General features: G+C 45.5%; 2 protein-coding genes across 10 annotated transcripts; both read right to left on the bottom strand.

The window, feature by feature from the left end:
• Window positions 1-86,843: 86,843 nt before the first annotated feature.
• LOC101910447 (5-hydroxytryptamine receptor 7-like) lies at window positions 86,844-95,948 on the bottom strand. Its single transcript, XM_005230641.3, has 2 exons — window positions 95,402-95,948; window positions 86,844-87,905 (listed from the first exon to the last, which is right to left on the bottom strand). The coding sequence occupies exons 1-2, from the start codon at window positions 95,908-95,910 to the stop codon at window positions 87,134-87,136; spliced, it is 1,281 nt and encodes a 426-aa protein (XP_005230698.1). The 5' UTR covers window positions 95,911-95,948; the 3' UTR covers window positions 86,844-87,133.
• A 12,776-nt stretch (window positions 95,949-108,724) lies between these two features.
• On the bottom strand, window positions 108,725-232,577 carry SLC4A11 (solute carrier family 4 member 11). 9 transcript variants are annotated; one of them, XM_055796250.1, is made up of 22 exons: window positions 188,203-188,358; window positions 188,082-188,105; window positions 187,852-187,902; window positions 175,745-175,897; window positions 165,669-165,715; window positions 160,887-161,118; window positions 160,179-160,241; window positions 159,565-159,646; window positions 151,116-151,239; window positions 147,730-147,936; window positions 142,575-142,659; window positions 134,960-135,085; window positions 134,091-134,204; window positions 133,073-133,205; window positions 132,689-132,762; window positions 127,818-128,067; window positions 126,954-127,060; window positions 125,635-125,803; window positions 122,613-122,786; window positions 117,721-117,916; window positions 115,416-115,585; window positions 108,725-112,411 (listed from the first exon to the last, which is right to left on the bottom strand). In XM_055796250.1, the coding sequence occupies exons 3-22, from the start codon at window positions 187,883-187,885 to the stop codon at window positions 112,348-112,350; spliced, it is 2,604 nt and encodes an 867-aa protein (XP_055652225.1). In that variant the 5' UTR covers window positions 187,886-187,902; window positions 188,082-188,105; window positions 188,203-188,358; the 3' UTR covers window positions 108,725-112,347. The 9 variants fall into 9 exon arrangements, with proteins under 9 accessions (XP_055652225.1, XP_055652221.1, XP_027632976.1 ...); XM_055796246.1 differs by lacking the exons at window positions 188,082-188,105; window positions 188,203-188,358 and adding an exon at window positions 232,259-232,577; XM_027777175.2 differs by lacking the exons at window positions 188,082-188,105; window positions 188,203-188,358 and adding an exon at window positions 205,527-205,760.
• Window positions 232,578-266,335: the final 33,758 nt, after the last annotated feature.

The raw sequence follows: 266,335 nt of genomic DNA, 5'->3' as shown, positions 1-266,335 counted from the left end.
ATAACATGGTTTATTGTTGCTTGAGATAGCTTTTAGATTTGCCTTTAACAGAGGAATTTAAATAAAAGTAATAGTCATAATCAAAATAGTCTTAGTTCTTGAAAACAAAACTGCCGAATTAGGACATGCCTGAACACAGGGTGAAGCCAAGGCAGAGGAGAATCAGGTTCTGCTTGCATTGGTCTCTTGTTCTAGAGTTACTGAAACATTTATGCAAAGGGGACAATTTGTCAGGGCTCTACCTCAAGAGCAGAACTGCAGCCCTGGCTTTCTGTCTCCTGTATGCTCCCAGGTTACTGGTGAATGCACACAAAGCTTTGTGGTCCTGCCTTGGTTAGGCTGTGAGAACACTGACAGAGCTTAGTTGGAAGTTATATGAGAAAGACCCAGCTAGGTGGGATCTCATGGTTATCTCCCCTTATTTTCCTTTTCTTTGCTGAGTTTAGGTGATCACAGCCATCAGCTGTACTGTTATTTGCCAACTGGGTACCGTAAACTTGCTTCTGACTATGTGGCAGCTTCCATTCATTTTTATATTTCTGCTTTAGAGTCCATGACACATCAGAAGGTGCTCTAGATTTCAAGGCTTGAAACCACTGTGAGGTTTGTCCCTCTGTGTTGGGTTTCCTGGGAAGTTAATTTCTGCTCTGAAGATTTCAGTGTCTGGTCTAGTTCAGCTTCTGGGGCAGGTGTTACTGGCCGAGTGATGCAGGGAGTGAGACATGGTGGTCAGACAAAGGTCTTAAAAGCTGGGGGAAGATTTGAAACAAATAATGCCAATAAAAATACAAATCTAAAAGAAATCCAGCAAGACTAAGGATTTCCTTGAGCAGGTCTTCAAAAATATTTGGAGATCAAGACTGCTGTGCTCTTGGGGGATTAAAGAAAAAAACAGTGATGGAGTGAATTCCCTAAGACTGAAATTCAGATGCTTTCCTCCAGCATGGCCACAGAGTCAGTGACTTACCTTTTCAGTATGACTCAGCCCCTCACAGTGTAGCCCAGCAGACGGGGCACTGGCTTAAGCTGCAAGAGCAGTGTGGCTGAGAAGTGATTCTCAAAAATTTCCTAGTGTGCACTGAAGCAAAACCAAAACCTTTCAAAGGCTCTTTGGTGAACAGTGAATCTGTGCAGTGTGGATTTGGATGTCCCTGATTTCAAGAGAGGCTGTCCCCAGTTAATGCCCTGACCACCTGGTTTAGACCACGCGGCTGTGACTACATCTGTGTGTGTGTGTGTGTGTATGTCTTTCCAAAAATTAATCTGCATTGTTTTCTTCATCTCTTTGGGCTATAAATTATACTAGATGGCTCCTAACCAGTGTTTTTTGGCAATGGACATATTCCTGGAAAAGACTTGTTCTTCCAGACCTGTGTTTTCTGCTGGAAATCATCCTTGACTAACTCCGCACAGCTCATCTGAGCTTAGTCCCAGCACTAGGCAGATTACTTTTCTGTGCCTGGCATCCTGTAGCTGAAAATCAGAGATAAAAATATTGGCCTTCTACACAAAGTCAGTGCTGTGGAGGACAACCATTATATTCATAGCGGTGGTATTAATATTCAGTAGTTGCTATCGTTCTGGATATCTTTTTCATACAGTGCTGCTCTGACTGCAGAGCTCTCTCCTCTCTGCTCTGTCCTGCCAAGCTGTTTGTCTAGAGCCTTAATGAGCTTCCTGTATCTTTTCAAAATGTATATTGTAACCAATTTAGAAGTCATTAGTTAAGAAGTCTGTTGCTGCAGCCCCAGTTTAATTTCACCTGTCTCTTCCCATATTTCCATTAAAACCCATTTAATTAAAAATGCTATCTCGTTCTCAGGGCAGTCAGCTCCATTTGAAGTAAATGTCCCCCAAATTCTGTGACTCAGCTGACAACACGCAAGTAATGACCAAGACCCGGATGATCAGGCTTTCCAGCACAAATTAATGAAGAACTGTTCTTGTCTCTCCAAATACCCACCAGCATGAAGGGAAAAGAAAACCAGAGATGTCATAATGCAGTTTGGTCTCTTTGCTGCCTGTGGGCACGCAGAGAAAGCCGGGGCGCAGTTGCTGTAACCCAACAATACCTCTCTCAGGTTGTCCCCCAGGGACTGATGGGGATTTGCAACTGTAATGTGATTGCTGCTTGAGGTAACGCTTTTGCTGCAAAAATCCATGTTTCCAGCCAAGTTACTTAAATCGAGTGTGCTTAGCTGGATCGCAAACTCCACTTAATGGGAGTGTTGCTCACCATTTAACGTCTTGGTTTTGGCATGAGCAGGTTGAGTCATAGATGCAGTTCTCTTTCTGGATGCAACACAGAAGCAAGCATTTTTACTTTTGCTTGGCTAGAGGCTAAATTGTGGTTCTCCCAGACAGTGCTGCTGGGGCAAAGCCTCACTTCCTCTAAAGGCTTCTTCCTGCCATTCCCGGCATCCCTTTGCCTGTGCCTTCCCTCTGTGCTCATGAACACGTGGTGGAAGGGGCCAGGGAACTGATCCTGGCTTCTGATAGTCTTTTTATCATCAAAAGACATGTCTGTGGAACAACAGCATTAGAAAATACTGGTGCAACCCAAGTGGACTGTTCATCTGCCTGAGTTTATCTCTCCTTCAGACTTCTTCAGTGAGGCTGTACAAGCTCAGGTCCTCTTGCTCCCTACCCTAGTGATGCCAGACTTCTCCACACTTCATTTGTCAGTCTGTCTGGAATATGAAAGACTTGGCCAGCTGAGGTCTTGCCTTGCACATAGCACCATATGAATGTCCTGATGAACGTGGTTGGGAGGCTGGAGTACATGACATAAGAGGAGGTGCTGAGGGAGCTGGCTTGGCGTAGCCTGGGGAAGGGAAGGCTGAGTAAGATCTAATTGCTCCTTTCGGCTACGCAAGTAAGATTATAGAGAAGAGAGAACCTGACTCCTCTCAGAGGTGTGCGACAGAAGGATGGGAGGCAATGGGTATAAGCTGCAGCAAGGGAAATTCCAATAAGATGCAAGGAACAATGTTTTTATTGTGAGGATGGTGAAACACTGGACCAGAAGCCCAGAGAGGTGAGGGCATTGCTTTACTTGAAGGTATTCAACACTCAGCTGGACAAGGTACCTTCCAGCCTAAATTTTTATGCAATTCTGCAAATGACTATGAAATAAAACAGAAGGAATTGCATGTACAAGAAGAGATCAGTTTAAATGCAGCATATGCAGTTTCTTCATCTGGCTTTGAAATAACACTACTGTATTTCAGCAGCTCCTTGCTGATGGCTGGCCAAGAGCTAAGGAAGCTGCATCAGCGACATGGAATATTTGCTTTTCTACTCAAACTGCGTGGAGTTCACAGATAACTCTGAGAACTGCAAGCCTACTTTCGTCTCTCTGGAGCTAATCCAAATAGAATACGTTGCTGGAGGAAGTTGGGGGAGAGCAGGAGAAGACAGAGGATCTTTATTTAAAACTAAATTTTAAAAATCCTTAAAATCAAAGCACTTAGTAGGGGTCCAGCAGGATTGGGAGTTACCAGCCCTTGCTGGTATTGCATTTATCACCTGTCTTGACTGAATTGCCTTCTCTCTCCAACAAGTGGTGCTCCTAGCTAGTGTTAGATGGGCAGTGTTGGGAAAGGAACAGAGCAGATGTCTCTGTTGTATCTAATCTGTGGATAAATGGGGGCACATAGGATTGTGAGGACTGGCAGGCTGGATTAGAGTCAAGGCACATGTCATCTAGTACCTTGCTTTCTTTGATGGCCAACACGGCAGATTTCCAGGGGTCATTTTTAAAGCTGTACAAAAGTCTTTGGATGCAAAATCAATTATTTTCTCCCTCTTTCCCCAAAATATTACCTTGTCTTCCTTCCTTGCAGGGTCAACTTTCAAAAATCAGGAAGATTTCTAAGAGTCTCTGGAGGGCTGTGAGTCACTGCTGGTGGTGTAGACCCACAGTGGGTTGTAGGGGCGAGTGGTTGGGACCAGCATGACACCCTGAGCTGCAGGGACAGCCAGAGGAAAGCAGCTTGTATCCCCTGCGTAAGTGAGAACAGGTCAGAACTGATGCATGGCCTTTGCCAGGGAGTGTTTTGCCACCTCTGTCTATTTTACATGTGCAGTGTGCATTGAATCATGACAGCCTGTAGCAACTAAAAAAAATGACAGGGAAATCCAGGCAACATTTGTCTCTCAAAAGCAGTCAGGAACACACTTTTACAGGGATCTCTTTCTGCAGGGAGCTATCTTCAACAGAGGTCAAGATGCTTAGAAATTATCTTTGCTCTGGAAAAGAAGCTAAATCGGATCCCCTGGAAAGACATGCAAAACTAGTAACCCTGTAAGCAAGATTCACTGGATTTCATCTGCCAGTTGCAATAAAATTATAAGGGAAAAAGCAGTGTAGAGGCTAGGTAGATTTCTGCATAGTCCATCCCTTGCTAAGCATCTGTTAAAATGCCCCAGGCACTTAGCATCTTCTCTGGATTGCAGGCAGGTTGTTACCCCCGAGGTATACACCCCAAAATGACAAAAGATGCCTATATGCAAATATTTGGCAGGCTTGCGTGGACAAGAAAGACAAGAAAAGACCCCCAAAGCCCCAGTAGCTGCATTGCAGCTATGGCCATTTTAGAGGGAGAGCACAAAAGAAGAAGGGTTTTAGGCAGCACTAGAAAGGAAGGTGTGCTGGTTTTGGCTGGGGTAGAGTTAATTTTCTGCACAGTAGCTAATATGGGCTGTGTTTTGAATTTGTGCTGGAAACGGTGCTGATAACACAGGGATGTTTAGTTACTGCTGAGCAGCACTTGCACAGAGCCGAGGGCTTTTCGGCTCCTCACCCCACCCTGCCAGCAAGCAGGCTGGGGGGCACAAGGAATGGGAGGGGGCACAGCTGGGACAGCTGACCCCAGCTGACCCAAGGGACATCCCATACCATATAGCATCGTGCTCAGCTACAAAAAGCTGGGGGAAAGAAGGAGGAAGGGGGGGGGACATTGGGAGTGATGTCATTTGCCTTCCTAAGTCCCCGTTACACCTGCTGGAGCCCGGCTGTCCTGGGTGTGGCTGAGCCTGCCTGCCCGTGGGGAGTGGGGAATGAATTCCTTGTTCTGTTTTGCTCCTGCATTTTGCTTTACCTATCAAACTGTTTTTATCCAACTCACAAGTTTTCTCACCTTTACCCTTCTGATCCTCTCCCCCATCCCATTGAGCGGGGGAGCAGGCGAGTGGCTGTGTGGGGCTCAGTTGCTGGCTGGGGTTAAGCCACAACAGAAGGGAAGCACCTTTCAGTAAGCCAGCTAACACTTAATTATGCATAATCACATCACTCAAATCAAAATAATAATGGATTTTTTTTATTTTTTTTTATTTTTAAGACAGAATGGCACACTGGAATTTTTCCTTCTTTTCTTTCCAGAGTCCTGTTCTCGGGACTAGGAAGGAAAGATACATATGTGTTTGTAGTTACATTTTCCTTTATTTTCTCAGCTGTATTATAGACAAAATGATCTGACACAAGAAAATGTATCCTGGCATTTTGACTCCATGATTTCTGTTTTGTTGAGAAATAAACATTGGTCCTGGGAGCCCTAAGCCCCTAAAGCATAGCACTGTTTGCCCGGTCATATTTTCATCTTTCATGAATTCTGAGAACAACCTTGCAATAATTTTTCCTTGAATCTAATGGTTCTGCTGGCTGCCTGCATTTGTGCCATGTCTGGGCTTGCAGAGGGCTTTTTGTTGCTTGTTTTCTCTTTCAATGAGCTATTGTGGAAATGGAAATGCTTGCCTGCCAGTGACAATGCTGAAAAATGCCTACATTCCCTCTTATAGTTTTCGAAAGTAACAAGTCTGTAGGGGCTATATATACTTGATCCCTTGTTTATTATGGGCTGTCACTGACTGGTGATGATGAGAATGTCTCTATTTGCTTTCATCCGGCTGAAAGTAAATGTTTACCTGCTGCCGTGCCTTTTGAAATAAGCTTTTTCTGAGATATTTTCTGTGACACAACTCTGGGGCAAATTCATTGTTTGATGCCTACTGGATCTTTTTTCTGGTTAGTTCCCTCATCTGGTTGATGATGCCCCACAATGAAGAAGAAGATCGATGAGAATCCTCTGAGTTTTAAGCATGGTTGAAGAGATCTTTCCAGAAAGTTGGCAGGGGTAGGATTTTGGGAAGTTACATCTCCATGCTCTAGACAATTGTAGGCTTCTCACATCTCAGGCACCAGTAGGCTTCAGTGAGCTGTTGTCTGACTTTCTTGTAGCCAAGCAGGATAACATAGGAACGGGATGAGTAATAGATGCAGACAAAGCTCTGCAGAAAGTTGTGCTTCAGGAATCCTGAAACAAGAGCAGTCCAGGTGATGCCAGCAGACAATGTAAATAGAGACCAGCACGAGCAAGGTCTTAGTCACCTGAGCCATGTGCTATTTTCATGTGCTCCCTGTGGTGGAGGCAGCCCTTGTCTTTCTCCTTTGCCCCCAGAGGAGGTCAATGACGAATCCATTCAGGACTATCACAAGCATGGTGAAGGTGAGAGCAAGCTTGATGAATGTGTAGGTGGTGAACTTCATGGTGAAACTCCCTGGAGAACTTAAGCAAGGGCTGGTAGCCAAGCACACAACAGTTTCATTCCTTATCCTCTCTGCTGCGTGTTGTGTTGGAGGTAGGCAATTGGAAGATGGTATTGAAAATCCAGCAAGGATGCTGTTTGTGTGCTGCCTCTGGTGCCTGTAGATGAACTTGGACCAGCGATGGTTAGGTCCGTAGATCTTTTTTCAGGTGGAGAAAACAGATTCTCCACTGACCAGGTACTGATCAGCCTCAGCATGCAAAACACGTAGAAGATGATGTAGCACCCCCTCTCACCAGAAACACTGGTGCTGGCAAAGGACAGGACTGCTGGGAACCTCTTTGCAGCAACAGAGCAAGAGGGTCACCTGGGCCATGTTGGCAGTGATCCTGTCTAAGGGCTGAAGGACTTTTTGCCAGATGGCATTCCTGATAAAGGCAAAGAGCCCAGTGAGGTTGCCTAGTGTAATGGTAAATTCCAAAAGGTAAATTAAAATGGAAATAGTGTTGCATGCTGTAACTGATGCCTGAAGAGGGGCTCCCATAGCCTTCTCCAGCTGCTTTCCAAGCTTCTTCCTCCTTGCCTTGGCTGCTTGAGCATGCCACATCTGCCTCTGTACATATCCTGGTAACAGTAGTGTTGCTATTGCCTCTCTCCACAGGGCTGTTCCCTGCTCCCCACCAAGACTTGCAAGCTGCAGCTCCACTGGCTTTTATTGCTTTGCTGCCCATTCAGCCACTCTTACCTCACTGGGAAGGGCAGGGAGGGTGGAAATCAGGCAGGGAGCTGTGCTGCAGCTGAAAGCTGTAATGTAATTAGGAGGCTTGCAGGTGAAAAGCCTTGCAAGGAGTGGTGGGGTTGGAGGGAATGTTTGGGAGCTGGGGTTGGCTTGGAGCTTGTGTTAAATGGTGGGATTGCTGTGGCTGGTCACTTGGTGCTGGAGATGGTTAATGAAAAGCTTGGCTTGATGGGACAGGGGGGTGCCTGTGTGATGGTGAAAAAGAGTTGTTCTGAGCAGGTTCTGGGGAAAGATGGTATGAAGAAGAGCTTATGGCTGAAATGCAGAGATCTGTGATGTAACTGTTGTCCAGCCTTCTCCTTCCTCTATTCCCATCCATCCCACCCCCCAGACACTGAACATCATCAGACCCCTCATCTGGAGTGGGATGCAGGCAGGAACAGCCTGGTCAGGGTGGGAGAGGGGCTGTGGGCTCCTGCAGAAGCTCAGGTCACAACTTCTGAGCTTCCTTGCTCCTATCTAAAGTAAAAGTAGAAGGGGCTCAAGCCATCCTGTTCATACCAGCTTTCCATTCCATGGTCCTGGGAAGGGATGTATCATGGCTGGTGTGTTGAGACTTATTGAGGGTGTTCTGCTACAACAGTGGTTTCTGGATGTCCTTTGATGTGGTGAGAGCTGCATGGGTATAGTGGTGGTTAAAATTAACTTTGTGAGAAGAAGGAAGAGATTCCAGGGCTCGTTTTGCTTTCAGACTTGTGCAATGCTCATTTATTTTAAGGTAATACTTCAGTGTCAGAGGCCATATATTTTTTTTTCTATGTAGAATTTTAATCCTGGGAGTTTGTTTCCATTTTATCAGACTTTTCAAAATCAAGTGTCCATTTATTTTACTGATAGGAAGTGGAACCATGCTAAACTTTTTTTTTTTCCCAATGGAAACAGAAAAAACCCACATTAGATTTTATCCTCTCCCAGCTTTGTTCCCAAATGCTGTTGATTCACAGCAGCTGGAGCAGACAGGGAGAGAGCAACATCCCCCATGATGGAGGTCAGTACCATATCATTTTTGAGGCTTTGTTGTGGACCCCACTGGGGCTAACTACTTTTGCTGAGTGTGGTCTGCTTTTGACCATGCAGGTGTCATGGGGATAAGCAAACAACCCTGCTACTCAAACGAGGACTCCTGCTGCAACCCCTCTTAGGGTCAGACCCATGTGAGAGCGCATATTTGGCCTTTCTTTCTTGTTGTCTTTCTTGCTAACAGCTCCTTGCTGTAACGGTGGCCAAAACCAGATGCCTTGAGAAAAAGAAACAGCTGATTATTCCTCTGCATTTAGGAATCAGCAGTGTAGGACTCCCCTGACTGAAGTTGTTTTTGCTTTAGTGCCTTCAATGGACCTGGTTTACATCTTTGTTTTTGAACCCATTTAAAGGAATGCTTCCTGTAAGTTAAGAGGAGGCTGTGAATACCTATGGGAGGCAGGAATGTGGCCATCCCAGCCAGAATCCCAGGGGCTCCCATAGCTTTCTCCATGCTGGAGAGCACAGCCTGCTCCTCATGCACTTCCCATCCCACTGCTGGGCATTATTCCAGCTGTAACCTGGGTGCAAAGTGAGGAGCTGAGCTCAGTGTAGCTGCTGGAGGATTGCATGGAGATTAATGTGTGCATCAGGGTGATGGTGGTGGGGACAGGTACTGTCTTTCACGCCATTAACGCAGGGATGGAAGAATGAATCGATGTGATGACTGCCCAGGTTACATTGCCTTCTTTTTGATTTAATCACTGAATGATTAGTCCAGAGCTTGGAAATTATGCTATTAAACATTGTGCTGTTCCTTTTATTGGATGGTAAGTTACTGGAAGATTTCCAATACTACTACTTCCATAGAAAGTGTGCAAAAGTACAAGGGCTGTCTAGGATCCCATCTGTTTGCCCCAAATCACCATCAGTGCTACCTGCTGCACCCCTGATATTTGGCTGTGTGCGTGAAGGCCACCAGTGATGGGACACGTGTGCTGTCCCACCCCCAAACCCTTCCAGTTCATCATTGTCCCTGTCCCAAGAAGGGTTTCCTTTATGTCTGACCTAAATCTTCCTGGGGACAATGTAAGCCCAATACCATCGCTATTCTGTAATGAATATTCATTATAATTCTGTAATGAATAAAGAAGGTCACTGTTCTTTAATAAGATAGAAGAAAGGCACACAGGAGGTCCATTTAATAACAGAGATGACTGGTATATAAAGCAGGGAGATACTATAATTAATATCACAAGAGTGGTAATGTGCTAAGGAAAATCCCGGCAACCAGATGAAGGGATGCCATGAAGTTTTAGCTTCAAGAAGTTACAAAAAGCATCGACTGAAGTTAATGGAAATTCTGCCTGCATAAGAAACACAGGTGGAAAGGAAAATCTGCTTATTTTAATCAAAGCAAGAGGAAAAAACCCTAATTTAAATCAGTCCAAGTGATTGCAGGCTTAATTCTTTCCCCTTATTAGACTCTTCAATCCTAACCCTACAGTCCTAAGAGATCTCTTTACAGTGGAGATGCAGGAATTTGATTTGTATGCACGCTGACCCCTCAAAGTGATACAGCAAAGCCATCCTCTCTCGGCAGGGTGGTTTTCAAGCTGCATCTTCTGGTAAAGATGATTATATTGAAACCACCCCTTTCTGAAAACAGTGATGGGTGTGGAGAAAGTGTCCCCTCTGTCAGTGCTCTCAAATACTTGGTTCTGAGGTGCTAAATAATTGCTATGGATGGAAGGAGGGTGCTTTGCTTCTGTTCTGAGCTGGAGGCAACTGATGGAAGAAACACAGAAATGCAGATCTGTTGATCTTTGGGCTGAGAACAGCCTTTAAATTCCCACTGCCAGTTACCAAACTACTAACCTGTCCTGCAGCCTGTAACAACAGCTTCCTTGTTGCCCCATGGTGATGATATAGGAAAAAACCCAAAAATATCCTGAAAGCCCAATGTCAGAAAAATGGCACGTAGAAGAGACAATATCATTAGAAGCAACCAAACTACTCCTCTGGGGAAAGGCCATTTTGCTGGAGCCAAGGACGTATTGATGCAAGGGAAATTTCAAACAGCTTTCACCTTCCCGTGTTTCGTTTCGATAACATAGCACAGTTTTGCTGCTGTTCCATTTCAGTTGCCATCACATTGGTGTAAAACTTGTTCTTGGCTGTGCAGCACCTTGGAGGAGAACATATCAGTGTTCCCAGAGTGAAGTGCTGGAGTTGCCTTTAAGTGCATCAGAGTTTGGAAAACCATGTGGTCCTTGAAAAGCAGTATGCGTTAATTAGGGAAGGAAGTTTAAACCCAAACCAATGCTGAACACAGTGGCTGGGCACAGGTCATCTTGTGGAGCAACTGTGTGGATGCTGGGTGGAGAACATCTAGTTTGGAGCTTGGGGCTTACTATGCTGTTGCTCCAAGTTGCTGGGCTGCTGGATGGGCTTTGCTGAGAGGTCCATGTAAAGGCCTTTTGTCACTATAGGATTTATTCATTGCAGATGGCAAGCATGCATCTGCCTCTTTTTCATGCCCATTGCCTTTCTGGACACCATGTCTCCATTGCATTTGAAAGCAGATCAGGAGCCGTTCGAGGAGGGCGCTCTGCCTTGCCTTATTTCTGGGATTTGCCCTGAATCAAATGAAGCACTCAGCAATTACAGCTGTGTAGAGTCAGTAGGTTTATGTGGGTTAAAAAGGGGGGGGGGGGGGGGGAGTCAATCAGGAAGTGTTTATTTAAAAAAAAGAAATTCAATGTCCCACTTCAGAAAGGCCCCCCAAACCTCACACATTTAGTTTTCTTTTTCTCCCTCCTGCAATCTTTATCTGCAGTAGAAATCAGAGAAGCAAGGGAAGGGATACCTGGTAGATGTTGGTTGAAAAAGCCCTGAGAAAACAACCCTGATTTACCTTCGTGTTAATGGGGTTCAGCCAAAATTCCTACTGAGAGATAAATGGAAGTGCATTCCTTTTCTTCCTGTTTCGCTTTTTTTCATCACAGAAATGACGCAGACGGAAAGGTTTTAACCAGCCAATTCAAATGAATAAGTGGAGGAGAGACCCCATTTCATCCTGGCAGTCCTTCTGGAAATGAGGCCAACTCATTAGCCAGAGATCTCCGCATCGCTCAGCAGAACAGCCTGTTCTCCCTGCCCTGTACGTGGCATCGTCATCTTCTGCTGTCCTACCATTGGCAGAGGTTAGCGCTTGGAGAGAGACACCCTTGGAAAGCCATAGCCTCAGTGCACCTCAATCTTAAACCTTCATCTCATGCCTTGCGATACTTAACATATAGTTGTGTTGGGGGGATAAACCACCAAAAAACCACCTGCTTTTGCAAACTTTTTTATTTTTCAGCAATCCCATCCATCTTCTTCCCTGTTTGCAGGAAACATCCAACCCTGGGGGATTCAGCCAAAAAGAAATGGAAATATCCTGATGTGTTTTTGCAGTTATATTGGGGGGGTTTTTTAGGATTTACATTTCAACAGAAAAGCAAAGAATTCCCCTGAGAATTGGAGCTAAAAGCAGATTCATATTCCCAGTTGGGTGAATAGCAAAAGGCCATTTCATCTCCCCTCAGCCCTGTCCCTTTGCAGCCTTGGGTTGGGTTCTGTGCTCACCTTGCAGTAGCACTGCCAGCTGCTGCACCTTTGTCTCCTGGTGCCATCAGCCCTACCCAGCCAGGAAGGACTGGGATAACTGTTTTTGGAGACTTCCCCAGGAATGGATTTGGCTGTCATCTTGTGGTCCTTGCCTTTTGAAGACACTGAACTGGCCTCAAGGCAGTGCTTTGGTGATCTCCAGCAGGTCTTGCAGCGTCTTCTTCCTGGTCCTAGGAGCTGTACCAAACTCCCACTGACCAAGCACAGAGCAGTGAAAGGGAAAAGAAAGGGAAAGGAAAGGTGGCTGCTCCTCCTAGCTCAGTCTAAAACATAAGGATAGGATGTATAGGGGCAGATGCTGAAAAGGTGCTTGATCATCCTTAGGCATGAGAATGCCCATGGGACCCTATTTTCATCTGTAGGTATGTAAAAATCTCCAGATTTTTAAAGGACAGAAGCAGGAAGGCTGGGTGGCATGAGAAGGGGCTCATCTCACTCTGACAGCTGCTGCTTGCCTGAAGTCAGTCTCAGCTCTCTGTGCCTCAGTTTCCTTGTGTGCAAAATGGGGTGGATAAAGGGTGGAAGGATGCTGCAAGAGCCCGTATGCTCCTGGCTGGTTAGCATCCACACAGTCTGTGGTTAAGGCTTGGTCTGTGCTGGCCAAACTGGCCATTTTCCAGCCTAAGTCCTTTATGGAGCCTGCCTGTGGCTGGCCAAAGCCCTGGGCTCTGTGGTTGTGGCCTCCACCTTCCTCCTGCTCCCTTGGGTGGTCCTACACTTGTCACTGTCACCCCTGTTTTCTGCCTTCTCAGAGGGGTTTCACCCCCAGCCTAAGCCTGGTGTCAAAACCAGTCCTGTCCTATGCAGCATCCCTGCAGCAGCTTGTCCTTCGTCTGGACCCTGGGTAAACCCAAGGTCCCCCTTGCTCCACAGGCTCACTGGAAGGTCTCAGACTGTCCCTTCTCCCTGGATGTGTTTTCCTCCCACCAGGTATTCCTTGGGGATGGAGCATCCTTCTGCATGGGATCAGCCTGTCACCGCACGGTGCTTGGACTGTATTTTGCATGTCCCAGTGTTCACCATGGCATCACATTCAACAGTCAAGCCTCAGGGGAATGCACGGGGGAGTGCTGGCGCATTGTTAGAAGGTATCAGGGCTATTTCTGCCCCTTTGCTGATGGATGAAGCTAGCATCTTTCAGGGTCCTGTCACTGATGCTGTTGGGAGATCTCTGTTCATCCCTGTTTCTCCCATGGCTTATCTGTGTGGCACTGGGCAGGTCACTTCTCAAAACTTTTCCTTTGCCTGTAGAGAGAGGACAAACATCCATCTTCCTACCCTGGTGTGACCTGTTGCTTTAATGCAAACAGGTCTTTTGTATGAACCAAGCTGGGTCTTCATCTGCCCAACACAGTCTGGATCAGAGGGAAGCAAAATACTTGGAGAAGTTTTGGACCTGGAGAAGAACAGCCACTGCCACCTCCTGGCTCATGGGGTAACACAAACAGCTCCTTGATTTTGGTCCAGGTCCCTGAAATGAACTCCTGGCTAGACGCCAGCATGAGCTGGAAGCTCTCACACCAAACAGCCTTGTGCAAACCACATTAAGTGAGGTGTTTCCGTGTTTCCTGGGTCTGTGTGCACACTGTGGTTGTATCCATCAGCAAACTAACCAGACTTGTTCTTTGGCCTCAAGTCCAACTGGCCTCCTTCATGCATTTCAATCCTCCCAGCCCCTAAACCAAAGGAAGCTCAAACATCCCTGGGGAGCTTGTTCACTGGCTCCAGCATTGTCACTTTAAGAGCCTGGGCAATCACTTTCCAGTTGGTGCTTGAGTGACTGGTGTGGATATAGTGTGTCAGATCAGAGACTCCACAAAAAGCAACACCTTCTGGATGCAGCACCGTATTTCAGCACTGAGGATAATTCTGTATTCCCATCTGCTTTATTTTAAGCAGCTCCAGGGATGGAAGGAGCCACCTTAAGAGAATATAGCCAGCACCATCCTGCTCCATCCGCCCACAGGCTGACAGATTAAATCTCGTTTGCTTGTGCCAGAAGTCTTGCTCACTTGTTTGTCATTATCTGGAGTTTTGTTAGGCCATGTTAAAAAAAAATCAGCAAAACAAAACTTTTTGTTGTTGTTGTTGTTTTGTTAATAGAAGCAAAACCAGGGAAGGAGAAAGTGCAGATGCTTTTAGAGAACAGCAGAGCAGCAGTGGTCTGGTCCTGCTGAGGACAGCACTAGAAGACCCACAAAAGGAGCTTCTGGCCATGCAACACGGCAGTGCTTCACCTCAGTTACTTCCCTGTCCCCACAGCCTGTCTCCAGGACTTGTGAGTCCATCTCCATTTCTAATCACAATTTTCAAATTCTTTCCAAAATTTGCTGTTAGCTTTGGAGTTATCTTGCACATCTTCTCCCACCCACGCTGGACAGCAAAACTAGGATATCACAGTGAATGATATCCTCCATTCAAATTCAAAAGGAAGAAGTTGAGATAAGAGCTGAGCAGACACATTTTGCTACCACACATCATAGCTTTCCATGCTGGTATTCACATCACCCTTACTTTCCCTTCCCACCCTCCCCTTCCCGCTTTTTTTTCTATTTGCTTCACATCCTGATCCAGAGAAAAATCAGGTGGACCAGATTTCATTACTTGCCACCAATTTCCAGACACATGCAAAATACCAGCTTTTCATAACTTCTGTATGCACCGTGTGCTGCAGAGCTGTTTTTGACAATTGCCAAAAAAACTTCAGCCCAGAAGAGCCAGAAGGAGATGCCCCAGGTTCCTGTAGCTCATGCAGAGGTCATCTAAGTGGTGGAGTGCACGTGTGAAATACAGCTGTGTCCCAAAGCACAGGCAACATCCCCTTGCTGGCTGCAAGCACGCTTGAGGGAGGTGACAAATGGGTAGAGAAAAGTTAAGGGTCCAAGGTGGATCTAAGTTGTGTCTACAGCCACTAAAGGAGGGTTATGGAAAAGATGGAGCTGGATTGTTCTGCGAGGTGCACAGGGAAGGACAGGAGGTGACAAACCCAGTGAGACTCAAGGAAAAAATTTGTACTGTGAGAGTGGTCAAGCAGGAAAAGGTGATCAGAGAGGCTGTGAATTCTTCATCCTTGGAGGTGTTCAAAGCTCTGATTGATGTGGCCAAGGGCAATCTACTAAGTTAGAAAATGGCCCATCTTTGATCATAAAGTTGAACTGGAGACATCCAAAGCCCCTTTCCCACCTCAATTATTCTGCAATTCTAATACATGCAGCAGATGGTGGCACATTTTCCCCGTGTTTCATCCAGATCCCTCCAGCCGGAGGACCTGATCTCATGCTCTTCAGTGCCTTTCTCCTCCCCACCCCCCCCAACGAAGGTTGATCCTCAGCCTGCAGGTGTAGCTGAGCGGTGCCAGGCAACTCTTCCATGCACATCCACAACCTGATCTCCCTGCAGCCCAACAAGCACTTTGATAACAGGTTTCTTTCTCTCCATTACATCATTAGAAGAATTAATTCAGCAAGTCAATTTAAATGACTCATAACAGCACTGCTATGCAGATAAGTATGACAGTGGCTTTTCACATGGATCGGTCCTTTTCCCAGATGATTCATGTCAAATTGCACAAAGTAAGATGTGGCTCAAGGACAGGTTTGCCCACCCAAATCTAAGTCTGGGTGACCTTCTTAGGGGCAGGACTGGCAGCAGGATCCAGGCATCTGATTTCCAGAGAGCTGAGATGCCACCCAGATGTACAATAGCATAGGCAATTTATCTAGATCAAGAGCAAGGCCATTTAAGCCTATGTAGCTGCCTATGGTACATAAGCATCACTAGCATGATCTCTAAATCATCCTTTTTCAGTAAAGGGAAGGAAAAGTCCACAAATAAAATAAGTTTTCCCCTTTTTCACTCCTTCCAAAAAGCCTGACCAAAATAATGAAGAACAGCCCACACAAAATTTAAGAGATGGAATTGCACTTATCTCCAGTGTGCTGGGTAATATATTAAAGCAAATAGCTTGAAGGACCTGGGAGAGTTACACTTTTATCATCAGGGATAAAAAAAAAAAAAGGGACAAAAGCAGCCTCCGGGTAGACTTAAGCACGGAGCATCTTGTTTTGTCTTCATGGCCCATTTAAATGTTATTACAACATGTCAAATAAATTGCCCAACAGTCAGGTTGTTCCTTCTATTGACCTCTAGGGACCAAAGACCAATAAAAGCTCTAGCGCTTAAATCAGGACATAATGAGAAAATTAATGTCTTTGGGAAGACTTGCTGACTGCAGTTTGGACCATGCTCCGCCATGAGCTGGGGTCTGAGGGCCTGGCTTTGCAGGGGCTGCTCCTCTCCCTCCGGCTTTCCCATGGCAGGGCTTGCTGGGAGCAACCTTGTCCTCTTGGCTGGAACAATCCCAACGGGTTACACTTGAAGTGACCTCCCTGGCCATGCTGGTGGATGAAGGGATATTTTTTTCATGTGTAAGAATGCTGGAAGAATCTCCCAGAAAATTGCATTTTTTTTTTTTTTAAAGAAGATAAGTTTTTGATCATTTTTGAGAACACAGATGGGGAGATGACAGCAAAGCTCTAAGCAACTCACTTACTGGGTGGTTGGTGGCTTCAAGATGAGACTGGTCCTGCACAGTGCCTGCATGGGGACAGAGGCAGCTCTACCTGATCTGTCTCTGGCATTGCCCTGGGCCTGGCATGTAACGTCCAAGCTTATCACACAGGTGGCTGGTAAAGTACAGGGTCCTCAAGCCAGGAATTTGGGAACCTGTACTGGGGTGTGCAGGGCTGGACATGACCCACAGGGCTGTGGTGGGTACATGTGGTGGATTTTCATAGGAACGTCTTGGAGAAAATTAATTAAATCTCTATTTCTAAGCCTCAGTTTCTCTATTTGTTCCCATATCAGCTCCACAAGGGTTTTGTTGCTTCAGTGAAAAACCTAAACCATATTTTTTAGGACACTATCAACACATTATTGTTCAAACTGGCATGTTGTGATGGACAGGGGTGAATAAAACCTTTCAAGGAAGGGAATTTCTCTCCAGCCAAACTATTGGTTTAAAGGTCAAATACAGAAACATGATGGCTGAGTTGTTGATTCAGCTTGAGGAATCAGTGGGGGAACTGTGCAAAAAGACGTAAAATACTGAGGAAAAAACCAGAGGATCGTAAGGTGGCAGCTCAGCAACACTGAGAATGAATTTCCAGGAGCTCAGGTCACCACCCAGCTAGTGCCAGCAGAGCCTGGTGTGTCTGCTTGGGAATGGCGAGTTTGAAATGCCTTGGTATGCGCTGAGTAAGAGCCAGTAAATAACTGCCTTAAATGCCTGAGCTGTGCATAGCCTCCTTGCAAAATGTCTCTGTGCATGATAAAAAGTTTATCTTATGTTTTTACCTTCCTATCGTGCAATTGGTCCTTGAGACGAGGTGCAGACCCAACATCTCTTACCCAGGTGAGCTCAGTTAGGGCTCTGAGGCTTTCAAAACTCCCTTGAAACTGTGTCCTCATCCCAAAACAGCCCGTAAGCTTGTGTAAAAGCGTGTTAGCGAACGTGCAAAAATGACCTCATGTGGATCCTAGAGCAAGGAAGAAGAAACCAGTAACATGAACATCATATTCCTCCTGGCAAAGGACTCCCAATGTGGCTGAACCACTATAACATCCCCAACATCAGGGTGAAACCACCCAGGACCTGGAGGGGCAGGGAAGGACGAGCAAAACCTCAGGAAAAGGGATAGAAACTAAGTGCATGTATTTTTCTGTATTAGATATGGACTCATAATGATAAGACTGTTGTAATTTCAGTTATACCAACAATCATGTTGTGGCTTTATATATATACATATGAGTGCTTCCTCTTTGCCCATACAATAGTATTTTTAGTGCAACACCATTAAATCTGTGTCTGTAGTGATTATATCTGATTTACAGATATAATCTGTAAATTTCTCCATTGTCAGAAATGTATTTTTCCCCACCCTTCCCCAGTCTGTCGTGCTCTAGAGATGCATGGCTGTGCCATGCCAGGGGTGAGCGCACCTTAGCTGTAGGCAAACCCTAATGTCCCAAACCTCCCACCCAGGCCGTGCAATCACCACCACTGGAGACGTCCATCTGACCTGAACAAGCAGGTAGCTCTGCTTTTCAAGTTGACCCTGCTTTGACCAAAGGCTTGGGCTAGAGACCTCAGAGGTCCCTCCCAACCTCAATTCTTCAATGGTTTGTGCAAGTAACCTTCAGGGGCTTGGAAATGACAAGGAGACCACTGACTCAAGGATACAAAGGGAGACAAACATGCAGACTTGCATTTAAATCCCTTTGCATTTCTCAAAGATTAGCCAGAAGTTCTGACTGGATTTGATTTGATTTCCACACACGCACATGCACACGCACACACACGTGCACGCACACACACACACACACACACACACACACACACTTTACAGCCTTGACTCGCAGAACAGAACTAAAACCCGTGGAACTGTTAATTGAAAACTAAGTGTCAACAGCAGCTCAGCACAGAAAGAGTTTCAATTAAAAGCAATCTCTTCTTGCCATCCAAAGTAATATTTTCCCTCCTGGCTAAATTTTAAGTGAATCACAAAGTGGTTGCTTGTCATTGCTTTAATGAGATCTGAGCTATTGTGTGGGAAAACTTCCTTTCACTCAGAGGCCAAGGAGCTTTTAATTTATCAGCACTGAAAGTGGAAGATTGCTTTTTAGTATGATCTGGCTGATTTGCTTTTATCTTCCGGGCTGCGTGGGTGAAGAGTGAGGTGTGCTGAAGGCCACACCGAGAAGAATGTCTAAAAATCGGAGCTGGATGGAGCAGGAATCAGTGCTTCTTACTCTCCTGGACCTCCCTCCACCCCTGTCCAAGTTGATGCTCAGCCTGGTTGCAGTATTTATCCAGGCTGTTTGAGCCAAGTGGGATAATGCATGGCTAGAAGGTCCCCAGGTGCCTACAGGCCTTGGCCAGCTTCATTTGGGTTTGTCGCTGACTGCTGCTCACTGCTGCCTGACCCAAATGGGTGGGCCACCCAAGGGCATGAGTGGAGGGTTCCCAGAAGAGGAGAGCAGAGGAGGAAGAGCTGCTAAAAGTGTGTTGAGAGATGTAAGAGGGGAGCTGGGTCTGGGGGCACAAGGAAGGCTGCCATCATGCCTGGTGGCAGCTCTTGGGGAAGGAGGACCTCTTGCAGGAGGAAGATCTTGGATCAGTTTTCCTGATGCAGTCCAGGATGGAGAACATGTGGCAGTGAGTCACATGATAGAACAAGAGGAAACAGCCTCAAGCTGCACCAGGAGGGGTTTAGATTGGCTATTAGGAAAAACATCTTCACCAAAAGGGTTGTCAAGCATTGGAACAGGCTGCCCAGGGACGTGGTGGAGTCACCATTCCTGGAGGTATTTAAAAGATGTGTAGCTGTGGTGCTTGGGGACATGGTTTAATAGTGGCCTTGGCAGTTAACGTTTGGACTTGATGACATTAAGGGTCTTTCCAACCAAAATGATTCTATGTGATGGAGGAGCAGGGGAAGGAATTAGGATGGCACTTGAGTGGAGGTGGATAGTGATGCTGAGATGGAGGCATGTGGGATGGAAGGGTGTGTACTGATGGAGTCAACAGCCAAAATATTTGGAGTCCCACTTTGGTAGTAAAGGAGGACATCTGCATGGATGGACTTGAAGGCTAAGGACAGCTTCTGTGGCTGGTGCTGCTGGGAGTAACTGAGGAGCAGAGGTATGTCCTTGGAGAAAAGCAGAGTCTGTAATTAAACCATCCTCACAGCCTCCAAAGACCTGGCCTTGCATCCTGTTCCCCCCAGCGCCAGCCTGCGTGGCCTTGCATCAATCACTTCTCCTCTTGGTCCCCAGGTGCAGAGTGAGGATATAGCAGGGTGTCACCTTTCCAGCTCAGCATAACTGCTAATCAAGCATGTGGGTTATTAAGAGCATTCCCAGATTTATTTTCCTGAAAAGGTGCCTAAAACCCCCTAAAATTAAGTCATAAAAAGTGACAACTGATGAATAAACTGCTCTTCATCATCATGAAATGGAAAAAATGATCTGCCAACTGTTTTAGGGTTTTCATGTGAAAAGTGATGAGAGTAGGTTATGAGGGCTGTGTCTGCGAGCAGGTAATTTTAGGAACAAAAGTACTAAATGCTGCTTTATGCACCAGCTCCACTGCCCGCTTTGCTTCCTGATCAGCACCAAAATGTGCCTTAACATGAAATTAAGGATGCAGGGTCCATATCGGTGCTGCTTCCAGGTGATCGGTCTGGAGCAAAAGGAATTTGCAGACACTCTCAGTTGAGACCCACTTCCTGCTTTAGCCATTAATTTACCTACAGGGGGCTGCTGGTGCCTCCTGTGGGTCCCAGGGCCAAGCACAGGAGGAACACAGGAGAGACCAGAGCAAGGCTGAGGAGCCTCCAGCCCCACCGCCCATCCTCTCTCCATCTCCACCTGGGTCTCATTCTGCATGCACAGCATACATTGGGCTGGTTGCTTCGCCCCATCTTTTCTGGGCAGATGCAGTCAGTGTGCTCAGATCTGGTGTGGTTCTGGGCATCCAAACCCGCATTTGTCAAGGTGGCAGCACAGCTCACAGCCAGCGTACACGCAGTTACACCAGTGATAAAAGTTCTGGAAGCACCAGTTGGAGCTGTATTGGCCTGAAGAGCTGTTTGTCAGTGTGGGAGTTTTTCTGGTGTGCACAGAGTAGCCAGCGCTGGATAAAGGGAGAATTGATTTTCTATAACTGTGTGATCTGGTATTTTTTCCTTTACTGAGAGAGGAATTCGCTCGGGTGGGCTTGGGAAGATGTAGGAGCTAGAGTTGAAACTTGTACCCAGTGTAGAGTCCTATTGCTTTTTGTTTTATGCAGTGAAGGCATCTCCAATACTTCCAATACTGTGAAAATGTGAGGGCAAGCATTACTGTTACGGCAGTGTTTATGTTTGGGTTTGGTTTTTTTCAAACCAGTTAACCCCTTCATAAGCAGGTGGGAACAACATTTCACCTCTGTCTTCCACTGCTTGTTGACCTTTAAAATGGGGAAATGACAGCTTGTCTTGGCTTAACACCAGCCATCAACTGAGCTCACTCTCCCCTGTGGGATGGTGAGGGAGAATCAGAAGGGTAAAGGTGAGAAAACTTGTGTGTTGAGGTAAAGACAGTTTAATAGGGAAAGCAAAAGCTGTGCATGCAAGCAAAGAAATCTAAGGATGGCAGGCAGGCTCAGCCATCCCCAGGACAGCTGGGCACCAGCACATGTAACAGGGACGTGGGAAGACAAATAGCATCGCTCTGAACATCGCTTCCTCCTTCTTTCCCCAGCTTTTTCTTGTTGAGCACGATGTTATATGGTATGGGATGTCCCTTGGGTCAGCTGGGGTCACCTGTCCCAGCTGTGCCCCCTCCCATTCCTTGTGCCGCCCAGCCTGCTTGCTGGCAGGGTGGGGTGAGAAACAGAAAAGCCCTTGGCTCTTTAGCACCGCTCAGCAGTAACTAAACATCTCTGTTATCAGCACTGTTTGCAGCACAAATCCAAACCACAGCCCTTACTAGCTACTGCGAAGAGGATTAACTCTGTCCCAGCCAACACCAGCACGCAGCTACAGGTTCTCACACAGATCTTGAGATCCTGCAGAGGATAACCCAAAGGACCCCTCTTATTCTTTGCTGATCTCTATTCTAGTTTTATGTTTGGATTTTTTTCCTCCTTCTTTACTTAAAAGGTGTTCAGGAGATGAGTGACATGTGACTGAGATTTGTCTCTGCAAACGATGTGTGCATTCAACAACACCCATAAATAACTCTTGAAGTAGGTAAAGCGTTAAGAGCAGGAGCATTTTCATTTTTGTTACAAAACCTCCTGGAAGAGTCATGGCAGGTTGCCTTTGTGTTACAAGACACAATGATGTTGATAAAGAACTGCCACGCAGAGCTGATGTCAAGAGAAAATCTTTGCGAGACAGATGGGGCTTGGAGCATTGAATGTAGATAAATGATACCAGCAAAGTTCGAAAGCAATCTGAACAGTTGCTGCTTGTCCTTGTGACTCGTAAAGAGGATGATGATTGCTCCGGACAGTACCCTTGAGTCGCATTTTTCACAGCAGAGCTAACACTGGTGTTTGGCACATTGATCTGGGCATAAAATGATGGGGAATTGGGCAACCCTCCCAGTGTGAAATGCAGCCCCTGGTCCTTGGTGCTGATCTAACCTGAGCCCCTCTGTGGGTGTGATTTACAGGTGTCTACCTGTAAATCACGGGAGATATTTCTACCTGTTGTTTTGGGCAGGATTCAGCTGTGTTTTATGTCCATCTGTCCAGTATTATCCTTCTAGCATCATCCATCCAGTATGTGCAGACACCAGTCTAGAAGCAGCATGGCACAACAGGGCAACAGACCCCGTGCAGCAAATGCGGGCAGCAGACATGGGCTTTTCAGGCCTTTATATCTACACAGAACAAAGGGCTCTCTGCCAAACCAGGCAGGCAATTTCCCCCATCCCCAGTGACCTCCCATCCGATGTGTAACACCCTCTGTGTTTTGGTGTGCAAACAGGTACCTGTGTTTGTTAGCCAATGCCCAAAGGAGTTGGGAGACTTTCTCTTATGAAGCCCTTGTTGAAAGAGTCTGCATACAAAAGTGCATGACACTTCTTCAGGAAAAAAACACGAACCAACCAACCCACCCAAACCCTCTTATTTTTATATTCTTTGGGATATTTGTTTCGTTACAGTCTTCTCAGGACAGCAAGATACGATCCAGCGGGTGCTTCACTGCTCTCTGGTGCTCTGAGCACTGCAGTTCTGTCTGCGGGACCAGGGTCATGGAGGTGTAACAAAATCTAGGGCTCCTTTGAGCGCTGATCTTCTGGGAGTGTTGAGCTAGGTGGAGACTCCAGCCGCAGAGAGATCATGGCTGAGCGTAGTTTCACCCATGTCATCTAATCCTCAGAAGTCTGAGCAGGTTTAGGGCACTGGGTTGTGTGTGACAAAGCATAGCTGTGAGGGGGTGCTGCTGGGGTCTGGCAGGGTTTTCAGGTTGATGCACCATTATGCAGGCATGGTTGCATGTGCCTCTTTTGTAGAAGGCTTGATCAAAAAGTGGCACCTGAGCATCTCTCCCCCAGGAATGACCCTGTTTCCCATTGTAGGGGCACCATATGGTCATGTCCAGGCTGCTGCTGCTGTACGTTCCTGCGCACAGGGTAGTAGGGACGGGGTGGATGTGCGACCCAGTACGGCTCCTGCTAGCCAGGCTCTACCTGAAATACTTTGCAGGAAGCAATTGGAGGGTAAAGAAACCCTCATCCTGAGCAGCCTTGTCTTGGCTTGTCTGTGGTAGTTCAGCCCTTGCTGGAGGTGTGCAGAACTTGCAGCAGCCCGGCACATCTCCTGGCTGTGAGCATGCACTCAAGAGAGAGCAAAAGTGGTCAGCCTCTCCCTTGAAACTCCCCGGCTGATATCCTTGAGAACTTTTAGCCCTGCTGTATTTTGAGCATTCATGTGCCTTTCAGTCACAGTAATATGCCATCAAATTTAGATGTCTAATGAAGGAACAGTCATCTCTTCACTTCCCTTTTATAGCATCTGAGGCTTTCAGTAACATTATCCTGCCATGTTTTGACATCTGACTTGTCACTGGGAACATTATCTACCACAATATCTTTTTTCCAGGAGCAAAACTTTGACATAATTCACTGGCAAGCTGGCTAGAAGCTGCTATCTGCAACATCTACCACTTCCAAATAGTAAACACTCTCCCAGACGCCTAGTTTGAAGCCTCTTTTACTCCCAGACAAACTGAGATGTGAAATGTTGCACCAATGACCACCCTCAGACTGTGCCATAAAATCTCAGGAATCTTATTTGTCCCTCTTTAGTATAGTATCTGGGGACAAGGTGATTTATTTTGGTGTCACCTCTACCATCACCAGTGTGGGGTCTTGTCGACATTAAGAAACCCACACTACAGTGTCCACAGTGCAGAGGTGTGATTCGGTGGCCTGACTGTTGTGCCAGGAGCCACCTGAGATGACCTTAGGTATCTTGGAGGCTGGCAGGTGGGACACAGGTGGGAAAGGTGGGTTTTCCAGCTAGGGTTGCACATCCAGACCCAGTTGCCATCTATAAACATTGCTGTGGCCTTTTTTTTTTCATCAGTAGTTTTTAACCCATGCTCTGTGGATGCAGGTGTGTCCATAGGATATTTCCCAATCTGTGATGGACCAGCAGAAGAAGACCTGTTTGCTGACCACTTCTCTTTCCACCAGCCAGACTTGTTTTAGGAACCGGTTCAAGAATGGTGTGTACCACCTAGACATCTTCCTGCCATCATGGTGTTTCTGGGACTCGCAGCTATCCGCCTCGCTCTCTGGCAGCAGCACTGCTGCCAGGAAGGATTTAAGATCTCCGGTGACTTCCACGGACCCCAGAGCATTTCTGGCCCCCTTCCACCCTCCTCCACACCCTGGGCCAAGTGCAGCTGAGTTGGTCCGTTTGGTCCGTTGCCACTTTATCCTGGAAGGCCTCAGCAGTGCTGGGATTTGCCAAGAACATGTATCTCAGGAGCATCTCTGCCAAGCCCAGATGGTGCTTCTGCTTCCCTTCTCCTTCAAGCTCCTAGCCATGCCCTGGCCAGCTCAGAGGGTGTGTGTCTCCAAATCCTGTTTTGAAGACTATGGTAAATTCAGACTAATTCCCTAGTACTCCCAGAGTAAAATTCAAACTTTCCCTCTGAAAAGAAACACTTAGTACCCTCCAGAACCCAGGCTTTTTCACTGCTGTGGGTGGAGAGCACTGATCCAGCTTAATCAGAAGGGGAAGGCTTGCCTCACACGATTTTAAATATCTAAACTAAGTGTCTAAATATCAACATTTTAGCTGGTCATCCAGGTCAGTGCAGAGAGAGAGCCAGTTCTGGGAGGTGGCTCACCTCATTTTGACATTGACTTTAGAAGGAGAAGATTTGGACCCCAGAAATATTTGCTTTTCTTTATTGACGATAATGGATCTAACCTGTAGATCACTGTCATGACCAACAACATCCCATAGCATTGTACAGAGTCCAGCTTTCATAACTTCCCCATCTTCATACCCTTCTGCCCAAAGACCAGCATGGTGTTAGAGCTGCACTCTGCACTGTCCCACGGCAACATTTCCCATCAAACTGGACTATCTCTTGTTATCCCAACAGCCTGAGAATGAAGCTGGTAGATGCATCTCCCTCAGGTCCGTTCGCCGGGAGTGGTCCCTTTGCCAACCTTCTCCCACTTGGGAGTGTAGGTGCTTAGAAGGGCATCTCAGGGCCATCATTCAAAGCTCACTTGCTGCTCCTCAAATAATTTGGCTGAGCACCATCCTCCTGCCCCATGTCCCAGATGCTGAATAACAGTGTGTTTGGGAGATAAGTGAGAACATGTTGTTGGACAAACTCCGTTTTTCAGACTATGCATGAGAGATTCATTCCTTCCCTCACTGCTGTTGGAAAGTGACACCCAACAGCAAGAGATGACAGGGAGCAGGACACGAGACTGCAGCAGAGCACAGTTCGCTGTGCCAGAAGAGCAGAATGCTTCAAACTCAAGGAAGGTCACCAGCTCCTGCTCCTGCGACGTTATCATATGCAGCCACATGCACACAAGGTTACAGTGGGCTGATGCCAACCATATATCACCTTGCACTATCTCCCCACTCTCAGAGAGTGTTGTAACCAGTTGAAATGTTAATGGTGAGATGACAAAATTTTTCAAGCCTGAATCTGCTTAGGGCACTTCGGTTAAACCAGCTGCTGGCCCCATCTTTAATGCTTAGAAATAGGGTTTGGGTTTGTGTTTCATTTAAAAAAACATGACCTGAAACTGGCCATCACAAAGCTCTGCAGAGAGATGCTGGGTCACAGCTAGTAAGCAGAAAATGAAGGGAAAAAAGGGTTATGAACTATGAAATCCCAGCCTCTTGAAGCACAGCTATCTTTCTGTATGCTTCTTATCCAAATAATTAATCATTTTAACTCCTCAAGGCTTAGGGGTATGCTGCAGGGAATATATGCTGTTTATGCCATGGTTTAGAAACTTTTATTGGATGATCTGCAAGGGTCAGGTGTGGACGATTGGGTGAAGACAACACACAAATACACCTCTTCTGAGCTCCTTCCTTCTTCCCTGAGTTCTTATTTTTCCTATGAAAATCTCTAGATGTCATGTATGCAAGGAAAGACTTGAGGAATATGCACTAGGACTTGGGAGTCAACGTGGCCAGGAAGCCTCCAAGAGGGACGGATGGCAGCCAGAGCTCTCCTGAGTGTGCCAGGAGCCAAGGCAGAGTGGCTCAGAGGAGGGCGCATGGCTGCGCTCATCCCAGTGAGGGTTATCTCCGCAGCGGGGGGATGCGAGGCTGGAAAGGAGTGTTGTGTGCCAGGGGAGGGGGATGCTTTGCAAATGTGGTGCGGGATTTGTATTGCCGGTGGTGGGGCCAGCACTCAGCAGCACCACTGTGGTCTGCACCGTCCCTTGCAAGACCCCAAAATCGCAGCTCAAAGCAGAAAGAAATACTTTTTTCTCTTCCTCCCCCTCCTTTTCAGTCTCTTGATCTGTTTGGAGCCGGTAGGGGGTTGGCATTTCCCCCACTGTTGGGGGGGCTGGGGGATGGCAGCGGGAAACCATCCCCTCCTGGGCAGATTGTGGAGGAAAAAAATGGGGAGCAGGATGAGAAAAAATGCAATTAAAGGCTCTGCAAGATCAATGTGCAGTGGTCCAGAGGGAGCCCAAGGGAGCTGTGTTTATCTACTCTGGCTGCGAGGGGCATGGATGCCATGCTTGGGGCTGTGAGGCTCCCTCCAGCCCCTGCCTACAGGGCACAGCCCAGAGCACTCTTTTTTTTTTTTTTTTTTTTTTTGGTTTGGGTTTTTTTGTTTGTTTTTTTAGACGAATCTCTTATGTGGATATGGAGGGATCACCATCCCAGAGCCGTGGGACTGTGCACATCCTGGCTGGCACCAGTACAAGACATCCTTTTGGATGCAGATACCTGCTGGGTATCTGCACACTCAGAGATGTCCCCAGAGTGGGATGTGACCCTCAGGCAGAGGACTTTCCGTAGGGGGAGCACGTGGGGCCAGCTGCATGTTTCACCTGTGTATTGCATTGCCCTCCAGCGTTAGCAGACAGGACTATTTTGTTCTGTCTGAAGCTTCTCCCACTCACCAGCCCTGAGTGTTTTCTTTTCCTAACGAGATGTGAAGGCAGGCAGGCCCTTTGCTGGTGCACAGGGCTATTTTTGGCTACAGAAGGACTGACTGTAGCTCCTTCTAATTGCATAAGCATTTGTATAATTCATTGGCACTGGATTTCATCATCGGGAGCCTAGGCACGCAGAATGAAAAAGGACTTGTGCGTTTCCTCTCCATCCTTTCTTTTCCCTCCAGCGACTGCTCTGCAGGCGATGGGTTTAGTGCCAGGTCAAATCCCCTCCGTTGGCAGGAAATGCTCTGTTTTATCCCTTTCCTGGTTTCTTGAGGAGTTCAGGGCAAACCTGGGAGGATCTGAGAAAGCATTTCCTCCTGCAGATTGCACAGCACATGCCTGGGAGTGTCAGATCGGTAGCTAAAAGCCAAACAGCCAGAGAGACTCCCAAGCAAGGGCTTATAAAATGACACGTGTGGGTTAGGCACTGAGAATGACTCACACATCCGAAACTTTGGGATCTCGGAATCCTTTGCAAACAATAGTGAAAAACAAACCTGCAGCCACGCCTGCCTCCTTGGTGGCACACAGGCTGGGGACACGTGGTATCCATCAATGCAGGGGAAGGGTGGTTCTGGGGACACCTTCGAGCATCCTTTCAGTAATTGAAGGGGGCTTATAAGAAAGATGGAGACAGACTTTTTCATAGGGCCTGGAGCAATAGGACAAGGGGAAATGGCTTTAAACTAAAAGAGGGGAGATTCTGACCAGGTATAAGGAAGAAATTTTTTACAGTGAGGGTGGTGAAACGCTGGCTGAGGCTGCCTCAAGAGCTGGGAGATGCCCCAACCCTGGAAACATTCAAGGCCAGACTGGATGGGGCTGTGAGCAACCTGATCTGGTTGCAGATGTCCCTGCCCGTGGCAGGGGGTTGGACTAGATGGCCTTTGGAGGTCCCTTCCAACCCAAACCACTCGATGATGCTATGGCTGCTAGGGAGGCTTTCAAGGAGGAAAATGTAAATCATGAGAAACTTGAATGCTCTTCGCAAGCTGGAGTCCAGCTCATGATGACTGCCTCCTCTGAGTGGTTGTGCCTGGAAGGGGTCTTGTCTCTGAAAGCATCCCTTTGCTCCCAGCCAGGATATTTTCACTCCTCTCCATTGAAACTGGTCAACAGGTTGCAAAGATAAAAGCAGAGGAGAGGGGTGAGCAGCAGGGGAGCGGTAGGCACAGACACAACGCCTGTTTCCTTAGGAACCTGGCAAATAAAATAAATAATAATAACAAAAAAGGGTCCTGTGATCACAGGGTGCTCTCAGCCCTGCTCTTAGCACCCGGCAGGAGGGCACCCAGTCTGCCTCCCCTCCGCCGGCATCCCGGAGCAGCCACAGACCTGTGTGGGCTGGGGGCAGGCCTGGAGCTAAAACAAGCGCCGCCGCAGCTGCTGCTGCTGGGATATTTTCAGTCGTGTGACAAGTTGCAACTGTCTGTGCAGAGCCTGAGCACAGCAAGGAGCTGTGCTTCATTAGTGAGGGGGCTCTGCTGCCTTCCCGTCCCTCCATCACCTCTGCCCGCACACAGCTGCGGCAAAACCGAGGTTAACAAAAGCCTGGATTTAACATCTCCAAAGTGACATGAAAGCTTAAAACAGTCCACAACAGAATAAAAATAAACTGAAACAGGGCTTTGGGTAGGCTTTGGGACTGAACTGAGGCAAAATCCATGCAAGCTCTCATTTGATTCATGCCAGATGAGCCGTGTTAGTTCAGAGTGGCTACTTTATTTTAAAAAAACAGTTTTCCAAATCCCAAAGCATTATATTTTTAGGCACCTGAGGCAAATATTTGCTGTGGAAGAGGAGACTTGCTACCTTCATGGCAGGTAAAAAACCTACCTGCCACTTTTTCCAGCTGCCTCCTCCTAGCAATGTGCTGCTTTATGCTGGGGAGAGCTAACTATCCTTAAACCCCCTTCACGAAAAATACTAATCGGTAGCCTAATTAACCTGAGCCTTGGTCATTTGGGTACCTGGTCTCTCACACTTGAAACTTTTTTTTTTTTTTAAATGCACACACTGTTGCTGGAAACAGCCTCCTAAGTTGGAGGATGGATCCACATTTGCAGAACAGAAGATGTATTAATTACAGGCTCCACACTTGGAGCCGAACAGGTTCCTCTGAGCTGTGCCAGGCATCAAAAAACAGCAGCTTTGTAAATACCTAGGGAGTGCTGTAACAGGCTGGCAGAAAGCCTGCAGGGAATTGCATCTTCAACCCTCTTTTTGCCATCCCTGGGCTGATTTCATCCACCTGCCAGGAGACCTTGACTCATTTAGGGTCTGCAGTGCTTTTGAGCCGTGGCCTTTTGTGCTCTCCTTTGCGATGCTGGTGGTTTCCTCTTGGTGTTTGTTGAGGTCAGATGGAGCCCAGAGGAGTTGGCTGTGCATTTGTGTGATGTCCTACGCAACAATTTGTCATCTTCTCAGCCAAAAATGTTGCTCTCTTCCAACTGTTTTCTGCCTGCTGCTGAAGACGAGCAGATGGAAAGGTGCCTGTGCGTGGTGTTTCTCCCTTCCCTGCTCCCTGAATTCATAGATCTTGTCAGAGACCAGGTGCTTCATGCTGGAGGCGGCTACAGGTGCAAGAAAACAAACTGATCACACGCTCATGTTATCTCTGATGTTTACCATGGACCTCATCTTGTCTAGAAGTCGACAGGGAGTTTGTCTGGCTAAGAAATGCCACCAGAGGCACATCTACCACTGCATTTCCCATTCAATTTCAAGGGAAAGTCTTCCTGAAATACATCTAGAATTGTATCAACCTAGTGGGGTTCTCCAGAGGACCTTTGCTGAGTGATACCCTGCAGCCAGGACATGTGACAGGGTGGCTGTACCTTCACTGTCCAGCATCTTGCAATGAGAACTTCATCTCAGCCTGGCCATCAGACCCTTTTGGTTCTTGTGAGGAACTTCTTCAAAGGCACAGTTGCCCACCTTGCCGGTATGGTCATGTACCTCCACCCAAATAAAAAGCACTGAGACCTCCTTTGCCCCCCCAAACTTCTGGCTTTTGGTGGTGAGAACTAACCCAAGTCTCTGTCCTGAGCAGAGAGTGGTGATGGATGAGGGGACTGGAGCCTGGATGAGGAGGGTACAGTCCCTCTCAGGTGAGGCAGAGGAAAAAGGACATCCTTTCCATTTGCTGTAGGGTTAGGCCAGACATGGCATTTTTCACATCTCCACAGCAGAAGCCATCATCTCCTATTGGGTTATAGCTCTGTGTGCGGCTGGAAGAGGAAAGATGTCTTAGAGACAGCACTCAGAGATGCTCTCAGTCTGGTCCATGTCTGGCTGTGTTTACATGGTGTTCCCTCTCTCCGACACATGAATGGGTTCACATGATGCCCCTTGATTTCTCCCCCCACTCAGGGCATTATTACTTGCTGTCAAGTGCCAGAGCTACTTTTTCAAGGGCTTTTTAGCTCCTTGGCTGGTTGGGTCACGCACAAACTCATCCCTCCCTTCCCATCCCTCCTCCAACCATTCATGGTGGCTCATAAATCTCACTTCCCATCTGCTTGCAGGCCCTCTTTCACCCCCTCCATGCTGGGATGGGCTGTCAGTGTAACTATCTCACACCCCTGCTCTCCATTTTTTTGTTAGCCAAGCTCATCCATCCATCTTGCGGCAGCGTTTGCCATGCTGCATTTCAATGACATGGCAAGGACAGGGATTGTGGCCCCAAACCCAAGACTCCCTCACAGCAAAGGATTGCATCGTGGTACCAAAGAGCTTACATCCAGCCAACGCAGTCCTGGAGTGAGCAGGACAGAGATCTAATTATCCTTTTATCTGACAGCAGCGGGTTGGAGCCCCAGCATCATTTCTGGTCCAGCTGTGACTCACCAGGAGTGACACCTCGCTGCAGATATGTGATCACCAGGGCTGAGCCACAGTTCACCTGCATTAGCACCCAAGCACAGCACCGATGGCTGAAGGACCCCGTTGAGCAAAGAGATGCTGTTTTGGCTGCTGGAGCTGATGGGGCTTGAGGTGCTGAGAGACGATTCACAGAAGTGGTCCTGGCAGCAAGCCTTGGGGGATGCTGACCTCCAAGAACTGGAGATGCTGCTGGCAGAGGCTGTGTACCCCTGTTGGGTTCTTCCCCCTCCACCCATAGAATCCCTGCTTTGTTCTGCAGAGGGCAGTGGGGACAGCAAGGAGGACGTGCCGCCTCCTTGTCCAGCAGGGAAGGTGAGCATCTCTGGGAATGTCTCTTTTGCTGGTGTTTCTGTCAGTAGCTTAGCCCCACCTCCACCCATCTCTTGTCTTGCAGCTCATCCCAAGGCTCCCCACCTTCTCTTTCTTATCTGATACAAGTTAGACCTTCCTGGAATGGGTCTTAAGGAAACTCACCTCCCATCTCAGGCTGGTCCTCACACCACTATGGGAGGAAGGAAGAGCAGATGCTCAGATAGAGCAAAAGTCAAGAGCAGGGAATTGCAGAGATCGCTGCTGCCTGTTTTCCCACGCTTGTCACCTGGATGCAGGGGTTAAGTCCCATCCTTTTGGAGGTTTGCTCCATTGGTATTGGTCTAGGTGATGATTAGAGCGATGCTCCCCCAGAATATGATTCCCTTGGGGTAAACAAAGCATCATGCTTTCAGGATGCTTTTCAGGGCATGACAGCAAAAGCCTCTCCTATTGTTAAAAGTCAGGTTGACGGGTTCAGTGGTGGTAGGGGGATGATGAGGCATAGCAGGTATCAAACTCAGCTTGGGGGGGACGGGGGGAACTAAAGCTAGAGCTGAATTTTTGGATGACCCAATGGGAAGTGGATATAAACAGGCTGTCCTGGAATCTGAAGAAGGCATAGACAAACCTATAGGTCTGTACAGGAAATTCCTGTATACAGGAAAGTACAGGAAATCCTGGAGCAAACACAATAAAACTCATGGGAGGAGCAAGCAAGGAAGAGAAATGAGCAGCCACTTTCTCCCTAGGCAGCAGATTTATGCTCAGTTTTTTTCATTTGCAATCTTGTGAGACCAACATAAGATTTCAAGGTCACTCAGGGGAATTTGAGGGAGGCGAGAAAATCCTGGAAAGCACAGGAACCATTCTGCCATGTTTCTGCTTTGCCCTTGCTTCAGCGAGTCCCACGTATTTTGGGAACACCCATTTTGGTAGATGTGGTGGAAGCCTCACATCGAGTGGAAGGCAATGCAAATTGAATTGACACACTTCATGCCCACGGAGGACTTCTGAAACCAGTGAAACCTCTGCGGGGGAAAAAGAAGGCAAAGAGGTAGCTGCTGTTGCAGGCGGTCTCAGTGAAGATGTCACGTCGATCTGCAGCAGCAGTCAGCAAAGTTACAAATATATTCGGTGGTGTGTAAGAGAGCAGAGACAAACCATAGGATGGGCAGCAACGTCCTCTACCCACCGAGGGGCATCTTCACCTGGAGTAATGCCTCTGCCCATGGAAATAGTCTTTACAGGGCCTGTATAGGACTGGAAAGGGCTTGTTCCTGGGTGTGAAAGGTGTTACAGGGAAGGAGGCTGGAGATGGGATTTGCTGTGCCCTAGGAGAGTGAAAAGATCTGGATGATTTGGTCCGGGTGTTTGGGTGAGACTGAGGGTATGACTGAGCTCTGGGAAGCAGTAACATCCCTGGCACATGCGTTCATACCCATCCTTGGCTTTATTAAGGATGAAGAGATGTCCTGTTGACTTTGGAGGCCCACTGACTACACATGAGGCAAAGAACTTTGCTGGTCTGCAAAAAGTGGTGGCCTCTGCTAACCGTGGCCCATCTCACCCCACTGTAGTCCCTGCTAGGGCTTTGAATGCTTTCCACACCCTGGCCACATGCAGACCTCTTCAGCAGCCAGGCAGTATGGGCTCTGCAAACACAGGCAGGGTGTCACCAGGAGGTGGTCATAATTCAGTCATCTGTTTGATCTCCCTGTAGGAGAATGAGCAAATACATGGAAATCCTCTGTGATGGATGGCAGAGTCAGGAAGAGAAAGTAGAAAAGGTGTCCAAACACACTCTAACAAACTTTCTAGGTCTGAGCTGGGGGACAGCGATAATCCATCCAGGCAGATTCTGATCTGGTTGTCTTATTAATAATACCTTTGCTAATTAACTGTAGTTCATTTTCCTGCCTCACCTGTGGACAGATCTAACAGTGCATTAGCAAACTCTCTGGCTTAATTAATCTCCTCCCTGTTTAAAGAGAGCAGAGTGAGCAAGGCTTGGATGTCTCACCCATCTCACTGGAAACATGTTCAGAGCATCACCCAAGAGGACAGGAAGGAAATACTTCGCGTGGAAAGTCCCTCTTTCCACAAGGTACAAGGGTAATGAATAGAGGTGTGCTGGCATCCAAAGAACCACAGCATGATTCATGTCCAAACAGAGACTTTATATATATTTCACACAGCAAGGATGTACCTTGCAGGGAGGACAAGGTACCGTCATGTGCTGGAACATTTTTTTTTTCTTTTTGGGAAGCTGTGTGGTCCCAGTTGTCAGAAGAAAAGCTGCGATCCCAGCTCCGGGTCCTCTCTCCCTCCTCCTGTGCCCACTCTCCCTTCTGATACGCTGCAAATTACCATCTGCAGCCCAGGACAGCCTGGCCTCAGATGAACGCCAGGCAAAGACTCTTACATAAACCTCTTCATCCATAATGGATGAACATCATCAAAATTCAACGGCAGCCTCCGGAGCCTTTCCGGTGCCTTGCCTACAAATTTCTCCAAGAGGCTAGAAAGCCCTGATTTAGCACTGCACATTGATTAGAGAGAAACCCGGGAGTTTTGGCTCCCTCGTGCCTAGGGAGTCTCCATCCTCAAAGGACCTTGTAATATAATCAAGTCCTTTTTAAACAGGAAAATGGTGTTCTGGCCTGGGCAAGCAAAAGTCCAGCTCTGGGCTTGTTCAGCCCTGGGGAGGCTGGGTGTGAAAGCACAGCTGGGAAAGATGGTGCAAATAAAACCACCGGTGACAGGAGCTGCTGGCACTTTCCCCTGTGTCCAGCTGCTGTCTGGTCACACAGCGGTGGCTTCAGGCCTGAAATGTCCCTTTATGCTTTAGGGTGAGATCTGCGGGCGGAGGAGGAAGGGGATTTCAGTGCTTCATCTTGAACTGCTCGACTTCGAGAGCACAGTGGAGAATCCCTGATTTCTCTCATCTTCAAATTCCTTTCTGCTGGTCAAGGTTTGTAGGTGTGTAGGTAATCTTTTGTTACACCAACTGTGAAAGAAATCAGACAGACTTCTGGGTCCGTGTTGGGGTTTGAAATAAAAACAGCAGATCTTCAAACTGAGAGTTTGCCTGGCAAGAAGTTTGCACCTCTGTAGGAGCAGGTAATTGGTACCAATGGAAGATAGCGTGGGGGAAAAGGGAAAAGAAAAAAAAATTGATTAAAGAAAAAGGATAATAGGTGGGAGGGAGATTGTAGTGAAGGATAAACAGTTGAGTGTGTGGCTTTTGGTATCCAGCTCCTGAGCTCTGGAGGTGTTTTGGCTCATTGGTCCAAGGAGTGGGAGGGCCAAATGTTTCTATTTAAAACCCATCAACCCAACACGTCCCTGCTGGCTCTGCAAGAGGTGGAGCAGAGGTCCAAGTCCATGTTGTCCCCTTGGCACCGAGGGCTTAGTCCATATAATGCCTGGCTGTGGGATGGGACACCATGGGACACCCATGCAGCAGGAGATGTTGCCTGGCCATATGCAGAGTGGCCTGTTTCTCCATCGCTGTAAAGGCTGGGAGCATGTCTGGGGCCTGGCAGGTCAGGAGAGAAAACGGTGAAAAAACCACTGAAGATGCTGTGATGAGCATGCCTGTCATCTCCTGCAGGTGGATGGATACAACCTGCCCGGCTGTGAGTGGTGAACTTGGATTGAAGTAATAGAGACAAAAAGGGCCTCTGGGGCTGCATTAGCTGCTGTTCCTCAAGATTTTTGTATCCAAGGTTCCCCTCTGTCTTCTCTCATCAAAACCTACTGGCTGTGGTTGCTCAGTGCTATATCAGCCGTTTCCATTTCCCATCACATACAAAGGAGGCTGCACTGCTGTGGGTCCTTCATCTTTCTGTGTTTTATTTGTTGGCCTCAATAGCACTTGTTTTTCCCTTGATCCCATGAGCCATGGGTGTACAGCACTGCACGCCACAGCACTCTTGTTCTAGTTGATTTTTACAGATCTGCAAACAATCCCAAGATGCTACATGGCAGTTCAGTGCCTGCTTAGAAATGCATGATGATGATAATTTCTGTGGATTATCCCACTTTAACATCTGCAGCGATGCTGTTGACATTATGTGCCAACAGGGAGGAGTAACATCTATCGGTATAAAAGCTTATGAGTACCCAGGCTCCAAGGAGAAACATATTTTTGCTTCCTGTGGTGCTGTAATTATCTGATTAGATGAAATGAGCCTGTCCCACTGCTGCAGCTGTGGGACACATTCCTATACCGGGTTAAAGTTGTCCATTTGTTGCTGTGTGTGGACCTGCTGCAAGTAGGTCTTCTGCTAATTCATGTGCCTAATGGCAGTGCTCAGGTCAGCACTGGGAGCCAGTAAATCCTTGCAGTGCGTCCCGTCTCACTTATTTTTAGACATCCCAGTGTTAGATGTATCATCCTGACTTGGCAGTATTAGATTAATGGTTGGGCTGGATGATCTTACGGGTTGTTTCCAACCTAAATGATTCTCTGATGGTATCTCAGCCAGCTTTCCATGCTCTTTCTGTAGACAGTGGAGGACCTTACTACCTGCAGATGATTCAGCCCTTGCATTTTACCTGCCTACCACAGGATGGGATGAATTGCCCCTATCAAAGCCACCTCTCCCTATAGACCGTAGACGAAATCCAGGCAATGGACTGAAACTCAGCCCTTGTCCTAAATGCTGGAGTTAATTGTGATGTCCCCATCAGCATGAAGAGCCAGAGCTCAGGCTTGGGTTGCTATCACTGTTTTTGGCATTTTTCAAGCTTTTAATCCATGATATGCACAAAAACCAGCTCCTTCAGGATACAGTGTTGTTTGCACAGAGGTTTGTTGGTTGCAGACTCACTTTCCAGGACAGCTGAAAAATAAATGCACAAGGTGGCCAAAGTCCCAGCTAGGAGTAACGTGAGTCAAGTCTTGCCTCATCTCGCTCAAAATGCTGCTGCAATTGTGGGAGTAGCAGCTTGGAGTTGTGGTCGTACAGAATCTGGCCTATTCCCTCTAGAGTCAGGGGCAACAGGAGATACTACCAAAAGAGCTAATCTGTTTGTTAGAAACATTTCATGAATTCCTGTTAATTCACCCATCACTTCAGCTGGGAAGAGCCCTGCAAAAGCTGAAACATTTTGACAGTTGAAACACTTTAACACTCTTGCATGAAAATGCTTGAATGTTCTCATTTAGAAGTTACATTTAATGTTTTAAACTTACTTCAGTTTTATTTCAAAAGGTCCTTGAAATACCCTTCTGAAAAGATACAAAATAAAATAAAATGGTATTTTAGATTCCAGGTGCTTTTTAAGAACATGTTTCTCAGTATTGCAAATAAATAAATAAATTTTTTTTCCAGGTGTGATTACAGGCACAGCTTTGATACAACCATTTACACCAGAAGAGAGCATCAGGCCCTGTAGCAGAGTGTTAACCACCTTGTGCTGGGGGTTCAGTGTTGTCCCTAAGACATCAGAAGGTGGTCCATTAAATGATTATAAGTAACCCTCTCTCCCCATGTGTGCTGTCCCAGGCAGCTGGTTTGTACCTGTTACCACCCATGCCAGGAAGGACTGGAAGAAGGAGCCGGTGCCTAGTTAGAAGCCAAATTATAGCATAAAATTACAGTTCTGCAGACCAATTAAACTGTGTTTACCTACAAGTCCCTTTATTTCCCACTCATCCAACCCCCCAACAAGTGAAATGCAAACAATCCTTACTCTTTTTCCGAAACAATAAAGACAAACCATTAAACTCTGTTTACTATTGATAAGGGCAGAGCTGGACCTTAGGAGGTGTCAGCCATGGATGTAGCTACCCCATGTTATGCCTGGCGTCCCCAAGGTGCACATATACACATTTACAACATAACAGACATGGTACAATAAATTCACTGCCTCCCTTATTTCTTTCCATCCATAACTTCATCAGAGCCCTTGTAGGTATTTAACTGCACTCAGGAAAATGTTAGTATATACTAGAGGGAAGAGATGGAGACCAGAAGAGCTTGTTCACCACCCTGGCTTGGGGCATGTGAAGAAAACTTGGCTAGAAAGACGTTTGCTGTTGCTCTGCAAGACCTATGCATCGAACGTGGGCATGGGCAGCCCAGAGACTAGAACACACTGGATATTAAAAATTCAGCATGCTGCACAGAGCTTGGGGCTTTTAAAGCCACTTCGATCTTCCTGTGACCCTTTGTCTTGATTTTCTGGGAGTGTGCCGATCCCTGGGGACTGATGGCAGCTCAGCGTGTGGCTGTGAAGTTAAGCATTGAGGAGTTTGATGACTGCACAAGTGAACTATGACTATCTTTTCTGTGGGATGGGTTCCTCATGGGACCTCTGCTAAGTTCTGCCTCCTGTGGCTGCAGAAACCCCCTCCAAGGGCAAATCCTTTCTGCAGCTTCAGCTTTCAGCTTTTATTATTTTCTAATAGCTACTCTGGAGACCAGTTCAGGATGAATCATAGAATTAGAGAATCATTTAGGTTGGAAAAGACCTTTAAGATCATTGAGTCCAACTGTTAACCCAGCACTGCCAAGGCCACCACTAAACCATGTCCCCAGGCACCACAGCTACATTTTTTTTGAACACCATCAGGGATGGTGACTACATCGTCACCTGGGCAGCCTGTGCCAGTGCCTGCCAGCCCTTTCAGTGCAGAATGTTCCCTCACACCCAATCTCACCCTCCCCTGGCGCAACGTGAGGCCGTTTGCTCTCGTCCTGTCGCTGGTTCCTGGGGAGCAGAGACCGACCCCCCTGGCTACAGCCTCCTGCCAGGCTGTTGCAGAGCCACCGGGTCCCCCCCAGCCCCCTTCTCTCCAGGCTGACCCCCCCCGCCCCCCCCAGGCTGGTGCCCCAGCCCCTGCCCCAGCCCCTGCCTGGCTCTGGACACACTCCAGCCCCTCGGTGTCAGCACAGACACAGTCCTCTGGGCCACCACGAAGCATGTGTATCACCAAGCTCAGGTGACAGAGGATAGGCTTGGGTAGTCAAAAAGCCTCAATAGATCTTGGCCACAGTTGTTTCATCTCAGGTCTCCATCTATAGGGGATGAAATGTTTATGCCATCAACACTTCTTAAGAAGGAATGAATCCTAGCTGCACCACAGGCTGAATGGAAAGCACAGGTTTGGGTGGCTAGGGAAAAAAACAAGCTGTAAAACCTGCTATGCCCAAAACCCAGCCGAAGATGATGGTTTGTTAGATGAAATCCACTGAGGTGCTGGGAAGAAAAAATAAAGCAAAAAAAAAAAAAAAAAAGAATACTCTGGGGCCTTTAAGATGCTTTTTTGCACAATAGTTGCCTTTTGAAATGTAGAAAGGAATAACCAGATTCTCACCGGGAGCATGTGTTATGTTCACACAATGAGCTGTAGGATTCTCCCTTACCAGTTGTACAGAGATGAAAGCAAAGCTGCTCACAATCTTTTATTCAGGAAGGCGGTAGTAGTTAAGATGATTAACTATTCCTTATGAAACGCTGTCCAAAGGACCCTGCTGGTTTTACGTCCAACCCAGAAATGAGCTGGTAAGTGGTTTTCACAGACGTAGTGTGACAAGGATGGCCAAGCCGGTGGAGGGGGAACCTGAAAGATGCGCTTTGATATTATGTCAAGAATTTTCATGAATAACAAAAACCCAAAGGGAAGAGGTTTTACATTCAAAATTATGCATCACGTGTAATGAAGGTGTTATACAGTGCAATGGATCATTGATCTGTACAAATAAAGCGTCCATCACAGCCAAAGGCTGCTGAGCGCTTTGCATTGCTACGTTTGGTCTTGTTTCACCTTCTCCCGGGCTTTCTGGATAGATTCACCACTTAAAATTACACAAAATAGGCCAATCTCAAATCTACTGTCCCCATAGGACCGTGGATTTTAAGTCTGTGTAATGGGAGTCACTGAGGCAACCTCCTTTAGCACAGAATGTCTGTAAATGCTGGGAGAAATAGGGCAATCCAGATCCTTGGAGGAAACAGCCATAATTGAAAATCTGATCCAGACTTTGTCTTGAGTCCATCATAAGGTGTGAAAAAGGCCAGGAATAAAACAATGAAGTAATTAAGCCCTGAAAAGGCACTCAGCAACATCCAGGGTGTTAGCCTCATCTCTGGAGGAGGCTCCTATGAGCACATCCGCATGTTTGTAGGACTGTCCTCACTTAACACTAAATGCCTGGTGGGTAGATGCATCTGTTTTTGCTTCAGACCCTGAGCTCCCTCTGAGGTCAGTGGAGTGAAAAAGTTGCTGAAAGGACAGTTCTGGGGATTTGTTCCAGATGTGTGTCTTACTGTGCCCAGGAATTGTGGGTTTGTCTTTGCTGGCTGTGGAGTGAGGCAGCGATGGCCAGCTGCGATGGGGACACCCATATGGAAGGTACTTACTTGCAAGGGGGCAGAGGGGTCCTGCCCTGTAGCAGCCTCTCTGCTGTGTTCCCAAACAGCTCTTGAGCCCCACATTTGATGGAAGACATCAAAGACATATTTGTTTTGACAGAATCATAGACTCAGAATGGTTTGGGTTGGAAGTGACCTTAAAGCCCATCCACTTCCAACCCCCTGCCACGGGCAGGGGCACCTCCCACCAGCCCAGGTTGCTCCAAGCCCCGTCCAGCCTGGCCTGGGACACTGCCAGGGATGGGGCATCCACAGCTGCTCTGGGCAGCCTGTGTCAGCACCTCGCCACCCTCACAGGGAAGAATTTCTTCCTAAGGTCTAATCTGAATCTCCCCTCTTTCAGTGTAAAGCCATTCCCCCTCATCCTATCACTAAGTGCCCTTGTAGAAAGCCCCTCTCCAGCTTTCTTGGAGGCCCCTGTAGGAACTGGGAAGTGCTCTAAGGTCTCCCAGCAGCCTTCTCTTCTCCAGGCTGAACCACTCTAGCTCTCTCAGCCTGTCCCCACAGCAGAGCTGCTCCAGCCTCTGACCATCTCCATGGCCTCCTCTGGACTTGCTCTAACAGGTCCATGTATTTCTTATGTTGAGGGCCCCAGAGCTGAACACAGTAAAATTTTGCATGTTTCATTAAAAAAACTGACTGAAGAGAAACCTTGGTCGTGCTTCCACTGATGCAGACTGAGCTCGGTCATCCTGAATGCTCAATAATTCCTGTTGGGAATAGATAAACACTTAGTCAAACACTTCACCCAGGTTGCTCATCTATTTCAACAAGCAAACCCAATCATCCACGAACAGAAATCTAGAGAAGAAACATTTGGGTTTTTTTTCACGGTGCACACAGAATGATTTATTTTCAACCTGAGCGCCAATGGAGTGTTTGCTGTCATAGTTGCATCATGGCTGAAGAGCCCAGCTGGTGTGATCTTGTCCAAAAGAAAAAAAGGTTGAAGAAGGGAGAACCCTGAATCCAGATTGAGGAAGGACTGCTGTTTGGTCCCATCTCTGTAAAAACAACAGACAGTAGAGGGATGAAACCACAGCAACAGTGGTATTTCGTTCTCTGAATATAGGTGTTATAATGCCGTTTGGGATGACATGGGGTTCCTGAGTTGTCTATATGGGCAGCTACAACAGGGGGTTTGTAGGAAACTCACTCTTACTGAGATATTGCTGGGGGTTGGCTGGGATAACCCAAAGCATTTCCAATGGCTCTATGTTTGGAGAGCTGAACCCACTCTCAGTGACTACTTACTATTGGAGTTAACTTGTTAACTTTCATGATTATTTTTAAGATTAGGTAGTGTAAAGCTTTGTAGGAACTTGAGATAGCATGATGTGATTAGCAGGGCGTGGGAGACGTGAATCCATAAATCTGTGCCTAGACAATAATTGTTCGAGAGTTGTTTTTTTTTTCTCCTCAGCTCCATCCCAACAATCTATCACAGCATTTCTGGGTGGGCCCCTTGAGGACTTGAGAAAATCGCTTGCTGCGCACTGTGGGAAAAACCTTGTGATCTCATGTGACAGATGCTCTGAAGATGTACAAAATCGTAAGGTAAAACCATGCTGATGCCAAATTGGGCCATGCTGACAGTCAGAATTGTCCGCGATCTGGCAGTGACCAACAGCAGATGATGGAAGAAGAACATGAGCGTGTGGCATGAATAGTGGAGTCCGTCCTCAAAAATCCTTCAGTCTTTGGCAAATTAAGTTAAAGGTGTCCTAAGAATGAATAAGGCAAATAGAAGGACAGAGGAAACAAAAATGCATTTGTCCATATATCAATCCCACTTTTCCCACCCCATCCTGTCCCCAGCACGTGGCAGTGCAAAACCCAACAAGTAGCATTGCCAAAATGCAGCAACAGGGGATCGTCAAGAGGCTTCTTTCATAAGTGGGAAGCTGCCATGAAGATGACCCTCCTTGCTGGATAGTGGGCTGGTTTTCAGTGTCCAGGGATGTGCTTGACCATTGGGGTGAAGGCAAGGGCTATGGAGCGAGCCACCGTTCTTGAGTGCTCACTGTTGGATGAGAGGCTTTGCATATTTGACAAAGCTGGTGCAGTTAGTAGCAAAAGTTGAAGAAACATATTCCCAGCTGGTTTCAGCTATTTTAGCTGGGCCAGAGACATAGCCCTGTCCTTGCACAGCCATGGCCAAGCTATAAATAAATCTTTCTAGACAAGCAAAAAATATTCCCTCCCCTCTTTTTGTCTTCCTGTAGCATTAGTTGTCTGAGATGTGTGTTGCTGTAGTGTTGGTGTTGTTGTTTTTGTCATATTTTTCTTTGCAGACCTAAACCCTCAGAGGCCAGCCCTGCACTGTAACAAGCAAAATCCAGCTGACAGGTAAAGACAGGCCTGGAGAGGCGAGCTGGGTCATGGGCTCGTATGACTCATATTTTGAGAGGCAAAAACCTTCCTCACCCACTCCTTTCCCACCTCATCCTTGCAACAAAACACACTCTGCAACATCAAAATAGTCCCAAGAAGTGTCTTGTCAGAGCCACTCAGGCTGATAAGGGATGTGTTTCCCGTTGGGGGGCCCAGTCTGTCTCCGCAGAGGCGCTGGGAAAGGGCAGAGCTCTACGGGCAGTGCTGCCAAGTGCTGGGAGAGGTCTGAAGTGGCAGGAAGCACCTGCCTCTGGAGATTCGTCTGGGTGCCTGGTGATTAATGATGAGATGGGAGGAGAGATGAGGTCTCTGAAAAAACATCGTACGGCTTTGTAAATACAGAGAGGGGCACGGCTGTGTCATGGTAAAATTGTGTGTATGGTTGTCAGGGTCACCCTTTGTGTCCACGTTTTGGGTGCCTATGTGTCTGGGCCTGAGAGCTGAGTGACCCTGATTTCTATAGGTTTTCCAGCTAAGGATTAAGCCGCATACCCAACTTCATCCCCCTCCTCTTCTTTCTCTGCAGATAAGTTCAAACATTTTGGATCTGGGGTGCCAGCTGTGGCTGAAATATGAATTTTGAGTTCATACAATAGTCCTTTAGTCAAGTCGTATGGTCGCTGACAAGGATTGCTAAAGAGCCATAATCATGCTACCATGAGAAGCATCTCATGTGTTGTCACAAATATCTTTTCTAGCCTCAACTTATCTGTCCTCCCACAGATGCCAAGTTTACAGAGTTTCACTCAGAAGTTTGAATGCAAACCATGCATCTCGCGTGTTTGTGATTTCCACAAGCAGCAGGGATGCTTCTTGGGCATGGGTTAAGTTCGGTGAGGAACTGTAGATATTGTCCATACAAAGAAAAGCAGGCCTGCGGCAGAGATGAGGCTGTGATGGATGTAGTGTGAAAGTTCATGTCTCAGAGGAAGGAGGTACCGTGTCTCCCCAAGAAAGCAGGTGCTGTTTGGGTTAGAATACCTGGAGGAACAAGGGCCACCAAGCAAAGAGCAGCAATTGGAGAGGACAGAGAGCAGGGAGGGTGGTGGAGCTGGGCTGAGTGTGGCTGTGCAGGGACTGGTCATGCTGGGGAGAGCTCTGGTTTGGAAACATGAGGCCAGGAAGAAAGTCTGTTTCAGAAGGACCCAGAGGAGAGAGAGGGAACAAAAAAGGGGGAAGAGCAGAGGCTGGAATCATTGATAGAAAAGCCTGACTGTGCCACAGCTCCTTCACAACGAGGGAAACATTTTAATCCCTATTTTGCTTGTATGCAAATTTCTAAAAGACCTCTTCTAATAGCTAATTTATCGCACTCAAGAAGGGACAGCAAGATCCTGAATACTGGCTAAGTGCTTGATCAAGAGGGGCTACCAGCTGTGGCCAAGCTTGCCAGGGGGCTCGTAAGACTTTTCTTTGCAATATGCTTTTAGATCCCTGGGTGGAAAAGGCCAGGTTAAAGGAGATGCTGGATGTACCTGGCTGGCTGCTGATGTGGAGTATGAACTCAACTCTTGGTGTTGTGGCTGCTGCATTAGCTGAGATTTCAACCCCAGAGCTTGGCTTTTTGCAGTCCAATAAAGAGAGGACTTCACTTTTGGCCACAGCTTGTGGCCATGCTCTGTAAGGCGTCAGAAACTTAAAGTAAGAATTTGGGCTTAAAAGTTTCATAAATAGCTGCTCTCAGGCACAGATAAGCAGCTGAAATCTTGCTAAAGCAGCTCCAAAAATACATTGCTTCTTGTTCCTTCAGCTCAAGAGAGAATCAACAACTTGTACGGGTGAGTAAATTAATTTTTGCCACTTGCAAAGCCCATGCGATGGATGATTACCCGTATGGAAGCAGTACCGCCAGCAGTATAAAGGGAAGGGTCTCCCCAGGCTTTTTGTGAGGCTTCCCATGCTGCCAGTGTTTTCCTTGGCATTTCTGCCAGAATTAAACTGCTCCAGGGAAAGGCTTTGCTGGCAGCTTTCCCAAACCAACCCTGCTGGGACAGTTTCATGCTGTTGCCCATCACTGCCACATGCAATGCCTCTGTCTCCTCTTTGGGAATGCAGTGGTTGGGTGATCCTCAGGTCACCTTTTTCCAGGTGATCGTCCATGGTTAAGCCCCAGAGTCACCACGGCTTCTCACCTCAACAACAGACAGGATCAAATCAGCCTGCAGCCGTGGGTGAAAGCCTTTGCAGACCCTTACATGTGGCTCTGTCTGCCACTCTTCAAAAGCTCGTGAAGCCTAAGGAATGGTTATCCCAGGCAGATCCTACTGCTCTCTCCCTAAACCTTCTCTCTTCACCCTTGGCAACACTCTCCTCTTTCAAAAAGGGAGGGGAATAAGGAAATGCAGAAAGTTAACAGCTTTGGGAGCTCAAGCCAGCTGGATGTGGGTTCCCAGGGCTCTGCACCATGCTCAGAGCAACAAGGACCTTCTCCTCTGTGTCCCCACAGGGTCTGTTCTACCCAGGTCACCCCAGACCTGGACTCTGACTACTATGTACACTGCTTTTCATCTGCCAAAGCACAGGCATCTGCCCTGCACTGCAACTACCCCCAGCTGGCAGGGCTGTGGGAAAGCTCTTGTTGCTGATGGATATTCATGCCCAACGTGATGGAGGTGCCCTTGAGGCCACAGCAGCCTTGTCCCACCATGATGAAGGGGACCATCCCCACCCAGCCATGCTGTGGGACCCTTTAGCAAAGCAATGCTCTGCTGAATTACGCAGCATCTGCTCCAGTGCCATCAACACGTCAGAAGGATGCAATAATTTTCCCTTTCTGCACAGCATCACACCTCGGGGCCCAGGTTTCTGTAGCGCTGAGCATCTGCCGAGCCCATTAGCGTCAGTGGGAGCTGCTGGCACTTAGCCCCATCAAAAATTGGGGCCATTTAACATGACTCAGCTGAAATACAAAATTAGCCAAAAAGGTACGGCTGAGTTGGAAGATCTGAGCTGTTGTGCTTTGATATTAATTCTGGCCATGCATATCTTTGCAATGTTACAAATGCTATTTTACAGATTGCGGCAGGCAGAGACACATACACATCTTATTTTCACAGTAGTACCACAGGCAAAGGGAAAAAGCTGGTCATATTGTCCCCCCAAAAGAAAAGCTTGGCTTCTAGGTGACTCAGGAATGTCCTAGAGATTGGCTTTATCTATTTGTATGTTTATTCCAGCTGGCATCCATGAATCACTGCTAATAGCAAAGGGTTGCATAATTGTAAGGAGGATGCTTTTGTGATGCCTCTGACCATAGAAGATACATCTATTTTGGCTTGTGTCTATGAATAGGTACCCTACTCTGACTCTCTGCGTTTGCAAACCATAGATGCTACTGAAAATAAGATATGATTGGCAGGTACAACTTGATTAGCATATACAAATTGCTGTGGCCTTTCTCCAAGCAGTCATTTGTACAAATTGTTTCCTCTGTCTCCTAGCTGAAAAGAAACAGAGCTATTAGGTAAGGTGAGACTTTAAAAGGGTCAGCACAAGGCTAATGCTCACGCCATCTCATTTCACACCCTTTTGAATGTTCAGCTTTTTCTGAACTGTGTCTTTTTCCCCTTCCTTAATAAAAAGGCCAAAACACATGGGCTTTGGGTGAAGAGGCGTTTTTTTTCCCCTGAAGAAAATCCTTGCTTTTTCTTTTTTTCACAGCTTTTTTTTTTCCTTACAGCAACTGTGCCTAAAATATTTGCTCATTGTGGTTTTTAAACAGATGAAAAATTTCTATAGCAGTTTAGATTATATATATATATTTTAAATCACATCAAAATGGGAAAAGAGGCTTGCAAGAGAAAGAAAACCTCACTTGATGAAAAGTGCTTCAGAGTGGGCTGAGATTATACCCCTCCCTCCATATTCAACCCAGGAATGGGTCTCACAACATTTTTGCACTAAGTACATTACAGCACACTCCTCTTAAGATGTTTGATAGCACCAGTCATGGAGGTTCAATCCATGAGTCAAATACACCAAATGGCTGAGGGTGGTTCCAAAGACATGCATTTCCTCCCAGACACAGGAATAATCTGGCTTTTTCACTTTGCTTTGTGCACGTTGGACCTAGAAATGGTGTTGCACCCTTCTCTGTAATCCAGAGCAGTCCAGTGTTGTTATTTTCATGGTATTGAAGGTTCCCATGGCTCCAGGAACCAAAGGCTTAAGACCTTCAGGACCTTCCTGATCTCTATAGGCGATATGAGGGTCAGCTGGAGAGTCAGTGGGTCACTGAGTCCCTTTGAGTGAGAACATCACTTCAGAAATTTTATCCTAACCAATTTAATTACAATAACAGCAGCCTGTCCAAATTTCATAGGCTTTTGAATCGATAATTAGGCATCTTAACACTGGTGATGAATATCAGGCTGAATTCTGGCTGCAACCTTAATTAAAAATATCTTGCAGCAGGATAAATAAATAATTCCCTTTTAAGTTTGAGGCCATTTTGTGCTTCAGACCCTGCTGGGCTGCAGGAGTGCTGGTGTGTGGGAGAGGCGTGATAGCTCTGCCTCAATGAGATAAGTGGTGGAGAGGCAGTGTGCATCCTCCAATGCGGTCCTCACCACAACCCTTCGTGGGCTTTGCAAACTTTCTGGCCAGAATCGTTTTGCTTTTTCTACGCTGCCTCAGAGATATTTTTTTTTTCTCTCCTTGCTTGTTCTCTGGGGGCTTAAATAAATAGAGTGTGAGTGGGCGGGTGGGTGAGAGGAGGAGGCAACTTTGGGCAGCCAAGCTGAGCATGTCACTTGGTGCAGGAGTGTTGCATGGTCATGGATGTCCAAAAAGCATGGGTTGTTCTCCAACCCCAACCCTAAACGGGAAGGAGCGGGTCACGGATTTGCTCCTGGGCTTCCTGGCCAAAACCAGTGCATATCTGGTGCCAAAATGACACATGGGCATTGTAGGTCCTCCTGAAGGGCTCTTTCTGGCCATGACATTTTTGCCAATAACCCAGCCAACAATACAAAATCATTGACAGTGTTTTGAGCTGAGAATGAGATTACTGGTGTAATGTGTAATGAAGCAGGGCACATAATACCACAGTGAGTCAGAGGTGAAGGTGTTTCAGACTTTATTTTGGAAAGCAGAGGTTTTAAAGACCACGATCAAAAATCAGCTTGGAACCAATGCACATATATCAGTTCAGATCAAGCTGAGTGATGGAGGCAAAGCAGGACCCCAAATGGAGATCCCTAAAGGAGCAGCACTGAGAAATCCAAGTTGGTGACACCATAAACAGGTTTTCCAAAATGATTTACCACATCTTGGAAAATCTCTGAAAATGGGTACCTGGTTGACAGGTCCAGACCTCACTGGAAAAACTGGAGCATTGGAAGGTAATTGGAAATATAAGGAATATGGCGATAGGGACAATAAGTGATAGAGCCCACGTGGAGATGAAGAAGGGATGTATGGCCCAAATAAACACTCAGTGTTGTCTCTTTTTCTGAAACCTGGGGAAAATGTGGGTAGTGAAATGGGAATTACTAACCTAGGGGTGAAAAGTCAGCGCTGTTTCAGATAGATAACCCATTCTTGAGTACTGAAACGCCTGAAGTGTGAGGCAGCGTGTGAGACTGAATTAAAGTCAAACACAAGGATGGAGTATGACTGGAGAACAGCAAGTAGCATCCCTGCCTGAAGGACAGAAAGAAACGATCCATGCAGCTACAGGCCTGCCAGTCTGGCCTTAGTCTCTCGTGGAGAAGCAGTCTTCAGATGGGAAGAGGTGGCAGTGTTGGGAAGAGGGACGGAGAATAGACTTCAGGAGAAGCAGCCACTCAGCCCTAGCTTTGGTCCAGCATAAGATGGGTTGAACATGAGGGGAAGATTTCCATCACACATTGCTGACAGTGCTGTCATCGGGGTGGTATGAAGCAAGTGAGTGCTGGGTGCATACTCCATCCACAGTCTGTGGTTCCAGAAACCCAGTGCCGCAGTGAAAATGGTACTTGGACGAAACATCCTCCTTCTGCATGGAAGAAGAAAAGCCACAATGACATACCATGTGCCGCAGGAAAAGGGAAGAAATCAATGTCCCAGGGACATCTTTCAGAGACAGCATCCAGATATCCTAGAAAGTCCATCTCTCCCTGTGCTACACCAGGAACCATAAGGGCCCTCCTGATCACTATGGAAAGCTCATTCCCAATCATAAAATGGTGACTGATTAATTCTGGAGCTCATGATCAAGATCCACAAAGCAGGAATTTAAATGAGGTTTTCTGAAACTGCTTGGTGCATTCTGCCCAACAGCCCCTCTTCATTAAAGCTATAATCAATGGGCAAAGATGCATCTTTTCCTGCAGCCAAGTAATGCAGTGAAGACATAGTACAGGTCCAACGTGACCAACACAACCCACAAGTTGTGATTAGGTTCCTTTTCAACCTCTGCTGGTGGGACCCATGGATCAAACACTCAAAATCTCCCAACTGCACAGGTTTTAGTCCCTGGCTCCATGAGTGTTGGACTCCAGGACAAGTATGGTTGAGAGGTGCCGAGACTGGCACTTCCTGCTCGCCCAACCCATCCCTCTGATCCCACCTGTGTGCACACCACACTTGCCATCTAGCTATAAAGCTGAGCAGATCTCTGAAGGAAGGCATTTCCCATCCCTGACATGCTGATGAATGATGGAGCATACCTGTGTGTTTTGCTGGCCATGGGATCGGTGGGAGCAGGACCTCTCCTCCCCAGCAGCAGGAGGGATTGGCAAAGGTTGGGAGCGTGCGCATCAGTGCTTTGTGCCAGGACCTAAAGGGACCAGTCTCATTTTAAGCCTTTCTTGTGGATTGAAAGTGTGTACTATTCCCCTGCAATATTTAATACCTTGCTATGGATCCTGAGGAATATCTGCCCGCTTGATCATTATAATTAATAATAACACCACGCTGCAGGGAAAAAGACTTGTCTAAATGCTTTCAATTGTTAATGACTCAGACCTTAAGGTTTAATTCATCCTATTCCTTCCTTGTTAATTAAAGGCACTCTGTCTCTCGTTGTGTCAGCCAGATGAAGAAGAGGAGATGCAGAACAGCTGTTACTGCCACGGCAGGGAGATTGCATAAAAGTTATCTCAGCCTGGGACACCTTGGGAGCAGGGATGACTGTGGACAGTAGTTTGCTTTATCTGACAGCAAAGATGGAAAGAAAATGTGCAATGTGGTGATAAACTCCCTTCCCAAGCTTCTTAAAGCCTTTTCTTTACAATGCAGAGATTATAGCTATAGCTTGATTTCTGCTCCGATTCCTTGATAGCCAGGAATTATTTATTTTGCAGCTGTCAGACTGTATTTGCCACATGTAGCACTTTTCTATTTGGTCTGTCTCAGATATCCTGGGGTTTTATACCTGAGTTTATGTTGTTTGTGGCTCTCTTAGAAATACAACAAAGCCAAAAATAATTGTGTTTATTACAACTCATTTTGAAGTTTTTCTGCCAGGCAGCAGCAGAGTTCAGGACCTAGTGGGACGCTTTCCAGGCAGAAAAAGGGTCAAGTGACAAAAATCAATACAGTTTGAAGCATAGGTCACTTATTTGCAGCAGTGCTGGATCAGATAGTAACCTCCCAGACTGAGGAAGAATCCTTCCTGGTATCCACCCAAAATAGCAAAATTAATATTCATTAGTTTATTTAGCAAGGTTAGGGTGGAAAAGAAAGTAACCTTCATTTGACAGCAACTCCCCTGCCCCCATTCAGTCTAACCTTTCATAATTTCAGTCCTCTCAACCTTGTGGTGGTTCTGTGCAGGAGCCAAGATACTGTTGAGTAATGGTAAGCTTAGTCAATCCCCTCCAGGGGATACATGTAAATAAGGAAGGTTTGGCATGGGGACAAAATGATGGCAAATCCCTTGGGCAGTGCAGAGAAAAGAAAAAAAAATCCCAATCAAATAATTTTGCTCTGTTTCAAAAAAATGGTACTTTCATGTTGGGCTGAAAATATCCTCCTGGTACTTTCATATCTCCAAAGTAGCTTGGAGATGAAAGCAGCTTTGCAGAAAGGGCTTCCGAGGAGAATTTGTAGTGGTCCTTTAGTCCTGCTTGCATTCAGGCAAAATTTGGATATTTTTTTGCTGAAGAAATTAAATTCTGCTCAGGGATTTGAACCTGCCTCCCTCTCCCCAGACCTCTGCTGCCATGTGATAACCACACCCCCTTTCCCCTTTAAAAGCAACACACCACGCCCCCCCCCCCCAACTGATTCATCCTTTGGCACTTGGAGGATAAAGAGACATTTAAAATCTCTGCACGTTTCACAAAATGCCACTTCTCCAGGGTTCCTTCCTTCCCTGAAGGAACTGCTGCTTGTAACTAACTCAAAACAGCAAGAACCAAATTTTATCAGCGGTTAATCCTGTTAGAGCAAACACGAGCTGAGGGATAAAGTGGGTTTCTCTCCTCCACCTGCCCCCGTGCCTGCCAAGTCCCAGGACGCTGCCACCTCTAAGCAACTTTTCCTCGTCTGCGATATTTTGGTGAAAAATCGGTGGTCCCCCAGCTTCAAAAGTTGCAGGACAGGCAAATGCACAGAGATTTATATTACCCAAACTACGTGTCTCTGTTTCTTTTTGATGGAGGAAACAAAACAGTGTCAGTGTTTGCGCTGGTGTGAGCTGGTCTGAGCACAGACGTCTAGGGCGCTGCTTATGGCTACAACCAGCCAGTGCCTGCAAATCTGCAGTTTGCTTTGCTTTGGGTTCATTATTCCACATAAAAACCTTTGGCTTGGAGAAGACCTTTCTTACCAAGAGTTCCACCATGATTTGATGGTACGTACCACATGTTGAGTTCATGCCAGCCTTGAAAAGCATGTTTTGAGTGAAATCTCATGAGTACAATAGTCCCATCCAAGGTCTCTCTCAGCCCAGCGTTTTTCAAATCATGTTCAAGACAAACACGTAGATCCTTGAGTCAAACAAGTGGTGAACATACCCCAGGGGAAGATCTGGAGAGAGCAAGTTCAGCACAGCTGCTGTAGTGAAACAGTAGGTGCTTGGGAAAGTCAGGGTCACACTGAAGAGCTTTTTAATTTGACCACAACTCACGAAGAAGCCCTTTCCCTGGAGGCATAGAAATCCAGGAAGACAATGAGATTTTTATTTTTTTTTCCAAGCTGCCTTTCCAGGAGGACAACCTACTTGACATCAGAGTGCCAAAAGAAAGGGGAAAAACTGAGAAAGCCTCCCCAGGCTAAACATCCTCCAGAGTTAAGGGCTGGTGGCTTTTAAAGATGACAGCAGGAGTGAGTTATCCTGTACCTAAGTGTTTGGGACACTCATGTGCGAGGGAAGGCTTTGCTTCCTGCTCATGTATGAGCTGTCTGCAGCCAAATGGGACCTCCAGCCCTTCGAGCCTCCAGTTCCACTGTCCCACTACATCCTCAGATCCACCACATCCCAACAGACAATGCTCCTTGCGGGGGCTATAACAGCGTATGTGTAGCCTGGGAGGACAGGTGGAAACCCACCTACAGCCCCAGACCCAACTGCAAGATAAAACAGCTTCTCTCTTCAAATTCATTGGTGCCTGTGCCTATAAGGCGCTGCTTGGCAATTTATGCCCTGTCAGGTATCATGCTGAGCACGCAAGTGTTTTTAGTGTGCCATGAAAGGCAGATGTTGCCATCAAACAACCCCACTAAAGCCCCCAAGACATGAGTATGCATAGTCATTATAGCGCTGGGAATGCATTTGGCACAGCTGTTGTAGTTTGCTATAGCGTGGAAAAGAGGTTGAGGGGAAAGGAGGGTTGCTTTAAGGGGCTTTGGGTGCAAGGGGAAGGTGTGCAGGACTGAAGGGATGAGCAAGGTGCATGCATGTGTGTGTGAGAGGGCTTCAGGAGGGAGATGTGGTCATCACTCGGGCATTGTAACGCAATGGGAGAGCGGATCCCATTAGCTCCTATGACAAGAAGCCACCATGGCTGCCCTCAAGCATTCCAGCCCCTTTTTCCACTGCTCTGGGAATGCCCATGACAGGACATGGGTCACCTTGCAAAATAGACAGTGCCATCCGACATGGACATCTGGGAGGGGGAAGAGGGTTGTGACACCTCTGTGAGAACTGCATGGACTCAAGCTGCTGAGAAGAACTGGGACTTGACCATTTGGTGCTGAGCTGGGCTGCCTGCCTTGGACCAAGGATAGGTGAGCTGGGATGCAACCCTGGAAATGATTCAGGTCCCATGGAGGAATGCTAGAGGTACAGAGCAGGACAGTTCAGATCCTGTGTAAGGTTGTCAGAGGAGGGAACGCTCCTGAGAAAAGGGAAAAGATTAAATTTCTTAAATGAGTTCAGTAAGCTCCAGCTTGCTTCACCACTACAGTCCCAGGCTCCCAGCAATGTGGGAATCCCCAGGGTGTGAGCTGCCAAAGAGGGAAGGACAGAAGTCTCACCACCATTATGCAATCCTCCCCAGGCCTCTTCTGCATTCAGCTCATTCTCTTTGCTGTAAATATTCCCAGGGAAAGGAAAACCATCCTTCTCTGCCCTTGCAAGAGCACAAAGCACTGCAGGGCAGGGAATCTGTCAGAGGAGCCGGGTGCTGTTGCACGTGCAGAGAGCTTGCAGCGCCTCGGGCGTGCAAAGGAGAGATGACTGTTACACATCAGTTTCAGGAATGGCTGAGCATCCCTTCCCCTTCGCTGCTCTTCTTAGGGCTGGCAGCAGCATGGGCTGGAGATGGCAATTTTTCGCAGGAAGTTCAGAGCAAGGTTTTGCTGTGGAAGCATGAAAGGTAAAAAAATCCTGGTGGAATAAATGTACTGGGCAGAGGCCAGCTTGGAAATGTCTTTGAATTATTTTATTATGGTAGCATCTAGCTACTACTAGCTGATATTCCCTAATATAACAATACTGGCATCAAGTAAGTATGATAAAACCCAGAAGCAAGTAACTTCCAAGCAAGGGTCACCCCTCATTTCATTTTATACGGCAAAACATTTCCAGGAGAAAGCCATCTTTTTTTGATTTCCATCCCCATTCCTGAAGGCAAACCACTTCAAAAAATACATTTTCAAGCAGCTTTAGCTAGGAAGCCTGACAAGCCCCCTCAGCTCCACCACATGCAGCCCCTGGCACTCAAACACCCCACGAGGTCCCAGCACTGGGTAATGAGGAGAACATACTCTGGAATCAAGCCCGGTGAAAGCAAACACGTGCTCCTTAAGTGTATTGACATGTATTATGGCAAAACTCCCATTTCTTGTGTCTCAGTCCTTTTTTCCACATTTCTGCTCCCCAGCATTACGGCCTGGAGGCAGGCAGTGGTTGCCGAGGCAGTTGTCGTTTTTTCAGCAAGATGAAAGAAGATGACCTGCTATTTTATACATGAAGATGCACATACTTGCTCAGTGGTTCAGGAAAAGAAGAGAGGTGGACAAAGATAAAAGTGGAAACAAACCCTGCCAGCAACTCAGACACCGTGACAGGAGATGGTCTCAAGCATTTCCAAGAAGCAACCAAAGGCAAGACCTAGGGAAAATGGGATCACTAGGCATTTCAGTAATCCCTGGACCTCTAGATCAGGTAGCTGGTAGGACCAGCCATTCTGGAGGGTGGTCCTCTGGTCCACCAGTCCTCTCCTAAGTTACCAGCAGTGCTGATGTACATGTTAAGTTATCTGGACATCTGCTGGTAAAATGATCCAGGAAGATTGTGACAAAATCCTCCTTCCCAATCTCCAGGCCAGATGGTGGTGACATTTGCACTGGTGTCTGTTGGCTGCTTCTCCTGCAGGGTGGAGGTGAGTGATCCAGTCTTTCTTGTGAGACATGGAGGACTACCATGGGCTTCACGCTGGATTGGTCTTGGATGCAGTTTGGTGTCCAGACTTGGGTCCCTTCCATCAAAAGGGACCTTGAGAAGTTGGACAGTGTGTGCAAGTGGGAAGAAGACTAATACATCTAGACAGCACAAAGCATGAGGAATGGTAAAGTGAACTGGGCAAATGTGTTTTAGAAGGGGCAGGACTAGGAGGTAAGGGAAAGATCAGCTTCCCAGTAGCTAAAGCGTTGTGACAAGTAGGACTGACTGAATGCTCTTGACATCCACTAAGGAAGGGCAGGAGAGAACAATAAAAAAAGGCGGGGGGTGGGGGGCGCAAAGAAGAAGAAGGGATTTTGCTAGATAGGAAGCACTAGAGGCTGGGAAAATGCTTGGAACTTGCTGTGAAACACCTGCAACAGAAGGTCTAAGGATAGGCTTCTGAACAGATGCCGTAGACCTTTCTTGCAGCTCTACAACTCTCTCGTGGTGAACACTCCCATCTTACAAGCTTCTCATATGCTCACCTGTCTTCACTAAAGTTGGTGCCATTCCTCCTGCCCCATTTCAATTCCAGCCATATGCAGTTCATATAAGCCCATGGATCATCTTGTTGGGGCATCCTTCAGACCCGTGACAGCGATTCTGCTCTCAGGATGGTGTTGGTATCCCCAGTCCTCCTCCACTTACTGGCAAAGAATTTACTGGTATCTCTGCCCCTGCCCCTGCTTTTGACTTCAGGAGGAGGCTTCCAGCTTTTCCAGGGCACTTCCAAGAGCCTCATCCTTTTAGTGACAAAACCTTTCGCATGGTGCTAGTTTTGAGCGATCATGCTGTGGAGTCAAAATTACAGGACAAATTCCACTGGCTCTCAGCTCACAGAGGAGCATCTCCATCCCAGCAGGAAACCAGAGTGAACAGATGCCTCTTTTGGGCTGTCCAGATGGCTGCCTAACTGCAAAAGGCATAAGAAGGATCATAGCCTACGGCAGCTTTCAAGTGGCCAAACTGATCTGGAGTGAGCAACGACCTTCATAAACCTGCTTAATGAAAAATACATCCTTGCAGCAGGGTGAAGAGGAGGAGGAATCTCTTTCTCTGAATCTCTTATGCCACAGATATTTCAGCTGTGCAAACATTTTGAAGTGAGACCAGCCTGCAGTTAGCTCTCGCCACTGGAAAATCCACTTTTCCACCCCAATTTTTTGCTTTCTAGGCAGCTTGCCAATGGGTACCTGGCAGCCAGCTTTTGGGGTGCTGCTCCTAATCACATTAGAGGAAAAGCACTTTCCTGGGACAGAGGAAGACATCACGAATAAAGGATAATGTGGGCTGATCTCACTAAAGGAGGTGAGCAAAAATCCCACCCAAAGTTAGGCGTGTGAAACTTGCTGCTGCAGAAATGGCATCTTTGGTATCCAAATGCTTATTAGATTGAGTAAAAAGAGGGTTCGGAGACATTCAAAGAGATGCTGGATGAATGGGACCTCTGGAAGTCATGAATCTAATCTCCTGCTCAAAGTGGAAGTGTCCCTAAAGCTGGATCATGTTGGTAAGGGCTTTGTCTGTCCCAGTCTTAAAAACCTCCAAGGATGGAGATCCCACCTGCTTTCTTTTCCAAGTCCTCCCTACATCCATAGCTCCATCTGATTGTTTCTCCCATTGGGTGAGAAGTCCTTGGAGCCTGGAGCTTTCTGTTGCTGCAGCAGTGCTGCAGAGGAGGTCTGGTCTTAGCTGGCTGCTTTGGGGTCCAGTGCTAGTGCACAGTGCAGCACAGTGTGGGTGCTGTCAACGCGTTTGGAGGTTTTGATTCAGTGTTGTGTTGTGTCATGAAATAACCCAAAAAGCATTTAATAAATACACATAAACAGAGCTTTGGGATCTCCTAAGTTGTGTGTTTAAATATTTTCCACCTCAAATATTCCTTGTTAAAAAACAGTTCCAAGTTATTTTCTCTGGAAGCTTTTGAATACAAGCTTTCTTTCATGTAAACCAGCATTTTCCATGGGAAAAATCCAAGCATTTCAGTGAGAGACGTCAAGCCATCTCCTGTGTTAAATCTCATCTGAATGGTTGATGTGCAATAAAGCACATACTCATCTGCAATGAAATGTGTGTAACTGAATTAGCTTTTGCAGAAGAGAAAGGACTGGTTAACTACACCAAAATTAAGTTAGCTTCTGTGGAGGACTCTTGATTATCACAGTGGAGGTGCAGAGTAAAGTTGCTCCCTGAGAAACATCAAATGTGTTTTTGCTGGGCTCCTAATGCAAACAGGGACAGGGCTACTGATGGTGAGCTAGGATTCTTACTACTGAAATGAATGGAGAGGCACATGAAATGGAAAAGAGAAGATTTTTACACTCCTTTTTCAGAGAGGAGGGAAGAAGCTCTGAAGTTCCGGGCTTGCCCAGCTTGCCCATTGCCAGTGAAGCTACCGGGTGAATCTTACCTGATGTGAGCAGATTCGTCCTACCGCTGCACCTGAAAGGGAGATGGAAAAACCTTAGTCTGGCCACTTCTGTTTTAAATTATGCATCCTCCATCTGCTGACTCGAGCACAGATGTGCTTACAGTAAGTGCTGCACCTCTTAAAATAACAGCCCTGATGCAGTGGAGAGGTTTTACACATCCCTGACATGCCCAGTCTAAGCTTTTTCAGCTTCTAACTCTTGATGATGTCGCTGCAGGTGAAGGTTGGATGTCACCTGAAACAAAGTGAGCGGCACAGGTTTGGCCTGCTCCAGGCACCAGCCAGGCAGGCTGAGATGCCATCATGCCAAGGAAAACTGCTCCCTCTTTCAGCCCAGTCTAGGAATTTCTACATCCTTTGCTTTGACTGCTCCAAGAGACCTTGCCTGTGTGAGGAGTGTCTACACGTGACATCTGAAAGCCTCCCTGAGGGACCAGACCCCAAGCCTGAGTCCTGTATTGACTTTAATTTTGGAAAGCTCTAACCCCTGGACCACAGCACTCCTTAGAATGGGTCTTGGCACCCTCAGGGGACCACTGCAGCCAAGCCTGGCTTGCCACCAGTTCAGAGCAGCCCCGGGTGCAGGAGCAAGCATGTTGGCCCAGCATCTCCCTGGAGCAAAGCCAGGGGCTGGTTAGATGGGGATTCACGCTGCCATGCTCGGGTCACTTCCAGACAGCGATTGCATCCCTGCCAGACATGCTCCACCACACTGAACATGTTGAATTTTCTGCCTCTTTCCTCTGACTCTAAATCAATTCTGTCAGCCCCTTAATTATTTTAATTTTTCTCCATTCTCCAAATCCCTCAAATATATTTTATATGTAGGGTACAGGCTTAAAAAAGAAAGCTGCCGCTGTGGCCTTGCCTCTGAAATATTACCAGAGAAATGTATGTATTTCATCTCTGCCTTTCATTTTTCCAGACACTTTTTGCTTTGAAAAAGCTTGAAACAGTAATAGGCTGATGGCTACACTCCAGCTCTATTGATTAACAGTGAGTGGTCAAGCTCTTCAGTGCCTCAGAATATATCCAGAAATGGGGGCAGGTGAATTACTGCATTTTCTCGCAGAGGGAAGGAGAGGGAGGAGGACCAGATCTGCAACGGGCAGTTAGAAAGACCAGCTTCCCCCATGTTCAGATCCCCTTTGGCATGAAGTTCTCATCTGGGGGAGAAGCAATGATTATTTTAGTGACTCAGCATAGCACAGGGCTAAATCATTTACAAATATTGCCATTCTAAATTGTCTCTACTTTAACAAGAGGAGAGCGGAGAAGGAAAGTGAGTGGGAACACTTTTCCCCAGTTTTATGCAAGAGGTGAGCGCTGAGAATAGAAATCTCTTCCTGGCCATTACCATCCTCACCAACAGTCTCATTAGCAGTGCATTCTAGGAGAAAAGGCAAAGGCTTCTCAAGGCAAAGGAAGCGTTGCAGGCTGCAAGGTTTGAAGAAGCCCAAGGGCTGCAAAGAGGTTGTCCTGGTGGGCAATGGAACAGAGGACCCATGGCTGTACCTTCAGCTTCCTCACAGAAGTGTTCTTCTTTACAGCCTTGGAAGCTCCTGGAAGCACTGGGCTACTCCCTATCAAGACCACAAGGTCATAGTATCATAGAATCGTGTGGTAGTTCAGGTTGGAAGAGACCTCAGGTCTCTAGTCCAACCTCCTGCCCAAAGTGGGGTTACCTGTGTGGCTGGTCCAGGTTGCTCAGGGTTTTATCTACTCTGGTCTTGAAAATGTGCAAGGTTGGAGATGGCGCAAGTTCTCTGGGCAACATATTCTACTTCTTGACTCCCCTCAAGTAACAAATGTTTCTCCTCCAACATGTAGTCTTAACTTTTCTTTTTTGACTCAAAGGAATCACTGGTGGGTACACATGCAAAGGGGTTGCCATCAAAGCTGGGCTTTTCAGAGTAGGACAGACTTGGCAATGCTGTACTTCTCTCCAAAGAAAGAGATGGGTTTGGGGTGGGATCACAGTCTCAGGACTCCTCCAAACTTGAGCCAAGGAAGATGAGCAAAGTTTGGGTGCAATTAAGAGTTGTAGACCTCATTCTCAGTTCCATCACCATGTCCCCATCCCATCCCTCCATCTCATTCATCATCTGGGAGAGGTGCAAGTTTGCATCAAACATCAGAGAATCCATTCTGTCTTCAAAAAGATGGGGGATATTTTTGGAATCATGACTTCTCCTGGGACTGGAAAGCATTTTCTTCTTACTTGAATTCAAGAGTGGTCCCAAGACTGAAGAACAGGTGAAGGCAGATGTCATGGGTGATGAAGAGCAATAGATCACTCCAGCTTGCAAGATGACTCAGTGAGAAGTCAGAAGCATTTTCAGCTTCTCTGCTGGACCTGATGCAATGGCTGGTGCTGGGGGATGTTTCTGAACTGTCTCTCAGCTGGACAGCCAGGTGAAGTTTTCGCTTGTATGTTAGGTACTGCAACACCAGCTTCCAAGGCCATTCAGGGCATTACTAAACTGCATTTCCAATTCTCATGCAGTTAATAGTAAGTGATGCTTACTTTTCTGATACATATCATAAAACTCAGATCCTGACAGGATTAATGCACTGTAAAAAGACTCAAGACCTTCAGTGAAGCAGGATACTCCTTTAACACATCAGCTTTATGAGCCCATGTGTGGCCAGTTTTGGAAGAATAAAAAATCCTTCGATGAAAAGAAGCTTAGTAAAGAAAAACAGTAATCACAACAAAATGAATAAGCAACTGTAGAAAGTAAGCTATGAAGAAAATGTTTTCATCTGCAAATATACTTAAGTCAATAGCTGGATGAGAGGTACTAATGTTAACACACATTTGAAAGCTGTGAAGGCCAGAGGAAAACAAATCTTTGGGTACAATAAACTAAGGAAGGTTACTATGATGTATATGTCCAGGCAGCTCAAACACTACAAGAAAACACAGAGGTAAAGGCATGCTTTTCTTCTTTCTACTTATCTTTTTATAGAATGAGATTTAACTTACATTATCCCAATCAAATTCAAGAGAATTTGCCAAGGGGGTTTCATCTGTTCTGCAGAGATCTAAACTATATTTTCAAGGTACTAATATTTCCCAAAGCCTTTCCACAGTAAGAACGACGCACTTTCTTGGAGAGTGGGGATCCAAGCAGCGTGACCGAGAGCAAATCAGCCTTGCAAGCTGTTCTGACCCCTATCTTGCCTTGTTCCTCCTCAATTCTGTCTTTGCACATCTTGTCCTTTTTTTTTTTTTTTCTCTTCTGCACATTTGAATTTAGTAACTATTATTTTAAGAATGGTGAAAGGGCTGTCTACTTAATCATGAGAAACTTGTAGTCTGAGTAGCTTTCCTAACAGCAAAACAGAATACTTTTGTTAATATCGATAGCTACAGACAGAAATCAATATCTGTCATAGCTCTGCATCATCTGTTATGACTCCACATCCCTCAGCAGGGCTTGTTTCCCACATGTCCTGATACCACGGTGAGATCAGAAACTTAAATACTCACCTGAGCATGGGGTAACTCTCCTCTTTTCACTTCTGTTCGTCGATTTCAACATGGATTGTTCGAAGCCCCTCGAAGCCCTTGGGGATTCCTCATGATAGACCTAGGGCTCAGATCATATTAAAACAGATTAAGGGTAAGCAATAAGTAGCAATAAACTGTAGCTGTGCAGCTTTAACATCAGCAGTCAAGAAGCATCCCAGAGTATGATTTCATTGATTTTAGTGGAATTATGTCATGCATTAATTTGAGCCAAAACCACGATATATATTTCAGTGCTCCTGAAAACCCTTTTCGAAATTATTCTCCAGTGGAGGTTCCATTAAAATAAAAAGACGCCAATTTTAACCATTGATCAGAATATATTGTAACATGTCTGAGCAGAGAGATTATGAAAGACCTCATAGAAAATTGACCTTTTGATATGTGGCAGAAAGATTGCTGGAAATAAGGGAACAATTCAACAGTTATTTGCTGACAGTACCCAGGGGCATTAAAATCACTGCATTATGGCAGGCTTGGACTGTTGCTGTTCCCTTTATATACAGCTGAGAGAGACTTGCAAAAGAAGCTCCTCTCAAGAAATAGATACAATATTTTTGCAGCCAGTGACAAGACAGCTTTGACAAATTTTAGATCAGCTCACTTGGAGGGAACAAAGGCTGCTGAAGTGAGTCAAGTTCACTCCTCAGTAGTCATGACAACACTTTCAAGAACTCACAGTTTAGGGAAGAAGTAAGGGAAATAAATACTGATGGGTGACACAAAGTGATCCATTATTGCCCGCACATTATCTCCAACCATCTGGACAGCTCTCAAGTTCAGAAACCAAGGCTTGGTGGCATCCCAGAGGCCAGGCGGGATGCGGTGGATCACAACCGATGGCAAAGCTCAGGCAAAAGTAGCATCGCTTTGCCACAGGCGGGGCAGAGGGTCCTGCCGTCAGAGCCCAGGGTGCTACAGACTCATCATGCATGTCCTTGGAAAGCAGTGGGAGAAGTTAGGACCAACTCCCTCCAGCTCTTCTCTTGGGCTGTTCTGGGGGACGTTGTGGCTCCCAGGACTGCATCAGAGCAACAAAACAGCCATCCTGAGACAAAGCCTGGGGATAGGTTTGAGCTGCTGCAGGAAGCAGCTTGAACAGAGCAGTCAGACTTCATACTGAAGAGGATGATGGGGTGTCCAGCATGCTCCGTCCTGCTGGCCCTTTGTCCAGCCACAGCGTGGTCACAAACAGTCAGAGGACAGGAATATCATAGATGGCTGCACCTACTTGCTAAATGGAAGCGTATCTTTGCAAGCACTTGCCTTGCAAGTCACATCTGCTCATTGAAAGTCTATTTCCCTTCTTTCCGTTCCCCCAGGAAGCTTGATAGTGCTTTATTAGTTTTTTTCTTTTTTTCCCTTTTTTTTTTCTTCTTCATCTTTTTGGATGTAATAGCCACCCTCCAGCTATATCTCTTCTTTGCTGCCCTTCCAGACAGCTTCTGCCACTGCTAATACCCATCTGGAAAACCAGAACCCTCACTGGACAGTAATGGGACAGTGGAAACTTCAGGATCTCAACAGCAGGGGAAAAAGGGATTAGCATAGATAGCTGCTGTGCCCAGGCTTCCTTGAAAACCCCAGATGGGCTCAACAGGGCAGGAGAAAGACTAATGTCCCCTGTGTTCTCCTGGAAATGTGTCTTATCCCAGTGAGAGGGGCAGACACAGTAAAGCCATTATTCTCTTCTGGCCAGTTTCATTAAAGAAAGAAAAGTGACAAGTGTGGGGTTGCTGGGGACCGCAGTGCAGCAATGACCTGCTCCTTAGGAGTGATGCTGAAGGCATATGTATCTGTTCTAAGAGCTTCCCTGAGAGCCTCCTCAGATAGCAAGGTACAAAGAGACCTGGCGGCTGAGCCCTGTTCCACAGAGGTAAGAGATTTCATCCTTCATGAACAAGATTCATCTGGCAGATGAAAATACAGCCATCCAGTAAGGGACTGTGCACATCCCAAGAGAGCTTGAGCTGTTTGCCCACACAGGTGTGTAGTGTACCACTACTTCTGCAATGGGCTTGCAGATGTGACACCGCCTCTGCGAGGGTGGCAAAGGGAAAGCAAAAGAGTTACCCTAGAGCATCTCAAATGCTTTGTTTTTCTTCACATTTGCACAGCCCCAGGCCACAGGACTGGCTGCTCAGCCTGCGAGCATGTGTACCCGCATCTCCTGTCCCTGGTCTCCTGCCAGGCCAGCACAGCACATTGTCCGTGCTGACCCACTGCCTTTGCATTTCCTCCAAAAAGCCATACTTGGGGTTGGATTGTGGAAGTAGGGTGGACTGCCAACCCATAAGGTAAATTCCTCCTCTACCTGTCTACCTGCATGCTACCTCCCTCTCACATCTTCTGGCAGCTCAGAGACCCAAATTGCCCAAAATCAGGAATAGGTCACAAGCACACCACCACCACATTAGTTTCCACAGAAACTTCTCATCTCTTCGGCCCTGCCTTAGTGCAGCACTGAAATCACCTTTCCTTGAGCTGGAAACTCTCCACATGTAACTGCAATTTCTGTAGACATATATTGTATTTACTATTATATCGGTCTAGGGCATGAAACTTACACTACTTCTGAAATATTTACTAACAGTGGCAAGCAAACAAAACGCGCACCTCCTGAGGGGTCAACAAGGGTGGTTGTGCATGGAGGTAACTCATCACCACACCAAAAATGAAGGGGAGGATTATTGCCTTCAGCTGTACAGGAATCTTCAGTTTCAGCAAGGACTTTCTTCCAGATAGGATCAACTTTCCAAGCTCACCCATGAACAAAAATGCAAATTTTCCATCAGACCTATGAAAAATTTTTCCGCTTCGCTCAAATGAAAGGTTTCATTTCAATTTCAGTATTTTCATAATTTACTCTTTATCATATAGAAAGAAAACATGATAAAAGTGCTCATTTGCAGTTCTGTAGGGTTTAACATAATAATATTCAGCAATAAGAAAATAGCCTATTAAAGGAAAGGCATCCTATTAAAGGAAAGGCATAGTTATAGGCATCGCAATATCTATTGACACCATAAAGGTCAAAAACCTTCAGAACCACATTGTTTTCCAAGAAGACGTGACTAATAGCTATCATGAGCAGCACTGGTGAGTATGGCCATACCATACAGGGGGAGAAGGAGGGCAAGAGCGTGCCAGTTTTAGGGCTGGTGCAGGCACAAGCACCCTCTGGGTAGCCTTCAGGTTCAGTATCCCATCCACCAGCATTTGACAGGTCTCCTAAGGACTTCCAACAGATCATCCTGATGCGTTTGAGCTGCAAATGCTTGAAGTTCAATCACTTTGTCATCATGAAAAGCTTTCACCATGTGCCCCTGGAGTACCGAGGTGCTGGTGGGATGGACTGCCCCACTTTGCAGCTCCACTGGTGGCACAGCCCTGACCTCCGGTGACCAGCAGAGGCACCTCAGCAGCCAGCTCACAAGTAGGCATCAATACGTAGACGCTCTTAAATGGAGTTTTTTTCAGCTTGAGGTATCTCCCACTCACTCACGTCTTGGTAAGCCTGAGAAAGAGACGTCCTGAAGCCCTGTGGAGCAGTTCCCCAGAGGCCAGTTTCACTAGGCTGTGCTTAAGGATGGCAAGCACTGGGGCTTCAGGAGGGATTTTGCACCCAGAGAGCTATGAGGTTGTTTTACCTGGAAAGCAGCATACCCGGCATCAGCTGAGGGTTGCCTGAGGTAACCCAGCTGTCCTCTTGCCCAAGTCTGCCATCCCTGGGAACAATCCGTGTCCTGTATGTTACACAACAGGGGGAGGAAAGTGCATTATATTTGCCTATCGGTACCATTGCCATTTGGCTGTTTGCTTGGTGCTGCACAGCACATGGAGGTGGACTGGGTCAGCTTCATGACACTGCTCATTTATTAAACACCACCTAATGAAGAAACACCTCAATTTCTTTGAAACTGGCTTTTTGAGGGCAACAAACCATTTCCCACATTATACTTTTTCACACCTCTAGTTGCCTTCCCACATGCTTAGACCACTGACAAAACTTGCAGTAAGTATTCACCCACACGCTGGTTTGCAAGAAGGGGCATTTCTGGAGCCTTGCCCTTTCTGATGCTTTTATTTAGGGAACTGGGCAAAACATTTAGAAGTGGAGCCAGCAGCCTAAAAACTGCCAAACTTCTCAGAAAATTGAAGTAGAATAAGGAAAGAGCTGCTTCTCTCTATCTGGGAGGCACAGCAATCAAAAAGACTAGCTGAAACCAGGACTTGGTTCTGGTTATGCCTTTGCTGCAGGAGGATGTGGGGATGTGGTGGTGAGTCCACAGGTTTGGTTTGCACCATGTCAAACCCCTGCACAATTGAGTCGCCCAAAGCCAAGCCCCATGTATGTGACTTCCATGCGTGGGTCTCCCTCAGCACGTTTAACTGTACGTAAAATATTTCCACCTAGAGATAGTGGTGGACAGGGAGACTTGATCCTTTTAGTCATAACTGCTGGTTTATTTCAGTTTGTTTAGAAAACGTGTAGCTGTGGTGATTAGGGACATGGTTCAGTGGTGGCCTTGGCTTGGGCTTGGGCTTGATGGTCTTAAAGGTCTTTTTCAACCTAAATGAATCTATGGTTCTATGATTCTATGATTTCATCTACCTTCATTAAATCCCCTTGCCTAGCACCTGTGGCTTCTAGCCTCAAATGTCTCCAATGCTTTTAGATACCCTTTTTTTTTGCAAATAACGTAATGGTGAGGCTCTGGGAACTCATTGCGGGGCACTTACCATGTTTCAGAAACCATGACCCACCCATAGACTGAGGATTGGAAACCAGCTCTTTAAAAAAAGATACTCCCAATCCTTGATATCCCTCCCTGCGCCCAGGGCTTTGCAAACCTCCACTTACTTTTGGCATCTGTCTCCAGATTGTGTCACTCGCCAGCTTAGTTAAGAAGCTGATTTGAATATTGTTTTATCACACTGTGCTTTGCAGACAGCATTGAGTCAGCTTAAAACCAGCGCAGTGTGTACTGGCTCCCAGTTAATTATAGTCATAAAACATAATTCACTCCAGTGAAAGGAAATACTTTGAATCCGGAGGGCTCTTTGCTGCACACGCCAGTTCTGGTGAAGGGTTTTCTTTTCTCCTGTTACCGCATGGGGCACGATGCTGGAGAGCGAGTGTTCTGATTGTGGGAGTACAAAGCACTGAAGACCCTGTCCAGACTACCCCTGGTGCATGAGTGATAGCAGCAAGGATGTTTTTCTGACAGATTTTTCCAAAGAGCATTAATACAGCCCTCGGGAAAGAAAGAAAGAAAGAAACTGAACTCTTAGTAAGTAACAGCCTGCCTCTTGCTTGGCATTTCTTTGGGGAGCACCAAGCTCCCCAGGTACCGATCCTCCCTTCAGCAGGGTCTGGCTTGGTCCCTAGAGGACTCCGCTGGGTTGGTGTTTCCTCCAATTTCAGCTCTCCAGGCAGCAAATAGTCACAGTACTAATGACCTAAAGGACGATTTGTTTTCGCAAAGGCCCGGCGCTTGCAGTGTGCCTCCCACCCAAACCACTCCTGGTGCAATTAGCTGCATCCTGGTCATTGTCCCCACCTCAGCATCACAGGAAGAGTTATCTCCATCATAGGGACTGGATCACCTCCGAAACCCATCTACTAAATCCATCTCATTAAATAAATCCATCTCATTTAAACGCCTGATGGTCCGAGAGGTGAAGGCAGAGAGGAGGGATCGGGCCCTCCTCACCGTAGATGTAGCTCCTGGACACATCCCAAGTACAGTACTCAGAGTTATTCCGGGAGCATTTGCATGTGTAAGAGTCTTTTTCCCATTGTCCAGAAGAGGTTTTCTGGCCAGAAACCAGGTCTAAGGTTTACACAAGACGTTGGGGTTGCACAGCTCAGCGTTTTCTTTCTGAGAGGTTGCCTTGGATATGTGCCCAAATGCAGAGAGGCAGCTGGGGAAGGAGCATGGCTGAGAACAAGCAGTGAAGCTGCAGCAACAGCAACCCACCTTCTCCTTCAAGCTGTCATGAGTGCTTAAAATTGGTGGGAGAAGAGCAGGCACAAGCTGGAATATCTAGTGAAGGTCCAGTGGGACCAGCCATTGCTGGTGAGCACTGGTAGGGCTAACCTTGGAGGGAGCAACTTTGTTCCTGGCAGTGCTTGAGACACCTGGGAAGGGCAAGAGGAAGGTGAAAATGCTTTGCTGATAGAATAGCACATAGCCACATCCCCTGCCCTCACCTCTTTCCCTGCTTCTCACTACTGAAAAAAAAAACCCATCTTGTCCACCTGTTTTTTAGCAAATCTGGTGTGCAATTTAGGTGCTCTCAGGTTTCTTCCCACCAGAGACACCCAAAGCAGTGGAGAAGGAGGCAAGTTGAGGATATGTTTTCATTTGTCTGGCCAGATGCTCTCCTTGACATTGCGATGGTGAACTTGATCCTGTCTAAACATTTCTCTGGGTTCCTTCCCTTGTTTTACTCCAGCACTGATCCAGGGGCAATGAGAGGGAAAGCAGCTCTCCTGGGTCTGTCTGATAGATGGATAGTGGGTAGAAATGAAAGGCTGGTCTGAACTCCTGGCCTCCTGGTTGGTTCCCTTCAAAGCACTGTCTGTGGTGAAGAATGGAGGTGCATGCCGTGGCCAGATCCAAGGTGATAACCTGATACAGCTGTGCATGCCTTGCTCCTGCCTCTAGAACCCTTCCTCCCCTCCACTCCTCATGGGTAGATTATTAATGATATGGAAAGGAAATACTCGTGTATATATATATATATACACACACACACCATCAGAGGGTGTGCAATATTACTGCCCAAATCTGACATCTCTCAAGAGTCAGGGTCCCTAGGAAAACTGAGGCACTGGCTGCGCTAGGGACATGACCCCAAATCTCAGAAAACCCTTAAGTCCCAAAGGGAAACCAACATCTGTGGCTCCATCAAGCACTGCCAGCTGGACACCCTCCTTTAGGTTTTAGTTAAGTGCTAGCCAACCAGAAGTATCACAGAATCAGAGAATCACAGCATGGTCAGGGTGGGAAAGGGAGCTCTGGAGATCACTTAGTGCAGCCCCCTGCCAGAGCACGTCCCCCTCAAGCCGGCTGTGCAGTTACATCTAGGCGAGTTTTGAATGTCTCCAGAGAAGGAGACTCCTTCTCTGGTCTTCTTCTTCCTCACTGACACATGTCTGATTCCCACAGCATCTCTTAGAGGAGACATCCTGTATCCTTGCTGAAGGCGTATCGTGGATGTCTCCGGTCAGCAGCGGGACCAGCAGGGAAACAAAAAAACTTAGAAGGAGCAATACCCATCACATTTTTTATTTTTTTCAGGCTTCCACTTCTCTTTTTTAATGTCCTATGAGGCGGTGGGAAGCTTTGCTCGAGGTTTGGGCAGAAAGGACCCCAAAGGGAAAGAAAAGTTGCCCGCAAACCTCGGAGGCACAGGTAGGTACATGCAGAAACAAACCAGGGAAAAAAAAGACAAAAATCCCCTAAAACATTTTTTTTGTTTCTCCTGCTTATTTTACTGCAGAAGATTTTGAAGTTTTCCATTTCCTGTGTGTGTTACAGGAGCAGCAGAGTTGAGACACAAGCTTTTAATGAAGTTTATGTAAATTTGGTGATGTTTATATTTAGCAAAACAGATTTAGGAGTACTAATAAAGCAGCAGTTGAGGCGTAGAAAAGAGCTGGTGAAGTTTTCCACCACTGTTATTTTTTACCTCCCTCCCACCATTCCCAATGAAAAGAGCCTGTTTCTTGTTTCCAGTTTCCCTTCAAAACAAGTGCTTTGGAAAACCTGTTTATCCCTTAGTGCTGCTGAAGCATCTTACCAAGCGGCAGTTCAGTTGCGCCACATCACCTTTCTTCTGTGAGCAACAGGGGGCAATTCAGCCCACATTTGCTTTTCCTTAAAGCAAATTAAAATTTCCCAACTCTGCTCACTGATCTTTGTTCACTAGCATAGGAGCACTGAGGCAGGCCAAAGCAAAGCCATGCTTTTTGTTATTTATAGTCAGACTGAAGCTGAAGCAGCCTTCCCTTTGGAAGAAAGGTGAGGGCTGGTGCAGATGTGCTGGGATTGGATGCAGAGAACTGCACTGTTGATGCAGGAGGAGCCTTAGCCCTAAGGATGCGAGGGAGGAGGCAGAGCTGGCACTGCCCTGTGACAGGTGGTGACTGATCCTGTGTTTGTGCTGCAAGGAGAAGAGCAAGGGCCACCAACAGCGACCTGTGACCATTATCCCTTCTAAGGCACTGCCTGTCCCCTCCAAAAGTAGCAAGTCTGTCTTCAAAGACCATGTTGGAACAAGACATAGAGAAGCAGTAAAATTCGTGGGTGCCCAGTGAGAGCAAGAATTCTGGCAGGTCTCCAAGTCTTCATCTATTGCATGGAAAGGCTGCCTAATTAACCGTGACTATTAACCTAAGAGTAGACATGAGGTGCATTGCCTCCTGTCCATCCACACAGCACTGTGACCCAGCTTCATGGTGCTGACAAGCGCTTTGGTTTTGTAAAGTGAGTGTGCTTGGGAGGGGCGGGATAAGAGGAATGAAGCAAGACCCCACAACCTGCAGTGACCTGAGGGCCAAACCAAAGCTGTCCTTCTGCATCCCAGTAACACCACTGAGGGGGTCAGAGGGACATTGCAGGGATGATGGGTTTTATCCTGCCTCTTATGTCAGCCAGCCAAGGCCTCCACAGCCACACCTGGGTCTACCTGGACATCCTCTTACAGATGGGGAAAACCAAGGAGCAGACACAGGTGACCCAGCAAGTCCTTGGAAGATGCTCGGGAGCTTCACCTCTCCTGACACCCTGACACAACCTCTTTAAAATATTTTCTGCTCACTCTGGGAGTGTTTATATTAAGACATAAGATGGATTTGGGGCTTGTTGCCATTATGCATTGCTATGGCAGTAACCTCCAATGCAACCCAGCAGTGTCAGCTCAGCATATTCCCTGCTGAGCCCCACCTCAGCAGACTCCACCCTGGATGGGGTTCCCAAGGAGGGAAGGAATTTTGAGCCAACCTGTCCTTATCACAAAAAAGCAGAAGTCCTTTGCACACGCAGGGGAGTTCACTTTGGACAGAGCTGCCAGTCGCACACACGAGCCCAATGAGATTTGCAAGCTCATGCCTATATCACTGGATGAGTGATGCTCTCTGGGATGCCTCCAGACTATTTGAGCCATTTACCTGTTCCTGTAGGTTCCCTCCCTGACCCTGAGGTCCCTCAGTGTGACCGCAAAACTGCTTTGTTTGATGAAGAAGAGCAGTCTTTGATAACAGAGATATCTAGCTTCATCAGAGGTCAACATGAAATGGAAGGTAATGCAAATTATTACAAGCTACTAGGTAAAAGGTGCTACAGAAATGCCTGGAAATTTTCCTATTTATGCCACCTTCATGCATCACATTTCATCAACAAAAGGGATAGGGTCTAAATTTAGGACTGGCATGGCCAAAGCTTAGGTTTGAGGTGGGATTTCCCCACAACCCCACTGCCCCCCAAATGAAAAAAAGCTATGTGGTTCAGGTGGCAATAACAAACCAGAAACCCCCCACATTGCTCCCTGTCCACCTTTTACGTCATTGCAAGGCCAAATCCCTGCCAGACAGATAGATAGCCAACAGATGGGTGTCTCACTTCTTGTCTCCATGATTTAGCGGGCAGCAGACACACTGCATGAGAAACCCACAGCCACTTGCCTTTATCTCAGTCTGGGTCTCAAGTTTTCCTTAGGGATCCCATCCCTACAACACAAGAAGAGTCCTGGAAAACGTGAAAAAAACCCATATATTAGCAAGTACTCATGACATTTAATTTTTTTACAGGAGCCAACCATCTGTTTTACCAACACTCACCAATGTTTTAATGCACACCAGGGAGAAAGCCTGCAGAAGTTGTTAACAAATCAATGCTGCTGAGCTAAGTATTGTACCCAAATTTTCATAGAATCATGGAACACCAGGTTGGAAGGGACTTCAAGGATCATCTGGTCCAACTTTTCTTGGCAGAAGCATGGTCTAGACAAGATGGGCCAGCAATCTGTCCAGCCGAATCTTAAAAGTGCCCAAAGTGTTGGGGAATCCACCACTTCCCTGGCGAGATTATTCCAATGGCTGGTTGTTCTCACTGCGAAAAATTTTCCTCTTGTGTCCAGTTGGAATCTCCCCAGGAGTAACTTGTACCTGTTACCCCCTGTCTTTCCCGTGTGACTCCTGGTAAAAAGGGACCCTCCATCTTCTTTGTAGCCACCCTCTAAATACCAGAACGCGGTGCTAAGGTCTCCCCTGAGCCTTCTTTTCTCAGGGCTGAACAAACCCATCTCTCAGCCTTTCCCCAGATGGCAGGCTTCCCAGTCCTTCCATCATCTTTGTGGCCCTTCCCTGGACCCCCTCCAACCTTTTAGTCTTTAATACATCTTTTTAGTATAGCGGGGACCAAAACTGAACACAGCATTCCTTCCTGGTGTGGCCTGACAAGTGCTGAGTAAGTGGGGTAGTGACTTCTTTATCCCTGCTGGTTTTTTTCTTTTTTTGGCTGCAGGGCTCTGACATGAGGAGCAAGGACACGTGATCCACTGAGATCCATTAGTTAGGCAGGCATGCTGATCAGGGAGTTTTAGTTTTGGCAGGGCTTTGGGTCATGCCATAGCTGTTGGGGGCAGCTCCTCCTAGGGAGGACTTCAGAGACGCAGTTCAGCGCAGCAGAAGTGGGCCATTAATGTTTTTTACCTGGTCACCTCCATTTACCTGTTTTCCTTCAGCTCATCTGTGATCAACCAATAGTTCAGGTGGGTCAAACACTGATGTGGCTCTCTGACATTCAGAAACCCTCATGAGCATCCTTAGGGCATCTTCCTTACCACGGACATGGATCCTGCAGGCATCCCAGTTTCTGATCAGTGTTTCCCTGGAGAGGAAGGGGCAGCCCAAAGGAGTCAGGTGGAGCTGGGTGCGTATCTGGAGGGGAGATCTTGGAAATAGGGATGTTCTCACTTAATCAAAGGTATCTTCGGAAGAAATGGGCTTTTCGAGACCACTGGCACTCAAATGCAGTCTCAGGCACCTGAGTGATCCTGTTGCAAGTGGTTACACAAGGATGGGAAACCAAAAGCCTCTGAGGACTGATGGATTCACAGCATTTTGACCAAAGGCTGAAACTTGCTTGAATTTTCAGCTGCGGCTCCCTTTCTCTTCAACCTGAAATGAATCTAAATATCCCTAATGTAAGGTGCCGGAGGAGGAGGAGGACATTCTGGGAAAAAAAAGTGTTCAGTCCAGGAACCAGCTGTGATTGCTAAATTAGGAGATTTAGACACATGGGAAAAAAGCAAAATGACTGAAAAGCTAAAAATACAGCCCAAATCATGGAGCCTGCCTAGGAGCTGCGTTTTTGCCCTTCTTTAATATGGGCTTCTCTAAACCAAGGAAGAAGGGCACTGCAACCACAGGCCAGACCCGCAGTGTTAACAGCTACATAAAAGATGTAAGAAAGCAGGAGATAAGCCAGCCCAAAGCTCTCCCCTTAGGTATCACCTCTGAGCTTTTGTACAATTACAAGCATGAGCCAGCCATATCTGGGACGGTGTGAGATTAGAAAAGGCGAGAGGGGCTGAGCACAGCCTCTCACGGCTGCCCAGGGCCAAACTAAAAGGGGCTGCTTGAGGCATCCCAATAAAATGTTATTTTTCCCTAGAACAAGTGCCAGAGGCACAGAGGATGCTGCTCAGAAAGGAGATTTTTTTTCTCGTCTGTTGGTCATCAGCCTCAGCACAAACTGATTATCCCACTAATTGCTGCCCTATCCCACTAAGTGCTGAGCTATCAAAATGTATGAGGGCTTCTCCAGCTGAGGGCTAAAGACATCCCACCTGGTGCCCTTTGCCTGCTAGTCGTGGTGGTCTGGTAGGGAGGGAGCTGGGGGAACTGGTGAGCCTTTTGACCAGAGAATGCTGCAGATTACTGCCTCCAGCTCCTGATGTGTCGGTGAGTCTTGTTAATCCAAGTTTACATTTTAGAGAGAGAATAGGAACTTCCAGGCAAGAGGATTTATACGCAAGGACTTAACAGTTAAATTTATTCATGGCTAAACTGAGAAGCCCGGAGTTATTAAAGCATGAAATTGTGCCAGTCAATTAAAGCGTCAATCATACCCAGCTTCATTTAGGAAAGCTGCTTTAATCCCAAGAAAGGAACGTTTTTTTGGCCTAGTGAGAGAGCACATTGACTTGAAGTTGGTTTTATTGAAATAGCTGTTCCTCAGTTACTGTTCAAAGATTTTTCCACTGTGGGTTTTTTTGGTGTTTTGTTGGGGGGTTTTTATGTGTGTATTTATTATTTTCTGCTGTGCTTCTTCCAAGGTGACTTGTAGATGCTCATGTAGAGACACAGGTGCAATGTGAGCTGGAGCTGGAGTAACTAGTGGGCTACATAGCAAACAAACAAGAATCAGAGACATTTAAACTGGCAAATATCAGAGTTCTGAGATATCTTTTGCGTTTAACCATGTAATGGATTTTTCTTTTGTTTTTAAAACTCAACAATTAGATTATTCTGCTTGTCACTTCATGCAACATGTATTTGTTTTATTTGATTTTAAAGCCTTTTTTTTTCCCCTCTGGGCCAAAATCTCAGAATGCTAATTACATTAGTGATATGTTTTTAACAAATGGCTGTCCTTTGGCCCTAGGTATAGCTATATAGAGCAAGTCACATACCTGATCATAATGAATGTATCGTCAGGAGATACATCTCCAAAAGTGGTTTACCTGGAGATTAATATAAGCTTAGGCACTGAATATGATTTTTTTATTCTTTGTGCTCCAAAGCCCATGAAACACAGACAAAACAGACTTGGGATTGGAAGAGAAATGGGAGCTCAGGGAGTCTAATGACTTAGCCAGGCTTGCACTGTAAGACATAGGCAGAGCTTGGTAGAGAGCCCAGGTGAGTTTCCAACTCATTAGTACACTTCATTCCCATTGATGGCTGGCAGCAGGTATTTCACCTGGGCTGGAGGTATTTTTGAGATAGGGATGGCTTTGGGTGTGCTTTCCAACAGCAAAGCAGTGCTATGAGAGTCAGCAAGGCTGGTCAGAGGAGGATGTGCTGGCTCACCTGCCTTTTCACTCCCATTCTGCAGAATGGCCCATTCAGCAGCAATCCTGACTGTGATGTGAGACAAGGGAAGGCTCTGGGTAATTTAGGAACAAAACTCAGGTTGTGAGGCACCTCCAGACCCATCTCAGAATGGAGTGGTTGGGGTTGGAAGGGACCTCTGGAGATCACCTAGTCCAGCCCCTGCCACAGCAGGTTCCCCTCGAGCCGGCTGCACAGTCTCATGTCCAGGCAGGTTTGAATGTCTCCAGGGAAGGAGACCCCACAGCCTCTCTGGGCAGCCTGCAGCAGGGCTCTGCCACCCTCACAGTAAAGAAGTTTCTTTGACTGTAGTGGATCACACAGTCTTTCCAGTTATTCCTGCACAGCACAACTTCCCATGGTGGAAGCCTTGGGTGCGCCCTTACTGTGAGGTTGCTCACCGCAGGACAGGTTGGCTTATATTTAGCGTGAGGCCAGCACACGTGTATAAGCAACTACCAGATAGATTAAAGAGCTGTCACTTCACATCTGGGGGACTTGGAAATGGGCATGAGCCAGGGACATTTAACACTGGGAGTCTGGGTTTGGTCCCGCTGCGGTGGAGGACAGCTGGACAGGCTGTTCTGCACCCATTGGCCTCGGGGCCAGAGGGCACTTCAGGACAAGCTTGATTTCGTAGCATACGTTTAGACCTTTTCTGGAGGTTGCAAACACTTCTTTCTCAACCAGACACCTCCTTGGAGAGCCCATGGTCAACACACACCTCTCTTGCATGTCTCTGAATCGGCAGCTGTGCCTTGTGCAGGAAGGAAGTGGGATATTTTTGGATCTCCTATGGGTTTTGCTAAGCTTTCTTCTTGGGAACTCTCTCATGCTGGGAACACACAGAGCCCAGCTGGTAAGGTAGCACCAATGGCAGTAGTATTTAGGACTACCTATGCAGTAAATTTAGGTAGCTTGACTTGAAATTCAGGTTCGTGGGGCCAAGGAGGTCAAGGCAGTTGCTTCAATATCTGCTGTAGGAGCAGGTCACGTGGGTGCAGCAGTCCACCTGCTCTGCTGGGTGCAGAGATAGACAACCTCTCTTTCCGGTTTGTTCCAGGGCCCTGGACACCATTTGCCTACTTTGTATTTCCCCTGAGCATCTTTTTCTTTGGTAATTAGTTCTTTTCCATTAAGAAACAGCTCAAGCGTGGGTCTAGGGGTGGTCCACCCCATGGACCAGGCTTTGTAGGCACTACATGTGAGGTTGTGTAGGGTTGGCTCCCAGGGCTGCCCCAGCAAGCCTTGCAATGCAGGCACACTGCATGGCCCGATGCCACACTGCAAGGCACACAAGGCTCACGGGCACACAAGGAGACTCAAGGTCATGCTCTGAAAACACCGCTCTGTCTATGGGGCAGTCCTCACATTGCTCTGGATCCTCTGAAAATTAAAAAAAAAAAAAAGTATGTGCATTTAAGAATCTCTAAGTATAAATATATACCCGTATGTATTTGTTTATATGTTTGTTATAGTCACATATATGAGGCCCAGAGAAAATAGAGGCCAACAGTTGTGTAGGGTGGCCACAGCCACCCTGGCCCAGAAGAGATAAACCTTGAGCCTTGTGGATGAGCCCCTCTGTGCTGCTTGGCTGGGTGGCTTGAGATGCCTCCCGGAAGAATCCTCGAGCAGGATAGATGTAGTGTGGGTTTTCCCACCTGGGCAGTCCCCTTGCCTTGCCCAGCCACAGTGAGCCATTGGGGACAACCTGGACAATCAGGTGATTGAGGGTGAGCATTGGCTGGAAGCTCACATGAAGACATAGATGCAAGCCCACACCTCTCTCTTTTTTTTTTTTTTTTTTTTTTTTTTTTTTTTCCTCCTGGTGCCTTGCTTGAGATCTTGGGAAGGGCACATATTCTAGTGTCTGCAGTCTTCTGGTCACCTGTGTCCAGCAAAAGCATCCAAACTGGAACAGGCGAAGGGGAGAGGAACAAAGAATTTGTCTTATAAGATGACACAAAAAGGTTTTTGGCTTATCCCACCTAGACAACGAAAGCTAGGACATCATATGATTGCTCTCTGTAAATATCCTGAGCAGGGAGTGCAAGAAGTGAGCACTAAAAACAAAGAGCCATTTCATGGTAAGGTCTTGCTGCCAAACTGGAAACTGCCCAGACCTCATGGTGAAGGATCCAGGCTGGGACGGAGAGGGGAGATCTTAGGCAACAAAGTTGTGAGGGTCTGAAAAGCTTCTGAAAGGGAAAAAAAAAACCTGGGGAAAGCTCAGGGGACTTTATTCTTCAGCTTGGCCTCAGTATGCCTAAGAAAGGGGTTGTATGACCAGGTGTCTGTGAGGGACCCAGGAGGTCCCTCCAGTCCTCCACCACTGCCTCCGTAAGGAAGATAATAGCACTTCATGCCCTTGCGGGGGGATGAGAGACTGAGCACATTGCAGAGGGAAGAGCATTGAGATGCAACAGTGATTGGAGCATTATATATACCTGAGACAGTTGCATCTAGCTGTAATTTGCAGTATTAAACCAAGTCTATTTAATTACTAGGCTGTAGACTATTTTTTCTCTTCCCACCTGCTGTGAGATATTGTGAGGGGAAAAAATAGCACAAGTGCAAAGCGAGCCTTCATAAAAACTTTGGAAAAATGTAAGTGGGTCTCATCTCTGTAGGTATCAAGGTAACTTTTCTTGTTACTAAGAAGAAATTTTCCGAGGCTGGCTGTTTGATTTATTGTCCAGATCCTGAACTGGAACATTTCTTGTGTTAGTGTTGGCAGTAAGAACAAAAGTACGAAGCATAAGATGTCCATGTTGGTTTTCATTTTGCCGGTGGATGTTTTGACAGCCAAAAGACTTCTTGCTATGATCTCTCGTTGTCTATCACTTATATTTATAGGACATTGGTGGGGTGGGAGAGAACTGAAATTCCCATCACCTGGTGGCGTTGTGTCAGTCAGAAATTTTTTGTTGTTAAATTCCAAATAAAGTCTTCTCAGTTTTCTAAAAGCTGTGATACTTTTGATGCATCACCAACTTAGTCCTTGTGGCACGCAAAATATTGTTTGTGTGTGCATATTTCTAATTACTGACTTAAAACAAAGTTTGCCCCTGGTTTAGGATGACCTTGTTTGAATGTGGTCGGACCCTCCTGGGTCATCTTTGACCTTAATTTGTCAGGTTAGTGAGGCTGAGTAAGCTAAATTTTCCAGCAGTGAGACTTAAAATCCAAGGAGCCATGTCTTTTGGGTCAGTGCATTGTCAATGGGAAAGCTGATGTCCCACTGTCCCTCTGGGTAATTTTACATGACCAGCTAAGTATTTGTGCATCCATCACGTTCAAATTAAACCATGAGACTGCTCTAAATGGCCACTTCAGCCCAAAACCTTGAGCTGGGCAGAGGAGAGGAGAGTCCATGTGCTGGACCAAGACTCTCCCTGGGTATCTCCCAGTACAGGGGTAGGTGGAGCTGCACCCATATGAGACCCAGCTGCTGCAGGATGGAAACTGTGATCCAGTGCATCAGCTTCATCCCAGGTCTGACCCTTTGAGAGTTTGCAGCATGTGCTGAAGTACTTGTAATTTTTCCATCGAGTTAAAGACCTGTCATTTCTCTCTGCTTTTCTGTGCTAGAAACTGTGAGGTTTTCAATCCATTTCGTGGTCTGATTTTCATGGCATCACTGACACAGACCATGGCAGTTCCTGTATATGTGGGATTTCTGAGTCGTCACCAGCCAATTCCGCCAAGTGTTTTGCCCCAGCTCTCCAAGATGTAGTTAAAGCTTTAGCTGTGGCAGTTAGGCATGATGGGATTCATCCCTTCAGATACAGATACCTCCAATGTAGACATTCATGCAGAGCAAGTCACTGTGGGCTATTTTGTAGTGCCTGGAAATAAAGTCAGTTGAGGATAAAATTCAACTCATCCACAGCAGCTATCTATATTTGGTTAAGAAAATAACTTCCTAATTGCCTGTTTCTCCCCAGCAATGGCAATTGGAGCATTGTGTGATTACCTCAGGCATAAGCAGGGATCCAAAACTAGGTGTTTCCACCTGTTTCTGTGGTATATGGAGAATTTTAACTTAACTCTGGCTGAAGAGAAGTGTTTTGGTGACCCTGGATACCAGAGAAGCAGGTGGAGATAAGCTGTATGTTTTGATATTGTAAGAGTCTGGGAATCCATCGCTTGTGGATTCCAGAGGGCCTCTGGAAGGTAAAAGAAACTAGTTTTCTAGCCAGTCAGGTTTGTATTCTTTTGAAGCATTTCCTGAAATAAGTTCAATGAGACACCCAGCCTTTCATGTCTAGACATTGTCCCCTATAAAGTTTATATCCTGAAATGCTCTCCTGGCAATAGGCTGTAGGAAGAGATGGTTCCGTCATGCTGTGCTGTGACCCAGAAGAAGAAAGGGCTTCTTCAAAGAACTGCAGTTCATGCCCTTTAGCTGCTTTTACTCTGCTGAATTATTGCTGCTATGCTAACAAAGCCCATTTGGGTTGCCTGAACAGAGTACCTAAATTCTGTGGTATGGGAGTGACTTGGTCAAAAGCTGTGAGCTGAAGAGCAGGTTGTGGCTCATACCTGGGCAAATCGTGGTATGAGAGGAGCTCACTGATGCATGACATGTGTATGCCAATTCTTGCACGGGGAGGTTGCCAGAAGAATATCTCCCTGGCTTGACATGCCCTAAACAACATCTTGCAAAATTATCTACCGGAGCACAAGCTGCTTTGGGTAGCAATCTGCGTACGGCAGTGGCCATGCCCAAGAGTTTCTAGCCTTTAGATTTGAGAGCAATAAGTAACTTTTCTAGTTACTTATTGCAAAGGACTCTTGGAGTAGGGGAAGGCGCAGTTCCCCTCCTCTTGCAGCTCTGTTTGGTGATTTAGGAGGCTGGGTAATAGAATTCAAACCTAATAATGGGACCGTGTTGATGTATTGATTTACTCTCTGTCTGATGGTTGCACTGCTTTATTCTTCTCTGGGCTCAGTAGTATTACTAGTAGTTCATCTTTGTTAATATGTCTTTCCTTGAAGCTCTTTCAAAAAATATATTAGTGGGTTTCATAAAATGTATGTGCTATATGAGAAACAGAGGTGGAAAGGTGCTATATCACACTGATTTAGAAAACAACAACATACATCCTGAATTGTTATTCACTTGGTTTTCTTTCCCTGATCTTTGGTTCTTGCAGCATTTCCTCACAGCAATATTTTTGCTTTCTCTGTTACATCTCTATTACTCCTGCTAGCATTTTTCCAACCACAGATACAACCTTAGATTCTTTCTGAAAAAGGTCTTTGTAGGGTGTTGCTTGTTAAAAAACAACCTTAGGTTGCAAAGTAGCAGGGCAGGAAAAGTCTGAATTAATTTTTGGAGGGTCTTTGGGCTCAAATCTGATAGTGGCCAGGGATTTTCTGCTTAGGAACAGTTTCCAGAACTGTATTAGATGCCCTAGAGAGAAATGGGGGGTTTGCCTTTTTTTTTTTTTTTCTTTTTTCTTTTCTTCTTCCCCCCTCCCTAGCTCTCTTTAATGCTTTTTACTTTTCCTGTTGTTAAACTCAAGATTTATCATCATTAGACACTTACAGTCAGTTTTCCCTTAACTGCCAGTGGAAAACCACAAAGTAAGTGAGGAAGAAGAGCGAGACAGACTTTAGGAAATCTGTCTCCCAATAGGATTTGGAAGCAAGCTGTTATTTTGGCATCCGGACACGTACATTGGTGGTGGACAACACAGTCCATACTTACTGGGGACAGATGCCTTTTTGGTGACTGTACCAGAAACACTTCTCCCAGAGAGGCATGAACAGCTCCTTACAGAGACAGACATTGCCTGTAACTATTTACTTCCTAGCTACGTTGAAGGCAATTTCATCCCTTGGTTTGATCCTGCAGTCCCAAGCCCCATGCTAATTGCTGTTAATTTAAATGAGTTATTTATATTGCTACTGCGCAGATGTTACTGACTTTGATGGCAAGGTTTGGCAGCCTTGAAGATGCAGAGTCTCTGTATCCTTCTTATCCCAACACTTTTCCACTATACCAGTAAGACATTGTGTCCTGGTCTGGCTCGGAGGGCTAAGACAGCCCCCAGTCTGGTCCAGAGTGCTGTTTGAGTTGTTTCCCCATAGACTGTTGTGCTGGCAGGGCCACGGAGGCCATGCACGGGGTGGGGGGGAGGGCTGGGTGAGCCATCGGTGGTTCCCTGGTTGCTGGGTATTCAGGCTGCACCCCAGGAACCACGTGCCTGCAGGCACCTTGGAACACGTCGGCTGTTTGCACGCTGGATTTGTTCTTGCTAAAGGCTGTTGGCATTTTGATGTCTTTTGAAGATATAACAGAGAAGTGACTCCTGAGAAGTGACAGCACTAAACTCTGATTAATGTCTCCAAGGAGCTAGATAGTCAACCAGAACCATTTTCTTTAAGCTGCATCAATTTCCATATGTAGCTCAGACTTTGACGATGCAGTAGAAATGTGGTGCTTGGAAAGGGTATGGTTTGTTATGAGGAATATTCCTCCTTTAGCCTTTAAGAAGACATGAAAAAAAACCCTCCCAAACCTCTGTTGAAAGATCTCAGAATATGAATTTCCATAGTAATTAGGAGGTGACCGTCCCACATACTCCCACATAACCCATACCTGAGAATTCAGGTCTGCACAGTCTTGAGATGGGAAGGAGCATGGCAATGTGAAGTTAAAAGTTTGGTGAAAACCATGCATAATCCACACACAGCTTTGCTGGGGTGTTGCAGGACCATACTCAGGCTTGTTATTGCCTCTCGTTTAGGGAGAACATCTTCTGGAGGTGTGGCCACAGTGTGTCTGCATATGCTCACAGGCTGCCTAAAGCTTTAGCCTGTGAGTTAAATGACCAAGACATTTCACAATCTAAAAATGTACATTTGGCGTTCAGATCGTCTGCATTTAAACAGAAAAATTCGCAGGCTTCGAGCAGAGTACTTGTGAGCAGCGCTAATGATTTACAAGCGCATGGCTGTGTTGTCACATACTGTCACCAAGTGTCTGGCATTTGGCCACCCTCTTCCTCCCTCTTTTCCTAATTGCTGTGCTAACAGACCGCCAACCATGTTTAAAGGGATGGAGATGTGAAACTAAGTGTGGCAGAGAGGCTGAAAAAGTGGATGCAGATAATGCAGTTCTTCTAGAGCCTTTCTCATCACCCGGGAAGAGTTAATTTTCATGGTCTTTTGCATGGGCTGGAGCAAGTATTCCAAGTTTCCAGCTCTCTACTAGCACTGCACACACACGCATTGCAGCCTATAAAAATTTTGCTTTTCTTTTAATTGCTAGAGCAGTGATTTGGCAAGTCATGCGGCAGCAGATGAGTCCTGCTGCTGCTGTCCAAGGTCCATGTGCTTGGCAGGGGGAGCAGGAAAATGTACAGTGTGTCCAGGCTGCCCAGATCTGAGCCTGAGTGTATCTGGAATAGCCTGGGATGTGGCTGCCTTGGGGGGTGGGCGGCAGGTTCAAGGCTTAGGCTCAGTACTTTGATGCTGAAACACAGCACGGTTCATGTGTAAGTCCCGGGGGGTTAACTAGGTGTAATGGTATGAATGTATCCTGACCCTGTCAGTGACCATGCCTCCAGGGTGGCTCTTCTTGCTACCTGCCTGCCCGAGCAATGCTTTCCTCCAGCAGTCAAGGGACATGGGGCTCAGTGAAGCTTATGAATATTGTCCTCCATCAGGCTGGATGTCAGACCTTGTTGGTGTGGGCTGTAGAGAGAGCTCCTCTTCCACCTAGTCTGGGACACCATGCCATGCTGCACCTCCCCCTTTTCCACATCCCCTGCCCAGAGACCCTGTTTGTGTCCATCACCAGCAAGTCCTACCCGGATCCAATTGCCACCACCTATGAGCTGCTCCTTACACTCTGGAGTCAGCTGCTTTCATGAGACCTCTTGTGTTCACATGCTCCATCAGAGAGCCACCAGACTCTTCCTGGGGTTGTTTTTCCACAGGAGATGCTGCCTTTTCCCTTGTTTTTCTTGGGATTTTTTTTTTCATTGGTTTGTTTGATTTTTTTTTTTTTTTTTTTAAGAACGCTGTGATACTTTCATCACAGGGAGGCAAATATCTAAATTGGGAAACGCATAGGAAGAACCTAGATGGGAGGTTTTATGTGTCATAAAGTGCACACCAGGATGACCAAGGGGCCAAGTGTAAGGTTCACCCAGGGAGAGGTATTGATGCAACCAGAGAGCTAAAGAAAACTGCCTGCAAGATATGTTCAGCTCTTCATGGGGTAAGGCATTTGTACAATGTCGTCTTCCAACTCTCACCTCCTTGATTTCTTCTGAATGTGTGCATTCTATGTGAGAGATCTTGTAGTCATTAAAAGAAAGTGGAACCATCTGAGCAGAGCAGAACCTTCTTCCTTCCCTGTGTGTCAGTGCTGAGAAGAGCTGAAAATAGCCGCCTGTTGCCTTAATTATGTGCCACAAATTGACTTTTCAGCAGGGCTTGCCCATCATTTGGTGTTATTGGGGTAGTGCTTAAGCTCTGAGTGATGCACAAGATGGAGAAAAGGAATAGAGACAAACAATGGAGGATCTTGCACGGTGGATATGAAATGTGCCCAGATTAAAATGGAAAAAAAACCAACAAACAAACAAAGGAAAACTATTTATTGCATAAGAACACAGGTGGAAATTGTTGTGTGGTGTCTTTCAGTTTTATTAGACATGCAACTTAAATGCTGCTGGAAGGTCCAAAATAGAAGGAGCTTTTTCACATGGCAGGTAGATCTGTAGATTGCTTTGCCAAAACATAAGGATGATAAATATTTACATGAGTCTGAGTCATCAAAATCATAGAATATTGAAATTGGAAGGGAAACACAGAGGTTTCTGAACCAATGTAATGCTCAAAGCAAAGGTAGCTTCAGCAGTTCATTGGGTCACTCAAGACCTGATCCAGCTGAGGTTTTAGTATCTCCAGAGAAGGAGATTCCCCACCTCTCTGGTGGAGTCTGCCTCCATCTTCCCTGTAATCCCCCTCAAGGCAGTGGTTGGCCTCCATTAGCTCTCTCCTTGGCCTTCTCCTTGCAAGCTCGGCCATGCTCTAGATACCAGGTCCTGCTCTGCCAGGTGCCCCAGCCCGGGCTGGTACACGGGGTTATCCCATCCCAGATACAAGATTTGTCACTTGCCCGGTGAAGAGCAGGGGTTACACTGAGGCTTGCACAGAAACTCTGTCTAAGCAGGGAATTTCCTGAACTGAAAGTGGTTGGTTGTTTTGAAAACAGCAGAGGGTGGGAAGGCTTACCTAGACTGTCCTTGTCCTGATGTTTTTCCCAAGGCATCTCCTTCTGTCTGCTGTTGGGGAAGGACTTATGGGCTGGATAGACTTTTTATTTCAAAGAGAAGAACAGGGCAGAGGTCTACAAAACCGTAACTGTCCTGGAGAGGCTGAATAGGGATCATTGCTCCTCCTTCCTGGTGCCAGGACTAGGCAGTGCCTGATCAGCTCAGCAGACAGTAGGTTCAAAATGAGTGAAGGGAGAGAGTTCTTTACCTGAAAACCAATTAAATTGTGGAACTCATTGTCTCAGGATGGCAGAGTGGCACAAACATAAATAGGTTCAAAGAAAAACACCCGTTGGAAGCTATTAAACATTACAAGAGCCCTTTTGGCTCAGCAAATTGCTGAACCTTTAATTGCTGGGACAAGGAGGGATACCATAACAGGTTTACTGGTCTGTCTTTGTACAAAACCACTACTGGTCTCTGCTCGAGGCAGAATCCTGGGCTAGATCAGCTTCCCATCTGATGCGGTGCAGCTGTCATGTATTACACTGTCATGGGGAGATGGCAGGACGCGGGCGGAGATGCAGAACGCGGTGGGTTTGCTGAGCTCTGTATGCCCATCTCCAGCACCTGTCTCTGTCAGCCAAACTCATCCACAAAGTGCTGACTTCAGAGAGCAGGGAGGTTTCACGCTGTCTGGGAAGAGACACACAGGCTTTTACTGCCTTGGGCTTTTTGTTACATCTCTGGCTGATTATGCCTGGCTTTGCTCAGCATTGTTATCAAAAACTTCCAAACCTCAGCTGGGGCTGCCGTAGGGGTTTGTCAAAGCTCTCTTTTCTCCCCGGATCGTTTCTGCCTGTGTTTCTGTATGTATTTCCCCTGCACACAAAGTGAAATAAAAAGCTGACTTGAGACCTACTCATTTTATGCCCGAATTACTCCAATTTTCTCTGCCTGAGGCTCCTCATTCCTTTCCACTGTGTGGCTGCTAGCCTGCTGGGACTCCTTCATTGCCCACAAAAGTTTCTTTTGTCCTCCTAAATGGATACTTTTCTCCACAAAATAAAATTTTTGCCTAAACATGGATTCTTATGGAGCTAATTGCTCTTAAATTCCACATAGTTTGGTTAGGCATAGATGTGTGCACTAAAATCAGTTTCAGAATGGCTCAGATTTATTTTAAGGTTTTCTTGTTGTTTTTTTTTGGTTTTTTTTGTTTTGTTTTTCAGATGCAGAATGCATTGATTCCAGTTTGATTTAAAAAAACAAACAAACAACACCCCCCCCCCCCCCCCCCCAACATGGTTTAGCAGCTCATCTGCAAGGATCTTGACTGGCTTAACTAAATGGTTGGTGCTCACTCGTGTGTAGAAAAGGCCTTGGTGGTTTTGGATGTACTTTATTTTATTTAACCTAAACACAATTTAATCTCAGAGAGTTAAAAAGCAAGAGTTTAAGATGATGTCTCACAGCTTGAGACAATAACTACTGGAAAAATCATGCAAGCTATCTCATTAGTTTTTGAGCAAAATGTTTTGGTTTAGTGAAGTTATCATTTAAATATTTTTGGATGAAAGCTTTTGGAATTGTTTCTGGGAACAAAGCTTTTCTTTTAAACACAACTACAGCTTAAAATGAAAATATAAGGGAAAAAAAAAAGATGATCAGATAAGCCTTGAGAGAAACAATATTCAATTCTGAGTCAATGAAAACATTGCCTTTTTCTTTTTTTTTAAGGCAAATGAACCATTTTGCTTGATTGCTTGCTTACAAGAAGTTTGGGTTTTGAATCATCCAGAATCATATTCTTTTGCCTACTATTTTTATTCTGGAAGAACCATCAAACCAGAAAAAAACCCAGTATTCGTATGACTTCATTTAAAAGGATTGAGTGCTGTTTCATTGCTCTTCTGCAGAATACTTTTAAGCAGTGCTAGAAATGCCATCAGAATAGGGATGTTGAGTGGAATTAAGTAAGATTATGAATGTTGAAGGCAGTTTAAGAATGCCTAATACAGAAAATAAGTAAAACTATGCCACTATGACCTTAGGCGGAGAGATACACTGCAGCAGAACAAACCAGACTCCTTTGTTATGTGCTGAATATGAAACGGGCTGTCTCAGGGCTTTCACATTCTGACAAGAGAGTCTGCATTAGCAGCTGGTTCGTTTTAATCCAGGCAGCCCTGTCAGAAGGGCACAGTTAACTGGGGAGCCTAGGGAGGAACGGGGACCCTGCAGGGACGTCCTGTCCCCATGGCAGGCCAGATCTAGCGACCAGCTGCTGCTAAAACATTGTGACAAGAGGGAGTGATGGCCCAGAGTGTTTTCTGGGAGGAAAAGTGTTGTTTTTGTTAAGCAGACCCTGAGGTGGGCAGTCAGACCGTGCCCTAGAGATGTGGTGCATGGGGACATACTGTGCGGGCTTGGAAGCAGAAGTGTCATGAGAAATCGCAACCAAGCTGCGGAAAGGGATGAGTAGCGAGTGCACCAAGGTGAATATACGCTGTCAAGGGAAAGTAGAGAAGTTGTGGCAAGGTTTAGCACCAGTTCATGTGGCAGCAGCGTGAAAGCAAGAGAGTGAGGACATGCTCATGCCTTCTCCTGCCTCATTGTGTTGGTGGGGTCCCTGGTTTGCAGGATGCAAGACCACAGGGCATTGCAGGGGGACCACTCAATTTCCCTGGGCTATAGCACTCATTTTTGGCAGAGTGGCAGAGGACAGGTCCTTGCTGCTGGCGTACATTCTAGACAGTTCAGGAAGGCTGGATTTTGTGTCAGTCCTGGATGGGAATAGCAGCCTCTGAGCAGCAGGGGCTAGGGACTGGATGTGGCTGCAAGGTGTGCAATGCTCTGCCTTCAGCAGCCAGCCTGGTCCACGCAGCCTTGCACAAACCCAACACCAACATACAGCCATAGGTAGCAAACTGTGGGAGACATATAGAAAGCTGTTAACCATCTTAGCAGAATCACTCACTACTCTTTAAAGAGCTCCAGCATGGGATAGCAGGTGAAGCAGGGCTCCTGCTAAACCTTGACAATCCTTCCTGACTAAGTCCTCTTTCAAATCTCTTTGCCGTCTGATCATTAAGTCTTTCCCACTGCAGACCCATACAACAGCTACACCAACCTGCCCTGCTCCTCTGTGCAATTCTGGCTCTAGCTGTGAGGACACAAGCTTGGAGAACATCTGGACACATTGCTGTTCCTGTGCCAAACCTCTCAGTCCCTTGGGGACATTCCCAGGGGGCTTGAGACAATTTTCCTGCTATGAATCACCAGTCAAAACTGGAGACCTTGTCAGGTGGCTGTAGAAAAAGTAAGTATAAAAAAGAAACAAGATAGAACTGCCTATTAAAAAGTAAGAGCACAAAAGATTTCACAGGAGAAATCTTGATTACATACAACAGCCAACGTACCTATGCGCAGAGGCATCATACTGCATGATGTTGCAAGAGATGGGGCTACCACCACTCATACATGCTTGATAAAGAAAATCTGTAGTGGAGGGAGAACCAGAAACATCTTTCCCTGAGCGTCTGAACAGTCTAGCTTCGGCAAGAAAACCCAGATAGGAGATGTTCAAACAGCTGATCCCATGGAGCAGACATTACCTACAAACAGGCAATGGTTTGGGGGGCTGCAAAGCAAGGCGGACACAACAAGGTTGGTCAGGAGCAGAGAGGAAGACAAGTCCCACCACCATGTAAAAGTACAGTGACGCTTTAAAGTCAGTGACCTAAGAGTCTACACCAAAATAAGGACACCAGACTTTTTTTTTTTTTTTTTTTTTTAAAAAAAAAAGAATACATCATTTAGTGTGGTGTTTTTTCAAGCTTGCTGGACATCATACTGAAGCACTGTAAAGCTTGTCAGGGAAATTGTACACTTTTTTCTGTTGTCAACCAAAGCGTGCTTTTATGGAGTCAATTAGCCACAAATTATGAACACACATCAGTTGTCTGAGAATGAATTACAGTACAACCCAATAAACATAACTGTCTTTGCTCACTGGTCATTGCCCTGATGAGGAGGCTGTCATACTTTCTTATCCAACCATAAAGGAAACTTCATGTTCATTTGTGTTTCATTCTGCAAATGTGCCTCTTTCAAGTGCTGCAGTGCTACAGTGTGAGGGGAAATGGGGTCATTGGTATTACTTTTCTGACGTGCAAACCTGGACATGAGCTCAGTGGGTAAAATGCAATTACATCAGTGGAAAGGGTTCGTATAAGCTGGGATGCCATGAGTGCTCAGATCTACAATGGAGCCTATAGCTGCTGTCATATTCAATAGAGAAGTGCAGCCAATGTCCTTTTTACATAGTGTATTGTATGCCCTCCACAGACCTTAGAGCCCTTTTTGAAGGCGGAGAGCCACAGTCTTTTCAAGTTTGTAGGTTATTTTTTGTTTCTTTGATTGGGAGGGTTTCTTTTCCTTTTTTTTTTTTTTCCTTTTTTTTTTTTTATTTTTTAAACAGATGAAGAAACTGAGGCACAAAAAGGTGGTGTGACTTGCCCACAGTCAGTGGTAGACCTTGAACCCCCCGGTCTTGTTCACAGCTTTTCAGCTCTCACCTGGGACGTGTTTAGAAGGAAGGGCTGCCTATTTTGTTCCCGAGGTGAGGAGAACTGCAGCTCCTCCCAGGGTGAGGGGAAGGGGTGTCACTCTCAGCGGTGATGTCTGCCAGGGGAGACAATGGCACGCATGGTTTCTGCCAGCCCCGAGAGGCAAGAGAAGCAAGGAACCTGAAATGGAGAGGCAGGAATTTGTTGTTCAGGCACTGAGAGAGAAGACATGGGTCTACAGGATGCATTCATGCCTCTCTGTGGCTTTCAGGGCTTCGTGCATGCTGGCGGCGGAGAGCCTCCTGTTGATGTTCCTGTACCTGCACCTCAGGAGGTTCCAGAAAGTAGTCCTCAAGTCTCTGTTAAAAAAAGCATAAATCAAGGGGTTGATGAGGGAGTTGGTGTACCCCAGCCAGAGCAGAGTCCTCTCCAGCCGCAGGGGCATGCAGCTGCAGCGGATGCCACAGATGAAAGGCCGAGCCGTTGACATCAAGAAGAAGGGAAGCCAGCAAAACGTGAATGCCCCCACGATAATGCCAAGGGTCCTGGCTGCTTTCTGCTCCCGTTTGAAGATGGAAATATTCTTTCGGTCTTGCCGGAGCAGTTTGGAGAGTGTGGCGCATTCCTCCACCGCTTTGGTACGCTTTGAGCTGTGGTGGCCCCGGCTGGAGGCCTCTAGGCAGTAGACACCATCTTCTTCATAGTGCTTGGGGAAGTTCATGAAGCGGTGCTTCTCGGCGCTGACCTTGGCAGCTTTGTAGATCTGGCTGTACATGACGAGCATGACTGCCATGGGGATGTAGAAGGCAACCCCCGTGGAGTAGACTGTGTACCCAAAGTCCTGGCTGATGAGACAGACTCTTTCCACGGTGACATTCTTGGCCCAGCCAAAAAGAGGAGGAAGAGTGATGGAGGCAGATAGGAGCCAAACGGTGAAGACCATCTTGGCCATCAGCTTCCCATTTTGTCTCACAGGGTATGTCAGCGGCCGAGTGATCCCCAGATACCTGGAAAAAAGAAGAGTTGCAAAGGGTTAGGCGGGTTGCATGGTGTGAGTGCTGTTGGGTGGTTTTTCATTCCTAAATAGCTGTTAATGCTCCACCACAGGAGAATTTTGGCACTGGGGGAGGCAAGAAATGAATTCGCCAAATGAAAATGTTCCCAGGGATGTGCACTTGCAGCACCTTCTGTGAAACGCATTTCACACCCCTTCAGCTTTCTTGCTGAAACAACCTGTTTTGACTGTTCCCCATGCGTGACACGAGATGTCATCTAACTGGTGAGTGCAGTCCAAGCTCCACATGGCTTCCTGGGGAATAAAAACCTTAAAAACACTTAAACATTTGAAAAAAAGCTTCATTTTTCTCCACCGGAACTAGTTTGTACAGACAATGCACAACCATGTCCAGCCAGGGTGTGTAACTCACCCCAGACTGCTGCCCTGCCTGAGAAACACCCAGGAGCAGGGTGGGCTATCCGCAGAGTCATACTTGCACCAGGATACGTCACAACTGACTCTAAATGAAATTAATAGGCTTTCTGGCAGTGTTTAATAGGAAGCAGGAAGGACAACACCCTTCTCTTACTTGTTCAGGCAACTTGGGAGCTCAGGGAAGAAGCATAACCTGCAGCTGAGGTGCCCCTGAGGCAGTGGGCAAGCAAGGAGCAATCTGGGAAAGTTGGGAATTCTGGGAAGAAAAAACCTGGGAAGGAAGAAATCTTTGGGAAGGCTTAAGGCTGGATCTGAAAGAGCACAGAAAGCAAAGCTAGTGATGGGGTGATGGAGTGTAGTGTAAGACAGACAGCTGTTGATTCACACCTCCTTTCAGCTGACAAACTGCGTCTTTGCATCTCGCAGCGCCCATGGGAGACACCCCATTGCTCCCCCTCTCCATCGCACCGGCCACACTGGGACAAACCTACAGGTTCCTGCAACATTTACTGGAGGTGACCTCTAGAAACCAGGACAGGAGTGAGACAAACAGCTGGAGCAGCCTGCTCCTTTGCACAGCCCATAGCTCCTGAAGTGATGGTGTCCAGCTCGCTCTGGAGAGTAAAATGAGAGGAGCTCTGAGATCCCAAAAGCAGGTGGTGACCCACAGATTCACAAATCCTGATGCCTGGAGTTAGGAGTGACCTTGTCAGCTTGCCTGAAAGGAGCTGGAGATTACATCAACCATCAGCTCCTGCTTAAGCTACGGGTGGAATTTTGAACCACACCAGCCTTGACTGAGAAGGTTTGTGTGGCTACGAAACCGAGTCAACTGTTAGTTATTACATTACAATTGTAAATTAATAAACCAGTAGGGAGCTGGCCACTGTCAACCAATGCTCCCACTGAGAAACATCTGCCTGCTATTCAGTGTCGAGCAGCCCAGCAAAAGCCTCTAACTAGTCCTATGGATTTCTTTTATGTTACAGCCTTTTTGATTCAAACCTGCCTGCTGTCAGCAATTTGTTGGCATTTTTAGGCAGGATCACACCACCTTCTAATTGTTCTTGGAAAAACTGTGTCAGTCCAGAGGGACAGTACAAACAGCAGCTGTACGGATACTTTTTGCTGAAAGCTGTTCAAGGGAAGAACAGGCTTTTCTGCCAAAAAAAAAGAAACCCACGAAAATTTCTGCAGAGAATTTTACCTCTATTGTATCTTTTTTTTTTTCTCTGACAATCAGTCTCATTGCAGGTGTTAGATTTTTTCTTCCCTGATTATTTCCCTTTTCCAGATCCTCCTCCAAGATTGAAATAAGATGGAAATACAATAAAAAGAAATCCAATCCCTCCTCCCCTCCTGACTGCTAAATAATTTCAAAGCCCAAAGTATTCTCCCCTGACTCTCTGATAAAATGCATTTGAATTCATTCACTGAGTTATTATTTCCCTGTTTTCCTCTGTATTTTCTTCAGCTGGCCTGAGTCACAAAAACCCAAGCAAAACTCTCTGTGACCACCTACATTGCTTGAGTGCCTGACAGTGTCTGTGGAGGAGACCTGGTGAGAGGGAGGTGGACAGCAGGGCTGGTTTTGGTATTGTTCTTCCAAAACATACTATCCCCTCCTTCCCACCTGGGCTGAGCACAGCAAGAAGTGATGAGCCTGGCTGGAAGATCGGGACTCAGAGAGATGGGTGGGAGCAGGTCAGCGGGATGCTGCCAAATATCCCTCCTGCTGTAGGAAAGGGCTATGGAGGGAGCGCAGAATTGGTGTCCTCTAGGCTGGGAGAAAACCATGCCCTGCTGTTGCATCTCCAAATTCAACATTCCCCAAATCACTCCTCTGTATAACCAAGCCTAGAACTTTGCAAACTAATATATGCTGTGCTGTGTGATATCCTTTATCATGCTTTTATTACGCTATTACTGGGTTTTCTTTAGAAGCCAATCCACTCGGGATTTGCTGAAACTTCAAGGAATTTACACACTAGCCAAGCAAAATGCACAGTGACAAGATTTAAAAGCTGGCAAAGCTGACACATTTCATCTGTGGGTACCTTGTGCAGTCACTGCTGGAGGAAATGGGGCCGTTTTGAGGTCTTTGCTTATAATTTTGATGAGAGAGGGAAGACCTCAAAATAGGCCAGCGTTTACAGCAGTGTGGGAGGCGAGATTGCACAGACATGCAATGAAATTCAAATCAAATTCTCTTGCTTTGATTTTTTTTTTTCTTTTCTGGTGTGTGTGTGTCTGGTTGTTAATCAAGTTTAGTGGTAATCAGGTAACAAAAGCCAGTTCCCAGAGCAGCGATTTACTGGCAGTTTCTGCAGCTTTGCAAGACTCCTGCTGTGCTGAGCTGATTGCGTTCCTGGTGCAATAAACTCTTTCCACATCCTCGTGCCTGCGGATGCCTGGGCAGCCTGAGCCCACAGGGTAGGACACCTGCCCCAGGCTGGGCTCCACGATCAACCCCATGGATGAGCCAATTCAGCACATTTATTCTACACTCAACAGCAATTGTTGAATCCTTACATTAGGGATTAAATACTAAAGAAAAACAAAACCTCTCCAAGGTGACCCCATCTCCGTTCTGCAGCTGGTAAACTGGGAAAGGATGAACCTCCACTCACACAGGTTGGCTGAGCCTAAACAAGCCTGGAATTGTTTCCCAGACACTTTTGCCACAATCCCATACCTCCTCTGGGCCAAATTTAAGCTCCATACCTGACTTCCAAGCTGATGCTATGCCTGCTCCATCCTGCTGAAGCAAAGGGAACCTCCAGGTGGAGGATGCAACTGGCATCAGGAGGCTGCAGCTACCTGTCGCTTCATCTGCCCATGCCCTAAGCCAGGGATGCATCCCAGCTCACTGGAGATACAGTGCAGGGATCTACCTGGCCTGGGACACGTTTGGATGAAAGGCACGGGAAAGGCAATCCATGAAAACACTCTGCAGGTTTCATCCCACCAGTTCTTTTGGGAGACATCCTTTTTTTTACTGAGGACGATGCAAATTTGGAGCATATAATCTCATTTCAGGTTGCAAATACTTCCCAGGGAGAAGGGAAAGCCTCAGTGGAGCTGCATTCTCCACTGGGAAAGCCTGAAGGGACCTTCTTTTGTCAGCTGCGTGACATTTTTATGAAGAGCTTCATCAAAAGCTGAACCACCAAAAGGGTTTTTTTGTTTTGTTTTTGGTTTGTGGCATTAAAGAATCTATAACATTTGCAGGCTTTTATATAAGAAAAAGATGTTTCCAGCATTTTTCTGTTTTGACTTAAAGGAAAATCAATCAAATCTCCCTTCATACAAGATTAGTCCTACCAGGTTCAATCAAGAGGCTTTTAGAAAGCGCTCTGCATTAATAATCAATAATAGCAACCTATATTTTAATGGTACTCATCATCTTGGGCAAACCAAGCATTTTCTATATCTAAGCTAACCAAAACATAATGACACTTCAGCCATCAATAAAAACACAACCTCCTCCTCGGCAGAAACAGGCAGCTGCCTAACCGTGCTGACCAAGCTGGCATTCAGGAGAGAACTAGAAGGGACATTTATATTTCCGAAAAGCACCAGGGCTGTTCCTCTTCTTTCTTGCAAGGCAGGAGGAACAGCTTGCTTCGTCACAGGGGGAAATTTAAGTTAATGCCTCACTGAGATGAACAACCATTACAACCATTTTATCTCCTTTGGAGCAAGTGTTTCAGGCTCTCTGCAAACTCAGCTATCCTTTTGCTTTAGCTTTATGGTTGACTTTTCTTTGGGTCAGTTTAGAAACTGAAAATGTGCTTCCGGACGTGTTTCCATCAGGTTCTAAACCAAAAATCCTGCCCATCCCAAGTTTGGGGGGAGGTGGAGATCCAGGTATGGTCCTGGACCTGTGCTCTCCCTCAATCCACCTCCATCAACTGCTTTGTGGGAGCAGCGAGGATGATGGGTTGATGTGGAGCAATGATGACTTACAGGATGCTCAAGGTAGTGCCCTGGGATAATTCACACAACTCACAGCCCATTCCTGGGGACCTTTGAGGCACAAAGCAGCAGAACAGTGACCCAATCACCTACTCCTCCTTTGTGCATCAGAGGACATCCCAGTTATTCCCATTCCCTCATCAAGCTCTGGCACGGACTGAGCCCGCCAGCTCCCTGCACTCACAGCATGCTCTTCCTCCCACCCCGAGCAAGGTGGGCAGAGCAGGGAGGACTGTCCACCCCTTTTCTCTGCCCTGCCAGCCCTCCTGCTGCTCAGATCACAGCCTTTGCTCTTTCTCTCTTTTCCTGGCTAGAAATACATCTCAGGCAATTACCCTCTAACTGCTCAGCTTCCCCATCAGGCATCTGGGGGGGGGTGGGATGCAGGTCTGGGAGCAGACAGTGATGCTGTAGCCCAGCTGGGCCCCCAGCACGATGCAGACCCCATGCAAACACACCTGAAGAACAACCCTGAGCCAGAAGAATCAGGCTCTGTGGCCACCTCCTGTATCACAGGTTTTTCCTCCATCACCCTGCTGAGAGGTCTGAAGCAACAGGCTCCCTCCATCACTTCCTTTGCTGCAGCTCCCTTTTCCTCTTTGCCATCCGAAAAGGATGGTGGGGTTTGCATGGCCAGCAGCGGAGAAGATGCAGCAGAGATAAGTAGGTGTTCAAAGGGCACGTGAGATAGGGCACGGGACCATATCCCTATGAGGTGGGATGGTTTTCCATCCCTGCAGTTCAGCACTGGCAGCGTGAGTTTTGCACTAAGGGCCTGAAACCGCCCCACTGCTGTGCTCCTCCGAGCCCTGCCGAGCTCCTTCGGGTGAGCTGGACAGAGATGCTCCCCCAGAGGGCACGGGGGTTGCTGGAGACAGAAAAAATGTTCCCACAAGTGCTTCCAGCATCACCACTTAAAAGAGATCCTCTTTGGCTGTATGACCAGCAGGTGCAACTTAGAGCAGCCATAGGGCTGCTCCCATTTAAGCCAGAGATTCCAGTTATGTGGACAACTCCTGTCCACACTGCATGGAGCAGTTTCCTCCCTGCTGCCTTCCCTATAGCCCTCAGCACCGTCCAGGATTCAGCCTCGGCACATGTGGACCCCCCCCCAGGCTGGTGTCTGTACCTCTCCAGAAACCTCCTGCCTGGTCCCATTCCAACAGGGAATGGCAAAGCGAGGGGAGCCCTGGCAGCTGCCCGCCATGGTGGTTGCTTGCAGGAGTGGCGACGTGGGTGAGAGCGACGGGACGGAGCAGCGGAATCGATGGCAGTGGGTTTTGTGCAAGGTCTGTCCTGTTCACTTGCATGTTTGCAAGATTCTCCATTCTCCAGGGGAAGGAAAGGGGGAAAGGAAAGGGGGAAAGGAAAGGGGGAAAGGAAAGGGGGAAAGGAAAGGGGGAAAGGAAAGGGGGAAAGGAAAGGGGGAAAGGAAAGGGGGAAAGGAAAGGGGGAAAGGAAAGGGGGAAAGGAAAGGGGGAAAGGAAAGGGGGAAAGGAAAGGGGGAAAGGAAAGGGGGAAAGGAAAGGGGGAAAGGAAAGGGGGAAAGGAAAGGGGGAAAGGAAAGGGGGAAAGGAAAGGGGGAAAGGAAAGGGGGAAAGGAAAGGGGGAAAGGAAAGGGGGAAAGGAAAGGGGGAAAGGAAAGGGGGAAAGGAAAGGGGGAAAGGAAAGGGGGAAAGGAAAGGGGGAAAGGAAAGGGGGAAAGGAAAGGGGGAAAGGAAAGGGGGAAAGGAAAGGGGGAAAGGAAAGGGGGAAAGGAAAGGGGGAAAGGAAAGGGGGAAAGGAAAGGGGGAAAGGAAAGGGGGAAAGGAAAGGGGGAAAGGAAAGGGGGAAAGGAAAGGGGGAAAGGAAAGGGGGAAAGGAAAGGGGGAAAGGAAAGGGGGAAAGGAAAGGGGGAAAGGAAAGGGACATTTTTAAAGCAAAGCCAATCTGATTAGCGTGTAGCTGCTTCCCTGCTCCTCACTCCTCAGGAGGAAGCACTGGCGTATATCTTTACTGCGTTTAATCTCTTCCTCCTGACAGAGCTTCTGTCAGCTCTGAATGCACCTGCCTTTTTACAAGCGAGCTTTTTTATTAAAACTGAGCAAGTTCAGCAGCAGAGCTGGACCTTGCCGTGTGGCCTGGGAGTGATTTTGCTTTCCAACCAGCAGCGCTGAGCTGATCAGGGGCACGGAGCAAAGGGCAGCTCGTTGGGGAGCAGCAGCTGGCGGGGGAGCAAGGGCTTTGGAGCAGGACTTGCTGTTTGCTTGCCGGGAGGTAACATCAGTCAGCAGCAGGAGGATTTTCCCATCCTTTCTGCTTTGTCACCCTGTTTAACACCTGGGAAGGGTGGGAGGGTGACCAGGGAAGTGGTATAGCTGAAGGCACGCTTCTTATCGGCTGTCTCCCTTCCCTGAGCAGTTCATCACAAACCCGCCCAGCTTAGCAGTGCCAGCGTAAACCCAAACCAACCCCCCGAGAAAGCCAACACGCGCGTCAGATCTGGATCTGGCCCACCGGCTCATCAGCGCAATGTCCCTAATGACGCAGGTTGCTATAATTAGACCCATGGAGGTGCTAACTTTCCCGAGTCTTGATAGTTTGCCAGATGGACTTAGCCTTTCCCTCCTGACCCCAGGTGTGGAGGGTGAAGCCAGCAAATCCTCAAAAATGCATGCAGTGGCTACAGCAAGGTTTCTGGGGACCTGGGATGGGGTGGGGGGAGTTGCTGACATCCTCAGCCGAGCCACAAGTCCAGGGTGCAGCAGACCATCCCATAGGGCTCCAGAAACCCCATAACATGGATTTTCAAAGTGCATCTGGGTAGGTTCTTTTTGTTTTCTTGAATAATGTTATGGTCCAGCCTCCTTCCATGGAGGTCAGGTCATGGGGTCTATCCTCTAGGCTCTGTTCCTCAAGTCAATCAAGGACAAGGTGAAGCAGCTGCCTAGAGGGGGAGGACTAAGCAAGTAACTTAGAGAAGTTTCTTGAGAAAGCCCCTTAAGCCCAGCTCTTCCAAAGGGACTGAGGCAACTAATTCCCTCAGCAACCTCCAGAAACGCCTTTATATTCAAGCCCACCTGGACACATGGCAGGTACCTTCTCCTCCCTTACCTGTCAACGCTGATGATGCACAAGGTCATGATGGAGGCTGTGCAACACATAACGTCCATGGCGATAAACACATTGCAGAACACCTTCCCAAAGAGCCACTCTCCCCCCACCAGGTCTGTGATGGTCACGAAGGGCATGACAGCGAAGGCCACTGACAGGTCGGCAGCTGCGAGGGACACCACCAGGTAGTTGGAGGGCTGCCGGAGCTTCTTGACAATGCACACAGAGATGATGACCAGACCGTTGCCAGCGATGGTCATGAGGATGATGATGGAGAGCACCGCTCCTATGACAATCTTCTCAGTGTCCCCATAGAGCAGGATCTCCTCTCCACAGTCCGTCGTGTTGGTGAGGTTGGAGGATGGCAGGTCTGGCTCAGCTGGGACGGAGGGTTCCTCAGTCATGAATGGATTCGGGAGCAATTTCTGAGCCGGGTGCTGCTGCTCTGCGTTCTCCACAAAGAGAAGATGGTGCTCCAGAAACCGCCTGGGGCTGACCCTTAGCAACATGCTCTGAGCTCACCGCAGCAGGCAACAGCACGAGTTTTCTCCCAGCAATGACACCTCCAGCAAGAAACCAGAACATTTTGTCACAAGCAGGCTAAGAAAATTAAATATCCCTCCTCACCCCCAGCTCTTGCCTCCCAAAGCTGCGGCTGGATCTCACGGGCTCAGTAAGAAGCAGCTTCCCAAGTCTGCTTAAAGAAACACAGTTTGCTGGAGGATGCTTGGAGAAAGCTCCTCTCCAATTTTAAAGAGCACGAGCTGGCCAGTCTGCCTGCATCGGCTGCCTGATAATCTGCATGCTTTTCCAGAAGGACAGACAACAGCAGTCGATCATAACTGCCTATGTTATCATGCATTACTGCTGAGCTGTGCTGCTGGTCTTGCACTTCTGTGCATCCGTACATTTAAATCCCATGCAACCACATGCATATTCTCCTACGTGCATATCAAAGAGTACATGACAACACCAGTCGCACGACAAACATGTGCACACAGATCACCACTGGCTGTATCTCTTGCATGCATTAACACGTAAAGTTCAGAGCTGTGACTGTAAATCCATGCACATGGCATTTAAAGGCAGCATGCGACTGTACATACCCATAAGAGCACGGTGAGGAGCTGCAGATTGCAGTGGGAGCATATCCATCACATGCAGCACCCTCAGGGTACCACAAACTGTCAGGGCATCTCAGCCCATGCCCAGGGCTGTGAGCATCACCACCACACACACAGCAGAGACACATAGAGAGCAGCCACTGCGCTCCCACGCCCCGGTATTCGCCTCTGTTAAGTATTTACCAACCACCAACAGGGAAACTTTAAGGCAGGGCTCACCCCTGTGTAGGGCTCCCAGCATCATGCACAACCTGCATCCTCTGCTTTTTGTTTCAAAGCCCCTTTTCCCCTTGAAGGGAGTTTTGTGGAAATCAAAGCAGGATTGCAGCCCCCTCCTCCTCCTCTTTGCAGCTCCCCACCCCCCTGGGCTGGGGTGATGGGGGTCCCAGAGTTACCTGTGCCGGGGGGGTGAGACATCCTCCAAACGAGCCCCTGCGAGCTCTGGGCAGGCAGAGAAGGCAAAGAGCCACCCCCGGAGCATCCTTCTCCCCTCCCCGCCTCGCCGGTCCCTCCTACCGCCCTCCCCTCGCCTCTCCCCGGGCAGGGACCCAGATGGTCCCCAGCTCCCTCTGATCCCCGAGGAGCAGCAGAGACCGGGCAGTGGGGGGTCCAGGTCCTGCAGCTACCCCACCCCTGCAGCCATGGGTAGAGAGGAGCACGCCAGGACCTCGAGGGGAAAGGCTGGAAGTTGAGAAGATGCCTTTGAATGCAGTCGTGCCACACAGCGAGGCAGGCACGGGAGGAGCAGCCTGAAGCCTAGCAAGCAGGGTGCACAACAGGGGCACAGAGAAAAGCTAATTCCAGAGCACTCCTCCCCATTATATTGTTTTTTTGGTTTTGTTTGGTTTTGTTGTTTTTTTTTTTTTTTTAAATAGATTTTACAGGAGAGGGTTTCTTTCCCTGCTCCATGTATTTTTCCAGTCCCCTGCTTGTACGAGGTCCCTTATACATTCAGCTCTGCACCAAAAAGCATCCCTAAAGACAAGCCTTCCCCTTATCCTAGTAAAACAAAACAGACAGAATAAACAAACCAGGCAAGAGCATGCAGAGATCCGCATCCATTTCTGTCTTTGCCAAATGTTGCATGGGTGCTTTGGTGCTGGGATTGCTCTGGTTTTCCAACCCAGGGCATCAAGACAGCTGCTGTCCTGGGGTGAAAGAAGCAAAGCAGAGTCATCTCCTGCATTGGTTGTTCCCCTGGGAGCTCAGCCAGTCTGCTCCTCCCTGGGGGGGGCTGACAGCGTGGGGCTTCTCCCCTTGCACAGGCCCAATCCTGCACCCCTCAGGGCAATGGGTGTTCAGCCTGGAGAGATGCAGGCAGGTGGCTTCAGAGCTGTTTGCAGGCTCGGAAAATGTTTCCTGCTGCCCTGCCCCATGCCAAGCACTTGGGGAGCAAGATGGACACCTCCATTCCTGGTGCCACCAGCTCCCTCGCCCACTCTAGGACTGTGCAACCACCCCGGCACCCTCCAGTCCTCCCAGGGACAGTACAAAAGGCTGATTATGGGAAAAACACCTTTAAATCTCTGAGACGCAGGACACTGAATTAGCTTGGGCCAGGGTCAGCACCAACCCCAAGAGATCTGGGGGCAGATGTTCCCTACAACAATACACTTGCAAGGAAAGCACCAGTGAGCTAACACAGGGCTTTTAAGGCTGTGCTTAACGCTAGGGTTTCTCCTTTGCTGCTCAAGCATTGCCAGGTGCATGGGAGGCTGGCTAAAATAGCTTCTTCACTGGGGCACAGTGTGCTGAAACTGTTTTTTTTCACCTCTGCATTACAAGTGTTTTTTTATCAGCCCCTCAAGAGTGGTGACAGGCCAAGATGGGATGGGGCTGATGATACACAAACACCCTGCAATGCCTGTGCAACCTGGGGAGCAGGGGCTGCCTCAGTGGCCAGTCTCGACTCACCAATTTTTGGCAGAAAAATATACCTGGTATTTCCAAGGAGCAAGGGGGATCTGCAGAACTCCCTGCTGCAGGGCCAAAGGATTCTGCAGTCCCCAAACCCAGACAGATTCACCCAAGAAAGCCAGCCCCTGAGGACCAGCTGTTAGGTGTTGAAGCAGCCTGTTGCCTGCCAGATGCCCGGAGAGTTTCAGGAAAAACATCTGTGCACGAGCTGCAAACTCCTGCCTTGCTTTCCACCTCTAGGACTGGGGTTTGGCAGGAAGCATACAGGGTGGGGATGGGCAGGAGGGTTTTTTCCACCTTCCCTGGATGTTGCCTTTGGGAGAGTAACACGGTGAGTGGCTCCTGTGCATCAGCAAGGAGTGACAGGGAGGGCTTTTTTTCCCCCCTCAATGCCCTGCTGAAAGCAGCTGGCTTACGGACAGTGGTCAGGTTCATGTCCTGGCAGAGGAAGACAGGAAAGAGAGAAGGTGCTCATAAAGGTAATAAACTTCATAGGCCCTTGGCTCTGGCCAACTCCTTACACGACTTTTGGCCCAGCCTCAAACCCTGCAATAGCTTCAGGGAGCAAAATGAACCTACCTCTCTCCCATCCCAGCCCTATTTCTGTAGGATACAACCTATATCTTCCCCCTTCCCAAACCCCTGCAGGTCTGGGGACTCCAGAGGAGGGGGTTTCCCTCACCTTTCCAGGGGAATGAGCTGCTCTGATAAGTTTGGTAGCAACAAAATCCCTGGAAAAACAAGGGCAGAAAGCCACTAGCCATCTCGTAGAACATGCACTGAGTGGCTGAAGGATTAAAAATAATAATAATTCTTCTCCCTAAAACTCTTTGTGAAGCATTCATCCATCTGCAGACCATGATGACCTTGTTAAAACATTTGCTCCTGGGGACAGGCTAGGAAGCACTAATTGCATTTAATGGCAATCAGGTGAGGAAATGGCCACCACGCCTCAGCTGAGCAGCTAACTGTAGCTTTCCCACTGTGGCTGAGAAGAAAGCACAGATCTGGAGGAGCAGGGATGCTGCTAGAGTGAGAGGGATGAATCCCAAAGAAAATTGTCCTTGCAATGCAAAATAGCCGAAGTTTTCTCCCTCCATATGCAGCAGGCAAGAGATGAGCGAAGCCCTCCCACCATTTCATGAAGGCAGTGCCCAGACACATTCTTCTATCTTCATGTACAAATGACTGTTAAAGTGGCTATTTTATTAACTATTAATTGTTAACATTATGCCCTATTAACTCTAATGGCAAGGTAATAGGCACAGTTATTAATATGCAAATTCTGAGAAATCTCATTAACTCCAAGGTCCTCAATCTCTCCGTGTTTTCAGGACTAGCGTCCCAATCTTCCTTGTATTGCAGGTGTTGACATTTCTCCCTCCAAGCTGGCGGAGCCTGCCCAGATGGATAAAATTAATCACTTGACACTATCAGCTTTCAAGGAACATCACTAAGGACGGCGCTTGCGTGCAGAGAAGTTCACAATGAACTGGTCTGGGATATCTAACCTGCCTCTGATTTGGAAACAGAGGGGCTTAACCCACTTCCACAGCAAGGTGGCCAATAACCCAACCATGAGCAGATACCATGGTGCTTCTCCAGTGGTTGTGGTCAGGAATAACGGTGACCAAGGTGTTTCAGAGACCCAAAATGGCTCAGAGCATCACCTCCCCTCCACATGCATGAGCCTTGCTTTCCCCCTGAGGCTCCCCCCTCCCAAAGACAGCCCCTTCTCCTCCTGGTGGGCATTGAAGCCCAGAGGTGTTCACCCAGCAAACACCATCTCAGTGCGGTGGGAAGGTAGCACCCAAGAGATTGTTGGGTCTCTTCGACACGGGCTCCCTGAACCAGGTCCAGCCCAAGGTGGCCATCTCAGCCCCTTGGTGCATGGGCTGGGGAATGGGGCTAGCACAGCTCTACGGCAAATGAGCCAGAGCTTAGAGGGAAACTGAGGCACTTGAAAGGCCCAAGAAGGCAGTAAAGCTCTGCATTTAAACCTTCAAACCCATATGTCCTTTAAAAATCAACCCACAATCCTAAAAGGGATGAAGAAACCACAAAACTCGAAGAAGAGTCCCTAAATAAGACATGGTACTGTTGAAGTGGCACGGTTTTGGTTGGACCAGGACAAGATCTCCCTATCCCTCTTCCATGGGTGAAGCCATCAACCCAGCTGAGCATTCCTGCATCCTCCCACCTCTTTGGCTTCCCTTTGCACCACAACACCAATAGATTCACCTCTTCACAGAGCTCACCCTCCAGGACAGAGGCAAATAGCAGGGGCGGAACCTGCTCAGAGTGCCCTGTGGTGACCAGGGGACTGGTCCCATGGTGGTGACATCGGTACCCAAAGGATTTCAGCAAGGGGATCCCACCAGCAAAGGGCTTTCTGCCTAAAATCCTTTCTCCATAAAAAGAAAAGCCAATACAGCATTGGTAAATTAACGACCTACCTGTGGCTTAAAACTCTCAGACCTGGGTCTTCAGCTTGTTTTTTTCTTACTGCACCTCCCCAAAACAGAAAAAAAATAAAAATTAAACTTTTCAGCTATTTATAAAGGCACCCCATGCATTTTGCGGTTCAAGCAGATGGGGAGCAAAGGGAACGTCGTGGGAAAACGCCACCCAAAGGAGACATTCAAACAGCTCATCTCAAAAGGTGTTTGCTGGAGGGAAGCGGGTATCAACGCTACCAGACACAGCCACGCTCCCTCTGCTGGAGTCTGCACAGACAGGCAGCTGTTAGGGTTTAAGCCGCCCACGATTTGCAAATTTTAATAATCTGGGAGGGCTCCCAAAGAACTACCTCTGTGCCCCATCGCAGCTAAAGCCAGGGCAAGCCAGGCACTGGCAGTACCAGTGCCTCATCCCTATATCCTGCAAAGGCCACGGGGATGAGGTGGAGGGACATTTGCCACAGGATGGGGATGAAGTGGAAGGAGAGGAGCCCCCGACTGCAAGCTTTTGGCCTGCAGACCCTCCTGTCCCCCCTGAAGCTGCCTATGGTGGGTGCTAAAAGGATTTCCAGGGGGGCTGATGAAGCTAGCAGGGAGAAATCAAAAAGCCTGAAGAGGGTGAAAAACGAGTGATTTAGCTGAGGTTTCCAACACAAACCCTTCAGTCTGCAGGTCTGCTCACAACTGTAGTCACTCCTTATACTTTTATTAGCACTACATACTTTTATTAGCAAGCCAGTCTCATTAGTGCTCATTATTTATTCGAAGTGATGGACATGAGGCATTTCCACCTACTGTTCTCTCATCTACCACCTCCAAGGGTTTGGGTAGAGCAGGGGTCCTCAAACTACAGCCCGCGGGCCAGATACGGCCCCCCAGGGTCCTCAGTCCAGCCCCCGGTATTTACAGAACCCCCCCGCCCTCCCCAGCCAGGGGTTGGGGGGGGAAACCAAGCAGCTGCAGATGACTGCCTGCCACTGCATCCGTGCGCCGGCCCCCTGGTTAAAAAGTTTGAGGACCCCTGGGGGAGAGCCTGATATTAAGTATATGCAGCAAGGTAGGTGCCAATTTAGATTTTTGGGCTTAGATAAAGAGTCACGCAGCACCGAACTTGTCCCCTTTGATGCGCGGTCCTGGCGTTACACCCCTGGACCATCCAAGAGAAGCGGGTGATGCAAAGCAAGCACTCCTGGCAAAACTTTATTTAAAAGCCAGCAGGATACAGGCCCCTGGAGAGCAGCAGGAAGAGGGAAGGTTGTTTCAGGACATGATGGCAAACCTAGGGCTGGAAACACGAGTTGTGCCTACAGAGTGGCGAGCTCGCAGACCTGTCTTGCTTGCACTTGGCTTAGAGCAAACCCATCATAAAAAACCCACCTTGGTGCACGCCGTTGTGGTCCATGGTTCTGTGTGTGTGTGCTGCATGAAGGCAGATGCTTTCTGCTCAGGATTGGGGGCTGGCTAAGCTTTCATCAAGCCATGCACCCACCGGCTCCCCGTTTTCCAGCTGGGATTCTCTGTGCTTGGTGCCAAAGCGACTAGAAGGTGGGAGGTGGGATGAGGCTGTCTGGAGGTTGCAGGTGGGTTGGTTTGGTGGAAAAAAAAATAAATACAGGTTTGGAAATGAAACCCTTCCTTGTCTTCTGTTGTCTGTCCCCTAGATGGCACCTGCTCTCAGCAGATTAAATCTCTGATGAAAAACAACAGATTTTGGTGCCTGGGAAGGTAGAGGGCTGTAAACTGCTTGCCAGAAAAACAAACAAACAAGAATCCCACCCCAAACATTAAAAAAAAAAAAAAGCCACAATTAATGGCTTTTTTGGCTTTTAGACCAAGAACTTGAGATACGTGACCCCTTGCCGGCTGCAATGTTTTTGCTGCTTTTTCTTCTGGTCCACCTCTGGGTCCTCGATCCCTGCAAAATGCAGCAGGCAGGGGCCATCTGGTTCTTCTTTAGCAGCTTTTCTGCGGCACATGTGCACATCTGGGGGCAGTGAGGGACCCCACCAGACCTGGATTGTTCCGGGAAGATATTTCAGTCCTTTCTAGGGCTGGGAAGTGCACGGAGGAATGTGCCAAGTCCGTTTTCAGTTTAAATCAAAGCAGGACATTGAGAAGGGAAATGTACTGACACACTCCTGTCAGTTTGAGGAAAGCCCAGATGCAACCACCCTAAATAATCCCTTTTTCTCTGTCCTCCACGCCAAGACATGGCACAGGGCAAAACTGCAGATCTCATCCCTGGGGCCTGGCTCCTCTTTGAACAGTTTATCCATCCAATTTTTGGCTAACACGTATTTAAACCCTTCCTGCAAAGCTCCTGGCAGTGCATCACATGTGTGTCCAGGTGGGAGGAGGGAAACATGTCCCCATCTGACCCCTTCCTTCCCCAGCTCGGATCCACACCAAACAGCACCGACATTTAAACCAACTATCACTAGAGACCTGCTTCGAATGGGGGCACCGTGCACCTCACAGGCTACCACCTCGCCAGGCTGCCCGCGATCATGAGCAGATGACCATCTGCTAAAACACCATGCCATGACACCCAGAAGGTGACAAACATGTCCTGCCCACCTCCTCAGCACCCATCCCAAGGGGCTTGCTGCACCCCTGTATGTTTAGGGTCCTGTTGTAGCACCCAGCCCTTCGTCATACCTTGCTTCAGCCCAAAGGTGGCTGCACAGCCTCCCCAGGCTGCTCCTGGGCATCAAGCAGGGACCTGGGGGCTGTGCTGGGGAGAGACCCTCACAGACTGGGGAAGGACAGCTGCCACAGAGAGGCCACCGGCCCAGGGGCCCCCATGGCTCCCAGGAGGCTTTACCTGATGGGTGCACCACCGCTTCTTACCCATTCTTTGGTCCTGTTCTCAGGGCCTCCAGCTTGTCCAGGAGGGAGCAGTCATAAGTAGGAACACGCTCTCGGCTCTCCAGTCATCTTGCAAGAGGTCTCCCAGGTGTTCAGAACAGTTCCCCCACCTATGCGATCCTTCATCACAGTCTGAGATCTCCAAAGGGAGAGATACTTACCATATGCCCCACTCCCCTCCCACCTCAAGCTGCTGCTCGCTGCCAAAGCCTTAATCCTCACACCAGTTTGAGGATCGATTTGGCTCCTTTTAAAGGTCCCTTCTTGGACCTTGCTGTGAAGGGGGATGCAATCTACCTGCCTGAAGACAGTGTAGAACCTGCTTCCTGCTTCACCCTTCTACAGAAAACTGTGGTAGAAGACTAGTGTAGCAAACAGTCTGAGCATCGTTCACTGCCCCAAGGACTGGCACATCTCAAAGGTCCCCATACCAGAGCATGGGGCAGCTCAGGTCCCCAAAATCTGAGGCGCTCACATGCTCAACAGCCCACCAAAGTTAACACTGTGAAGACTCTTTCCCCCTTTTCTTGATAGCCTGTTTATATATTTTATATATGTAATGAGGGTCACCAACACTGCTTTGAGGGCAGCGCATGCTGATGAAAGCCAGAGCTAGTCCTCTGCACGGAGGAGGAATCCCATGCTACCTGGAAAGATGCAGTGGCTGGAAGGCAAGGAACAAGTGTGCAGACTCTGGCTCCTCACAGATGGTACTACCAGACCCACACGGCCTTTCTGTCTTACCCTTACACTTCAACCTCAGCTTGCTTTCACATGCAAAAAGCCATTCTTTCTGCAAAGTGAGCTCCTCAAGGTTCCTGATGATCTAGAGGGAGTTGGAGGGCCACTATCCAAGCCTGGGTCCTGTAGTAATTAACTCGTGAATTTACTCCTTGGAGAAGTGGACCATTCTCAGGCTCCTATGCTTGTGTTGGTATCATAGTATCTCACTAGGTATTGGACTCATCTCTGGTTTGGGTGGTGCCAAGGATGTCAGAGCCACGAGGGCAATGCTAGCCAGGTCCAGATGCTCTCAGCGCTCCATATCAGGTAGAAGACACAGTTATTTCTTATGCTTCCCCATTAAAGTATGAATGAATCCCATTTTTGGCTCCCCAGACTCCTATGGGCAAGATGTGTCCCTACATTCACAGCTGAGATGCTCAAATGCTACCACTGTGGGGGATTACAGAAGTATCTCAGCCACAGGGATCCCATCAGTCACCAAATACAGTACATTGGCACTAGGAGAGAAATCCAAACTATGCTGGGAGCTTAAGGTTAAATAAAGGACACTGATTAGGCACAAAGTAGAAATATATAAACAGTATATTTCTTTTTATTTTGGTTTTAAATACAGAATTTCCTTATACAATAAAGGAATTCCCTCCCCCCTCCCCCAAGCAACTCTTATCAAAAGAAATCATTCACTGTAAAATCAATAGATAGAGGCATGCGCTTTAAGAGCATATTTAGCAAGTGCAATATCTATAGGCCCTATCTCCCTAAATAGGAACATGTGCTTTCCCTCACTTAAAACTGCTCCCCAATCTGTGACAGAAGCCTCACCAAATATAGAAACACTTAACCCGTTACATGCCACATGACATGTTGGAAAACAAACCCACCGTTGGTTGCCTTCTGGTATGCTGCAGGTCACCCCATCCTGGAAAGGGGACACAGGATTTGAGAGGAGCAGTCTCTGCCTCAGGAAGGTTCCTCCTCTTAAATCACCTCCTCAGAGCTTATCCTGCATTTACACTCTCTCCAAGGAAAGCAGGAGGCGGAAAAGAGGGAATATTTAAGATACATCCCCTTTCTCTAGTCAGACCAAAGGGAAGAGGGTTTGGTTTGCACTGATGTTCAAGAGCACGTACTTTGGAGAAGGTGGGGTTTAGCAGCTGAACTGCAGCACTTTCATAAAAAGAATTTTTGGGGGTAACAACATCTGTGTGGGAGCAAGGTGCAGCTTCACCTCAGTAAAGAAGACTGGGGGAACGGGGGGGGGGGGGGTGTTAAATACTTCTGAAAATAACAGAGCACTAAGCCACCTTACTTATTAAATCAGAGCAGCTCTGCCAAACATGAGGCCAAATCTTCAGAGGGTCAACAGCGCAGTAAGCTTCTCACTTTCCAGCAGCTGTCGCGGTTTGCAGTTGAATCGTGCTTTCTCCCATGGGAATAGATCCACTTAGACCTGCTGGGCACTTCAACCACAGCCCAGCACCGGCTGGGGACGGACACATCCAACCCCCCACCACCCCCCCGGCCAAGCAGCAACACCTGCCAGACGCAGGCACTTAAACCCAGGGTCCTAATTACACTTTGGCATCAGAAGTCTTGGGGATGGGAGGTAGCGGCTAACACCCGGGCAAAGGAAACTCTGCAACAGAAATGTGAATCACTTAAAAGCCTATTTATGTAGGCCGGGACACTGCTGGGGATGCAGTTTGAAGTCAGTGGAACCAGTTACATATTTGAGAAGTTCAGAAAGAGGTGATGCTTTAAGTAACAGAAAGGTGGCTATGGCAACTCCCAAGGGAAGCCGTTCACGGTGAGGAGGGTACACTGCATGAGCTCAGTCATGTCACTTGGATGTCAACCAGCCACCTCCTGAAAAGAAATCACCTGCAGAACTGGGGATGCCACTGCTCACAGCACTGAGGGCTGCACCTTCTACTCCAGCCACCTCTGATCTGCCATTGCTTGTATGGACACTTGCAAAAACCATCTAAGCCATCCCATCACGTGGAACTTATCAAAATGTAATGTCTGGAAAAAGCATGCTGAGACACCGATCACTGCTGATAAGCAGAGTGAGAACTGATCGCAGCCCTTCAGCAAGCCTCACAAGCACCGAAACTGATACTCCAGCTGTTGAATTTGATATGCCGATTTTCTGCAAAACCCTGATCATGTAACAGACTTCACTGCTAGAGATCTCTTTTTATTATTATTATTATTATTATTTATTTGCATGCTAAGAGCAAAAAGCCAGCATAGCTCAGGTCAAGAGGGAGAGGATTTAATTGCAAACTGCTTTTTCCAACTCTTTGCCATTTTGTTTCCTTTTTGGACACCGACCTGTGGCTCAATAAGGAATACTGACAGCTTTTGCAGCAGCAAAAGTACAGTACACAGTAAGTCACACAGATGACCAACTGAGATGCCACACACGTTCCCTCTTCTGTTCCAAGCCTGCTCAAGAGCAGACTTCAGCTCTCCATGCAAGCAGCTCCTTGCAGCAGAAATGCAGATGGGGAGCAGAAGGCAGTGTCTCCCTCAGGACAGGCTCTTAATATTTAATGTGACATCAGAACAGCACCAAGTGATCCAAGATCATGCAGTTTTCTACAAGGGAAAGACACACAGCCAGGGATTGTCTCAGTTTGAAAGGAAAAACATACAAAAGCTGAAGAGAAAAGTGCTAATTTGTATTTCTAAAGCATGTACTCTGGCAACTCCCTTGTCTTTCTGCTCTTTACACAATATTGATGGTTTGCTCTTTGCAACCAGATCTGCAGCCAGTAGTGTAATGGACAGGGTTTGGTACTTAAATGCCTTAATTAGATATGAAAACAATTAGAGAAGACTATTCTCTTCTAAAATCCACAGGCCTCAGCACAGATATAAAATGGGGCAAACCCCATCCCATTACGTTTAAGTTGTTTTGGAAGCTTGACAGATGGAAGGCAGACAGCCCAACTGGAACACTGCACCTTAAAGTAATCATCCGAAGAGATGCAGAAGACAGTGAAACTGTAGGACAATTCTGAATTCTTCAGAATTGCTTATTACAGCAAAGCGAGCCACAAGGGAGCAGCTGCTGCCACACTGCTGCTCAGACACAGGCTCAAGTTCTCCAGAGAAAAATTCCCACTCGGCACTTTGCAGCATTTCCACAGTAGAGATGCCAGAGCCAGCTGCCAGAGGAGGGCTGAGGAAGATGAGAGCTTGGTCAGGAGATGGCAGAAAACAGTTTGCACTGAAGTTTGGAGGGGGCTGGGTCGGGAACAGACAGACAACCAAGCTCAAGCTTTTGGTTGAGTTTGAGCCGACCCTAGTTCTGCCCATTAACCTTCCAGGCAGGTAGAAACACTACAAAAGGCAGGTACAGAACACAATGAACAAGAAAAAAAAGCTTGATCAAGAAGGAACATTAACATACGTCAACAGGTAGTGTAGATACACGCATATCTACACGTAGTGTAGACACATGAGGGTAACAGATGGGAAAACGGTAGGTGCTTTTGGTGACACGGCATGTCTCGGGTCCCGTTTTTGTTGCTGAGATCTCCGCTGAAAACCCCCACCCTTCCCTCCCACCCCCCAAGCACTCTCCAGCTACATCTAGCTTTGGCCAACTTCATGTTTCTTCAAAGAGTGTCCACAGAACACAGTCCAGCAGCAGTTTCTAAAGCAGCCAAATATGATATGCAAAAGTTTACAAACAGTTTCAGTCTTTTGGTAGAGCTGGGGATGTGGACCTTTTGGGGAGAATTGTTTGACCTACGGTATACGGAAATGTGACTGGCTACTGTATTTCTTTTTGGAGCATCCCAGTTCACACAGGTCATTAAGGAGGTGTGTATCATGTCCCACAGTCCCTGGGCTCATCTTGAAGCATTTCACCAGATGGCAGCTCTGAAGCAAACCAGCTAAATTCATTTACTCCATCCCCATCCTTTCACAGCAATGCGCTGATGCATATCCAAGTAGACCTTGACATTTATTAATAGCTTTATATGTTGATGCCAGAGAATTTGGGGATTGTTGCTAGTGAAGTTGTCAGATTCGCTTCCTAAGCAATCTAGAAAGTGCTACGCTGCCAGTTCAGCAGTCCATGTTTTCAACAACTTTCCTTAATTTACATGGAGAAACACATCTATTTCCACACATAGCATGTCAAGAGTATTTCTGAAGGCAACAAAATAAGTCTCGGACCAACAAAACTATTCAGGTATAAATCCAATTTTAATTGTCAAGCTAACTTCTAGCTCCTACATTCAATGCAAGGATCAAAAACTACAAGTTTGAGAGCAGAAGTTTATTCTATCCTCAGTTTCTTATCATTTTGGCAGCTGTCAAAGTGTAACTTCCAAAATCCACTTGTTTCAGAAGCTTTTCACTACCTTGCAGTTCCAGGTGAACGTCATGAACTCTCTTAATAGCTACCAACGTCTTTCAAACCCAGTTCTTTGGCAACAGTTATACATAGCATTGTGCGTATATAAAGAGCTTATAATAAAACTTCTTTTACATTCTAATTGTCTTAACCTTCACAGAAGTATTAAAGTGCTCAATCAACTCTGAACAAACTCTCCTTCCCTAGTTAGCCTACTTCCTGGAAACGCCTGCATTAAAGTCAGCAAAACCAGAAGCAAACAAGAAGAGAAAAGGTATTTGTATGAAAAAAAAATCCTCTGCAGGATCATTACAACTCCTCATGAGACAAGAGGCCTTGAGTCTCACATTTACCCATATATTAAAACATGGGTCCAAATGTTCAACCAGTCTAAGTCAGCACAACTTCTTTTCCCAAGTTGTGCTGATTTCCCATCAGTTGATTCTTTGCCCCCTGACTTCTGTAGAAAGAAACCCCTGCAAAACAGAATCCTGTTGATGCTACAAGAAAGCACGAACACTGAAGTCATATTGCTAAAGCAAGAGCAATAAAAGATACAAACAAGAGTTATGATGGATATTTAACATCCCCCTCCCCCAAGCTATCTGGATTTTACATTCTCTCTCAGTTAGCAACATTTGACACTATCTGAAATCAGTGCTTTAAATGGGGACGGTTTGGTCCTTCTGAGTGGGGGGGATGGAGGGTACATCTCGAAACCACTTCCTCTGGAAAGACCAGCATGCGAGTTCACCCCACTATGCTCTATGCTGTTGGAAATTTCTCCCACGGCCTCTGCTCTTCCCCAAAGAGGACCAGAACCACATCCCCTTGGCCCTGTCTCCTCCTTCCTCCAGCCACAGCATCCACAATAAGATTTAAACCACCCCACAGGGTGACTTCTTCCTGCCAAGAGCTGGGGCACCAGAGGTGCAACCCCAGGACACGTGTGTCTAACAGCTCACTCAACCAGAGGATGACACTTCTGATTCTAGTTTTGGTTAAATCTTTTGACATCTGTGGGAAAAGCATGTTATTTAAGCATCGTCAGACCTTTGCACTCCCTGTTGTACAACAGGTACTGAACTGTTTTGCTGTCACCTGCTCTTTTTCTGTCGACTGAAGATCAGACATACTTTTACCACCTCCGCCTTTGCACTGCCCTGAAATCCTGTTTGCCCCCTGTTTCTACACGTAGACCTTAGTAACAGCTATTAGTGATTTCACCACAGAAATGACTCAAAAGCCAGGAAATATTGACAAAGGTGATCAGAAGCCACACACAGATTTATACCTGCTGTCATACCACTTATCAGACATGGCATGAGCTACCCCTGCTGCCTCCAAGATTGACTGACAGCCAAATGCGTGGTGTTACCTGCTTTGGTGTACTGGGGTGGTCATCCTGACCTTGTGACTTCCCAGCAGTCCCAAGAGTTGGTTTTTGCAATGTAAAGGTCATGCTGTCAAGGTCACAATGTTGTTTTGCTTGCTAAGCTGCGGGCTTTCCCCTGCAATTCCTCAGAGATATGTAAACCATGGCCACCTTACTGGGAACACTCTTACTGCTCTCCTCCATCAAGCATCAATACGAAGATGAAGGGTTTCGTAAGAAAATAAAAATCTAGTTTTTCATACGTGTTTTAAAGCCATAGGCAGCTACATTAAGATGAAATGCCATCTGATATTTAGTGGAAATAAACCAAATCTTCAGTGGCTTGTGCCTGGCTTAGTTTCAGTGTAGAATCTTTTTAGGAAGGAGAAGCCTTCCTCTCTCATTACAGAGTTGGTCTTCCTCATCACACAGAGGAACACCCAATCAATAGGTCATGTGCTGATAAACACTCTGCACCATTTACTGGGCGAGCAATTGGTAAGAAACACTTCTTTGTGCTAATAATATATTTGTATTTCATTTTGTATTACTCTTCTCTCATATCTACTGTTTTGAAAGTTCATTGTCTTCAGAGGTCCACATTTTTCTTAACACTTTACCTGTGATCTGTAGTGTGCAGCAGAGGGCAAGCACTGAACTGAAGGGCAGCTTGTTTCACAGTACTCCAAATAAGAAAACTGACCATAGTACAAGCAAAATTAAACAAACTGAAATATAAAAGACAGCAGAAGTTAAATTCATCCAGAAATATAATATAATGTCTGGGAGTGGGGAAAATCGGAGACTAGCTACAAAACAGAAACAATGAAATGACCAACAAATATTGATTAGGCGAAAGAGGAAAACCTTCATTGCATACTGGAAATCAAAATTAAATGCAAAATTCACATGTTAGAGCATCAAGACAGAATGATGAAGGTCTCAAGCCATGGGAAGAAGAAAGCAAAGGAACAATTTGAATAAAGCAACACATGAACAAAAACAGTAACTGAGCAGCTTCAAAAAGAAAAGTGACCATATCTCAAATGAGGAAAAGCAGCCCTGAAGCAGGGAACAAGTATATGGTTAAGACATCACAGGTAACACTGACTGCACAAACACTTGATATTTTGAAAGAATCAGGCCTATTTGTATATCTATGCAAAATATATACACAAATCCATATGTATATATGTACACATAGGCACTACTGTACATATGTATATGCAATCATTAACACAACTGCCCTTGGACAAGTTTCAACATCTGACTCTGGGTGCAAGCAAAACTGTTGCAGTTGTGCAAAACTACACTTCTGTGTTTGATTACTGAGAAGTAATGGAAGAAAGATCCAAAATATTTTCCAAATAGCTTAGACCCAGATGCAGTTTCATCAATATCACCACACAAATCCAACCTTTGAACACGTCCAGCTCATTTGTAGGAATTAAACATTCACGCAAAGCTGTGGATTGTATCAGTACAAATAATATCTATTTCCAACCCTACTAATCTCAGGTGATGACTAGACATCTCTCCTGACATCAGTGGTTTAGCATGAGGCCATCCCACCCAGAATACCAGATTGGGAATACTGTATACACGGGAAATTGAATTCAAAGGCCAGAACAAGACTGTCATTCTGTAAAAGAATGGTCAGTTGCTGTCCTTACAGTGTTTTGGAGGAAAGGGACATGGTGCATAAGAGAGAGATTTCCAAACCCTCACCCCCACCCCAAACTAGGGAATACATGACAGCTCTGAGAACACATGCTCCAACCATACAGACACGCTGATCTTTGGGGTTTTCAGTTTTGGGATGTGGAAAGTAGCATTTTCCATAAAGTTTGCTTGCCTCACAGCTCCAAAGAGCATCAGCCTCCCAAGTTCAAGGCCGTTTTGGTCTGACACTTCAACGCTCAATTGATCTTTGATATGTGTGCATTACCAATGCCATATTAGAGCAGAAAGAAAGTGGTGAAACAAAGAACTGCAGATAGATTGTTCTACGCCTCAGCAAAGCCACCTTCCAACTCCAAAAGAGCTGTCCTCGCTGCTCCATGTGTGAAGGACCCCATTTAATGCTCTGCATCCATAGCATCTAAGTACTTGGCTTCGATGATCCTAGGGAGCAGGTTATACCTAAGATTGAACCAGAGAGATAGCATTAGTGCTTGTTTATAGTCACATAACATTTTTGTCTGTCCCAACACTCACAGATGAGTTTGCCATGGCCATGTGTACAGCAGATTCACCCGGCTGAAGGGGAGATGAAGTAGGGGAAAGCAAAACCAACCAATCCTGTCAGCAAATGCAGCATTTATAGGAATAACAGTGCAGAGTTCCTCCTGGAAGAAGCCTCCTCATTTCAGTTGAAGAGGAAAGAGAACATCCTCATCTTCATGGGAGAAAAGTCACTTTCTTAGAGCACGCTGTCACCACAATGTCTTCAAGGTGCCAAAAATCTAGCTTTCACCTGACCCACAGCTATGCTCCTGGTTTGTGCTGGGGAGGAAGGTAGCAGCTTCCTGCTGCCTCCAGCTTGCTAACAGATGGGTTACTTTGCTAAGAATCACCATTTCTGATTTCTACTTTCTTCGCTGTCTTCACTATAGTTGGAATGGTGGTTTAAAGACCTGCCTACAAGAGCTATTGTCTTGCACTTCCTCAGTTCTCCAAGTACGCCAGGTCACTCCTTTCAGCTCTCACCACAAAGAAGGTTTAATAGACACAGGAGCTTCCAACTTTAGAGAAGCACCAAATATGTCAGCAAAACTTCAGACCATGGCAAAAGGCTAAGAAGGGCTGTGATTTTATTCCTCCAGCTGCTGGTAAGACTATCCCTATCCAGTGTCTGGATTCTCCATTGGATCATGGAGACAGTGATTCTCTTACTTTAGAGTAAAAAACATTCGTGTTTTTTATTTGTTTGCAAAAACACCCTCATGAATTAACATATTTGGATGAAAAAGGCACGACACCATAACAATATGCTATGAAGTTGCTCTCATTAAATCCTACTGCATATTTAGTTTAACACTTTTCCTTGCTATTCTTCAGCTGCTAAAATAAGGTACAAAGCACTAGAAAGCCAGTTTGACTTGGAAAGGCCTTTTCAATAGCTCTGCAAGAGATCCCAAGCAGCACTTACTACTGAGAAGTACCAGGATCTGCTTAAATAGATGTGTAATGAAATAAAGTGCTGGAGAGCCACAGGAGCACAGATAAGCATCACAGAGAACTTGGGTAGAAGATTATGCCTCTCTGTGCAACTGAAAGTTTTGAATCAAAGCCAGGAGCTGGGGATGCCCAAAGAGATCCCATTTTCTCCCAACAGGCTGTGCTCCACTGCAATAATGAGAAGCCATTGAAATCCATTAGCTTTCCTATTAGCACTACATAAGTGGACCCTTACCACTGACAATGCAAATCACACACTGGGCAGATGAAAACGTGCCTTTGAGACCGACAAGTAACACTGCTGGTTTTCTGGATAGGAGAGCCATGATCGCTCATCTGGGTTTGACTCTTGACTTTGACCTCTGACTACTGTCCCATCTCCTTTTCCTCCCTTCACTTCTTAATTAAAAAAAAAAAAAAAAAAGGAGAAAGATAGTTCATTTCTTCTACTCTGTCTCATCTGGAGTGCCAAATCTTGGTGAAAAAAATAATTTTTAACTACAGAGTTCATGCAGCACAGTGCTGCCTTGTCAGCTGGAGTCCACAGAAACTACATGAAGGCAAAAGAAATCCAAGAAAGGAAATCCAAGGACAAGTTTCTGATGTGCCAGGTAGCACCATCTTCCCCTTAGCAGCAGGGCTGATTATCCAGCTACTAAAAAAAAATAATCTGCTCTGGAAAGAGAAATAAGCTAGCAACAGAGCTAGCATAAGATGACACTATCTTATTTACTAAAAGGAAGTTATATTTGCACCACTAAATTATCCAGCTCTTATTACAAAATCAGGTTCTTTGACAGCATGCTTTCCACACTAATTTAGCTTATTACACTATGTCCGATACTTAAATGTCTGGCAAAGTGTCCCATGTTTTCTTTTCTGTACTGAGCTGCTCTGTGCTGAGACTTGCAGTTCCCACAAGAGTCAATCATCCAGCACTACACACAGTTGAAGTATTTACCAGACACTTAACTAGTCAAAGTAATGCCTATGTGAAGGGTGGGCAAGAGACACTTACCATAGGAACAATTATTTCAGTGCTTTCCAAGACTGGGCTGGATTTTTAAAGATAAACAAATAGCTCTAACCTGGTCCAGTTGAAAGCCATGGTAGTTTTGACATTTGCTTTTGTTTTAGCAAGAACTGGACCTACCTTCATTCCCCAAGGAAAAACACCACAAGAGCTGTCTTTGCAGGTCATCGCATAAGTAGCCCTAATCTTTGAGTTGAGACAGAAAATCTCCAAGACTGCAAGCTCAAAGACAACAAGATATTGCTGGATACCATGCTGGCCTAAAAATAATCAAGTGGACTGGAAACAGAACTGTTCCTTCCAAGATCTTTTTATGGCTTCTCATTACATCCAAAGGATGGAGAGCATGAATGATTTAACTGGAGAATGATAGGCAGTCACTGTTAATGAACATTAAGGAAGAAATTAGTTAAATTTCTCAATGATTCTCTCAAGTCTGCAAGATACATTTGAGGACTAAATGTGACTTTGACCTAACTGATCAACCGGCATTCAGCAGTACAGGTGGTCTGTTAGGTCACCACAGCACTGGGTAAGAGATAAGGATTCCTCTTAGGAAAAGTTTTTAGCTCTGCTCTGAGCACAAGTCTTACGAAATCAAATTGCAAAGCAATAAGGAACATTTCATATACCACCTAGAGGGAAGGCTCAGGCATCTCACAGGCACTGCAAAAGGAGACTTATTTGCCCCTCTGTCAGCCCAGAACCCTTTGCACAACACCCAGCATCAGTAAAATCACAGGCTTTCTGCACTATTCCTTCTCAGGCCTGAGCAGCTGGTAAGAAAAGAGGTCACCATCACCTACTGCCAGGTTCTGGCTACTCAGGAAAGTAGCAACTGCCCTTCTAGACTGCTCAGGCTTCCTGTAATCCAAAAGCCTGAAGACAAAAGGCATGGAAGGCAGAAAAAAAAAAGGCAGACAAGCTTTGTACCTGATTGGGATCATCCCTATCATGATGAGTGGAAAGATCATCTTCATGTAGGGCAATGGTGACATGCCGAAACCACAGAGAATGAGGAGCTGCAGGACCTGCAAGCCTGTGAAATAGTGGATCTTCCTCTGCGGCACTCTGCGGATGTAATGTGTCGGAGGATAAGCAGTCTGGGAAGAGAAAAATTAAATGTTAGGCGTGCAGTGACCTGGACTTGTGACTGCAGAATGTGGATCAGGCTTTTGAACACAAGGGTTTTAAGGAAGTCATCGGTTTACACACACAGAGAGTGCATCAACAGAGTCCTTAACAGGTTCAACAGCTGAGTGCAGGATTTGCAGGGTTAAAGCAAGCGCTTTAAACCACACCATTGGCAACAACACACAGAAGATGACTGGGCACTAGAAACCTGAAGAAGAAAAGACACACCACACAGCTAAGATTGCCTTTGGGAGCATCTGGAGTGCAATAAAGTATCTTGATAAGTACAGTAATGAGATTCCCCTGAGTAGGATTACCAGGGCTTTGCAGCAATTTGTGAAGTGCCTGTGGGGGCGTGCAGGGGGGTGGATGGTAAGCAGATGTATTTGGGTGGTGTTACTGCTGGGTGGTTTCTCCACCTGAAACCCAGCTCCTCATTATTTGGAGCCTTCTGTCTTCTGCTGATCAGACTATGCTTGTCCCTGGTGGTCCCATTTCTTCCCAGCAAGGGAAGACCAGGAGATGAGATTGGGGAGGTGCGAGAAGAGACTGTACTCAGACTGCAGTGATTTTCTCAACTCATATAAGCTATTCATTTTTGAGAAAGAGGGAAAAGTGACATTAATAGGCTAAATCTCACTCGTGGTTTCTTTTGACAGTTACTTGCTCATGTCTGAGCACAGGCTTTGACTCACTGTCTATACATCAATGAAGTGTATGAGCGACTGTCTGCTGGCACCGATACAGGCTCAATGGATTTCAGATTATGCCATGACTCATTAAAAGGTTTCCAGAAAATGGAGATCTCCATACTTGACAATACTTTTTAATTTTCCAAACCGAAGCTTGGAAAATTCCACACATAATTTGTACTAAACCCAGAAATAATATTCCACATACATCAGTAACTATTCAATCCTCATTCAAAAATTGACATGACAAATGTAATCTTTACTTGGATTTCACAGGTTTAATTTCAGGGATGTAATATTAAAGATCAAGGTAGATTAGCAGAAACGCAGAGCCAAATGTTAGGCTTATTAAGCCCTTGACCCTAGTTACATAAGAGAAGGTGAGCCAAAAACTTGTTATTACTCCCAGGTGCCGCCTACACTGCAAACTAACACTTTCTGAACATATATAACAGAGAGCTTCAAAACACATCTTCCAGGTTTTTTCACCCCGCATCAGAAGAGTTTCAGTAATGCAAGTCATTTCATTCTGAGTTTAAAATCCCATCTTGTGGCATTTTACACAAGACAAAATGAAAGTGTAAAATATAGCAAAAATACCTGTTTTGAAGCTTTGTTGGGGAAATTAAAGGTCACAATTTACTGATGTTATGCATGTGCTTTTTAATATTATTTTTAAAATGCACATACTCTGCAGCTGACATGACATCACAGTGTGTTTTTAAAATGTAAACACCCTACATTCAGTAAGCAACAGTTTGTACAATTGTTTGGTTTTTGTTGTTTTTTTTTAAAAGGCATTGTTTGAAAGTATTCGTGGTTTGTACTCTACACAGTTTAGGGGTGTCTTCACTGGTAGCAACTATCCTGGCTCATTCATGCATTCATTTTTGCTTTCTGGAGATAGGGGCTCCAGAGCAATTCTTAGCAGATTGAAAAGAGAAGGATTATATGGAAGACATCACTCTGAACAAGAAAGCTCAAGTGCTTTTGTGGCAGGGAAATACAGAAAGCAATTTATACAGAGTTTGAAAGACTGACGAGATGCAGTGCCATTCGATGAACAATTCAGCTACTGCCTTTTTTTAACCCTACAATAATCATGCCACTTTTCTTGTTTGACACTGCATTGTTCTCCCACTCATTTGTCCACTTTAATGGACAAAGCTCCTCTTGCTCATGTCTCAGTGGCTGCCAGACTGAACTAGAGACATCAAGTCTCACTCCCACTTTGGAGAGAAAGGTGAAAGGGATATGCAAAGTGCAGGCTGGAGCCAAAAATCAGCTTCCTGAGAACATGAGTTTTGGGATAATGCCATTCCCAACACCAGCAGCTTTCTGTGTTAGCTCCTGGCACAGTTCAGTACTATTTCCTTCTCTGCTCTACCAGGCTGGTGCCTCAGCCCGCCTACCTGTTCTTTGAGCAGGAGAGCCACCCTTTCAAAGAGCTGGTTCCCATCAATGGAGGTCAACGCGATGTAGAGGAACAGGCCATAGAGTACCGGCTTCGGAATCCACTGAAGAGGAAAAGGGAGGAGCAGGAGTGAAAGGCCAACCAAGAAGTTTGCCACTACACTTGTCAGCCGGGTCTCCTTCACACTCACAATCCTGCAAGCAAGAAAACAGGGATTAGAGGAGCACAATAATATCACAGTATCCATGTAAATTAATCACAGGGGCTCACTGCTCTGTGTAGGTGCAGGACACGTGCTGCTCGGGAAAGGGAAACTCATCTCCACCACACCAAGATCAGCACTTCTAGCCCCATGCTGACACTGAGAAGGCAGGGCTCTGCTGGATCCAGGCCAAGCACTTAATCCACAGCTCAAACAGAGCAGCTGGAAAAATGCCAAATTCCCCTTCTGCGAAGCTCCACACATCCCATCCTGAACTAAACTGCTCTCTAAACTAATTCTGTTTAGCACATTGCAAAAACACCAGGCAAGAATCCTCCTTCTGGGAAGTAATCCTTCCCTCGATTTACTTCGTGCATATGCAATTGGCTTCTATCCAAAAGAAAACTCATTGACTTCCACGGAAACTAATGAACCTCTTTTAAAAAAAGAAGAGTCTGCACTCTCTTGACTGAGAGTCAGCATTTTTGATGTATATGAGGATCTCCTTGTTTATATGGAAGGGAATGCTAAGAGCACTACATAGGGAGCTAGAAATTTAATTCTGCTGTGGATAATAGTAGTTGAGCTGCAAATTGCCTATTACCATGCAAAACATGTAATTAATTAATGCAAATTTTCCAGAGCTGACAGACCACAGATTGATTTTTTCAAATGGGGAGGAAAAAAAAAAAAAAAAGACTGACAGGAAAGCAGGCAGCAGCTTTCAGACTATACTTGGGGGGTGAGGGGATGTTGCTTTATTTTCTTTTCGCTTCAAACTAGGAGATGCTCACAGGTTTAGTTGAAAAGAAAATTACCAGAAACAATAGGAGGAAAGAAACCCCTCATCTTTCAAGACTACTTATAAATACAGAAAAGGAGAATTCTTAACTTAAATTGAGAAGATAAATCCATTGATTCAGTGGATAAGCTAGTGAGTAAATCCCCCTATTATCAGAAGAAATTCTTGCCCAAAGGCTGTTTTGGTGTCATCTATCAGCCTCATTCCCTGGATGTAAGATCTAATATTCCAAGTTAACCCTGTACAAAAAATACTGGAGATTAACACAAGAGCCAGCCATGAGACCTATCAAAACACATTTCCCTCTTTTACATATGTACTGCTGGACTTCAAAACTCCTTCTGTCCTACAGAAAATTCACTGGGAAGCAATATTTTGATATTAAATTTTTGAGAATCTTGCTTATAGGCTCAGGTTGAACTTCAAATCTGTTTACACATTCAAGAGCATAATGAAGCTGTGGGGATGAGGGAGCCTTCCATACCTGTATTTAGAGAGAGAGGGAAAGGGTCACAGCCTAAGGCTTGCTCTCAGGATTTGGATAACATGGCAGAATTAAACCACAAGCAGTCATGAGAGCTAATGAACAGCAGGTATCACAAAACAAAGTCCTGAGGACAACACTTGAATTCCTTTGCAAGTAACAGGGCAAAATATACATATCTTGGATTACCAAGAGAGGATGCACAGAGGAGCCACAGGAGGTATTAAGCTCTAAGTAACCTCCCCCCTTCCCCTGGCTAGGTTTAAACAGCAGAAACCACAGCTCTCCTCCTTCCAAACAAATTTTATTCTGATCCTCTTTCAAGTCTCCTGTGTCAAGGTGTCCCTGCCTATGCCTAGAGAAGCCAAGGGACAGTAGAGTACTTCGCTCTATCTGCAGACTGCTCTTGCCAGCTCTGGAAGAACTGGAACATCACCTAGGGGGATAGAGTTTGACATCCTTTCCACAACCTCCAGGTTTGGATCACTACAGAACAGAAGTCTTGGAGATGAACAGAGCCAATCAGCTTAAAGTACAACTGAAAGTGCTAATTCAGAGTAATTTTCTAGTCTGATAAGCAGTGGTCAGACTACTTCAGAGCTACCAGAACCACTGCAAGCCTCTCCAGTGGCCCAGTAAAGCAGGAGCGAAAGGGTGCGCTGATTTAGCCTCATCCAGGTACAGCACAAGTTTCCCTGACCCTGTCATTGGGCAAGCTACAGAGGAATCATTTCTGCTATTTCAGGCAGAGATCTAACCCACTGCTGGGGATGCTCGTCATCTGCAAGCATCAGTGAGCACTCACAAGTCTGTTAGGTTCCTTGCAAGTCAAGTCATGCAAACCAAAGAGCTCAGGATCAAAATTAGATTATGAAGCCACCAGTTTTCAATCAGATGCAAGTCTGCAACTACAGAACAGCTCAGAGTAGCAGCCCTTTGGTAATGGATTTCTGAAGTTTATGAAATTTTCTGCTGTCATCTCTTGGGGATGCAGCAATCACGGCACTGAAGAGTGTTTGATCACATACAAGATGCACTGCAACGACTACTGCCAGCTCACGCTAATGCCACTTATTAGTTTGGAATTTCTTATCAGAACATTGTTAAAATTGCTCATAATTGACCAAACACGAGATCTTTAAGGTGAAGTTCCCAGACTCAAATTGGTCTTCTGTCAATTCTAGCATCTTATTTCCAGGGTAAGGACATCATGAACAGTCACTAAATCAACAGATGAAACCCTTTAATTTGCATGTATTCAGAATCTGGTTTGGCCCTTAGAGAAACAGCTCCAGAAAGTCTGTGCTGCAATGGAAATGAAGTAATTAATAGAGATTAAAGCATCTAATCCAGGCTCATTTCCCCAGAATCCTTTAAACATTGCTAGCACAGGATTAGCCATTCCCAACCTCCTCCACATGAGTAATGAGAGCCTATTTGAAGATTGCTACATGAAACTCAAGTTGTTGTTCTACAGGGGAGAAGAAATCTTCGCTTTCATTGTGACAGACCTTTATTCTTGTTTATATCATCTTGCTCATCAAGAGCTTTGATTTGAGTGCAGGAAAGGAGCCTGCCAAGGGAGCCAGCTCTGAAAGAACTCCTGATTTTCTAATTGAGCTTCAGTATGTTTCTTTTTCAGTGAAGCTGGCTAAGAGGAAAAAAAACAACAAAACAAAACAACATTGCTTGGAGCCTCCTGTTTATAGCTCAGTGCTTTCCAGAGAACAAATTGCTTCAGTCTCAAAGGGAGTTAAAATAACTAGGAAATCCTCGTCCCCCTCTTCCCTCCCAATATCCAGTTTGCAGCACTCATTTCCACATTGATTTGCCTCCAGCAGAGGAAGAGCTGTGCTGCAAGGGAATATGCTTAGTGAGAGCAGGGCATCCCTCAGCCCTTTCATGACAATTACTGGAGCCATATCCAGGTTAGCCTGGCCAAAGAGGGTTCTCCAGTGCTGGTTTTGGGCAGCTGGATGAAGGGGCAGAGGACAAGGACAGAAGGCAGTCCTTAATCTGGACACAAGACTTGACTTTCTAAGGAGAAGCCAGAATGCATAATCAAGGCAGTGGGTGGCAGAAGAGGAAAAAAACCCACCAGGTATTAAAATTGACAACAGAAGACACAGGAGGGAGGCTTGGCACATGGGTTTCAAAGTGCAAGTTCTGCACCTCAGAAAAGAGGTATCCCAAAGCAGATCATGGGCACAAGGAGCAAAGGCACAGATTAAAGCCCTACAGAACTCAGATTACAAAATTGCTTTTTTTTTAAAAAAATATGGTTTAGTCTTTATTCCAGACAGATATAGTTATGGGAACAACTAGTACCAGTGTAATAATGGGAACACAAGCCCAAGGGGCTGATCTCCCAGGAAGAGTCTGTAAAAAACATTGCAGGGAGCAGCAGGACTCTGCAATTTCCAGGTGTGGAAGGTGAAATCTGTCTGTTACCAACCCAAAAAGTAACTTTACCAGGTTGGGCTGGGTCAGCTGGCACCAAGAATAGTGTGAAGGCAAGACTGAAATTAAAAGACAGAGTCACTCCATCCCCAAAAGTAAATGACCACTTAGCCTCACTTTTGATAAGTGACAACTCTGAAAATGGAAACCAAGACAGCATAATTAAAACTAATGGCATATGAGTGGAAATTGCCATTTCTGAGGTAAAAGCACTCAACTGTAACATGCTGAGATCAAACAGATGAGATAATTTCTCATGAATCCCACTACAGAATAGAGATTAGGTTTTAAATTACTATTTTTTTTAATAGGTCTTTGATAAGAGTGTGTTGGACAACTCAGAAAAGCAAAAAAGCTGGTATGAAATAAAAAGCCATGACCCAGGCATGGCTTCAATTGCTTTTTCTTAAAAACAAGAAAATTTAATAAGCATCTCGCCGCCTTCCCAAAATGTGGTGGAAGATGCTATGGGAGCTCTGAAATAACGCTGCATTTTTCCCACCCTTCGTAATAACCACCAGACAGGTTTCCGGCAATGAATCAGACTGGATTTTTTTCTGGTAAAGACATCTCGAAAAGAGCTGGCCAAGACATCTCCTCAGCTTTCCACAAGGATAAACCTGAAAAAGGCCTTGGCCAACTCTTCCAGAGGACAATTAGCACTGGGGTGGGTGGAATCACTGCAGGCTGCTGCCAGCCACTGACAAGAGCATAAATTTGTGCCTGTCCTAAATCAAGCACTTCAGTGAAGGGGGATGAAGCCAGGCCACCAGCCATACTGGCTGAGGTGGCTTCATTTGGTGCATCTCCCTTCCACCTTCATATATTGCAGACCTTCAAGACTACAGCTAACCCTAGCCACGTAACCCACTGTACCTAAAGGATTATAAAACCACAAACGAAAGCAAGGAGATCCAAGATAGCTCTGCGGTTCCTACTTACGTCTCATAGATGTGTCCATTTTCAACCCTCTCCTCCACATAGGCCAGGGCACGGACATGCATTGGGGAGTGAGGGAAGGCAGCATGGATCCATGGGAGGCCGAAGATAGACAGCCCTGTGTTGATCAGCGCAACAAGCAGGAGGTCCCAGTGATAAGCGGTTCCCTTCACCAACCTGAAATGAGGTTTTGGTTGACAGCAGTTGACACCCGGTGCAAACTGTAACAGGCTGCCCTTGCTGAACCTGAGCTCAAATGCTAAACACCAAAGTGCACTTCCATGCACAGAGCGATTTCACACCTCCTGCTTTACAGTGTGCACTACACCAACTTGAAAAGTAATGAAATTTGATAGCTTGCTCCCAAAGCAGTCATCTCCTGTAAAGAACAACGTTGAGCAGAAAGGCAACCCACTAAAACAACAGCCCATGAAAATTTCATCAGCATTTTGCTCCTACACTTATTGCAGAGTCCACTCAAAATAGACATGTATACTTGCTAGCAGAGCCCATGAAGGGAGTGGTTAGAAACCTAGGCACAGGTTGCCAAAATACTGACACTGAAGTTTCCCACCCATCGTGTTTTTAACTGTGATCTCCCTCCTTCCCCACAAGCAGAACACGTGCTCAGTATGCTGCAGTAATCCCCTAATTATATAATTGCTACTGCATGATAAGAAAATGGGACAAAGTCATTAAACTTCAGCTTCTCCTTGGTAGTCAACCAAGGACATACACTTCTAACTTGCTCGGCAGCCTCCCCGTTTTGTTTGTTAGGGAAGGGGGAAACTGACAGCCTTCATCAAGGAAGCTGACCACTTCACATTCAGCTTGCAAGGACTACACAGACAGCAGCTGCTAACACTGAACTCGCATACAGTTTAACCTTGCCACTTTTTGCAGGGTCTTCCCCTTTCCTGAATACACCCACGTGGTACTCACATACTATGAATAAAGGCTAGAAAAAGGCTAGGGAATGATTCAACCCTCAGAATTTGATACCTAAATTAAAGGTCTATAAGCTGGGTTTCTACCTGGCCGTCAGAGCACACAGCAGTTTGTAACCTCACACAACACCAGGGATCAGCTGAATTGCTCTCTGGCCATCATCAGCTAGAAAGAGAGCACCATTTAGGTGTCTCAATGTCACCCAAGCAAGCTCTGTTCAATACCTAAGCAGAGACTTGGAGCCATCCAAGATGCTCTAGGACGTGACACGCATGGAGCTAGTAGACATGACCCAGCACATGAAGATCTATGCCTAATGTCTATCTCAAGGAGCAGCAGAAATCCTGGGTGGGGTTTGGTTTTGGAACAAAACGACTAGTGTCACTGGAAGTGCTCACCTTCATTGACTGAGGAGGCCATGGGGTGATTAGGTCAGGTAGACATCTACATTGCAATGCCTCTGAAGATGGAAGGTGCTGGCAGGAAGGGTGGGATTGTAAACACGCTTCCTGTGTTGACTCATGCTTTGAAAGCACAACCCCTGTTCACGTGCTGCCTTCTCAAAGCAAAAGCTTCTCCAGCACCCCCAGGGTTACCATTTGATTGTCCTGTTTGCCCTTTTCCGAGGGCTTTCTGTGTACAAAGGCCATACATCTAACAGCAGCATCGTTTTAGTCTCCCTGGGACACTGGTCTCTGCAATCTTCAAGTGCTGCTTGTGGTATACACTTGCTTTGACCAATAGATTAGGCTCCACTGAGCCTGCCTAGCTCAACATGCATACAGAGATCTAGATGCCTTATCCTAGGTCATCGTCACACTGCCCAACTGGCCCAGTATTCCTTGGACTGTCCTATATGCTTGCTTTAATTATTTTTTTAGCGAAGCATATCAGTGTACTTTCTTTTCTCTGTTTTTGGTTGGGTGTTTTCTCTCTCTCTCTCTCTCTCCAGGAGGAAATCACTACATTTGTTAAGACACCAAACAGCACATTCTCCATTTGGCTAGTACAGACACTGGTATTTTTATTCTGTAATGGTACCACAAGCGGAAGGTGTCAAGTCCTAGTTTTTCCATCTCTAAAAACCCATGCCCTGACACCTGATTAGCATAAGCTCAGCCCTATAACAAGGCATTATGAAAAACACTATGAAGAACTCCAAAAAATATTTTACATTCCTTAAAGACACTCTAGTGGAAAATAACAAAAGTTTAGAAGAAACTCATATTAGCAAAGAGATGACCCACTTACATTACAGATTTATGCAAAACTTTAAAGGGATATAATAAAGATAAAAGGAAAAAAAAAATCAAGTGGTTAAAGAAAACCAAATTAGTAAACTGTGTGAACCGAATTTGAGCTGCTCTTCTCTCCCCTGATTCAGTGTCACTCCAGCTACATGGAAATTGCTAATATATGTTATGCAAGGAGAGAACCCTCCCACGCATTACATTAGCAAAAAAAAAATCCTCTGAGACATGGTAGATTCCCTGAGAAAAGTCATACACGTTCATTCTTGATATCATATCTGATTGCAGTTGGCATAAAAACATCAGAGGGAATACTTTAACAGTACAACATCTTAACTCAAGTTTGCATATAAATCAGACCTATTAGACATACTGTTTTACTTCAGCTCAGTTGGAGACTACCAGCTCCAAACACTTCTTTTTGGATGCTCAGCTGCAGCATATCACGTTATGACATTTATGTAGGTCACTGGCTCCTCATTTTCAAAAAATTCTCTTTACTGCAAGAGCAGTGCAAGTGTCCACATGTGTCAGACACTCGCTAGCGATCCCAAGACCTCAAACCATACAAAACATCTACATAACATTCACACACGGCAAAGAAGAAACAGGCTGAGGTGATGAGCTCACTGATGCTCTGCATTCTTTACTTTGCCACAATATTGGGTTTTGGAGATGGTGAGGAGTTGATCAGTACAGTTACTTTCATCTGTGACAACAGGAGTTGTGAAGAACAAGTCCTGAAAACCTTTTCTAATATTCAGACAAGCAGTGCCGGGAAAAGACTCGATACCTCCACAGAGGAAGAGTAACACCAAAAGTATTACCTGTTCTCTGGGGCATTTGTGAGGGATGCCACGATGTTCTGCTCTATGAAGAAGAGCATTGACAGGAGGAATCCCAGCCCCATGGCGCTCATCACTGACCCGATGGAGAGAGACTGGACGGGGGCAAGCACGAATAAGCTCTCAGATGGGTTGTAGTTGAATTTGGACACTGGAAAGAGGAGAGGAATGACATTAGGAGGCACCCTATTGTGCAATCATCCACATGGACTCAAGTAATGTTTTATCCACACCATGAACTATTGGGAGCTAATGCAGCAAACCAGGCATGATGCTCTGTCATGTGGGAGTCAGACCATACAAGATGGGCTCATCTGGCTGTTTTAGTTTATTTTTTTCCTCCATCCTCTTAGAACTTGGCTGCCATCCTGATTTGACAGACCAGTGCTAGTCCTAGTGAGCCATTACATATATTTGAGCAAAACAAAAAGAGGGAAAGTTGTTTTCCGCAGATTCAAGGCATTTTTGAATTAGAAAACCTTATTTCTAACTAGCACTATACTCCTCCTGCTCAGTTAGTCAACTGACAGAGGCACTTTAAAGCTTCCTCATTATCCAGCAAGCTGTGCAAGTCATTTTCATTTAAAATGCCCCTAAGTTTCCTGCCACTGGAAGAAATCCATGACTAGGGATAAATCACACATGGCCACACATCATTTTACAATCCAACTGGATGGAATGGCCATCACAGAAAAAAGCCATTTCTTATTTGTTTCCATACATTTCCTCACATCACCCAGTCACGTCACCACAGGACAATGCAATTCCTGTCCCTGTTATCACTTCCTGATATGGAAAAGCTGATCTATTTGGCCAATGAATGGTGTCTCATTTTTAGATTTCCTTGTGTAATTTAGAACTGCCCAGATGCTCTGCACCATTTCACCTAAATTAAATTAGGAAAACGTAAACTGGAGACAAAGAGGACAGACTGGGATCATCAGCTCTACGTCTGACTGGCAACAACACTTCCTGCCTGCTAATTACTCTACCCTTTGTTCTTTGCCAGAAATTGTTGACCCTCTTTATTGTAAGAGATACGTACTTTAGATTACATTGAAATGAAAAGACACACTGGAATAATTTGTCCAGAGAAAAAACTTCACTCAGCTTTGTTTCATCAAGGTTTTGAACGGATTAAATCCAATATTGAGGAAGTCTGAGGTGTTGAGGTAGTGGGAGGTCAAATTATATGGAAGAAATTTGCTATTTTTTTTTTTTTTTTTTAGCAAAACCTTCCTAGGGTTTAATTTCTCTTTTTCATACACCCCAGGATTCCAGAGAATAAAAATATAGCTTACTTTCAATTTCCTTGAAGATATACGAACCCACAACAGAGAAAGTCAGAACTGAAATCGGTAAGGCACAGTCGGACAGAATTTCACGTACTCTTGCATGCAGATATGGACTGCAATTCAAAAAGAAAAAGATTTCCATCAACATCTCACTGTAGGGACAATTGCTTAATCCAGATAGCATTAATACTTCAACAAGTGAAAATTCAGTCCAGTCTTGCAATTCTAAAGAGATACTTGGAGTGAAGAATCAGTCTTTAATTCAGCCTTAAATCCTCTGGAATCTATAGTTTTGAAGGTTTATGAATGCATAGGCAAAACCCATAAAGAAACAAGAAACTAAGATGCAAGCTAGAAAAATGTCCTCCAAACACCAATTTGTATCTCATTTCCACTTCAGTTTAATTGCTTACTGCATTTCAAAAGAAGAGTTTTAAAGGGCAACGGGAGTGAAACCCAAATTAGAGCTGGGCAGTTGAGTCCCAAGAGCACCCTGAAGGTACATTCCCAGTAGATCTTCCAGCACCATCTGGGATTTTTACCCACCAAAACAGTAAATGCCTGTATGGGGGGGAGTTACAGGGGTTCCAACGAGAAATGCATAGTTCACCCACAGCTTTCTAAAAAGTCACTTATGACGCCAAATCAAATACGGAAGGACATCGTCCAGTGACTGAACATTTTGTTCTGCTGCTAAGATTTTCCAGGTGGCCAGCCAAGTTCATCTCTGGCTTTGGCTTCCACCACCACTAATGGAAGATTTCCACCTGATCTTTCTGGGTTACAAAATTAAGATCTAAACCATCAGCGATTCCTGACAGGTAATATGAAATAACCAGTAGTCTGAGCTCTAAGAATGAAGTAACTCACCTTTTCTTAAACTGATAGAGTGTATGACCAAGCCAAAGGGTACCCAGCATCAACATGAGACTAAGGACGGCAGTTTCACGTCCATAATGCACATCATGCATGCCTGTTTGATTCTCTAGGGACATGGATCTGCTCACTGATGAATTCATCAAGAAGGTGGTATTGATGCCGAGGCTTGGAATAGCATCAGCTCGGGCTTTTTCCAAGTAACTGTCTCCCGTGTGCCCATAGTAGTAATATTTCTTAAAAACTGTACAAACAACCAACAGGCAAGCATTAGGATAGGTTTGTGACAATCAAAGCAAGTAAAATAAAGTGGTTCTTTCTTGCTTGATCATGTAGCATTACATTATGCTTCCCCAGGTTCATAGCTTAACCCTCAAGCCAGTGAAATCAGGAGAGCTGCTTTTCTTATGAAGCCAGTGCTTTACAAGTTTATTTTTCACTTATTTTAATAGGTAAAAGTTAAATTGACCTAAAGCGACATGTTTGAAGTGTAAGGACTTCCAGTACTAATTATTTATGTGATTTGGTTCCTAGCACTGGAATCGCTGCTTTTAAATATACCTATATACATACACATATAGACAACTACTTTCAGCAGCCTGGTAAACAAATTCCATCAGGATCTCTAAAAAACTTAAGGATCTGTGCAGCCTGGCTGCTCTTAAGTGGACTACAAAATGTACAAGAATTACTTATCCCAGGCTGGTCCAGATTTTAAAGATAAGCATTGATGATACGCAAAACCTGGCAGAACATTTAAATTTACACTGCAAACTGAAACAGTTACAGGGCACTTGAAGTAAACCTGTACAAGCGAAACACTCAAGTAATGCCTCTGGAACTGTCCATAAATGCATTAGCTTAGCTCAGACATATTTATGTAAGTAATTAGCAGCTGTAAATACACTTTTTCTCTTTAGCATTTAGACAGCTGTGTTCCCATTTCTATGGCATTGGCTGGCTCCAAGCATATAAATGTGGTTTTGGGGACATTTCAGTTCTTTCTATGGGAAAGAAGAACTTGAGGTGCCACAAGGAACAAGTAAAACCAGAAGATGGGAGTTGGGTTTTGCAGCCTTGGTACTCCCATGTTATGTGATCAGATGGCAGCAGGCAGCACCCGCTTCCCCCATACCAACAGGGAGATACATGGGGATGGAAACCACTGTCAGAGCTCTGCAGTCCCCCTACCTTTCTTTGCTTTAGTCAAAAAAGCCTTCAAACTTTGCATAGGGAAACTCAAAAGTTTAGGGCAAGAACATCCTCTTTAGACAAAAATACAACAATATGAAGCTTAAGCTATAATGCTCCTTATAACATTCCCTGTCCCCAAATACTCATCACATTTCTGAAAACCCCAAGCACATCCATTTTTTCATCTGCAGCAGTTACAGGGAAAGCAGGCAAAACAAACTGTAATTGAAAATACCTGAAAACAAGCAAAACAAACTTTAAACATTCTTGCAAAGCACAACTAGTATTTGCTAGGACCTTGAAGTTGACCAAAGCACAGTTTGTGCTACTGCTGGTTTGTAGCTTACCCCGTGTAAAACACCCCATGTTTAGCCACATTGCTATTTTAACAGCAGTAATAATATTTTCGTACCACCTTTATATTTTAAAAGGAGTCCCGGCATTTGACAAGTGGATGGGGTCAATAGGGCATGTAGGGCACAAGAGAAAAGACCAGTTACTTCACATCCAATACTTCTGTGTATACATTTAAAGATCATGAAGGTTTACAGTTCAAGATTTAACCTTTCAGATCATTCTCAGCAGCAGCCAGAAATGAGGATATAATTTTACTTCTAAAGCGTGAGAAAGGTTCCCCCTGTAAGGAGCAATCTCATCATGACCTCTGTTAGCACTGTGTATTTCTGCATTGCATGCTGCGGAAGAGGCTTTGCTATTATTTCCTCTCTGCATCCCAACAGCTGTGTCCAGCCCAGGCAGGACACCCACACCTGCTTTGCAAACAGGTAAACTGAGGCACAGAGCACTGCCATGACCTACACACCAGCACAGAACAGGTCATTGGAGTATTTGCAGTTTCCGGCTCTAAACATGAAAGGACACTTTTGTCATAACAAAAATGATTATGGCAGTATTTCCCGGGGATTAGCAGCTGGCCAGGGCTAAAAGCCTGTTCCCCATCTCAGCTGACCTGAAGTGTTACCAAATCCTAGAGACATGCACAATTACTGAGCGTGTGATAAACCAGTAGCACACACAGACTGGTAACTGTGCAGAATGTATTGCCTCCGTATTTAGATCTGGACTGGAATGAAGAAAAAAGAAGTTTGGTTTGGTTCTTGTGGATTTTCTCTATTTCCCACCTTTGGATATATCACAGTAATATATTCAGGGCTAAGCACACCCCTGGTGCCCTATGTTCAGCCTGGCTGCATTAACTCATGCCGCTTCTCAGGCTGCAATTCAATTCGCACCCATCTCAAAACTAGATAGCATTGCTCCACTCAATCTTGGATATAGGGGAAGAAACTTTTTATTCAGGGGCTTTACTCTTGTATTTTAGTTAAAACAATGACATGTGCCAAGATGGCTAGCAGCAGCCTTCATCCTGCACCACAGACTTGCTATAGAGTATTCAATTCCTGCGGATTTATAGTTTGTTTTATAACAGAGCTAAATGAGTCTTGTTGCTTACATCCAGAGTGAGCAACAAAGCAGGTGGTGCCCTCACTGAAACAGCCGTTCTCAAGCCTAGCAGGCTCTCAAGTTCCCTCCAACAACATTAACTCGTTTTGTTTGCTTCAGCTGGTTCACCACCATTTCCTGCAGAGCGCAGATGTCAAGATCAAACAAACACAGCTTCGGTGGCTGGGCCACACAGTGAAAACAGTGTCACCGGGATAGTGTGAATGCACATGACTTGATTCCTTTGTACAATATTGCACACACACACCCACTTCTTTCCTGCACACGTACAAGTATCTTGCAAAAAAAAAAAATAGTATCAAGGCTATGAACAGACTAAGGAAAACATATCTGAGCAAGAGCAGCATGTCCACCAGCACTAAGGAAGCCCAAAGTTCTGTCATCTGGCTAGCCATTACCAAAACACATTTAACAGCATGGAGAAGAGACCAGCTTTCTCTTTCTACTCTTCCTACTGCTCAACAGAAGTTTTAAGTGGGAGGAGGTGGTGGTGGCAGCAGCATCCCTCACCTCCTGCTACAGAACAGGAGTGGAAGAAGAAAGACGAGCATGTGGCCAGGAACTGCACTGGTGTCATGTGTTTAAATATGAGCCCTGAGACTGTTAAAGTCTGTGCCTGCCAGCATCAGTGCATCTCTGCATCTGGGAACATGCCTGGACCTGGGGTCCCATCTGCTGAACACTCCCAGATGCAGCTGAAGCCAACATGAGCTGGCAAATGAGTAGAGCATTGGTTTGATTTTATTACCATTGTTGCTATAAATTCAGCCCTTCCCAAGTACAAGGGAGAATTACATTAATCCACTAATTAGGCTAACCTCCAGGATCCTCTCCTGTCCCCACTGCAATACACTGAGGTATTACTTGCACATTCCTGGAAGTCTGGCAGCAGAGATCGATGGATGATTTCTGTAGCTTTAACCTGCACACCATGCCCCTTCTATGATAAATCAGCTCTCTGCTACAGAAGCACTGTGAACATTTGCTAATATTTACAGAGAAGTTGAATGCTCTGTTGAGGAACACCTCAGCGTCACAGGGAGAATGTCCCGTGCTTCCAGAACACGGCACACATTAAGCAAAGCTCAGAGCTACATAGTGAGCAAGGAGAAAGCAAAGCATCCCAGAACACCTTCTCCTTCACTGAGCTTTGCCTAAGCAGGATATTTGAAAGATCCAGGTGTTCTGCAGAGGAAAAACATAACCCTCTTTATTGCACAATCAAAGCATATGCCCAAGGAGTCAAATTAAGGATTCCCAGTGAAGGAGTGTATCTCACTTCAAATTGCTTTGCAGTGTCAAACTTGCTCTTTGAAGGTGTTTTCCTTGCATGCAAGACACCATAACGAGCCAAGCCTGAGAATCTTGAAAACAAGGGACATGCTCAGTATGCTTCGGGTATGTCCAGGAGGATTCCAAAGGATAGCCTAAACATGGGGCTGTGGGACAGTAGGTCATAAAAAACTAGGAATGCAGATTTGGCCAGCTCCGCTGCAATGAGCAGAAAGCTTGCCATTCATATGACATTTCTGCTAACGTCTTTCACCTTCACAAATACCTCCTACCAGTCCTGATCAGGAGGAAGAAAGGTGCCAGAGAAACCTGTCAAACTCCAAGGCTGCTCATGGATACTCACCTAGAACTTAAGTCAGAAATGGGAACCAAGGGGCTAGAAAGGGAGAACTGCTTTAGGAACATGCTGGAAGGCACTGAAGTCCTTACACTGCCATTCAAGAAGGGTCTCAGAGCTCATGTAAGAATGGGCGATCCCAACCCATCTTCCAGCTCCCCTCCATGTAGTTTTAATAATGTGGCAAGGAAAGAGATCTAGAGACACTGCATTTAAGTTGGATAATTTTTTGCCAGCACCACTCAAAGAGACTGGTATCAGGACAAGACTTTCACAGTAACTCTATTATGGCTTCTCCATTTGGTAAAATTTAAGACACTAATCCTATCTCTGCTAACTGAAATTAGACCTGATAGAAATTCTGCATATCCAGGTAAACTGCTGACAAAGGGCTGCTTCAGTCTCACACAATGATTTTTTTTTCCCCTGAAGACCCTGAACAAACATGGAACAAGCAAACATCATGCATATTTGCACCTTGTACTTCTGTTTGACAATCCCTTTGACAAAGAAGCTGAGAGAGATCTACACTGTAAAACATTGTTACAAGGCTTACCTTTAATAATGCCTTTGAAGGCATCAAGCACAAAAGTGATGGATATAAAAAGTGCAATTATTTCTTCTGTTGACCTGTGGAAAAATCCCAGGAATTAATATAGCCATTAGCAGAGTCTGCGTTCAACTCCATTCAAAGGCAAATCAGTGTAATCATTCATTTACATGAAAATATACCAATTTTAGTTAGACTCCAACTCAAGAAACAAAATCCAGTGAATATTTTAAAGCTTCTTTCAAGCTGGAACAATAAGCTGAAATGATACTAGCCTCATCTCACAAAATACATTTTGTGGCAAGTTTGTAATTAAGGAGCTTGTGGAATGTATAATTTTTCCATTTGCTGAATAATCTGATCAAAATATGACTTCTTAAAAATAGCTACCTTTTAAAGAGCTTCATCAGAAGACTGAAATTAAAGAGGGAATACATCACAAGGAAAAAGCTGTTCCATAGTCCAATCCAGGCATAGAAAGCACTGAAATCCAAGTTGTAGTCATCACAGATTCCTCGGATGACTGCAAAAATGAAGCATTCACGTGTCAGATTAAATTTTTGTCATGGCCACTCTGTGATTCCCATCTGCTTGATGGCAAAAAGAACCAATGTCAAGACTTTGCCCCAATGCACTTATGGCAGATACCATTAAACCTGTTACACTCCCAGATGAACACTGGATTAACCCAAACTGTCCTCTCCCCTTCCCTGCCCCCTTCCCCCACTAGAAATGGGGAGAAGCACTTGGGAAAAATAGTCTCCCACACTGCTCAAAGCATTTTTCCTAGGGATCAAGGCCAAAAATCAGCCCTTGAAATTTGCTTTTGCTGATGTTTTGGGATGCTGTTGAACAAGGGATCTCAAGACATGCTTTTGCACCATGTGTATGCAGTCACTGCATTGGTAACAAAACCTCATGTCTTCAACCTTTCAAGCTTGTGATAGCCCATCTGATAGTTTTTACAGATATTGAGTTGGCTCATTTACACCTCTGGCTCAGGAATATCATCTTGCAGCTGTAACTGGAAAGCGATTCATCACAGCTTAACAGACCAATCAAAAAAACCACCAAGCAAAAAACTTTACCTCAGGCTCTAATCCTCAAGTTGGTTAAATGCAGCATGAGAAAACCATTAGAAGGAAAAGATTTCCTCCTTGATGCAGAAATGCTCATTCTTCTTATGAAACTTTTTTCTATGTGAAATGATTCCTTTAGAAACCAATTTTTATTATATCTGAATCAAATTCTTTCCCTTTCCCTCTGCACCAGAAGCAGCCCTTTAATATTGTTTTAGTTAAAAATACACAACTAAAGCTCTAACAGGATTGCAAGGTTGTAGTACAAGGTCCCATTCTGCCAGTTACAATCACACAATTCCCCTGATGTACATGTTTAATAAACTTACCATTAATGTAGAGTGCTAAAGGAGCTGTAGTTAGGAGTACAACTAGAGGTTGCCCCGAAAAAAGCGCATAAAGCAGCCCTCCAATACACTGGCCGACGATTGTCTTCTGCACATCTACAAGTAGTTAGGAACAAACAGGGTTTTTAGCCCACACCTCCCTGACCAAGGAGCATTCACAGGGCATAGAAGCCAACCACTAATGAGCAAGAGCAATGTTTAGAGGGTATAGAGGTAAGACATTGTGAAAGCAAGAAAGCGACCCTTCACCAGGAAGCTTGTACCAATAATTTAGGATGCCACCAGGTTTCCAGATGCTGAACTGTGAAAGTTAGGAGGGCTTTTTTTTTGGGTTTGGTTTTGGGGGGTTTATGTTTGTTTTTTAATATATTTGTTTTATTTTAAACAGCTATAAAAACATAACCTGTGTTTGTGGAGGCCTTCAGGACAAGATTTTGACTAAGACACCTATGAACTGTAACAACAGTAGGAACTGCTTCAGGGCCATAACTGGGATAGAGCAAAGCATCATCTGCTATACCAGTGGTTTGGATACTGGCAATCAAATTAAAATCAAAAGCACAGGAACTTGTACTAGGAAAAAACTGGAACATAATTACATCATTATAAAGCGAGCATCATTTAAAAATACAGTACCAGGTAATGGTACCAGTCCAAGTCAGATGATAACCATTTAAAGTAGTGTTCAATTTTCCTAGTCTTCTGAGAAAGTCGTGAACATCAACAATTAGAAAAACCTTCAGTTGTGGTTTTTTTCAGTAAATAAAAACTACTAAAACCTTCTGTGACCAGAGCTATTAACTTTGAATACATGGAATCCTACAACAGATGCACAAAACTGATAAACTTACCAATAGCTCCTCGGGTATTTTCATCATTGAGTGACCCAAATGCAATGGATGGAAGGAGGCAGGCAAAATACAGAAAGATCATAGTTGTGATGTATTTTCCTATAGCTTTGTTGTTTCCAATAATACCTAGTGTAAACCATAAACAAAAGTCAAGTTAATAGTGACCATCTGTAAACCTTTGAAACTCTACTCAAATCAGCCATATGTACCATTAGTTCTTTTCATGTTGAAAGGCCGAAGTAGAAGTTCAGTCCACACTTTAGTCTTAAACATATAGGTAGGTCTTTAACATTTGATTTTGTACATCCATGCTCTTTTTTTCATCTGGACCAGAAGCACCAACATGCCAACAGACTGCTTCAAGAGACGTTTCTGGCATCATCAGAACAGGAAATACTGGAAGCTTTTTGTTCAGTTTTGCCAGCCCCAAAAGCTTGGAAGAGGATCAAAGCAGAAACCGTAAGTTTAGGGTTTATAAACCCCCTAATTCCCTGCCTTTTTCATACCAGCTTTATAGGACTTTTTTATTCTGGACTATGCCCCTAATGCGCTTCACGATGATCACTTGTCTTTGCAACTTATGATGCCTTGCACAGGAGAACATGAAGCACTTCATTTTTCCCTAGGCAGAAATCTGAGGTTATAGGCTTGAATCAATAATATGCTATGCTGAGCCAATTAGTGCTAGCAGACTTACAAAAACAAATAGCACAAGAGGTCAGGAATGCGTACATTGAGGGTTTTGCTTTAAAAAAATACCTTCTGAAAGAATGGCTTTTTTTTCTTTTCCATCCACTCATCCCCTCTCATCTCCATCGGAAAAAACACACCAGGCCAAAACAAAAGCAGCCAGAAAGAGAATTAAAGTGTCATAATATGAATTTAAGGGCCTCTGAAGTAGCTTCCCTTCCCTTTCCTGTTTTCAGGCTGATGTCCATCCCCAGTGAGCTCATATCACATGAGAGAAAGGATGAGAGATGACAACGACTGATATTGCTTGAGAAGAGCAGAAGTTTTTCCACAAAACCACCTCTTCAGAGATGATACGCCAGAGAGCCTTTTCAACGAAAACCTTGAAACAGCCTTCAACCTGCCTGTGCCACCATCCTTGATGGCGCTTCTGCTGTAAGACATTTGGACAAGATTGGAGTTGCCCAGTTCCTCTTTCTGTAAGCCCCCTGAGCAGTGAACTCCCACACAAGCATCTGCCCCTAAGCTCCCAAATGTCATCTAACCTTTTGCAAGCATCAGTCCCTTGGCAAGGGAGCCAATGAGTTGAATTGGAGAAGGGAGGGGCTTTGCATTAGACAAGCTGATGCAGCACTAAGAAAAGCTGGACATTGCCACAACAGACTAACTGGAATGAAAAAAAAAAAACGAAACCAAAAAACAACAAAAAACCCCCAATCGTTCAATGACTTTGGAATCTTATCTACATCTGTTTTCTGCATCATTTGCAGTGCAGAGATAAGGAGAGGAGGAAGATGCGAAAACCAAAAATCAAAGATGATGTGTAATGAACAGGCAGCCACGTGAATAAAAGGACACCTTGAGATGGTTCCTTTTCACAGACACAAGAGGAACAGACACAAAAAGGAAACAGGAATTCTGATGCTCAGCATCCTCAAAAAAACAGGGCAGGGGCTAAAACCTAACAAGAGACATCTCAAGCACACAAATATGAGCCTGACCTTCCAGGAGCCACAGGCCTAGCTGTTTCAAGGCAGATTCTTTTCTATTTACTGAGAAGATTCAGAAACCACAGACCACATTCTTGACCACTCTTGGCAACCAAAAGGCCTGAAATTTCCTTCTTGCAGATGAAGCTTTCTCATGTGATCTTGCGTCCTGCAGCTGCAGGCTCCTACCTCATACTCCCAAGCACCCAAGACCTTTAGAGAAATGGAAAGATTTGGCAGGGCAAACAGTGGACAACCTGGTGGTTTTATAAGTAGAGGTGGTCACATCCCTGTTCAAAGGACTCCATACCACTCCAGAACACCACTTTTTGGAATCTTTGAAGCTTTGAAATCATTTATAAGACAACAGGCAACCAGGACCAGAGAAGGAACTGATACTAAAAAAGGCTCATTTGCTGAGCAGAGACATAAGTGAGGAGGTGCTTTCTGTCTTTCAGGTAGATAAACCATGGTACGAGAGGGCAGAAGGAAGGAAGAAGCCTTGAAGAGCATCACAAAAGCTCAGGCGTAGCTTTTAGTTTCAGCTTCGATCCTTGCAAAGCAAGCAGCAGGAGTCCTGCTGATGTGGAGGTCCTTACATCACATCATGGCTGGGTCCAAGACTTCCAGTACCAAGCAGTACTTTAGTCCATAATCAGCCGGATGAGATGCAAGGAGCAAAGAATCCCTTCTGTTGAGCAGCTAAATTCGCTTCACAATGGAGACAAAAACTACATCACATTAAACATAGTCTTTCACAAACATGATTAATCACCCTCTAATTGCAGTTAAAGTAATGAGCAAATACTGCCTCCTCATTCAGATTCACCCAAGACAAACACTAAAATCCGGTATTAACCACTATTTACCTTTTGCCTTTTTAAAGGCAACATCTGGCTAAACATTTTCAGGGTCTATTTGCAACCCATGGACTGACATTACTTCACTTAAAAGAAGGTGGGCTGCATTATGATGGCATTTCATCTGCAGCGGGCTCATAAAGCCATTGAAAAAATGTGTCACTCCAACTGCACAATGTAAATTTGTAGCAGAAAATCAACTCTCAGTCCAGCTGTGAGATTTGAGTAGTGACTTACAGAAGCAATCCCTTGAAATTAAGGTACATCTACACATTGAAATGGGAAGCAGGTCACGTTCATCAACATGACAGTTCTATTTTGCTTACCTGAATTTCTGAAATGTCAAAGTTTTTCAAGACAAGGTTAGACTTACAGAAAAACTGCACCATTGCTGGCCTCACTTTGCTTGGTATTCTGCATCAACAAGCTAATGACCAAGAGACCGAGAGACTGGGACTATAGCTCCTTAAGACTACTAATTGTACATTTACTGAATCAAAATTGAGACAGATGGACATTCTATGAAATGTCTGACTATTAATGTTCCTTCCCACTTCCCTGAAATATCTGATGAAAAACAAGTTTAATTCTAATAATCTGCAACACAGCAGCAAGGATGTGTCTATTTAAGCCACGATTTAAAAGAAGAAAAAAAAAGTCACCTTTGAATGGTAAAAACACACAATAAGGATTTCTGTTCATGGGTTTTGAGCCATAAGAACTCAAAGGATTGCAAACTTCTGCTAATGCCCTCAAGCTGGGCTTTCACTTATTTTAATAGCTGCTGGACTCTGCCCAATTTTCTGAAGATGAACAGAAGACGAATCTTCCCTAAAGTCCTATGAACAGTACAAATGAGACTAAGAACTTAACTGGAAAAGGAAATCCAGTCTTACCAATTTTGGAGCAGAGAAGCCAAGCATATGCTCAGAATAGAGAAGTATGAAGAAACAAACCAAGGGCTCACAGCTTTCCTTTCTATTGCTTCTTTCAGCCCATTTCCCCATGAAGTGCTAGACTCTTGGAAGGAAACATCCACAGACAAAACACGATGCTTTTATGCATCTTTAATGCATTCCCACCCACCACTGACACAACAAGAGACTTCAAAAGCAACTCAGGTCACGGTGCCCCAAAGCATCCAACAAGTCAGTCTTCAAGTGGCTTCTGAACTTTTACATCCAGCTGATATTTAGGAATGAAGGGCTGCAGAGTGATTCAGGAGCTACCCCACCACCTAACCTAGGGCAGCAGAGCAGTAAGAGAAGGGGAAAAGCCTATCTGCAATTCTTTTATTATTTTCCTCCCTCAAGAACGTAATCCTGCCAAACAAGGCGGCCAGTGCAACCAGGCAAGAGTCAATGAAGATTTTGCACGTGCCACAATCAGTCCACAGTCAACATTTTAGCAGGTTTAAGCCCAGTGATATCTTAGACAATCAGCAACACAAAACTTCACCTTCCAATCCTATTTTTCCAGCACCTTCAAGCCTTCCTTCTAAGCATGCCTGCATTCCTCCTGCAAAACACCACTACCAAATCCCAAGGATGCTGCCAGCAGATGTGCTTGCCTTACTCTCAGGAGCTGGTTAGGGACCCTCTGCAGGACCAAGGACAGGGAGGAATTTGCATCTCCAGCTGAACTATCCACCCACCACAGCTGTGTTCTGAGGACACAGGTCTAGGAAAAGAGGGGGAAACCAGAATAAATCTCAGCTCTCCTCTCTCCCCTTCACCACCTGCCTCTCCAAGAAGCAAAGGGATATGGCAGAACACAGAAAAGCTCACCATAAAAATCTCAAGCACCTCCTATTTCCTCCCAGGCACTCCAGGTGCTACCTCTGTTAAGTATTTATTCCTCTGTGCGGTACCAGAAAATACACACTGAGGGATAAGGGTAACAACTTTAAGGGGTTTCAGGAAACTTGTAGCTGTGTCCAGGCAGAATTCCCTCCTTCATTCAAACAAACAAAAAAATTCAAGAAGCTGCTATGGTCTGACTGTCTTAAAGAGTAATAATATCGATACACGTGTTTAAGCCTACTTGACAAGATCAGGATGAAGTTCCGTACAAACTTTTTTTTTTAAGAAAGCAGAATCCCATAAACAGAGGTTATAGTCATTAAAAGGAGACTAGATGACAAATTGTATCAATCCTAAATTAAAAGGGAAGTTACAGGTGTTCCTAGGCTCAACATTATCCAGTTCATCTTCAGTTGGCCCTGCTGGAAGACACCTATTACAAACCAACCATATCACTAAAGCCCCGGACCAAAAAAGTTTAGAAAATTCTTCCTTGATCCTTGCACATTAAGTAAGATGCACAAGACTTCACAATCCAAAGCAGACCTAAAGTTGATTGCTAATCTGGAAGAAAAAAGGAGAAAGAGAAAGATGTTTCCTTTATTTCTTCTCCCAAATCATGATGGTTAAAGGTAATTTAATTGCCAGCTTTGTGTAATGTGTAAAGACTACCAATTCCAAAAAAGTCGAACTGGCAAAACATTTGCTGGCCCTACAAAAGCCTTATTTATCACCCTGTCCTTAATCAGTTTATCTGTCTAAACCAAAACCCCAGGATGCTTCTCAGATTGAGGATTTAGAGACTCCAACCATTTGGAAAAAAGGCATCTTTGTAATTCAGATCTCTTTGATGATGCACACGTGGTTGTCTGGAGCACAGATACTTGGATAGCTCAAATCCCCAATGTTCTGGTACACTGCTGCTTTGAGATGGTCCAGGAATTTCACATTCCTGATCACCTTCGGTCTTGGTGGTTTATGGCAGATGCTTTATGCTCCATCTGTTTTTCATTCCATGCAAATCCTTAAAGAATTCAGCCTAATTTCTGGTTTCTGGGAAGAAATGGCACATGCTAATATATTTATATAGGTTTTTTTAAAAAAATTCCTCCTTTCCTCATATCCTATTTGAAAGGGCACAACTGCTCCTAAGGTGAGTACTTCACAGTTGAGCTGCAGTAGTTCTTGAATTTCGACTTGGCTCATCTCTGCATCTTCCACTCTCCAGAAATTGTTTAATAATGCATGGACAGTTTTTAACATATACTTTCATTTCATACTAAAACCATTTTTCTGGAATGTTTGTAATGCTGGATTCTCACTATGACAGTATTTCATCACTCAGGGCAAATGCACCCAAGGGAACAATTCTTTCAAACTAGTCAATCCCAGCACCTTGTTTAGGCCAAGCCTGATCTGCCATGTACATGAGTTCACAGAAAGCTTGCAGATTAACTACAGCTGACAGACCCAGGGCTGATAGGTAGCATGCACAGGTTAATTCGGATGCATGCAGAGCCAGATCGTGGACACTGAAATGAATTTCCAAATCTGCTGGCAGCCGAAGTTGGCTACAGGACCATCACATGATGCTTTTGTGCCTGTGAACACTGACAGCCACAGCAGTCACTGCACTGCCTTGAGATGCATGTGGGTCCCCACAAGGTGCTTCTGCCGCACTTTCCTTCTGAAGTGCTTTAGTATCCCTTTATAATGAAGGGTCAGACTTTGACAGCCTACAAAGCCACAGCCGTAGAACTGAAGTGTCCTGAACCAACTGCAGAGGCGTCCAGATTAGGAGTTTAAGCCCCCGACCAGATCTGGTGCCAATGATGCACATGCCACAATATTTTTTCCTGTTTTATCATAATCCTTGCTGCTACCCTGAAAACAATTTATTGTCCCCTTTGTCCTCAACATACCCCCAAATCCCCAGAGAATATAGCATTAGCTTGGCTTCAAAGAGAGCCTGCCCTTCCATCACCCCAAGGCTCCTGAAAAGCAGTTTAATCCCAGCAATTAACACACTTGCAGAAAGCACCCAGCACTCTACTGTGCTAAGCTGGCATCTCATCTCATTTTTTTCTTTCAAGCAGAGTAGATACCACTAACCACAACACGCATCATAGTGGATGAAGCATTCCTAGACAAGGATCTTTGTAGGAGGCAACTCCCCCAAACACATGGCATCTTCAGCCGAGCAGCCAACAGCTGATTGCTATGTTCCTCTGCTGGTAGTGACCATCTTGTTGAAACGCAGTGAAGGACTCTGCCCATGCTTGCTCTCAAGCTTAGGCTGCTGTGGAGGGTGGCTTTGCACCAGAATACTTGTCTGCATAACGGGGCTCGGGTATGCATCTTATTTTCTTATGCCAACTCCAGGGGAGAGCACCATCAGCAGCGGTGCAGTGGGGAAGGCTGGGACACTGTAGCTTGAGCTAAGGAGGATTTAACAGCAGAAACATGTCTGACAAAGCCCCGAGACTCTCCCTGCCTACACTCTACATCTTTATTTTATATGCAAATTTTCTGGGTTTAATATGTGAATACATTAGCCAACTCCCCAATAAGCTACAAGAAACTGAACATGTTTTGATGTCAGGCTGAAGCGCTGTAATCATGGTATGCCCTGAAGACTTAGAAGCCTTTAAAAAAAAAATAAAATCTCTGAAAGTGAAAGTTTGAAAGCAAAAAAGGAGAAAGTGACTCTTAAAACCAACAATGCCATTGTGGGAGCTATATAAAGCCCAAAACCTGAGGCTCAATATAAACACTGTATTGCTGCTCCTGTGATCTGGCTACAGCAGACAAGCTATATCCTGTTTTTAAAAGCACTGAGCTGAAGTTACTGCAGCTCAGATTTTGCTTAAGCATTTTCAACTCCCACAGCATCACCATAATCACTATTGAAGCTGGCTTGCAAAGACAGCAGAAAGGGCTTATTAGGCCAGTGCTGACTAATTAGGTTGCAATAAGGTGATCTGTGTCTACACACAACAATAATCAATCTATTTAGTTGCCTCATTGTTTAATAAAAATTAAACTCCTCATATACATACAGCTAGCATCTTCATTAAGGGAACACTGCAAGATTCTCATCTATAGTGTGCCACCATGCCTATTCATAGGCTTTTATCAAAATATTCCTTTAAATATGAAATAAGAGAGCTATTACACGTATCAAAGAACACATTCAATGCACACTGTAAACAGGACATTGCATCACAAAAATTCAAAATCGGGCCAATGCTTTCATAAACATTGGCCAACATACCATCAGTGAAGTCCAAAGCGTACACTGGAAATCTTCGCGCAATGTCATCAGAAATCCCCTTGCCAATATTGAGAAACTCATGCAACTAAAGAAAGGAAGGAAGTGCTGTGTCAGTTTAAAGGCTCATGTATTGTTAAAGAGATTAACCTCCTTATTCAATACTGATAGGAGCAAAACTGGTCATTTTGAATAGGGCATTCAAATCAGATTTTGTAATGATAATAAAAATAAACTCTTCACACTTCAATTTATATCCTCAAAAGCATTGTAAGAGAGAAAATCCCCCAAGACCACCCTGTTTTCCTCCCTTCCTTCCCTTTTCCCCCTCCCATTCATATCGGCATCCCTGCTTTGCAGGTGAGGGAGCTGATGCAGTGTGACCCACTGAAAACACCCTGGCCAACAGCAGGATTAGACCTTGGGTACCCTGGGGTTGAACAACAGGTCAGAGATGCCCTTCCCACCCCTCTAGCCAAATTTTTTTTCTTTAGATGCCACCACAAACACACACCCCAAAACCACTACCCCCAAATCTACATGAAGCTTCTGAAAAGGGATCCCCAGCAAGTGCTACCTTCCCTGGCATTGCCATGAGAAAGGGAAACCTCAAATAGATGTAATAAGGGAACTAAGACCATCTACACCTCAAACTCCACCAAAAGGGAAAAAGCTCTAATAACTTCACATAACCAAGCCATAATTTCTGCCCATTGAAAGATATTAAGATCCTTGTGAGAGGGTTCCAAAAACTCAACATGTTCCCTTTTATTTCTGGTTTAGGGGCCTGCAAGTTACAGTATGATTGTTTATACAATCTGATGCTCACCACAGGCAATAAGGAGCTTTTCAGAAACATGCAACAGCTGCTATTGACTTACAGCCTCCCAATTCTCACAGCTACATCCTTACAGAAAGCACATGGAAAGCATCAGAGTAGGCAACACTTGCAAATGAGGCACCTGCCAGATTTTTCCCTGTTATCCTCAGCTCAGAGTATATGTATTACTCTGAAAATCAGATGCACCTTATACAGCTAATTACCCCAGCTGTCTCAGCTAAAACATTTTGCATGTTTGTTACAGAACCAGACACAGAAGACTTATGACCTCTGCTACAAACTGTAAGCAAGGCAGGAAATAATAGATCCAAAATTGACACCAACAGACCATCTCAAAACAGCATGGACATCTTCCTTTGGCTGGTTTATGTGGAAATTGATAAAAAGTATTTCTTTAGAAAGGACACTACAGTGCTTGTTCAACAGACTACACACAACTCTGTCTTTTCTCACAGGGCTCCAGTGTTTTGCAGCAGCTGGAAGATCAGAGCCATAGGTAAAACACAATAAGAAAAACTCCCCTTTAGAGGGAATACACAGGGCATGACAAACGCTAGGGTTTGGGGTGCAAAAGATAACTCAAAGGATTAGCTCCCTTATCAGTGACTATGACATCTCATATTTTAGCTACTTAAGTCAATCCTGTTGCATTTTGCCAATACACCTGTATTACTTTAGGACAGTTTCAACTCTCTGACCTGAACGATCAGGATGAAATTCAGCAGACACCAGCATAACATTTGTATTTTAAGCATTTCTGAAAAAGCTATGAGCTTAAGCCATATTTGGAGGCATATTTGGACATCAAAGCCATATGCGCTTGAAAAGCAATTTAATTCCACCCCCCCACCTCCCCAAGAAAGACATTCCTGAAGGCACAAGTCAGACAGAGAATCACAATAGCTTTAATGACTAATATGTTTACTTGTCTCGCTGCAGTGAGTATGGGGAAAAGGATGCTCAGGGTATCTCATCTTCCGGGGAAGAAGCCACAGGCTTGCTGCTGGCCTGGGGTGGGGAGGGAAGGGGCACTCATGCACGATGTCTGATCACAGGCAGCAATAAGTGCGCAGAGAAGACAGAAGCACTGCCTAACTTCTTGTCCTACGTGGCACACCGAGACAAATAGATTGTTTGAGACCCCCTGATTCCTTCATGTGCTTATTTCTTGCACGTGTGCAATTTTAGGCTAGGCTGGGGCATGGGGATGTCAAGCTAAACCTCAGTGGCTAAGAACAGGGAAAGTCAATTCTTCCGTATGGCTAATCCTACTCTTAGCTTTCCTCTCTGCTCTGCTAACCTTATACTCAACTCTGCTTGCACTGAGGAGATAAAAGACCAAGTTTACTGGCCTCTGAAGCTACCACACTTTTTTTTTTTGTTTTAACCCCCAACCTATCCACCATGCATATTCATTGTCTAACTGTACTCCAGACATGTTTCAGTCAGGCTTTTGCCTCATGCTGTCTTCTGAGCCTGCACCTTGTGAAGTTTCCCAAAAGACTTGGAAAGGACAGTGCTGACGTTTTATTCTTCCTCATACACCCCAGTGCTGGGAATTTCTTGGACTGCAGTGCCCTACTTCTTTCTCTTTCAGTGGGTCAAGTTTGGCTGACACATTGGCTTTCCATTCCCATTCATGGTGGCACCTCTCTCATGGCCCTACTGTCTTTTTGATTTAACCTGGTACCAAGGGGCCTTATCCAGGAGGCCAAAGCCGCTTCCCCCCACCAACACCTCAAGGCTTATTAGCCTTTAGGAACTACAGCTCAGGTACCCAGCGCCAAATCCTCCTTCAGACTCCTTATTCTCCTCTTCTGCAAGTCCCTTTAGTGCTTTGCCCATGCTGTTCCTAATACATGAGAGAGGAAAGAGCAGCAAAAGGAGCCCCTCTCCCCCTGCCCCCCCCCCAAAAAAAAAAAAAAAACAACCCACAAACAACCAACAAAAAACAACCCACCAAAAAACCCCAAACAAACATTAGAGGAATTTAATGAATTTTCCAATTGCCATTTTACAAATCCCTCCAGGTCTCTTGCTATAAGTGACTGTTGTTTGTGTTAAATGAAGAGGCTAAGCCAGCACTTAACAGCAGTTAAAGCCAAACAGAAAGTATCTGCTCCAACACCACCAACCCTTTCTCAGTCCTCTTCTGAAGTACTGAGGGGTGCATGACTATTTTACACAACCAGGGACACACACTATTCTTCCATCTGCTGATGCTGAGCAAGCATAGCCCAGCCCTCTCAGCAAATCCACACAGGTATCAGACACAAAAATCACAGCCAGAAAGCATCACAACTGCTAGGGGCTCCTCCATGAATAAAACCACAATTAGCCTCAAATCTTCTTGTTTACTGAGGCATCTGACTTAATTATGACTGAGTATGTAGCCTTGCCTAAATAATCCTCTAAGATGAGGCAAAGCAAAGTGACTGCACTGTAGGCACAGCATGTATGCAACTGTCATGTCCCCTTCAGGATTTTAGCCAAGCTAAAAACAAGCACTTGCAAAAACCCACTTGTGTAGAGAGCGTTTGAGGCCCATTTCTCTCCCATCACTGCAGGGCCAAAAGAAGAAGGGAGGCAGGAGAGATTTTTATGCTACCAAGAGACTTTACCCTCCTGAGAGCTCCCTTGTAACAATACAGTGGCTCCACATTAGGGTGTTTATTTCACTGGGGTGGCTTACAGGTTGAAATTACACCCCGGTCTCATATGAGTGTTTGCTCATATTAAATGCTTCCCTTCTAGAAGACTATTGCACAGGGCAGGCAGAGGGGGAGGAGATACTGCTGGAGATGCCTCTCAGAGGAACTCAGGAATGCAGGCCACAATCTCAAGTCAGTCTCATCTCTCCAGGCAAATCTTTGCTTGCCAGGAAAAGAAAACTCCATCCTAGCTCTCAAGATCAATGCTGGCAAGGCAAGGTGGGGGACAGCTGCTTCCAAGAGACCTGAGAAAGCAGAGTTACTACTGTACAGGCTGCATCTCCTGAGAGCTGAAAGATAAAACATTTTAACAACAACAATTTACCAAATCCAGACCAAGAACGGTCAATGCCAAGAGCAAGTGCTAGAGAAACAAGCGCTACTATCTACAGTACTGGCCAAGAGCCATCAAAAGTCTGCCTGGCCAAGGCTGCTTGCCCAGCAAGGCAAGTAGGAACCACCACTTCTCAGGGCCAACATCTATCTATAAGCACGGTGTTACATCCAGCCCTCCTGTTCACCCAAAGCACAGAGCAGAAAATCCTCTACAGACATTTAAAAAGGGCTAGGTTTAGCAGAAGACAGAGCCAGATATTTCAACTGCTTTAAGAAAAACTCCTTTGAAAGACCAAGTGCAAAGGGTTAAACCTACCTTTACCTAAATTACATTACTGCAGCTACTCTGAATACAACCAGCCTGGACAGCCTAGGTTTAAAGAGGGTTTCAGGACTTGTTCTGCAAACTTAAGAGCAGGTATGGGGTCAAAGCACTACCTATAAGCAAGGGGATTCTCTAGGAAAAACATGAGCTTTGCTCTTTTCTGGATGTGCAGATAAAAACCCTTTAAGTGTATTCCAGGAAAAAAAAAGTGCTAAGTTAACCAGCTTCTGCACTGTAGGCAACCCAAAGCTTTAAGGTTATTTGTAATTCAGGGACAGGAGCAGCAAGCTAGAGATGGCACACTTTGTTTTTCAGGTATGCTGTCTGGTTAAAGAATGAATTTCTGAACAGAAAAACAAAGTGATGACCAATACACAGGAAATTCCAGAAAAGAAAGCTGGGTTACAGCATTTCCCTCAAACTTTAAAGTACAAAGCAAGTAACATTTTACAGAGCTACAGATCAAACAGTGAGAAGTCAGGCCAAATACTGACAAGCAACTTCTAAGTGAAATTACCGTGCAGAGATGGCCAAGAAGTCTTTTGGCTGCAGGAAAGACAAGTGGCAGCTTCCTTCAGAGACTTTGGATTGTAAGGATTAAGTACCTTGGACCCACAATGCAGTGATCCATTAATCCCACCCTTGACTAAGCATCTGGAATCAAAGTCCTGTAACCATTTCAAGCCCCTACTGCTCTGCATCCCCCTTCAGCACCTGCCTCTTTGAAGTGGTGAGTTTTTCTTTCTTTCAGATTTACAGCAGCAGCTGAGGAAGGCAGATGTACACACATCAGCCATTCATGGAAACCTCAGTGCTGAGAGCTTGCTAGGAGAGCCCAATGGATGCAAGCAGCACAAGTGCTTCATCTCCTTATTCAAAACCCCTTGCATTTATGTATTTGGACACCACTGAAGCAGGTGCATGGCAGATGTTGGCCAGCCTTACCTTCAGTGGCTTAGGACTGTGTGACTTGTGCCCATCACTCATCGCTGAGGGTCTCTGATTCACCACCGTCAACAAGTGGCGTTGGTGGACTAAGGCTTCCTTGAACTCCTCTTCTGTTTTGGTTTCTAGGAGTTTCTGCCGAAAGGTTATGTCCGAAAACATTGTGGCAAAGGTCCTGCCCACTTCTGTGGCCGTTTTGGTACTTTTCTGAGCAGAAAAGACAGGCAAAAAAACACCTTGTAAAACTACTTTCTTTTACTTCTGAAAGCAAACTCACTGATTTACCCATTGGGCACCATCTGAAGAGCCAGGTACTTGGTTTCCAGGACCCCAGAGACACCTGCAGAAGAAAAGCATACGCAGAAGCTGTTGCAGATGAACACACCAACCACAGCAGGATCCTGTGAAGGCATCAACACACAGGCCCTGACCAGAAGCACTGGTCAGTCTTACTTGATCAACTTCCCAGGACTCAATCCAAAGCTGTATCATGCTGAGCATGCGTTTCATCCCTGGTCTCCCTTCAAGGCTGCTAAGACTAAACAAATAAGGCTTTGTATCCTACAGCATCTCAGCATTACTGCTACTGGAGCAGAAAGACGCTGTAGTCAATGTTCCTGCAGGTAGAAGCTGCCTGATGTCTCTTCTGAAAGACAGAATATTGTTCATATCTGCTTCACCAGCTTCCTATTTTCTAAACATTAAAACTCAATTCGGCTGGCCTCTCTGGGACAATTCTGGCAGCACAAGTAGAGATTTAGAGCTCTCTACTAAAGTACTGGCACAGAGGAAAGCATAGGAAAGAAGCAGCTGAGTGCACACACGCAAGCAGCTCTGTATCTTCCAAGCATTTAGTGAAGAGACAGGAGACTTGCAAACATGTAAAAGGAACAAGTGCCTCCTTGCAGGCTTTAACACTGCTGTGAGCCAGAAGCCTGATGCTTTGAGGGCCCAGTGTCAACAGCATCCAAGCCTGGTTTTCCTATTGCTCCAAGCACCTTGAAAGTTAGACACAAAAAGGGAATGGTAGATGAGACTGAGCTCCCCAATCCTACACAAACCCACCAAATCCAAGCTCTACAAACCCTGACCTGCTCAACTGCTTGTACCACTTTGGTCAGGCCAGATAAGATACTTGCCAAGGCAAAATTATGTAGAACCATAGCTCATTAAGAGCTCCTTTTGATGCCAAGTTTTAACCCACCCACCTTCGCTACACTCAACACTCATGCAGCAACTGCTAGAGACACCCAAACAACCACCCTCCTTTGGACAGCCTCCAAGCTCCTCACATTACTGTGAAAAGTAGTAGTGAGCATATGTGTCTGATCTGAATTAGTTTTCAGGATTCATAACAAAGCAGATTAATAATTTTTTCATAAACACAACCAAATAATTCAGTGTTGCTTGACACAGAGGTATGGAGACGTAGGTTGCACTGCGCTAGTCCCAAAGTCATCACTCACACTACCACCTCTCCTCCACTACACTCTCGGAATGCTCCTTCAGATAAATTGAATATGTCCTAGCAAGTGTAAGTTTCTAGGAAAGGGTTTGGATTTAAGTGAAGATAATCTGCTCTGGGAATTGCTTTTAGAGTTCATAAGCTTGGTCCTTTCAGACTGAACCAGCCTGGATTTGCCATCACAGGGGAGGCTTCTCCTTTCATCTCTAAGCAGCAGTAGTCCTTGGGCTGGATGCTGCAAGGGTCTTCAAGCTGCCGAGTGCTGCTCCCTTTCTTGGCTTTCCCAGAGAGAGATGAACAGTTTAGAGCAAAAGCACTCAAGGTTTTTTTACATCCTCCATGCTGGAGAAGGCCAATGATCTGGATTTCTCAGTACAACAGATGCCCATTTGCTGGGCTCTTTTTTTTCCTCCCCAAGAAAGGCTCAATTAATCTGTTACTGTCAGCAAGTTAATTATTTTAACTGCTGTACCAGAAATGCGTACTTAGAGCTGGCTAGATAAACTCATTTAAAATAAAAAGCATATTGGCAACTGCAGCTCTGCTTGGCCTCCACTCCCTTTCCTTAATTTGATGCTGTCCATTGGAATTGCAAACTTTCAGGATACAAGCGGATGCAGAGCTGTTCGCTGGGTGCTTTGCACGTAGCTGGCCGGAGATAAGCAAACTGCCATACAATGAAAGAGAGATCAATGCAATTGCGCACAGGTTCAGTTGTTTGCCTGATGCTTTTGTAAGTAACATCAATATGTTTTCAGCCTGTTGGGTTTGAGATCTATGCCAAAAGCATTGAACTTCTCAGTTGGGAAAGGTCTGCCAGAAATCCTGGGAAATAAGGAAACACCAGTATTTCCATTTAAACAAGGGTGGTGGTGACTGGGGGTGGGGAAAGACAAACCAGACTAGAAGGTCCCAAGGTCACACAGACAGCATTTGAGAGCAGGAAATTGAATCAGGATATGTCCTGTTCCAGACAAGGTCCCCCAACCTCTCCAGCACCTCCCAGAAGCACAGACCTAGTAGCCCCAAGGTGTAAACAGCCAGCTTAAGTGTGAAAAGGTCTTGAGCTTTGAACCATTCAACCCATTAGCTAGAAGAACACACCATCTTGATCAAGCCAGTGCTTTCTAGGAAGACAGGATGGTGATCCCCAATTAACCTTGATGCACCCCGCGATATTGTAGTGAATGTGTACTACTACAGCATTTGTTGGCCTTGTCTACACCAAAGAACCTGTAAGTACCCTTGAGCTTTAACCTTGGTGGCTGAAAGTGCCAAAAGCTATGAAAACACATCCCAAAGGACCTCAAGACAGTCTGACCTTACAAGCACTCCAGCTCCCAGATAGTTTTGTTCCCATACTGCAATAAAGCTCACAAAACTACAGCTTCCTCTTGGTTACATTAGTCCATCTACACCTGCTTCAACCACCCTGCAGTGTAACTGTTAGTCCCATCAGGAGTTTGCTGGGAAGTCAACCCAGACCTTTGCAGTGGGGCATCAGCTGCAGACTTGCAAGAGCCCTTCACAAGGATGGCTTTAACCAGAAACAGCATCCCTTAACTCTCCAAATAGTAGCTAAACCAGTAAAGCTGGAGGGAGGAATCTGTGGAGTAATACACACATCGCAGCTGTAGCTCTAGCAAAAGGTGTACGGGAGCTAACACAATCTGCAGTGTTCTCCTCCCAGTCAGGCTAGAGGCCATTCCCCAGTATGAGATGAGGGCACAGCCGACTAATCCACCCCTCACATACACTGTTATTATAAACCATCTTGACAACTGCTGAGATCTCAGGCCTTTTCACATCCGCTGGTGTTTTAAAAATAATACGTTATCATTAACCCTAGAAGGAGACCAAGAAAAAGCAAACTTGGGAGAACCCTCTGAAGCACCAGAGCAAACAAGAATGCAATACTCACCATTTTAGGAGGAGCCAGGACTAATATCACAAATCTCACTTCACAGGAGTTTTCACCCCAATTCTGAGGCCTCTCCAGGCGGCTAATGCAAACATGACGTCGCTGAAGGGACTTTATAGTGCAACTGTCAAGGAAGATGGCATTGTTATGCATAGCACTACAACACATGACATGCTCTTGCCTGGTGTGCAAGGTTTATAAACACACATTTAAACTTTGAGAAACACAAAATCTTATTGGTTGTGCAAGGGTCACTTCTGAAGGAACTTAAAGTCACTGTTTAAGACTGTTAGCCCAGTTCAGCTAACTTCTGTAGAATTCAACATCCATGTTTTTATAGGCAATAACTTTCAAGATTAAGGTGTATTCTCCCTCTTCCTCCACCTGCTTTTTAACAGCCAAGAGAGCAAGAGTGCAACATACCCAGTACTTGCAGTGCTGCAGAAGTTTCTACAAACAAGCCCTCTTAGAAAAAAACCCACCACCACTTATGTTAGTGGAAAGCAGTTTACACTTCATTTCATTTCACCCGATCTCCCAAATTGCTTTTTGAAACATTAAGGCAAAGTGCCAAACCAACATTTCCACTTTTGCCTTGGGCAGATCTGTTTGATTGGCTTCCCCTGTTTGCTCTCAGCTGTTATTTTTCCCTTTCCTGGTACAGGTGTGTAATAGAAACCAAGCTGACCTCCTTGCTCAAGATCTACAGAGACTGTAGCAGGCAGGATTACTGCTCAGAGGGAAATCCTTGGCTGCAATCCAGCCAGCCCTGCTGGGCACACGATGGCTGTTTGACTCCCAAAACAAAGACTAGCAACAAGTTGTTTGAAATAAAGAGATCATCTTTGGAGGCCATGAAAGACCAGGTTTGTCTCCACCCTGGGATATTGAAACAGAGCTGTGATCTGGGTAGTCATCATTTTTCCTGCTGGGAAACTCTGAAAAAGGAGCAAAGTGGCTTGGTGCAGCTGCAGCTGGAGGCCAACACCAGCCTGGACTGCAGCTATCCTGTTCCCATTAACGCTACCTACTACTTCTCAATACTTCTAAAAAGCACTGGTGAAATACATACACAGGGTTTACATATCGACACTGAAAGAGGTACGGAAGTATGTTTTCCTACCTTGGAGTGATTCCTCCCCTCCCTGGCCTTTTTTCTCGTTCAAAGTCACTTTGACTGCTTGCTCCCTTTTATTCATCTAGCCCATGCTTACAGTCCTCTGTGATAAAAAGATTCATCTCTCCTTTAACTTCTCTTCCATAATCCTAGCCCATTTCTTTTCTTTTAACATGTATTCTCACACCCACACACCCTAAAGGTTTTTCCAGTAATGACTCCTGAAGATCTCTGGCTGGAGATGTACTAGTCAGGCACACATTATATTATGATCTTATAACTTGCAAAAAAACAAAAAAAAAAAATCACACCACCAAGTATTTTCTTACTGAGTTTGACTTCCTGATCACAGATTGGAAGCAGTCTACTTACACAAATTAATTCAGACAAAGGCACTTGTCTGAGTGCAACCAAACAGCTTAATTAGAACAATATAGGTTATGAGTCAGATGACAGTATTTAATTTATTTCCGAACTCCCCTCCACCACAGCCCCTTGTCCTTTTTCTACTCAAATCAGCTTTGAAAGAAAGATCAAGGCAGGTCCTAAGGTTAGCAATAAATCCCTTCTAAAGTAATTGAAAATAGAGTGCAAGCTATCTTCTCAATTAAACCCATAGTCTGGATCCGCAACAATTCTTGTCCTTTGCTCCCAAGGGATCAAAGTAGCAGAGACAACACTGATTTTCACAAGCAAATCAACGACCTCGTAGCAATCCTGCTGTGTCTGGACAGCATACAAGCCTCCTTATGTTAACAGTTCAACAAGCCAATAAGGAAGCTATGTGAACTCTGGGCTTTAGATTAATGGAAGAACCTTCAAGTGGTCCCACACTTTCAGCGCTCTCACCTTCATCCACCTGAAATGGTCACCAACAGCAAATGGCTGTTCTCAGCATTTTCATATCTCAGCAATTGAGCTCAGATTAGTTTGTTTGGAAAAAGGCGGCCTTCTGGGCATTTTGAACACCATTTCTATCTCAGAGATGGCAGAAGCAGATATCAGGTACCTATTGCTCACAGAGCCATACTAACACTTTCCAGACATCCTCCCTTTCCTACTGTACCCATCAGGCAGCACCCGACCTAGCAAAAAACTGGTGAAGTACAGAGTACGGCCAGAACAGACTTACTACAGGACAAGGGCTGATCACACCAGCACACGCCGCAGTGCCCCAAGTAGGGCAGCATACTAAGGCACACACGTGAATAGAAGTTTGTGTGTGTTGTGGAGGTACAAGTTACCAGCCATGCCTTAGCAGTGCTGCTCAGCAGCATCTGCTTGCCTGCTCCCACCCTGTTTGAGTGAACCCAAGAACTGAAACCTCACAAGAAACAGAATTTCAGCTTGCTGCTACCCAAGGCAGGAAAGCCAGTGTGCAAAAGCCCAGCTCCCCTAGCTACAATATGCAAATTCATGTGGCAATAGAGCAAGTTATTTGGAAAAGAGCTATTATATACTGCAATAATTGAGCAAGCCACATGTTTCTTCTGTAGCTGGCTTTCTCCCTGAACTGACAGGGTTATGTTTCAGCTCCAGTAGCTCACCTCTAAGGCCTGCTTTCCAGAGATGACAGTCCTGCCAACAGTACCAGTCCATAGGCTACAACATCACTTTAGCTCAAGAGCTTCTTGGCTATGTAGAGGAAAACTTGACTCTGAAAGGCTGCTCTTTAATATTGGATCGCTTTCACATGCAAGTTAGTTTTCTGGGCAGCCATGCCAAACCTTGTGTTCCTCTAAATCAGGAGCCCGCCGTTTTCCTTAAATTGAGGGACTGGGGAACTGTGCAACAAAATGATCTCGAAGTTTGGGCAGTACTGGAAGGTTTAGCAACACTGAGCACACTTACAAGACACCAAGAAGCCTGGTGTCATCATTACCCATTTTTATGTGGAATGGTTTTATTCACAATGCTGGAATTTGCAACTTCTCACACCTATGAGAACATTTATTCCAACTCTTCCATAAAGAGCTCTATTGACACAGACATGTGCATCTGAATCCCAGTATATCCCAGTATCACACCAGTAAAACAGCGTGGACCACTGAGTAATTTCCAGTCTAGTTTAAGTCAATGTATGGATACAATTTAAATCAATAACACCTTCACAAATCAGGCTGAGTCAGTTTAGTGAGGGTAAACCAGAGAAAAACCAGATTTAAACAGGCACCACAGAGAATGTCTGATGTACCTGAGCGTTCCTGCATGGAGAGGAGAAACAGTGCTTTTGTGCAAAATGCAGCCTCATCTGCACTGAGCCTGCTCTTGCTCAGCTACATCCATTTATTTGGGGGAAAAGGTACTTTCAGTCCAAGGCCAACTCACTTCTGCCCATGCACCACTCAGCATCTCAAGCTTTTCTTCAAATTTAAGCCATTATTTAGCAGACTCAGATCCTACTCGCTAATGCAGCACTTACATCTCCCACTTTTACTTTAATTCCAGAATCCAGATACAAATATAATACAAACCAAAACTGCAGCCCCTACTAGACTTGTGCAAATATTTGTAAAGGACAAAAAAGTTATTTGGTTCACATGGATAAATTCCAAGTTGTGCAAGACTGCAGGTAAAACTCAACCAAGAGGAGAGTCACTTTCAAACTGAAGCAACTTCTTTTCAAGTAGCACTTAAATTCCCACTACGAAAAAAAAAATAGTAATTCTGAAGGGTGAATAGCCAAAGCCCCCCAAAACCCCAAGAACTAGCAAGGCATTTTCAGCTGACTAAATCAAGTCAGGTTTGGCCAAAGGCAAGCTGCCTTTTGGTTTGGGTTTAGCTAAATTTGATTCTCCTTTGGTTTGGCCAGAAAGTGGGGAAAAAAAAAAAAAAAAAAATCTATTTTCACCCAGTATTAGTCACACAAGAAAATGCTGGGCTATGATTTAATGAGATGCCAGGTTGTGTTCTCAGCAATTTTATCTTGATCCTCCAATAACTGAGCTCATGAAAAGGGCATTTAAATTACAGTACACATTCCTGCTTCGCTGTCCTCCTCTTTCCACACTGTGTATCTAGCAGCACTGAGCATGGCACTCTGATGGTGAGAACTGGCAATGCTCCACCGAAATCACTGATACACCAAGTCACACACGCTGCAGGTCTGCCCCACACCCAAGATGTTATCAAGAGTAATAGCACATTTCTCAACTGAATCATAAAAAGGGTCAAACTATGGAGACCCAAGAGAAACAGAAATCCTCTTTAAACGCAGCAAGAAAGGAAGTTAATTCAGAAACAAATTATTCCCTGCAGTAAGAAAAAGTGCCCAGCAGAGGTAATCAGCTAGCCAGCCTTTTCCTGTCCCAATGCAGAACAACAATGACACTTCTTGTTCTCATCCACTGCAAATAAATCTTCCTCCACAGAGCAGCTCCAGGCACAAGCTTCCAGAAACCAGAATTTGCAAGTGAGGAATGAAGCTGTGACCAGCAAGCCAGCTCACCCGCAGCTTGGCACAGGGCTGTTTTAGCAACAAGGTCACTCCAAGCTGGATATAATTTTCAACTTGTAAACGCACTTTGCTGGCCTCCAAAAAGACCCATCCTCTCTAGGGAAAAGTATTATCTACAAGTCAATGCTTAAGGAGACATCTCTTCCCTGCATGCATGCTGCAGGCACTGAAACAAGTCATCCTTCTCTACAACAGACCCCCTTCAGGACCCAAATTCCTAATGAAGGGTTTGAATTTGAGGACTTTTTCATAAGAGCACCTGCAAGAGCTTCAGCTCTCCAGCGTAACTTCAGACAGCCCAACAAGGGTGACCAGGAACTTAAAATTAGTCAGTTCTTTGAACCCAGAGAACACTTGAGAGATTAGGACTGTAAATTTTAGAAAAGATGCTCTGGTTTATAAGACTCCAAATCTTGTAGTCATTTCTTTAGAAGACAGTATTTGTTTTAAACAGTTAAACTACATAATTTCCCATAGCATCTCATTTTGCTCTTTGAAAGAAGGGGTAATATTCTGAAGAATACACTGCAACTGAAGCATCTCCATTTGAAATCTTTTCAACAGCTAAATCTGAAGCAACGTGGCTTTTCTACAGACCTCTGGGTCTGGACAATACTTTCAACACATGAAATAGGCTTAGCATTACTTTTGTCAAGAGATCCATTAGTAACATGTTTCACACAACCACCAGTTATACATTAGATCTGAGAAGTTACTACACTTAAAGCTTACTCTATTTGAACAGCAGTCTCGTTCGATATCCCAAATAACCTCATAACACCCGGTTTTGAAAGGCTACCTAGGTTTTTCCCACCTGAACTCCTCCACAGGAATCACTGCAATGACACACTATATCAGAGTAAGCAATTTTATAGCAACACAGAGCCTACAAACCACTAAACTGCTCTTTGCTTGCAGAAAGGCTTTTTTCTATGCTTTGCCTGTTAAAACAGCTTTAGCAAATCAGTTCAATGCACTGAAATTAAGCCCTTCACTAATCCATGTGCCTTATGAACGCAGCCAAAAAAAAAAAAAGGCTCTTCAACTAGTCAATCCAGACTATGAAGCAGCTTGCCTCATGTTTTTCTGAGGTTTCAGCTTTGGAAAAAAGCAATTATATCTGTTTCCTGGCAAGAAGAATCTAGCCTGGAAGTTGTGATGCCTGGGGAATTCCACTCGGCTCAGGAAGCATTTGTTCAATAACCCACACAGCTGGTGTTTCTCCTATGGGGAGATCAAGGAGACAGATCCACCAGCAGTCAGTTAACAGTCACTTCAAAATCCTTAACATTAGGTATCCTACAGTTCGGTGTGTGTGTAATTAAAAATAAGCATTTACATCTCCATTTGTCAGACAGTGAAAGAAGCAACTGGGTGTGATAGGTCTTGGCTTGTGACAAGAGCCAGTTCTCCATATGTATCTCCATTGGATAAGGGGGAGGCCTTCCTTGGGCTTTTTGAGCCACAGAACCATGCAACACCAAACCCAGTAGCTCTCACAGGTGCTTCTTCCCCACCTTTCCTGATCCAGACATACAAAGCACCCAGTTTACCCCCTCCAGGCTCTGGATCATTGTAGGTCTGGGTGATTTGTGAGGAACTCTTCAGCACCCTCCTGGCAGTACATCTACCTGCTGCAGTCATTGCAGGTTGGAGGGTACCAGAGCACCTCCCTAAGCTCCTTCTAACAGGAGAACTTCCTCAGGCTGAATAATCAAGTAAGCCTGAGGGTAACAGTTCAGCACTCCACACTCTGGGACAGATCTGGCTACCCCTCATCACAAATTCTCCAATGAAACAGTCAAGCAGCAGCTTCACATGCCAGTTTGCATCTTGCTGTTCTAGCAAATGCTACGAATAGAAAAAAGAAAGTTGTGTCCATGGCTTCCAAGGTATGAGATCACGTCCTTGACCAATGAAACTAATCTGTAACTTTGAAGATTTGCTTTCTAGTTAGAAGAAAACATCATGTACACCAATACCTAGCAATTTTCATCCTTTTAGAACTAAGATGGTTAAGGCACACAAAAACCAGCAGCACCAATCTAAAATTTTGCAAAGACTAAATGCAAGGATAAAGAACCAGCAGATATCTTAAAGGTTATGCCCACTCACATGGAAAAAAAAAAATCATCATCAACAAATTCCTTTTACTTCAGAGTTTTCAAAGTTGTTTTGCAATCTGACTTCAAGAAAAATGTGAGACCTAAAAATATGGTTCATAATCTGTTGCACAATAGCTATAGCAGAAATACAGTGCAGTAATTAGATAATTATAGTTAATAACTCATCATTGCTTTCCCACCACTTTCTTCTCCCTCTTCAGAGTAACAAAAGGAAGAAACAAGGAAAGTTTTGCACAAGACACCTTCAGGCTGTAAGCTTATTTTTCAAATCATGTCTTGTCATGGAAGCTAGTATTACTCACATGGATGCATTTAAAGTTTTGGCACACTTTCTACAGAAAGGCTGAACCTACCCTTTTCAGTTTCATGTATATAATAACAGCATTTGTATCATGACCTGTAGAAATGCTTTGTTATTAAGTCAACGCTCTCCAAAGCCCTCCACAAAGCAAAGTCACATGCCACAGTAGAAACTTCCACCCTCTACCTTTCTTAGAGTAGAATGTACATATCCTTTGTTGCCACTATGCTCCCTATGGCATCCAAAGAGGAGAAAACTGCTCAAAAGTCCTCTTGGTTGATCAGTAGAGAAAGACTATTTTACTGTATAGTCATTTTCTTTGTGCAAGATGCTCTGTACATGCTGGCGTAAGAATAGAGTTGGCAGTAGCACACGCAGCACAGACATTATCCAGTGCAGTTATTTCACAGAACAGAGCCCCGATATGCAATAATCTCTTTGTTGTTTGTTGGTGACTTGTTTTGTTTAAATTATCTATTTCCAAGGCAGAACACACTACATTTTTTCCAGCTATAAGCAAAGACTACAACTGCTAGTAGATGGAGAGCTACGGTGACAGTTGTCCTAGCAAACTGGCTGTAAAGGCTAAAATATGTGCATGCACTCTCCAAGACTTTAGGCACCTATCCAACATACCCTAGTAATTTCTCTAGGAATTAAAATTTTTCTTGAAAAACTTGACAGAGTTGCATAAAGAAACAGACAGAAGTCAAATCTCATCTCAGTCTTTGGTTGGCTCAGCAGCGCAGGTTCTGGCCTTCCTCTGCAGAGGGACAGTTTGGCTCACCCAATACGCTTGACTGTGAGACAATTTCAAAACCCAGTTTTGATCAAGTGGAAGCTGGGGTGAAGCCACTATGTCTCATAAATCCCAGGTGACAGAGTTCTTGCTGTCTTAAGGCTTTGCTCCAGTGTTTAAGTGTTGACAATTAATCAGCATCTGAATTAACTGCCAAAGAAATTAGCGTCTAAATACTGTCCGAACTTCTGACTTCAATTTTCAGTTACAAAGTTTAGATGTTTTCATCAAAGGACTTAAGAAGTCTTTTGGTACAAGTTCCCAGACTTTGGCAGGCAAAGCAGTCCATGAACTGGTTTGCTCGTCCCTTTCAGAAGTTCCCCTCATTAGCATTTCTCAGTAATTAGCACTTTTTGGCTCAGATTTTTTTCAGCATTCTTAGCTTGTTGACACTCAGATTTCTATAGCATCCAAGGGCTTAACGCCCTGTAGAGACTGTGGTCACCTCTGCCCAGGCTACTGCTTGTCCATTTGCAAAGAGGAACAGCCCAACACTCAGACTGAGATCCCACAGGCCAGGATGGACGGAGAGAGCATCACCATCGTAACTTAGGAGGGCACATCCCAAACTACTATTCTTCCCAGAAGCAGGAAAAGTTACAAGTTTTGAGCAGCCAGCAGATTCTGCTACTCTAACACAGATACTTACATGATACAGAGCCAGGACTGCTGATACTGCACCCCTGTGACTGTTGCTGTGACCCCTTGAATTGTATCTGATAAGAGGTGAACTAGGAAAAGAAGGGAGGGAAACGTTACAGGCTGTCCATGTTTGGTTCACAACTGCAAACAACATTCCCTTTTGAATGGAAGCTAAGTACTAATACCAAGCAAACTTATTTATCTGCACAGTGGATTGATGCAAGGGTGAGAGGTGACAGAGAAAGATGGAAACATTTGTCCTGATGCTTTTGAATGCTGTTCTAAGGCTATTTACAACTTTGAAAAGCAGCTGGTTTTTCCTCCCAACATCAACTTTACTGCAATACCAGGCTATTAGATTAGCATTACTCAAACTCACAGACAGGACTAAAAGAGGCATCTTCTGAATCCCCTGCCCTCTCACCCCCTCTTCCCAATTAGTGTTCTCATTTTATGGCACTGCTTAACTTTTCTTTATTGACAGAAAGCCTAAATTAAAGAGATTATAAATACAAAGCTCTAAGACAGGTAGCAAGAAGTAACCAAAGCATGAACATGCTTACTACATGCTCAGGACTTGACATATCTGTTAAACAAATTCACTCAGGCTGTGACAGTTACATTTGAGGTGCGATGTACATGTTTGTATATTCATTCCTGTTGACTCTGAAACATCATGGGTGCCTACAGAGAAACAATGCTTAGTTAAGCTTCTTTACATCTTGGGCTAAGAGGTAGTGTTTTAGACTATGCTATGACATTTGCTGATAGCTTAAGGTGACACGTGAGCCAACGATGTTGGCTAGGGCTGCCCTGATTGAGTTTCTGGAGGAAAACGAAGTGCCTCTCATCCCTTCCAGCAGGCTGGGAGCAACACGAAGGCTCAGCCTTCCCCAACCAATTACTCATCCAAAGCAGGCAAAACTCCCCAGCCTGTGTGAATTCAGGTGGAGAATCACATGGCCAAAGAGCCATTTCTGAAGAGACACCAGCAAGCATCTCTTTCTGAAGAGCGTTGGACACTTGTCTGAGGACAAGCATACCTAACGGGTCCAAACAGACAAGACACTCCAGTGCTGTACACTTCTCACCCCAGAGAACACCACTATGTGTCATATTAATGAAACAGGGGAAAGGCTCTACCAAAACATAAAAACCCTGGAGACATAAGACCCTTCAGTCAGAGTGACACGGAAAAAATAAATCCCCAGTGTCACATGCAACATGCAAGTCCGGGGACCACGCAGTAGTGAGTTCAACACCCCACTAATTGAAAGGATGACAACTTAACAGTAACCCACTGGCAAAAACAACTCAAGAGTTGATTACCATTCCCTTCTCTTGGGGTCCCTGAATCTGTGAATAAAGTGCTCATGATTTTTTCAAAGTTGCAGCTTGGCTCCATGTTCTCAGGATCTTCAGCAAAGTGTTTCAGCATCTCTCGAAGAACATCATCCAAGGAGGTGGCTGTTTCATCAAGGATGATGCTGGCTCTGGCCAAAAACCCATCCAGGTCTCTGTGGGCTCTGACTTCCTCCTCAAAATTCTTTAATTTCAGGTACTGCGTTAAGAAGAGGCAAAAGCATTAGACAGCTATATGCAATACCTAACATCAAAGGCCTAGGATCCATGGAGTTCACAAGCAGTTTTGCTGAGGTTACTGCCACCCAACCAATAATTCCGGAATCACTTTGACCATTCAAGATCATGTTTAGAAGAAAAGAAGGTTTATGCATTGATGCATTAATGCATTGAAGGTTTGCATTTGCAAGGCTTATCCTAACAGAGTGCCCATAGGTGAATGCCTAGGTACCATTTATACCCTGACATAGCAAGCAGAATTAAAAAAAAAAAAAAAAAAAAAAAGCAGCTTATTTTTACCTAGGATAAAGCACATCAGTTAGCCTAAAAGCAAAAATGCTTAAGGTAGCATTTAAAATCCTCTTTAGGTTTAAATAATTCAAGAAGATGGCAGAAATGCAGGAAAAGTTATTTGGAAGAAATGGATTTTGAGCTCAGCAGCACGAAAAATTACCAGTATGCATTTCAGTGCAACCCAAGTCAGTTCTCCAGCTGGAAACCACCTCTTCCCAGTGGTCCCAATCAGGGACCCTGAAGTGGGAGGTGGGGAATGTCATCCAGCCCATCACCTTTTTTGACACTTCTTATTTCTATTGTACCCACTCCCAAGGAAGTTTTCTTCCTTTGTGCGCAACAGTTAGCTTTGACTAAATTAAAAAAAAAAAAAAAGAGAAAGAAAAAGAAAAAGAAAAAATAAGGACAGTAGACAGAGGCTGAAACTGTTACAACTCTCCGCTGGTTCCCTCTGCTGCCCCAGACTTGTTTGCCTTGAGACAGTGGAAACAGCCACACTGTATTACAGAACCTCAACTCCTTTCTGGGTTTGCCAGCTGTGAAGTTTGTTAATTGAGTTTACCAAACTACAAATGCATTGTTCCCATTTCACAGTCCTTGGAAATCCACACACGCAGTTAGCATTCACAGTACTAGTCAAGGAACGGCAGTCCCATCCTCTCCTTCAACAGCTTAAGACTGAGTGAGGAAATGGGAGCTGCACTTTGTTCTGTGGATCTTCCTTCTGACGGGAAATCAGCCAAACTTGAATTCATGATGTTCAGGACCAGATTGTCAAGACATTAAAATCCTCAGTCCCCCATAAGCTCACAGTAAGAATCAAGCTCTTAATTGCTTTTACAAATCTGACACCAAGTTGTCTCCACAACAGGACCTTGGCACATTCTCCCCAAGTTACAGAACCACCCCAAAGCCTGACTCACAGATCCCCTCCTCTCACACATACCCCTTCTAGCTTTTCCATTTATAGCCTAGACACAGGGAAAGAGATGCTAACATCTCACTAATTACTGTAATTATCACAGCAACTATCAAGTTGTCAGTACACATCCATTGCAATTAGCACTGTTTTACTTTGCATCAATCACTCCTTACACAGCATCCTTGAGAGGGAGGATTCTTTGAAGTATTTCAGCTCCCACCCCCAAGGCTTTGTTACCATCTGTTTTTAGAAGAAACAGTGACATAGCTTTGTTACAACTCCACCTCAAAAAGACCATATAACTGCCAGCGGCCAAGTCAGTCTCAAATTCTAACTGCCTAAGAGCAGGTGTTAAAACACCTATCACACCATCTGTAACACTGCTGTTCATGGGGTCATCATATGACCAGCAACCACCTCCCAAAGGTCACTCATTTCAGTTTGTCTGGTACAGTCCAACATCAGATGTAGGTTCAACCAGAAAAGAGGCCAAATGACCTGGGCAGGACTTAACAAGGTGGATGGCAGAGGAGGTCAAGAGCATCAGGAGTGCCACAGTGCTGAGTAGCTTTCAAAAAAAGCAAGAGTGGCTTCGTGTCACCAACTCCTCCCATGCATGAGAGAAGCTACCAGAAGCAGAAAAGTGCAAGAAGAAAGCTGAAGGACAGCAGAAATTAATCAAAGGCATTCGGAAGAGAGCTATTATCTGCCCACATAATCTCAATCAACACTGATCTTCCAGCAAGCTGCACATGACAGCATCATTTGCTTGCTGTGGCACGACAGCACTGTCAGCAGCTTACTGCAAGTCATAAAGATTCAGCTCCAGCTCTGCCACAGGCTTCAGGCAATGCCTTAGGTAAACTTTTTTCCATGCCTCAGTCCTGTCTTATTCCCCTGCTCCCAGTCCTTTATAGAAAACAGGGGCAATAGCCACCCTTATTACCACTCCCATAACACTGGGAAAGATATGCACATTAAACATAGCGAGGCAAATACCTACCATGAAAGGTTTTAAATACATCACTCCCCAAGACAAACCAAAAATCAGATTAGTGGAAGCACTGGTACAGTAGCACCCCAGAGACAGCTCAAACAGAACTGCTCCAGTCAGGACACCTGGCAGTTTCAGGCGACATCAATGGATTGCTCCTTCACAAATATTTTCAGTGAGATAGTCAAGTCACACCAGGATACTTGATACTGGAAACCTGATGCTGGAAACTGCTTAGCAAGAAACCCAAGAAAGCTACTCAACAGCCATGTTAATAGCATTAAGTATCCTTGATTACAAAGCTGCCCATTGATTCGTGGCAAGAACAGAGACTGCTGTGTCAAAGAAGGGGGAACACATTGAAACAGCCTCCCCTGACTTCAGGCAGGCCTCTTGGCCAAAGTCACACACTATCTGTTGCAAAAAAAGAGCTCTCAACACCCATTAAGAAGTCCCAAGATGCAAGCTCTTTCCTAGGGCTGGGCAGCTGCTCTGGAGACCACCTCCAGTTACAGGCACTGCAAGAACCTTCAGATAAGGGTGTCCAAAAAGCACACTGTCCTGAGCAGAGCTCTACCTGAGCTGTTGCCATGGTCACTTGGGCCAATTCCCTCAGAAACACACTGTGATGGTGGCTAAATATTTCAAATTGCATCAAGGGGCTTCTCTTGATTTATGCCTGCCCAGTACCGTGCCAGATAGCAACTTGCCTGAGACACAGGTTAGGAGTGCTGGAAGGCCAAAAGGCCACAAGAACCACAGGCTACCACCAGAGACAGGGACAACCCAGCAGGGAAAACACTCCCAGATAAAGCTTCTGACCCGATCACTTTTCTGCTAGCAATTCCCCCTTCCCAGACACTTGGAACCATCTCCTCTGTGAAGCACAAAGTTTCCACTTGTCCTCCCTGGAGGCAAAACCTGGCAATAGGATCTTTTCTCAAGCCCTGCTAAAGCACGCTAGCTTTCTGCTATTTGTTGCTCAACAGCACACTAAAACACTCAAGCATGAGCTACAGGTCAGAAAAACCAGGAATCCTACAGCTCTGAACAGCAAAAATAGAACAGGAGAGACATGTGTTAGCAGTTTCCAACTGTTTCTTATCAGAGGCAGATCCTGCATTTGGGCTTAGAATTTGCACTTTAAGTGTTTAAATTCTTAGGTTACTTTCAGTCAAGTGTATACAACTGAGTACACTGGCACTAGACAAATTATTGACAATGACATTTCCATTCCAGAGCACAGAATAGCTTATTTTAACTTCTACAACTTAATATCAAACAATGTTTGATGTTATTTGTTGTTGGTGTTTTTTTGGTTGGTCATTTGTTTTTTTTTAACTTGGAGGGAAGATTTCTTCTATTGAAGCTATTGCTCATTTTCCTCCCCCTACTAATTCAGCCTGCTGAAATACCTTTTCAGGATTTGAGCTGTCTTAGAGGCTTTAAGCAAACCAGAGTTAAAGAGTATACTGGGATTCCCTAAAAAGCCCCCAAGGCTTTGGTACACAGATTTTAGAATCCAAGTTACAGCCTTCGACAAAGCCTGCAATATATGATTTACCAAGATCAGCAATGCTCTAAGTTTTCATACAGACAGGCAGCCCCTCCAACCAGCAGACAAGGCAAGAGCCAAGACAACTTAAAGCACCATGAGCCATGCCTCACAGCCCCAAAGACCAAGGCTTCATGCGGTATTAAATATCAACCCATTTCCTCCCTGCATACTTTCTGTGCACTTTCATAGCCAGAGGTTTGTAGTAACACAGCCTGCACAAGGGTTTTGCTGCACTTTCACTTTATCGTTCCTGAGTTACGGTCTTGAAAGCAAGTGTAAACTAAGCCTTGTTTCCTAATCATCCTCCTAGACTGCTGTTTTCCAGGGAATTCGCTCCTGCTGAACCTTGCAAAGGCAGACCTGATTAGCTAGAATAAACAGGAAACCAAATCACAGCAATGTCTATTGGGTGTTTCTGCTTTTGGCTGAAGAGGAGCTCAGCAGCCTGTATCCCTATGGTGTACGCTTGGATCCCTTCACAGGCAGCTGCAGAAGAGAAAGTGATGAATTAAGTTGTCAAGGAATTGTCTGGGACAAAAAGCAGTGGAACAATCAGAATCACAGAGAAATTGTTTGGAGAACAAGCAGCACATGGCTTTTTAGGTTTAAAGACAGACAAAGGCATTCAAGGAAAGACACATTAATATGCCTTCTATTTAGGCCAGTAAAAATCACCTCTCCACCCCCGTAGAGTGTTTCAAGATCCTTTTCTCTGCTTCTGGATGATGAAAAAGTAATTGATCATACAGCATCCCTACTTACCTTCCTTGATGTATGCAGTAACACGCAGCCAGCACTTTCATTTTCAGCTGGAAAGGGGAGAAAAAGTAAAATCAGATCAGAAAAGTGTTAGTATCGCAGGTACCTGACAGGCAGCAGGAACCAAGCAGAGGGTCTCAGAACAAGGTGAATTATCACTCTTGGCAGAGGATGATCTCTAAACTAAAGCAAAGATTCAATTTTTTACAACATTTCCCATTTTGGAAGTGTAAACCAAGTGTAGAAGCAGCTTTTGGCATTATCAGATCAGCTGGGGTTTGCATCTTGCAGCATTTCCACCCCCTCCCCCCCTCAGATTCCCTATGTATTTTTACATGCCACTTCCCACCTCACCCCCTACCTCTCCCCAAAATAAAATAATTAAAAAAACATCTAACTCCTAATCCTTTAGGTAATAATTTAATCCAATGCATTGCTGTTTGATAGATTGAGGCTAAGATTGCATGAGTCATGCTCATTTGGAAACTATTCTTTTCCTCGTTAAAAGAATCAACAATAACACTCAGGCACTTCCAAGGGAGCAGGCTGTGAGAGATCACATACAGTGACTCGAAGATGAGCACATTAATGTCCTGTCAACTCACCACGCTGCCTCCATAAATCTAAGCTTAAAGCAGCAGAGCACTTGGGAAAGAGTATTGCTGTTTAGAGACTATTAAATGCCACTTAAATATGCAGCCAACATACTGGGATGGAGGTACCTGGGAAGTTCCTGGTTCAAACTTCTAAGCACCAACATTATTATTTTCTTAGGGTGTCTATGAAGCAATTTTTGGGGTATAAACCAAAAAAAAAAACAACAACAAAACCAAATAAAACCCTGTTGGTTTTGCCACAAGCCCACTCAATACTGCTTGTATCCAAGGCGGCTTCTCTGTAGGATTACTAGTACCACAGGTACTGTCTGTGCATCCTCTTTAAGTCCTCATCTTCAGACACTCCAGAAAGCCCACTAGACCGAGCTGCTACCAAAATTTTTGCATGAAGCACATGAACAGTTTTCATTCAAATGAGTGTAGCGAGAGCATGGAAAAAACCCACTGAAGACCAAAACTTTTCCAGAGGTCAAGCTGTGGAAAAGTACAGAGATGTAACACAGAGTTACAGCTATTCAGATAAGGTTTTTGCTTCCTTTCCAGATCTGCATTTCCAAATCCTAACCTAGAACTGCTGCAATCCCATTTCACAGGCTGACCACACACAGAGCACCTCCAAGCAGCCCTGCTACTCTCCAAAAAAATAAGCTAAGGATACAATTCACAAGAAAACACCCAAACTCCAAAAAAGCGTATTTTTCTACACAGAAAGCTGCTTTAATCAAAGCCACCCCGACCAAACGGAAATTCAAGTCATGTCCACGGTGGAGTTAAAAGGCTGCAACTCAAACTGGGAACAGAGTTGACAATAGTACTAAAGGATTGCCTTTGCCTCCCACTAAAATGATGGTTCAGAGGCTTTGATTACATCACCTAACTCCTCCCAAAGTTCACTTGGATGCCACACATGTGATCGAAAGCATCACTTAACTAGACAAGTCCGCTGGTGCAACAGTCCCAATTACTACCACTTTTGACATATCTTTTTGAAAACACAAGCTGTTTCATCTAAAAAACGCTATTTATTATTAAAAAGCAAGTACCCAAATAAACCAGAAACATCAAGTGTTTTCCCCAGGCTCTTACATTTGTAGTTCTCCAATGTTCACTTACTCAACATATAGCCTAATTACACATGCAAAAGTATGCTGGAAGATTTGGAAGCCATAAATATTTATTGAGGAGAAAACATGCTCTGGTTTTTCGGCTCTTAGCAAGAAACATTTCTAGAGATACAAAATAACCACAACCCTGAACAACAGCAAGCATGTGCTGAAAATCTATTAAGATACCTGCAGTCTGTCCTTACCGATACATGCAAATGCAACACCAATTCATGTTCTTTTATCATGCAGGAACTCTTAGTTCCTCTTATCAATTTCAATATCTATCAATCTTCTCTGCTGACAGCTCTCTCAGGTACTCATCACAGATGAGAACTGAGTGCTGTTTTATCAACACAAGCAAAAACATCTAATTATTTCTATTGAACCAGTATCTTTCAAACTTCTCAAAACAATTGTTCTGGATACAGATGTGATGCTTTGGAAAGCCCACAGACTCATTCATCATTTCATCCAAGCAACATGCCACTCAGACTCGATCCAGGGAAAGGAGACAGCTGGATATGGCCATCCTGGTTCTATAACATTTCTGAAAGACAATAGCAAATCCACTAAAGCATGAAAAATGGCGTGGGGGGGAACACACACACAGACTGCCCACATGCTCTCCTGCATGGCTTATGAACCACCCAGTTACTTACCATGGGGGAACTCAGTATGCAATGCGGCGTAAAACCGTGTAAGAGGTTGCCCATGACATGTCCATCAGGAGACAGCTTGACTAAAGCACAAGACCAACCACCAGCAGCCTGCCACCAGTTTTTTCCTCCTTCATGGCTCTAGCACTGCTTCCCTCCAGTTATGGAGAAGCTGAAGAGGTACAACTGCCTTGAACCTTGCACCTCCATAGAGGAGCCCTTCATGCAAATAAAATGGATACAGAAAACCACAGATTCACCCTCTACTGACAAGAAAGAAACTATCCATCAATCAGTTATGTCTCACTACCAGGAATAATAACTAGATTTCACACCCAAATGACAGGATTAATCACACTTAATTAAAAAAAAAGTCAACACCATGTAAAACTTTAATTTCTATTTTTGTGGTCCTCCTTGCTGGAGAAAGCAAGATACAAAAGTCTATTTTAGACAAGCTAGCTAGCTACACACATTATTGTTTCTGTTCTAGCACACAGTTAAAGGAGAGCTGCCAGGGGTGGCCGACCTTATCTGTTAGGCTGTGCTCCAGGCTCTGCCCAGAGGAAAACCAAAAAGTCAGCAACGCATCTCTGACATCCCTTGGCAGCCACATCAAGGCGACACGCATATCCCGAATTTCTAGGACGCATGCACACAAGCACGCAGCATTACTGAATATGTTACAAGCGATTCACTTGGAGTTCACTTCAGTTTTAACACTGATAAATTGCCAACATTAGACTTCACGCTTGTGGCCTTGTGTCAGCATGTTCAGAGCCCTACCAGGGCACTGCAGTACGCCTCCGTTTATTTCCCACTATTTGCAGAAGAACAAGACCCATCCAGCTTTTTTGACATGAACAAAGAGTTTTAATAATTGGAAACGAGAAATGCAGCAGGAAATTTGCTATACTCCAAAATAGTTTCAATCCAGCTGCCCTTTACGTAACACCCCTGATAGCAACCTAGAGAAATTAAATCCCCTCCGTGCTTCCCTTGCCATCCCCTGTTCAGATAATGACATCTTTATGCAGACAACCCTGAAAACAGATCCATGAAAGTCATATGCCAAAGTTTAAGGCTTTTCACCCTTTGCCTGAAGATATCTCCTTTCAGTTCAGATCCCATTCCTTCCCTTCCCTTGTACAGGTCCCAGTCCTGCCCTTAGCACCTGAGAAGACACAAAAGCATTTGGAGCAAAGCCACCGCTGGATGCCTGCAACATCCTAAGAACATATTTTTCTTTGGGATAAAGGAGCAGAAATTAGAGAGCAGGAACTTTTTCGGCTGTGCAGGTGTCAGTGCACGTTACTTTAGCTCTACATGCACTCCCCAGTGCACCTCCCTGGTAAACAGGCTAATAAATCAGAGCAGAATACTTACATTAGCACCTCCACGGTTTTCTCAGAAAAGTATCAAGGATCTAGTCTAAGTATAAGTACTTAAGTTTTGGGGGTGGGGTGGTGTTATTATAAAAAAAGCTATTTTATCTGGGCTTTCTTCAGGGGTGTAAGCAAATCTAAGCCTCAGCTAGTTGTGTTGAACCACACTGAGCAGCAAAAACTGTTCTGCTTTTAGAATCTGACACCTTAAAGTATAAATAAAAACACACTAGCACATGGCATGACAGGAGCTTGTTAGGAGCCATGGAGATACCTCTAACTTGTCACTGACAGCAAGGGATTGCACAAGCAGGATCTCAAGGGGATCATTTACTTTGGTGTCCTGCCATGGCTGTGCCGAGTCTGGACTCATCCTCATCAGACTTCAGGTTAAAAATTGTTAGATAAATAATTGCATCCCAACTAGCTCACTTTTCCACAACAGGGTGGTGCGCTGAGCTACAGTAGAAAGCCTAAAATCAGCTGGTTTCATCCCTCTTAAACCAACACACAGGTTAAGAGCAGATGGGAATAAGCAACTAGCTGCAAATTTCTGGAGCAGGCTGGAAAGAAGCGGGCAGGGTGCGGAGGAAAACCTCACCTGAGTAATGCTCAGCACAGGCATCACAAAGGCTGGGCAAGTGAAGGACTATCGCCTTGCACTCCCCTCTGATCATTGTAGAGGAACTGGAAAGAGGCAGACAGCACCGACAGACTGACCAGGGCTCTTGCACAGAGCCAGGGACAAGATAAGAGTGTGAGCGCTGTATCATTTGTCACACCCAACTCCCCAAACATGCACACACTCAAAAGCAATTTTTTTTTTTTTTTTTTTTAAAGCTGTAGTAGGCTTTGGCATTAAGTTTGGGGCAGGGGAGAAAGGTGCATTTTCCCATGCCAACTAGAGGGGCAGAGCACTCAAAATCCCAGAGGAAGCTGCCCCGAAACAAACCCAAGGTGAAGCACCTAGAAGGGAAAATGCTGCCTTTGTGCAAAGCCAACCACGCTGCCCAGCCCCCACCCCCCCCCACCTTCCTCAGCTTCATAAGCACCACTTTGAAAACACTCTCATCAGGAAATTCAGAGGGAGGCCATACCATCGCATCCCCTCTGCCTGCCCCCCCGTGACACAATTGGTGTATCCACTTTCCATTAGAGTATAGGAAGCTTCGGCAGCCCAACATCCCACGCTGACATCAAACTACTAAAACAGGAGTTATCAGATGGAACGCGTGGGTCAGCATTGTGCCTCAAGACACAAAAAGGACCTTGGTATTAATGTGAGGAAATGTGGCTATTGTGTGCAGAATGATACCCATTCAGGCCCAGACCACTTGTCTCTGGACGCTACTCTCTCTGGAATATCCTTGGCGCCAGCATCTAGCATTTCTCCTCATCCCCTTAAAGAAAAAAAGTCACCTCGGCAGGGGCCGAGCCATGAGCGAGAGCACTGTGTTTTGCTCAGAGCGGCAGCAGCGGGCGTGCACGTGTGTGCCTCTGGAGTGGATTACAGGAAACTGTTGGTTCTGCATATCAAGGAATGATCAATTGTCCAGAGGGTGGAACAGGCTTTAATTTCTCATGAAGCATAAATTGTGTCCCGTTATTTCCCCCACACACTCCAACAAAGCCACATCTTGCTTTCCAATTGGCTTTTCACTGCCATCAGGATTTTGCTGCCTTCCCCCCAAAAAATGGCTTCAGGCACCTCTCTGCAGCTAAAACCACCAGTGTGAACATCAGCTGTAAGTGGCAATGCATACTGCAGTATGCATTTTATGCAGTATGCATTTTAGCAGCTACAGCTCCATGCATCCTTGGTAAGTTGTACCCAAGTTTAGGAAAAAAAAAATAAAGAAGAATTGTGTAAACCTTCCTATTGCAACCTGGGGAAAGGAGAAGGTGAATTGTTTTAAAACCCCAAACCACAGGAACAAGATCCAAAGGATGGAAATTTGCCTAGCTGATTTAAGGGGGCTGCCGAGCAGGTAAGAACCTTGTGACTGACCGCAAGGCTGTGGCCCCACATGCTTTGCAGACCCACTGCAACAAGTGAAGGTTGCATTGCCTGTCTACCAACTTTAAGGCTCAGCCTAAACCAAATTGCTGTATTCATTTGCAGGGATTTATTTCCAAGTGTGCTACAGAAAGTAGCAAGCGGCTGAATCCCCTAGTTTGCTGTTTCTGCAACAGGTTGAAGGGATGCAGGTATGTACACCTGCAGCCCAGGCTCCAGAGGGATTTATGGAAAAGCCCACATATAAGATACAAAGAGAGACAGATTTGCATCCAGATAGCATTAAGACAGAAGGATTGATACATTTCAAGCTAGCTGAGAGAATAGGAGAGCAGTAGTAAAGGCATGTATGAGCCTGCAAGCCACTAGACAGCTAACCCAGTAGCTATGAATCAATCAGGGTTTGTTGCACACTGGTCTGGAAAGAGGTCTCCCCCACTGCACTCCAAATTCACTGATGCTCCTCATTCTCTCTGGCACCAATTCCCAGGTAACAGAGCATCAGGCTGGATTTTCCACCTGCAGCACAGGAAAGGTAACATCCCTGCTCCTGAGGTGGGGGCTCCCTCTCCAGCCTCAGGGAAAAGGACTTCATTTGGGACAGGAACACAGTACCAACCAACTCAGGCAAAAACACACACAGCAGGGCACAGACCTAACATTTCCCTTGTACACATTTATTGTGACTTCAGAACATGTCTCAGTCTCTACAAAACATTCTGATCTTCCCCCCCAGCAAAGCAGATCCCAGGGCCAAAAGCATCCAGCTTCAGATGAAGACCCATCTCCATGCTGGAGCTAACATTTGCCGAAAGCCAAAATCTTGCCACCAAAACCTAAGCTAGAAGGGTGAAAGGCAAAAAAGAATAATAATAATAAAAAAAAAAAGCCACGCCATCTTTTATCAGCTACCTCAAGGAAGCAATAAAACACCCAGAAGAGAGGACCCAAGTATCAAAACTGAAAAGCATTTCAGTGCATAGGCACCTGCACTGATTTGAGCTCAATATTCCACGTAAAAGTAGCCAGTATTAATTAAAAACAAGATAGGCCATACCTTAAGCCCCAGATTTCTTCAAGCTATCCTGTTTTATACACATCTGTGTGCACAGCCCAGCATTTTATGACAATGGTTAATTGTCACAGTTTTATGGGCTGTGCTATGTTTTGTTGGCTCAATGTTTAATCCCACCAGTGATCTTTTTAAAACAGAATTATAATAAAGTGCATCCAATTATGCTCATAGCAAGCTGTACGTAGATCATACAGAGATTACCAGCTCAACAGGACAATGGCAAAGCTGTCACCACATCTGTAATTCTATTTATGTTGCCTGCCAGCACCCAGACCTTGGGGTATCAACTCATCCCCTCCCAAATAGGATTTTTGGATCTTTTAGCCCTAAACTAAGGTGGGCAGCAACCTCACAGCAGCACACCAGAACAGTTCTCCAGCAGGAAAGAATTTGGACAGCACATCAGCCAAGAGACCAAACTGTGACAACCAGAACAGACAGACTCACAGATACCACAGAGCAGCTATTTTGTTTCAAGTCACCTTAGAGGTTTTTCCTGCTGGAGGCGGAGCAAGTGTATTTTATGCAGCAAGTGCATCTGACACTAGGGAGCAAATCAACGCAAGCAGTACTAGAGAGCCCTCTTTGCAGAAGAGGGCCTGTGGTCAGTCCCTCTCTGGTCAGGCAGCAACCGCTCAAGCCCCAGAAAGTGTTGCAGTGGGTCGCGTGACACACGAGGGCAGTATCGAGCCCTCTGGCACTAGGAAGCCTTTAGCTCAAACAAAGGTTTCACCCAGTTTGGAGAAAACAAAAAAAATGAGATAAAGACAGAAAGATGTCATTCCCAGTCTTGCTTTCCTTCCGTGTCTAAAGAGCACCAGAGGACCTTGTAGGATCCTGGTGTACTAGCTCCCCTGGGGGCTGGAAACTAGATGTCTGGGGGAATCTTGCATTACCTGGACAAAACCTGCAGGTGTTTTGTTTGTGGGTTTGTTTTTTTTTTTTTTAGGATATTTGTTTGCTTTTTTTGGGCCCTTTCTTTTCAGCTTGTCTTGCTGGACACAAGCACTGCAAGTGCTCAGCTCCACGGTTTTGTTCCAGGGAAGCAAAGCTTGAGTATAAAACAAAACTCCCAGAGAGCAGCAGCAATGCAAAGGCATTTCTGAGAAGTGTCCCCTTGCAGAGCCAAACAAGGAACAGCACACTCCCAGACATACCCTGGGCATGGCATAGTTAAATGTCATTACTGGAAGGAGCTTAGGAAGCTTGTGAAGAGAGTATTTTTTCAGCAGTTCAGGCTACTTTCATTAGAAGAGCTAAGGAAGTCATCTCAACCACTTTCAACCACCTCAGAAGTCAGCTGTCCCTGAGGATCAGCTATACCCTCTGCAGCCAGAGACTGGTCTAGTATTATAAAATCTACTCTGGAAGATGCTTCGATAAAATCACCTCTGAGAAAAAGCCGACAGGCTAGATGGCTAACACCTGGAGTCTGAGGAATCCTATATGCCTGACAGGGAAGAATTTGGATTTTGGCTACATGGACCACTTTGATGCTGTCACGGGGAAAAAAAGAAAAAATAAATCTCACTTCACACCACACCTGCCCTTATTGAAAATGTGAACTTCTATTCTGCCCAAAGCCCATTTTTTATAAACCTCCATCCTTACATTCAAAAGCGGATTCCAGCAGACCAAAAGTCCATTTTTCCTTAAAAATCCTAAACATGTCAACTGAAGAAAAAGGATACAATTAATATCACCATCGCAAACATCAGTGCTTCAGGGAAATAAGGAAGTCTTTTTTTGTCCTATTTTGAATGGAAGAGAAAATACTTACAAAAAGCCCAGGAGGACACACAAGGAAAGCCAGCTTCTTCGTATGCAAAAGAATCCACAGCACTTGCATTCCTCATCCCCGAGCAATGCACCCCCACAGCATTAAGCCCAGGCTTGTCATAGCAAAGTACAGTTCCCCTTAAATCTTTCAATTAAGACGGCATTTGTAAAACTGCAGGCTTGAAAATTACTAGAAATTATCCCTAAGTTAGAGTCACCGCTTCGACTCAAAAAGCAAACTTCAAGACAGTCCAGCAGAGGTCCAGGCCATGCCTATTCTGCATCACCGTTTCCAATAACTGCTCACTATAGATTGCTTGGGGTTTGCTTGTAAACTGAAAATAACTTTGAGGAAACTTAAAGGACTCTCCAATACTGCGATGCCAAGGAAAATCCAAAGCTCGTGTATTTAATCTTCAAAATAATCAGTGTCCACACAGGCAGGCTCCCTCCAGCTGCTGGAATGAATCCCAGGCTGCTGCCAGGTCCCAGGACTGCTTTTTTCTAGACACATCGCGTGAAAGCCAGGTTTTGCTAGCCCTTCTCCTTCAGCATTTAGCATACCCATGACACAGAAAATGTTAAAAAGGCACACTAGAGGCAAAAGCAACCTCTAGAGCAATCTAGGGATTTTATCCCTCGACAGCAAACATTTTAGATATCCCTGAGGGTGGAAGCCCCAGGTGTGTGTTCTTGCTGGTGTGCTCATCCGCAACACCGTGGGCACTACCACCAGCAAACACCATCATCCTCCTCATCATGAAGCTGCCTTGAAGCAGGTACAGATCTTACTAAAGCATATCTGGGGGAACACAGCACTTGGGACTTCTCCCAGAGCAGGCAGTTTGTATTTATAAACTGAGCATGACACGCAACAGCACCTCCCTGTACTATAGACTCAGGTGCATGCTGTGGGGGCCTGACTTCCATCAGAGATGTCTAACAGGCTGGTTTTCTCCCCATTTTTGCCATCTGCCTCAACACAGCAGGTCTAGGGATTACCTCTAGCCAGGAGGATAAAACCCAAAGGATGCATGTCCAACCCCCAAAATCCCCCTACACTTTTTCTTCTCTTACCAATTGCTGCAGAGGGCAGAAACTGACCCAGGACAATCCACAGCTCCAACTCACCTCCAGCATTTCAATTAAAACAAGATCAAAAAAGCCTCCAAAATCCTCGGGAAGCCCAAGAACCACATTTCAGTTATCTACACCGCCAAAAATACCCTGATTCCTCACCAAAAGTAGCTCTCCTTTAGCAACCAGGCCACAGCAGCAAGAGCAAAACAAACTAGGAGCTGAAACACTGCATGCAGATGGCTGAAGACCCTCTCAGCAGCCAGACTTAATAGGTTTTTTTTCCCCAAAAAACCTCTCCAAAGTTTCTCAGTAAGGAACAACCGCGTCTCGTAGCCCCATCTTGGGGCTGGGTGTTGACACTCACCAGCGGCATTCGGTGGCACCTCCAGGTTGACATTGACGAAGAAGCGGATGCTGTCGCCTGAGACGATGGAGGAGTTCACCGCGTCAAAGAGCTCCTCGCCCCCCGTCTCCTCCTTGGCCTCGCAGCCATCATCCATGTCGCACTTGAGGTACCCTGCCAAGGAGAGGGGGAGGGTGGTTAGGGGGGGCGGTTAGCAGGGCCGTGCCAGGGCACCCACCGGTCACGGCCACCCAGGGCCGCAGCCAGGCCTCGGCCGCACCCGGGGGCTTCCCTAGAGCCTTTGTCTGGTGAGGGCTGAGAATTATAAACAATGGGCTCCAGCACACCTCGGGTTAGGCCACAGGTGGGTGTCCGAAGGGCCAAGGGCTTGGCACACCAGCCCGCCTGCCAAGCCGATGACGTGAGTGGCAAAGCCAGGAGTCACCACCTTGCTCCTCTCAGATCAAAAAAAACCCAAACCCCCACCACATCAGGATGAAAACTGTGATCAGAAGCCATAAAACTGCCAGGCAGCGACCCAGAAGCAAGAGGTGCACCACAGCCCCAGCCCACCCCAAACCCAACTCCAGCCGTTGGCTGCACAGCCATTTCACTTGCTATTCAGCAATTTGAAACTGGGGGGGCGGGGGGGTGGGGGTGGAGAAAAAAAGCAAAAAAAAAAAAGACCAAAAAAGTTCCCAAGGAGACAACCAATATGGATGGACAGACCTGCAGCTCCCCACGGGGTAGAGGAGCAGGTCACTGGAGGCAGCAGCACCGAGAAAGCAAGGCAAGTTTCTTAATTACAGCGGACAACTCCTTAGCCTTTTGTAATGCTTCTAATTAGAGTTTAACCTAGCCTCATTCAACAGCAAGCTGGTTCACTGCAACATTTTATTACGAAGCAGCTGGAAGACTCTTGTGGCATGCTTGTGTATCATGTTTAATTAGGAGAATTAGGGACATTATAGAATGTCAATTTTTACATTACCAGGATTATTCAGCAGCTTCTACCCATCTTCTGACAAGTCTTTTATGCCTAATTTGAAGCAGGAGGGATATATTTCATTAGCTTGCTTTAGGCACTATAGTAAAATGAAAAGGGTGAGCTTTGAGGCAGAGGTTTGAATGGGGACTAAAATATTGATGGCTTTTTTTAAAGCCTTGTATAAGCAAACAGAGGCAGCAGCAGCTAAAAGCAGCACACGCTGTCTTGGCGGGATCTTGAGCCAACAGCTCGCCACCACACAGAACAAGCCCTGAGCCGGAAGGCCACAAACAGGAACTCAGTGAGGCAGGACAGGGGCTGCAGCGCTTCCTGACGCAAGCAATGTGCCGACGGGTGCTCGGCATCTGCCCAGGAGGGTGCAAGGGAGCTGCAGGAGCTTCAAGCCTTCAGGTGACTTCTGAGCTGCTTATCCAAGGTGTGGGAAACCCAGCAAAAACAACTCAGACGAAATAGAGATTAGGAGTAAGATTAACCTATCTGCTCGACAGAACCGCTTCAGGTTTATTCCTATCAGAACTGCTCCGAAGGCTTCAAGAAAAAGCATCCACTGTGCTGCTGTCCCCATCCAGCCTGCCCAGCAGCTTGCAAAACACACCAAAACCACTCTGCTGGTGGATCTTAGACAACTATTTCCATCCCTGCACAATGGAAACTTGTCCAAAGACAGCCAGAAAGAAGCGAGGCAAGGAAAGCATAGGAAACGCCTGGACACAATACCCAAAGTATCACAGCACTCTGGGCACCACCAGGTATGAAACTGCTGCACAATGGCTGGCAAAATGTGCAAAGACAAGGGAGAATGGCCTTACACTGAAAGAGGGGAGATTTAGATTAAATATCAGGAAAAAATTCTTCCCTGTGGGGGTGGTAAGGCACTGGCACAGGCTGCCCAGAGCAGCTGTAGATGCCCCATCCCTGGCAGCATCCAAACCAGGCTGGACGGGGCTTGGAGCAACCTGGGCTGGTGGGAGGTGTCCCTGCCCACAGCAGGGGTTGGAACTAGATGGGCTTTAAGGTCCCCTCCAACCCAAACCATGCTGTGATTCTGTGATTGAGGGGCAGCCTGTGTCCTGGACAGATGCAGAACAGCCAGACAGGGTGCCTGCTGGCATCAGAAGTACTGCAAAGCCCCATGCAAGCACCTCAATTCTAAACAAAGTGCCAAACTTGGGGTTTGGTTCCTCCAAAATACATGATGGACACTATAACCTCTTTACAGCAAAGCAGAGCACCCACCAGTGCTGACAGCCCCCCTGATGCCAGAGGAGCTTGGACAGCCCTTGTAAAGCAGAAGTTAGCCTGCGCAGGCTCAAATACATCATATTGGCTTTTTCTTCTCATCCATATCCAGGATTGCGGCCCCGAGCAAGCTGTCACAACACATTTGTGTTTCTCTATCCTTCTTACTCAGTGGGTCAGATAGGAGGCACAAGGGCGGGGGCAGGAAGATTATTTGAACACGCAGTTCAAGAGACCATGGCTCACTTGTTTCCCACTGTCTTAACACAATTAAGACACAGATAGGTAAATCGGTAAAAGTCAAGCAGGGAAGACTATTTATTCCCCTCTCAAGCCCACTGAAACTGGCTTGATAAGAGCGCAGCAGCAGTGGGCCCTGAAAGCAGAGAGGGCTGTACATGGGAGAGAAGCAGCACAGGAGCTGGAAGAAGGGCAAGGGTGGAGCAGATCAGAGGGCTGGGCAGAGGTCAACGAGGACTCTGGCAAGGGAAGCATCCTCTGTTCCTCCCTCTTTAGGGGAGGAAAGAGCAGAACAAAAGGCAGCCGAGCCTCATGTCCCTTGGGCAAGGGACGGACAAAACAGCTTGCAAATAATCCCAAACCTGGGCTATACAGGAACTGCACTCCCGGGCAGGTGTCTGCTTTGTCACTAAACCACCTCAAGGCTTCAAACCAATCCTGTTTTGAATCCCTAAGCCTATTAGTCTGCCAGGCATTTTAAAATACAAGCAACTCATGCCTGTTCACATACAGGGTCACCTCAAAGTGAGAAGATGTCATCTCAAACTGTGTGCATGGCAGATGCATCTTCCCTTCCCTCTGAGCATGGCTCAATAGCTGCCTCCAGCCCTGGCAGCTGTTTTCCCCCATCGCCTGATGATCACTGAGTGCCACCCCTGCTGCTTGAAGGGCAGCAGATGCCACAAGCAACAGCAGAAGCCATTCAGTTCCTCTAAAAAGTTTTGATTGGTGTTTTACAGAACTTCAGAACAGGATCTGATGTAGCCATTGCACAATTTGTGTAAATATCAATCAGGTTTCCATACAAAAGCACAGTCTCGGTAACACTTTATAGCCTGTGCTATGAGCAGCTGCTTCAGTGAGGTGGAGGGCAGTTTTAGACACCTTTTCATGCTGCCTCAGATTGACTGGGGAAGAGTCTAAGGTTCCTGAAGTGATGCCCCCCATCCCTATCACTGCAGTTTGCTGCCTTCATATGAAGGCAGCATTTACTAAAGTGCCATGAGCTACATGACAGGGCAAGTCAGACCTCTGCGCATGGGAAGTGCTACTTCAGCCTGAAATACATTCTAAAAGCACTAGAGAAAAGAGATTTCACTCGAGTAGGCAGCCAGAGTACAGAGCTGAGCTAAGGTTGGCCGAGAAAATCAGTACAGCCCTTCTGTACTTTGAAGAATACCTTAAGGTCAGGATGATCCCCCCTCAGTCCACCCTGCAGGACTCATCTCACAACAAAGACAAATGGAAAAGCACAAAACCTGTACAAGGCCAAGGACAGCGAGTACCATCCTTCAGTGCTGCAGGAACAAAATCCACTCTTCGCCCAGCGCAGCCATAAGTAGCAGATGCCTTGACCCTAAGTCTTCCTGTACCTCAGCTCATCCTATGCAACATGAAAATAAGCTATCGGCCCATTTCATGCAGCTGCTGGGAAGAAAAACCAAAAAACGAAGTTTCTCTAGCCACTCCTCTCTAAAGCATCACCCCTTCCTCTGTAATTTCATGCCTGGCCCAGGCCCGTCTTGCTCGCTCCAGTAACTCAACATGCATCCCCATCTTCTCTCCTTACTTTCATCACCTTCTCAGATCCACTTCACCTCCCCAGTCCTGCTGCTATCAACCCCTTCACAACTCTGACAAGGTGCCTGCCCTGCAGCTGTTTCACTGTCGAGCTGAGTTTTAAGAGCCCAGGGCTGTCAGGAAAAGCAGGGAACTGAGCTGCAGCAATAGGAGGGGGCATTACCTCTCCCACCACTGCTTTAGTGGCAGCTGCACCTGGGGTAATAAAATCAGCAGAGCAGTAGTTAGCAGGAAGCACAACTTCAGCCACATCATATACATTCCCTAGAAAGGCTTAATTGCTCTGTGGGAGCAGCACTTACAGCCTAGGGGCTGCAGACTTCTCCAAGAAAACTAAAATCTTTTCAGTTTCCTGGGAGAAAAGCAACTATATTACTAACAACATCTTCTCAAACCCCAGTTATGAGCCTTATGCCAGACACAGCCCCAGCATAACCTCTCAGTGGGCCTCAGAGGTGACAAAGCAGATCATGGTATTTTAATCAACATCTGCAAGCACACACACTAGCCAGGATATTAGCAGTGCAAATGCATCTACCCACGCTTCGGTGCAGACTCAGCTTAACACGGCAAGCCAGAGTAAGCATCCAAGGAGAAGGTGTCGGGGGGAGATGAGGCATTTTTCCTTTTGGCATTACCAGATGTTGCATGGTTCTGGGCATATGTGCACTCCACATTTTTTTGGTTAGGCAGATATATTGTTGCTACTGCCTTAGCAAAAGTTACATGGATGAGGTTAGGGTACATATTCATGTAGCTACATTAGCAGGGTAGAATAAGAAAGCTAAAAATCAAGGCTCGTCAAAAGGTATTGTCCTCTGCCCAGTCTCTGCAAAAAATGCTGGCTTTATTTCTGAAGGACCACATTTATGCTATGTTAACAGTCTGAATATTCAAAACAATTTTCTGGAAACCACAGATTTTTACCCTCAACTTCCAAGGTAGTCTACACTACAAGTCTGGAAAAAGTTCTCATTCACAGCACCTGTTTGCTCAACACTGCCTATTTTCTTAAGCTAAATCCAAGCCCCAGCTTCTAGAACCATGGCATGGCATCTCCTCCTCTTCAGAAGAAGTTGCCCCCTCCCACAAAGTCTCTTCAAAAAGTCAGAGGGCTGAAGTTACATTAAAAGAGTTCTTTTGAGCTCATACAATTAATAATCCAGCACTATCAGCTAGCCATGCTAAAAGCCATTTCAGATTTCTCAAGTGGCTTTTTTAGGCTCAGAAGGCAGTAAATTGCAGGACAGTCCTTTTTACCGCTTTTGCAAAACAGCACTTGTGGCCACCTTGCCAGAACATAGCAACAACGGCATGTACTGTGCTCCTGCTGGACTCAGCCAACTCAGACATTTTGCCCCAGATGGAAAGCCTTTGCTTTTCCTAACATCACTGCTTTAAATATTTTTGTCACTGATCCTGATCCATTCAGAACTGAAATCCACCAACTCTTAAGAGTTTCAAGCCATAAACCCCACACAGTCAAATAGCAAGCTCTGCTGCAGTCAGACCATCAAGGGTAGGAGTTGGCTTGTTTTGGAAGAGTCCAAGAGCTATTTGCATCCACTTTCTCAGAAGAATTACAGGTCAAGTACAGAAGGACAACAGAATCAATAATAATACATCTTCAATAGCTTGTAAAGGTAAGGGGGCATCAACCGGGACATAGGCATTATCCTATAATCAGGTCTGGTTCTTTCAGCATCCCAGTGCTCAGCTGTAAGACAGTCTTAAGGCACTCAAGAGAGAATTAAGTCCTGTATCTGCCTAAAATCTAGTCATGGTACTAGCATTAAGTTAAAAAAAATCATCAACTTCATCTGTTTTTTCTACTTGTGAATTTTCAACTTGCTCTAACAATAGATGCTAATTTTCATGAAAGGCATGAGGTTTTAATTAACCTGAGCTTAAGTGATCAGCCTGAGCTTTAAGCTATCAGAGGGCTTGCTTTGTTCCCGAGTACTGCAGGCTTGCAGATTCACTGCGTCACTCAGAAAATACCTAAATCCCCAACGCTGGGTGCAAAAGGAAACTCAATTAATAATGGAGCCTCCACCTCCATTTTGACCTTTACACTCTGCATAAAAACACAGATTCATGTTGCCTCCAAAGGTTAGATAACCTTACAGTTAATATTGGCAGGGATACTGTGATCGAAGGATTCAGGGGAGACTAGGAAGAACTTTGTGCAAGTGTTATCAGTTCTCCAGTCTGCACAGTATTTTAGAAAAATAAAAGGTTTTAAAGAGCATCCTACTCACACACACACTAACCAAGGCAAACCTCTGGTCACATCTTATATGCTGATTTCAGCATAATCACCTACTTACCAAAATAGCTCTCCTTTTTCAGACAAAAAGAGTGCAATCGTATTGATAGAAGAGCATCTTTGGGGTAAATATTTGCCTAAATTTTACATGTTCCTGTTGAGGTTAAACTTCAAAGTTCGGGGGTTACTTATTGTTTTGACTCACTGGAGTCTGAAAAGCGATCGTGAAAAATTTCTCCCTTGCTAAAAAATTACTCCATTTCAGACAAGAACAATTGCAGTGCTGTAGCCACAAAGCAACACCCTCCAAAGGCTGCTATCAAGTCACATTTTGCAAAGCTGTCTTCCCCCAAATTAAAAATTCAAGCCATGATGATTAAATAAAGCAGTTCTACATACAGCTAGATGCTTGCTAGGATTTTAAGCTTTTCCTTTAGTTCATAGTCAAGAGATACCCTGGCAAGGCTTGCTATTTCTGTCTGAAGGAGATTTACCTGTCGTGCAGCAGGCAGCCACGTGGACGTGGCTTATGCCAGCACAGGAGAAGACAACCGGTGGGAGGTGTAGGGGTTGTCCACAGACCGCGTTGTTGGACTGCTGACAGCTCATTGGCAAGAGAGGTCCAGAGCTTACCTCCCACACTTTTGTTAGAAGACCTCTTTTATTAAGGCAAATATTATGGTTTGGCACAGGTAAGATCAGTGTCTTCTCTGGGTCATCTAGATGGGATTTAGACAAGTGTCCTCCAATCCCAGCCCCTCCATGACTAGCTTAAGGGGCAGAAGAGCTGGGGAAGTGTTGGGTGATGCTTCTTAGCTCTTGAGCATCACTGGGAGCCCATCAGGTGTGGATCTGCAGCCTTTTGGAGTAATGACCACCCTCTGTAGAGATGTCAATCCATTGCCTAAACTTTCAGAGTGCTTCAAGACCACAGATTAAACCAGAACCTCCTTTCGTAAAAAAAAAAAAAAAAAAAAAGGTAGAAAGTGTCTAGCAGGTGAGTCACCAAGACCAGACCTGCATCCTTTAAGTAACACATGCCTCCACTACTGGTCAGCCACAGCTTCAGTCACATGTTTCCAACCCTATTTCAAGTCAGTCTTTTGTTCACCAAGAACCAGATGGAAACAAAATTTCCCCTGCTACTTCACTAATAATTTATAACAGAACTGAAAGAACTGATCTGCTACAAAAAAATCCAACACCCAGGCACTTTTGAATTAATTCCAGTATTGTATTTTGCAGCCAGATTTCTAGGAAATGTTGTGAATAATCCAAGTAATTCAGTGAGGCTTTGTTTTTATTTATTGTTTTGTTTTTACAAAACACAGCAGCACGTGGAACTTCAGTTCTGTACCAGAACTCACAGAAATCAGGAGTGTTCATTTTATTGTAAGCCTCCTGATAGTCAGTTCTCAGAAACAGAAATTTGCAAGAGATCTGCAAGCCACCCCCTCTAAGGTTCTCCATAGGTAGCAGTAGTGCTTCTCCTCTCGGTAAACTGAGCATCTCATCAGGGGAAACCCATTGCAAAGGATTTGTTCCACAAAGACATTTTGATTAATCTCCTAGTTAAGCTACCGATTCTAAGATAAAGACAAATTTAAAGAAGAAAAAACCCCACAGCACACTTACCAAAGGGAACTGCAAACTGAAAAACAAGAACAACCAGATAAAATGTATCAAATCATCCCAAGCCAGAGTGGGGCCTTGGAGCCCTTCAACACAGCTGCAATTTATTGTGCCAGCAAAACCAATTAATAAGTCAGAGAAGACCAAGCAGTGAGGGATTTGCTGAGGAAGACAAAAATTTATGCTGCAATATCTGTTGAGCCAGCTTTAAAACAATGCAACAATTCAGATATCCCCAGCACTATACTGGGACTCCTTCATTTAGATTTTGCAAAAGGAACTATAAAGCCTCCAGTCTTGCGTCTTAACTGACCCAAGAACTTTCTCTGATAAGAAGCTCATCATACACTAGCAGAATTTAATCACTTGCAGCTAATAGCAATGCCTTTAGAGCTAATCTACTTGTAGCAAGCGCTGGATACTTCCCCACCACCACCAAAGAGGATGCAGGAGCCTGACAGCCAAGAGACAATGTGGGGCTTGATGAGTAGTTATTCTGAACATTGATTACCAAGCTGCATTTCTTCAGGACTCCAATTATCTTCAGGTGTGCAGTAGCTCTACACAATCATCTCATTAATCACTTAAATTTGCCAAGAGCACCACTCATTTGACAAAACATTGCTGAAGATTCAAATGACTTCAACACACAGCCTACTCATGGGGCAGGGCAGGGGGAACACCAAGTATTACTGAGCTGTGCCAGGTTTTATTTGCTTGTACAAGAGGCTTGTTCCACAGACACAAAAGGAATAAACACATGGATTTTCATCAGCAAGATGTGTCAAAAGACAACTATCATAATGATGTATATAGGCTGCAAACAGAACATGGCCAACAGCTGCCATCATACCTGCTGCCACCACACTGTCCATCAGAAACTTCTAACTGGGCAAGCACAAACTTACCTACTTATTTTTCCTCTTAATGTTACCTCTGTAAAACTACTAAACATTATTTTTTTTCCTCCCCAGTCATATTGCAAGTGTTTACCCTTCCTCAATGAGCCAAGGGCCAGAAAAGCAGCTTTCAGTCAAGTTCTTCCAGCAATAGAGGAAGACCAGAGTATGCTGGAAACTGGAACTTGTAGCTAAAAAACATGGGTTCCTTTGAATAACTCTCCAAATTTTTAGCCAGTTAAGAAGTTAACAAATACATTGGTACATGGTTTGAACCATAACAACCCTCTGAGCTTCCAGAATATTCATATCATTCATATCAGTCATAACCCTGGAAGCATTTAAAAAACACATACATGCAGTACTTAGCAACAGGGTTTACTGATGGACATGGCAGTCCTGGGTTAACAGTTGGACCTGATCTCAGACATCTTTTCCAAACTAAATGATTCTATGATTTTAACATCCATTCACTAGTAAAATCATTCCCAGGCTTTCCTCAGCAATTAACAGAGCTACAAATTATTAATTACTTCAGTAAGTTTTTATGAACAACAAGAAGGAGACTCTTACAAAGCAGTGCTTTTGGCTTGCAGCCAAGATTACCCTCACTACAATGGTTTAACCTAAAACTGCAGTCTCAGCTTTGAAGTTTTAACATTGCTGCAGCTGCTATTGAGAGCACAACAAGGGTAAGAAAAGAGTGAACTGGCAAAGGCAGACACAGTCTCTGAACAGAGACTCAGATATGGTCAGAAACAAAAACATCCCAATTACTAAGGATACAGAAAACCATATGTATATGCAAGATCTCGGAGAAGATAAGCAAAAAGCTCAACTGCAAAGAGCAACAGCATCAAAAGATGTTTCTCAATGTTTCTCTATTGAGCGGGGGGGGGGGAGGAAACCAAATGCTAAAGGAATCAGATGAAGAGGTTGGTGGTTTTTTTTCTTTGCCCTCCCCAACACACAGCTTAGTGGGTTGGTGGGGTTTTTTTTATTATTATGTTAAAGGTGGGGCAAGAGCATCTCCTGGTCTCCACAATGGACTAGCAGATCTGGACGAGTGGTGCCAAGAAACAGCTTAATGACTACATAGCTCCATATCAAAACAAGTAGTTTTGAAACTACGTGAAGAGGTAACTTCTTTCTCTGCAGTTTCCTCTAGCCCTGATTAAGTTTTTGGGTAAGTCTTCAAGAATCTGAGTGCATGAAACTTCCACACAGAGTGCCAAAGCACTGCCTCACGGAGAAATGTGAATATTCACACTAGCAAGCCCTGAGATGTGCTGTCTGTATATTCTGCACAGGAACACACAAGCAATCAGGCAGCAGAAGGTGACTCATCACTCAGCAGCAACTGAACTTTTAGAAAAGGTCAGTTTGTAATGAGGAATGAGAATGACAGCAGATTTGAGCGTGAAATAACCAAGAAATCCACTGTATTTTCAATCACAATTAATACAGCATTCAATACCACATGCAGGCTGAAGAGGAACTTGCAGGCAGCCTTCCCTCGTTCCCCCAAAACATGCAGAAGCACAATAGGAAAGAAGTATACACAGTTTCATGAAGTCCTTATTTAACAGTAGCTCTGAGGTTCTGTCTCCTTAAGATAAAGGAGGAAGCTGAGTAATAACACAAATAGGGCAGAAATAAACCCTTACTGCCATGGCACCATGTTGAAAAAAAAAGCATATCTTATAGAAGAGCTTTGCACGGGGAATGCCACAACTACAAGTATGTGCTCTAAAAACAGATCTGCTTTTCAGTTGTTTTTTTTGTGTGTTTTGTTTGGACAGTTTGAAGAAGACAGAGTCCTAGAAAGGGGCATGTAGAGCTTTCCTACATAAGATGCTAGGACAGCCAGCTGCACTTGTGTACCCTGTGGCAGGAGATCTTGGGGTGAAGCAGGTAGCTCCAAGAGACAGCCACCTTTGTCCTTCCTCCAAGAACAGCAGTATTTTTCCCCAAGCCCTTACACTTCTCTCAGCCAAAAGCTGGAGGCTTAATCATCTCTCCAGGTCCCAACCTGGTTCACCTTCTTACATTCCCAGTCCTAAGGAAAGGACAGGGACATCCCAAGGGGCTACAAACAAGCCAGGGAAGGTAGGAGCAGGGCTACCCAAACCTCATGCCTTCAGAAAACCTCCTTGAGGTCTGGCATTAATTTCTGCCCCTCCTGCAACTCAACCCAGCCTTCTGAAAATACCCCTTCCTAGAGATGAGAGTACTTGCTTCCAGTTTCACCCTTTTGCTCCTAGAAATTGGATCCATATTACACTTTCAGGGAAGGCAAGCGAGCCAGTGCCAAAGGAAGCACTGTCAATAGCAATGCTGGATCTACTGCAGCTGATGTCTGGCAGACCTTCAGCTTCGCCCTTCCCAAATGTTAACCTGAGACTTAGTCCCCTGCAACAAGAAGGATGAGCCTTGTGACAGCCACAAGCATCTACAGGCCAAAGTAACTGGAACGTTCTAGTCTTCTGCTCTCACCATTTGGAAGAGCTGAATACTCCAAGCACTACACCTTCCCCCAAGGGCAAAAAGCCTCAGGCCCTTAGAGACTACATCCTCAAGAGGTTGATCTTGAGCAGAACTCTCAGGCTGATCTCTGCTTAACAACCTCCACACATGCCATTACTCCAAAATCAGTAGAGAATTTGGGACTTCACTGCACTTCAAGTCTGGTTGTGCGATACTTTGGCCCTTTATCAGTACAGTATCTCTAAGAGCTCAGCCACCTTTGTTGAGACAGATGATAAAAGTTGCCAAATGCCACAACTTAACCTTGCTTCAAAGAAAAAAAATAAAATCTTAGCAAGCACTTTGCACTGAAAGATGTATTTACCAGAGCCATCCAATATTTTCCTGATGCTCTTGGCAGGTTGTCTCCAAAGGGATCTGACACCTACACATTATCTCCACTCCAGAAAAAGACAAGCAAATACACCTGCCAGCCTGTATTACAGGAAAACATGAGAGAACTTGAAAAACAAGGAGCCACCCAGAATAGTCACAGATGACAACATGAAGATGATTATTTACTGTTTTGAATATCTAGAACATCTAAAGGACTTAAAAACGCAGAGTCTGCTTCCAGTACAAGATTACACAATCACTGTGCAAGACTGTCTTTGCATGCTGCTTAAGCTAAATGGTTTTCCTATCACCCGTTTCAAGTTCTCAGCTAACCCTGTAGTGCAACTCCCCCTCCAATAAAGCAACACTATGTACAAAACAGTCAAATAATACTTGCCACTCTCTTCAAAGAAGTATCCATTTCTTGACATCGCTGCTGGTGGAGACTCTAAAAAGACATAAAGAGAGGAAACATAAGAATCATCAAGATGCTGAATATCTTTACCTTGCTGCTAAACTCACTGTTAGCCTGGGTTACAGCAGAAAGCCAGTCCCAAAATACTGCAGGCACCCAATTCTGCCAGATGTGGCAACTTTAATCTTTTGCTTATTGACTTCAACATTTACCAGAACATCCTATAGAGTCACTGCCTGAAAAAAAAAGTTAAGCAGTCTCAGGCTGGGACCACAAAACAGCAAGACTAAGGTCAGGACAAGCCTGATCATCTATCTCAGTGACCTATCAAACCTGAACAAATGCATCCAAAAATAATACAAGCTAAGCATCTAAAGGCTTTTATCAATAAACATAAGCCATAATGAAGTCCAGGTTGTAGCTTATGCTCATCTAAAATGCAGCAGTTTAGTTTAGAAAAAACAACACAGCTTAGATGGGAACAGCATTTCACATCCTATTCTGCTGCTCCTAATCATTAGGATATCCCAAAACAGTGCTTGGCACTTGATGATAAGCACCAGAACACTGCAGTCTTCCTTGGCCCGCTTCCGGAGCTGGGGTCCTGCAGCAAACCCCATCTGCACCAACAGGGTCTCATGAGGAAGCCACAAGCGGGAAATAACTCTGACCAAGAGCAAACCCCTAAACACAGCAACACCAGGACTGAATCCCCAAGATTCATTATGGAACATGCTTTCTTATGTAGTGAGTCAGTTCTGCAATTAACTGCTGGCAAACTGGGTATTTGCCATGCAAAGAGATGTTCAAACATCACAGGAGCTCCTGCTTTCAGGTGTGATCAAAGTCTGGTACCCAAACCCAGCCTGGTTGGTTTTAATACTAACAATATCTGACAGTTCAGACTGCGTGGGCTAGAAGCAGCAGCTTTTCTGTACAGGTGTACGCTCCATTTTATGATGAGCTAACAGAGTGCTATTACAAGCCTTGAGCAAAAGTCACCCAAGCAGCCCCTTCAAAATCTGCTACTAGATGCTGCCTCTTTATATGCTTCTTCCCAGCCAAAATGCAATCAAAAAGAGGAATAGATTTGCTCTGTCTTTCCCCACTTCATTAGGCTAATCAAATGTTACCTACGCAAGCCTGGGATGAATTTGGGCCAACAAGGAAAGAGGTTTTGCCTGCTTTATTGTTCTACAGATTAGGCTTCCTGCTTTTCGTTTGAGGTATGAGACAGTTTCCCAAAGACCCTTTCTCTACCCCATAACTTTTGGCTTACAGGTTATGTGCTTTTTTTTTTTTTTTTCCCCTTTCACAGTATGCCACATTTCAAGCATCATAATTCATCACTGTCCACCGGGAGCCTTTGTGCGCAAGACGGATACAAGTCACATCACTGACGGTAGCACCTTCCAACCCTAACACTTGTCACAGCCCAGCGTGGCTCCGATCTTTCATGCAGACAGCACTCGGATGACCATTAAAAAAAAAAAACAACCCAAAAAAAACCCACACCACAAACCCGAGGGCAATTCAAGTGTCTGGTCCAAGAAAGAAACACAATGTTCCAAGTTCATCCCAGAACAATGGGTTGAAGGAACAAATGCACAGTGGCCAAGGGGCACCCATTACACGAGTCAATTGTTTCCCTCCACCTGGAAGGGAAGGAGAAGATCCATCCAGACCGATTAGCATGCTAATGATCAAAGGAAAGTTTTATAAAGAGGCTCTTATTGTGTAATGATTGCATTTACGTATTTCAGAGCAACAAACAAAATATGCCTAGGCAGATGGATTACCCAAGGAACTGACATTCCCATCAGGATGTTATATCAATTTCTCATTTCTAATATGACTTCTGAGGAAGACTGAAGCAACATGCTCAACCTTCACTAGGCAAAGTGAGACACTGTCTGCTTTTTCTTTAACATGCCTATTTCTATGGGTTGATAATGCCCTATGAATACAAATTCAGAGTTGGTTGGTTTCTTCATTAGAAATACCTTCTAACCGCGGCATCGCCTGGGCTCACATTGCACCTTTATGGGAGACTGGTGTGGTTGTTGCTTGGACCAGGCATGAAGAGGGCAAGGCTGGGGTATTACAGCAGGCAGTGCCATTTCATTAGGTGGCACTCGTTCCTCTGAGTCACTAATGAGCAACAGTCCCCTAGGCAACATGCTCAGGCAATTATGTTGGAGGTGCTGTTTTTTCAGATGAGTCATAAAACAGAGGTCTTAACCTTGTAATTAAAAATGCAATGGCACGTTTGGGGGGTGGGGGGGTGGGGAAGTCAGGCATTCACCCTACTAGGTCCTGGCTAAAGTCCAGCCTTGATAATTTGTCTTCTCCCTACATAATGCTATCCCATAGGACCAATGGGATTCAGACATCAAAACAGGCTTGTTGGAGCCTTTTGAAAAGTTGCTACAACTCCCACAGAAGGGGCTACGCACATTAACATCAGGAACAGTGTGTAACATGCCCAGGAGGCAAAAGGTGACGGGGTGTTTACACAAGTCCAGACACATGCACAGAGCTTTGGGACTAGCTTAAAGGTCAATGCATTAGCAGAAGTAGAGGTAGGAAGGGTAAACTGGGGCCACATCATCTGCGCCTGAGAGTCTAGCGAAAGCAGCATCCACCTACCTTTTGAACTGAGCAGAACAAAGGAGACAGGTTTGAGTAAGAGTGCAATTAATATCTGTCATCCTTATGCTGTTAGCCTCTTTCTCCCCATATTTCCCCAGTCAGTTTAACACAAGCAAGCATAGCTTATGTTTGTGCGGTGCTACCTAAAGACCATGCCAGCTAGACCATACTTCAGTGCATGCTCAGTGGCAGTCAACAAGGCAAACACATCAGTAGATTCCATATGCCTCTCCTTTCACAAGGCTTACGGGATTTTAATATCCAAAGTCTCAGCTCCTTAGTCATGTTTTGCTGAAGAAAGGAGCAATGGGTTTGAGTTGTGCAAAACTGACAGCAAGGCAGGGCCCTCTTTCTCTAGCAATAAGATACATCCCCACAGCCTGATGCACACACACCAACCTGCATTTCCTCTCCCCATCTCACCTCTGCTCTCAAAATTAGGAGGTCAACCGAGGGGCAGTTAAAAACAGTAATCAATGCAAGTGTTTAGCTTAGGGGAGCCTGGGCAGGAATACAAGTCTCCAAATACCTTAGAGATCAACACTACAATGCTCCAGGGGTTTGCTTGAAGCAGCAGAACTGTTTCCACAAAGTACAAATCAGCCCCCTGCACTAGCCTTTGCAGGCTGGAGGAAAAGACCTACGGCCTGAGAAGCACTCTATTGCCACAGGGTGGGAGTTCCCCTCTCCACACCAGCACACCACATCCCTCGGGTCCACCAAGCCCATGTTGCCAGTTCCTATCCCCCAAGCATTCTTTCAGAGAGTTCATCAATTCAAGAATTCGATGCAAAGCAATTTCAGCAAGACATAAGGTCAGGCTTCTAGAGACAAAGCTGGAAAGCATTATCCCAAGGAGCTAAGATACACAGCACAGCAACTCACTCCCGTGCCTCTAGTATCTTTCACTAAGAAGCTTATATCCTCACTCTCCAGATTCTGCTTTCTCATCCAACGCCTACAAGGACAACCAAACTCCCTGATTGCTCTCCCTTTCTAAAGGCAGAAAAAGATGCCATCTTCTGTTATCTGCCAAAAAGCACATGGTATAGCTCTTCTGACAATTTAAGGAGTGCTCATTTTTAAGAGTTAATTTCCTCCAGCAAATAAGTTTTTACTGCCACCCCACCTTATTCCCCACAGGGATGTCTTTTAGATGAGACTAAATTGGACAGGCATTAAAAGTGTCACTACTTAGTTGTTCTTTTAAAGGAAAGCTTCTGACTAGTTTCTCATCCCTTTATGAGTGTTGAATTCAAAAGGTAAAAGTGAAGAGCTGAAGCACTGAAATGCTGCAAAATGGAAAACAAAGCCTGTTGCTATAGACTTAGGGATACGGCTCAAGATTTCAGAGGTAAGCCCTTCCCTTGGTGCAACTGCAGTGACTCCAAGAGCCACCGAGGGGGAGGTATAAAGTTTACTACTTAACTGGTAGGACAGTCAAGTTTGCTGTCATTTAAGGTGCTTGGTCTTAGGACTAGGACCGATCAGATGATCCACAGTGGGAAGCAGCAGATAAGAAGTGGGTATACTTCCTGATTTCTTACATTCTTACCATTTTTACAGTTAACAACAAAACCCTACCGTGCCATCCTCCATTATTAAATTCCTGCGGGGAACGTGTCTCAGATATAATAACCCATTTTAACTCTCTTGTTTTAGGGTTAGTAATAAGTTCTCTTGAGCCTTGCAATATTATTCCAATATTAGTGGATTACAAACAAAAACACATTCTCTGGATACTTCAGTAACTCAATTACAATGTTCTGCTGCTGGCATCTTCCAAGTAAACAGCCCTTTGCAGCACAAGCCTTGTATTGAAGGCAAAACAGAGCTCTCTAACAAGCTTTCTACAAGTGGTACTACAGACTTTGGCTTTTATGACTTCCCTCCAGTAAATCTCTCCAAGTTCTAGTCTCTTGATATTTAGTTGGAGTTTATTTTGAGGCAACACCATTTTTGAGTTACTGGAAAAGTACTTCTTCATTTACAGGCCCTTTAACATCGGCTGCTCTTGGGTTGTCTCTGAACACAGGCTGCCTGTACATCAGGAACACTTACTCACCCTGTTAAGTACTGATCAGAAAACATTAGGTACCTTCATGTTTTACTCAGGGTGTGCTCCAATATCCCGATTTCCACCACCTTCTTCAACATTGTTTTGCTGGAACTCTGAAGACATTTCTGAAACTCATCAGCACATGCAATGTCCTTACCTTAAAGCTGAATAAAGCAAAACACTGCAGCCTCCTAGCAAGAAGTTACAAGAAAAATCACTTGTTCAGCTGAAAAAGCCTTTAGACTTTCCCAGTTTCCTCCCAGAAGGAATACCAATTCTCAGTGTGACAGACCAAACTACCCAGTTATATGGAAAGAAATCTACTTTCCAGAAGGCATGTAGGGCCTTAGCTTTGAAGCAAGGTTTTAGCCACTCCAAGCTGACTTCCAGGACTTTGTCAGTCAACGCTAGAAGTGTCCATCACTACCATTAAGTAGTTAGGAACCAGCTTCCCTACGTGATGGGGAACGTTGCAGTTAGTTGCACTGCCTCAAACAGCTCTGGGACCAAATCCAGCTTGAACGAATGTATTGTCTCATCCAAGGCTTTGATCTGGGAGATGATGACAAGGCTACCTCTGCCCAAGCCTCCACCAGACCTGGTGTTCAATGTTAAACTCTGAGCTCACTCATTCTTTGTTCTCTCCATCCCACCATGGATTAACATCACAGGACAAGGGAGACCCCAGCTGCAGAAATGACTGGGAAGCTGCACCCAGATTCATGCAGTTTGGGGCAAGGAGAGCACCACAGTTTATGTGCTTCAGATACCCAACAACCAAAGGATGCTGCTCCCCCCTCCTCCACCCAAAGTAAGCAAAAAACCAGACAGACTCAAAGAAAAAAAACACATACGCAAGGAATAATATCCCAAAGGAAACCTGCAGGACAGGACTTATTTTTATAAATTATGTGGAGCATTAACTGAAGAGCATGCAATTGAGAGTTTAAAAGTCTCTGTATGCAGCAAGAGCTCAGCAGCAGGAGGACGAGGAAGTCTCAAACTCCTTTCATAGCACAACTGCATCATCACAGAAGAACAGGCAGAGAGCTCCACAGGCAGCAAATCGGATCACACTGACCAGTTGATCAGTTCCAAGTATATCAATAGCACAGGATTCTCCCACAAAGCATCACCTGTGCTCTTAAAACATGAGACTTTGACAGTTTTCAGGGAAGAACCAAGCAGCAAGATCTCCTGGTGAAGACATTTGCTGCAAATTACTTAAAACCATCCAAGTCAGCAAGAATGATTGGACAGCAGCATGCTAGAAAGCTATTTTGCCTTACGTTATCACTTCTTATTTCTATCTACACCTTCAGCAGCTGATTACTTCCCAGAGCCCTACATACTTCAACTGGAAAACACTGGTGAAAGCACAGCTCATACTGGCACAGAGCTGAAGCATGCTCCTATGCTGCTGGTCGGGGCAGTAACAATTGACATACAAGGCAAAAGGTTCAGATTTTACTCTGTTTTCTCTGCACCTAGAGAAGCATAAAAAAAGGAAAAAAAAACAAACCACACAAGTCACTGTAATTCAAGGAAGTGTAAAATGAGTAAGGCATGCTTGTTAATACTTGGACAAGAAAATGGCTAGTTAATACTGTGTACAAGCACTGCTGCCTGTGGCAAACCCAGGCTTAAAACTTCCCCCAGAAAGCATCAGTTTCCATCGATAAAGACAAAGGAAAACATAACAGAAAAAAAAACCCCACAACCCAAAAAGCTCAAGAGGGGTAAAAAGACCTTTTGTAAGTCATTAAATGGGAAATACCAGCACTGCTATGTTCCAGGGAGTTTTATCTTGAAGAGGTAAGGGTCAGAATCGACTAAAGGACTCTTCTTCTCTACAGCCTCGCTCTGCCTGCCAGCACCGTGCATGCTTTCTCAGCACAGACACACATCCATCCACATTTCATCCCCGGCAGAGGCCGAGGGAGATGATAAGCCCTTCCTTTCATAAGGCACACCAGAGCCCTACCCTCCTCAACTTATTCTTTATTCGTTTCAGTGGTGTAACTGCAGGCAAGGGCTAAACACAGCCCCATAACAAGCTACCCAGGTCTGCAAAGGACCAGCTGTGGTGTTCCTCCTTCCCCGGTTATATCCACAAGCCCATCACACATGTCCAAACATCTTCCTAACACTGCTTTCTACAGCACTGCTTGAAGAGTAAAGAGTTAGCAATATATCAGCCATCACTGTCAAAGCCACGGGCACACTCCAGCCAGTACTCGCAGGAAGGGCAGGCTTCCCTCTGTCTATATTCCCCTTCCACACTGCTGCCCCCCACCTTTCTTCTCAGCTTCTCATCCTCCTTAAAGTTGTCAAGCCTTTGAAAAAACACAGCCAGATGCTGAAGGATGGATGAGGGACTCACCCTCACTTGCCATGCCTAGAGGTTTAATGAAGGCAGCAGTATGGGGTACCAGCAGGCATTGGCACAACTTCATAATAAAAAGGGGATTTTTTTGTTGGAGACCTTCACCTAAATGGGTTGATTAAAATGTTGTCTGCATGTAAACACCTACAAGAAATCAACTTTTGAGGTCTTGAAAGCAGTCTAGAAGACAGCCATGACCAGGAAGATTTAAACCTACTCCACACACCTTCACCTTGGTAAGCTTTTAGAAAATGAAGCGTTGGCCAGAGCAGACTCTGAGAAGGATGGTGCTTTTAAGTAGCCCAACCAAAGACAAATTGCTGCTTTAGCCAAGAGACTCAGACATGCAGGAACGCAAGCTTTGCCCTCCTTATGTGTAAACACAGCCAAGTCGTCTAGCAATCCTCAGTCCTTATGGGAGAGGATGCTTCTCTTAAAGAGCACTTTTTAAAAGCATGTTTAACATGCTCCTGCCACAGAATTGCATAGATGTGTTGCTTAACCTCCCTGCCCTCCTACTAGAAGTATCCCTATATGATTTTCACCACCTTTTTACTTCCCACAAGGGTATTATTTCCCCAGAATATTCATTTTTAGGACTAAAAGGTCTGGATTACCAAAACTAAGTATCTCTAACACCCCTGGGAAGTGTCCCATTTCTCTGATTTTTGGAGGACACAACTCCAGCCCTCTGACATTTCCTAGGCTATGAATGGTGCACTAGTCACTTGGACATAAAGCTTTGCTCCATAGAGCTATCTAAACATTGTCCTCCACCACAGTGCGACCACCCTGGCATGCCAGTCCTGATCCAGGTGGAAAAGACAACTTTATAGCTTCGTGGCTCAGCAGGCACTAAATTATCAAATCCAGGATTATATGCAAGGAGCTGGATATTCTTCTGATGAAGGGAAATGGTATGAGGAGGTCTTAAATCATGCCACCGTCACTCTGGTAAACAAAACCCCAGAACTAATTTTCACAGTTGCTGGCTGTGAAAATAGAAAGCATCATATTGAAAGGATAAAGCAAGAAGCATCCTCCTGCCTGCTCACTGCCAGGCAAACACACACCCACACACAAGCTCAGGGATCAGACATGTCTGCTTTCAAGGCATTTTCCCCACTGCATTGAACAACTCCCCTCTTCATCCCTTCCCCAGCTTCCTCCAGAACACCCATCTCAATAAAACCATCTAATAAAAGATCACTGGTAGCTGCTGTCACTGCTGCAGCTGGAGACTGCCCTCCGCCACCCCCACCCCCCCCCACCCTCCCCCAGAAAAAAACCACAAAAACCCAAAACCAACAAAAAATACCCCCACACAACAAAAAAGATCCAACAAACCAAACACCAAACCCATGCACACCAAAGGCTCGTGGCAGCAGTGCCTGGGATTTACCAGCATCACCAGGCTGTCCAAGTTGACTCATCACATTTTAGCCTACCAGAGCAATTAATATCCGAGGGTGCCTCCCAGAGGTGAGCCGCAAGAGGAAGCGACCCTGTAAATGGAAAGCCGTGCAGCTGCTTTGCTAATGGGTTATCTTTTCCTCTGCTGCTGGGTTTCCTGGCCAGCATCTCACAGGTGAGCAGGACAAACTCAGAAACAGGGGAACACCACCACTTTAGGATTTGGCTGGTGGACAGACAATTTGGGACATCTGGTTTTTTGTTTGGTTTTTTTTGTTTGGGGTTTTTTTTTTTTTGTTTTACACTATTTTTCCAGGTTGAAGGGGGAAGTTTTGTTTTGTTGGGCCCCTAAAAAGTGATTTAAGAGTTGCAAGGATTTCTTCCTTAAGTGCTACATAGAGAGGAGCGAAAGCCAATACCTCCAGAGATCCCACAAGCTGGCAAAGGCCCAAGAACAGACCAGTTGAGGCTTTTCAGTAGACTTTTCCTGAAACATTTAAATAATTTAGAAAGCATTAACTCTTACTGACAGCTTTTCAGACAGATCTTTCACTTACAGGGCCCTATCAAAACCCTCATAATTCTCTAATCAAAAAGAAGGGGGAATAAAGAGATACTGCAATGGCCCCAAATCCCGGTCAGGGTTGAATGTGGATTCTACAAGGCGTCTGAGATTATTTTTTTTTCTGAAATGCTTTCCTTGTACAGGCAGTCTTCCACAGGCCACCACCTGCCACTTGCCTGCAGTGGTACTGTGTAAAACATGCAAAAATGGTTGAGACACTCTATCAATACTTCACTTGCTTGAGGCTATTCAGAGGAAGGGAGCTGTTCCCTGCAGCAGTTCAACTGTGTTAAATACTGTAAAAACTAAGCAGCAAGGTGTAAACTAGTAGCTATAAGACCTCTTCTTTAAGGTAGGTAGAAAAGATGCTCCAGCACCACCAGTTTCACACTCCAGCATCCCTCCAGGGTACCAGGGTCATGTTTTGGAACAAAGTGTATTTCTAGAAAGTTTGTATCTCCTATCTTATTGCCACCAGAAATAAAAACAGCTGCTAAAGAGGCAGCGGTGGCCGGGTCAAGCTTTTGCAGCAAAGTTATTCCTGTACCGCTTCCCACCACCACCACCACCACCCCTTCCCCCAAGAGGCACCTATATGGAACAGGAGACCAGTTCCAATTCACACAAAACCAGAAGTCTGGTCAAAACCAAGATCTGTACTGGAAACATAGAAAGACAGAGAAGTAGAGCAGTGAATGCGGCCACCTGATCACCAAACACATTTTCAGTTGTGTTGTTGTTCCAGGCAAGACATAGAAAGACACCCCCCATTCCCACCCCCATTGCCATTAAAAGTGAAAACAGTCTAAAGGATACCCAAATGACAGCCCAGCTGCCCTGCGCAGCCTCAAGCATCCCCCCCCAAACAGGGATTTCAAGTCCCAAGAGGCTCTGCAGGCTAGAACAAATCACCCCATACAGTTTCTACGTCTAGAAGCCACAAAACAGCAGCAGTGACACCACCACCACAGGCAGGGGGGACAGTCAGCAGCACCAGATCCGATTTTGCTGTCCATCATCAATCCAAAATAAAAAAAAAAATAAATGCCCCCGTCCAGTGGTAAAATAATTGCAGACTGCCAATCTACGACAGTGATATTCATTAGGACATTGTTTATGGCTCGTCTACATGGCTTCCATGGCTACAGCAACAGGGATGATGTTTGCTAGCATTTTAGACAGATCACATATATGCATTCTGTTTTCACTCAGCACTGCACTTTCCCCACATGAAACATAAGTATGTAAAGCCCCACAGGCTGTTAGGATGTTTTAGCATTAATTAGAGAACAATCAGAACAGGCAGGATCTCTTGTGCTCATCTCCCCATGCATGTCTTGAAACTAAATTCAGACCCTGAAAGACAGCATCCTGGTTAATGTAAATTGAATTCAGAAGGTATTCTCCATCCTTAAACGCAACAGCACAGAGACATCCGGCACAGGCAATAGATCATCACTAAGCAGCAAAGCCCATTGAAAATACATCAAGTACTGCCTTACTTCAGTGAATTAAATAATTAAAGAGCTGGCAGAGCTGGTTTTCTAGATTTTCTGTCCAAACGCACTACACAATAACAGTAGTTCTTCAGTTTTTGTTGGTTTTTTGTTCGGTTTTTTTTTTTTTTTCTTAAGACCATAACTTACCTGCACTACTTCCTTAATAAAGATGCTGTTTGAACAGCCTCCGCTCCCCTGCTGGCTGCTCCCCCTGAGCCACCACACTTGTTCCCAAATGCCACTTGCTCAGGTGGCTGAGGCAGCGATGTCTCGTGCTTTTTCAATGGCTCCAATATTAATCCATCCAGAGCATCTTTCTCCCTCACTTCCAATTGGCGAGCGGCAAATGGGTGGAGTGAGAGCGCAACCCATTAGCTCCCAGATGGGCACCTCCACCCCAGCTCTCCCAAGCCCAGCAGCGATGCCGATGCCGGCGAGCCGCTAACTTCACGCCTGCGAAGCACCGCTCCGCATGCCACCGGCCAAGGCTGGGCTTTGGGTTTGCTCCTCCGGCCACCCAGATCCCACCGCCTCTGGGAGCTATTTGTCTCTGGTAGCAAGGAAGGGAAAAATAGAACAATTAAAGCGACCCTGCGCTTTGGAACCGTTGGGTTTTGCCGGATGCTGCACGGAGAAAGCCCCTGTGCCTCCTTAAAAAAAAAAAAAAAAAAAAAAGCAGCTTTGTGGCAGCCAGGCTCAACTGAAGTGAGAAGATACTGTACCTTGCAGACAGAAGTACAGGGAAAACAAGAGGATGTGAAGATGCAGGAAGAACAGAGGAGGGGGGGAAATAAAACCTGCTGCTCAGAGGTAGATACAGCAAATTTCTTAAAGATATAGCTGCTGTACTCCGCGAGCACGGTGCCTGCCCAATCGCAGGGTTGGGCTCTGATGTTTTTTCCACATTACCCAGCATAACAGCTCAGCCGACTGGGCAGCAGCAGTGCAAGAGTTAATGCATGCATTCAACGAGAAGCCTGCATAAGGGAATGAGAAACCGGGCAACAACTCCGTGTTCTAACAGCAAGTTGCAGAAAATAGAGCAGAAGGGTCCTCACCTCATCTGAGGAGACTTACATCCAAGCCTGCCTGCTCATCGCTCGACTGTCCTGTACCTAAAAAAGCTTCTGAGAGAAGATGCCACATCCCCTGCTGTGCTGTCTCCCCCCGTTTCCCGCCCCCCCCCCCCCCCCCCAGCCTATTTACTCCTTCATGTTCCTTACACTTCAAGATTTTTCATAACAGCCAAGTCTCTCCCAGATGAATATTTAAAGCCCAGAGGAACGGTCGGTCTATGTTGGCAAAAAAAAAAAAAAAAAAGCACGCCCTAATGCCCCAAAACAACATCAAGTTAACCTTTAGAAAAGGCAGAACCCTAAAAAAAACAAAAACAAAAAAAAGACAAAAATAAATAGCAAGTTATCCAAATGCTGGCAAGACTGGGTCACTCCCCTCACAGTAACTCTGACAATTACTGTGACTTCAGTAAAAATTTCCCAGTGATCATATTTACCAGGAGGCAGCAATTGTTCCCCAGCATGAAGCAAGGCAAGGCACAGCACAGCTCGGGAAGAGGCATCACTTAGCAGAGTGATTCAGTCAGAGCCACATACCCCCGTTTTCAGTCCCTGCTACAGACTTGTTTCCGCTGCATGAAACCACAGGCAATGCATGTTTTTAAACACCTCCTACGCATTTTCTCTGCTGAGACTGCTCATCCAGTCTCCTCCATTATTTTTTTTTTGCATGCCACCTGACGAGCTTTTCCAGGTAAGGTGCATCATATTCAGACTATTAATAAGATGTAAAGGAAGTATACCTTTGTTCATAAAATATCTGACGGTGGAAGAGACCCTTGGAAGTCTCTAGCCCCACTCCTTGCTCCAGGCAGGACCACCTTCAAAGCTAAATCAGGCTTTTTAGGACCTTGTCTCATTGAGCCTGATATCTTCCTCAAAGAAGTTTTACAGAGAGTCAAGGCTCCTGTCCTTGGGATCAACAATTACAGCAGAGCTCAGCTTCTAAAACAGGAGGATTTACTGAGTTTCCCCAAATCAATTATTTGCAGTAAAGCAACATGTAAAAATTTTAACCATGCTGATGTTAAAGGAACTTCCCTGTAGCAAGACAAATCTGCAGAGGATCTTAATACCTTCCCCTATACCCACACTTGATACCTTTAATAACAATTTAAAGGACAGCGCTGACAGCATCACAGCCCTAAGGGTGAAACGAGCCCGCCTAGCCCCCAGCAGGTATTTCAGGTTTCACACACTGCTGGATTAATTTCACCAAGTGAACAAGCTTATGAAACAAAAAACTGGCTAATATCAGTTTCTATTTTTATTTTTTTTCCATGCTGAGACTGTTTGTCAGCTCTCCCTGGCCAGCTTACCCAGGCACATGGGTGCAGCAGGTACTGGATCTGCTCCTTGATGGAGATGACAGCTGCCAAGCAAGCACCACCAGGAGAGGTCCAAGAGAAGAGTGCATCAACACAACCACACCAGTGCATCCACCAAGTCCTACCTGTGTTGTCTCCCTCCTTACCTGCTGACTCCAAAGCCCCCCCAGATCTCAGCAGGCTTCTCTGCTGCCCCATGCCACCCTCCTCCGGTCCCCAACCCTTTCATCCCCAGTCACGCACCGTCCACTGGCCCACTCCACCTCTGTGTCACCAAACGTTGTGGCCACGGGGCCAAATCCTGCGAAGACCCAGCACTCGACCCAAACTGCCCATAGGGCGAGCGGAGAAAGGTGAGCCGGGGATAGCAAAAAGAAGCTGGCTCCATGAGGACGGAGAAAAGAGGAGAGCCAGGTACGAAGCAAACCGCGTCTCCCTTCACCTCCTTCAATGGGTACTGTTGGGACATGCAGTCTCAAAGCCTTCTCCCCGAGAAGTTCCTTTTTGGAGAGGAATTAGCGCAAAAAAAATAAAAAATTGCTTCAAGCAGCCCCGCTGCTGCTGTCACAGCCCAGCAGAGCAGACTGGAAAGGCTGCGTATTCAGCCTGTATTTAAACGCCCCTCTCAGAAAGCAGAGATGCAGCACAGGAAGAGACAAATTCCAGCTCTGCATCGGGCTGATAAGCCAGGTTTATAATATTCAAGAAGTACTGGCATTACTACAATTCCTCCCCCGCCCCCCAACGAATATCTTGTGCAGTAGCCGTAGCTTGTTGTGCACAATAAGCAAAAAAAACCCCAATCCCTAAAAAAAAAAAAAATAAAATAAAAAAAATCAGCCTGTTCCGGTGGGAACAGCCAACACGTTGAATAAGACAAACACACGCGTGTTAAACCCTGGGGATGCAATTAGGCTGCAAGCAGGGGGAAGAGGTGTTTAACTCCTGGAGAAGGAGACGGCAACGGGCAAGAGGAAAAGGAGAATAAACTCGATGCCTGACACTGTGCTCTGTGGGGTGCTTTTTCCCCAGGGGTGCGAGCTGAAGCAGAAGCTTCCACGGCTGCAGTACACCAGCACCTGCCCCAGCACCAAAGGGGGAGGAAAGCCACCTCATCCTCAGCCCCCAGATTGCCTCCATCCTCCTAATTTTCCACTCATCTTCCCCATGAGTGGGTAGCACCCGGTAATAACTCACTCCACCTTCACTGTTCAAAACCCACCCGGCAGCATCTTGATACAAAGGTTGCCCAGCTCCAAGCACAGACCTGCTGAGATCTCTCCACCAGCTTTAAATCCAAGTTTCCCCCCCCCCATCACAGCCCACATCACCAGCTTCTGTCCATCCCCCACGGCATGGCTGCAGGGATGCCCCCAGGGCAGCCAAGCCACAGCCCCTTCTGCTGCCATTTGCATCAGGTCCTTCAAACCTGGGGAACCAAAACACACAGGAGGAAGAGAAGTTCCCACCCAACACAAGTACAAAATCAGTGTTACCTGCTCCAGTGGCCTGTATCAGGTTTTTGTGCTTATCTCCCCATTTTCTTGCAGTTTTTCAGCAGGACATCTATAAGGATTGAAACTGGACTCCTTCCTCTGTGCCCTACCCAAACCACAGCTCCCACTGGTTCACTAGAGCTTGCAGACCCTTTCTCAGTAACATACAGAGTTAGATTGAAGCCCTTGGTGCTGCTTTTTGATTATTTTTTTAACTTCAAGTCAGAGACAGGGATGAATTTAGAAAGGGGTAGCAGAAAAACCCCATGGAGTTGTAAGGGACAGCTAAGCACTTTGATATCAAAGCCAGCACTGACAGATGCAGAAGCCCACAGTGCTCTGCTCCAGGCCTGCATGGCCAGCATGTCACTATGCTCTGCAAAAAGGCTCTATAGGGAGCTTATCCCAGATCATATTTAGAAAATTATATTGCATTAAAAAAAAGAAAACCCACACAAAAAAACCCAAAAAAACAACAACAAAAAAAGCCCCGAGTTTTTCAGTTTCACCAGGTCCCAGCACAAACTCCTGGAGCAGCTGCTTTGCAGATTTCATGATTACAAAACAATGCTCAAACCCAGTTTAGGATGAACTTTAAGGAATTGCCTCAGCAGTCTCAGTTTTAACCTCACTGCTCTACATCCTTCGGAGCAGACTTCCTACTCTGCCTTCGCAGTGACAACACCACACCTTGTTCTCAGCTCAGCTGCTAGCAGCAAAGGTAGCTTGGATTTAACATATGCTGGATATCTGCTGGTGTGCTTGGTAGTCATTTGCATATTTAGAGGATAGATGACAGTTTCATGATGATGAGTCATTAAAGTGTCCCAGAGTTGTTTACTCCCAGAGAAAACCTACATAAGGAAGCAGGATTTTTCTAGAAGTGGTTTTACATTAGGAAGAGGTAACTCAAGTGCCACCCAAACAACAGCAATAGCTTTTGGATAGCAACTGCTGTGGCTTCCCAGAGACACGTAAATCACAGTGCAATATTAGAATTACTCACCACCCACCCACCCCACACCCCCACCCCAGCAAACAGCTTCCCCCCCAGGTGTGATTTAGCACCTGTCTTCAGGAATGAAGTACATATGCAGAACATCACCACAGTTCTGCAAGGCAAGGAGGTTGTAGTTTTATATAGTCAAATAAAAACAGCACCAGGCTAAGTCAAATAACTCTAGACTAAAATCCAACTTTAGCTAACCTCAAGCTCCCTTCTGCAGGAAATATCAAGCTTTTCACTGACACTTCTCTTTTTTCAAGACAACATAGAAAGCACACATTCCAGAACCTTTTGCCTTTAGGAATCAAGGCATTTTCATTTTCACTCAACATAAAAATGCAGCTTGCTTTAACAACTGTTTACAGCCTGAAATGATTTACTACAGTTTTACTAGAAGTCAAGGCACTATGAGTTTACATACAGTTATTTATGCCACTGGGGGAGTCAAGCGAGCACTCCATGTAAAAGCCCAACTCCTAATTCTAGCTGCATTCATTTAAACAAACTGAAGCACTCAAATTGCCAAGGAACACCACGAGAGCCGGAGCAGAACTGCCTCCACGGTACCTCATTCTTACAGAGCAGCAACTGTAGAAAACCCACTGGTATTTCTAAACTAGAGGACTCCAGCTGAGATGAATTAGCCAATGCATCTTGATTATAGCAAGGAAACTGTGATGCGCAGCTCGCGAGGGTGGTAGCAATGAGCAAGGTTACAGTGTAGACAAGACCGAAGTCTTGCACCACTTTCCTTCCAGCCTCCAAAAAAAAACCCCACCAAACAAACCAGCCACAAAACCAACAACAGCCACCCAGGTGAAAAGACTGAAATACTGCTGGATTTATCCGGGGGTCAAGCAGTTTATCCCATGCTTTAGCATTTGAGGGGCAGTAACTCCGCAAAGGACAGAAGAAGCTATGTCCACACCTAGAGAAAACCCGCAAGAGAAGCCCTGCAAACATCACATGTTGCAACACTTTGGGGAAAAAAGTTGTATGTTTGCAGCAGATCACAGGGATGTTGCTGATGGACAGCCGGTCTGCACCAGCAGGTCTCCAGAGGGAGAATGACTGCCATGGACATGAAAACCAGCAGCGCAGAAGAAAGCTTTAAAGAAGAACATCAGATCTGAACCAAACTCTTTCATTAAACTGGGAGGGGGAAGAAAAGAAAAAAAGGGCACAATCCTTCCTGAGAAAAGATCCTCAAAAGAAGTTTTTGAGGACCAGCCTCCCGCTCGCTGCTTTGCAGGAAAAGCTGTTGTGCCACCTACAGTTGCTTCTACCCTAGAACAAACTTTTGTACACGAACCCAAGTCCCTGTCATTTAATTTACTGTCAAAGCAGTGCTAACGCAGCCATGCTGATTAAGGAAGTGCTTCCTTCGGTAAGGCAGCAGGGCTGGCACTTCAGAAAAATAACTTTTTCAAGTTTAGCGTAAAACCAAAGCGCATTTCCAAGTGTGTTTAAACGCGCCCTATCCCTGCCTTTAAAAAAAAAAAAAAAAAAAAAAAAGACACACACATCGCTGGAGTTTTTGCCAATGCACACGGACTGCCCATGCACTTTAGTTCAGCTTGAGCCATATAGTTCCTTTTTTTTTTTTTTTATTATTGCCGTTTTTACACTTTTAGCAACATGCACTCAGGCAACCGCATCCGCAAGCAAGCACCGGAGTGGAGCTAGCCACCGCACCGTGCACTCTTCCCTTAGCTCGGTATAAACAAGTACCAAAATGGGGGTGGGGGGTAGTAGCCACTCCCAGAGCAACAAGGCAACAAGTTTTGCATTGCTCCTTCATTCCCTGGTACTTTTCCCACACCGCATCCGCGCACCCTGCGCCGAAACATCCCGCTGCTGCCCAAGGAGACCAGATTCGAGGGGTGTCACCCCTCCCCAAAGACCACAGCAGGGTCCTCACCAAAAACCCTTCAGCAATGATGCAAAACCGAAGGTCTCCCGGATTTCTGCCCCTCCCCCCGGCACCCACCCAAGCAAGGAAGCAGGACACATCCCCACCAGCCCACCCGCCTCAGCGCATCCAGCCGCCAGCCCCAAGCCCTCTGTTGCTGCAAAAGGCAAAGCTGGGGTAAAAAGCAGGGCGGGGGCCACCCCGCAAAGTGCCGGCAGAACTCCTCACACTTGTGCCCCCCGGGTGCGCCAGCGCTGCCCCTCACCGCACGGCTGGAGGTGGAACACCCGGCTCGCTGCCATGGCTGCCTCGCCTTACTCCGCTCACCCCCTCTTCATCTCCACGCTTTTCGGGTGCTCTTATGCTTTCGAGGGGCTTTCTATTTTTTTTTTATTATTATTTTATTTTTTCCCCCGGTGAAAAATAAATAAAAAAGGGATAGTTCAGGGGAAAAAAAAAATACAGAGAAACTCCGGGCGCAGGCTGGAAGGGGAAGGGACGGCGCGGTGGCACACCCCTGGCCGGGTCCTAGCGCCCTCCCGCAGCCCGTGCCCAGCGCGCCGCTCCGGCCCGGGCCCTCGGCACACGCCGCAACAGCCGCAGGTGCGCTCCGAAGAACTCCAAAGAAAAGATTTAAAGTCAGTTCTCCCCCCTCCCACACCTACACTAAAGCTCGTCACTTCAATAAATAAATAAATTGATTAATCAGATTTCACTTTTCTGGGAATGCAACACTACTAGAAGCATTAGGTAAGACGCTGCTGCAACTCCACAGCTGGGAAAAAGCATCGAGCTGACAAATCTTGCTTCTCCCGTAAAGCTTGCTGATGTACACCACAGGGTCCCATCATCCTGACTGGTTTTCTCGGCCCCTTCTAAACTTCCTCTGAAATAACCTGGCACTGGCATGTTTGAGATAAAAGCGGCCAGCTGGGATGCAAAATAAATCTCTGGGACACAGCACAGTGGTGTACCTCCGGCTTCTCCACAACACCAGGCAGCAACAACAAAGCTTTTGAAAGCAGGTGTAGGGTAATGATCCCCAACCTGCAGCCTTCACTTTAAGAAAAATCAGGCATATTTCTTACACTTTTTTCATTAAACTGTGTGCATGGGGCAGGAGGATGACAAGAAATAAGGCCATAATCCTCCCCAAGACAAGATGTTCAGGATCTTTGCTGCTTTGTGCATTATTTTTTTGGGTTGTGTTTTTCCTTGCGAGTTTTCCCTAGCCAGTACTACCTTGTTCGCTCACAACCTGAGCAAGCTTTGGTGCATTTTTTTTCCTCCCTGCTCAAATCACTCCCCCCCCCCCCCCCCCCCCCCCCCCCCCAGAAGGGGGTAGGTGCCAACACCAGGAGCACTAACCACAAAGCATTTGAGGAAGCAGTAAACGAAGGTTAACACTCCTTCGCTGAAATAAAACCAAGGCAGCAATTAGAGACTGGCATGAGGACATTTGCATCACCTCCTGTGTGAATACTGTATCATAATCAGATAAATAGCTGCGATACCATGAAAGGCTGGACTTGGACTGTTTAGTTTCTCTGTTTCCTGATCTTCCCTCCCTTCAGAAGGGTCTGATCCAGCTGAAGCAGGCAATTTGGGAAATTTGGAAATTAAGGGTGAAATAGGTTTAAAGAAATCTTAGCTTTTGATTGCTAGAGATCTTGGTCTCAAGGCAGCATAACCATAGTAACCTTCCCCATAATTTAAACCAGCAAACCACATCCAAAAAAAACACTTGTAGAAAACCATCTGACACCATTTCAGCTAAAGGTGGGAAGCCCCCTGCTGAGATTTGAAGGCTTAAGCTACTGTATAGATCCAGAAAATACTGGAGAAAAGAATATTCATCCTTATTTAGCACCTAGATTAATTTCAAGGAAATAACTCATTTTCCAGTTTCGAACACTCAGTGCCATCTCATTCAGCTCACAAGAGAAGCCCATTCCCACCCAAAAATCATCACGACAGGAGCAGGGAGATCTGTTTTAATCTAATTATGTTGATTTGGCAGATGCAGATGTTGCAGAAGTTAATACCTGGTTTAATGGATTAAATTGTATACATTTAATGCAACATTTAACTCCTTGCACAAGTTGAATGCCTGGCATCCAGTTACATCAGGTGACTGGGAGCCCAGTCTCTCAAGTGGTGACCTTGTCAGCTCCTCCTGGAAGAGGAGGACCAGGAAGGAGATGACCATGGGAATACATGCAAGAGCATGCAAGGACAACTTTGCAGGGCTGTATTTCATGCAAGTCTTCCACAGGGATTTGTAGGATTCCTTCAAGACCTACAACCTATGGGCACAAAGCCAACAGTGGAAAACCGGCCCATACATTAATTTCATTTTATACCTCAAACCAAACCATATTTTCCTACAAATGATGAAAAATTATTATAACAGTAGATGTCCCTTACTAGAAATATTAGTCCCCCCACCAGTAAAGCTTTCTGGAAGGTATCAGCTTCTCTGATACGATGCAAGACACCAGAGAAGGTATCTGATACCTTCTGTCTGGAGCTATCTGGTCCATCCTGGTGTCTCCAGAGCTGCTTTTTGCAGGCAGTCTCTGTTGGCCCGGCTAAGCACAGTGACCCAGAGGGAGCTGGATCCAAGGAGCCCGAGTTACACCCTACCCCAAGTGCTTCAGCTCCTGAGGAGCCTCATCTGACTATTCCCCTCCAGCAGGTTGCTAACTTTACATACAAATACAACCTCCCTTCAAGGCAGATGGTCATTATCCTCTGTTAGTAAATTATTTCTTATTGCCTGATTGGCTTTACCTTGGTCTTTATACCTAGGCTAGTTTGTGGCTAGAAACCAATGGGAAGTGGGGTTTTGTTTGCCTTCACAACCACATCATACAGGACCTGTATGATCCAGCAGGATCAGCCATGTACCTGAGCAGAAGGTACCTGGGGTTTCCTCCAGGCCAGGCACAGATGCCAGCTATATATGCTTTTTAGTAGGACTGTTTTGCCAAGACTGGTATTTTTTTGTCCTGGTGGGCTAGCATTGGAGACTGTAAGAATTTGGAACTGAGAAAGAAACACTAGGTGGACCCAAGCATTGCAGGGAAACTCTTCCAACACTCATGCATGAAGTAGCACTGGGATTCCCATGCCTGTGACACGGCCAAGGCTTTCAACAAAAGCAAAGAAATAAAAAAAAAGAAATTAAGTGCTGCCATACCTGCAGCCAGATGATTTATTTTGTTTTAATCATGCCCTGAAGACCTCAAATCCCTCCCTACCTCCTGCTGCTTTGACTGCAACTCAAGCAAAACTTCTGTTTGCTGCACAAACCCAGCTCCTGTTGCAAGCTCCGTACTATCAGCTGCAGGTCAGCTCTGCTTGCAGGACAGTGCAATAAATGGCGCAGCACAGCAGAGGGAGCAGCGTCCTGCTGGGAGCTCCCCCTCTGGAGCTGGGGAACCACCAGATAACAGCTCCTTTTTGAGTTCTTGTCCTTTGAAAGGCTTTTAAGTGTTTATCCCACCACCATTTGCTTCAGTGCTCTTTGGTCTCATCCCTGGAGCCGAATCCCAGCGGTCTCAACCACAGCACTAAGGATCCCATTTCAGGACATGCGTTTGAAGTTGCTCTGCAGAGACCCAGGCTGGTCTGGGGCACCAGATTTGCTTTGAAGAGTCAAGGAAATTCAGTATTAGAGGCCAAGGTAACTACTGACCTTGAAATTTGAGCAGCTGCAGCCTGCAGATCGAGACATTGGGGTGAGTTTAGCAGCTATCAGCTTTTTTGTTTGGGTTTTGGTTTTTTGGGGTGTTTTTTTTGGTGTCTGTCCTGCAGCCCACAGCAAAGGCACAAATAAATATTAGCCAGAACAGTATCAGTCTCTCCAGAGGCAAGCGAACACATACCAAATCTTTCAGGGTTGCCCCCCAGCCAAGAAACTCAACTAAGTAGGAGAGAGAAGACTCCAGAAACAGTTGCAGAACTCCAACAAGAGGCACAAGTCCCTTTAGCACAAGAGGGATCGGGGGAGCTTAAGTGACAGGAGTATGAGGACCTGACCCAGAAGACCAATACTTCAAGGCAAAACCACAACACTGCTTCCCCTTGCTCGTGTTTACAACTAAGGGGAGAGCCGGTCACATCTGACAAAAGGAAAAGGGAGTTATATTGGATTAAGAGGAATATAAATACTCATTCCTTTACCTCCCTCCTGTAGAATTTTTTCCCCCTGCAGCTTCCCACAGCTCCTCATGCACTGTTGGCTCTCTCCTACAGATGCTTGGAGCTCTGCTGGGCCAGCAAGGACCAGAGCTGGTGTTCAAACCAAGGGCTGCTGGGAAGAGGAAGGTCAGGCTCCTTTAGATGCAGACTGCACCCAGATGGTGATTTCCTCCCGGCACTGGCAGGAGTTAGGGAAGGCAGCCAGTCTCTCCAGTGTGCTCTGCCAGAGCTAGAGGCAGAAACTCCCTGGCAAAAGTCACACCAGCATGCAAGTTTTATTAGGCCAGGACCATGCAGCCAGCTTTCATTGCTACTAGCTAGAACAAGGAGATGCAAGCAGGACTGAATACTCAAACATCATAACTGTGTTTACTGCACAGTCCTTAGCCTAAACAGAGCCCACACTCCAAAACATAATTCGTTTTTCTTGGGACAAAGACGCTGTCATCTCCAGGAGGTATTTAAGGGTCCCTTACAAGCACATAAGGGGAGCAACTCTCACACGATCATTGCCACCTTGGAGCTGAATACCACAGGAGGGAACTGCAGCTTGGAGAGGATCTGACTGCCGAGTCCCTGTTCCAGCCCTCCTAAGGAGCACATGTTTGGGGCAGGGGATAGCAGCAGGAATAAGCCTTTTCCTCTTTGGAGGAGTTTTCCAAGTACATCTCACCTCTACAGGAGCAGCAGGAGTAAGGATTCCCTAACAAAATATAGGCATCCTGACTGGAAGGTCTTGTCAGCGCAAAGACCCCACCTGCCAGCAGAGCAGGAGCCAGCATGGCTGGACACCTGCAATACTAAGCTGTGGTTCATGTGATGGACACCAATGCTGCCTGGGCTTTGGTCTCTTGACAGAGTTGGTTAGCAGGGACTGAACAAACTCTGTTCTCCATGTCTGGGGCCCTAAAGGCAAAATCATTAACTTGGCTATCCCTGGAAGCTGCCTAGACCACAGGGCGAGAAAGCCATCTCCTTCCCATGCGTTCAGGAACTGGGGATGCTCGGGCCTCCCATTCAGTAGGGACATTAAAGAGTTGCTCCTCATCTAGCCACCTATTTTCACAAGACATTTCACAAGCTATGTTGAAATCAGGCAGTTTAAGACTGGTTAAGCTCACACCTTACTAGAAAGATGGGTTCACAACACTAAGACAAGACTCAAATCAGACTTAGGTCCCCACTAGCTGGGCTTTACTTGGAAACAAAGGGAACAAGAGGGTCATTTGGTGGTCTGCCAAAAAGTTTAGTTAGCAGATTGTCTGGAGAGCTCTCCAGGCGGCAACTAGTGAGCTGTAAGTTTGGCATAGACTTGTGGCAACCAAAAGCTTCCACTACACAGTGCAGCCACATATGCTCACCTTTGTTGACTGGTTAAAGCAGCCCATACAGTGCATCACGTGGCAGGGCCTCCCAGGCTCCCTGCAAGGAAGGTGTGGAAAGCCCAAAAGGTATTTCCTAGGGAAGTGCCAACACAAAGCTTTATCTGGGTCTAACCCAGACCTTGGAGTCCTACAACACACTGAACACCATCTCAAGTCTTTCCACCTCTTGTAGGAAAGGAGGGGTGCATCATGCTTAAAGGTAGGCGAGCTGAAGAAAACTAAGGGAGATGATGTAGAGAGAGCAGCAATAACGTGGATTTCATTGCTTACAGCTACGGTCTGTCCTCAGGCTACTAAGAACACTGCACCTGAGGTCAAGATCTGAACCAGAGTTTGAAGGAAGGTTGCTCATGGTTATTTTGGTATAAAGGCAAAACTTACTTCAAAGTGAGCGTGGGATTGAAATCCATCTCCCAACCAGTAGGTTAAACTCTAGCCTGCCACTTTAACACCTGAGTGTCAGTTCACCTTTCTGTAGCAATTAAGTGGAGGACATCTCCATGGAGCTTGTCAAAGCACACCTCCATTTCATGGCTCATTAACAACAGGACACAGTGTCTCTGCCTGTGTCATTGCTCCCTGAACCCTGTAGCAGCAGTCAACCAAGGACCAGAAAATGCCCAGGCTCCATCACCCTCCTGCCAGAACACATCTGAGAACCAGCATGCCTCATCGTTATGGAACACAGTATATACCGGTACAAGCAGGATTTCTGAAACCCAGCCATGCCTCTGAGGACATCCAAGAGGTGACGTTCAGCAAAAGATGGCTGGTTTTCCATTGTTTTGGTTTCTACATCAGTAAGATCATGGGAAAAGCCTACCCTTAAATGATGTTACAGCTACACAATGAGTCCTGCTAGCTTAATGAGTAGGTCTCAGGCAGAGATAAACACACAATAGATTTGCAGAGCCACAGCTGAATAGCTGACTTCAGCCTTAGTTTACCCTCAGAGCATTAAAAGATTGTTGATTCCAGTAGAGAAGACACTTGCCAGCCTTTATTTGTGCAAGAGTACAATTTAAAGAAAAAAATCTCAGTGACAAGTCCAGCCACTGGCAACCCAGCCTCTCTTCTACAGTTAGCAGCATCTCAAACAATGTGAATATTTTCACTGGAGGCAACGTGCTGGTGATAAGAAGTTTAACATGGCATTTATTTATTTTCAGAGCAGTAACGGATTTAGAAATAAATTATGTTCCTTACCCAAGACTTAGCTGAACATGTTATGAAGCTCAAAGAACAGACAAGAGCAGCAGATCCAGATGATGTCATGTAATAGAGCAATAAAGAATTACACAACTGAAGGCAATAGAGAAAAAACAGGATCACTCAGCAACACCAGAAGATGTAATAACGAATAGTTTTAAATCTTAGCTCTACTCACTTGCAAAGCCCCTTGCTTAACACATCCAGTTGGATCACATTACATCCATGGACATATTTACCTGAAATCTTCATGGGCAAGAAAAGGAGGGCACCAGACAGCAGTGCAGTTTCATATCCAGCAAAAACACATGGGAAGCAGCAGAGACTAAACCAAGCCTAACAAAGACCAACATTTTCTAAGCAGAGTAGTTTTTATAACTGACTCAGCAGCAGGTTCATGACAACTTGCAGCACAGAGTAGCTAGTAATTGGGAGCAACTAACAGTTTCCAGATAAGCTAATACCACCACCACCACCACCCCCCTTTTAACACAAACAGCAATCATATTCTGGGATGTGGTTGTGAAGATCCTAGTGTCATCACTTTAGGATGACTGCTTTCATCTCTGAGCAGATACAATTGCTGGCAGCAAATACACAAGAACAGAAAAAAGCCCCTCGGGTTCCACAACAGGCTTCAAAGCCCAATAGTGTTTTACTCGCTGCTAAAACAGACTCACAGTATGCTATGCTTGTTTAACTTAGTTTGAGTTGCATGAAAAGCCTCTCGCTTTTCTCCCTTTGAAGTGCTACCCTCCCCCAGCAATGGGACTGTAGGGTGCAAGTAGCAGGGATGCACTGGTTTTCCAATTTAAGTAATTACAACCTGACACCTCTGGCTTTGACACTGCAGACCAGGATCAGAACTGGCTATTTGGTAGAAGGATGCAGCAGAAGAGGCATTTCAAGAAACATGTTAGATCCAAGTAGCCAGCAAAGAGTTTGAGTTGAGCATGAGAAATGCAGCATCCCAGTTTAGGTCCTTCTCTAGAAGGGGCATTGCTATCCCTCTGTGGCTTCACCAAGAGTGGAGAATCTCTGATTAGGTTTGAGTGCCCATGACTTCAAAGCATCATCAATTCCAAGGAAACACCTGTCCTCTGAAACAAATGACAATAAAAGCTAATGCAACAGCACAACCCAACAGCGGAATGTCACTTTGGAACTCCGCTTGTCTGTTAGGAAGGGTTTACAGATGCCAATACCTGGTCCCAACAGGGACTGAAGGTCCTCTTGGCCACCTAGATACAGAAATTTATGGTGAGCTGAGGGCCCCACCAGCAATAAAGCTATGTTAGAACTAAGCTTAGAAACAGATGTTCAGATTAAGCCAAGCTAATTGATTAATTTAGTCTCACGTCTGGATAGAACAATTCACAGGTTCACTGCCCCACAGTTCGCACAAACAACCTCCAGGCTGCAATAAGGAAGCAACGATATAATTTGTTTCCCCACAGTTAAGTAAAAGCCCATAGTAGCTACCAATGCACCTCAGTAGCACAGATAGGATAAAACCCTTTTAACAGATGTTTTGATTTGCTTGGGAGCACTAAGGAACAAGTGTCCAGCTTACAGTTCCCTACCCCCACTAGGGAATGGAAGGAATCACTGCTGTCATTTACAGAGCAGATTGAAGGAGATATTAGCCACTTTCACCACCTTCCTTGGAAAGAAATGCTCTAGCAGAGAGCAGCCAGGCAGCATTTACTTCCTTAAAAACAAAAACAAAAACCACCACCAATAAAACCTACTCAAAATCACTCAAGTTTTACAATTATAAAAGACTTTCATCCAATTAAAGCCCTACAGATATGGGATAGAAACTTTCCCATTTACAAGTCAGACTTTCAGAGTTAATTAGAACATGAAAGCAGTAGCTGGGAATGCACATACTAAAGTACAGACCATTAAAATAGTGCTCTTAATCAAAAAGTTGACCAGCTGCTTGATGATCAGTGGCTTAGACTGCAGGAGCCACTGCCTGAAGATACAGCCACAGTTTTGCCTCCTTTTCACACACAGGTAGGCGGTGTGGTTGCAAAGGGACCATCACCTAGCATGGTTTGGGACACTGGTACACAGACCTCACCATCACTCCAACATAAACACTAGTAGCACCTCTCAACAGCAAATTCAAGATTTTGTAATCTGCCTCCCAGACAAGGAGAGTTACTCTCCCTACTGCCACATTAAACAAAACCAAGCTCTTTTGAAGTTGAAAGAGCAGCTGACTTAAATATGCAAGCTATTAGATAGCACTTGTTCTTAAAACTAGTTTGGACCAGTAGCATTCCCACTGCCTGGAGAACTGGATAAATAAAGCCCTTGATGCCATTATGAAACAGCTCAATACCCATATAATTACATTTTTGCATTAAATGCCATACACTATTGATGCCATCAGGGACTTATCTGCTCCCTCTGTGAACACCAACAAAGCATAAGGCCAAGCAGGAAGGAGTCTGAAAGCATTACAAATAGCTGTCTTGTTCAAGCACACACTTGCATTTCTCTTCTGTTGGTTAATGCAAGTAGTCATGCTGTGAAGGTGTATTTTAAGTGTTGGAGTTAACTCCAAGCTCAGGGCCTTCCTTCTTGACCACCATTCCATGGTGAGCTATCCGTGGTCTGTGTCAACCAGCCAGCTTTCACTCAACCCAGGGTTTCCTAACTGTTAAGCAACAGGCTCCTTCCCAGCAAGGCCAAGCTCACTTTCAGAAGAGATCTTCAGGAGCTCAGAGGGTCTGCAAACAGATCCACCTAGCTGAGGCTGGGCCATGGCCATCTGCACCTTCTCCACCGCCAAACACCACCTCACAAGTTGGATTTTTTCATCCCTTTAACACCAGCCACGCATCTCCATTTCCCATGGGAGGGAAGAAAGAATAAACCGCTAGACAAGGTGTTCTTGAGATAGAACTGAATATTGTCACTTGGAAAGGACCTACAATGATCATCTAGTCCAATCGTGAGATGATTAAGTCTGCTTTCTGCAACCTTTTGTAAAAGGGATAAACTGTTTCAGAACAATCTGGAGGCTTGCAGCTTTCTTTTCTGTCTTCACAAGGCAGAATGAGAAACTCTTCAGCATTTTGTACCCAAGAAAGAAGCTTGAAATCACCTGCCACTCTACAAAGGATTCCAGGAGAAACTGTTGCATGAAAACTTCCAGGTAGATGCAAGATTTTACAGTGTTTTATACCTCCTGTTTTGTGGCTTACATTTATTCCCTTCATGCCCCAAATCAAGCAGCTTAGCATTAACAGTCAACATTTTAATAATTGAGCTCCACTGCTTTGCATGAAGCATTGGGCAGGTAGGTTTAAAGCCTGCAGTTGGAACCACTCGCTCCAGTGTTGTTGGCAGAGCTAAACAGGATCCTGAGAGGGAACAATAAAATGATTACGGTTTCTCAGAAAACTGACCTGCGAGGAAAGCAATTATGGACAGGCTTCGAGACAGAGGAACTGGAAAGGAACAGAACAAAACCGAGCGAGGTAATTTTGGCTCGCTAACAGGAAAGTTTTCGCCTATTAAGCCTGTTAGACTGCAGTCCAGTCATCCTCTCCTAGGAGAGTGTTATTCCTGCACAAACTGGAAAAACACAAAGGTTACCATATAGCAAACAAGGTGGAGGGGTTTTGGATTTTTTTTTTCTTTAAATGCAAGAAAAACAAGTGCTTCTTATCTCTGATTTCAGTATTTTACTATCAGTCCTGTTCCAGAAGAATATAAAATTGCTTCCTTGCCACAGGAAAGATCACTACACTTAAAGGGATGCAAGATTTTCAGTGTAGGGTTCATTTCTGAAGCCTTACAATTGCACAGAACTATATAACCCTATTCAGATGCACAGACACCTGCGAGCTCTTTGGTAAGAGATTTTCTTACCTAAGCAAAAGTTCATAACCTATCCATATAGCTTTCAACTCACACAGATGTGGATGGGCACACTTAGTACAGTTGGCGCACAACACCAAACCCATGAAGTGTCCAGCCAAGCCTGAAAGCTTCAATCTAATGTCTCATTCTCCATCACTTAATTTTTTATTTTAGACAGCCCATCCATACTCCCCTTTCCTTATTCTGCACTTGAGGTTGCAGAATACTATGAAATGTCTTCAAGTACTGTGGTTCTTACCACACCACTGTCAGGCTTTTACCCCCAACAATGAGCAGAAACAAGTTTTATGCACTAAACCAACCCTTCATTGCCTGTTTGAGAATTGCATTTAGAATTGATCACCGTGACATACTTGCATATGCCAAGCTGCAGATCCTGTTCTGCAGACAGCTGCACTTACAACACCTACCCTCTGTTCTCCATTTCTACATTATTTTTTGGGTGTCCTAACTGAAGATAAGTAGACTTCAAAGAGCCACCTACAGAAGCACTGGCATGCTAACCATTCAGATTGTCTCCTCTGGCAGACAGACTGGCTCCTGGCTAGGAATCCTGAGAAAGTAGGTACAAAAGACTGAAATTAAAGCAGAGAGTATCTTAACAGTAATTTCCTTCTCTGGGGAGCTCCCACATGCCCTACCCTTTTATCAGCCTTCCAGTGAGGAAGAAGGTCCTGAAGTCCTAGGATGTGGCAAGTCATTACACCCAAAGACAGTGTAAAGCCCGTCAGGAACACAACTGCTTCATTACAACATTATGGTTTTTTTTGTTTTGTTTTTTTTTTTTTTTTTTAAAAGGTGGCCAAAGTCCACAAAAGTTCAATCAGTTTGAAGTATCCACAAGGATGGACCTATAGAAGGAGCCTTGATGTCATTTCTGATCTCTCAGCACCAGAACCACTAGATATAGGTCTCACTTACAGAGGAAATATTCCCTTGCACTGGTTTAACACCCACTACAGAACAACCATTTGGCCTCTAAATGAAGCCAAATACTCTTGGTAGTCTAAGGGCTTTGCTCCCTCCCCGATGAAAAAAATAAAGATATCTGAGAATAATTATGCACCTCAAATCTTCTGAACACCTCTAATGTGTGAGAAACTAACAGAGATATGAAAAGAGGCGGCTAGATTCATCTTATCAGACTGGCCTACAATTGCTGTTCCCACAAGAGAATGTTTTTACACCCTGGTAAGCTAGACAGCAGTTTGATTTTGGGAACATTTCAGTTCACAGCTAGAAACAACTCCTCTATCCACAGCATCTTCTTTCCCCAAGACGGTGATAGGCCTCAGACCATTTTGTCTCTGGACGTTGAGAACCTGAACCCTGCTGGGAACTAGAGAAGTAGCTAGAATTGTGGTCACAAAATTGACATTATTAAACCAACTAATGCACAATGCTGCTGGGTGGAAGATATCCTTAAGTGATCAAGTTTAACCGTAACTCCATACTGTTCTAAGCTTTAGGGAGGGAGAGGTCCAATGATACCTTTCCCAGAGCAGCAGGAGTTTGCCTTCCATCCCTTTCCAGGTACCCAGTATGCTGATCCACAAAAGGTACTGTGTCAGAAATTCCTACAAGTATGTTCCCCGTCTACACACAAACATGCCAAGTGCTCATGCTGTACATTAAAGAACTAGTAATGCTCTTTCCTTAGAACTGTGCAAAAATTTTTAGGTAAGAAGTTGCATGATATCTACTTCATCTCCTTGGCCATGCAGCTATTTCACAGAATGGTTTGTGTTGGAAGAGACCTTAAAAACCATCCATGTCATAGGCCCATCCATGCCATCTGTGTCCCATCCAGGGACACTTTCAACTAGACCAGGTTGCTCCAAGCCCTGTCCAACCTGGCCTTGAACACTTCTAGAAGTTCATCTCTTCCCACTGATGTCATTATTGATACTAACTTTATTCCTTCAAATCTTTCTCTCACTGCCTGGCTAAGCTACCAACAGGCTGTCCTGCTGTCAGCTGGTGAAAACAGGGGAGCAAATCAAGGCAGTGTTTGAAAGAAGCAACTCTGGCAGGCTGCTGCTTCAGCATGATTCTGTTTTCATCTGAGAGATACAAAGCAGATACCCATGGTGTATTTGAACAGAGGGCTTGCATGCCATTGCAAGTATTTTACTGACTGAGAACACCACAGGAGTTAACTGCCAGGCATCTTCTGTCACCATGTGTTCCAGGACTCCCCTCTAGATTCATCAGGCTATTTTGATGATTGCTACCTGAACAATTGCAATCAAAATACTTTACTCTGAAGCAGTGCTAGGGGACTACTAAGTGCTGAGAACCAGTTGTGGTCATATTGGTTGAGTAATATTATCTCCCCGGGCTTTTTCTCACCTCCTTGGGATATAGGCATTCAGTGCCCAACAGATTTGGATGAAGATATTCCACCTTGCCCCACACTGATAAATTAAGTGCTCTTGTTAGTTTTAGCAAGAAACACTCACTGAGGATTTGACCCAAGCTTGCTACCCAGCTTTGTACATCTCCGTGAGCAGTTCTCCCCAGGCAGCCTGCCTAGACATCATGTCTAGGTCATGTTTTGGTCCCCCAGCAACAGACTGGAGAACGAACTTGTGTCCTTCACCACAGACAGGATGGTTCTGTCTCAATACCAAAACCAATCCAGGTTGCAGGTTCTACCCCAAGCAAGGTAAATGAGATCTGACAGCTCTAGAGAAGTCCAAAGCCTTATCAAAGTCTAATCCCTTATTGCACAAGACACATGCTCCAGTTCAGAACATTTCAGCACAATTTACGGTTGATTTCAGTCTATATCAAACTTATCACTACCTAGATCTGGTGTGGGTTGGTTTACCAGACTGCTTTCAACCTCACTCATTAAGAAGCTTGAAATCACTAACTAGCAGTGCCCCGATCCCACAAAGCATTCTGAAGTGCTGAAAGCACCATCCTAGCTGGATTCAAGGTTATTATCTGACTTTCTGAAAGACTCAGAGGTTCACCTGGTCCATTTCCTCTATAATAAGGGTTATGATCATCAACAAGCAATAGAAACTATGAGGAAAGAGTTTAGCAAGTCCTATGAAAAAAAATAAGGAACAGCTTAGTAAATCCAGGGAAAGAGATCAGGATGCAGACAGCTACAGACTCAACCCAACTCCTTACAACATCCACAGAGTGAGTGTTTCTGGCCACACTTCCCACACAAACATCCCATTGAAGTTTTGTTCTGCAGAGAACGCTATGGCTGGAAGCACAGTTGCTATCGGCACGTTAACCTTGAACATAAGGGGAACTGCTGAGGATGAGCATGGCGGAAAGCAAGAGTATCTCGAGAGCTTGAGGACAGCTCTTTCCACTGGTCAACAAAATCTACTTCCAGCTTAGTATTTTGGACTGGATAACAGCTACCAACAAATACCTAGAAGAGAGTTCTAACACCAGCCCAGCCTATAGGGAGGCCTCCTAGGACACCCTCCAACAAGCCTGGAGACCAAGGACTTTGAGAGTCAGAGGCAGGTCTCTGCACCTCATAGCCTGCAGCGCATATCCCTTCCACAGAGGGGCTCACTCTTTCTTTGGAGATGCTGAAATGCATTAAAACCCTCAAAATCCTGCAGCAGGGAGCTCCACAGTTTCACATGCAGTCATAAGAACAGCTCCCTTTTGTTAGACTGTTAAGCAAGAAATCCGCATAACATGCCTTCGTCTCCCACCTTTGTCTGCACTCCTCAGTCCTCTTTCCTTGGGACTTTTTCCAGGCTGAAGATAATTTAACTTTTTTTATTCCTTGTGCAGAAGCTATTTTTTACCATGGCCCTTACTATTGCCTTTCTGACCCTCCAGTGATGCATAGGGATGTTGGAGGGGCAGCACGGACAACTCTGGATTTTGGAGCACTACATTTTAAACCTGGCTTGTATTCCTGTAAAGGAACAAATTGAGCAAAGACACACAAGGACACCTCTCTTTGCCTACCAAAGTCACAGTGCTTTTCCTCCATTATTCTGGGTAAGCCAGAAACTTCTCACTGCATTTCCAGTAACCAAGAGACCCTAAATCAGAGGAAGATCAGATCATACAGAGTCATTCATATCTTCAGCAACACAAACAGAATTAGTGGTGGCCTGGAGGAATACAACTTCAACAGACTATTTCAGGTCAGTTAAACAAATTTGGCTCAATAACACAAGTTTATGTTCCATTTCCCTCTGTAAATCATGCCCCAGTAATGACACTGAAGCACGGTTTAATGAAGATGGAGTTATATAACAGCACAGAGGAGAGCGCCGCAGAACTAAAGTTAGGAGTTAAATCATTGCCCAGTTATTATCCCAACAGAAAACTCACTGCTAACACAAAAGACTTCCAGAAAGGTCATGCTCAGGGAAGCAATAACACCCCTGCTTCAAAGCAAGGAGATTTGCACATTGATTTCAGCCATCTGGAAGTATATTTCTGGAAGGCTCAAAGCAGGGCAGCCCAGAAGAACGGAATGGGAAGCTCCAGGGAAGCAGCTGAGATGCTTTGAAACAGGTTTCCTGCAGGTAAAGGCTTCTCTGTTAGATGGGGAGATACGATGACTTCAACCCGTCATCCCTGAGAACAGGCTGATTAGCGGGTGGCATCAGGACAGGAGAACGAACAAGTCTTCCCAGCCGGTACAATTCGTACCCTTTACAGCAGGGTCTTTCACATGCTCAGAGCAGGCAGTACCCTCAGGGTGGTATCCCCATTGCCACACTGGTGTGCTCATGTGAGATGGGTACCAGAGTCCTGGGAAGTGGCTGGGGATACCACCTCTGTGTAAGAAGCCCTCAACATCCCAAGGCTGCCAAAAAGCTCCTTGTAACTTCATTCCAGTCTTGGAACACTGTTCACTGGCACAGGCAAGTATGAAAGCAACCCTTTTCTTCTGCATCCCTCAGAGCCAGCTCCTCTAGAGCTCTCCATGAGTTCAAGACCAGCAATTTTTGGGTGGGTTCTAAGTACTTGTACCCCTGGCCAGCCCAAACTCTGGAGAATTGGTGAGGGCTGGGAAATTCCAATCACAGCCAACATGGGCCACCTCCTGTGTACCTGCCTTACAAGCATGAATGAAGCTGCAGGACCAGCAAGCACTGGAGCTATCCAGGGTACCCCAATAGCCTTCCACCTCCTCCTTCACCCACCCCGCAGCTCCACAGGGCAGAGAACTCATCTCCAGCTACGCGCCCCACCACATAGCACCCTGTCTGACCCACAAAGCACTTGCTACTCACATACATCTCTGTTTATTTTATCATCATCACACTAACAGTGAGTTTCAAGGCAACAAGAGCCAACTCACACTAGGACAGGTTCTCAGGATCTGCTTCACAGCCTGCTCGGGACCTCTCATCCCTCAAGGGAGGGAGAAAGACACAAGTTGAGTAGATTACCTACATCTAGCCTTGCTTCCAACCTTACCATCTAAAAATCAGTGCTACTTATCAGCCCTGCCATCACCACCTCTACTAGGGGGAGGCAAACCATGGCCACTCCACCACCTTACAACCACCTTGCCTCCTGCTTCATCCTAACCCAGGGGTGTTGTTTTTAATTTTTTTTCCCCTTCTCTGCAACAGCAGCCTGAGGCTGGACCGATGCTGCAAGAGTTACACAGGGCTGTGTTGCACAGATCCTCCAAATATAGCCGGGAAAGGGCTGGCGTCCCCATGCAGGAAGGCCCCCTGCCTCCGGAAGGAGCTCCAAGGGGAAGCGCTCGCTCAGCAGCTTCCTGGCTCTGCTGGCTGGGAAAGCTGTTTGTGCTGGCAGCCCCGGCTGGGGGACACCGCCGCGTTTCATCTCAGCTCGTAACAATTACCCACATCCAGGGACAGCCCCAGGGGCTGTGCTTGGGCACTAGGAACAAAGCCACAAGAACAGATAATAGCGTCCAGAAGCAGCTTGTCCTTTCAGCATCTCCTGAGGAGGTATGCCAGCTCCTGCATGGCCTTCTCCCTGGCCCCAGGCTTCCAAGAAAAAAAAAAAAAAAAAAAAAAGATGTGGAGGAGACTGAGGCAGACATGAACTTGGACATGTGGTTTAAAGAGGGAAATAAGAACAACAAGGAACAAAATTTATGTGTCTCTAGTCACAGCCATGTATCTGGGTGATCCTTCCTCCTCCTCTCAACACCCTGTGGCTCTGTTCTTGCTTGGATAAGACCAGTCACCCCCATCCATGTTCCTTTATTGCCCGCAGAGGGGCTGTTGCATGGGCAGAGCCTATGGGTACCAGAAGCGGCAGGGAAGAAAGCTATAGAGAACAGCACAATCATTTTAAGCTTCCTAGCTCAGGAGGATGGGGTGGGAAATAATCAAAACTAAAAAAAAAAAAAAGTTAAGAATTGTGTGCAAGAAATGCTGTGTTTTATTACAGAACAAGTCTGTCTATAAGGCAGATCCCAATTAAGGGTGTCGGTTCTGAGTGTCACAGTATTCCCAGCACAAACATGCTCTGCTCACAGCATTCAATTCTTAGAAATATTAAAGTAGCAGGCATGGAAGCAGGCAGCAGGCCTTCAGAGCCTGCTTTCTAGGTTTTCAGTGATCCAGAGCAAGCCAAAGGCACACAAAGTAAACACTTCTGCTGGTATTGAGCATGTACATCTGTAATGGACTTACTCATGGTGCCCTATAAAAGCAGTCTGGGCAGTCTCTGAATGTTTTCTAGATCCAAAGAGGTCTAGCCAGGTGTAGACAGAAGCAAGTACTCTGCAGAAAGACATCTGCAGCTAGTTAATCTTCATTTAAAGTTGCTCTCCAGATTCCCCCCAACTTCTGTAACCTCTAGCCCAAAAATCACAGCACTAGCTGATGTTGTAGAAGTTGTTTGGGCTTGTGGTTGGGTTAATGCTGGCTGGGCACTGGGTGCCCCCCCCCCAGCCGCTCTCTCCCTGCCCTCCTTCACCAGACCCAGGAGAAAAAAAAAATAAAAATGTAAGGCTCACGGATCAAGGCAAGGAGAGAGAGATCGCTCACCAGTTACTGTCATAGGCAAAACAGACTCGACCCAAGGACATTAGTTTAATTTCCCCCTATTCTGATTTGATTGGTAATAATAAGAAATAAACCCAAACCTTAAAATCGCAGAGCTCACTCCTGCGTGGGGCCCTCGCAGGGAGACAGTCCTCCATGGGCTGCTCCGCCATGAGTCCTTCCCACGGGCTGCAGCTGGGGATCAGCTCCCCCGGGGCTCCCCGGGCCGGGCCGGGGGGCACGGGCTGCCTGGCCGGGGGCTGCCCCGCGGGTGGGGGGCACCTCTGCTCCGGCGCCTGGCGCTGCTGCAGGATCTGTCCCTTGTCCCCGGCGTAAGCGGCGCCCCCCAGGCGGTGCCAGCGTGGCCGCTGGGCTGGGCCATGGCCAGCGGCAGGCCCGGCTGGGAGCCGGCTGGCGTTGGCGCCATCGGGCACGGGGGAGCCTGCTGGCACCTGCTCACAGGAGCCGCCCGGCAGCCCCCACCACCAAACAGGCACACAAATCCAGTACAAGGCTTCTCATCTCTTTGAGAGGAAGGACACCAGAGCTACCAACACCTTCCTTGATTCCTGGTTACAGCCTTGCCTCAGGATGGATCCTCATCCACCTCTACTAGTATTTCACTTCTCTATCTGGAGGCAGATAAGCTGTCTGGCTGTTTCCCACTTGGTAAGGTCTCCAAGGGAAGCCAGAAAGTTGTTCTTAGGCAAGCTGAGAGTATTTTTTCTAGGGGTAGGAACCCACATGCAGTCTGTCTTGCTCCCTCACTTTGTTGGCGACATGTATTTCCATCCAGCTCCCCCTGCCCACTTCCACCCTGGCACACCATCCTTGCTCCTGGTGTGGCCAGAGCCAAGCCGGTGACTTTGCTGTGTCTAAAAGACCCCGATGGTAGCACAAGAGCTGTTCTTTAGAGAGGAACTCTGCAAAACCACCAAAAAAGCCACCATTTAGCAAATAGATTTCTACATTGCACTCAATGCGGTCATTCTGCTGCACCAGATTGTTTTCATGCTGCAAAGTTAACTCTTCCAGACAAAAGAGGGAACACGGAGTGGGCTGCAAAGTTAACTCTTCCAGACAAAAGAGGGAATACGGAGTGGGTTATGACTTCCTTCTGTTAAGTCATTTAATCAGAAAGGAAACCCCAGCAGAATACACAGCATAGCATGTCCTGCACCATAGGATTCCTGTTCTGCAGAATCCTGAAGCTGACTGAATTTAATTGCAGACTTCTGCTTTTTTTCCCCTGAAAACCCCACATTTTAGAGAGATGACATCTCTCAGCATGAGCATCTTTGAGTGTCAGAGGCCTTTCTGGAGGTGTCGTGTTTGTACAGCCAGAAGAGCCAAGAACAGTACAAGAAGGAACCCCAGCCACCAGGAAACAACATGCTTTTATAAACCAGCAAGATGAAGTCCAGAATAGGTATGTATGGTCTGCTCTGCTCTGTTCTGGCCAGCATTCCTCTTGGCCTTGCCATGACATCTGTTGTTTCATAGCAAAGTCCCCTGTGAGATTACACACATGATTTAGCCCTTGCAGCCTTGCCAACCTCGCACATCATTATCACAGCCACTTTAATGCCGCCTCCACGCCACCACCTTAGCCTACAGGCTTGCAGTGTGATTTGGCCATTAAACCCATAAGCAGGACTGCTTGACAAAAAACCCTCTGAAGTGGTCCTGAACGCCTGCCCTTTTGGATTACGGATGGGCAAGTTATGAATTTGTTTTCACACACTCCAAGTTAAAAGTTTATCAGATGTGAAACCAGACATTTAGCCAAAAACTAGTTGACGGAGCCCAAGTTCGAAAGACTCTCAGATGTGCTACAAATTCTAAAGCTGCATCTCAAGAGAGAGAGTCCACAGGGATTAAACACTCAGTGCCTCAGAAAAAGATAAATTTGTTCTCCAGTTGTAATACAGGGTGTCATCCCATGGGTCAATTTTAGATTTTTAGTAGGCAGAAATTACTCACATGGGAGACTTCTCGCTGGGGGTGTTGCAGACACAGACCTATCTTGCAATCCAGCATGATGACTTCTGCAGCGCTTTAAGCATAAGCAGCTTTAATTTCAAAGAGTTGTTCTGCATTTCACCTCAAAGTTCATTTGGATTGAAAGAAACACCACCACCAGAGAAGATGGAAGGAACCCTTTAGGCTAATATACCCGAGTGCATTAGTTAACTGGAGGTTCATGCAAGATGCGTAACCACACACAGCTCATCCCTCTTATACTCTGCAAAGGGGATGCCCCGTTACAGAGAAGTCTTATGTAACACAGTCATCCTCCCTCATTTTGCAGGCAAGGAGTGCTCACAAGCGGAACAGAGCATCCTAAAGCCACACCAAGACTACTAGAGGAGAGGAAAACAGGGAACAAGTTGTGGATGTCACATCTGTGGAAGCGTTCAAGGCCAGGTTGGATGGGGCTTGGAGCAACCTGGTCTAGTGGAAGGTGTCCCTGCCCATGGCAATGGGGTCGGAACTGGGTGGGCTTTAAGGTCCCTTCCAACCCAAACCATCCTATGATTCTAATATTACAGCACCTATGGTGCCTACGCCACAATGCTGATTCCTGCTCCCCCCAAAGATGAAAGGCCAGAAGGCCATGCGTGTTATTGCAAGGGATGAGCACCCCAAATGCTGATGACGTTGAGGGAAGAGCTCATTTAAGTGGATCAGACTAGGTTTGGTTAGCAGATTCTTGCTGCAACGACCCATGGGATAAGCCAAAGGCTCAGCTACCCCACAGGGAATTTCAGATACCTAAGAGGAGTTATTTCAAGTGCTATGTAATAGATATATGGCCTTACCCTGAGGGGGACCTTAAGTAAAATTTAATTTTAAGTGCTCAGATGATACCACTATTTCTATATTAAGATAATGCCTGGTAACATAAGCAGGTATTAAAATGTTGTTTTTAATACCACCTGCCTCATGTTTTTCCACTGGCAATTTCAAACACACTCATTAAGATCATCACTAGCGGTCATTTAACACAAGCCTTACTAACATCACAGTATCCCAATAGGTAAACCTCATGAGAGAGCTTATTTCCTAATTTTGGAAGCACTGTTACCTCAGATACGAGGGACCAGAGCAACTGGTTTTACCTTCAAACTTCTAAACCCGCCTTTATGGAGGGACCTACAGGCGGTCACAGAGCTTGTTTTAGGCAGGCAGGCAGGCTGGCTGGTGGGCATTATTGACCTTTTCATGTTAAGAGCATCCATGGATGTGCGATTGAGTGCTTCAGGCTGCCTACAGTTTTTGTGCAGAAGTCACAAATATATTGAAGGTATTGAAGATGGTTTTTTCTTCCCATCCACTCTTACCTGCAGTGAAAGTAGACTTGTAATTAGTTCAGTCTATCATGCAGTGCTATTTATTTTGCAAGAGATTTTCAGCCAAAATAGGCTGGGCATTAACATTTTATCTCCTGCTCTGCTTTTGCTAGTGCTTGAATAGAGAAGACCAATTGTATTTATTCATTTTAAGACTGCATACAGAACAAATCCTACCATACCTTCATTTCTGAACTGTCAGGAGCAGATTGGCTCTTAGCTGGACTCTGGAGGAGGCTAAAACGTCATGTGTACAGCGTGGTTTATCTGAAGTTGTATTACAGATGTATTTCACGCTGCCTTTCCATGTGGTCATCCAGTCCCACGTAGAGCAGACCATGTCACCCCATCTCAGAAATAGCTCTGAAGAGCTACTGAATGGCTTGTCACCGTGGGGGTCAAGGTTACTCCTTCTCACACCATGGAGGTAAAGAGCAGCACTCTTTGCTTTTATATGCTCATGCAACACCTAAGGCTTCAAAAGCCTTCAAAATTCATCAGAAGTGAAAAGCAAGGCCAAACTTGCAGCGCTGCTCTCCTGGATTTCCTAAACCACTGTTTTCAAGGTTCCCCTCAATTCTTTCACACAAACCTGCTCTGTATAACTGAAAGTTGCAATTAAGAACCCAACAGTCAGAGGCCTTGTAAGGATGAATGAGGACATGCACGCATGGTTGCATTTCCATATTCAACCTTTAAAACAGAGCTCATTGAATAAGCATCAGAGACTGCATGCCCCACCCCACATCTGCCTGCAGTCACTGGAGCCATTCTATTAGTTGCTCTCCAAATTCATATTTCACACTACAAGTGGTGGTCAAATAATCATCCAAGCAAGCAAATAAACTTGCATTCTTCTCCAAGACACACAACTACCCGCCTCCCCGGATGCATATTTAAATATCAAAGCAGTCTATCCTTTAAGACTCCTTCAGAAACATTTCATTCTCACATTCTGTCATCTGCAAAGCTGGAGAAACCAAATGACCATGGCACATTCATGACAGTGGGATACTCTCCAGTTAATTTTTATCTGCGTGCAGACTCAGAGTCATGGTCAGAGTTATACGCACAGACCTCTTCTCCAAGAGTCTTTGCGCTGCTGCAAACAGTACCTACATCACACCTTCCACAATTTTTGATAGAAGGCAACAGTCCAGCATCAACACATCAGGATCCCCCCTAACTGTTCATATGGCATAGGATGATAAATATTCCACCAGAGCCCCCACAGCCTGCCAGCAGCCAGAACTCAGCTGGAATTTGAAGGACGAAGTCACCCATCTCCCAGACCAAGCCTTGGAGTCTGTAGCAGAAGTTTTGCAAACACATTTTGCCAAGGGAAACCACTTCTTTGCCTCATGGGGAAATGCGTGTGCTGCTGAGACCGTGATCCTCTAAAGAGCTTCTGTTGAAATCTAAATACATGCGTCAGTGACAATGCATGGTACGAAGCGCCTAGAATTAAGAAGAGCTAGTTAAGGATCTAGGCATTTGGTTTCTTGATGCTCTATACACAGACTCTGATTAATTTGCACCAGAGCTGACACCTATTGCCTTTTGAAGGTGAAAGCAAAGCTACTTCTATTTCTAAGCAATTAGGCTTTCCTAAGAGGCTCAGCTTCCAAGCGCTTTGTTTTCAGAGTCAAGTATCATTCCTGACAAACACTATCCCCACTCTTAAAGGGAAGAGCTTACATCAGGGATATCATAATTAACCAGCCTCACAGGTGAGGCACAAGCATAGCAAGAGAAAACCACCATAAACAGATGCCTGCATATAAAACCCACATCTCAATGGGTAAGCAACCCACCTTCTGGGAGGTGGCAATAGCTATCTTAGAGGCAGCGAGCAAAACATGCAACACACATGGCACACAGGACACCCTGGACAAGTTGAGTAAGGGGATTGGGGCATATGGTGATGAACAGAGTGCCCCAAATGAAGATTAAGCTACACTGACTCAGGCTGATAGTTAGCTTCACACATCAGAGGCAGATTTTTAGTTCACCAGGGAAGCGACAACTTACTGATGTATCTGTCAGCACAAGAAGAGACTGATTCCTACTCTCAACTAACAGCAGCTAGAGAAAAAGCAGAGGGGCTTAACGGTGCTACAGTACGCAGAAAACAGCAGTGGGAATGAGATACACTTGGGATGTGTACCACAAAAAAGAATTAATGATCCATCTGGTTTTCAGCTTGCTAGAGGAGCTGAAAAGTGCAATGTTTTCAAAAGGGGGAAGGGATAAACCAAGCTAACAAGACATCAGTATCAGCTGATAAAAGAGAGAGTAAAGTTGTGGCAATGAAGAACAAACAAAAATGAGATGTGCAATCGCTACCCATACTTTCCTTCCTTCAGGAGAAAGGAGCTGTCACCCACAAATACACAGTGCTGACAAACCACAAGGACACCAGTTAAGCTAAAAACCTTGGTATTTAAAGAAATCTATTCTTCCCCTCTCTGGCAGAGGAGGTTTACTTGAGAAAAAAGCTTTTTGCTTATTTAAAAACAACTTGAGCAAAACAGATAACACCCTCATACAGCTAGTCTCTACCTTTGTATTTTGGTATTTGCAATTATAAACCCTTATCCACTGGGAGAAGAATCCACACCACAGCGTGGATACATCCCTTCCCTGTAGTACATTTCTCAGTGTCTGGTACACCATGTACCATTTAATATATCCACATAGAAGAGTCTGAGACAAGAGCTACAGCTGAAAATTACTCAAGAAAAAGTCATGTTAATAGAAACCTGCCTCAGAGAATTAGTGCTCATCTTGTCAAGCTTCCTGTGCCTGTCTGCATTGGTCTCCTTACTAGATATCTGTGTCACACTTGGGCTCATAACTGTCTGCCAGACCCCCATCTTTTACTCTTTAAGGTAGTAAATGACTCAAATACAGAAGCATCACATCCATTTTCTGCCAACAGGCAGAAGTTTTATTTCCTAATAGTTACAGTAGAATTTAGCGCACACTTAGTACTTTTGAGATATAAAATGTTATTTAAATGCCATCACGTAGTGCTCAAAAAAGAAAGCCATTTTAAGAAAAGCCAAGATAATTCCACAGGGAAAAATCATTTAAGCTTCTCAAAAAGAAAGGGTTTCTCTTCAAGTGCCTTTCCAGCAGAGGTACCTCATCTGTACAGTTTTCATCCTCTAATCAAGATGGGAGTCATACATACATATACACATACACAAAATGCAGCGGGGAGCAGTACTATGGCTTATCATAGTTTTTCAGTCAGATTAGGAGATGTTCATTACCAGAAAGGAAAAATAAAAATACTTAAACTTGTGAGAAACAAGTATGTAATGCTTCATCAGCAGTTACCACCGCAGGTTAACTGTTTCTCTGCTCTGCATGAACAGTTATTAATTCAACATGTCTACACCTGAATTCTGTTGTTGCTGATAGAAATTCAGTGTTCAAAATTATTCCCGCATCTTTCTGTGGAGGGCACTTACACAACCCTTTCCTCACCCACACTTATTCTTGACCTCCTCCTCCTCTCCATACTACCACGCAACATGGGAACGTGGCCAGATGTAGCACACTGACTCCCCACACATCAGCCCACCAAGGGGGGTGAACAACTTTTGACCATTTCCCTTGCCACCAGCATCCCAGAACTTACGCCTGGGCCATGGTCTCCTGTTTGGGCTGGTGTTGTTCAGTAGCTGTGCACTTAAAGGAGTCATCTCCGAAAGGTAGGTGTGTGTGTGCAGATTCCCAAGTTTAACACCTGACAGTGCTAGAAACCAATGTCCAAACCCCTCTCAAGCTGATCCTACACTGTTCACCCCAAACCCAGGGCAAAGCCAGGCTCAGATTTCAGTACCTAAACTCACTAGTTGGTGTGCCTTGTGGCCCTACTTGGTTTTCTCTTATATTCATACAATTCTAATACTCAATAATTAAGAGATGAGCATGAGGACTCCTTTCCTTTGGGAGGGGTTAGGGGCTGAAGCAACGCAACATTGCAAATGCACTGTTGGCCGAAAGCCTCTGAAATTGGCGATCCAGAGACAACTCTTGCACTGTCTGGTCAGCTGAAGTCCTGACCAGCTTCTAGGCACTGAACAGCATCTGCTGTAGACAAGGACTGGTGTCGCCCAGCTGGAGGTGTTCACCTTCAGGTAGAGGTCTGCCTATATGCGAGGGAAATCCTCAACTCTTTCACAGCACAGAATTTGAAGCCTTTCTAGGTAGGCAGCCCAGTGGTACTAACATATACGAGCTTGGACTACTGAGAAACCAGCTACCCTCAAGGGTACAAGAGGTACTGTTAATAGCATTTGAAAGTCTGTGAGATTTTTTTTTTAAAATATCTCCTCTTGCCAGCTATCATTACCTTCTAATGAGAAACAGAAATACTGTGGCTTTGAGAAAATACAGTTTCCTTATCTGTTGTCCTGCTTGCTCCTCATGCCATACCAAGAGAAAGTTCCTTAAGACTGTGATGCTGAAACCCAAAAGTACATTTTTCTAGCTACTCTGGTCCCAAAGGCGTCAGCAACACCTGGAGCAGACATGAAATTGGTGCCTATCACTGTGCTCACAGCCTCCTCTCTCCGAGTCCCTTCTGAACTTACTCCACCTCCAGAGCAGACCTCATCCCTGGCCTGAGAGCGTATTAGAAGAACAAATCTTGGGCGGTAGGACCATAAAGTGGCAGTCGCGACTACTTCAGTTTGAACCCAGGGCACGCCTGGTCCAGCCATGTGCTCCTCCAGCTGCAAGGCTATTGTGTAAAAGCTAGTAACCAAGAGAACTGGCTATTTTTCTTGTTAATCCCATTGCTTGTTACCATGGAGCTCTGTTGCGAGTTCAGTGCTGTTCGCCCACGCCAAGGACTGAGGAACATTATTACAAGCAAGACCCTTCAAGGACTTATCAGGGAGATACTCAGCCCACCCAAGATGCCTAGAGCAATTTAAGTTTCTGTCAAGGAATGTAGCTTGAATTTGATGTGATCAGTTAGTAGGGTGGAGGGGCAAAGCTGGTGGTCAACTTCATTCGTCTCAACGCTTGGCACCCATGTTAAGGCCAGGCTGCACACGAAACACTCAAATATTTAATGCTCAAAGCATGAGAAGCTTGGAAAGTACCGAGGAAGGCAAAAGATACAATGACACACTTAGCAACAGATGTAGGGCTTCAGCTTTAAAGACAGAAGTTGTACACAACGCACTCAAGCAGCCAGTGCTTCAGGGAGCATTGAGGGATGGTTCTGATGGGAACAGAAGCAGCTGCACTGACATAGACTCGACCATTTTAGCAGACACAGATCGCCCACTGCAGTTTGTCTTCCCAATTCCAAAACCCAGTGCCTAGCCCTGCTGGCAGCACCATGCCATGCTTGCCAGCATAATTCAGGCCTGGGGAAAAAAAATTAAATGTCTAGAGGTGCTGTACAGAAAGGATTACTGACACGTCAGCACCTCCTAGTAAGGAACCAGGAGGGCAGAAAGCCCTAGCATAGAAGAGGATCTGGGCAACAGTTCTTCACACTCCAGTACTAGAGATATGGTATTAAAAAAGCAACAAGAGCAGAAGGGAGACTCCTGGTTGAGCATCACAATCACATTGCTATCCCTTAGCCTGGATGGGAAAGAAAGGATCCTCCAGTGCCTGTGGGGTGTTTGGACTGCACAAGTCACCAACATGCTACAGTCCTTACACAAATGGCGGCCAAACCAACAGGGGGGAAAAAAAACCCCAAACTACTTCAAAAGCATTCTCTCCAAGCCCACTATGAAGGACCAGGCACCACACCACAATCCCCCGACCTGGGCAGCCAGACAGAAAAATCCCCAGAACACTCTGCCTGTCCCCTCCCCCTCAGCCCCCAAAACAGGGAGAATGCAGCCCTCCAGCAACACATGCGTTCATGCTGGCCATCGTGGAGCTCATGCACTGATATCAGATCAGACAAACATCACTAACCTCTCACAGGAAACATCTCCATTGCAAGACGCTCACTTGAGTGGGTCAGATGAACACACCGCAAGACTGCCGGTAACAGAGAGGCCAAGGAGCAAGTCTGAAGAGCCCAAACACTGGTATAACATTGATAAAAATACATTCAAAACAGTGTAGCCAGCCAACTCCAGGCTTCCATTTAAAGGATCACTAGATCAACACCAGGCTTATTCCTTAAGATACAGACAGTAGGAGATGAAGTTTTTAAGAAGTTGTTGAATCACACCCATTCTTAAAAATAAATCAACTATTAAAAGACACGCTGCTTTAGAGATACGTATTCCTCATTGTCCTAATTACAAAGTTGGCTGAATGGAGCTCTTTGAAAAATGAAACACGGCTGTTGTCATGCTGTTTCAGCAGGGTGGTGTGTCAGAGGAAGTTCTCCAGCAGACAATGTTCTTTCAGGGTCTGATTGTATATCTAAGGGAGGGCCACATGGCCCATGACCCCTGAAATGCATCCATTAAAGAAAATAGACTCTCAAGCACACAATCACTTCCATTTGTCTTTTGTGCTATTGTGGTAGATTCAAGAATACTGGGCTATTTAAACAGGAATGATGTGGGGTCTGCAGAGGTCTGCGCAAGAGTGTGGCAAGTCTGAATTAAATCCTTCGTGTTCTTATGGGAATTCAGCAAGACTTGATTAAAAAAAAAAAAAAAAAAGAGTTTTTAGACAGACAATCTTCCTTCCAAGACTACATCTTTAGACAGTGTTATTAAGGCTGCCTAACCCTTCCCAGTACTGTTTTCAGTTGCTTTTACATTCACCGAGTCCTGGCTGTTCAAGATAGGAGTTTGCATGCTAGCCGGGTCTGCCTCAGGCAGAGCTGTTTTGGAACATGTGAATTCAACTGCTTCTCAGAAAGCAGCATGGGAATAAACACATTGTTTTGTTCAATTTCTGGTGACTGTTTTTGAAAAGCCTTGGACCCATGATTTAGAACTGAGACTTTAATGAACAGGGGATAGCTTTTTTGTGTCAAATTTGATTTTTGTCATCACCAAAAACCTAGGCAAATTATAAGCCTTTTGAGGAGAGGAGAAAGAGCAGCTAAATTGCATATGCTCAACAACCCTTAGACTTTAGAACTTAAGACTCAATGGTTTCGGCTTTGCTGAGTAAAATTGGAAGCAAGTATGGGGCAAGCAGGAAGTAATGAATAGGAGCCAGTAAAAAAAAAAAAAAAAAAAAAAAAAGACAAAATTTGCAGCAGTAGGGGATACACCAGGAGAATCTGTGACTGAAGGAGATTCAGAACCCAGGTTTTAAGCCAATAAGCCACAGTAGGAGCCTGGGAAGACCAAAGAGCTGTAACAAGGGACAGTATAGAGACAGACGTGGCAAGAAGTCCTCACTGGCTCCACCACAGAACATGCCTTTCTCTGTCATGGAGGATCCTCATTTCACCAATTATTCTTGTCAGAAGGGCTGTTGGATGAAGTATATTTTGTATGTCCTTTGCTGCTCAACTGGAAAAGCCCTTTGCTGTTGGAGGCTGTTGTTTTAAAGAGCAGAGTCTGGCTGGCAGCTCTGGAAACGCAAACCTGCTGATTAACAACACTGTCACCAGAAGCACACTGGGAAACACTTTCACAGTAGCAAGCAGAAATTCGCTTCTGTAAGTTTTTCCTTATTTTGGAGTGAAAGAGTGCAAGTCAGCCTTTAATTACTCAACCATAAAACACACAGCATTAGTTCCATCATTCTGTGCTTTAGAGCACTGCTTTTGTGGGCTGCACGTTTTTAACGGTTTGGCAAGTTGCATGTTGGGCATTAAGCTTAAGAGAAACTGATCTGGAACACTAGTGCATTTGCTAAGCCTTATTCAATATTTGTATAACCTTGTATCTGATTATTATTCAGTTTGCCTTTATGTTTTGGAACAGAGATGGAAAAGCATGACCTACAGTCACATCTTCCAGCATGAAGTCAACAACAGGCAATTCTACTACAGTAGATACAGATTGCTCCGGAGATTTCCAGCTCTAGTGAGCAGGTCTACACAGTACCCAAAGACAGAAATCAGTTGTACACTAGTCACACAGGGTGCAAAGGTTATAAATACAACTACCCAGTTAAGCGCCTGCCAGTCATGTCTAGAACATTCAGATGAAGAAGGCATCTCCAGTCCTAAGCTTATACCAACGTCAATGACATATGCACAAGTTTCAAGCAGTCTGCTAAACCTTCTGTGGTAGAGGCTATATGGAAAGTCAGAACTTTGATCGCCTTCCTTCAGAAGGAGCTTCAAAGTCTGGCAACACCCAACTATGGCATTTCAGGCTTAAAATGAAACTCTGCTAGTGCATCTGCAAAGGCTTAATTGCAGTATTTGAGAATTTCACCATTTGTTAGTGAAAGCCAAGTATATGTGCTGCTAATCAATGACATACCAGATCTTTAAAGCAGAAAAATCTACCCATGATCCAAGAGTAACATACCGCCTCTTTCTGCAGAGGCTGGATTTCCTCAGTTTATTCAGTCTCACTTTTGAGCTGAAGAGGAAGGATTTTGTCATGTGTTTTGAGGTTTATGTTAGAAGGGTAAGCAACTAGAGGTACATATTATGCAAACTTAACCTCAGCCCTGACCCCAGCAGCTCTTTCTTCCCCTTGTGTCAGTCCACACTCTCAAGGAGGCCAGTTTTATATGCTTTTGTCTTGTTTTTCTAGCCCTTGTCAGCTTTCCATCCACACAAAGTTTTTCATACCTTATTCAGGGTACAATAAAAGCAGATGATAGCATCTGAAAATGAGGCAGAAACAGATCTGTTACACTGCTTTATTGAATTAATGGCTTACAGAAAGGTAATGAAGCCTGTTCCAGAACAGGAGTCTACCCCTAAATGTTACCTCTTGCAGTTCAGTTTCTCCATTTGCAATTTCACAGCACTTAGTGTCTATTTACTGAGACTAAAAACTTGTTTACAGTGGGATTGCTTTCATAAATGAGGTTTTTTGGATCCCCAACCTAGGCAGAGTCCTCATTAGTAGTTCTGTAATCCTACAGTGCTTTTAACAACTGTGCTTTTGGTACAGGACAGGTTGGACAGTCATTCTCCCTCTCTCTTCTAAGCCAAGTGCTTGTTGGTGGTCTCAGCTCGGATCCAAATACATCAGCTTCGACTTGTTCTGCAAGGTCATGCTTATAACAACTGCTGGGCACAGCAATCCCCTTTCAAAACCTTCCTTGTAAGTTTAAGGGTAATAACAAGACTAACAAAGTTAAGAAGGGCACCCTCTGAACCCGATGATGTCAAACTAAAGAATGTGTCTCATCCAGTTAAAATTATGATCTCTTGACTTTCCAACCATTTGGAGTAGTTGGGATGCTGCTCCCACTTCACAGGCTTTTTCCACACGATGTTTCCTTAGGAGACACTGAAGCCTTATATCAGTGTCTTAAAATTCCCAATCCCCCAGGATCAATTCTTTATTTACAGTGTTAAGAGCCTTCTAATTAAGCTTTAAGGAGTCCAACATCAGTTCCGCATGTCTGTCACAGCTCTCCTACTTCAACCACAAAGATCAGTTTAAGTGCTGCTCTGCCCAGTTCCAATAGCTCCGTCCTTGACATTAAGAGCAATCCTACCTCCATCCTTTCATCCCAATACAAGTCACTGCAGCTCATCACCTCCTTTTCCTTACCGGAAAGGGACTGAGCAGCAGGTGCCAGGTCCTTTCCCTCCAGCTGTGTTTTGTTTCAGCATAGGCTCACTAACCCAGTCTGAGCTGCAGAGGTTTATGAATAGATGTGAATAAAGGACATGATCGCTGTCCTGTGCTCGTGCAGTAAACTCCTGAAGGCACTGTGACTTGCAGGATAGGCAGCTGCAGCACCCTTCCTTTGCTTTCTTGTTTCTTAGAAGGGCACTCCTACCCATCCTAGCATCAGGAAGTTACCTCAGTCTTAAGAATAACCTCACCCACTTCCATTTTCTTACACAAACTGATATTGCCCTAACAAGTTGAGAAACTCGTCCACACCAATATTGAGGAAGGTTTAACTCCCACCTCAGCCACATGCTGTTTCTGGTTTTACATGTACATGTGTGCATACAAAGCCTTTGCTTCAGGAGACTTCGGCAAGCCCCCTCAAACCTGCAGAATTTCTTAGGCTCATCCATGTGCTCTCAGGTTTTAAATAACCTGGATGTATCCAGTTTTCCTGAAGCAATGGGAACATGGCTGTGTGTCCACCAAAATACCCTTCTTCCAAACAGCTTGTTTTTCCTGCAAGCCAGTATCCTCAAATCCAGTTGCACCAACTGCCTTGCGTATGTGCTCCAAGATCAAAGCAAACCAGTTTTTGGAGGGGATTGCACCCACTGCCAGCATTGCTTGCTGTCCATCTCAGCTATGTTATGCTGCAAGCCAGTTATGCTATCCTGTCATGGACCATCATTCATCACGAACTATGCCAGCCAAGGGAAAAAAGTTCAACCGTACATAATTAAGGGGCTCACCAAAGTGAAAATTTAATACAACCACGCTCCTTCCAGCAAGCTTTATCTAATGAGACTGCAGTGCTCTGAATGCTCAAAGGGCAGCCCCCAACCTTCCTCTGCATCGAGGAACTGGCGGGGGGGGGGGGGGGGGGGGGGGGGGAGATGACAACACACAACAGAAGTGGCTACATAATCCAAATTGGACAGGACTCTAGTATTTGAGACTGGTGTGCCAAGTAAACAAGTGTTTCCGTGAAAAGGAGAACAAAGTCAGTGACTTTGATTTCTCCCTGGATTCAAGATCACAGGTAGATTCCTCAGCATCCACTGCAGTGCAAGGAAACTCTTTAGCAGGGATGCTAGTTAGTTCCTTCCCTCTGCATGCCTCTCCTTTTAGTCTTGTAAAAGGCTTTGAGATCACCTGTCAAGTTTGGCTGTAGCTGGTTGTCAGAAGGACGCCCATGGCACCATTACATAAAACCTAGCTTCCTTTAGGGGAAAAAGCAGCTAAGAACATCTCCTACATAGTTATAAGTCTACTTCAAATACCCAGTGCAGAGACTACAATAGATCTCAAAGTGACAAGATCTGAATGCAGACAGTGCTAGGAGCTCAATCAAGTTTGATTCTTCAAGGACTGTGACAGCTCATGGTGCACACAAGTCCAGGGGAGCATTTCTGAAGACAATGTACCTCTTTCAGTCACAACAACAGCTTGCGAAGACTTTGACATTTATTTTTATTTCAGTTCAAAATAAAAGGCATCCCCAGGCTGAGCAAGCTGTCTGCTACAAGCCTCCAGCACACAGAGCAGCCATTTCATCCCTGCTCACAGGGCATCACTGCACTGTTGTGTTATTACAAACTCACTCCTTAATTCCCTTATCTTGGGCAGGGAGATGCCAGGGGGCTGATGGGGTCTGAACAGCTGAACCCTTCTATTCTTGGGGTATATGTTTTTCTTCCCTGCTTCTCAAGGGAAGAATGGCTAATTTGAAAGGGAATCTATAATTGCAAGAACACAAGAATCCAGAGATTAATAAACTAACAGCCTGTAGGATTAGTCTGAGGATTATTTTGCACAAGCAGAGATATCGACGTACAAACATGTTTGTGCAGATGTGTGGAGGCTCTGGCTATTCAGATGTCAGACTCCAATCCAAGAACTTACTGCAAAGAGATATTGTCTTTGACAACATCAGACCCAGACATGTGGATAGGGAGGGACTGGCATCTCTCACCACTTCTGCCCCAGAGACTAGCTCCAGTGTCCTGCTCCATTCCCAGGAGCAGGGGGAAACTGCAGCTGAACCCATCAGTGGGGCAGGAAAAGGAAGATTTGGGACGTTAGCAGTGTTATGGACAAACACTGGGAGAAACTACACTAGAAAAAAAAAGGAAAATCCCCGCACTCACTTATTTTACCTTTGGCTGCTGATTTAGCAAGATTACTTACATCTAGCTTGTAAAAAACACAGTCCCAAGGACAGCTTCAGCAGATGTACAGCTTTGTCCAACAGTTCTGATCTAGGGCACGTTCCTCAGCATATAATAAACCAGCTATCCCAGACAGACCCATTTTGAACCACCACTAAATAGAGACAGATACATCAATGCCTGAACTGCTCCCAACAGAGCAGAGCCAGACCTGGAACAAGCAGTATACTAGTCTTACTTCCTAGAAAAAAAAAAAAACAACAAAAAAACCCAAAAAACCACAGGCAAAGTTTAATAGAGATGGGTTCAAACATGTTGTTAGGACAAGAACATACATTTGCATAACACTGTTGAAATCCTAATGAGATGTCAGATCAGACATTTCTTTCACGTACGAGCATCGGTCATGCCAGTTTCCAGCAGATTAGGAAACAAGGCAGGGCCAAGGCAGAGTTGCCCCATTAGCAAGCCTGGCCACATACAAAGGAATCCAGGAAATCACCTGAGGAGTCCTCTGGTCTCCCTGTACAGGTGAAAACCTTCAACTCAAAAGTCAACAGGCTAATCACCTGGGGAAGCCTATTATTTCAGTGCTAAAGCAGCAGCTGGTGCATAAAGTTTTACACCTTTCAATTACAACTAATCTGAGAGCTGATACCAGGCTACAGCCTGTCTGCTGCATGCAAACCTTTTGTTTGTCACCTTCTTGCAAGACAAGAATGAGCCTGAGCATCAGTTCACCTTCCCTCACAAGCAAGCATATCACCTCTCCTAAAGGAACAGAGGAGGAAGCAAGCTGTTTGGGGAAACGCCAACATTTAAAACTATTGAAAGAATGCACTGATATCAGACCAGAGGTGTAGGGTGGTTATTGTTGCTGTTGAAATATCTTTGAGGATGCCATCAATCACGATCTAGCAAGATCCAGAGAAACAGCTAAAGCTGTGGGTTTGCTCATCATGGGTGAGGGCTGTCTCAATGGGGCATCTTTTTGACACAGACACATGTGAACCAGGTTGCGCAGAGGCACGTTTCCCTTTCAGGCAACCAAGAGCCCACGGTGGTTATCTCTAGGTCAAGGCAAAAGTAACATCGCTACCATTCCTTTGCAGATTCACAGTAAGATTCAAACTATTACTTGTCTGACCTTATGCAGTTTTGTGTTCTGCCTTATCTAGAGCAGGAGAAACTTCTGAAGAGATATCCAATCAGTAAAGCTACACTCCCCTTGTACAGTGCTGCAAGGCTTTTAACCGCTGACTCCAAGCAAGCAGCTCTAACAGCCATTAGAAATCAACACAAAGCCAAATTCAAATTTGCTACCTGACAACTTCTCACCCTCTGTGTGAGAGCACGTTAGTTCTGACCTGGGGAAGCAGTGGGCTTTCCCTGGCATCTGCAGCCACAACACACTCTACCAGGTATCATGGCTATAGAGGTTCTTCTGTAACTTTCTGGCAATTCCTCCCCCTTTTGGCACTGGCGAGGCCACATCAGGAGTGCTGCCTCTAGTCCTGGGCTTTCCAGCACAAGATGCAAATTGAAATGCAACCAGTGGAGAAATACCAGAACACCAGGGACTGGAGCATATGCTGTATGAAAGCAGTGGGAGAAATGGATTTGTCTGGTTTGGGGAAGTGGCTGAGCAGGTCTCTCATCACTGTACACAGCTATCCAGCATAAGGCAATATAGTAGACAGACTTCAAAAGGCACACAGTAGCAAATGTTAGCTGTAAAAATGGAAATTCCAACTCAATAATATTGTGATGTTTTCCATTTCTTCCTTAAAGATAGCATTTAAGCACTGGAACAGGATCTCAGGGAGGTGGAAGAATCTCCCATCCTTGGAAGTACTCACAGCTTGACTGGACAGAGCTCTTAGAAACTTGGCCTCACTTTAAAAGCCACTTATCTTGGAGCAAGGTGTTGTACTGGAGACCTCCCTTCCAACCTCATTTATCCTACAATTCAAATTTAAATTTTTACTAACGTAAGACTGCCAATATTTTCATTCAAGAAGTTAAAGGCACTTTCCCTTCAGGACAGCAGCCACCCAGTTAAAGTAAAATTCCATTTCAGAATTCTACATCCTGCACAAATTAAGAATAATCACATTCTAAGGGATGCTGCCTATTTCTGCTGTTGTTGCTCCTGAAAGCGACAGTGAATCATGTTGCAGAATGAGACCAAACAACAGTTCCTGTCCCTGAAGGAAAAACAGGCCTGAAAGTTTGCCCAGAGTGACCACAAGACAAGTATCTCCATGCAGAAGAGGGCTAGAAGGATGCTTTTGTTGGGATTTTGTCCCTCAGTTGCAAAATGGCCAAGGCAAAGATCTCATATACTTGCTCCGTCAGTGTGAGCATTACAGGAAAGCTGTCCTGAGCTGGGTGGCTCAAGGTGGGACTGGAATAAGAAAGCATCCATGTATACTTGCTCCTCTAAGACTATTCAAGCACCACAGCTGAGTCTCAGCACCAGGGAGGTCTTCAGGTAAAGCACTGCTAAAGCAGAGGAATGCTTGTGTGCAGAAACTCCTGCCAGCCTTCATAACAGCTCTGCTGCACCACAGAGCATGAACACCATGCCGATTGTACATGGTGGCCCTCCCCTGGACAGCCTTAGCTATGGAGATGCATGGCACACCACAATTCAGAAGGTGTGGATCCCACCAGCATCCCAGTACTGACTCACTGTTGCCCAATTCACAGCCCTAGTAACATGTTGCAGGAGGGACCTGGTGTCAGCATACACAGAAAGGGGGATGAAGAGACCCATAGCTTTGTCAGTCTGGACCAGCATGAGATGCCCGCACATTTCTTCTCCCACAACTTACACTAACAGCCCACCCCCAGCCTCACAGCAATAGCTGGTCCCACAGAGAAAGCAGTTATGCTACATGGCTGAAAGACTATATATATATAAAACATATAGTTTCCATCAAAGCCCTGCCAAACACCCTGTTTTGGCTTATTCATGTCCTCCTAACCTTTCTCTTTGGAGGACTACAGACAGCCACAGCAGTGCACGCACACCTTCCCACACCAGCTTCTCTGCCTTGAGCACTTGGTCCAAGTGGCCTTTCTGACAGATGCAGACCACAAGCTTTCCTCACAGAATTACAGTTTCTAAATGCAGTCAAACCAAAGGAAACTCTGACTTGCCTGCCATGAGATAGCAATCAGAGGCAGACGAGTCTCTTGCTCTCCTGGAGGATTGTGTAAGAAAATACAGTTCATTTGCAGAGAACATGGCAAAGTTGTAAGGTAGTTTGTTAATTTTGGATTTTTTTTGTTTGGGTTCCCCCCCCCCCACCCCAGATGAAAATTATCCGTTTACACAATGAGTCTCTAATAAGCAATACTGGTCAGACTGCTAAGAAACTTTGGGGATAGGTAAGCACCACTCTGAAGGGAAACACTGATCTCCAGTAGTAGCATTTACCCACCCAAGTACCTCAAGCCAAGGTAGACCGTGCAAGCAGACTGGCTACACAGCAGTGGCTCCCCAAAAAGGATCAAGAAGCATTTGAACAACTTCCCTTGCCATCTTGTGTGCGTTATCCAAGGCATGCTAACAAAACATTTACTTTCCTACTGCCATCGTGACCATACTTTTTCCACCAAGAGTCCTGTCTCACCTCGGGACTTTTAACAAGCAAGAGAGATTTAAAATAGAGCCTAAAAACACTAATGAAAGCCAGAGAGGTCTCTCTGAAAGAAAGAGCTACACCCAAGTTAGTATTTTCCTTTGAACTGTCTTTTTATGACCAGCATTTCATAAAGCCCATAGCCACCAACTTCAGCAGCAGCAACAAGGTAACAGTAGTCCCCCCAAAACAAACAAACAAAAAAATCAGTTGATATTTCAGCAGCCTTCTCAGGTAAAAGGAGAGCTGGCCTCTAAGGATAGGTACAGTCACACTGGGAGCATCACAGCTTCAGATCAAAGATGAAACACAGCAGCCCAATTGCTGGCTGCTCTGAACACAGACATGAAACAGAAAAGTGTTAACCAAGGCCAGACTTTGGCTTGCTTTCTGTCCTGGAGCCACACTCGACTGGTCTCTTGGGCATTAGTTTTTAGCAAGAGCAAGAGCAGCTAGCTAGGACTTGCTGTAGGGTTTCTGGAGCCTACCTGCCAGATCTTATCACCTAAAGGCGTCAGGGGAGACAGGCTCCCCAGCCAGATGAAGCATGAAGCACATCAGTTTAAGTGCCTCCTCCAGGTGGGAAAGGGACCAAGACATTTCTTAGCTGCCATGCAAGCCATTTCAAAAAGCAACAGCAGATTGTATCTGCCCTGAGACCCACTCAAAAGCAAGCAAGTCCTCTTCAGGCTCCAGCTATCACACATCCCACTTGCTTCAGACTGGGAGTTGATGAGCTGGGAGTTGTGAAATGTGGTGTGTCTCTGTTGTCAGTGTGACCTCACCACATCCAAACGGGTATCAGATCTTTTCAGACTCACCACAGCTACGCATAACTACCCTGGCAAGAGATGGGATGCTGTCAGCACCTCCTGTCTGCAACCCTCCTCATGTGCACTCAGAGGAAGTCATCTCCAGCTGATTTGAGAGGCTATTGAACAGACGTCCTCCGAACTGAGAGAGCCCAGCCCAATTCAAGTTCAGATTTGTGTAAACTGGCAAGCAGTCATGCCCACACAGTAACATTGTCTGACAGCCCTATCTCCAAGAGCTCTGTTGCCTCACAGCATGTTCATGTTTATAAGATGCAACACATTCAGAGGGGAAGGCATTACCCTAATTTTTACTATAGCAGCACAAAAGACCTTTAGAGCAATAAACCAGCATCTATCTATACTAGGGGCTACTGGTTAAATTCATCTCACATCAGTTTCTCCTACAGGGGAAAAAAACCACCAAAAAAGGTCATTATCTGTAAGGTCTCATCAGAGCCATCATTGGAACTCAACAGCAGGGGCTCTCCTGCAAGAGAAAAGGCATGTCCAGCCCAGTTGTCTGCTGGAGGAACAGTCAGAAAAATCAAAGAGGATGGGAGAACCAGGTTTTACCTTAACTAAACTCTTCAAGCAAAAGTATTTCAGCAGTCCAGGCTAGAATAGGAGCACAAGAGGTTCAGCTGCAGCCTGCAAGCTTTATGTGGAAAAAGAATCTGGGTGAAGAATGAACTTGAGCCTTAAAGTCTCTAAATTTGTGACTAGTGTCTGGACTAGAGGCAACTGTAAAGCTGTAGTACTTTTTAACCTTATGTGAAAAGGCAAGCCAAATTAAAATTGCTGAGCAGACACAGCCCATGGTGCAGCAGTCCTGGAAATCAGAGTTGGGGCTACACAGAAAGAGCAGCTTCAGCAGGTACAGGTAGCAGAAGCACCCATCTCCCAGCTCACTTCCAGCAGACACCGTTTAGCACAGCAAGCAGCTCAGTGGATGCACAGCTTATTGCATCATCTACAGGAGGGGTCCCAGCAACAAGTCCCCTAATAATGATATTAACTTCTTCCATTACTTTTTATTTCCTATTAAACCAATGCATATTTTAGCACTTCCACCCAAAAGCACATGACAGAATCTGTTATTTCCAATTGTGGCTCAGCTACTTTTTCAGAGAGAAGGAAGAAAAGCAGAGGGTCTCTAGAAACTTCCTGATACCTCCTTCAACCCCACACTAGTCTGATACACTGAACTACAAATAAGCTGGTCTTTTCATCTCGGTGATGGCTGAGTAGATGGCGCTCATCAGCAAACCAGCTCCTACCCTATTATTGTCAGGAAGCTTTCTCCAGAGGATCAGACAGTTTGAAAATAATCACCAGCTTCTTAAGGTATTGTCATGGTTTAATGAGGACAGATATGACAGACACACACACAACCATTAAGAAAAAAAATTAAACCAGTGTTTTCCTTCAACTCCTTGCTTCATAGGTTGTGCAGTAGCTGCACTCTTTAGGTGTCATTTCACCTGATGGAGCAGAGCAAGAGCCTAATTAATATCTCCTACAAGGGACATTCCCCTCAACTAAAGGATGGGAAGCACTGCAGAGGCTGGGGAACGAGAAAAAACTAAGTGTGCGTGTATATACACACACATAAACAGAGCAAACTCAAAAGCCCAGCTCCTGCTAGACACCTGTGCGACAGCTCACACATGAGGAAGAGCAAAGACAAGGTTAAGAGGCACATCAGTAAGTCATATTTGCACCCACCTTTAGGCTAGGGCTGCCTTGGTGCTCTTGCCACTATCACACAGTTGCCAACCATAAGCCTGTGCCAATTGCAACTTTGCAAAGTCATGCAAAACAGGAATCTGCCTAATTTTTATTTTTTTTATAATAGAAATACTTGCTGTATTCCAGTGTTAAGATTCCAGCCACGATCAACACGAATCAACATCAGCAACAGAGCAAACAGAGCTGAAAAGCACATATTTTTCAGCCCTCTCAGATTCAACAACTGCTCTCAGTTTACAAAGCAATTATTCAAATTTCATTTGTCATGCTGAAAAGCAGCAAGAAAGAAACAAGCTGGGCGCTCACTCTCCACACAAGGTGCAGACCAGCTTTCCCCATGAGCCTTCCCATCAGGATTTGAAGCTCAGCTGGCTCCAAAAATCAATTTCAGAGCAAATTCAATATGCTGTGTTACTGCATAATCGGTGCAGCATCATTAAGAGGAAGATACAAGTTTATTTTCTCTTTAAGTTGCGGGGGTTTTTTTCCTACTAGATGAGTTTTGATATCATGCTTAGCAGGGAACCAGAGATAAGCCATGTGCTGGGTGAGAGACCTGATGTTTTTATAAAGCATCTTTCATAAGGCAGCAAGGCAGACATTAAACAGGAAGTGTTTATTGACTTTATACTCACTTCATAAAACATTTACACGGGTAAGAGAAGAAACAGGAGCTCCCAGCAACCCAGACTGGATTTCAGTTAAAACAAAGATGAGTTCGTGCATTGTTCTAGTATGGAAGTGATCCCAAACACTGGGCAGCCTGAGCTTTAAAGATGCAACATGTTCCTGGAAAAAGACAGACAGAGCTACCCCAGTCAGGGCTTCTTACTGCTCAGCCCCTCAAGTGTAGTTATCTGCCATTATCCTTTCATTAACTTAAATTGGCATGGAAAGAGCTTGTGCCATTTCCATAGTATTAACATGGTATGTAAACACTACAAAACGAGTGCGTGGAGAGAAAATAGAGGAGTTGCTGGTGCCCGGGAAGCAGCCGACCTGCCTCTCGGCAGCCCCCTGCCCTGAGCGCTGCAGCCTACCCCATCCAGAGGGGCTGTGCCGCCAGCAGTGCCCTCTACCTTGTTGCCTCGTGCTGGGCAATCAAGATGGGTATTTATTGCAGGTATTTGCTCTACCATCCTCAGCACAGGACCGGCATCCCCCAGCCTCACATCGGGAGCTATGGAGCACACAAGCATTAGGGATGCAACACTCCAAATGGTTTTATGAAGAATCCACATCCAGCTAAGCACCTGCGCCTGTCATTGCCCCAACTTTTTAGTTCAAAGCAAGTTCATGCAAGTTCGATTTCAGCTCATATTTAACGACTCAGGAAGGTCAGCACACATCACAGCTCACACAAGTTCAGGCTAGTGGGACAGATACACCACATCCACCAGTAACACATTTGCCAACCACAAGAGCTGGTAGTCATTTATCTCTCAAGTCTCTCATTTTTCCGCCCAAGAACAAGAAGTTACTTGGGTACAGAAGCAGCATTTCTCTTGCTGCGACAGTTACCCACTCACCTGAGGCTTTCTAAAGACTTCTGTGAGACGATAAAGCCTTAGTTTTCTTTCTGCCCTACAACAAAACCAGGAGGGTAATCGGAGCCAGCTGTCATGCAGCTCAGTACTGGGTCAGCATCATGCTTAGGCAACAAAAGTTGGATCCTCAGCTGGCATTCACCAGCAGGACTTCACCAGCCAGGGTATTAAAGTTCCACCACATTCAGCCTCCTTGTATCACTGGCTCTGATTTCAGTCAACACCGAGTAGAAAAAAAAAATAATAAAAATCAGTCTTCATGCTCACCTCCTCAAAAAGCCTTGTAATATGTTAGCACAAGGCTACTGCAACAAGATCAGGGATTTTTTTTCATTAAAAATTATAAAAGTATTATTGTGTTTTAAAGAAGGTGCCATGGAACCAACTATGAATACAGAAGGCCCTGCAATTTATTTTTTTCTTTTCAACTTTTTTTAACTTGACAAAAGGAGATATTCCTCACTGGACTGGGAGTGGGTTGCTTAGCTTGGTGCCAGTAAGGAAGTGTGGAAATACCCAAACCTAATTAAAGGCATTTCCCATGAAATACAACATTCTAGGAAATACTTCACATACTCTTGTCTACCACACAAATAGCATCCCTACCTCCTTCTGAGGTTGCTGACAGATGCCACATATCAGATCCCTCTTTGTTCCAATTAAATTAAGCAATGAGCTTGATTCGATTAGCATGACAAAGCTAGCAATCAAGATGTTCTCACAGTGGGAGCGATGGGTCCTGACCAGTCCTTCAGCTATTGGGCTTGTGCACACATCACATTGCCATTATTGGAGCAAGGGCACAACAGCACGAGTACCACCCGCAGGAGCTACCATCAGCAGAGATGCTCTACACGTGCTGAGAAAGGATGTTTAAGATTGAATACCTATAGGCCATTTTACATTGGTCTTACGGGCACCACTCACAGCTACCATGTGTTATTAATATACCCCTTGCCTAGACAGATACAGCCACAAGCCCTAACACACCCACGTCAACATGCATTACGTTTTTAAAAACACATTCATTTCTTCATAACCCACTGCAGATTTCTGCATTTTGTTCTATTCATTAGCTGCAAATACTTAAGGAAGAGTTCCTATAGTCAAACAAAGATAAAAAACCCAATGCATGACATCTGGAGGCTTTGGCCTTAATTCCATTTATGGGAACAGCTGATGTCATTTTTTATTTTTTTCCCTGGGAACATACATCCATTAGTTCCAACTGCACAGAACTTTTAGACAGAGCCATACAGAGATCAGAAAATCCCAGACATGAGAATGACTCAGCCCTTTGCCAGGGCTGAGGGGGAGATGCGTGAAGGGCTCTCTCCAAGCTCCAGCAGACCTTTCAAGCTGCCCTGCCATAGAATTTACGCAGCAGATTCAATTCCCAACAGCACTACATCACCTTGTCTACGCACCAGGTGTGTGGCTGGAGGCTCCCATACCCACAGAGCTTCCTCACTGAGGAGCAACCCATGCAGCACTGGTGCTGCTAAGCTGCAATGCAGAGTCCCTCCATCCCCACTCAGTAGGCTGGTGGGGGTCAACAGGTGCCGGCTGAAACAACCTACAACACAGCAACCTTCCTTCCACAAAGGAATAGTGCTCTCTTTGGGAATGCCTAACTTAAAAAAATATATATATAATAATAATGAAAAAAGAAAAAGAGAAGAGGTTCTGTGATCTCACTTCTCTTAATGATAAACAGTAGGACATGGCTTCTTTTTCCCAAGAGACATCTATCTGAGGTCTCACAAGAGCACCATTCTTCATTTTCACCCAGACAGGCCACGGATATCACAAATCAAAGGCTATTAAGTGCTTCCACTCTTTATCCACAAGGCAGAACATCCTGTCCCAGTTTCCCCCAAGCTGATGTCAAGATACCACACATCAGTCCAAGGAATAACACCAGAGATGTCAAGCAGACACCAAGAAATAATAGAAGTATCCACAGGCACCATTCCCACATAATGGGAGCCCCTCCTGTCCTCTGTATTACACAATTCTGTCCCATACACAGACCAGGAGAAGCCTTTGGCTAAGCTGGAGTTCATTCCATGCCTCAGTCTCCTATGTTAGCCTATATATTGTATAGTTGAGGATATTAACACATCCCTTAACTCTATTCCTGCCACATGCATGCAGCTGGGGTAATCACATTGCTCTCTACTTCACCTACTTTTGACCCTGCGCTCTGCTTGTAGAGCAAAACTTCAACAGTCCTTTCTACATCAATAGCAGTAAATTTTGGGACTGAGGAACGGCTTGTCCAAGGGCAGCCCACTCCAGCTTTCTCCTGGCAAGGCTTTAGCCAGGTCATACATGTGTGCACTGTAGCTGCCAAATGCCCTAAGGCACCGTCTCACTAGGGAGTTGTATTTTGGATTGGTCAGTGGGATGAGTTGAAAACCCAGTTGCATGGGAATGTAGACAAGGTTTACAGCACCCACCCTTGGTTCTGTCAGGGGAAATCCTTCCCTGGATTTGCAGTCCAGGCAGTAATCAAGAAGCCAGCTCCACTTTCCCCTCTTTGCTGACAGGTCTCTGGGATCAGACATTTCTACTTTACCAGAAAAATAATAATTAGGGAAATGATTGGCACACATCATCACTGGATATGGTGGAACTCAACTGCCTTCAAGCCATCTACTGCCATTAGATACAGTCAAGTTTGGTCAGCAGGTGAAATAACAGAGGAATTTAGGTTTTGCTTTTTGGGAGTGGGTGACAGAGGGCAACCAGGAAAGTGGGAGTGGAACTTGTGGGCAAAGCAGATGATGCACAGGCCTTATCCCATCAAAAAGGCAAGGATTATTTTAAAGGTCTGAGTTTCAGTTCCAGCTGTTCGGTTTTTTGCTGTTTTTTTTTTTTCTTTTAAAATATAAAGCTTGCAGCAGACTAGAGTTCTAGCTAAGGTCCTTCTCAAATACTAGAGAACTGTGAAGCTCAGATTTGAAAGCCACCCTTTGAACCAAGGCTTTTCCAGGAAGCGGAGCCCAGATGGGTACACTTAATTAAAAGATTCCCAACCACTACTCCCCCAAGGGGAACTCCTGTCACAACCAACTGACTTAAGGAAAACGTCTTCTCTGCTCCCCAGAGCCTCCCTTGGGGGTCCCACATGAGTCCCACCCCCACAGCTTGATCTACAGGGACAGCACGTGGCATCACAGGAGACATTCATTTGGAGGAAGCATCCATCACAGGAGATAACATGGGCTTTCAGCTTTTGAACTGTAGCTCCTATTCACTGGAGGGCAGAGAGACAATTTAATATTCTGGGTCAGTTCCATATCTTACAACACTTCAACAAATTAGATTATTGCTTTGAAGATTAAACTGTGGGGAAGTTCAGTTTCACATTTTCTCCCAGGGCCATGCAGACAAGTTTTTCAGCTCCTGGGAGGAGGAGGAGGAAGAGGACACTTTGTTCCTCTATAACCTCACTTCAGCAAGAGCAGAGGACACAGGGACAGATTACAGTCCCCTGGGAAGGAGGGAAGATGCCTCTTTCCACAGCAGCTATCCTTGAGTCAAGCCCTAAGCAGCAGAAACAAGTATTTGATGGCCGGTTTGCAGAATATGTCTGAACTCCCAAGCAAATGTGACACAGGTGGGTGCAGCGGATAACCAAATTAGCTGCTATTTGATAAAACACACTTGAGCCTCTCCCAAACAACAATCCACCAGCTACAACACATCCTTTTAGGGCAGGAGAGCACCCCACATCAGCAGCAGCCTCGGGGCTTGAGGGCATTTTCCTAGACATCTAGTTGCATGCCTGGGACCACTTTTCATTGAGCTCGTCCCAGCTGCCTGTATCCTAGATCTAAGGAATTAATCGCAAAAGGGACCAAGCATTCAATCCCCTTATTCTATGTCTCCTGCATAAAAAAATTTCTATTCTTTCCCTTCAGGAGCAACCTGGTCCCTCAAGATCTATCCAGAAGAAATAGTGAGTAAAGGAAGAGAAATCACTCCTGAAACAACACTTCTCCCCATCATCCCACCACCAGCATTCATTTAAAGGTGGCTTTTTAGCCAGAGGTAACAGGCACAGCCCAAAGGCTGCTCTCATAAGCGAGTAGAGGAGTAATCATTGCATCGGGTCTGTCTCCACAGTTTCTTCATCCCTCACACCATCTCCCACAACAGCTGCGTCAAGTCCCTCAGTGAAGCATTACACGTGACTGGGGCCTCATCCCTAGTGACAAGGGGCTCCCAGATCCTTTCACACTCAGTTTATCCCCTTCCAGCCCAGGCTCTCATTAGGAATTAGGTGAAATTCCTAGTTAGCATCATTGCCTAATTTCCTACCCATACACTTAGCTTCTTGTGGGGAGGAAAATCCTGCTGCATTAGCTCAGATAGCTCATACAACACCCTGTCCACAAGCTTATGCTACCACAGGAGGCACAAGGAGCTTTCTTGGCTGTTCCTCTGAACAACAGCAAGGAAATTTCTTCCCAGGAGCTATTGGCAGTAGTTGCTTTTTCTCCTGAACAGCACAGTTAGAGATGCCAGTGCTTAAGGGAGAAGAGACACAGCCTTTCACCACCTTGGCTTCCCGTTGCTCAGGCTGTGGTGTAGTCTCTTTGCCAGGGGCTTTTTATTAACTACAAGTCGTTTCTGGGACACATAACAGGGTGGGATTTTTTAATAGCAACTTAATAGTTGATGACTTTTCAGGCAATACCCATCTCTACATCAGCCTTTGTATTCAAAGGGGGAAAAAAAAATATCATTTTCCACCTCTCTCCCTTTCATTGTTTCACATCAACCCACAGCTTTGCTCTTCCACCCTCCTCCCTTCACAGTAAAGTCTCTACAGCCATCACCCCTAAGCATTGTTTTTCTCAGCAAAGGCACAACAGACATACAGGACTCCTCAATAACAGATTTTTTTTTTAAAAAAAAAAGCCCAAATCCTTTAAAAATAATAATAATTCAGAAACCAAATGCCCCTTCACTGAGCTTCTCAATAGCTTTCCACTTTTACCAGTCCCACGCAAAGCTCAGCCACTCTCTGCATCACTGATACTGTTTCCCTTCACTTCAAACAGCCGCAAAAAAAGACTCAGCAAAAAGACAAAAGTCCCAACTTACCTTGCTGGATAGAGAGCCCATTTTCATTATTCAAGGGCTCCATTGACTCACTTTTCATCTTCCCATGACTCAGGGGAGGGAGGACAGAGCCCTCTCCCTCTTCTCCTTTCTTGCTGGCTCCTAGAAGGATTACCCCATTCATCTCCTCCATCACAAGCCCTAAAGAAACAGCTCCTCTCCACCACTGGAGAAGAGAAGAGGGCACACAGTAAGGAGGGCAGGTCCTCTAATGAGGGTGGGAAGGTTGTCTTCCTCCCCACCCACCCTAGCCTTTACTCTCAGCTATTTCCTATAAACTCATTTACACTTTGTGGTGGGGGAAGCCTCTCAGGTCACTGGGTTAAAGCTCAGTGGTCCAACAGCCCAGGACTGACCTGCCTGGGGAGGTTACTATTCAAATATTGAGGGTTCCAGACAGTATTTCCCCTCCACATGGGGAGATGGGTCAATGAGGAATAGCTGGAGATGTTCAGCTTGGTGATCTGTTGGTGCAGCAGTGGTGACCATTTAATTCCTGCTTCCTGGAATCCTCCTGGAGTTTGAAAATACAGCTCGTACTGTGGTGAGACAAAGCACTGGGGTGGGGTAGGGTGGAGGTTGCACAGGTGATGCTGGTCAGCCTGATGGGGAAACTTGGCTCACTTGGAGAGAAGGGCAGGAAAGGGCTCTTCCCCAGAGTTCTTCCTAGTGATATCCCTTAGGGATGGGAGAGGCTTAGAGAAGCCACGGTGTGTGATAAATAAGGTGAAAGGTCTCCAGAAGGATTAGGATTTGTGTCTGTGGGATGTTTTGGGGACTGTCTGATAGGGATTAGACCATACGGCTAAGTTTGCTTTTGGTTCTTACTCATTTCCCTGCATTTTCAGTGTCATTCCCAAGGTACGTTTTTATGGGATGTAGCTCAGGTACCTGATACAATGCAACACCCCCAGTAATTCTCTAGAATAAGCTACTTGCTCTGTTATCAGAGCACTTTCCTTTATACTCTGTCTCGCAATACTGGACTTCTGATAACTAAGGTGGAAAATGTCAAGGAACCATATAAAAGAAAAAAATAAATCAACTGGTCAGTATCGTTACAGACCCCACATCTCAGGTAGATGCTTTAATCCCAGTTTCTGGGGAGAGGAAAAAAAGTATGCCCCCAGGCACCTACTAAAGTGACAGTAAATGACACAACAACACACTATCTCATTCTTCAGTATTACAGGACCTAGGGCTGTGTCACGCAACCCTCGTGTTACCAGGTGTAAATGTTCATCCTTTGGTCATTATATTGGGCCTGAAAAAATAATCAAAAAACTTCATTCAAGTTGCAAAGTTACGAGCTTTAGCACGTGCATTTCTTTTCTGTCTCTTCACTTTGACCTTCTCAATTACAGATGTTAGGGGCTCCTCCTCCCATCAGAACCTTTCACTAGAAGGGAAGTTATTTGCTATTTCTTTATATCTTCCATCCTCGGTGTGAAGCCGTTGGTCTTACTTAAAACCCATCATTCAAATTTCGCTCTGACCACGGCATGACTTTTCTTGGACAGCAGACTCCATGTTGGTTTTCAAGGGGTGGTACATATGGGCTTGCAGAAAGCTCTGAAAGGGGGGACAGCGTTATTTTCCCCTCTGTACAGCTGCTGCAGTGAGCTTGGGGATCAGTGGTAGATGTTCAATTTGAGCCCTGTTTTCTGCAGGTGACTCCATTTTGTGGCAAGTTGCTGCAGGGACTGGTCCCTGACTTGACAGGCACAGTGCTCTGGGTGTACATCCTCACCACACTGCCCAGCAACAGGGAGGGGATATCCTCCAACCCATTTGCTTTGCAAAATAACTCCTAATCAATAAAATGCAAGAATTCCACTGTGAAAATAGTTTCCACCCAGCATGGAAATTACCTCAGCTCTCAAACATGTTGTGCCTGACAGCTAGGTTATATTATACATCATGACTGGTGCCAGCTTTTTGCAGCAGTGTGGTTGGCCTCAAAACAGAGATCAGGTCACCCATCAAGAGGGATTTCCTCCGGCCAACCTCATTTACAATCACTAGTTGGGATCTGTCTTGCAATTTTCAATAGTAACATCAATAACTTCACAGAGATGTTATTAGTCTGAGCGATGGACCATCTTTCATTCAAGAGACTCTTTAATGAAGACATGTAGTGTCCCAAGAAGGCAGGATGATACCATCACGCACGTCTCAGTAACCGAGTACCTGAGCTGCTCTTGTGTGAGCACCTACATCCAGAGCAGAATCAGGCATCCTTAACCCTTCTCACATAAAACCAGATTGAAAAACAAACAGTTGTGGCAATAACTGAACACAGATGTCTGCTTTCCTATAGGTTTGGGTGGTGGTGGGGGAGTGTTCCTCTCCACATGGACATGCCATGAGCGGAAGGGTGCATAGATTTCTGAGGTCTTTCACCTCTGCTCAGCTGTCTGTTTTCATGAAACTTGCAGAAAATCAGTAGTTTCACAGCTCTTTCAGGTTTGGTTGGAAGTGGCAAAAGGTGTAAACAGTTACACCAGAGGAGAGGGGTAGGAATAACATGTACCTTCACACACCTTGCTCCTAGGTACCCCATTGCATTAGAAAAGTAGGCTAATAGTATTGCCTAGTTTCCATTTTTTACACCAGAAACACGATTGTTTCCTGCTGGAGATGCCTAGAAACTACTGTTATTTGCTCCTGTAGGGCAGAGGATATACACCACTGCAGCAGAGAAATGAGAAGTGGAGGCACATTGAGCATCTTCAGCAGTCACCCTTGCAGGCATGAGTGAGCCCCAGCTCTAGTCCTGCCTTGCTCTCTGCAGGGACTTTGCCTGGATGTTCTGCTGAAGCTGATATTGTCCTCGCAGTGATTTAATCCAAAAGTAAGGCAGACTTTATATTTATTATTCTTTTTTATTTTGCAGACTCCAATGGATTTGTCTGGTTCAGCTAAAATCTGTGATCAGGGCAACAATACCCTGGTGGGGTTTATAACCAAGGAAGGTGAGAAACAGACAGAGGATATTTTTTTTTTTCCTTAGAAAACATTTTCCTAAGGAAATGAGGCCTATTCTATTAAGCCGTGTGTGGAGGAGGTCAGACAGTCACACTGTTAGGGAGTGCTGTCTGCTCTCTATGCCACATTTTTGAGGTGAAGTATGGGAGCATGCAGTCAAGACCTGTGGATGAGAACAGATAGGGTCTCTCCTCTGCAGCTGAGGACTTGTGGGACAGAGCCTGAGGGTATGGAGCCAAAGTTGGCTGAAACTTGTAGGTTTCAGAAATACAACATTTCTTACAGACAAATAGGGGTGACCATGACGCTGAGGAGTTCAAGCCTTTTATAAAGACTAGAGAAGCTGCACAGAGCTATTTTATTGTCAATCATAAGAGGAGCTTCCACTGGATCGCTTGTGTAGTTAGATGTCAGAACTCAGCCATGAGACACTAATCCGTATGATAAGGGCAGGGGTCAATCTTTCTGTTGTTCCATGAACTTCTCATTTTCTTCTTTAGTTTCACTATACTGCCCTGGAATGGATAAATTCAGGGAGATAAGTGAAGAATAGGCACTTGAGCACTTAAGAGCAATGCACATTTACAATAACTGAATCATATAATAGCTACCCATGCATCCAGGGCCATAATCTCAAATCACAACAGCAGAAGATAGGTTAATAATAGTCATTGATACATGATTGAATTAGGTAGACAGGAATAATTTTTGTAGGATTCATAATGGTTTTAATGATATTATTTAGTTACCAAGAACAATATATCTTCTCCATTCACGAGTTCCTGGAAATCAAGGATGTTGAGCTGTAAAATGTGTTTTTAAAGACAAAGTTGTGAGCTACAGCCTCTCTGAAAGTTAGTCGTATGCTATACTGCAAGCCTAGAGCTTTTGAATTGTCTTTATCCAGTGAGCAGGAACAAGGCTTGAATGGGAACAGTAGGCCTGTGCATGACATTTCAGGCAAGTTTGGCTTTTCAGCCAGGAACCAGACACATGGAGGGATCTCAGATGGGGTCAAAGTCTGGAAATTACTTGCTGTCATTGCGTTAGAGGAAGCGGTACCATCATTGCATGGTTTGATATTGATGTCCTGCTGTATGGCTGCACCGTATCCTGGACGCATCCAGCAGCTGACCAGCCCCAGTTAAGTATCCCATGGCACAGTGTGGTTGTGTGGCTCTCAGGACACCCTGCATGGCATTCTACCTTGGCTAATGTGGGTACAAGGTGGGGTCAAGGCTAGAAGTGAGAGAGGAGCATGATGCACACAAACTGGACTTCCTTTGGACCATGAGAACTGGGATGTGCTGAGTACACTGTGCTGTATAAACCATTTCTTTCTTGTGAATTATCAACAGAGACATTTTCCTAGAAAGAATTTTCAGTTTTGAAGTGTGCATTCTCTATGAACCACATAAAACACACAGAAAATCTCCAGCTGTAGTGACGCTGCTGTCACAGTGCTGGTGTTTGTCAATGTCTTCACACTGCTGGGAATTATTTCACAGGGCAGTTTGCTGTGGAAATGCAAATGGAAATCAGGGTGGCCTACAACAACAAATGGACATTGATTCATATCCAGCCAGACCTGATAGCTTTTTCCTTATACTGGTCCCAATGAGAGCCACCTGAATTCATGGTCAGCTTGAGCTGGACTGCACCAGCAGACACACAGAGTGTTGGTTGCTCCAGCAGTATGAGCCCAGTGGGGCGGGAGCTGAGGAAAAGCAATTGGGAAGCAGGACAGAAAGTCTGGAAGAGTAGCTCACCCTGTACCTCCAGCATGGGATCAACCTGTGTCCCCTTGATAGGGCAACCAAGTCGATGTTGAGACCTAACTTTACCAATGCTATCAAGAGGCCAAGATGACACTTGTGCTGAAAGTCTAAGATTTGCCAAAGCAGATACATTTCAGCAGCTGAATATCCATCCTTAAATAGCTGGAAAGAAGCAAAAGCTACAAGGCTAACAATTGGCAAGGAGCACAGGAGACACATGCCCTGACTTTGGAGTAAAGAAAAAATCTTTCCATGTGGTTTGGAGAAACAGTGAATGACAGAGAAACATTTGTGGCTCCCAAACTCTTCCTTTCATCACCTTTTAGTAAGACTATATTTTGACAACATCTGTCCCAGTTAGCAGCCTGGTCAAGGCTGTGGGTGAAGACACCCAGCTTTCCGCTCTTTAGGTAACTCATACCTTCTCCCAAGAGTAAAAAACAAATTGCTTTTGTTATATTAACCCAAATATGTGTTCTGTTATGCACCAAGGCTGCCTCCTGAATGTGTCAGCGTGGACATGTTCTCATGCCAGCCTTCACTGGAAAAATGAAAGAATGTTTGTATGTAGATTCTTCCTTAGCTTTTAATTAGGATAACTGTTTTCCTAGTTTCATGATTAGATTTAAGCATATAATTCCAAAGCTGCTTACAAATAGGGGTTTATATATTTTTTTTAAAGAGAGGAAGTCACAATGAAGATGTTTCTTGACAACATCTGCAGATGTCTGTCACACAGGACGGTGTAACCCTCTCCCAGTGGCACCTGCAGAAGCTCATGGAGCAAAGGATGAATTCCCATCTGCGGCAGTTTTCTAATTCAGGGTGCCCAAAGACTGTTAGTGTACTGCCTGTCAAGGTTACAATAAGACATGTGGGGACTTTTCTTTTTGGGATTCAGCCAACAATTCTGCATATTCTCAACAGCCAAGAGATTTGTTTCTGAGAAAAAGAGAATTAGCTTCAGTAACCAGCTGCTAAGTCCTTGCAGCGCAGTCCAAACTGGGCAATTTCCGCTGTGTTTTTTTTGACTGAATTACTTAACTTGTGCATTTCAAGAGCTTCCCCTTTCCCCAGTGAGGACTAAGCCCCCAGTTTCACCAGCTAATGTGCAATTCCATTTTAAAGAAGATGCTATCATTTCCAAGGAGCCAACGGTCAGTAGGTGCTGGTGGGAATAGCCCCATGCTAACTCTGCCCCTGGGTTTGCTGGGGCTGCCTGAAACGTCCGTACTGGAGAAGGCACTGAAAAGGTGAAGGCTCTCATCCCACAGAGGGTTCACAGGGTAGATGTTGCAGGCAAAAATGGGACAATTGCCTAAATATCACAAGCATCTCGTCACACCACGCTTGCCCCATGCTGGAGTGAGCTGGGGACACAGCTGGAGCTGAACTTCCAACCTGAACTCTGCAGCTGCGAGCTCTGCATGCCTGATCCCTCTCTCGTGCTGAATGAATGTCACCATGTGTTGGGTCGATTAAGAGTAAGTTGGGTTATTAAGTGTTAAGGAACCACTTATCCCTGGGAAAAAAAGAAAAGCAGAATAATTTGTCAAGCATTGGATGTGATATTGCAGTCCCTTTTTGAGAAAAGCTTGGAAAGGCAGCTAGAAACCCTTCAGGTGTTGACGACAAAAGCTCTTTTGCAATGTCCCAGAAAGCACTGACCACAAAAAAATGTTACAGAAGGTTTAGAAATCGACAGCATTTCTGTTTGATGGTCTATTAATCTCCTTGCAAACAATAATCACATTCCCTTCCTCTCCGCTGCTTTTCTGTCTGTATTAAGGTTCTTACTGTAATCTTCCTATCTTTCCTATTTAGTTGTGAAATCAAATATATCAAATCTGAAAAGCAAATAAAAGCTAGTGTTTTCCTGGCAGGGGTGGAAGAAAGCAGTGAGCAATTCCAGCATGTGCTCTGGCAGCCTCCTAGCAGGTTAGCACAGCCAGGTCTAACATCTATCTACTGGCCTCCACAGGTCTTTGGTAAGCTTTGGGTGAGGACTTACCCTTGAGAGAATAAAATATAAGTACTCGGTGATACCGGGATCACTCAGCTACAGTGGGTCAAAGGAGTGAAAACATTTCCTTATGGCAAAACCCACAAGTTTTGTCTTTGTTGTACACAATCAAGCAATGTCGTAGTAGATGCTGTGCTGCACTTTGGGTTGTGTTTTAAACTCCCTGTCTGAACCAAGCTGGAGCAACCAGCTCTTGTGCCCATATGCTGTTCTTGCATAAATCTAGAGCTTTCTCACTGGTTTTACTGAGGTTAAGTCCTTTTCTGGAGTCTGGTGCCCATCAGCCCTTTGAAGGCACGGGATTGAACTTCAGCTTGAAGTTGTAGCTTTCTGTGCCAGTCCTTTTCTTGGCCAAGGTTGTTGTGATGCTCACTTTTGTGCTGACGTGAGAACATGTTTGATTGACATAATCAGTTTCTACCCTCTTTTGCTTGATCTCTACTAGCCCTGGTAGGAAACACTTCGGAGTAAAGAGCTGACTCCCTTACCTCCCAGTAACAAGGTCTAAAACAATCAAAGGCAACTTAAGTTGAAGGGAAACTACTTTGCAGCACATACTGTCCCTTCACATCGGGGCTTCCCTGTTGTTTGTAGGGCACTTGCATCTCCCCTTTCTGGCATTCAAGAGGCAAGGACAGGTGGTTGTTCAACACCAACCCACAAAAACATCCTCTTGTACCTCCCCACCCTTTCACAACTGCTTCATGACCCTCACAGGCTTGGCCATCTTCTGCACAGGGTGAAGCTCTTCTCTCAAGACAGAGAGAATAATTTCTGTCATGACTCACACTGTAGTTGTAGGTCACAGTGTCTGATGCAATTCCCAGCCCACTGCCTCTGAAGCACAGCAGGAACCACACTGTGTCTAGGAAATAATATCTCCACCCCCTAATTCTGAGGCCATCTCAGACAAAAAAAAATCACAAATGCCATAATGAATGACCACAGGGCTGAGGAAACCTCCCAGCAGAGGCAGGCTCCACTGCTTGTTAATTAGTCCAATCATTAGTGTGAATTTAATGCTGTTTCTGAAATTCTGTTTCCTGGTACTCTCAGCTTTGTGTAACTGAGAGCTCAAGAAGAGATGTTTCTCCAGCTGAAGAAGCTGAAATCAGGCTTCCTTAAAAAGAAGTTTCCTATGTTAAGGCCTACGTGCTAACGATCTTGTTTTGGGCTAACAGCCTCACTCATGGAACTCCCAGGCATGGATACAAGCTGGGCAACGAGTGGATTGAGAGCCATCCTGAGGAGAAGGACCCAGAGGTGCTGGTGCATGAGAAGCTGGGCATGACCCGGCACTGTGCGCTTGCAGCCCAGAGAGCCACCCGTGCCCTGGGCTGCATCCCCTGCAGCGTGGCCGGCCGGGCGAGGGAGGGGGCTCTGCCCCTCTGCCCCGCTCTGGTGAGACCCCCCTGCAGCGCTGCCTCCAGCTCGGGGGTCCTCAGCACAGGGGAGATGTGGAGCTGTTGGAGCGGGGCCAGAGGGGACCACGGGGATGGTCAGAGGCTGGAGCAGCTCTGCTGTGGGGACAGGCTGGGAGAGTTGGGGGGGTTCAGCCTGGAGAAGGGAAGGCTGCGGGGAGACCTTAGAGCAGCCTCCAAGTGCCTAAAGGGGCCTCCAAAAAAGCTGGAGAGGGGCTCTTTACAAGGGCACTTAGTGATAGGACAAAAGGGAATGGCTTTACACTGAAAAAGGGGAGATTTAGAATAGATATTAGGAAGAAATTCTTCCCTGTGAGGGTGGCGAGGTGCTGGCACAGGTTGCCCAGAGTAGCTGTGGATGCCCCATCCCTGGCAGTGTCCCAGGCCATGCTGGACGGGGCTTGGAGCAACCTGGGCTGGTGGGAGGTGTCCCTGCCCATGGCAGGGGTTAGGACTGAATGGGCTTTAAGGTCCTTAACAACTCAAAGCATTCTATGATTTTTCAGTTCTCCAGTGATGGTGAGAGCCAGCACAGTAGGGCATGGCAGTACAGAGCACTGTGACTTGTGCAGGGAGTTGAAGAGAGGAAAGGGGATTTTCTGGGGCTATATGGACACTTTGCTATTCTCTCAGCAGTAATTAAAGACAGACAAAGTGGAATGGGAAATGAAGTCTCAGTTTTTCACAGTGGAATTGAAATTCTCCAAGGGAAGTGAAGCCCTCTCTTGCTTCATTTCTTGAGTTGAAAGCTAAATGTCTTTCTGCAAGACATGCCCTGGACACACACAAGCTATCAGCCTCCTTGCAGGGCTAACAGGGTGACATGGTCTGGTTTATACAGGAGTTCAGGTCTTCTTAATTTAACAGTCTTTCCAAGCCTTAACAATTATGATTTTACTGATTTAAGGAATATAGTAAAGAACATATAAGCATCTTGCTTATTTCCTTATGCTGTCCCACAAATCAGTCAAAAGGTTAACTTTCATTCATGAAAAACATCATCTTTAAACAGAACTAAAATATTTCAAAAAAAATCAGGAACAGGATAAAACCAAGAAAGTCTACTCTTTTGCATTAAGCCTCCTATTGGGCTCTGGAGATATGCTTGTTGCCTTTCAGATCTTACCTGTAGAGATTTGGATGAGGTTTCACAGTCACCACATAGTTCACAGGCAAGGCTGTAGGCATGAGGCTCTGGAAAACAAGGCAGAGCACCAAAGTCCTGACAAGAGACCTGACCTCTTCCAATCCCAAAGGATTTGCATTCATCCTGGGATGAAGGAGCTGTTCCCATTGCCTAAATTTAGGAACAACTCTGAAATATGTCAGCTAGGAGGCTGAGACCCTCTGCAATCAGCAGCAAAAGCAGGGATGACCGAAAAGTCCATTTAGTGGCCACATCTGCTGAATGCCTATCATGCCAAAAGCATGAAAATGCCCTCTTTGTTCATTCAGAGTCGGAATTCTGCAGTCTCTGACTGTAAGGAATTTCTCCCTTCCATGAATCATCCCATGACTCTATCAGCCCTTTCCAGTTGCAAACGCTTTCCACAAGCTGTGGCTCCCTGAACTGCAGACCATCCCCCAGTGCTGGTCTCAGGGGAACTGAGCCCACAGTAAGACAGACCTCCCAATTCCTACTTTATGTCTCCATACCACTTCTGCATACCACAGCCACATCGGGCCTCTGATCACCAAAGGGCAGTGGGAGCCCAGATTCACGATTCCCACCGCACCCCTGAATTCCCCAAGCCCATGCCCATGGATCACTGCTGTCTACCTGCGTACTTGGCCGAGTTCAAATGCATCTTCATTGTGTGGCAATAAAAGAATCAAAATTTTTCTCTATTGAAGAATTCCTTCCTTAGTCATTTATGACTTCCCCACTCTTTGGGTCATCGGAAAGGTTTTATCGGTGGCGAATGTATGTTTTCTTCAGGTCATTAATTCAAATGTTAAATAGCGTGGAAATGCTTTCTGCCCAGCCCCAGTGGAAACATGGCCACTACATTTATTACTGCATTTACAATTACCCTTTGCAGCCTATTAATTAGCTAGTTTGCAAGCTGTTTAATGTCTTCCGCACACATTGTGCACCATTGTAACTATAATTCAAACTCAAAGGGCCACTTTCTGTAACTTTTTGGAAAAAAACCTGTAAAATCAAGCCTCTTACAATTCTGTAAAACTCTGTAATCTTATTTAAAAAAGGTACCAAATTCACTTGACAGCATTACTACTTGGTCTTACTTTTGTTACCCTCCTTTAATTTCCTTCCTCTATTAATTATCTTCCCTTAATTTATTGTGTCCTGTGTGAGATTCTGTATTATTTTGCCTGGGACTAATGCCAGGCAAACAGACTTACACTTTACTAGGATATCCCATTTACCTTTTGAAAAACATAGTTATGACATTAGCTGGACTCTCATTTTTCAGAACCACCCAAACTGAGTGAAAAAACCCACATCATTAATGTTCCAGAGACCTCCTCAGGCAGCTCTTTTAAAACTCTTGGGTGCAGTTATCTAGACCCAGCCGTGTCAAGAATTAATAGCTGCTGCCCAAGCCCCCCTTAGGGAGTGACTGTTGGAATGGAAAGCATTTCACCATCTAGGCTGTGATTATATTATCTGGCTATTCCCAACTACAGAGCAGAAACATCAAGGGAACTTTTCTGCCATTATCGACACTTTCCCCCCCCCATTTCAGTCTGGTAATGGCTCAATACCATTGTGAAAATTTCTTTTGCTTTTAATGTCATTTTAAGACTCCCTATTGTCCTCAGCCCTCCTGCCCACAGATCTCTCCTCACATCCTTTCTCTCTGTGACCATGGGGCTACCTCGCTTTACCCTGTATTTGCCAGCCACAGGAGCAGTGTGCAAGATACGTAAGTGGCAGCAGGTCCCCCATGAGGCTGTGCTGGCGTCCATGGCTGAGGGAATGCCAGTTTTCTCCCACACAGTCACACGCTGAGCCTTGCACCTCTGTGCACCCTGATGGGGCTGCCTCTGGTTCTCAGCCTGTGCACCAACAGCAATGCAAACATACTGTCTTGCATGAGGACTGACAGTGCCACGGGTGCAAGGAGCTTTACAAACATTTCTAGAGCCACCCATGAGATGGTACAGATGGTCATCGTCACTGAGGAGCAGAGAAGACAGGTCTGGGGAGGCATATCCTTGCTGTAAGATCAGAAGAGGTTACCCAAGCCCCTGAAGCAATTAGGCAGCTCAGTGGGAGAAGCTCCCTTACACATTATTAAATACAAACACATTATCTTTGGATAAAGAAGTTAGCTGCACATCACTGGAGGCAGGAAAGGAGTATCTGTCTGTGGTGGCCCTGCTCTGATGGTTGCACCTCCCTAAACGTCTGCTATATGTCACCAGCTGGAGCACTGGCCTTTCTGAGCAGTTGCTCTGATCCTTACTGGTGGGTACCTAGACCCAGAGCATCTGTCAGGAGTAAATACCCTACAATGATTACTTTTTTATGTTCCAGTTTGGAAAGTGATATATCAGAAAGCAAACCAAATGCTGTACTGGAAAAACATTGAACTGCTTCATACTCAGTGTTCAACCTTAAAGTAGGTACGTGATGAGTAAACAAGGTAAGATGATAGATGTTAAGAGAAAGGCTCTATTTGTTTTCAATAATATTCAATCTAGCCAGCCACGAAACTTGCTTCAAAGGCCTTGGAAGCATTTGAAGTAAAAATCTTTTCTATACGTGGACACTGGTCTCAAATAATAACTGCTGTGGAAAAACAGAATAGCTGCGCTGTTAGTCCCTCTCTTTTTTTTTAATAATGAAACATTGCAAGTAGTATGTGGAAAGCCCAATTCTTCATTTATATTAGAACTCCTTAAAGCTCTCACGATATTATTGCAAGGGGAAAAGCACTACAGGCTCTTGTTTCAAATCCTCTTTCATCTTTGTGGTTTTTTTCTGAGCCCTTTAATGCTCAGGTAACGTGGGTAGAGCTGCCTTGCCTCTTGCACAATCCTCCAGCCCGCTAGTCCCCTCTGCCTTGCATTAGTCTAAAGCCTCCTCTTGCAGCGCCCCTCACCCACTACTTTTACTAACATCAAGGAAAGAGATGCTGAATAAAAGGAGAACAAAACAATGGCCAAAGACAAAGTCATGCATTCCCACTAAGAGCTCTGGAGAGGTTGCTTGGCTGAAGCAGCTGCCAAAATATTTCCTACAACCCTCAGGCTAAGTGGTGCACAGGGAACTTAGCTGGGTGAGAAAACAACTCTTTGCACTTGGGAAAAAAAATGTATAGGCAATGTTTAATTCCTTGCCTCATTAATTGGGATGTATATAATGTATTTTAAGTTTTTATAAGATTTTCTAGATTTTGTTGCACTTGCTGCTCTTGCTTTTATTCATATGCAGTACAGGGTTTCTCAGCCTTGTTTTTTGCTATAGTTTCTTATGACTAGGACAGCAGTGAAATCAGAACTAAAACCAGGAGTGAAACTGCAATAAAAAGAAATAAGAATAAATTTCTATTCAAAGTATTTACAAACTTTTGCTTCAGCTAAGTCTTCATTTGCTCAGAAGTCTCCTTTAGGAAAAAGAAGGGCTTTTTGGTAACATAACATAGTTCTCCTTTCACCTTAGGGACTGGAAAACTTTCAGTTCACGTGAAAGCTGGATAACGTGACTGGAAATGTATACTGCTCCTGTTTCTAATGCTAAACAGCAAACAAAGGAAAAAGAGGTGCATGATGCAAAACCAACAGAGAACTTCAACTACAGTACTAATACAAGACAAATACCAAACAATACCAAATGCAGAATTTTAATCTTTGGCTGAATAAGCAGAAAATGTGGAAGGTGAGAGGCGGCTGCAGCTCACCTTGCTCTAGGTCTTTGCAAGCTACTTCTAATGTACTTGAAGCAGCACAGACCTAGCCCTGCACACAAAGGCAGCCACGGCAGCTCAAAGACCCAAGGAACCCTGTGTCGTGTCTTCTGGCAGGGGCGATAACAGCCACTGCCTAAGGATGAGCATAAGAAAAGGGGCAGCGTGTAGCAATACTTCCCCCACAATACTCGGTCAGTCTGCAATGTGCAGCTCAGAGACTTCCTGAGCCAAAAGTGAGGTCTTTGTGTTTAAGTCTTCAATGGAGGTTTTTTTTCTATTAATTTTCCCAGTTGTTTTCACCCCACAAAAAAAGCTACAGGGCAAGTTATGGAGATGGGGCACCCTGCCAGGACCTCTTGCTGATGGGGAGAAACGGACTGACAAACAGATGGGAAAGTTTCCTGCTGGGAGGAGGTAAGTCAAGGAAAAGATTTCTGCTGGTTGGCATGGCTTTTGCAGCAAATCCTGGAGGGATCATTGGTGGGGAGTTGGCTGAATGTGTCCGGGCCAGCCAGGCAGCAGGGAGGAGAAGAGATGGAGACGACATCTCCACAAAGGGCAGATCTTGCTTTGTCTGCAGAGCCGGGCTGCAAAATAGGTGGTCTGACACAGGGAGACTGCCTGATGGACCCGACTGACCCGGTGACTCTCAACACCTGGGGTTCACCTCTGGCTGAATTAGACCCACATCTGGATCTTCCTTTGCCAGGGCAGAGAAGCCCAAGAAGGGCAAGGGGAAGGAGTCAGGGGTTCAAAGAGTGCATGCAACCAGGATGTCCGCTGAGGGTGGCATAGGAGTCTCGGTCTGGTTTAAGTCCCTGACTCAGGGTGAGGATGCCTTGTGGGTTCGGGAGGACTATGGTGAAGGTGAGCGGTATCCTGCGATGCTTGTTTTCCTGCCTCTCCTGAAAGAAGCAGTTGCAGGATTGCAGAAGGAAGTATGTCTCAGGCACATGGGTGAGGATTCAGCACTTGGTGGGCACAGACTCTATCTACAAAGCTTTTCTAATGTGAAAACAAGTACCAGGCTGGTAAGAATCCCAGGGTACAGAGCAAGCTCTTCCTCCTTTTGACCTTTCCACCAGAGAAGCTCAAAAAGTAAAACAAAATGGCAGCTGTGCAGGTGTTTCTTTCTTTTTTTTGCACGCAAAGATGAAAGAGATAGTGAGGTTGGAAACACAAAGCTCAGCACTGAGCTGGTTGCTTAAAGCAATATGCAAAATAGAGAGACTTTACACACATGTGGCTAACAGCCCAAAGAGCAAACAAAACACGCAGATAAAATCCAGCCTTGGAAAATGGAGAGCTGCTGTGCTAGGAGGTGTTTTCCATGGCAATTGCTTTGTGATATGTCACTTACCCACACTCTGCAAAGGGACAGCTGGACTTGAAACGAATGGAAAGGAAATTAACGCTCAAAACCCTTTGCAGTCTTTGACTGCCACCCTGTCTCCAAAACTCATTGTGGACTGGACTCTGAAACCCCTTGCCAAGCCAAGCAACACTTAAACTGCACCAATTATGTGCTTAAGGACTCGTCAAAGCCAAAAGAAACTCAGAAGACCTACTTTGTCTCATACGGTGAGGTTCATTGGTAGGGCTGGAGCTCATTCCAGCTCAGTTGAAGAGAGGAGGCTGTAGGGCAGGGCAAGTTCTTTGTCTCCATTGAAACTCTAAATCTTGGTTTTCCTGCACTGTCCTCTCTGGATTTGAAACCCCCTGCATTTGTGTATGTTCTGGGAAAGTGGCAAAAGACATCTATTCACAACAGGATTGCTGGAGACAGCTGAGGCACTGTTTCCTGGAATGATGGAAAAGGCTTCTTTGTGGATATCTGGCTGGACTGTTTCTATTTGAGTGATTACTCCTGGGGTTTTGCTGAAATACGAGTTATATATTAAGACATGCTGACCCGTGTATGAGCACGTTTTTAGTTATCTGAATAGAAAGAAGCTGGCAAATACTTGGGCTGAATAAAGGCAGCAATACGTGGCTGAAGGCGAGTCTATTTGGGTCGGGGAAGGACCTGTGTCAGAGGTACCCATTCATTCCTTATAATGGCTGATATTTGAAGCTGCAGCCCAGGGTGTGGCTACAGTGCTGTGTGTTCAAGGTGTTGTTTCTGGGGTGAGATGGAAAATGCACCCCAGGCTTCCCTGCAGGA

Source organism: Falco peregrinus, chromosome 2 (genome assembly GCF_023634155.1).
Source record: "Falco peregrinus isolate bFalPer1 chromosome 2, bFalPer1.pri, whole genome shotgun sequence".
In the NCBI taxonomy this organism is placed as follows: domain Eukaryota; kingdom Metazoa; phylum Chordata; class Aves; order Falconiformes; family Falconidae; genus Falco; species Falco peregrinus.
Note: the sequence above shows the minus strand (reverse complement) of the source record. Positions and strands in the feature narration are given on the sequence as shown.

Bases quoted from the DNA above. Each gene is read 5' to 3' on its own strand.
- LOC101910447 (XM_005230641.3), bottom strand. From the start codon at position 95,910: ATGTTGCTAAGGGTCAGCCCCAGGCGGTTTCTGGAGCACCATCTTCTC. The intron at 87,906-95,401 runs GTAAGGGAGGAG...TCTTTTTTCCAG, and splicing joins TGCATCATCAGCGTTGACAG to GTATCTGGGGATCACTCGGC.
- SLC4A11 (XM_013305341.3), bottom strand. From the start codon at position 201,316: ATGTCCCAACAGTACCCATTGAAGGAGGTGAAGGGAGACGCGGTTTGC. The intron at 187,903-201,090 runs GTGCGTGACTGG...ATGTCTTTTTAG, and splicing joins GTGGAGTGGGCCAGTGGACG to AGTCTCCACCAGCAGCGATG. The intron at 165,716-175,744 runs GTGAGTGTCAAC...TCCCCTTTCCAG, and splicing joins GGTGCCACCGAATGCCGCTG to CTGAAAATGAAAGTGCTGGC.